At 49.7% G+C, this 241,535-nt stretch overlaps 2 protein-coding genes across 12 annotated transcripts; both read right to left on the bottom strand.

Annotated features, from left to right (window-relative positions):
- Positions 1–37,974: 37,974 nt before the first annotated feature.
- Positions 37,975–90,660, bottom strand: CTCF (CCCTC-binding factor). 2 transcript variants are annotated; one of them, XM_059713644.1, is made up of 12 exons: positions 90,526–90,660; positions 67,893–67,991; positions 58,833–59,625; positions 58,025–58,195; positions 57,112–57,245; positions 54,507–54,627; positions 51,109–51,258; positions 47,631–47,791; positions 46,031–46,213; positions 45,548–45,686; positions 42,351–42,515; positions 37,975–39,547 (listed from the first exon to the last, which is right to left on the bottom strand). In XM_059713644.1, exons 2-12 carry the CDS (start codon positions 67,899–67,901, stop codon positions 39,366–39,368), a joined length of 2,208 nt encoding a protein of 735 aa, XP_059569627.1. In that variant the 5' UTR covers positions 67,902–67,991; positions 90,526–90,660; the 3' UTR covers positions 37,975–39,365. The 2 variants fall into 2 exon arrangements, with proteins under 2 accessions (XP_059569627.1, XP_059569628.1); XM_059713645.1 differs by lacking the exon at positions 67,893–67,991.
- Positions 90,661–101,869: 11,209 nt separating this feature from the next.
- RIPOR1 (RHO family interacting cell polarization regulator 1) lies at positions 101,870–238,318 on the bottom strand. Of its 10 annotated transcripts, XM_019488994.2 has the most exons (24): positions 238,154–238,318; positions 200,911–200,965; positions 138,860–138,986; positions 127,921–128,073; positions 125,596–125,674; positions 124,938–124,961; positions 123,698–123,751; positions 121,364–121,516; positions 121,176–121,239; positions 120,344–120,387; positions 119,801–119,926; positions 118,293–118,441; positions 117,436–117,565; positions 116,748–116,891; positions 114,237–115,058; positions 113,622–113,761; positions 112,426–112,600; positions 111,997–112,132; positions 111,466–111,627; positions 110,530–110,688; positions 110,018–110,214; positions 109,597–109,680; positions 108,507–108,597; positions 101,870–107,112 (listed from the first exon to the last, which is right to left on the bottom strand). In XM_019488994.2, the coding sequence occupies exons 3-24, from the start codon at positions 138,958–138,960 to the stop codon at positions 107,015–107,017; spliced, it is 3,285 nt and encodes a 1,094-aa protein (XP_019344539.1). In that variant the 5' UTR covers positions 138,961–138,986; positions 200,911–200,965; positions 238,154–238,318; the 3' UTR covers positions 101,870–107,014. The 10 variants fall into 10 exon arrangements, with proteins under 10 accessions (XP_019344539.1, XP_019344542.1, XP_019344540.1 ...); XM_019488997.2 differs by lacking the exon at positions 200,911–200,965; XM_019488995.2 differs by lacking the exons at positions 200,911–200,965; positions 238,154–238,318 and adding an exon at positions 197,191–197,293.
- Positions 238,319–241,535: the final 3,217 nt, after the last annotated feature.

Genomic DNA, 241,535 nt, shown 5'->3' with positions numbered 1-241,535 from the left:
CTGACAGTGTGGGGACGCAGTCAGGAAGGCCAACCACACCTTGTCATTCATCCACAGATGCATCTCGAGCAGGTTCAAGGAGGTGATCCTCCCCCTCTGTGTGACACTGGTCAGGCCACAGCTGGAGTACTGTGTCCAGTTCCAGGCACCGCACTTCAGGAGGGATGTGGACAGCCTGGAGAAGGTCCGGAGGAGGGCCACTCGCATGATCAGGGGGCAGCAGGGCAGGCCCTACGAGAAGAGGCTATGGGACCTGAACCTGTTTAGCCATCACAAGAGAAGGCTGAGGGGGGATCTAGTGGCCTGTTACAAACTAGTCAGTGGGGACTAGTCTAGCAGGCACTGGGGGAGTCCCTGTTCCCCCGAGCACTACCAGGAGTGACTAGAAATAATGGTCACAAGCTGACAGAGGGTAGATTCAGACTAGATATCAGGAGGCGCTACTTCACTGTCAGGGCGGCTAGGATCTGGAACCAACTTCCAAGAGAAGTGGTGCTGGCTCCTACCCTGGGGGTCTTTAAGAGGAGGTTAGACGAACACCTTGCTGGGGTCATTTGACCCCAGTACTCTTTCCTGCCATGGCAGGGGGTCGGACTTGATGATCTGCTCGGGTCCCTTCCAACCCTACCAACTCTGAAACTATGATGGGGCAGCCGTGACACCCCCTAGTGGCCCTACCGCTCCTGCCTGGCTCAAACTCTAAAATGCCTCTCTCCCTAAACTACTCATCTGCCATGCCTTGTCCTTACAAATTATAGGTTGATTCAGGAAGGCTGCCAACAGGCCTTAGAGTGAGCCCTAATCCCAATAAGTTTCCACTGGGTCTCTCCTGAGACCCCACTAGCCTCAATCCAAACCTAAGGCTTAGCAAATCCCTCTCAGCCTGACTGGGCCCCTGTAAGGCACCAAGATGCTTAAGGGCAGATTGCATGGCTCCTTCACCTCCCGCATACCATGCTCCAAGCCTCACGGATGTTTTCTCTTATTGATGTAGCTATTTATACACTCATCCCCTTTGGACCCTTGGACCTCCTGGTCCCCTCCTCAGTTTCCCCCTGCGCTCTTGGATCCCTGGTCCCGTATGCAGCTCCTCCTCTGGGCCCTCTAGTCCAGCTGGGCCCGCTCTGGGCTCATGGACTCTCTGGTCCAGCTTTCCCTGGGCTCTTGGACCTTCTGGTTTGGGGTTTCAGCTTTTCTCTAGGCTCCTCGGCTCCTCACTGGGGCCCACCCTCAGTCTGAGAGCTTCTGGGTCACTGGTTCTCTAAATAGGCTTTGAGTCTGCCCCAGCAGGGCTCACAGCTAAACGATCTGTCTAAATCAAATGAATAAGAATATCACTGCCCTCTGGAAGACTTCTCAATCCCTCTGGGGGTTTAACATAAATAAAGGCCGCTTGGACTGTGAAAGACTGGATTTACAGGCAAGAAACCTGCCTCCACTCCCAAACCTGCTGAGGTGTTTAACCAAAATCCCAGTCCCTCCAAGTGCCCTGCAGCCAGGAGCTCCTTATTTCTTGGTTTCTGGGGAGAGACTACCTGACCAGCGCAAGCTCTGGGCTTATATAGCTCCAGCCTGAGCCCTCTTCCATCAGGTGGGTCCCTCATTAGCTCCCCTCTGCCACCTGCCCCGCTCTCTCAGGCTTCTTGCATCCTTAAAGGAACAGGCACATCCCAGTACCCTGCTACAGAGCTGCATTCAGCATGCTGGTCCAGAGAGATTACCAGCATGGCAAGGATGGCTGGTGATGGATGGACAGACCTGGCACTGTCTGGTCCTGGAGGGTGGGAGTCCCATCTGTGCACACAGGAGGCGCGCTGCGGGGAAGCAGGTGTGCCAGGAGACGCGCTTGTCTTTGGATGTTGCAGCCCGTTCAGTTTCCTCTCCTGAGGGGCCGTTTGCCCATGAACAGATGGAGAGGAAGAGTCTGTAAAGAAACCAAAGTAAATACATGTATGATTGATTCTTGAAGCTGGGCCAAGCTCATTCTAGACCTCTGTCTTGCCACAGTGCATAAAAGAAAACCTTGCTGCCACCTCCCTCACCTCCGCCTTCACTGCCCACAGAAAGCTGTCTGAAGAGAGGTGGTGCAGGAGCTCTGTGACCACCTCAATGAAGGGAGCTATGCCATGGCCTTGCCTTGGGTTCCCAGCCCTGACCCAGCCAACCAGACAGACCACTGTGAGCCCCTAAGTTTGGGCCTAGCCCAGCACAAGGAAGCCCAGCCATCAGCCTGGCTGGATCCTCAGCTCAAGCAGCACCAGCTGCCAACACTCAGAATAAGGTGGGAAACAGAGGGCTCCCTGCATTATGGCAGGCCTGGCTGTGTGCAGCCAGGAGCAGGGCAGGGTCCAGAGAAGGGGCCCACTCTCCTGTGGCCAGCAAGGTGTCTGGGGTTAGTGCAGCAAGGACCTAAGAGCTCTCCCACATGCCCACAAGCCAAGCCTAAATTTCCCTGGGGGATGGCACTGATTCACATGACTGCCTGGCACTCACTGCCCCAAAGGCCAGGTCTGGCCATCAGGCTGGTATTTCCTGCACTGTTGGGCCTAGAATATGTACCCCACATGTACCATTACCTTCTCCTGGGCAGTTTTGGAGACAGCTGGTTCTTCCAGTGGCCTGCAGAAAAAGCTCTTTTAGCAGGAGGGGAGTTCTGCCCTTCATTTACCCATCTGCTCTTTGAGGCAGCCCATTCTTTGCCCAGGCCCCTCCCCTTAGGTGGCAAGTCAAGCCCATCACAGAGCCTTTCCCCACCACCGAGGCCCAGAGCTCTGTCACTGGCTTGTCCTGGTGGAATGCACACAGCAGACGTCCAAGGCAGAAAGCCAAGCTTTGCAGTGGGACCTAATGTAGCATTTCTCTTCCTGCTGCTATGGCCTGCAGGTAGCACTAGTGACACTTCTGGTACCAGCCAGTGAACCTGACAGAACCATTCACTCAGGGAGGAGAAACAAGCACCCATTCACTAATAATGCACCCTTCATAAGCAGTTTTGACAGTGCACCCTGGAGAGAACTGTACCTCTATGAGGCTATTACAGGAGCCAGGGGGAACTAACTATAGAATCAGGTAAAGGTTTAGCCATGTAGTGCTGATCATCTACAGCTCAGACATGGAATGAGGCATCCCCCTTGCTTCTGAGTGATATGGTTCCAGGGGTAAAACAAAATAAATAAATCCCTAGTGAAAGAATGAAGCTGCTAAACCCCCTCAAAGCTGAAATTCTGGAAATTAGGAAGAAAAGCAGAGAGGGTTTAAATAGTGCTCCACCCTTGGCAGGCACCAGGTGCCAACAAACAGGGAAGCATTCAGAAGGCAGCTTTATTTCTGGCAAAAGCTTGTTCTGAAGCACTTGATGTTTTTAATAGATTGCAGTTGGCTCAAGCAGGAGGCAAACCATGAAACTATGACAGAAATGATGTGTATGGCACTTCCTGTAAATATGAAACATATGAACAATATGTTTTTGAACAGAGTGTACAAAACGGGGATAAAACCATAGAAGAGTTTGTGACTGATTGGGGACTGGAGAGCTAATTTTGCAATTTGGGGTAAGTTAGTGGTCTTTGATAAGAGATCAGATCGTGCTTGGGATCTGGGAAAAATGAGGGTGGTGGGGGGGAATGGGACAGAGAGACACAGAGGGAGAGGGAGGGACAGAGGGAGAAGTAGAGGGAGCGAGTGTATGCTGAAGATCCAGAACTAAGGGGTCACCCAGTCCAAACTGGATATCATGCAGAGTGAACAGTGATTTGATACTGTGGGTATGACAGAGAATCCAAAAGACTACACAGAAAGAAAAATAGTAAAAGAGCATGACCAGAGACTCCAAACAGCTATAGTTAGACATTGAGCTGCAGAGCTAAAACTGAACAAATAGAAGTGTCTGTACCACGGAAATAAAGGAAACATTCTTCCCATACCCAGGGGAGAAGATAAAGCAACAAGATGTACAGATGAATACCAGTAAGATCGAAGCCATCACCAACCAGCCTGTCCAGTAAGCAAGGAAGGAGCATAAATATCCTTGGGAACTATATAGGACATTTTTTGCCTAATCCAAACACCCTTAACAGCAACCTAAGAGCATTACTGTATATAAAGGTCCAATTGACAAGGGGTGCAAAGCTTAATAAAGAGTCTGAGGAAACTGAAAGAACTAGTTAAAGAGGTACTCTAACAGTAAGTGCAAAATTAGGTTGGCCTCAAAGAGTATTCTGGTGCACTCTTCTTACAACAGTATGGTAAAAAATGCAAACCAGTAGCTTGCGTCATGGCCACTAAGAACAACTGAAAATCAAAATTCTCAGGTAGACCTTGACCTTAGCTCATAGGTTTAAAAAAAATCTAATGCCTTTATTTAGGTCAGCTAAAACTGATCATAAGACATTTATTGCCAGAAGACTCCTGGCAGCTTCTCCTCTCTTCTCTCTAAAATAGACATTTTTTTTTTCAACTACAAATATATAATTTGCAAATTGAACATAAACCTGGAAGAAGCATGATACTTGCAGGCACACTCTCTAGATTATTTGACAAAGTGGCAGTGATTCAAAGTCAAGAGTTGGATTCATATGTCAGTTAATAAAAAAAGAAATGTCTAGTTTCAGATTAAATGTGGATCTTGATTGCCAGAAATACTGCTCAGAATGAGATTTGGCAGGAAGTAAGTAGGGCCATTAACACAAAATAGCCAGAACAGCATATTCCTGGCCCTTATTCTCAATTTGATGAGCAGAGCTTAGTACTAGATAGGACTTTTTTAAAGGTTCCAGAATGGTGATTTCTTAGGTGTTAGAGAAAAATGGTAGAAATCTTAAAAATCTAAGAATAGGGTCCGACACATTTATGTTGGTCTCAGATGAACAGTAACTTCATAACATCTGAGGAAATAGATGAAAACTCATGCATCTCTAAACCAGTTAGTCTTTAAGGTGTCACCCTGACTTCAGGCTAATGCACCTAACTACCTCTTTCTACTCATTTAAGAAGCTGTTGATGCATATCACGATATGCCAAAAATACAGATCAAGTCAAGTGAAAGAGAATGTTCTGGTGACAACAGAAACAAGTTGCCCTCCCTGGAACAAACAGATAAAGAGTTATTTATGTCCTTGTGAAATATATTATTCTCACTTCCTTCTTTGCAAGAACATACCATGGCTAAACTAGTGATCTAACATAATAAATCCCATTTTCTGTCCACATGATAAATCTGACATCATAATTCCCTGCAGCAGAGGTTGGCAATCTTTTGTTGTCCCAGGCCAGGCATGGAACTTGGGCCCCTATGGAGAAGGGCTGCAAATCTCTGCCTGCCTCCTAAGCACTCAAACCTGAGCTTATTATCCTTGCCACAGACACCTAGATCCTCTGGAGCAAAAGTGCAAGCATGAGAGAGCATCAAGGACGGCTGCAAAGGAAATGCTATAGGGGCTCAGTCTAGCTGTGTTTTGTTTGATTCCTTGTGCCACCCTGGGCTGGGTCAGACCTTTGTAGGCCAGATACATATCTTCATTGGCCAGATCTGACCCACAGGCTGTGGTTGTTGACCCCTGCCCTACAACAGATCTGTTTAGTGTTTATGAGTTTACGCAGTTTGGAGTAAAGTTCAGATTTAGCCTTATCACCGCTATTTTCTATTAACCCCAGTTCAATGAGTTGTTGGAAAACAATGTCAAGATAATAAAGCACTAACTAAAAATGTTTCCAGGGTAAGGCAGTTCCAGATAGAGTGTTGGTAAATTAGAGCCAACAAAGCCCCAGTGAAGTATGTAATGCCACCTACTGACATTTTATTCAACAAACACCTGAAAACAAAAATGCCTGCCCTGTTGGATTTATATGTCAGTTACTAAACAGAAGTATAAAGAGACAAATTGAGCAGAACAAAAAAGTCTGATGTGAGGTTCCAAGAGCAGCTGCTACTTCATGAAAATGAGCTGGTGTGCATTTATGATAGGAAACAATGGTCTCAAGCAGAAGAGGCATCACAAGAAAGAGATTTGCAGCTGTATGAGCCTGTCACCCCAGATTGTGTAGAGCTACCTGAGCCATACAGCTACATAACCACAAGGTACCACCTGAGCTAATAGCTTGTATGGGACATGGCACTAATGCAACTATACTGCTGCTAGTACCTAAGATAGCCCTGAACAAGCTAGATGAGATATCTCCATGAGCAGATCTAGGGTTTTTAAAAGGAGGTACAGATGATGTGGCACGTCATCACATATAACACCTTTTTTCCAGTTAAAGAGAAATTAAAAGCTTTACAAATATGTTAGGGGGGGCAGTGCTATATTATTCAGAACAAAACAAAGACAAACATAACTATTAGAACATGCACTAATTTGCTAGATTACACATAAACTTTAAAAAAGAACAACAAACTGGGCATAGAAGTAAGAAGACATTGTCTCATTAGTTCTGCAGCCATTATAGTTAAATGTACATCTCTTATTTAGATTCATAAAACAAAATCTAGCCTACTTGAGGGTCTTCATAGATTCATAGATTCATAGATGTTAGGGTCGGAAGGGACCTCAATACATCATCGAGTCCGACCCCCTGCATAGGCAGGAAAGAGTGCTGGGTCTAGATGACCCCAGCTAGATACTCATCTAACCTCCTCTTGAAGACCCCCAGGGTAGGGGAGAGCACCACCTCCCTTGGGAGCCCGTTCCAGACCTTGGCCACTCGAACTGTGAAGAAGTTCTTCCTAATGTCCAGTCTAAATCTGCTCTCTGCTAGCTTGTGGCCATTATTTCTTGTAACCCTCGGGGGCGCCTTGGTGAATAAATCTCACCAATTCCCTTCTGTGCCTTCGTGATGAACTTATAGGCAGCCACAAGGTCGCCTCTCAACCTTCTCTTGCGGAGGCTGAAAAGGTCCAGGTTCTCTAGTCTTTCCTCATAGGGCTTGGTCCGCAAGCCCTTAACCATACAAGTGGCCCTTCTCTGGACCCTCTCCAGGTTATCCGCATCCCTCTTGAAGTGCAGTGCCCAGAATTGCACACAGTACTCCAGCTGCAGTCTGACCAGCGCCCGATAGAGGGGAAGTATCACCTCTTTGGACCTATTTGTCATGCATCTGGTGATGCACGATAAAGTGCCATTGGCTTTTCTGATGGCTTCGTCACACTGCTGACTCATGTTCATCTTGTAGTCCACTAGGACTCCAAGATCCCTTTCCACCTCTGTGCTACCCAGCAGGTCATTTCCTAGGCTGTAGGTGTGCTGGACATTTTTTCTCCCTAGGTGCAGCACTTTGCATTTCTCCTTGTTGAACTGCATTCTGTTGTTTTCTGCCCACTTATCCAACCTATCCAGGTCTGCTTGCAGCTGTTCCCTGCCCTCCGGCGTGTCTACATCTCCCCATAGCTTTGTGTCATCTGCAAACTTGGACAGAGTACATTTCACTCCCTCGTCCAAGTCACTGATGAAGACATTAAAGAGTATCAGTCCAAGGACTGAGCCCTGCGGGACCCCACTGCCCACACCCTTCCAGGTCGAAACCGACCCATCCACCACGACTCTCTGGGTACGACCCTCCAGCCAATTTGCCACCCACCGGACTGTGTAGTCATCCAAGTCACAGCCTCTTAACTTGTTCACCAGTATGGGGTGGGATACCGTATCGAAGGCCTTCCTGAAGTCTAAGTATATGACATCCACCCCTCCTCCTGTGTCCAGGCGTTTCGTAACCTGGTCATAAAAAGAGACTACATTAGTCAGGCACGATCTGCCTGCCACGAACCCGTGCTGGTTTCCCCTCAGCATAATTTGTCCTGCTGGGCTCTCACAAATGTGAGCCTTGATAATTTTTTCAAAGACTTTGCCAAGGATGGAGGTGAGACTGACTGGCCTATAGTTTCCCGGGTCCTCCTTCCTCCCCTTTTTGAAAATGGGGACCACGTTGGCCCTTTTCCAGTCCTCTGGGACTTGGCCCGTGCGCCACGAGCGTTCAAATATTCCCGCCAGTGGCTCTGCATTGATGTCAGCCAGTGCCTTCAGCACCCTCGGATGGAGCCCATCCGGGCCTGCCGACTTAAAGGCATCCAGTTCTTCCAAGTGACTCTGCACCATCTCAGGGTCTACGCATGGAAGTCTGGCAGAGTCTCCAATACTTCACTGCCAGTCATTTCTTCACTTGAGTTAATATTACTACACCTGAGTTAAGGTTTTTAGTTAGAGCTAAAACAGTCTTCAGGGATGTGAAGGAGATGAGATATATCACCAGGAATGGCTACCCTAAAGCAAATTTGCAAGAAAACAGATAGCTCGAATAATAAAATATCAAGACCATTAAAAAGGACGGAGGGTCTTAGCACCTGTGGAGTGGAGAGCATCAGCAAGAATCCGGGAGATGATAATGAGTTATAAAATAAAATGACTCTCTCAACAGTGCCTAAATCAAAATGCTACTGCCCTCCCAAGCAGTTGGTTTTAAAGATTGGGTGGAGCAGAAGTCAAAAGGGGGAGGGATTCAACTGTACTCCACTGGATCCTCCCCTGGATCTCTCTGCTTGGTACTGTGTTGTTCCTTATAGACTCATACTGTGGTCAGACATCATTATCGGCAGCAGCAGTCTTCCCTTACAGTCAGGTATGATATTCTTCCATGATTGCCTTCTCTGTGCATCCAAAGATGGCTGACAAGGTGAATCCAAGATCAACAGATTCTATTGCAACTCATGCACATATTTCTGTGTGGGGTGGGTGGCTCCAGATTCTTGGTTCGGTCTGTGACATACTGTTTCTGCCACTGTGAAAAAACTTCATTCCCAGCCTCCTCTTCTTTTTTTCCTTTGCTCATTCTTTGTCCTCTCACATGTCTGTCAACCTGGTTGCCCTTGGTTACTGTGTATGTGACTGAATTCAGGTAAGAGGGTGTGAATTTAACCTCTCTATTGTTTGGAGCTCTGACCTCACAACAAGGAGCCCATGTCACTCCTCTAGGTAACTGTGATGTTTTTCAAATTGATTGGCCAGCATCAAATAACACCTGTCCCTGACTGGGCCCAGGTGCTGATGTCAGGAGGGCTATTTAAGAGGGTCTCTCCAGGAAGAAGGAAGTCAGACATTTTAGAGCACACACACAGAAGTGTGGACCTCTGCAGCTCTCTCTCTCATATACTCTGGATGCAGAAGTGAGTAATTTAACAGAAACCTAACTAGAAACTCAGTTTAATGTACTCTAGTTGCATTTCAAAAGGCTGACAAGCCACCTAGATTTGCTCAAGGTTAGTTTTCTTTCTATATTTTGCTATTGGTATTCCTTCCTCACCCTATCCCTCTTGGATCAATAAATTTATCTGTTTTAGCATGCCTCACTGTGTGTGCTTAAGAGGGAAGGGACCTGCTAAGATGGGCTCAGCTATTTTACTTTACTCCCCCACAGGAGGCTGCTTCAGGCTAATAGAAGCACCCCAATATCCCAAGGTCTGCAGGGCCTGTGTTCCCCAGGTAGCACAGGGTCCAGACAAAGATCTGAGTCCAGGTGGTGGCAGCAGTACCCCAGGCTTGCAGGTGTGCTCGAAGAAGGAGGCTAGCCAGGTGTAGACACCCCAGGCGGGGACACTTGGGGCTTGGCTTTTGAGTCAGGCACAGCGAGGCGGGTGGCTCAACGCAGGAGCGCCCCCCTAATGGCCTGCCACAGCCACTCCTGCTTTTCTGTCTCCTGTTTTCATTATGAGGTTTCAAAGTACTGAAGTTCTTACAGCGGACTTGTTCCATTTGGGGTGGTCCTGGGTGATGGTCTCCCATGAGTTGATGCTGAAATTGCATTTTTTTTTTCAAGCTGGCCTTGAAAAGCACTTTCTCTGCCATCCTCTTGAGTGTATGCCTTGACTGAGCTGGGAGAATAAAACTTACTTCAAGAGTCTGGAGCCAGGTGATTAGATGATGTGGTTGGCCCAGAGGAGCTGATGTCAGTTGATCATCACCAATGAGGCCTGGAAGCTTCTAGTCATGAACTGGCATGAAGGCAACAGTTACAAGAAGGTCATCTAGCACTTGGACAAGACACAAGTGTGATTTGGCAGCTGTAAGTGCAGCTGAACGGACCTTTTCAGGATCTCCTCTGCTCACCCGTCATGGGAGGGAGCTAGAAAAGGTGCCCTAAACAGTCTGTGTAAAGAGGAGAGAAGCTGGGGAAAGGGATCTCCCATAGAAAACCCCCTTTCCTGGCACTTAACTTGAAAGATCCAAGGACCACAGGAGACAGAAATGGCTTGAAAACACAATTCCAGAGCGAATGCCAGTTCTGGATTGGTCTGCAGCATACCATACTGCCTATTTCCAGCCCCAGAGAGGGGTGACCCAAAGGAGAGCCTGGCATTAGGAAACAGTGCAGATGGTGAGGCAAAAGACTGGTTCAGAAGAGAGGGTGAATAGGGATTGGAGGAACCCCAAGGCAAAAGAGGCAGGAATGGGAGGGGTGAGCTCCCACCACAAACCGGGGACTCACTGGAGCCAAGTAAGTGAGGATTGACAGCTGAGAAGCAGGGTTGAGGAATAGTGGCAAGAAGCCAAGAGACCCCAAGTGAACTATCACAGATCGGAGCTAGACTATAGCCCCTGGAGCAGTGAGGAACTGTTTTAATTATGACTTTTTTTTCTTTGTATGCCCTGAAAGGTATATCAGGGCTGAAGAGGGGTAAATCCAGAGTGTGGGGGATGGTAAAGCCCCATTTTTAGTACCACTAGGTCAGCATGGAACTCTTCTTCTGCTTTTGGAGTTGATTTTTTTTGGTCCATCCTCCCACCGGATAAAATCTCTCTCTAAAAACGTCAAAGTCGTGGCAGGAAAGATTCTAACAACTGGACCTTCAGACTCCTGAAGTAATTGGACCTCTTCAGCCTCCGCAAGAGAAGGTTGAGAGGTGACCTTGTGGCTGCCTATAAGTTCATCATGGGGGCACAGAAGGGAATTGGTGAGGTTTTACTCACCAAGGCGCCTCTGGGGGTTACAAGAAATAATGGCCATAAGCTAGCAGAGAGCAGATTTAGACTAGACATTAGGAAGAACTTCTTCACAGTTAGAGTGGCCAAAGTCTGGAATGGGCTCCCAAGGGAGGTGGTGCTCTCACCTACCCTGGGGGTCTTCAAGAGGAGGTTAGATAGGCATCTAGCCGGGGTCATCTAAACCCAGCACTCTTTCCTGTCTATGCAGTGGGTCGGACTCAATGATCTATTGAGGTCCCTTCTGACCCTAACATCTATGAATCTATGAACTGGGAGGGGCCTGGGGGTAATATAAAACCCCTTTGCCCAAGTAATAGTGAATGCCCAGAGCACCACACTACAATCATGGCTTGAGAACTCAAGTGACATAGCATTGACATCACCGCACTGAGAGAGACCAGGAGAGAGGGAGATAGGCAGCTCAAAGAACAAGGAAGTGTCTATACCTTCTTCCAGAAGGGTAAATGGGAAGGAGAAAACCAACTTCACAAAGTTGGCTTTAACATTAAGAATGAACTCATACATCAATGCAGTGAGATCCCTATCAGAATTAATGAGCACCAAATAACTCTCCATCTCAAACTGGCAGGGAAACAATATGCCATTGTAATCAGTGCATATGCTGTAACTTGACACCATGGATGAAACCAAGGAAGGAGTGAGAAAGGTCAACTCCAAGGGCATCCTCCTCTTGAGCAAATGTGTGGAACATGGACTAACCATGACCAACACCCTGTTCCACCAGAAAACTAGGCACAAGATGTCATGGCAACAACTGCAATCTAAGCATTGGCACTTGATCAACTATGCCATCATTTGTGCCTGGGATTCCAAAAATGTCCACATCACTCAAGCTATGCTAGGAGTTGACAACTGCTAGACCAATCACTGACTCTTCCACTTGCTTACGTCACTTAAACTGGCTCCAAAGGATGGCTGCAGCAGAAGAAATGCCAACAAAGTCAACACTGAAGGACTTATGGACCCAGTCAAGCAAGATCTCTTTCACCAGCATCTCAACAAAAAACTGGTGAATTCCAATCGACAACAATGGGAGAATGTCAGCAGCACTGGGGGCACCTTTGAGTCAAGCCTCACTAGTGCCTAAGAAGGGATGCTTGGATTCAATTCTCTACTAGAGAACACCACAGCTGGTTTGATGAGAATGACCAGGAGATCTGAGAGTTGTTCGGCTGCAAGCACAAAGTCTTTCATGCTTGGCAGAATGACACCAACTCCAAGCAAAAGAAACTGGATCACCAAAAAAACACAAGGCATGGGTCCAAAGGAAGACCCGCAATACAAAGAACAGATGGTGGGAAAGCAAGGCAAAGGAGATTCAACATCTTGCTGATGTCCATGATATGCACTGTTTTTTTTTCAGTGCCACAAAAGTCATCTACGATCTGAGCACTTGGGGACCAACTCCCTTGTCTCCTCTTCCCTTGATCAGGTCTCCTCCATTCTTTGGTCTCAAGTGTCCATTGTATTTTGAAGACTTTCTCAATTGATGAGAAGGTTGTTTCATAGATTGTAAGGGGCTGGAAGGGACCTCGTAAGATCATTGGGTTGGGCCCCCTTGCACTAGGCAGGTCTGGATACCTTAACTGTGAAGAAGTTTTTCCTAGTGTTAAACTTGAAACTGTTTTCCAGGAGTTTGTGGCTATTACTCCTGGTATTTCCCAAGGGTGCCCTGGTGAACAGTTGTTCACCAAGCCCTTGATATATTCCCCTGATATAGTGGTAAGCTGCTAGCAAGTCCCCTCTCAGCCTTCTTTTTTTCAGGCTGAAGAGACCCAAATCCCTCAGCCTTTCCTCATATGGCTTGCTTTGCAAGTCTCTGATCATACAGGTAACTCTTCTCTGGACTCTCTCAAGCTTTTCCACGCCTCTGTTGGAGTGAGGTGCCCAGAACTGGAAGCAGTACTCCAGCTGCTGTCTCACCAATGCTGAATTAAGTGGGAGAATCACTTCCTTGGTTTTGCTTGTGATACATCAGTTGATGCATGCCAGAGTATTGTTTGCCCTACTGGCTACAGCATCACATTGATGGCACATGTTCATACTATGGTCTATTATTACCCCTAGGTCCCTTTCAGTCATGGTGCTAGTCAGTTTAGTGCCACTGAGCCTGTAAGTATGTTGGGGATTGTTCGTCCCCAGATGAAATTTAATATTGAGAAGTGCAAAGTTCTCCATCTGGTTCCAATCCGCCCAACTTGCCAGCCTGTCTAGGTCTGCCTTTATCTGCCACCTATTTTCAAGCATGACCGTGCTCCCCCATAACTTGGTGTCATCCACGAACTTGGCCAGTGAACTCTTCACCCCCACATCCAAATCACTGATAAAGATGTTAAAAAGCACTGAACCAAGCACGGACCCCTGAGGGACACCACTGGTCACTTCTTGCCAGGACAACACAGATCCGTTCATTAGGACTCTCTGGGTCCTACCCCACAGCCAGCTTCCTACGCATCTAACTGTCAAGCAGTTAAGCCCCCAATCCCCCAATTTTCCTATGAGAACATCCTGGGATACCAGATCAAAGGCCTTTTGGAAGTCTATATATACAATGTCAACCTTTTCTCTCTTTATCCAGGTGGTGAGTTACGTGGTCATAGAAGGAGGTGAGACTGGCAAGACAAGACCTGCCCACACTGAAGCCATGCTGGCTGTCATTCAGAATCCTACCTTCTGCAAGCGTATCACACACAGACTCCTTGATTGATTTTTCCAGGATTTTCCCTGGGGTAGAAGTTAGGCTAATTGGTCTATAGTTGCCTGGGTCCTCTCTTCTCCTTCTTGAAGATGGGCATACCATTGACCCTCTTCCAGTTTTCAGGGACCTCCCCCGAGGAGTTTTGGAAGAGTTTTGCCAGAGGTCCCGTGATGAGTTTGCCCAGCTCCTTCAGTGTTCTTGGATGAAGTTCATCTGATCCTGCTGACTTTTATAAATGTTTAACTTTTCTAACTGATCATGCATCAGCTCAATGTCAACAGTAGGAAGGTGGTCATTTCCATCATGCCCATTCTGAACCTTATCTAGTATGATTTTCCCCTTAGTCTGGTGAAACACCAAAGCAACGTAGTCATTCAGGAGTTCAGTTTTCTCCTGAGTGTCTGTAACCAGGTGTTCTGACTTGTTAAGCAATGGCCCCATGCTTCCATCTGTTTTTCTCCTGTTCCCTACATACCTAATGAAGGACTTCTTATTGTCCTCGATTTCTGTTGCTAGTTTAAATTCAGTTGTCCTATTAGCCTTTCTAATCTGCTCCCTACAAGTACAGACATAGTTGTTGTATAGTCATCCTTGGGGACTGTCCCAAGGTTCCATTGTTTGTCCGCCTCTTTCTTCTTTTTCAAGAGGACCATGATATCCCTATTAAGCTAAGAGGGCTTACCAGCCCTTCTGCTACCTTTCCTCCACATGGTAATGGACTTCTTTTGTGATTTGAGGATCGTGTCCTTGAGGAACGACCACTCTTCATGCACTCCTTTCACTTTCAGTCCCTAGTCCCACAGGGCTTCTCCTACTATTGCCCTGAACCTGTTGAAATTCACTTTTTTGAAGCCCAAAACTTTGACCCTGTTAGCTGATTTGCCTGCCTTGCAACAGACAGTGAATGTGATGGCTGTCATGGTAACTGTCACCCAGACTACCCTCTATATTCAAGTCACTCACCAGATTGTCTCCTTTGGCCAAGACCAGGTCTAGGAAACCTCGTTACCTCTGGTTGGCCCGTGCACTTCCTGAGTCAGGTACAGCTATTCGATCAGGTCAGGAAGCAAATCTACCTATCCGACTTAGCTGAGTTGTTACTAGATTTGCCCATTGCTTTGGGGTGTGCTCATTTATTAGGGGTACATTTCTGCGGGTCTCTGTAATTCTATCAATGTGCTGCTTGTGTTACTTGTGTTTCTATATGGAGCTGTATCTCTTCCTTCTGCAAGTCCTCTCCCCCAGTGGAGCTATCTTGCAGGACTCGGTTTCAATGGGGCTGGGTTCCTCTAACCACCAAATCAGTCAAACATATGTATGCACATACACACAGATCAACAGGATATGCCTGAGCCAGGCTGGGTTATTTAGCATTGACAGGCTAATACCCTCATATGCCTTGAACTCAGATCATCAGGGCAGCAATAAAATGCAGTCAGACACAAGCACACAGGTTAACAGAGCACATCTGAGTCAAGCTGGATTATTCAGCATTGACAGGCTGACACCGTCATGTGCCTTGAACTCAGTTCATCCCTTATTTCAGCAGGACAATAATAAATGCAGGTAAATACACATACACACGCGCTAACAGAGTATGTCTAAGCAGGTTGGGTCTGATCAGCACTTTCAACTGATACCCTCATGCACCCCAAAACACAGCATGTCACAATCTCTTGTCACAATGGTCCTAGTAGTAACTCCCTTGATGAGCAGACCCCACTGGGTTTGGGCATTACAGGGATCTTTGGCTTAGGTTGGATTTGATAATCTGCTCAGGTCCCTTCTGACTCTACCAGCTATGAAACTATGAAAAGAAGCATTGCTGTAGAGCAAATGGGGAGGTGAAGAGGCAGAAAGAGTAGGTGAGGTTCAGAGAGAACGTATAGCAACCAGCTTGACCATAAAAGTTATTTATTGCCAGATATATGAACTTATGATGATACCAGTAATAATAGCCATACAGAAGAGAGATAAATAAACAGTTACAATATTTCATAGTTTCAATTGGGTTTTTGGGGAAGTCAGGTTTAGTAAGCTGTGCCTGGAGTAAGGGCATAAAAGTCAGATTCAGAGAGTGGGAGGGGGAGGGATTGTCCCTTCCCAGGAATCCTCTCTCCCTGAAGTATGCGCTGTGGCCAAAGAAACTGAAGCCCTCTTGGTAGCACCACTGCTGAAGTCGTCGGTTCACTTCTTCAGCAGATACTTCCTCCTAGGTCTGTGGTCTGCAACTGGGAGCACAAAGAAAAAGACTACCTGCACCCCAACCCCTTGAGCCCAGACCCCATGTCTGGATTACTCCTGGCTGTGTCATTCATGCATAAGGAGCATGGGGTAGTGGTCAGAGGGCCGGATGAGCCTAGGTATCCTCTCTGCAACATCCCAGATACAGGACCCAAGGAGGAAGCAGACCTCATGGGCTTGGGGTTCTGTATGGCAGATGGGTCCCTTGGTGCCCCCACAGGAGGAAGTACCCCACCACCACCACCCTGCCACCTCTTGGTGGTGGCAGTTTGCTGACTACCCACCTCCTCCTCTGGTGTCTCCATCAGAGCTTCCTCATGTGTGCTGAGGGGAGCATACCTGTTGTGCAATGCCAGGGGAGGGGCAGCCTTAGCCCTGCATGTCCTGGAGCCTGAGACAACCATCTTCCAGGTAGCTCTGGGTGGGTCTTTTTGGCCAGCCTTCTTGTTGGCCACCTTCTCTTCTCCTGAAGAATGAAGAAGAACCTGACTGCAGTAGTCATCAATCTCCTGCTTGTGGGTCCTGATAGCATGAAGTCTGCCTACCTAGGACTAGAGTTCATTCACCTGGGACTCCAGGGACCTCACTAAGGAGCATACACCACAGGTGGGGATGACCCTGCTCCCATTCCCAGTTGCTGGCAGCCATGCCAGGCAGCCCTGCAGCCTGGTGCCAGGGGCTCCGTCTGGGTGGAGACCTCAGTGGTGCAAAGGAAGGGAGCACCAGTTGGGGCTGAGGTGGGAAGCCGTGGGGTATGACGCGTCCCCACCATTGTGTGGTAATAGGCTATGCTACTACTCATGAACAGGGATCCGGGTTTTCCATTTCCCATGGAAAAACAGAGAAAACCACAGATTCCCTGTTTTTATTGGATTCTCTGCTTTTGCAAAGAGCTCTTGAAGCCTGGCACAGCTTCAGCCTGCAGAAGTGGATTGCAAAAAGGGCAGGAAACCCCCAGCCCTGGCCGGAGTGGGAGAGCAGGGCCTGAGCCTCTGAGGCAGCCAAGGCTGGGCTTGGGCTCAGACTTGCCCTTCGCCCCTGGAGCATGGAGGTAAGTGGGGCTGTTGGGCAGGGCTGGGGAAGATGGTTGGGGGCTGAGGGAGTGGGGGGTGCTGCTGGCCCCAGGTGGCACACTGCACCTGGGAGCAAGGCCAGGGGGTGAGGGCAGGGGTGCCCCTCTGCGGGGGGCTTTGTGGGCAAGCGATGCGGGGTGCAGTATGGTGGTGCCCACCGTGTGCGGGCCACACACTTGCAGCCCGGCCAGCTGCCTGGGGGAGAGGGAGGCTGGCATGCGGCCAGAGCACAGCTCCATGACCAGCTCTGCAGCCACAGCGAGGGATGTGGGAGGCGAAGGCTCTGCAGCAGTTGTATGAAGTTTTGTAAGCAGCGGCAGTCACTGCTGGCATGGGTGGCCACTACCACTTACCTGTGGGGCCAGCAGTGACTGCCGTGCGCGAGCCCCCCCCCCATGTCCCCATCTCTCGCCATGACTACAGAGCTGGCCACAGAGCTGTGCTTCCGCTGCATGCCAGCCTCCCTCTCCCCCTCCCCTGGGCAGGCGGCCAGGCAGCAAATTGATCTGCCTCAAAATGAAAGTCCATCTGGAACCTGATCTTGCAAATGAACATGTTAAATTCAAGAATGATTTCCAACCTTGCTTTCCCCTTTAGAACCTAGAAGTAAAACCCGTAGAACCCTCTACCCCCCTCCCCCCAAGACAGACTTGTTTGCTGGTCACTGCTGCCAGTAGAGACTTCTCCCCACAGCAAGCTCTCAAAGGAAGGATCTCTGGAAAGGAGTGAGGAAAGGGGTAATGATTTGAACTGGATGGAATACTGATTTGCTACCACATACAGGACCCACTAGCCTTAAATGACATGGGCCCATGACAGATAAATACAGGCTAAGACATGGGCAACTGGTGCCTCCTGAGTCGGGGGGGGGGGGGGGGGGGACACTTGCCCCCCCCCCCAGCAGACAGTCAGAGGCCAGGATGGGGGATGGTTCCCCTGTGGCCAATCCTGCAGGCTGGGGTGGAAGATCCCCCCACGATTAATCCTGCTGACCCACAACTGGCAGTGGCGCACCACTGGCATTTCTGGGCACACTGCTGGCACTTCCAGGTCAGTGCGATCGGCCTTTGGGGGACCGCTTCTCCTGGTGCACTCCCCAGCCGGCATTCTCACCTGCCCCCCCTGCCCAGGAACACTGTTGTCACGGGGTGCACCAGTGCCCTCAGGGGGTACATGTGTACCTCTGTGCACCCCCTCCGCATCGCCACTGGGCTAAGAGGCTGTAGAAGGGAAGACAGATGGTACGGGTTTCAGCATCTCTCAAGTGTCCTGCCAAACCCATTGCTTAAGGGCAGAAGATATGTGTTGAAGAGCAAAATCCAGTTGGATGCCTTTATTGGTGAAAATCTGGGCAGGATGCATAGGTGATGCAGTGATTGACGCAGATAAGTGAGACCTCTCCTGTGTCTGGTACAAGTGGTATTTGAACCTCCACTCATAGAAACAGGAAGACAGTCCAATACACAAAAGATGGTTCTACAATCTTTTGGGGCATGTGGTCACATTCATTTTAAGACTAAAGTCCTGACCTGAGCCAGTGCCCTAGAGGATTCATGACCCTCTGAAGAAGGGAAGTGGAAAGAAGTGCTGGAAGCTCCAAGGCCAGCCTAGACATACTAGTACTGGAAGGCATCCTACAGGCTATGGTATTGAAACATTGGGGCCTTTGGCTCAGCCAATGCAGCCCTTATCTATTGGTGAGTGCATATGGTGCAACAGGACTGAAGGTGTAGTAGCCGTCTGGCATGGAAAGAAAATCTGGACTGGCATTCTAAACAAAAGGACTTGGCCAGAATCTGTGCCAAGGGAAGTAGCAAATCCATACCTGATGACAGTTCTAGCCCTGGTGACTGTGCCACTGGCAGTATAGACAAGTCTGGTGTTGAGGCACAGAAGTGGCCCTGGGAGGCCTGCAAAGTTAGGCAGCAAAGCATGCAGACTGCCTTAGCATGGAGAGGTAAATGTTACCTCACACCATTAAGCTTAATTGCTCTAAGTAACTTTAGTGAACACTCTACTTTCCCTTCCTAATGAGGGATTCAAAAAGTCTCTTATCTATAGACCCATAGCAAGACTATTCCCTGTATCTTTATGCCCTGATTTGTGGGCACTGGTTCTGGACAGTAGTGGCACATCTCCAGGTCTCTTTAAGCTTTCCCTATGATTTTTCAGGACCAACATATCAGGTCCAAAAGAAAGCACCAGAGGTCTATAGTCATCAAGAACCTCTTCCATGATCTCTCTGGGCCAAGAGGTTGCCAAAGTCTTATCTTCCTTATGAAGGCCTTTTTACTGGTGAAGAGGTGCTGGGTCTTTGGTACCATGATGAAGAGAACAAGGACGAAGACTTTCTCTGTCCATTTCTTTTAGACCTGCTTCTAGATTTTGCCTGGGATCAGTACAGAGGTGCTTATCCTGACAGCACTGGGGAGGATATTGCTTTGTTACTAGCACTTGGGAAATAGTGAGGCTGAGCTAAGGCCCTCAACCTTGGGCTGGACACAGAGATAAGTGACTTGTTTAGGAAAAATAGCTGAAACTTATTCTCTTTCCTTGGTGTACTGCTTGAAATATTTTGACAGAATGAGCAGCTGTCAGGAATGTGAAATTTCTCCTTGCAGAAGAGGCACCGAGTATGTAGTTGTCAGATGTTAGTATCAGGCCATCACAGTAAGGGTACAGCCAAAAGCCCAGAAAACAAGTGGCAGTTGGTGGGTGAATGCATCAAGAAAATTGTCAGCAAGGCCACAAAATGGTGGCTGGTGATACTGTCACAAGAAGTGGAAGGGGTCAGTATCAATATTAAGATGCTGAACCACAAAGGAGTCTGCAGGATCCAGAAGAAGAAAAAAACCTCTCACACACACTTTCCAGAGCAACAAAAGTGTTGGGAGAGCATAAGAGAAAATATGGGTCTAAAGTATTTCTTAAGACTCAGACCAGTAGGACATAATGAAACCTTCACCTCAAGTCAAGCAGGATGTGTGCACTGCTGTAATGCCTCAGTGCAGGGACATGAGCAACAGGGTTAGGATGTACTCTGAGTGCTGCTAAAGCAAAAAAGTCTCTAATCAAAGCACAGGATGCAAGAGACACCCACAAGTGAGCATGCGAACATGGACATGGACAATTACTTGAAGGAGAACCTAGAATTTAAAAAATGTGCATTCTTTCTTAGGAAAAGGAAAGTCTCTGGGGATTTCTGGATCATATTAAGCTAACTTGTGACTTAAAAGGTGGTATCAATAAAAATACTTTGGATTCTTCACCAATAAGTTGATGTTTTGTGAAAAAAAGACAACTCCTGTCCAGAGGGGTCCAAGAGAACTGGCAGTTCCTCATGGACCTAGCACTGGAGACTCAATAAGCTCTTCCAACATGGCAAATACGTAGATAAGGCAGCAGGAGACTGATGCAACTACATAAGCTTAGCTACCTGAAAAAAAAAATCGAAAGAAGCGTACAGGCAACGGAAGGTAGGGTAAACCACTAAAAAAGTATTTAAAAATACAACAAGAACATAGGGACAATAATCAGGGAAGCAAGGGCAAAAAGTGAGATACAACTGTCTATCCAAGGTAAAGAAAACAGTTTTACAAGTAGATCAGACAGAAGAAAGAAGTATGCTGTACAAAGAAGCTATTCTGTTTATTGAGTACTTAGCCTCAGTCTTTACAAAAAAAAAGAAAAAGAAAATGCAACCAGATGGCTAATAAAATTAACACAAGTTGAAAGGTTGCAGACTATACACACATCATGGAGTTTTTGACGACATTTGAATGATGAAACTTATTCCGTCCAAGGTGTTTGAGGAAGCCAGCTGAAGAAGCAGGGTAAATAGTTAGGAGGATAAGGGTTATGAAGAAGACACAAAGTATTTTAGCAAGCTTATGAAAATGTCATCTGAGACTTGTGTCAAAAGTAAACGAGGTTCTACAGGAGTTTGTTCTGGGTCTAAGACTACTTAGTATTTTTATTCATGGTGTGAATACAGGAATAGAGAGCTTACTGATGAAGCAAAACTGTGAGGGATTGCAAATAGATTTCCTGTATTTCCTAGATTTTAAGGTTGGAAGGGACCTCAGTAGATCATTGAGTCCAACACCCTGCCCTGGGTAGGAAAGAGCACTAGGTGCTTGTGTAGTCTCCTCTTAAAGACCTTTAAGGTAGGGAAGAGCACCACCTCCCTTGGAAGCCCGTTCCAGATTTTGGCAACCCTCACCGTAAATAAATTTTTCCTAATGTTTAATATAAATCTGCTCTCCATCAGTTTATGGTCATTGTTCCTAGTAACCCCCAGGGGTGCCCTGGTAAGCAGAGTATTCCCTATTCCTTGCTGCCTGCCACCCCCCACCGATGAACTTGTAGACAGCTACAAGATCCCCTCTCAGCCTTCTTTTGTGGAGGCTGAAGAGATTCAGGTCCCTCAATCTCATAGGATCCTTCTCATAAGATCTTACCTGCAGGCCCCTAACCATATGAGTGGCCCTCCTCTGGACCCTCTCAAGATTATCCATATCCCTCTTGAAGTGCAGTGCCCAAAACTGGATGCAGTACTCCAGTTGTGGTCTTACCAATGCCACATAAAGGGTAAGTATCACCTCCCTAGACCTGCTTGTGATGCACCTTCCAATGCATGAAAGAGTGCGGTTGGCTCTACTTATCATTTCATCACATTGACAACTCATGTTCATTTTGGAGTCAACTATGACTCGGAGTCCTTTTTCTGCTGCTGTGCTGCTTAGAAATTCACCTTCCAGCTGGTAGGTGTGTTGGTGATTCTTTCTCCCTAGATGCAACACTTTGCACTTATCCTTGTTAAATTGCATCCTATTCTGTTCTGCCCACGTTCCCAACCTGTCCATATCTGCCTGAATCCACTCCCTGCCCTCCAGAGTGTTTTGTTTGCCCCATCATTTGGTGTTGTCTGCAAATTTGGACAGAGTGCTTTCCACACCCTTATCTAAGTCACTGATGAAGATATTGAACAGCACTGGTCCAAGGACCGAACCTGGGCAACTCCACTGCACGTGTTTTCCAGGTTGAAAATGACCCGTCCACCACCACCCACCTGATCGTGTAGTAATCTACATTGCAACCACTTAATTTATTTATAATGGGATGTGACACTGTATTAAAGGCATGTTTTAAATCCAAGTAGATGACATCTACCTCAACTCCTGCATCTAAGCAATTTGTGACCTGGTCGTAAAAAGAAACAAAGTTAATCAGGCAGCATCTACCTGCTATGAAGCCAAGCTAGTTGCCATTCAGCATTATTTTTCTTACTAGACTCCCACAAATGTGATCCTTAATACTTTTTTCAAAAGGTTTTCTCAAGGATAGAGGTGGGGCTAACTGGCCTATAGTTACCCAGATCATCCTTTCTCTTCTTCTTGAAAATAGGGCCCACATTGGCCCTTTTCCAGTCCTCTGGGACCTATCCTGAGTGCCATGAGCTCAAACAACTGTGCCAGTGGTTCTGCTATGACACTGGGCAATTTCTTCAGCACTCTTGGATGAAGATCATTTGGGCCTGCTGACTTAAACACGTCCAACCCCTCCAAATGCCCCTTCACTAGGTCAGCATTAACTGTTGGTGGGTTGGAGTCCCTCTTGTGCCTATCTATAGCCCCTTTGGGAGATATGTCTTTATCCATGTTCAGGAATACAGATGCAAAGAACTCATTTAGGAGCTCAGCTTTGTCCCTCCTATCTGTTACCAATTGCCCTAGTCTGTTCTGTAGGGGTCCTATGTTTCCATGCACCTTCTTTTTGCTCCTTATGTACCTAAAGAAGGACTTTTTGTTGTCTTTAATTTTTGTTGCCAGCCTGAGTTCCATTTCTGCTTTGGCCTTTCTGACTGCCTCCCTGCAAATGCGAGCCAAGCAGATATACTCCTCTTTGGTGGCTATCCCCTACTTCACAGTCTGCTTGCCTCTCTTTTCCTCCTTAGGCTTTCTTGGATTTCCCTGTTCAGCTAAGAGGGTGTCTTGGCCCTTTTGCCTCCCTTTATGTGCACTGGGATTGTCCCCCTTTTGTGCCTGAAGGATCATTCCCTTGAGGAATGCCCACCCTTCCTGGACTCCCATCTCACCAATTCTCTTGCCCTTCAGTGCCTCACTTACTAATCTCCTTTCTGAAGTCTAGCACTTCTGCCCTACAAGTTATCTTTCCTGCTTTTTGCTGGATAGTGAATTCTAACAATTGGTGGTTGCTATCCCCTAGGTTACCCTGTATCTGCAGATCCCCGACCAGGTCATCCCCTGTAGCAAGCACTAAGTCCAGTAAGGCATTTACCCTAGTGGAGCCGTTTACCTCCTGTGTTAGGTGAACGTCCTGTGTGCTGATGAGGAACTTATCTGAACGGGCAAATCTAGCTGATTGCTCCTCCCAGCAGATGTCAGGGTAGTTTAGGTCACCCATGACTGACAACCATGGCCCTTGAGCATACCACCTCTGAAAGCTGCCTCGAGAATTCCAGGTTTCATATCTTAGATTTCATATCATAGACATTTGGGCTGGAAGGGACCCCAGAGGATCATCAAGTCCAGCCCCCTGCCTCATGGGCAGGAAGTCAGCAGGGATCATAGGATCCCAGAAGATAAGCATCCAAATGTGTCTTGAAGGTGTTCAAAGTGGGTGCTTGAACCACCTCCGGTAGCAGGCTATTCCAAACCTTGGGGGCTTGGACAGTAAAGAAATTCTTCCTTATGTCCAGCCTGAATTGGTCGTGGCAGAGTTTGTGACCATTTGATCTTGTCATCCCTTGGGGTGCTCTGGTGAACAGATGTTCCCCCGGATCCTGATGAGCACCCCTGATAAACTTGTAGGTGGCCACCAGATCACCCCTGAGCCTGCGCTTTTCTAGGCTAAAGAGTCCCATGGCTCTCAGCCTCTCATTATAAGGTCTGTTTTCTGGACCTCTGATCGTGCATGTGGCTCTCCTCTGCACTCTCTCAAGCTTCTCCACATCCTTTTTGAATTGTGGAGTCCAAAACTAGATGCAGTACTCCAGCTGCAGCCTCACCAAGGCCGAGTACAACAGGAGAATGACGTCCCGGGATTTGCTTGAGAAACATCTATGGATGCAAGCCAGCGTTTTGCTCGCTTTACTAGCCGCAGCATCACATTGAAGGCTCATGTTCATCTTGTGGTCAATCATGACCCCCAAATCCCTTTCATCTAACCAGTGTAGCACTACCAAGCCTATAAGCATGCTGCAGGTTTTTCCTCCCAAGGTGGAGAACCTTGCATGTTTTGGTGTTGAACACCATCAGGTTCTCGTCCGCCCATTTTATGAGCCTGTCAAGATCTGCCTGGATCACCCTCCTGTCCTCAGGTGTGGATGCTTTACCCCAGAGTTTGGTGTCATCGGCAAACTTGGCCAGTCCGCTTCTGACACCAATGTCCACATCACTGATGAAAATGTTAAACAGCATAGGCCCTAGGACAAAGCCATGAGGAACCCCACTGGTGACCGCACACCAAGACAATTGGCTTCTGTCAACCACCACCCTCTGGGTCCTACCGCAGAGCAAATTGCCCAGCCAGCTGATCATGTTGAGGTCAAGGCCACAGTTAGCCAGTTTTGCTAAGAGGTGATCATGGGATACCAGATCAAAGGTCTAACTCATCCTCCTGATGTGGTGGTCTGTAAAAGTTACCAGATTAGATTGATCCAAAGAACCTTGTCTGCCAGTCCCATGTCCTTAGACAAACATTCCTAGCACCTTTCCCCAGTCAGCTGACTGGAAGGAGGGTCTGGGCACATCTAAGCCTCAGGGCTGGGACTGGCAAGGACAGTTTTCTGGCAGCTGCTGGAGAGGAAGCTCCTGCAGGAAAGGAAACCTCACCAATTGGAAAGAAAGGCTCTACTCTGACAATTTGGCTGCCTGAGATGCTGCTAGTGCTATTGTTCTGCTTACTAAGTTATTGCCTGTTGTTATTTAAAGTGGTGGACTGGACTGAGGCTGTAGGGGAGGAGGAGACCTCATTGGGGCACACTACCTTGTCATATAGAGGCCCCAGTGCCAGTGAGGGCGCACTTTAACACACACACAAAGTCACACATGTCATGAGTTTTGCTTGTGAATAGCTTGAGGTATAGTTTCCCAGAATCCCCTGCACCTATCTCCTTGAAACTTGACAGGCTTTGTGCCCTCAGCAGGAGCTACCATCTCTGCTGTTTTCATTCACATCTGCCAAAAAAGGACAAAGTTATAGGCAGTTTTGTACTTCCCCCATTATAGCCTATAGGTGAAATGTCAAAACAGCGTTGAAACAGCGAAACAGTTTCGAAGAAAAGATATGGAACAGTGCTTTGAAACTAAACAAACCTCTAAACGAAACACTGTGCCATCGAAATGGTGAAACAGAAGTCAAAACGAAACACAGCTGTTTTGCACAGCCCTACTCTCTATGTTAAGGAGGAATACACGTCTTCAATAATCAAGACAGGATTAGAAGAGGGGCAAATTGAGGTACTATGGCTCAGAATACAAGGAGGTCGGGGGGAAAGGGACTTGGTCAATAAGCACTGAACCTTGCTAGCCTCATCACCAGAAGCCAACTTCCTACAGCCCACCAGGTCTAACTCATCCATCTGGTGTGGTGGTCTTCCTACAGCCCAAAACACACCGAATGGATCCAGGCCATGCCATGACAAGACATGCAAAACCTGCCAACAATATCTCCAGTATGGAGATATCTTCACAATACAATACATATCTCCATCAGGGCACTAAGTGCCAGGGGCGATCTGGTGGCCACCTATAAGTTTATCGGGGTGCTCACCAGGATTTGAGGGAATGTCTGTGTTGGGGCTGAGGGGCTGCGGCCAGCAGCCCGGGAACGCGGGCCGGGGAAGCAGGCATGGCGGACTAGAATTAAGCACTGACGCATAGAGGTTGATTAAAGATTATTTTACTTACACTGTAGATGGTCATGGTGCAGGCAGGAAAACTTGCTTGGTTACAGTTGTAGATAGAAGAAAAGAAGAAAAGAAGAAAACTCGAATGATGAGAGCTCTCTGAACCGATACAAGAGTCCGTGCTGTGACTCTCAAGGAGCGCGCAGAGCAGGGGTACGTCAGGGATCGTCCGGTGACGGGGAGAGATTTTTGATGGCTGATCAAACCATCATTCGGTCCGAGATATACGTAGAAATCCACGAGATAATCGTGGACTCCTTGCTGGAATTCTCTCGGATTTCTCCCGGAATTCTCGGAATCGGGGTTCTCAGGATCCTCCTGAGATTCTCGGAGATCTCCAACTTGGGTGGAAACCGCTCAAGCCTCTTATACGGCTAGCAAGCCAATCGCTAGCCGCCACGTGGGAATAATTTAGAAACAGCCAATAATGGGGAACAAATTTACATACGTGTGGCGGGAACTCCTTTGCACCGGGGTTTTTCTCTCTGCAGCTGAGAATTGCACCGTGCAAAGAAAGCTCCATGTGGCAGGAAATAATTCTGCAGTGCTGAAGCGCACACAAAATCATTGGGTCATGACAGTCTGTTCACCAGAGCACCCCAAGGGATGACAAGATCAAACGGTCACAAACTCTGCCGCGACCAATTCAGTCTGGACATAAGGAAGAACTTCTTTACTGTCCGAGCCCCCAAGGTTTGGAATAGCCTGCCGCTGGAGGTGATTCAAGCACCCGCTTTGAATGCCTTGAAGACACATTTGGATGTTTACCTTGCTGGGATCCTATGATCCCTGCTGACTTCCTGCCCCTGGGGCTGGGGCTGGACTCAATGATCCTTTGGGGACCCTTCCAGCCCAAATGTCTATGAAATCTATGAAATGATAGGACATTCATTAAAATAAATACCTCTCCACTTTTACCTGTGCTGCTACATCCCCCTTCCCCTCCCACCCCAGCCTGTCCCTCACCCCCTGATGCCTCCATTTCCATTTTAACTGACTGGATTTCTTGCCTGCATTGCATACCAACCTCTGGCTTCTTTACTATTCCTTCCATCCAGGAACAGCACACAGCACACTGCCGGTGCTTCCTCAGCCTGACGAAGGGTTTTTCAACCTAAAAGCTGGCATCCCAGGCAGGCTAGCTGAGCTCACCTGGAGCCTCAACGCCACTGCAACCAACAAGCCTCAGGCCTGTCAAAGACATGATGGGCCTCGGCTTTCCCCAGCCAGAACTGTGCATACATGTGGTGGCTGGAGGTTATGGCGCCTCTTTCCCGCCTTTCACCAAGAAGATCCTTGGTCTTAGAATTGCTGGGGCTGCCATGCAGCTGCAGTCCCACCAGGCCTTCTGACCCTGGCAGAGTGCAGTTTTAGTGGTCATGCCCAGGAGCTGGGGCCTTCTCCTTCCCCATAGCCCCAGCCCATACTGTAGACCCCCAATTTACGTGATTCCAACGTACGCGTGTCACCCTTTTCCGCAATTTTTTTATTAGGGTCCAGACTGGAAAATGCCCCTTAAGTTGGGAGTCTATTGTACCTCCAAGTTCATCCTGTCACGGGAGCTTAGTAGGGACATGTTCTTCCCTGTTGTTCTTTCATGCAGTGAGTGCCCTCTCCAGCTCTGAGAGTGGGGCATTAAATGTTTTTAAAAAAATGAAAAAAGGAAATAGGTGCAGATGGAGTGACTGGGGTGGCATTCACTCTGTCTGCACCTGGAGCTTGGGGAACCCCAGCAGCGGGAGATTCAACTTCAGGAACACCAGCTGTTCCACCAAACCAGGATCCAAGGAGGTTTAGTGGGGTGTCACAACATCACCAGCAATGCTGAACACCCTCTCACTTGGAACACTGGTTAGTGGACAGGACAGGTGTTCCCAGGAAACTGTGGCCAGATCTGGCTGCGGCTTGCCCAGTAGGCTAAGGGGTCACACAGCAGTGACTCCACATCCTCGGCAAGATAGGCAGCCACCAAGGGCTGAGCGCTACCTGCCTGATGGTGGGGTCTGGTACCTCTGGACCCCACCATGGAAGCCATGCCCTTGGCCCACACTGGCAGCGCCTGTGGTGAAGGAGGAGACTGGCTGGTGGATGGTATGCTGGCATGGGACAATGAATTGCTCTCTTTCACGTCCCCCCACCTCTGCCTTTCTGCCTCCTTGACTCTCTTCACCAGCACCTCCATCCACTGATATAGGCTTTGGCTGCTGCATATGCTGCCCTTCACCCTCAGGTCACACATGGCGGCCAGCACATGGACCATACTGGACCGCAAGGGATCAAGCCATTTCCTGATGTCCTCCTCCAGCTGCCTCACCAGTACCTGCACATCTGGTGACAGCAGCTTGCCCTAGCCAGAAACATTGATCCCCTGGAAGTTCTCCATTTGGTTCTGAAGCTCCCTCACTACAGGGATCACCGGGCAAGGACGGCATTGCCAGAGCTGAGGGTCTTGGTAGCCTTGAGGAAGGGCTTGAGGACCACCAAGATATGGGAGATGGTATCTCACTCAGCTCTGTTAAGGGGGCTGCTGATCCCAGTCTTCCCAAGCAAAGCCATCTCATGGATGGCCTTTTGTTGCTCCACCAGCCGCTTCAGCATCAGGTATGTGGAGTTCCACTGAGTCTCCACATCCTGCATGATTTTGTGCTGCAGGATGTTCAGCTCTGCTCGTTTGTCCCACAGCATCTTGTCCCCCTTGATGCTTCAGTGGAAGTAGCCTGCCACATTCCTGTATTTTGAAATAAGCTTGCTGGTGGTGGTGCTGGTGCTGTCACTGGCAGCCCTGTCCCCATCCCTGACAATGAGGTGGAACTTGTGTGCCACACAGTGGATGCCAACAGAGTTGACATCACAGACAGCCTTGACCAAATTGGCCTCATTGTCAGTGACCATGAACCCATGGGTGAGCTCACCCTGCCCAGTGAGCCACCCCTGCACCAAGTGGTTCATGGCTCCCGTGATCTCTGTTGCTGTGTGGGACTCATCCACCACCTTGGCTTGAAGAAGAGCCCACCGATGGCCTGACTGGTCACACCAGTGCCCTGTGAGGGAAAGGTATGCATGATCTCACCCCCGCTGCCCCAGATGTTTGAGGTGAAGTGCAAGGCCAACTGTAGACCTGCCTTGCACAGCTCCTCCCTCAACTACTCCCTGCATGCCTCACACATGGAGGGCACCACTGTCCTGCTGAAGATGGTATGTGTGGGCACTTGGTATGATGGGGCCATGAGCGCCATGACCTGTCTGAACCCTGGTTGCTTAACTAAAAAGAAGGGCTGGCCATCCACAAAAAGCATCTCCCCAATGCTCTGGGTGATCTCGCTCGCCCTTGCAACGCGCCACCCCTGTCTGCCTTTCCCCCACTGTTCCAGGATGGCCTGCCTCTGCTTTGGGGGATGGGGGCTTTGGAGTGAGAGGGGGACTTCCCTTTGAGCATGCCAGTGACACTGGTGCCAGGCTAAGGAGGAGCAAGGGCAGGGGGGTGGTGCCTGTGGAGGTGCATCAGCATCCCCGTGGTGCTAATGTTTTGTTCCCTTGCACCAGCTGGTTTTGGCTTGACAGTGCAGGCAGATAGCATATGTGGAATCACCTCCCAGCTCAAAATGATCCCAGACCACATTACCCGCTCATTTCTGGGGTGCAGGTGCATGTGTGGATGCTGCAATTTCCCCCTTCTCAGCAGGCAGAGGCAAAGCAATAGGAGAAGCAGACTCAGCTGAGCTGCTTGCTAGGCCTCTGTGAAGCATCTAACATTTGCTTTGGATTCAGATTCGGCCGATTCAGGGGACAGTGATTTCAATCACTGTCTGGATTTGATTCGGCTGAATCTGATTTGGAAATTCAGCAGCAGCCGAATCTCTGAATCAGCCAGGCCAGGCCCATCCCTCACGCCTCTCCCAGCCCAGCAATGGCTGCCCCAGCTCCTGCACTTGTTAAAAAAAAAAAAAAAAAAAAAGCCGCCCTGACTCAGCGGGTGCTGCCGGGCGGGTGGCAATCCCTGCTGCCCCCCACTGCCAGATGCTGCATGGGGGACTCTGCATAAGCCCCCCAACCCTCCCGCCCTTCCATAGGTGCCCCGCATGGGCCAGCTCCGGCCCTTTAAGAAAAAATCCTACAAAAACCTCAGGCTCACTGCTCCTGCCAGCGGGGGGTGATCCCTGCTGCTCCACACACTGCTTCACCCCACGTGGGGGGATCTGCGTGAGCCTCCAAAGCCCCGAGGCTGCACCAGGAGCTGTGAGTCCTGGGGCTTTTCTCATTTTTTTTTTTTTTTGTTAAAGAGTCAGAGCTGGCCTGGGCAGGGCACCCATGGGGAGTCTGGGGGAGAAGCGGGGGGGGGTGTCGGGGGGCTCGTGGCAGAGCCCCCCATGCAGCATGGAGCAGTGGGGGGTAGCGGGGATCACCCCCCTGCCTGGCAGCACCCAGTGAGCACCTAACATTTCTTTAAAGTACTGGGAGCAGGAGCGGGCGGGGGGGGCAGCCATGGTGGGGCTGGGGGAGTGGGTGTGGGTTGTGGGGGCTGAGGGGTCAGCAGGGCTGACAGGGGTCAACCCATGGTCCTCTTCCCCAGCGGTCCCCTCCTCCAGCTCCCCCTTCCCCCACCCCTAGTACTTACCAGCCGGAGTCAGCTGCAGCTCCCTGCTGCAACCACCGGGGACTGCCCGAATCATCAAAGCTCTCCGAATATTTTCCGAAGATTCAGAGCTTTGATTTGATTCAGACCTTTAAAATGGTCCCAATTCAATTAAGATTCAGAGATTCAGCCACTGAATTGGGCTGAATCTCCTCTGAATAGAATCACTATCCAAAGCTTCGCACAGCCCTACTGCTTGCTTCCACACCCTCTACATCAGCTTCCTCTGAAGTGCCTTCTGGGGAAGGAGACCTGGCTCTAGGGGAAACTTGAGAGGTGTGGAGCACAAACTCAGATGATTCCCCCTTCTTCCCCAGAATTTCCCTTGCTAGGGCACTCAGCTCCAGCTCCTCCTCTTGCACTGGAAGGCTCAGCATAGGAAGTGAAAAGGGTGTGGAGACCATCATGCTGGTGCTGGTTGTCATGGTGGTAGAAGGGGGGCGGGGGGGGCGCGGGGGGGGGCATTATGGCTGGTGCTCTTGAAGGGGATGCAGACTCATGCACAGGCAGTGGTACTAGCACTGGCAGTGCCCCCCTCTCCTTGCTGCCTGTACTAGTGGAAGCCTTATGCCTGCTTGTTGTGGCAGAGAGACTGCCTCTCAGTTTGAGGGGGGGGGGAGGAAACTTACAGCTCTCCCCCCTCTTCTGCCCCTCCTTGAAGGACTGCCAGTTGCCTTTCCACCACGCTTCATGGTGTGTTTCAGTGTCTTGTCTTTGCCTTGGTGTGCTGGAAAATCTGTCTCTTCTTCTGTAAAGTTATCTATTCGATTTATGTAATATATGTAGATAAGGTAATTGTATGCATGTGTATTTATGCAATGTATGTATGTATTTATGTAATAAATAAAATAAAAATATATAAATGTATGTATGTTTTCCTATATAAATTCTATATTATATGTAATGTAATTATGCTGTGCTTCCCTGCACAGTGAATGGAATGCCCACTGTGAGAGAAAGCACAGATTTGAAAAGAATCAAAATAGACTAAACAAAAAGGATTTTGTGGGAGGAGCAAATCGAAAGGAATCAATCAATGAATATAATACTAAAATAAAAGGGTATAGAAAGAAAGCAAAAGGTATTGCTGAATCTCACTTGCTAGGATAGCAAGTAGGAAATAAACGGTAGCCTTTGTTGTCTAACGCTGGTGAGCTTCTAGAAGACATCTCAGTAACTGACCCCGAGGCAGAAAGCAGCTGAGTTCAAACAATGCTCCTTTTTATACTGTTTTTCCATCCCTCCCCCAGAGCACTGGGATTGGAAGGGACCTCAGTGAAAGATCACAGTCACTGGCCAGCTACACAATCAATATCAGAGTGGTCCTTCCCCCCTCTTCCCCCTTTTGCTTCCCTGCAGGCAAGCCGATTCAGCTTCAAAACTCTAAACATTTCAAAACTTTCGAAACGTTTTGGCTGCCCTCGTTTAGTTTCAAAGCCCTTTGTTTCATTTTGATTTTGCTGTTTCGAGCTCGAAACGAGTCAAAACTGTCAAAACAAAACAGCTGGTGAAATTTTGCACAGCCCTGGTAGAGAGCAATGCTATCCCCTCCCCACTCCCCATTTTTCCTCACTCTATCATGACTGTACAGCCTATAGCCCTCAATGCCTACTTCCCAATCTGTTAACCCAACCAAGTCAAAGTCTTTGTTTGCAAGCAGGAATGTGAGTTCCTCCTGCTTGTTCCCCATGCTCCTAGCATTAGTATAGAGACAGACTCCTAAGCCGCCCGATGGGTAGTCTTGGTACCCCCTTGTCCTGATGCCCAACGGGCCCGTTGGTACTTACGTGGACTGTTTCAGTGCATGGCTCATAGTTCATTGATCCTAGGTTCACCCTGTCTTCAGCGTCCCAATCTCCGGACAAACCTACTTTAAAACCTTGCGTAGGAGATCAGCCAACCTGTAAGAGAACAGATGCTTGCCAAATACTTGACAGAAAAGAATTCAAAAGTATCTTGATAAATTGGAGATCTGGGGCCTTTGTACACACCACAAAACTGGCTTTTAAAGTGGCTTAAATGCTCTTTTGCACCACTTCAATGGTATGGCTGTTTACACTGTTGGCGGTGTAATGTGCTTTAATGGCGCGGCTGTTTGCATTGTCAGTGGCATATTGCGTATTAAATGACTGGGATGCAGCAAAATAAAACATGTCTGAGGTGTTTTAGTTTGCTACCTTACAGCCACAAAGAGAAGCATTGGGCCCTGTGCAGTTCAGGGGCTGTGCAGGCAGCCCAACGGCAGCCTGGGCAGGCAGGCTCCACTGAAGGAAAAAAAAAAAACAACAACAAAATGGTGAGCCTGGTCTTTTTTCCCCCCTGCTCCCTGCCTGCCTGAGCTGTTTGGGGGCCTGGTGCTTCGTCCTTCCCCCCGCTCTGCTGCCAGAGAGGCAGGCAAGGATTGGACCTGACCCTTGTGTACACGCCATGGAGGTTTACTTCGCTCTAAATTTAAGTGGTGTATTTAAAAAACAAACCTCATCAGACTGATCTGATCTCCTTCTACGACCAGGTGACATATCACCTGGACAAGGAAGAAGAGATTGATGTCATAAATCTGGACTTCAAAAAAGCCATTTATCTGGTGTCCCACGATCTCCCCTTGGAAAAATTGGCCTTCTGTGGTCTTGGCTACATCGCAGTCTGATGGCTCCGAGGCTGGACTCAGAGAGTGGTGGTCAACGGCGTTCCGTGACCAGTGGTATCCCCCAAGGCTCTGTCCTTGGGCCTGTTCCCTTCAACATCTTTATCAACAACGTGTATACTGGTGTCAGAAGTGGACTGACCAAGTTTGCCGATGACACCAAATGTTGGGGTACAGCGTCCACACCGGAGGATAGATTGGTAATCCAGGCTGACTTGGATAGGCTAAAAAAGTGGGCAGATACAAACCTGATGAATTTCAACACTGATAAATGCAAGGTACTCCACCCTGGGGACAAAAACTTGCAGCATGCTTATAGGCTCAGCAGTGCTGCACTCGCTAGCACCAAGGCCAAAAGGGACTTGGGGGTCATGATTGACTACAAGAGTCACCAATGCAATGTTGCAGCTGGTAAAGCAAACCAAACTCTGGTTTGCATCCACAGATGCTTCTCAAGTAAATCTCAGGATGTCATCCTCCTGCTGTACTCAGCCTTGGTGAGACCGCAGCTGGAATACCGCATCCAATTCTGGGCTCTACAATTCAAGAAGGATGTGGAGAAGCTTGAGAGAGTCCAGAGGAGAGCCATATGCATGATCAGAAGGCAGAATAGGTCTTCTGAAGAGAGGCTGAGAGTCATGGGACTCTTCAGCCTGGAAAAGTGCAGGCTCAGGGGCGATTTGGTGGCAGCCTTTAAGTACATCAGGGGTGTGCATCAGGATCTGTTGAAACGTCTGTTCACCAGAGCACCCCAAAGGGATGACAAGGTCCAACAGTCACAAACTCCTCCAAGACCGTTCCAGGCTGGACATAAAGAAAAACTTCTTTACTGTCTGAGCCCCCAAGGCCTGGAATAGACTCCATCCAGAGGTGGTGCAGGCACATACTCTGGACTCCTTTAAGAAGCGTTTGGACACTTATCTGGCTGGGATCCTTTGACCCCAACTGACTTCCTGCCCCTGGGCCAGGGGTCTGGACTTGATGATCTTTTGAGGTCCCTTCCATCCATATCTATGAAATATGAAATCTAAGGAGATTTAAATGGAAGTAAACCCCTGTGGCATGTACAAGCAGCCCTGGCCATTAGACAATAAAATGAAATTCAACAAAAGACATATGTAAGGGGCTACACAAAAGACAGAACAAAATGCAAACAAAGAATGTGGAATACATGGCTAGGCACTGGCACTCCTGAGGAGGATCTAGCATTAGAATGGATTGCAAACTTGTCAGTAATGCAGTACTGAATCAGAAAAAGCAAGTGCTATTTTAGGCAGCATTAAGGGAAATACTGTATGCAAGACAAAACACATTAATGCCACTCAACACGGTACTGGTTGGGCCTCAGATGGCAAACATCTCATTTTGGGTACTACATTTTAAGGATGTAGGAAACTGGAGAAGATCTAAAGTCAAGAAACAGAGTTGGTAAAAGGACTGGAATGCAAGCTGCAGGAGGAAATGTTTAAAGAACTACTTCTTGCAAAAAAAAGATTAAGAAAGGGCATGATAGCAGTTTTCAAATATTTGAAAGGCTACCACAAAGAAGAGTAAGAACTATTCCTCCTTGCCACAGGGCAAGACTGAGACAACTGGTTTAAACCAGGGGTTTAAACCACATGTGCCAGAGCATGACATGTACAGGCATTTTGTTTGGCACACATGCCTTGGGGCAAATGGCAGGGGAACAACAAGGGGCACAATCCTTGTTTTGGCAGCGCAGCCCTGGCCCCTTCCCTACTGTCCGCCCAGAGGTATGCTTGCACCCGCTGCCAGCAACAAGCTGGCCAGGACTCTGCAGACCCCGGTGGAGTTGCATACAGCTTCCCTGCTGTCTCCTGTGAGCAGCCTGGGCTCCATGGTGGGCAGTAGGAGCTTGCCTTGAGCCTGGGCCAGCTGTGGCAGGCAGACAGGAGGCTGCAAGCAGCTGCACTGGGGTAGGCAGAGGCCTGGTCCAGCTTGCTAATGGTGGTGGGTGTACACATGCCCTGGGGTAGATGGCATGGGATGAGATGGGATGGGGCTACGCTGCCACAAAGATCTGGGCTCCTTACAGCTCCCCTGCCACCTGCCCGAGGCATCGGTGCACCTGATGCCAGCAACAAGCCAAGCTGGAGCTCCACACACCCCAGTACATCTACTTGCAGCCTCTTGGCTGCTTGCCAGAGCCAGTCTGGGTTCCAGGCAGGCCCATGTCACTGGCCATGAAGCCCAGGCTGCTCACAAGAGGCAACAAGCAACTCCACTGCAGTCCACGGAGCCCCAGCCCAGTTCCTTGCTGGGTGGTGGGGGCACACACCCCTTCAGGTGGACGGTGGGGGAGGGGCCCTAGGCTGTGCTGCCACAACAAGGACCAGGCCCCTTGCGGCTCCCCCACCATCTGCCCCTGACACACCAACATGTTACACATAGAGGTTGTGGGGGTTTTGACACTCTGCCCAGAAATATTCCCAACCCTGGTCTAAACAGAAGTAAAGCATATTTAGATTATGGTTAAGGAAAAAAAAAAAACAACAAAAATCTTTGAACAATGAGACTAGGACATCAGCATAGAAGGGACATCACCCTGAAGGGAAAGGTTTGTACAAGTGTTTTACTATATTTTAATTAACAAACAAAAAACCCTTGCACTTCCCCCTCCAAAACAAACAAACAAACAAAAAAACAGCTGGGGAAAACTGGGGTGCGCATTATATGTGAGGAAAAGGGCTCTCCACAGGTCCAGAAGTTGGGATGGGGCATAGAGTGGTGGCAACATGGCCGTGGTTCTGGAAGTCACAGCAATTAATGTTGCCACACACTCTTCTTTCCCATCAACCAAATTTCTGGACCTGTGGCAAGACTTCTTTTCCAACAGCATGCTGGAATGAGATGGCAGGTGGGGCTGGTATGCAGTCAGTCCCAGCATACTGACCAAGCAGAGACTCTTAAACCTGTTATGTTTGGCTTGGCATGCTAGATGGAGCTCCAGTGCACTACGCAGATACAGCACCAGTGTGCTGGACAGGCCCTGCTGCTTGCCCCAGAGCAGACATGCCAGATGGGGCCCCAGCATGGGGCCCCCAGCCCTGATACGAATTTTTTAAATTTTCTTGGGGCATTCCAAAAATAGGATGTGTATTGTATGTGAGAAAATATGGTAACATACCCTCTCTTATGCCATGGTTTGATCCAATGAAGATTACACAAGATGTAGTTTAAGAAAGATAGTTACTTTAAAGGAAGAATGGAGGCAGGAAACAGAGCCTACTTCACATTGCACAAGCTTGTGTCACCAAAGCTCATCCCAAGGAAAACTAAGCTTCAAGTTTATAAAAACATTCAGACCATGTATAATCTATGGCAATGAACCCTGGGTTCTCTCATAAACCAACAAGATGCTATTAGATCATTTTGAAAAGAAGATTATACAGAAACATCTTTGGTACAGAGTATGATTCCATAACACTAGAATGGCACACAGGAACCAGTAATGAGTTGCACTAACTGTACAGGGACCCAACCCTGACACAAGAAATCAGCACAATGACTACAGTGGCTGGGCCACACTGAAGGAACAGAATCAATTAGAACATTAAAGAAAGTGCTCCTCAAGGTGCTGGAGGAAAAGCCACCTGGACAACCAAGACAAAGATGGCTAGATGACGTGGTGTCAGACCTACATAAATTAAATGTGGATGATTGCAGGGTGAAGGCACACTACAGCTGGGAATGAATGAAAATTGCAGAAGCAGCCAAGGGCCTCTAATGCTAAATTAATATTATTATTTTTTCTCACTGGTCAGATTCCCAAAGTGAAGAACCACATGTGACAAACCCATTTTAACTTGCTGGGTGAGCATGGCTAATACAGAGTATTGTAGCCATGGGCCCAGAGTGGGAGAATCACAGTTCTTCCCAAAGAATACAAGCACCATGTTGTCTGAGAGGGTGCATCCAGGAAGATCATGAAGGTGAAAGAGGGGCAAGATGGTCCTTAACCAAGACATTGCAGTCAGAGACGCATCTGTCCCATAAACAGGCCCATTTCCTGGTACATCTGTCCCCATAAACTAGCACCTTGACATAACCTCTGTGTTGGGCACCTAACTCCTATTTGAAATCTAGCATGAAACAATTCCCATTTATGATTTTGAAAAACCTGTTTCTATGCAGAAAGATTTCTGACCTCTATATGTAGCAATTACAATTATGCAAAGCCATTTGTGTAAAAGCTGTTGCACAAAATTGCTTAACCATGCAATCTGCTTGTACCTTCCAGACTGCTAGAGTCTGAACTCCCTAATCCTCTTTTTAGAAGTTCCCAGAGCTAACATTAAAACACAGAAAATGTAAACAGGGGAGAGCACAGGGTAGGAGGCAGATACAAATTTACTTTTTATTCCTTTTGGGAAACAGATTGGGCTTTAATTAAATAGTTTTTCAGCCACCAACTGAAGATCCCTAAATGCACTACCTGAGAAAATAGATTACAAGCCAAATCATCAGCGTCTGTATGAACAGATGCAACTGATACTGTCAGCACTGCTCTCTAACACGAGTAGTTTGTCAACTTTCTCTAGCAGTAACATTCCCACCAACATATTATACGTGATTAAAATAAGAATGCTTTCTTGTGCATGGTACCCATGACAATTCCAGATTTGCAATCTGCTTAGGGCCCTTCCAGTTGCAGGAAAGATCTTTCCTAAGACAGACACAGAACAGCTTGGGAGTTCAAAGAGAAATGGTTTCACAGAATAAAGAAAGCAGTCAGTGAGCATGCATGTTAATCCATTATTATTTATTAGCTGTACAGCAGTATATTCTCCTTCTCAGCTTTTCAAACCCCATTACATATTTTATAACAGTTTTTTTTTCTCATGTTGGCTTCCTAAAATAATGAAAAATATCACACAGTACAGCTAAGTACAAAAATGCATCAACCTAGAGTCTGATAGCTAAACTGATAGCTCTTTTAAAAGCGATACATAGAAGAAAAATTTGTTTGAAATCAGCAAGACTGAGGCTCTATAAAAAGCTTACATATTTTAAACATGTGACGGTTCATATACAGGCATCATTTGTATTTCACATTATTCCTTTTTTTCATTAGAGATCCAAAATTTTATAATTACTGACCTAGTAAAATTTCCTGGCCCAGGTTGAGGGCTGCAGTGACCCAAATACAAAAATCACCACTTCTGTCTTAACATTGGATTCATAAACACAAAATACAACTACAAAATAGAGCAAAGAAAATGTAGTCGTGAAGGTATAACTGAAAAGGAGGGAATTATACATGTTTCAAATGCCAGTTCCACGTGCTTTGTAACCTGGTTTCACGTCTGGGTTTCTGTTGTTCAGCAAGCAAATAGTCTGGGTACTTTTCTCCTCTACATGATTGGTTGTCAACAGGTTTTCCAACATTTACACTCCACCAATTTTCTTGTCACTTCATTTGGAAGTAATTAAAATACTGGGGTTTACTGAAACTGCATTTTTCATACCTCTTAATTAATGGAAAAAAGATTAAAATGTAAAAAAAAGTTATTTACAAGCTTGACCATTACAGAAATGCTTTGCAGAAAGCAAAGCATATTAAGGACAGAAACCAGCTGGAGCATGCCAAAACTACCGTGTGCAGCCGACTTGGAGAACCGGAGCTAGTCAGTGGGGAAAAGCAAAAACAAAAACATTTAAAAAGTCTAGAACCTTCCCAAATCTGCATTTACAGTTAAAAACACTACTGGGAGAAGGAGGCTGGAGGACTCTGGGAACTGGATGGACAAGTCCGGAGTGGTTTACCACATTACTTTAGTCTGGGCTTTTGCTTTTCCACTTTTGTATTAAAACTTGTTGCATGTAAACACTGTCCTTGGACCATCATTACAATGCAGTTCAGATCAAAAACCGAGCATCTGAGGAAACCCTCGAGGACTCCAAAATATTTCCTAATGTTCCATGATCCTGTAGTAATGCTAACATAAAACAGCAAGTTCTAGTTAAATCACATTCTAACATCATTTTGAAGTTTTATTTCCCAGTATGTTTGGTAAAATGGTCTAAAATGATGCATTTCCCAAAGCCAAGAAAAGGTAAAAGGAAAAATAGATTTGAGCCGCTTAAACACAGCCCAGGCCAGTTCAGTCAGCACGCGTGGCTTTTCCTCCATCACCGGTCCATCATGCTGAGAATCATCTCAGGAGTGAGGTCTCCATTGGGAGCTTCCACTACAGCAGGCTGAGCTTCCTCCTCTTCTCCTACTGTTTCTGCATCAGGTTCTTTCTTTACTTCAACTATTATGTTTTCAATTGCACCAGTGTTCTGGTCTTCAACCTGAATGATTGCTGTAGCTAATAGGAAAGAGAAAGAGTTCAAAATAGAGCTCACCAATCCTATAGGCAGGCTGCATGCTAGAAATGTCTAATTTCAAAGTGTCTTATAACCTTCTTCACAAAACAATTTATTACAGAATCTGAAGCTGCATCTTTTTAGAAAATCCACTTTACTGCATAAAACAGGGCCCAAAATGTCTTTGCAGTGTTTTCATACTGTCTGAACTCACTGCAAGAAAGGACAAGGGCAAGAAGAACAATGCATCTGCTGGGATGCAAAACCAGAGGTTTCTGGCTGGAGGGTCTTGCCCTCTGCTCAGGGTCAGATATTTAGAGTCAGGAAGGAATTTTACCCCATGGTCAGATTGGTACAGACTCATGGAGTGGGGGGTGCCCCTTTTCTCCATAGCAGGGGATTTTTCCTTAGATCTCAGGAGTATTTTAAACAACCTTCACAGCAGCAGGACATTGGTTGCTGTAGTCCCCTTGCTTTACATGTGGCAAGGTGGGGTGTTAAGTCCTGTGGGTGTGTCAGGATTGACTGTGTAGTTTTGCTAATAGGTTAGATAACGAATTTGTATGGGATGATTTGGATAGGGATGATCCTGCCTGAGGCAAGGGGCTAGACTAGATGACCTATGGTGGTCCAATTCCCTATTTCTCTATGATTTTATAATAAGTCTCAATCATGGACATATGCATTCATTCCATGCCTGCCTTTTGAAGGTGTGGGTGGGAAGCAATGGAGATATATGCCATCTGCAGTGTAGACCTGTTCAACTGCTTCCTGCAGCCAAAAATCTGACCTGTCTGCCAGTCTTCCAAAAAATCATGACCGTGCTCTATCCTATTTCCTTGCAGCAGCCTCTACACGCATCTGCATTACCAGAGGCAGCATCCGAGACATGGCATACATTATTTAACCAAGACTGTAGTAACTGCTTGGATGTATGTTAACTCAACACTGCCATCTCCTAACTGATGTGAATGCACTACTATAAACCTCTACTCATACAGCAGTGATGAACACAGTGTAAACATCTAGACACCGGAACTGGACACCTTGCCACAGTCCACCCTGGGCCTCCAGTATACTGTAGGCCAGTAGGGTAGCAGTACTTCTTGAATAGGTGAGGAGGTTCACTTGGGTTTCTAACCATAACTTCTCTCTGGATGCCATATAATATTTTTACTGCTCTTTATTCTTAAAATGTTAAGGTAACAGACCGTCTCTGTGTGTTCATATGGTGATCAGCAGGACTGTGAGAAACAGCACCGTTTCATTTTGACTTGTGTTTTGCTGTTTCAAAGGGACAGTGTTTTGTTTTGTCATTTTGTTTAGTTTCGAAGCACTGTTCCATTTTGTCAAAACTGTTTCGCTGTTTGGATGCATTTCAATGTTTCGCCCATGGACTATAATGGGGAATCATTAAAATGCCTATAACTTTGTCATTTCATGCCTGATTTCGATGAACACTGCCTGGATGGTAGCCCCTTCTGAGGGCATGCAGCCTGCCAAGTTTCAAGGAGACAGGTGCAGGGGCTTCTGGGAAACTGCACCTCAAACTGCTAAAAGCAAAACTGGTGTCACTTGCTGGCAGCAGCAGCCTCCTGTTATCCCGCCTGCAGATATGAGGGCTCCCATGCCCGGGAGGGCTGTGCTGAACTCCTCCCGGGGGTGCAGGATGACAGAAGGCTGCCGCCTGAGATGAGCACTGGATGCAGCCCGCATCCAGTGCCGGGAAGACCGGTGCTGCCACTGGCCCCAGGCCTGGTGGTGGGAGGCAGGGGAGAGCCAGGACCAGGGCTGCGCTCCAAGTGGTTCTGCCACGGACTCTCCCTCCACCTCCTGCTGTCAGGCTGAGCTCCATGGGGCTGGTGGAGCACATAATCTGAACCATTTTATGTTGCTTTATAACCTGAATTATTATTATTATAAGGCTTTTTTTTTTTTTAAGGCTTTTAACATGCATTTTCCCATGGCATCTGGAAGCAGTTTACACAGATTTAAAAGCTGGGCTGTCGAAATGGTGGCCCACAGGCAACATATAGCCTACAAGGGGGTAAAGTTGTACCCCCCTCTGCTCTCACCTGGTTGGTGCTCCCCTCACTGCTCCACCTGTAACAGCAACTAGGGTATCTGGGCTCCCTCTCCTTCCTCTGGATGTTGCTTCCTGTCCCTGGTCCCACAACCAGGGAGCTGAGGGTGAATCTGGGCTGCAGGGGTGGATCAATACCCTCAGGGGGCACCAGTGGGAGGGAGGGTACCCAGTACAATGGTGAGAGAGATGCTTGCAAAGGTATGCAGAGCAACAGGAGAGGGGGACATCATGCCCACACAGTGCAGCAGTGATGGGAAGCAAGGAGAGAAGTGCAAGTGTGCCTGGTGCAGCAGTGAGAGAGGGGATGGGGTGCCCAGACAGCAGCACAGAGTGGAAGGGGGTGGGGATGTCTGAACAGCCTGGTAACTCCTGGCTCACTTGGTGTGGCCTGTGACATGTGTAGCCCCTGGAGACTTAGAAGTTAAACAGCCCTGATTTAAAGTATGTTAACCTACAAAGGAAAGGCAACTTTCCTCCTCTCCTTTCTTGGTACTGGTCCCAAACAGGTCAGCTTTATAGGTTTCTCAAGAAACTCACATATAAGACTTGCAGTGTGCCCTGAAGGTGGGCAAAGGTGTCTCAGTAAAAGAGTAAGAGACAGCGAATACACAGTTAAAAGTTATCAGCTCCATCAGAGTGAGTGAAAACCCTTCATTAAGGAGACATCCAAGAAGCTTATTAACCTGGATGCCTAGTTTCGAGCTCAGGCAGCAACTTACGCTGGGGCTGCTTTGGTTGGTTGGCTTTGCCTGGTGGCCTTCCTCTTCGTTTCTTAGCAGGAGGCGGTGCAGGGGCCACTTGCTCCACTTCTGGTTCAGCCTCAATTTCTACTGCCGTCTCCTCCTCCTCTTCATTGTCATCCAGATCTGGCTCAGCATTTTCTTCTTTTAAAAATAGAAAATAAATGAAGTAAGTTTTCAGTTTATATAGGAGCAAAATATCAACAAAGTCTCCCTATGGAGAGGAAGAACAACACTCTTCTTCATTCTGAGACAGAATCACCTCCCTACAGTCATCCTTGGAGAGTAAATATTGATGGTAGAGAAGGCAAACAGAAGTACTAGGGGTGAGGAGTTTAAGGCAGGCATTCTTAATACTGGGATATTCTCATCTTGGAAGGCTGGAAACATCATCTAGCAAAGCAGGAAAAAGAAGGTCTGACCCCATGTCCAGTAGTGACAATTAATGCTGTCACCATGAAACATTTTTCCAACTGAAAGGAAGAGCAGGGCTTGATTCAAATGCAGAGATGGCTGTCAATGGGAAGCTTCACTAGTTACCATGCTCCATTAGCAAATGGAGGGCTGGGAGAGACCTAGGGAAGTCTCCTCTAGACCCCCCCTCATCCCCCGAGGCACTGTGGTTGAGAACTTTCTTATGCTTTGAGTCTAAAGCAGCAATTCCCAACCAGAGTGCTGCAGTCTTTTTCAGGGTATGCCATGGGGTGTAACCATCTATGCAATTCACAAGATAAACCCAGAGATTTCAAATAGGAATCCACAGTATCAAAAACATTCTGACCTGCTGTGGTCTGAGTTCTTTGTAACAAAAATGGGGCACACGAGGGCATACTGCAGGGGGCACCCAGTGTGACACACAAGCCTCCAGCCCCTCAGAAGCTGGGCATCCCTCTGTTAAATTAACTATACTTCCAATGAAGTGTGTACTAGAGCATTACAGTTTTTGATAAATATCTGTATCTACACAAGTTGAAGAGCATATTATTCTGGGATTTTGCTCTTTAGGTAGCACAATAAATACTTAGGACCTCACTTAATTCAACAGTAAAATCTACCTTTGAAAAACTATCTTTCAAAAGCTTGATTTAAAAACTCTATTTCATTCAATTAAGAAAAAAATTGGGATATTTTGAGTACGTTAGTTATGGAAAAATTCAAAGTGCAGTGGTAAGTTTGATTATTAACAACAACTTCCAAAACCTCCTTTAGGTCCTGGAAAAGTTTATAAATTAAGTTAATGCCTTAAAACCCTGGCATACATTACACTTTAAACATGATTAACCAGTTAATCTCATCCTAAGTGTAACCTGACCACGTGTTCAGGCATAAATGACACAACAAAACACGCAACTTGCCACATAATTATTACACCTTTCTGTGTAATAATTTTGTGCCTGGTTTCCATCGTGGCTTGAAATGAACAAGAGGCAGAACAGACCACACCAGGGTCTCCAACTGGTCCCAGTAGTTCCCAACAGCAGACAATCTGCCAACTGTCAACTGAATCTGGGACTACAACAGGGCTTGAATGGATGCTGACAATCAGCTGATCACTGGCAGTATGGGACTGTACTAGGGCATGAGCCCCAGTGCAGTCCTTGCCAACTGCTGATCAGCTGATTGTTGGCAGCACTGGGGCAGCCCTGATGGTGCCAACATTCAGCTGATCATTGGCAGGACAGGGACTTGCCATCACTGCATTCTTGTGAGAAGGGTCCCTGAAAAGGGACATGTATGTGGGATTTGGAGGTGGTATGACAGCAAATCTGGTGGCATAGCCACTGGCGAAATGTTTCCAAGCCCTAATAGTCTGCGGTTATCCTGCTCTATGAATCTCAAAGGTAGGACAGGCTATTTGAAAGAAGGGTCACATGGGATTACCATAGCTCTCAACCACAACAAAAGCTTTGTATGTTGGATGACTTACAACGAGGGGAAGACTGGAAAACTGGAAGACTGCTTATGCTTGGAAATCTCTGTCTTTTCTTAGGAAGCTCTGTAGGGTGGATTTGGCTGATTGAGGTATTACAATATAGGTAGGAGGCATTGATGGAAGATGCCTTTGGCTAGTGACATAGTGCAGGCACTGATTGCTGGGGCACTTGCAGCATCTCAGCCAGGTTACTGAGGGGGACAGAGGTAGGAAATGCACACCAGCTCTTTCATCTCCTGGGAGCAAGGCTATGTTGAAGCCCATTCTGCAAGTACTGCCAAGGCAAAAAGTCTCTAGTTTAAGACTCAGGGGCCGAGCCTTCTCTTCTGCCCTCAGTGAGAAAGTAGGTGAACAATTACTCAAATGGAGAACCGGTCATATTCAAGGAACTTGTGAAAATAAAATAGAGCTACACTGCTTGTATGGAACAAAGATTTAGTACATTTTCTAAGCAAACTTGTGCAAATTCTTAAGCAAAATTGAGTGGCTAGTATGGAAAGCAGGAGACAGGTTCTACCTGGTGAGTGACCTTCTGCAAGTCACAAACCTCACTCCACACTTGTTTTGTTTCAATAATTCTATGCCCGGGCACCAGGACACACTGGTCTTCACTGAGACCTCCATGTACTATGCATAAAATGAAATTCTAAAAATGACTTAAGGCAATGAATATTTCCAAATCACTGTACATCATCTCCAAGGGCCAAAAGCCCTCACATCATTTACCACAAAGAGGGATTAAGAGCCACATTAAGTTTGACTGTTAATTCACAACAATACAGAGCAATATCACTCCTTACTCATATACACAGTAAAGAATCGCCCCTCCTGCTGACAGTCAGAAAAATCCATGTACTGTACAAGGAAATTAAAAGCTGTATCTACTACATCCACTCCCCTAAAATCAATAATAAAACTCTGTTCTCCAGAAAGAAGGCTCAACATACACCTTTGCCCCAACCACTATACCAACTGGCCATAGATGCCAGTATTCCATAGTAGTGAGGGCCTGCTAAGATCAGTGCAGAACATGTCATGTTAGAACTTCAGTCAGCAATATTAAAAGTTATTCACTTAATACCAAATTCTCAGGTGAAATGAAGCACATACACAATAATTAAAATATAAACTTTCAATGAAGACAGATCTTGATTAGTGAAGAATCAGTAGGAAGAATATGGTTAATTATAAACCACACAAAATTCTTGGTACATTTAACCTGTTCAGTAAGCAGAGCTCTTACCACTGTCAGATGAATCTTCCTTCTTAGATCGCATCTTTCTTTTTCTTCCACGTTTACCCTTCTTATTCGGCTCCCCTCCATTCTCTCCTTCTGCACCATCTGGGCCAGAACAGTTATCAGAATGTCTAGCCATGGTGTTCTAGTGAGGGAAAAGAAGAGTACTAAAATCAAAACTGGGTAAGCAGGCCTCTATTCAGAACCCAAGCAGTACTTCTCAAAACTTACTCCTCTTTATAAAGATGATTTATCTAACATCCAGAAAACAAGCTGAACTCCTGGGTCTTATTTTGGCTTTTGTCCTAACGTCTCTTCAGTTTACTTATAACATTACTGCTGTAAAGAATGCACTCAAGATGATTATGAGGGATGTCCAGGTCTCTCTCAAACATGGCCTTACTACTTACTGTTTTACAGAACTATCTCTCTCTCCCTATAGAGGTCAATAAAAAAACCCCCCAAAAACCCATGCTCTACTTTGCTTACCCTGCGAGTGAATGTTTTACCACACTTCGAACAGACAAAGGCAGCAGGGACAAAGTTGGGGTCATGGTAACGTTTGAAGTGCATATCAAGGAGCTGTTTCTGTCGGAAGGTTTTATCACAATGGCTACAGGCATAAGGCTTTTCTCCAGTATGGGTACGTTTGTGCATGATCATGTGCCGCTCCTGTTATTAAAGAACACACACATTCAGAAGAATAAACAAGATGCACAGCAACAATGATCTAAGCTGATGTTTATGAATGTAAAAAGTTCAGAGTTTTTTTTTACTGAGGAATAGCACTAACATTTTAGTCTAGAAGCATTATCCCAATGCTGGCATCCTCTTTACATTCTATTTATCCTGAACCAAGCATATTCTTTTTGTCTTCTAAAGAAGACAGCTTATAGTGCGCCTCTTTCTGGAGGTTACAGCCTATCAAGAGCCACTGAACCTTCTCTTAACCTTAAACAGATTACAATCATTGGCATTAAATGCGACTAGCTACCAAAGTTAGTAGCTCCCTGTAGCAGGGGCTGGGGAAGAGGCACCTGGTGGGGCTTGGACGAGCGATGCTGTCCCAACCCACTGGGCACAAGCTCTGTAAAAGGAAAAAAAAAGAAAAAAAATTTACCCAGCCAGGTCCGGGGCGCTATGTCACCCAGCAAGCTAAGGGAAGCTGTTAGGAGGCTTAGCTCTCCACCAGCAGAGGTGGAGCAAGCTGTGCTGCAGCGGTGCTCTTGGGGAGCTCCGGGGAAGGGAACTTGCCCGACAGGAGCCGGCTTGCCACACACCTGGCCCAAGGAGCATGTGCCCCAAGGGCCCGTACTGATTGGCCCGAGAGAGAGAGAGAGAGAGAGAGAGAGAATTACGCTCTCAGGGAAGAGGGCGGAAAGGACACCAATGGCATCTAGCCTTGTAGGGTCCTGGATTTCCTTTGTGTTGTTAGGTAGCAATCCCGAGTTAGAGAAGTATAGCAAGGGGAAAAAGCCTGATCCCCCTGTACATCTGAGTTTTGATTAATCCAGCCCAAGAGTCCACGCCTGAGACCCAGCAGCACTAGAATGTGAATCCTGGGACTGGCAAGCAGAGACTCCGTCTCTCCTGGACCCACTGATCCCAGAGAGAAGGAAGACTATTGCAAGCAGGGTACAGACATTTGAGGAGGAGCAACCTGCCTAGAGGGCACGGCCACGACCTCCCACAAAGGCCACAGCCAACCGGGTCGGAGAGGATCCAAGAACCAGCGACTTGTACTCGATACCAGCAGGAAGAGACGACTTGTCACCTGAGAGGAAAAGGGCAGGGTGTGGGGGTGGTAGAGCCCTGCAGAAGACCGATCTCACCCGTACGATCATCACTCAAGATACCAGCTAAGCTCCCGAGAACTAACTTCACAAAGATATGGTAAGCGAGAGGGAGGAAGAATGAGGTAGAAGTCCCCAAGATTTCAATGCGACAAGGAGCAACAGTTAAGCCCGCTTGCTCATGCTCCCCATCTAACATCCCGATTTCTAGCTCATAGTTTGTTGTGCCATTCACTCTGTTCAAAGTTAACTGCTCATGCAGCCATTGTGATTTTTCAGGAGTCACCTAGGCTTACCTGTCTGCATGCATAATCACACTGGTCACACTTGAAACGTTTCTCATTCTTGTGAGACTTTTGATGCTGGATGAGAGCATATCGCTCATGGAACACAGCGTCACAGTAGCGACATTTCTTGCCCTGCTCAATGTAGGAATGCTGCTTTCGCAAATGGACACCTAGTATCACAAGAAAAAGTTTTTAACCTATTATTTTCCATACTTGAAAAAGACTGGTAGAGACAATTCCTTAACTATTTTCTCAGGAGAGCATGCTTTCTTCATATCATTTGGTTTGAAGCCAAAAGTCTCTACTTTATTGCTTTGGAGTTACTTGGAAAAGTATCATGCTCCATGATTAAAGACATCCTTCTACAGTCTCTCTTCCTACTCATGAAAAAGATCTATTTCCATTCTAGAGCAAAGTCTAATTTGTTGGGAAAGCCCAAGGTACTAACATCTGACTAAATATATTTTAAACAAGTCACAAAAACTATTTAATAAGACAACAAGGAGTTAAATTCCAAAGCAGAGGGAGTCTGTGTATATAAAGTGAACAAGACAAGACTGCTAGAGCTTCAGGCCAGATTTTGGCTTTGGTGGATCCTTTGCTTTAACTTTTAGCTTTGACCCTTTCATTCTCTTTGCCAGTAAAATGAAACATAGAAAAAAGAACTGCACGTAAAAAGATGTTTTAAAGAAGAAAATAATATAAACTGTAAAGTGAACTAGATAGATTATTTGGGTATTATTGTTGCTATAGACCAGGGGTTTTCAACCTTTTTTAATAAGTGTACCCCTGAGGAGGGGGGGGCATGGAGGTGGCGAGCAGCCAGACAGAGAGAGGGGGCATGGCGAGCATCTGTGCAGTCTTGCTCTTGCCCCGCCCCGGCCCTGCTCCTGTGAGGCAGCAGCACAGGGTGGCAGTGTTCTGTCCCCACTTACATGCCCCTCCACTGGGACCTTTCAAAGTACCCCCAGGGGTATGCGTACTCCTGCTTGACAACCCCTGCTATAGACCAAGACTTCATGATTATTGTCAGAACCACATGCCACAGGGCACAATGAATGTTAACTGCCTTCAGTTATCGAACTTCTTCTAAAAAAGATTACCAATATGAACAAAGGGATGTGGAGAAGACAGTTCATGGCTCCAAATTAGTTCCTGGGGTGGCATATTTTTCCTTTTAGATTTATTGAGCCAGATTATTTTTCTCAGTTAGGTAGAAATAAACTATTTTTTTTTATGACTAAGTGACCAAGGAGTAGCTAATGCTACACTTGTAGGCATGAATTGGGAACAACTCATTAACAGTCCCATTTGAAATGTCCTTCTAGTTTGACAAAGTATTCCAAGCATGGCTTCTCAACTATTATGCAACTATCTGATATCTAGGTGGGTCCACAATGATACCCTAAAAAAACAAAACAAAACAAAACAAAACAAAAAACAAATCACACCTACCGCTTTCTCCTTATACAGAAGGCCAGGTAGGCTAACAAAGGAAGCAGACTGTCAAGAATGAATTATTTTAAAATGCCAGCCACTGTCTTGGAAGGATTTAAGGGGCCCATACTACTTAATAGTCTCAACATGAACTTTCAGTAAAATGTTTTGACAAGAAGAGTGAATGTTATCTTCGTGTGTATAAAGATGACTATCAAGTACAAGGAGACATTATCTTGCCTCTGTACACAACACTGCAAGACCATTGGTGTCCAGACTTCAAAAACTAGTATGTAAATACTGGTGTGTTCAAAGGAGTCACAAAAATGATCCATAGGCTGAAAAAAAAGCCTTATAGTATGAGGCTAAAGGAGCTCAACATAATAGAGCTTATGGAAGAGAAGACAGAGGTACTGCAGTCACTGTATAAAACAACAGATAGAATAAAAACAAACAGACACCCCTCCCACCCAACCTGATCCTGGAAATCTTTCCAAATTTGTTGACAAAGGTATAAAAATATCCTATGACTGCAAAATGAGACTCAAGGGGTAGATTTACAGATGTAAAAAAACCCAAACCAAACCAAACTAGAACAAAACAGTGCTTTAATGGAAGAGGAAGCATATTAGTTTGACCCAGCTCCCCAGCTTCGGTATAGGTCAGGCACTTTTATCTAATAGCTGATTCAATTAGCTATTGGATAAAAGCACCAAAAAATCCTGCTGAAGTACTCAATCTATACAGATGTTGGGTGAGCTGGGTCAAACTAACGCAATGCATTTTCTCGGCGTGCACTGCGCTTGGCGTGGGGGTGCGCTGAGCTAAAAGTAAAGGGCTGTTTTGAGGGTTTTTTTCCCCCCCACATCTGTGACTTAAATTCAAGGCAAAACTGGAAAAGTAAAAAACCTTTAGTCGATCTGCTGGAAGAAAATGTGATGGTTTACGTGCATGTGCTGGGGGAAAGCAATACTTAATACTGTGAAACTTCCTTCTGAGCTTACAATCTTAGCCTCTGAATATGTAAGTCTCCCTATCCATGGCCTGTCCATTCACAGACAAGGGAAGAACAAGACTGCACAAACCATGTTAATACAGAGCAATAAGTATAAAATAAATTAGTTTTCTTTATACTTCAGGGTTTCAGATAGTTTTCTGCAAGGGTCACAAATGAATTTTCACCGATGTTCAATTAGACAGATGTAATCTGTTGTGGAGTATCTTTTGTGCCTTCCTCTGAAGCAGAGGTTAGCCACTGCTGAACTGGAAACTAGGCAGGTTGGACAAGTGATCTGAGGTGGTATGGATAACCCTTTCTGGATGCTTAGCTGGCATAGTTTGCTCGCATGCTGAGTAACAATACCTCATCAGATTTTGAGGTCATGAAGAAATTCTCCCCACAAGTTCAACTGATGGGAACCTCTGCAATTTTCCATCACTGACCCTACACACAGCATGGCAAACCTGTTGGAATCATTTGTCTCACTAAATCAATTCCCAGCCAGTACAAGAGCATCAGGCAATGTCAGCACTTCTACCTTTCCTGTTCTTTGCCTGTGAACATGCAGCCTACTTTCCCTGAATGCCAAAATGCTTAGACTAACAAAAAAGGTAAAGGGGTACCTGGGTGAAAAGAAATCATCTGTGATATACAGAACATCAGGCCAGATGACCTAGGAGGCTTCCGGTCTTAAACACACGGAACTGAAAGTTTTATTTTTGTTTAGGCTAATGGGGTTCAGACTGATGACCTGTTTTGTGTGCATGGCAAACATGTTGCTATACTGGAATAGTGTAGAAGTGACTAATATCTTCCATAGAAACTGGCTGCTATTGTAAGTCAATTAATCTTTATTAACAGCTAACTTCATTCAGGCTGACATGCCCCTTATTCTGCACCACTCTAGACACTATAAACTGTGCAATATAGTTTCTACTAAAGTCCTATGATTTTTTTTAAAAATGCTTCCTGTTCCACAAAGTTAAACAACTTCATTATTTGTTTAAAAGTACCTTACCTTGTTAATCAACACATTTAAGAAGTACCTACCCAAGTCACTCTTTCTTGCTATGACAGTATCACAGTGGGGGCAATGAAATTTGGCCACATTCTCCGTATGCTTTTGCAAAATGTGCATCTTCATGGTGCCACTCTGGGTAAAGCGAGCATGACAGATGTAACATTCATATGGCTTCTCTCCTGTGGTAGGGGAAAAAAAACAATAATTAGCACAAGTGGTTAGTTTTATTAATAAAAGTCTAGTCTCAAAACATACCTGGATTGGAAAGAGCAGTCATAAGACCAAGTTGTTGGAAAAGCAATTTAATGGCAACCATTTTCAGAGGCCAGGGAACAATAGGAAGAATTTGGGAAATCTTAGTATCTACTAGGTCTGTGCAGTGTTTGACAACTGAACCATACCTCCAGAAGAGAAGCAGTTCAAATATGGATTCGGGAGAAGAGATCTGTAAGGGACTTGTGTGCTGCATAACAAGATGTAGGAAACAGGGGTGCACTAATAAGGTTTTGTGGGCCGATACTGATGGCCAAAAAGCCATATCGGCCGTTATCAACAAGCCATGTCCACCGATACTGATCCATTTGCCAATGGCAGATTGGAAAGCAGCGCCTTGCTGGTGTTGGGGGGAGAGGGGCGGGGAAGAAAAGGAGGCGCAGATCGAGGCCCCTGCAGTCAGGGAGTGGGGCTGGGATGGAGCCACGACCAGCTTGTCTGTGGGGTGTGTGGGAGGGCAGCTCTCGCCACTGCATGCAACCTCAGGGGAGCCATGGGAGCATGTGCCCCCCGGATCTGTGCAGGGGGTGAGGGCGGGCTGCTGCTGTGGGCTGAGGCCAGGGGCAGCGTCAGGCTCTTCCCAGTGGGGCGGGAGGGCAGGGTGGAGGGCCAGAGCTGTACTCGGAGTGGGCAATGGAGACGCTGGAAGGGGGGCTACCATCCCATAGTCCCTCCTCCTAGTTCCACCACTGCCACCCGCCTTGAGCACAGCCCCAGCCCAAATGGGAAGAGCCCAGTGCCGCCCCCCAGCCCCAGCAGTCTGCCCTCACCCCATGCACAGATCTGGGGGGGGGGGTACATGCCCCCCATTGCTCCCCCGGGGTGGGCGCAGCAGCAGCAGCAGCAGCAGGAGCTGCCCCTCCTCCCCCCAAGCCGCTTGCAGCTCCATCCCACGCCCAGCCCCACACCGCAGGGGCCTCAACTGCCGCCCTCTCCTCCCTGCCAGCTTTCCCTCCCTCCAACCCTTCCCCAATAGACTTACCAGCCAGATGCTTCTCTCCAAGCTCCAGGCTGGCTGTGTGCATGTACAACTGAAAATGCAAACAGCATTTATTGCTGATAATGTCAGTTTTCCTTTTACTGGCGCTGATATGATATGGACCAATGTATCGGTGAACCTCTAGTAGGAAACACAACTTGATTTCTGCTTGGAGTTCTAAGGGCCTTTCCTGCACACTTAAACTCGCTAAAAAATGTTTTCCTTCCTGCTTCAGCAGCAGAACTTGCACTGCATTGTTGTTCACTTTTGGGAAACCCTGACTTCTAGCATGAAGAGGAAAGTTACCCATAAGATTTTCACAAACTATTAACAAACATTCCTGTATTAGACTTTGAACAAATGTCACCTTAAAGTTCTGTGTGAAGCCAGAAAATGGAATACTGAGATTAAGTGATTTATGTCAGCATAGTACTTTAAAGATATGCCAGTATTTTGTAATTAGTTTTATGGCAAAACTGGAGACTAATTTTTTTAAGCAATTTTGCATCTCTCAATTCAGTAATGACTTCTAGTTTGTAGACTTAGGTGTGCTGATCAGCAGGGTTTCCCTGATAAAAAAATCCCCGCAAATACTCTGATAAAACCCACAAAAGCCATGATTAAAATTAAAGGCCCCGCCAGCCTCCCTCACAACAGCCCCCCACACACAGACACAGACACAGACACGGAGACACACACACAGACAAAGGGAAGGGACTAGGGGGAGCCAGATCAAGAATGGGGGGGGGAATGACATGGGGTAGGGGGGGTGCAATCGGACAGGCAGGTGGGCGGGGATGGAACGCGCCCGGGGGCACAGCAGTATCCCTCAGCACCTTACCATACTTTCTGTCTTTCCTGGGGCAGAGGAAGGGGTACACCAGGTGCCGTCAGCCTCATGCAGCGCACCACACACCTCCCCACCCCAGCCCACTCTCTGTGCCCGCTTCCAGGAGCAGGGCCGGGGGGCAAGGGCAGTGGTGCCCTTCTGTGGGTTGCATACACGCCGTCCGGCCAGGGGGAAGTGGGGGAAGGTGGTTTGCACATGGCGGCCAGCACTGCCACCGCCACTGCTGTTTTCCCTCAGCCCCCAGCCACGTGTTGCTGGTTAGGGGAGAACTCCTGCAGGGAGCTGGGGTTCACATGCGGCGGCCACTAACGCAGCTACTGTGCCACTTGCCTGTGGAGCCAGACATGCGACCAGCTGCAGGAAAGCAGCACGGCAGCAGCAGCCACCACGAGAGCCACCCCTCCCCCCGGCTGGGCAGCACGTGTACGGCCCAGAGGGGCACTACTGCTCTCACCCCCACCCCTGGGAGTGGGCACAGACAGTGAGCTGAAGTGGGGGGACAGGGAGGTGCCACGGTGTGCCATGTGGCCCTCTCCCTCCCCTGGGAAAGAAGGAAAGTATGGGAAGGTGCTGAGGGAGACGCTGCAGCCGCACCCCTGGATGTGCTCCGTCCCTGCTTGCCTGCCCACCTGGGCTGAGGGAGGGGGAGGTGTTGGGGAAGCCCCGCATGGAGTGCTTGCCTGGTTGGCAGTACATGGAACTGGAGCAGCGCAGTACTGGCCCTTAAGGGAAGCCGCACATGGAGGCGCTGAGCCTGGTTGGGCCAATAGCGCTGCTTGCGGTTCACCTACAGCCGGCAGGCACTCCATGTTTTTTACCAACACCTCAGCCCCCAGCCAGCTCCCCACAGCCAGCTTCCCCCCCACTTACCTAACTTTACAGGAAAGAAAGTGAACCTGAAGCAAGCTTTGGGACTAACTTAGAGCCTTAGGCCCTGCTTTTCCCCCTCTGGGCAGGCCTCGGGGGTTTCCCACCCATTTTGCAATCAGCTTCTGCAGCCTGGAACTCTGCAGAGCTCTTTGCAAACGTGGGAAATCGAGGGGTTTCTCTACTAAAAGGTAAAATCCACATTTTCTCTGATAAAAATGGGAAATCCATGGCGTTCTCCTTTTTTCCCCCATGGGAAATAGAAAACCGGGATCCCTGCTGATCAGTCTTCCTGCATTTTCTTCGTTGGCAGAGTTTGCGTAACTTTCACATATAAGCATGAAGCAGCCTTATCGTGCCTAATGCAGAGTAACACCTGCTGAGAACTCTAATACACATGAGAATCCCTGAGCCTCTATGCTGAAACAAAGAGGATATTAAAAGTATGGAATCAATACCAGAGTGGGTTCTCATGTGCCTCTTCAGTTTGTAAGTGTCTCTGCTGGCATAGCTGCACAAGCTACACTGGAATGGACGCTCTCCAGTATGAGAGCGAATGTGGCGTTTCAACTTGCTGACCTGAAAGCCAAGAATGGAGCTAGTGTTAGTTTGGCAAGTCAAAGTTTTAAGACAATACAAGCCAAGAAATTCAGCAATTCACACAAATGAACAAAATCCTTCACATGCAACCTGAAGTACTCTGTTGGGTTAAAGAGTTTGGAGAGACAAACTCCTGAACTGGTATAAAGAGGTTTATATGATAATTTAAGATTCTACTGAGATAGTCATGGACAGATATGCAGTTAATACCCCAATCATACCAACTTAGAGCTCATGCAGTCAGTGACTAGTATGGCACCTCACTGCTAGTCACCGGGGGGAGAAGACCAGGAGCCCAGTGTTGCTTGTGGCTCAGCCTTGAGACTTCCTATGATAGGATTTGCCATACCTTCTAGGAGTTTGAGTCCAAAGGACCCAGTTCCAGGTCTTCACTTTTGCTAGTCACAAACCAAGCAGGAAGATGGCACTGAGGATTTCTCAGCGCAAAAGTACAAGAATAGAGGTCTATCACCCCAAGCTCCTGAAGATAGAGGCTAAACACCTCTGAATTCTAGTAATATTCATGGCATTGTGATGCTGAACCTGCAATTACAGGATGGTTCTTGCCTACATGATTGGCCTGCTGTGAGGTGGTCTTCCAGAGCGCTGACAGGCAAGTTAAGTGACTGAAGTTTTAAGAAGGCAAACAGTGGAACTTTGTGGCAAGCTGTCAGCAGGTTACTGAGTTGGTAGATGATGAAGAAATCCAGAACAGCTTGTTTTGGGGCACCTGCAAACTGTCTACTACCAGTTCTGGATATAGGAGAAAAGTACCAACTGCTGGGAGAGAGTAAGTGCTGCAGATGCAAGATAAGCAGCAAGGGTGTCATGCATGGATGATCCAATGCTGCAATCTTCCATAATTTCAGCATGCCTCCCTGATAAGGTGGGGAGCAGCTGCCACTTGTATTTCCAGCATCAAAATAAATGGAATGGGTAACCCCTATCCCCAATAGCCCCCTCCTCCCCTTCCTTTCTATGGCTGATAAAGCCTCACGCAGAGCATCTATACCTCCAGAAAAAAAAAAAGTTCAATCACCTTAGCAACTGCTGACTAAATGTGCCCGTGGCCACCTCAAGGCAAGGTGGTGAGTATTCACTATTAGGTAGGATGCCTGAAAGCATCCAAACTGATGTTATGTATGAAACACCGCTGCACACATCCCTGGGAGGGAAGCCTGGTGGGCATGTCTCCCAGATTTTTGTGCAGGGCAGAGATGGGCTGCCCACTGCAACCACGTACCCTGCTGCTTTTGCCCTGGGAGCCGCACGCTACCTGTGCTGTGTCCCCTACCCACCCAGCATTGCACGGCTCCTGGGGCAAAGGCAGCAAGGCACAGAGCTCCAGCCTGTAGTGGGCAGCCAGTCTCCGCTATGCACACAAATCTGGGGGGATATGCCCCCCAGGCCCTCCTACCTGCAGCTCCAACCGACAACCCACCCCAACCCCGGGGTCCCATTCACCCAAGCCCCTGCCCTACTCCCTCCTTCACCACGGGGGCATCGATTTGACACCCCACCCGACTTACCTGCTGGTGTGTGCGCGTGTGCATGTGCCCTGCCCCCAAACCCTTCCTGTTGCAGCAGCCTGGAATCCAAGAAGCCTGGGCTGCCCTTTGGCTCCTCTGCACTGCCATCACTGCCCTGCCGGAGGTACTAATGACGGCAGCGGAGAGGAGCCTGGCCACAGGCTCCAAAACCACATGCACAATTAAGATGTTAGAAAAATTAGCACACTAATTGGTTTTTGTATTAATTTCACGTTAACAGCGATTAATTGGCAGCCCTAATAATAATCATCACTCAGGTTGGCAGCAGAAGTTCATTCGTAAGGAACAGGCTGACAAAACCCTGGGGGTGGAGATACTCTGAGATTTAAGTGAAGTGCATTTAACTCCTCCCCTCCAACGGAAGTGAGCGAATTAATCTTGAAAAGTTAGCTATTTTAAAATAAAAGCCAATACTGGGTCCCCAGAAGAGCATAGATTTCACAGATATTCATAGATTTTTAGGGTTGGAAGGGACCTCAGTAAGTCACTGGGTCTGACCCACTGCCCTGGGTAGGAAAGAGTGCTGGGGTCAGATGACCCTAGCTAGGGGCTTGTCTAGTCTCCTCTTAAAGACCTCCAAGGTAGGGGAGAGCACCACCTCCCTTGGAAGCCCTTTCCAGATTTTGGCAACCCTCACTGTAAAGAAATTTTTCCTAATGTCTAATCTAAATCTAAACAGTTGGAAAGTTCTAGCCTGTGTGTGCAAAGGCTAGAACCAGGTCCTCGTTAACTGAAAAATACCATCATGATTTTAAGGACAGAGTGTTTTTTAAACAAAGTTTCTACCCAGGGCCAGGTTTATGGACAAGGCATGACCTCCTAAAAATAACAAGCTTATAGTGGTAATGGTAATAACAGAGTTTTTTCTACATGCAATATGAAAGATTGCTTATGTTGTTAAACCCAAACATACCTCCACACTAGCATAGTCACACATTGAACATTTGAATGGTTTCTCATGAGTGTGTTTGTAACGGCGATGCCGAACCAACTCTCCACTGGTCACAAAGGCCATGTCGCAGTCTGGGCACTTGTGAGGACGAGTACCTAAACATTTGTTGCAAGACAGGAAGATATTGAAGGTTAGTGAGGGGGAAAAAGTACATGCTAGCTTTGCTCATTATAAACTGAGAACTGGGGCTTCATATTTTGGAAAAAAAAATTAAGAGAGACTATGGCAAAAATGGGCTGTATGAGAATTTATTACATCTTCTACAGTAGTTGGACAGTCATTTACAAAGACTGTATGTAAAGAAATGAGGGAAAAGTTTCATCTACTTAATCACATTGCCAGGGATGGGACAGGAACAAGAGGCATGCTTTATTCTGGTTGCTGGTTCAATTAACTACCTATTGCCTTCCTACAGGTAAAGTTGTTATACTAAATGGAAGTATCAAATATCTTCTAAAAACATTTTATTACTCTTCCCCACCCTGTACTTCTCCTTGGGTATCTCTGGCCCCTGGTCCTTTTGTTCTGCTTTGGTCGCTTGTCCTTCCTGCCTGCAAGGAGCAGCAGCATCACCAGATAATAACTCATCCCAAGCCATAAACTTGAGCCATCTCCCGTAGAAGTTAAAGGGGAACTTTCCATTAGCTTCAATATAAGTTAGCTATAAAACTGACTAAGGTCCTATCATTGTGTACTGGCCCAATATAGCAACTAAGCAAATCTGATTTAGTTCATATCACAAACAAACAGCATCATGTAACTCCTTCCCTACAGGGCGATCCCATAGGAGCCTACAGCATTCTTATTTCCATTCAGAAAGCAGGACTGTAACTCTAAAAATCTCCAAAAACAATGTTCTCAGCACATACAATACCTGTGTGAGTGTTGAGGTGGTTCCTCAGCAACGTGACTGTCCGGAAAGCTCTGCCACAGAGATGGCACTTATGTGGCCTTTCATCAGTGTGGCTTTTCATGTGCCGGTCCAAGTTGGAACGACGTGGACAGGTATAACTGCACAGCTCGCACTGGAATGTCTTTTTTACACCTGACCACAAAACAAATTATCTTTAGCTACCTGCCTGCTCCACAGCATTACATAACTTAAGCTCCAAAAATCTTTAATTTCCTTATCATCACTTAAAAGACAGCAGAAACTTTAATAACTAAAACTAATTGAGATTCTGATTAGCCATACAGAGTACTAAACTGTTATCTTTGAATTTTAATTGGCATATCAGTAGTCAACTTCTTCCTCCACCCTATTCACAGGATAAAGAAAGTAGTTCCATAATTACAAAAAATATTTATATTTATAAACACAAAACAAAGATGTATTCTTTTGTCAAATCATTTGCCAAAGAGAAAAAAAGATATATCTTGAATTTTATTTTCTGATATAAAAATAAAATCTTGAAAGCTAATGTCTGTATTATTCAGGGAAACTTATAAAAAAATTATATAATCTTTCCTACGTTAGCTTTATTTGGGAACAACAATGGCAAAGTACCAGACTCCCAGCTATTTTGTAGTAGGGCTACAAAAAAATGTTTCTAAAACGTAAGTAAAGCCCTTATTTTCAAAGGAGTTTAGTAACACATTTTACTTCCTTTTTTCAGACCTACTGTATGCACCTTTCTTGACATCTATATTGTAAAAGGGCTAGGGAAAGAATAGCCACATACCTTTCTTTTTTATTTTTGTTGGTTTAGGGGGCTTCATGTTGCCCACCACCTTTTCTGCATTGACCTCAGACAGCAAACCCTCTTGCTGCTCCTCTTCAAAATCATACACAGACACATCCACATCTTTGCCTTCCTCAGTATAACGAAGCTTGCTCTTTTTGGTTTTCTTTGTTTTTTTGGCTGGTGGCTGATAGTCTGGATCTTTCTGCCAATTAGGATCTTCCTGTGGCTGAAGTTCTCCTTGCTCCAGTGTTTCCACCTCACCATTTGCACCTACTTTCACTACTTGGAAACCTTCTGGTAAAGGGAGCGTGTGACAGATCATAGGCTCTCCCTCTTGTAGGCCTCCTTTTGAAACCTCATTTTCATACGCTCCCTGAAGTTCTTCCACAGAAGTGGTGGCAACTGGTACAGTCACTGGAACAGGTACTTGGACAAGCTGAAGCTCACCAATGTTTATAGGCTGTTCTTCCATATTAACAACCTGAAGTGTTATTATCTGTGTGTCATCCACTGTAGCCTCCGTTTCCTGAGGCACAGTGCCTTCCATTACTTCAGTCTTCATTTGAAGAAGTGTTGGATCCAGCTGTTCCATCATCACCATCTGCACACCACTACTGACATCCTGCACTACTTCACCCCCATCTGCTTGGTTAGGTGGGATATGACAAACATCCTCCTCCTGTCCACCTTCACGGCGTCTTTGATAGGTTTTTCTTTCTTTTCCCTTAATGAAAGTTTCAGACTCCTCCACAATAGCCTCAACTGCCTCACCTTCCATTTCACCTTCCTCCTGCAGAAACAAGAAAAGTATTTACAGGAACTACTTAGTGACCACGAAAAGTAGAAAACTGATAGGATAGATGATCAAATTGAAGGCAAGTGGCTAGGCAAAAGTGACACATTCACTAATGGCCAAACACAGAAACCAAACAGAATTTTGTAATTTAGGTTCTCTTGATGTCATGTTACTAGCATGGTTTTAAAATGTAAAGCAATTATTAAGCCAAAACTGAAATGTGCACATTTTTGTGCCAATTTCAGCAACAGAAGTTCTTTCTCTTACAATCTGCAAATTCCACAGGCGGGATATACACTGGTATTATTCATTATTTATAAATTATTGCTCATGTAGTTTCTTAGTCAACATAGCTTTGAGTAGTATCATAGTAAGCTGGACCATATTTTTTAAAAGACATCAAAATAAAGTAATTACATTTCATAGACATTAGGGCTGGAAGGGACCTCGGAAGATCATCGAGTCCAGCCCCCTGCCCAAAGGGCAGGAAGTCAGCTGGGTTCATAGGATCCCAGCAAGATGAGCATCCGGTTTGCTCTTGAAGGTGTTCAATGTAGGCACTTGAACCACCTCCGGTGGCAAGCTGTTCCAGACCTTGGGGGCTCGGACAGTAAAGAAATTCTTCCTTATGTCCAGCCTGAAACGGTCTTGTAGTAGTTTATGACCATTCGACCTAGTTGTCATCCCTTGGGGCACTCTGGTGAACAAACATTCCCCCAGATACTGGTGGTCACCCCTGATAAACTTATAGATGGCCATCAGATCACCCCCGAGCCTGTGCTTTTCCAGGCTAAAGAGCCCCAGGGCTCTCAGCCTGTCATCGTAGGGTCTGCTTCCCTGACCTCTGATCATGCGCGTGGCTCTTCTCTGGACTCTCTCAAGCTTCTCCACATCCTTTTTGAATTGTGGAGCCCAAAACTGGACGCAGTACTCCAGCTGCGGCCTCACTAAGGCCGAGTACAAGGGGAGAATGACGTCCCGAGATTTGCTTGAGAAGCATCTATGGATGCAAGCCAGCGTTTTGGTCACTTTACTAGCTGCAGCATCGCACTACATGTTTGTACCCAGTTTGTTATGCAGCTCTGTATGTATATATTTGGAAAATTTCATCTGTTCCTAAAATTACAAAAGTTTAAAAGTTTCTATAGATTTGAAGAAAGTGCAAACTGGTAAAGAATTATAGGCAATTAAGTTACTCAAAATGACAAGAGTAACTCAAACCTGGTTTATTTAATGTTTCTGTGTCTCACAAAACTTAAATACTTTCCAAACAGATGTCGTTAAAAATACTTATATACACTTTAATTTAAATATGAAAGATTAAAATAAAATTCATTTAATTATATTTGCTGTGGATATTTTGGCACCCTATCCTGCTCCTATTCATGCAAAAAATGCTTTAGAATGCTGACTTCAGTGGAACTCGAATCACATGTTTGAGCCTGTTGCCCTCTACTGGCTGAATGCTGCTTAACAAGAACAAAAATATAATTTGGGGTGTTAAACATCTGGCCCACAGGAATTCTCACAGTCCAGAAGACCCACCTCTGGGTCTGGCCCACTGGCCCTGCTGGTGGTGAGCTGGAAGTGCTTTCAAGGGAGCTGTGATGAAAGAAGCTAAGTGGGCTAAGTCAGCCTCTGAAGTGAAAAGGGTATACAAATGTCCTACACACAGAACCATTCACAGTAACATGTGCACACTGAGCCCCGCCAAAGTATTCCCAACAAGAACTTGAAGGCTAGAACTTGGCCTACTTAGCTTCCTTCATCATCATACACCTCCACATTGGTCAATTATGGAAAACAGCTATGTGCACTGGACTCTGTCAAAGACAGAAACAGTAAGGTTTATGAAATCACCATTATTTGGAAAATAGAAACTACTTCCCCCTAACAGCACACAGTAAAAGGCACAGTGAGAAAAATATTTTCCTCATCCACCTCTGAACCAGAAAGGCTTCCTTTAGAAAAATTCATGTAAACTACAGAATCAGACAAATTGGCAACTCTTCTTGCATTTCCTGCTGAAATTCCCCTTTCCCTTTTGGTAGAATATATAGAGGTCCGTTTGATTGCTGGGGCAACAAACCACTACATTCAAGTGACTTGTTGGAGCTAAACTGTTCTCAGTGGTGGCCGATGACAGAACAAGGAGCGGTGGTCTCAAGTTGCAGCAAGGGAAGTTTAGGTAAGGTATTAGGAAACATTCTCTCACTAGGAGGGTAGTAAAACATGGGAACAGTTTAACCAGAAAAATGGTGGAATCTCCATCCCTGGAGGTTTTTAAAACCTGGTTAGACAAAGCCTTGGCTGGGATGATCTAGTTGGGGATGGTCTTGCTTTGAGCAGGTGGCGGGACTAGATGAACTCCTGAGGTCCTTTCCAACCCTAACTTTCTATGATTTTATGATTCTAATTTCATATAAAGCACTAACCTTATAGGTAGCAAAATTGCTCCAGCCTTTACACTTATCACTACAGAATCATGGAGAGGTATTATTTATATAGTAGCTGATGATAAGGCATGCTTCAGTATTGAAAGAATCCTAGATCATAGAAATTAAGGGATGGAAGAGACCTTGAAAGATCATTGAGCACCCCCCCCCCAAGTCCCCTCTTGAAAACTTTCAAGGTTGGGGATTGTACCACCTCCTTGGGAAGTCTATTCCAGATTCTGGTCACCCCTACCATAAAGAAGTTCTTCCTTGCATCCAACCTGAAACCAACCCCTAACAGTTTATGGCCATTGCTCCTTGTCCTCCCCTGGGGCGCCCTAGTGAACAGTTTTTCTCCCAGCTCCAGATATTTACCCCTTACATACTTAGACGGCCACCAGGTCCACCCTCAGCCTTCTCTTCCCCAGGCTGAACAGTCTTGCCTCATAAGGTTTGTCCTCCAGGCTTTTAATCATTCTTGGGGCCCTTCTCTGGACCCTTTCAAGATTCTCCACATACAAGTCTATTTTAGCACATAGGTAGGCAACCTCTGGCACATGTGCATGGCATGTGAAGGCATTTTGCTTGGCCCTCACGACCTAGGGAATGGGCTAGGGCTGCACTGCCACAATGATCAGGCCCCTCATGGCTCTCCCACCGTCCACTCCAGAACTCTGTCCAAAAACATTGCCAACCCCTGGTTTAGCATACTGTGAAGTGCTCTGGGGTCCTACAGACATAACACAAAGCACTGATGTTAGCATGCTGTTCTCACAAAAAGGTGGTTCTTAGAATGCTAAGTAGACCCAGGAGAGAGACTGTGAGAACAGCATGCTCCAACACTGAAGTTAATTCAAGGATTTACCTAACAAAGTGAAATCTCTGACAATATAATGTTGTTTGCAAGCAACAGCTCCAACCTCCAGGTGGCACTAAAATACCAAAAATAATGATCCACCGTTTTATATGCAGTTTTTTCTTTAACTAACTGCAAAAAACAACCTGTTTTCCAGCTGAAATCATCTTGAGGGAAAATAGGTCGTAGAGAAGAGAAGGTGGCACCCCTTGGGTGGTCAAAATCCTAGCAGCAAGATAGAGAGAAGACAGAAAGAACTGATTATGAATAAAGAGCCCAGAGAAGAACAGCATGATAGGAAGACAAGGAAGAAGACAAAAGGATGGAAATGAAAGAAAGAATAAAATAAGAGAAGGATAAGATGAAGGGAAGGACAGAAGAATGGAAGACAACCTCTTGGGTCAATAAAATTGTATTTATGAATTGCATTATTATACTGCACTGTAATGGGGTATAGGTTTACATCAGTCATGTAAATCAGTCCAGACTCCTGATAGTAATGTGGCACTTACTGCTTTCAGGAGTGGAATATTTGTTGCACTAGAAATCTTTCCCATCTGTACACAAAGGAATGAAGTTACATGATAGGGATATGACAGGACAGATTCTGTATAGGAAAATAATATTCCTCTATTCTATTGGGATTCTTTGAGCATATTAACACAACTATATATAAATATAAAACAGTTTTTCAACAGCTTTTGTAAAAATTTAAATTACTAAATGAAAATAAAGCAGTCCCAAACTAGTAGCCAGATAGAACAAGAAAACAAAGAAAAAAGTTAATGGTCAGTTTTCAATTATGCAAAAACTAATTTGAACTGTATGCATAATTTTTGTTAACATATATTCATATAAAAATTACTTGGAAAAAGATAAGGAGCAGTATGTTAAAGAAGTTAGCAGTTGACAATCTATTTAACTAGGTCAACAGGAAAGACTGAAAGGTACATCAGGGAGGACCTAATAAAAATAGATAAACAAGTAATGAGAGCAGAAGAAACCAGATGCTGACAAATCCAAGGTAATCCAAACCAAAAAGAATAATCTGAACCACTGATATACAGTAAGGTTCTAAGTCGACTGTAAAAACTCAGGAAAGATCTGGGCAGCAGTGTGGAAAACTCAGGGTTCCAGAGCAATCAAAATGAACAAATAAAGTTTGGAGGCCTAAATAATGGAATTAGGGACAATAATGCAAAAAAAAAAAAAAGTATAAGAAATCAATGGTCCCTCATCACCAGAGATCCAGGTGTTCTGTTCCCCAAGGAATAATGAAGTAAACTGTGGATTTTACCTTTCACCAGAGGCAAACGCGGATTTCTCATTTTACAAGAGAAATCCGCTAATTTTGCCATTTTGCAATGAGCTCCCTGCAGGCTGGCAGAGTTCCAGCCTGCAGGAAGATGGGAGGGAGCAGGAGGAGGGCAGAGAGACAGGGGGTGCTACATGCATGGACATGTACATGGCCCCAGGCAGCCCGCAGAGCATCTCCAGCAGGTAAGTGTGGTGGAGAAAGGGAGCTGGGCAGGGCTGAGGCTGCTGCCCAGCCAGATGAGGCTTGCAGTCACAATGCACGGCTGCAGGGCCCCAGCAGGGAGCATGATGGGGCCATAGGTGGTTTGTCTGGGGGAGGGGGAAGGCCAGCTCCCTGCTGCCGCGCACACTCCCAGGGGGCAGGTGGGATCCATGTCCCCCAGATCTGTACCCAGGGCAGGCACAGGTTGTGGGCTCGGGCTCCTGCCCTGCTTCCCTCTCCCAAGGCCTCTGGAGCCTGGCTGTACCTGGGGGTGGGGCGTGCAAATCAGGGCAACCACCCTGGGCCCCATGCTTTGGGCGCCCCTGCAGACAGTGCCATACAGGGTTCTGAGCTCCGGCTGCTTGCTTGCCGCCGCGCCCCTGGTCCTGCACAGGCTGATATGCCCCTGGGCCTCGCACACCCCTAGGGACAGCTATGCCCAGCGGGCATCACCTGGCACAGCTGGGGACAGCGGGGCCACATGGGGATCTCTTCACTGCTGTTTGCCCCCCATTGTCCTGGCAATGCGCTCCCTGCCCCTGCTTTGAGGGGAGCAGTACCACACCGCTGCCCTCACTGCAGCCCTGCATGCAGGAGGTGCGTCACTGGGGCAGCGCAGGGCGCGCAGTGGTGAGATCCCTGCCTGGTTCCGCTAATGCCTGCCATGTCAGGTTGTGCCTACTGGGCTTCGGAGGCCCCAGGGGAGGGAGGCAGGGCGGCAGGGAACATTGGAGCTGCATAGAGAAGCTGCTAGCCGCTGTTCCTTGCTGCCTTGCTTCCCTCCCCCGGGGCCTCCAGAGCCCAGCAGGCATGACCTGGTACAGCAAGGAGCAGCGGACCCATGCATGGATCACCTTGCTGCTGCGCTCTCCCCGTTGCCTCAGCAACATGCCTCCTGTGCGTGGGGCTGTAGTGAGGGCAGCAGCGCAGGGCTGCGCTCCTTAACCCAGCGGCAGGCACAGGAGGCAGCGAGTGGGCAAGCAGCGGCGAGGAGATCCCTGCACAGCCCCGCTGCCCCCAGCCACACCGGGTTGTGCCTGCCAGGCTCTGGAGGGCCAGGGGGAGGAAAGCAGGGCATAAACCTGAGCCCGCAGCCTATGCCTGTCCCAGGTACGGATCTGGGAGGCACGGGTCCTCCCCTGTCCCCCCGGGAGTGCAATCAGCAGTGAGGCATTGGCCCACCTGTGCCCACAGCAGGGACGGGGCAGGGGCCTGCAGACCCAGGTCCATAGCCCTAGCAGTTGGAGGCCCCCTCTGGCAGGGCTGGGGGGTGAGGGGTACTAGCAAGGCTGTGCGGGCTATGGGCAGGGCTTTAATTTTAATCACAGATTTTGGGGGTTTTAGCACAGAATTTGGTATATTTTAATCAGGGAAAACCAGGATCCCTCCTCATCACAAAAGGATATTAGTAGAAACAGAAGGGGGTAAAATGACCAGTGACAAAAACGAGTGGACAAGTAACTCCATCAGAAGACAAGCTGAAAAAGACTAGGACTGCTTTACATAAGTGAAATAAGAAGTATAAAATGATTGTTAACTAGTAAAGGGAAATCAAGCACAGCTGACCATAATGTGACATAACAGAGAACTTTATAGTATAGACCTGCTTAAGTTTTGCCTTAGTAATTAGGACACCTCTAAACTGACATGCCAATCACCAGCAATGCCTCTCCCTTGCACACAGATGTAAATACTACCAGCAAAGACTAGTACTTCTGATTGTATGGCTCATGTCATTACATCAGAGCAGGCAATTATTTCGGGCGGAGGGCCGCTTACTGAGTTTTGGCAAGCCATTGGGGGCCGCATGACAGGCAGCTGGGGGCAGATAAATAGTAATTTTCTAAATTTTTGGGGGCCCCACGGGCCAGATAGAATGGCCTGGCAGGCCACATCCTTCCGAATACCTTTCCTCCAGCAAATTTGAAATTGACGTGCAAAATTCTAGCTAACTGCAAGGTGCTCTGAAATTTTGCTGTGACAGAATGAAAGCATATGAAATTTCTATTGCTGCTAGGAAGGGCCAGCAGGGAGAGAGAAAAGAAATACTAATAGCAGTAAGTACAGTTGCTTAAGCACCCAATTAGCAAACACCGACATAAATTTCAGGCACTTTGTGCCGAACATTTCAACAATAGAAAAACATGGAGTATTTTGATGTGGGATTATCCCATTTGCTTTTAAAGCCTAGCGAACTTTGTCAGTGGCATGACAAGTGAACCAAGCGGTCATAGTTTTGGTATGCAAGAGCACATCAGATTTATTATCAGTAAAAATTTCAAACTACAGACAACTGATCTTTCCTCTAATGGCAAACCTAGTTTTTGTACAGACCCTGTAAGCTATCACAGATAGAGGCAAATAAATATTGTGAAGCATCACAAGAAAAATGCTATGCAGTCTTTTCTGCAAGAGATAAAGGGTAAAAAAAACAAACAGTAACTTGACACTAACAGCGATCAACTTCAAACAGGAACAGCCTCCAAAACTAAAGCATAGGAAGCCACCTCAACTAGACTGTACAAGGATTCTCTAGGATAGTGCTGTCCAAATTGCAGCATGTGAGCAGTTAACTTGTGGCCTGCAGGCTCCCGCCTGGGCAACCCTCCTCTTCACCCCTTTACTCCTGCTCCAACTAGGATCTTCAGGTTCCCACTAACTTCTCCAGCTTCTGCTTCCTTCCCCTTGGCCCTGGAGGGCTCACAGCAGCTCAGAAGTTGACAAAGCTGGAGAACTTGAACATGAAATGGAAATTCTGTATGTTTGTCAGTACAACAGTGATTCAAGGTAAAGGGAAACCCTTAAATCAAAATTCAAACTCCTGGTTATATTACAACAGTATGCTGAATAGGAAATACTTCCCATTGTTTTCCCAGTTGCTTGCATCCTAACGAGGGGACTGCTCATTTGCGTATATAATAAGGCACCTATAGGTAGGGTCTGTCAAAAGAAACTAACTCCCTGTCTACCTAAGGATGTTATATCAAAGTATAGGTAGTATACCTGAAAATGTTATGCATATACATTCAACTTTTCTAATCCAGATTACTTGGCATTTTAAAATTTCAGGACATTACTCCACTTTGGTAACTGCTCACATTAAGAGTCACATGAATAAATTCCTAATTGCTACCTAAACTACACAGCTTTACACTTGGATTAACTTTTCTTTGCATCTGTATTTCCCCAACAGGCTTGGGGTCACCTTTAACCATCCTGTATTGTATTAAAACACAACTGTACGAAGGAATTTAAGTTTTTTTCCCTAGATCCCAGCTGTCCAGAGCCATGATGGGTAAGGCAGGAGCTTCTCTCTACCTGCTTGGCATATACACCCCAACCTCTCCCAACCCAAAACCAGAACTCTAAAAATGGAATCCACATTGTAGTGAGAGCTTTAATTGCCTGTTGTATCAAATCCCACCCACATATTTTAGCCAGCCACACTTACTGTCCACATATCCCTTCCCAGGCTTCTTCAAATTTCTATCTCACTCTCATGCTCTGACCGTGGCCCTCTTCATTCCTCTCACTCAAGATGCTGGCACCACTGAGCAAAGAAAACAAAACAGAACAAAACAAATTGCACTTCTTGATAAGCATATTTATTATGGCAGCAGATACAGAAAGAAAAATAATTTTAAAAGGTACAGGAATACTGCCTAAATAATTTACTAGCTTTTATTAAAGTTGAATGGTCATGAGGTAAGTGACCCAAATCAGGCTAGACACATTTATAACGTTTATCTTTACAGCAATTACTGCATCATTTCATTAATTTTGCAATATACTTTATGCTTATCTGTAGGTGCCCAAAGAAAAAGAAAAATAGCAATATTGTTCTCTTTTGGCACAACACTGCAAAACAAAATGTCTCTCAGAACTGTTCATAAGGTTATTTTTCCTGCCTCAATTGGGGTTCAAATTCTTGCTGAACAGAAATGTTGCATGCCTTCCTGGTTAAACACTGTCTTTTTAAAGATTTTTCCATGTCCTCTGGATACTCATCTTACAATAAATTCATTTAGCAAAAGGACAGCCTGAAGGGACTCCAGGTTTAAGGCTGTGGCCCATCACCCCCCACAGGCACTGGTTTCCCCAGGTGGTCGTTGTGGATTTTTTTTCAGTAGATTGGGGGCATGAATATTTTCTGTGGACTCCCACATGCAATCTACTCAGTTGTACAACTTTCCCCACTTCCACTTTGAATCTCCACTAAAATTTTCCAGACTAGGTAGTCCTTCTGTCCCTAGATTGTTATGGAAGGGGAGGAGGTTGGTTACAGTGTGGAAAAGAATTGACACTTACTCAAGCTGCATATAGAGATGTGGAATATCAGGTGGATCTCCAGCGTCCAAGGGAGTTGCATCTCAAAGTCTACTAGGCTGATTTGACCGATTATGAGTATGGGGCCATTAAAGTGGTGGTCTAGCTTTGGTGAGGCCAGCCTGCGTGGAGGTGTTTGGCTGACAACCATACTTAGTAGGCAGGTTCTGACTGCTTATGTAGGTCTCTTGCCTTTTCCAAGTGTTGCTTTGATTCCTCCTGGATCTTATCAATATGTACCCCAGTGATCCTCAACCAGGGGTATGTAACCCCCTGGGGGGGTCACCGCAGGTTTCACGGGAACTGCAGGGGGCGCAGACCTGGCGCGATTGTGATCTCCGAGGTCAGTTGGGGCAGCCAACACCTGGGCTGAGCCTGTTGCCACTATCCAGTTTGCAGAAAAATGTGGGTTTTCTTTTTTAAAGGAAAAAATTTGGGAAACAATGGGTTTCTCTTTGCAGGCTAGCACCATTTCAGCTTGCAAAGGGCTGTTTGGGACTGCGGGGAGCAGAAGGAAACCAAGGGGGGGGTGCTAAATGCATGTGTGGGAAGGCAGTGTAGAGAACCTGAGGGGAGTGGCAACATCAGACCATACCTCCCCCACAGCGGGTTGGGAGTGAGGGGCACCAGCAAGGCTGTGTGGCTCAGGGATTGTGGGTTAGGAGTCAGGGACACCAGCAGGGTCAGAGGGCTGCAGGTCAGGAGTGAGGGGGGCTTAGAGTCCAAAACATCTGAAAACCACTGGTGTACCCAATCCATAGCCATGGGGCTGAGCAAGTGTGTGGATAAGGTGGGGTGCAAACAAGGGTAGAATCCATAGTTTGTGAAGAACAGGCCTTGCCTGGCTAAGACATGCTCAAAAAGTTACTGTAGGATAATTCTGAAACTGTTAAGATAACCTGTTATTCTGTTTGAAACAAAGGTGACAACAGAGGTACTGACCCAGGACTAGTTGGTCTCATCTGCCTGGCCATCTGTCTGGGAATGGCAGGCCAATGTGAGATGGGCATATATTGCGAGAAGTGCAAGGCCCCAGAACCAGGAAATGAATTGGAACCCATGGTCAGGCACGATGGAACCTGAGAGGCTGTTGAAGGCCAACTGTATGGTTCAACCACAGCCATGCCATACCCTGTGCTGATGGAAGGTCCATGCAATGGTAAAAGTGGTAAATGGGCCATTTTAGTGAGTTGGTTCATTACGGTCAGGATCATAAATCAACTGTTGAGATGGGCAGGTCTACAATGAGGACCTGGGAGACTGCAGATCATGGCCAGAGCAGGGTGGGAGAGGGGTTAGAGGAATCTGCAAGTCTTCTGAATGGGTCTCTTGGTGTGGGCACAAACACTGCAAAAGCAGATAAAGGCCTGCACTATGTTGCAGTCATGACTGCCAAAACTAGTGGAAGGAAAGCCAATGTATCTTCTCTGTTCGGGGATAGCCTGCTAACAGGGAGTCAGTTCAGGAGAAGGCCAGTTATAGTTTTGCCCAATCCAGGGACACGCAGATCCTACCCCCAGTAAAAATGACCTAGTAAGTTATCTGGAAAGCAAAGCAGGAGAAGGTGCCCAAAGGTGTCTCTGGTTGAGTGCCTTAGCCTTCTGGAAGTACCCCAGAAACTTATGGTTCTGTACCCCATGATACAGCCCTTCCCAAAGCCACTCTGATGGCTAAGAATTCAGAGCCCAGGATTTTGTAATTTTGTTCCACTAGGGTGAACTTGCAAAAAGGTGGCACAGGAGTTCAGGGCCTGCCATTATGAGAGCACTGTACCAATGGGCAGTGCTGGAGGCATCTGTTTCCAGTACCAAAAGCAAGGTTAGATCTGCATGGGTTAAGAGAGGTTTAAGTGGGATGGAGCTGTGGGCAGCTTGTCCAGAGGGCATGGCTTCTGCTGCTGCACACCCCCCAGCAGATGTCCTGCACACACATCTGGGGGCGCAAGGGTGGACTGCGGCCAGGGGCTGCACCTGCCTTTTCCTGGAAGGGGGGGGGGGGGGAGGGGGGGGCAGGCTATGGCAAATTTTGAGGTCATTGCAACACCCCCCACCCCCCCGAGCGCAGCTTCAGCCCAGCCACTCTACTGGGAAGAGGCCAGCACAGTCCCTGGCCCTGAAGCAGGCAGTCCACCCTCACCCTATGTACAAATCTGGGGGCCACATGGCCCCCATTCTTCCCCAGGGGTGCATACAGCAGCAGGAGCCACCCGCCTCCTCCCCTGCCCCCCTCAGGCAAGCCACCCACAGCTCTGTCCCATATTCCATCACGGCTGGGCAGCGCCTGCCCCTGCCCCAGCCACTACTCCCCCTCCCTCATGACAGGGGTCTCCATCTGCACCCCCCATGACCCTTCCCCCCACAGACTTACTGGCCAGACACTGCTTTCCAAACTTCTGGGCTGTATACTGGCAATCAGATCAGTATCAGCTGACATGGCTGGGTTAATAAATTGGCCAAAAAAATATTTATCAGTGCACCCCTAACCTTTAGTTAATTCATATGCATCTTCCCGAGTATCACTATGCACGCAAGTCCTAAAAACACCTTTATGATTCACTTTAGAAAAGGATTAAACTAAGCCACATGAAGACATTCCTACCATAGAACTTGTACACCACATAGGCATGCATTGGTTTCTGCAATTTAAATTCAGTTTCCATTATTTCACAGTGACTATCCCTAAATCAGAAGAGGGCAAAATATGGCCTGTGGGGCCCTCCAAGAGATCCTGCCTGCAGGGCCCTCCAAAAAACTTGTTACCAGCTCATGGCTGCCCCTCTGAAAGCTGACAGGATGCACAGGCTTTCAGAGGTCACATGCCATTGGACTAGGCAGACTACTTCCACTTCCATGGGGCTCCCAGGACTCCAGCTGGGAGCCTCATGTGGAGGTACCAAGCACAGTGGCTTACAACTGGATAGGTGCCCAGTGGAGAAGGGAGCTCCTGCCTGCAGGACAGGGGTGGGTGGGTGTGGGACTCTCACCATGGTGCACAGCCCCTGCCATCATTATCAGCAGCAGCAGGCCCTCAGGCAGCTCATGGCTGCAGCAGGCAGTCTCCCAGCAGTGTGCAGATCTGGCCGAGTCCCAAGGGCTGCACGTGGCAGCAAAGAGCTGGCCCCACTGGTGGGCTGGCTCCATGCCAGCATGTGGGCCTTACAGCATGGCAGGCAGGAGCTGTGCACCATTGGGCTAGGTCAGGCCGGTTCCATGACTCCATGTGGGGCTTCCAGAATGTGGAGGCACAGAGCTGGCCTGGCTGGATAACACGCAGCTCCCACTTGCAATGCCACGAGCCCCACGTGCTTGCACAGATCCAGCCCAGTCTGGCTTGAATGTACATGCCAGCAGGCTGGGCCAGCTCTATGCTGCCACATGCAGCCCCCAGGACTCAGCCAGAGCTGCATGTTGCCAGGGGGCTTTTCCTGCCACAGCCAAGAGTGCCCCAAGGGCCTGCTGCCACTGCTGGCAGCAAGGGCTGGGCAACAGGGGCATACATAATGGTGGAGGGGACCTGCTGCTGGGGGCTGTTCACAGGAGGCCCACACCCACACACCCTCCCCCCCACAAAACCCATACATTCCTATACCACCATCCCCAACAAGCCCCACACCCCTTCACAACCCCCCACACATGCCCCTCCCCCACACAATATACAAGAGTAAGCCTTTATTTTGAGCTATTACACAATCACCTCTACATACACTATGCAAACACAGGTCAATCAGGACAAAAATATTTTCTTGAAATAAAATTAGAGTATGTATAGTAGAAGTTTGATTTTTAGTATACGATTGTTTTTTCCAGTTCCAAGACTGCAAACCCCCTTCCAAAAGAGTACTTCTGGTGGCAAAGTTCAGGAGTTAGGAGGTGGGACTTCTGGTCCCAAGGTGATCAGGAGGTATGACACCCATCAAGATGCCTAATACCTTTGCAGCCCTCAACAGATCACCAGGAGTTGTTAAGCAGCCCTCCAGCAAAAATAATTGCCTGCCCCTGCCCTAAATTATCTTTTAGAACATCAGGTTAGGGAGTGTTTTTTGTGTTACCACCTTCTCTCCATGCTACCACCTTCTCTCCATATTTTTGATTTTTTAGGGTTGTTGTTTTGATTCTACCAGCCTACTTTGCTTTCTGTGCACCAGGTCTTCATTCAGTGCCCCGGGTCAACACAAATACTAAAGAAGCTAAAAGATGACCAGAATAAAACAAAACTAAACCAAAAAAGCAGGGAGCAAAGGTAATTGTGTCCCCTCAATGCTTCATGTCATTAAAGGTGTAGGCCCACATCCTTTCATGTCAAATATCATGGAAACTACCAAAGGCCACTCAGAGCTCAAGCAATGAATCTCAAACAAATGCAACTTTTTACTAATTATATTTCTACCTAGTAAAAAACATGAGGAATAGTGATACTTATCAATCCCCCCACCCCGTGTACTGCAAATAGCATATGGAACAAGCACAACTTGGTCGCTGATGTCAACATTTTCAACTTTTTATTGGAAGGATAAAAACAGATTCAGACGCACTGTTCACGTAAATAGGTTTCTTTATGTAATCAAGGGCTTAAGGCTGGGGCGGGCAATTATTTTGGGCAGAGGGCCGCTTATTGAGTTTTGACAAGCCAAGGGCCGCATGACAGGCAGCCCAGGGCAGATAAATATTATTTTTTTACATTTTTTAGGGGCCCCTAGGGCTGAACAGAATGGCCTGGCGGGCCGCATCCAGCCCTTGGGTCGCATTTTGAATGCAGAGCAGCAGCAGCAACCGCATGCTAGCTTCCCCTGCCTCTCCGTGTACAGCCAGGTGGGTGGCACCTGCACAGCAGTATGGGATAATGTGTTGTGGTGCTCTGTCCCCGCCTGCCGACGCATACTCCCTAGTGCTTTCTCAAGTACCCCTGTTGACAACCCCTACTGTAGGGTGTTCAGGCACATGCAGGTTTAATCACTAAAGAATAAGCCGAACTATCAGGGGCTATACTGTTTGTCAAAGTTTATTGTCTACCACAGATAGGGCTGCATACAGCTACTTATGGATAAAGTATTCTCTATTAGCACCAAGATCAAAAAACTTTGAAACTATTTCATAGGACTTTTTAATGGGTTACACTTCACTAGAAGCAAGATCCCGTTACCAATATTATGGGTGTAGTGCAAAGGTGGCCAACCTGTGGTACTCATGCCACAACAGCCTGTCCATGCAGCATATGGCAGGCTGTGGGAAGACAGGCAGTAAAGTGGCTGACAGGGCAGGGAACAGAAAGCACAGGAGAAGAATGGGGAAAGGAAGATAATTAGATTGGGACCTGGGAAGGGTACATGGCCAATTTGTGGCATACCTGCCAAAAAGGTTTGACCCTCAGTGCTATAGTAGTGTACTATGCCTGCTCCTTCCATTCCCTCCCCTCCCTAGCCCCCCCAACTTAAATGAATTTATCCATGGATACATTTTTTTAAAATTCTGTTTAATGTTCTGGACACATGGAAAGTTGCCTGAAAACTTCTGCTTTACAAGTCATGTAACAGAAAAGAGATCTTCTATTCTGATGCCCACTTTAATCCTGTTACCACCGCAGCCTCTTGGATAAAGGAAAAGACAGTTACACATTACAACAGTTGTGGTTCTTTTTCTATACAGATCCATGCTTTAGCTTAGTAGGGCTAAACCATTTCCCCCCAGTGGGCTAGATGGACAGTGCTGGTCCCTTTGTGGGCTGGACCTGGCTTGGGGCCCTGATCCGTTGCCCAGGCTGGCACAGTGGGACCCATGAAGGGGGAGAAAAAGAGGCTTGGGAAAGGGGCAGCAGGAGAGGGTGGCAGTATTAATGGCCACTACTCCCCCACCACTCAATTTCCTGACTCCTGGGAAGCCCCGCAGGCCAGATGCCATGGCTCTGCAGACCAGCTGGAGATTGTGCACCCCTGCTCTAGATGTATAAGCACCTTAGAACTTCTGGACAGAACTGCCTAGAAAGGATGCCTGCACCCCATGTTGTTACATCCCCCAAACAAGAATAAATGAGAATACAGCTCTACTTACCACTGAGTTCAGTGAGAAAAATGAAAGTGGGCACACTTAAAAACTCAGGTCTAGAATTTTCCTTTTCCCATATTAAATTACATTAGCATTTTACTGTTAAGCCTTTGCTATTTTAAAGTCAATGGAAAAAATCCCGAGATCCCAAGCAGAATTTCCTCCTTAATGTACATCAACAAAAAAGATTCTGGGGGAAAAAGTTAAAGAATTCTTGGGAGACCTCTCCCCTAACAGGGCAAGATCTTGACATTTGTTAAGTCTCAGAGGAAGTCCTTAGGGGGTCGTGGCACCAGGAGGCTGCAATGCTGACTGAATACGGGTTGAAGGGGCAGACTGGGGTGCCTCTGTCCCATGAGATACACCAGCGACAGAATCAAAACAGGCAGAGATTATTCCCTTTCCTTAGAGTACCCCGACTGGTGATTTGTGCGCAGCATATTCCTAACAAAATCCTGTATCACTGCTTGCTACCATGAAAGATTTAAAAAATTAAACTGGCTGCCAGGGAGAATGAAGAATGAGGCTGTCTGCTAAGCACCACTGCAGGAACCAGCAAAAGCTGGGGACAACTGCCCAAATTAAATGTCTAACAGGGTGAGGACAAGGCACAAGGTCTTCTCCCATTATCAAATTAAGATAAAGATAAAAAACTTTATTCCTGCAATTTGTTGGTCTTTGCAAGCCATCCAGAACAAACATCTTTGAAAAAGGTAAACAGTACAAGAAAGAGCAGCTTTCTCAGCCAAAGTAGTCACCTGAACATCTGATAAGTTACTCACTTGTACTGATGTGGGGGTACTGAATTCTCTCCCCTGCTCTGGCAGCACTTTGATCCATTCTGGGAAAGGATAAACAGTGGTACTTGTCCAGCTTCCCCCCTGAAGCAGGTTGAGTTGTTTTTTTTTGTTTTTTTTCATACAATTTTCCCAAAAGGGAAATTAATTACTCACAGCTTCAGTTAGGTCTGCTCTCTCCTAGATGAAGGAACTGATAGAGCTGGGACAAGTCAATGGCAGCCATGCTTTAGCAGGACAGAATGAATCTTTGAACCTGTCCCTTTTCATAAGGCTTTTATTTACCCTACATTATACAGCATCATCTTGGTATACAGGGCATCCTTAATGGAGAAAGGAGCCAAAGTTGGTCTTAAAAGAACCCAGTCTGATGATGTTGAACAGGGGTACAAAAAAGACAGCCCATGAGCCAGATTCAGCTCATGCAGCCCCACCACCCAGTCCCTGGATCAAAAGTTGACCCACAAGCAGCATGTACAGGACCAGTCCCACCCCATCCTGCCCACAAGGCCAGGGTTATGGCTGCACATGACACCCATACCACATACGGCACCTGCTCTGGGACCCACAGTGCATACAGTTACTTTACAGTTAGGTACTTCATCAAGTTTATTTTGATGAAATTAAAAATATTAATCCTTTTGGCCCATTCCTATCCTAAGCCTCTTCGACAATCTGTTGCCTGCCCTAATTTGTGACAAGACAATGTTTTGAGGAATATGGACCAAACCGTATTAGACTTCAGAGAAAAGAAACATTACACTATGTTGAATTCATTTACTTAAGTTGTAGCTCCAAATGAAAAGTCTGCAATCCTCTCCAACCTAGTCAAAACTAAGAGTTCTTGAACAGACAGGATGCATGACAGGTAAAAGCCTAGAAAAATACACAGCAACACAAAAAGAAGTTCAGTAGGTCCAGAGTAGACAAAATACAAATTATATGCCATCTTTGATTCAACAATTATATAATATTTGTGACATGAAGGCAGATTAGCATGATATTAATCTTTGGACTGCCTCTGTAGAAAGAAATCTTTCTCCTTAAAAGTTTACCAAACTCAAGGCACCACTCACAAGATGCCAGCTCTTAGCTTTCACTTGATTTTTTGTCTAAGCAAAAATAGAACTGGTCTATTGTTGCAAATTCCAAAGATTTTAACACTATGGACTCCTATTTGAAATCTGAGTTTAATTTGTGACACATCATATGTGTTTGCACATTTAGCAGAGCTAATATTACACAGCACCCCACAACACCCTAGGATGCCACAACACTCTGGCTTAAAGGGACCTCCTGTGTATTACAGGTCCTTAAAATTTTACCCAGTTACCGAGCCTCAAAAATCTGTGACAGACTAAAGCACATATTCTAGAAGTGCATGAAGTATAGATTTGAAGATATAAAGAAGTGGAAGACCTACCACTTCCCTGCATAGCTTGTTCCAATTTCACCTTCACTAAAAGAATTAGTCTAATCTCTTGTCATTTGAATTTGTCTGGGTTCATTTCTGGTCATTGGTTCTTATTAGAACTCTCAGGCAGATTAGAAGTTTCGTTAATAGCTACTACCTTCCCCCCCAAGGAGGTACTTTTACAATGTAATCAGGTGACCTACCAATCCTTTTTTGGTGAACTAAACAGCCTGTTTCCCTCTTTTCTCAGTGTAAAGCTTCTTCTCCAGCCTTACAATCTTTTTTTTTTTTTAGTGCAAACCTCTCTTAAGCTTCAATCTTTTCAGCATCCTTTTAAAAGTCTGGCACTTCCCTTACTCCAATTCACTGTTCTCCTGGTTACATGAGCAAAGATCATGAGTTGTTGGTTTGTTTGTTTTTTAACCATAGTACCACAATGGAAGTTCACACCAAGTGGCCTGCCCACTGACTGCCAAGATCCTCCTTTGTCACTGTTTTCCAAAATACAGCCCTCTCATTCCACTGGCATGGTGCGTATTTCTTTCTTCTAGACAGACAGGCAAAATTAAATATCTTAAAACATTCTATTTGAATGGGCCCAGCTTGCTGCATGACCCAAAAGGCTCTGTAGCTAGTATCAATTCCTGCAGAAAGTCACTACAAATGCTTCTCTCTCAAGGCAAATCCCCAAGGACAAGTGATTTTTTTTTTTTGGGGGGGGGGGGGGGGGGGGGGGGGAAATGGGACAGGACATGTATATTACCCAGTTGTTAATCCATTTAGCATGTGTTTGACTGATATTTCACGGGCCAGTTAAGTCTGAATATTATGCAATACTAAATCAAGCATTTCACAAATATATTACAGCTATGCAGTTGCTTTTAATCAACCAGACTTTGAATTTCAGAGAAAGAAACTGGGTTTGACAAGATATTTCCCACAAAACCATGCTGATTAGCATCAATTCTATACCCTCTTTCCTTTAATTCTTTGTTAATGGATTACGGGTGCACCAATAGAGATTTTTTGGGCCAATACCGATGGCCGATTTTTAATGAGCATCTCTCGGGGCCGAATCTCCTGCCAGCCTGCCCACTTGTCTCTATGGGGCAGCCCACCCAATCTTTCCTGCCACAACTGTTATTTCCAGAAACTGATGGTATAATGCGGGAGACTGTCCATTAGTACCCTGATGCCAGGGGGCGCTAGCTGCAGCTCCGAAACTTCCTTACACCACAGCCCATGCCTCACAGATGGCATCCAGATTACTATTGCTACCCGGTCTGAAACCAGAGCAAACCCAGGTGGGCTCCACTCACCCATGCATTTATACCACCTCCCCTTTCAGGAGGAGGCCTCTTACACTCCAGCCCCCATCTCACTGCAGCCTCTGGCACACCACCCATACTGGGCCACACTCCACTGTCTTTGCTTCTCCCTGACCAGCCCCTCTTGGGCCATCAGGCTTCGCTACTTGCATACTGGTCTCACCACGCGTTCCTTTGGTTCCTGCGAGTTCCCCTACTCCACATGGTCTGGCCTTGTGCCAAACCCTGGGCTAATTCTGCCCCAAACCCCTCACCAGGCAACTCTACACTACGCTCCACCCTGGGGTCAAGCTTGCAACCAATTTCTCATGGGGCTGGCCCTTGTGCTGGCCTTCAGGCTTACTCCCATTCGGGCCTGCTCAGCGTGCCCATGGGACTGTCCTTCAGGCCTACTTGCACTTCAGCCCTACTCAGCCCCCTCACACACACAGAGAGACCTTCAGGCCTGCTCCGACTTCAGACTTGCATTGTGCAGGGCCTCCTAACGCTCTACACACTACCCACTTTGGGGTCTCCGGAATCTGCATCCCTCCTGGGCTCTGGTGCCTATGTGTGGACGTACTTGGCCCCCACTAGTCCCCCAGCTCTCAGAATTACCCACCAGATGGTGGGGGCTGGGGTTATTAAGGTCCCTGACCCACCTTTCACCAGGGTGGTAACTGGTCTGGCATTTCCTGGGGGCTCCCATGCCACTAGGAGCCCCACCACGCCACCAGGACCAAGAGCCTCCTGCTCTCACCTTTAGATGTTCCATGCCACTCAGCCAGGCGATGTTTCAGCCTGGGCTGGCAGCAGCAAACTGCAGCCTTTATATACCTAAGGTTCCCAAAACGGCTGCCCTCATCAGGCACCTGGTAGCTGTCTGCCTCTGCCCTTAAAGTGGCAGGCACCCAAAGGTGCCCTGCCACAGAGCCATATTGGCTGATACCAATCCGATTCCCGATATGTGGCCCTGCAACTTGGAGAGAAGCATCTGGTTGGTAAGTCTATTGTGAGGGAAGGGCAAGTGGGAGGGAAAGGGCTGTGAGGGGGGCAGACGGGGCCCCCTGGGTGAGGGAGGGAGTGGGGCTGGGGCAGGGTGGAGCCATGGCTTGTTACAGGGTGAGGGTGTTCCCGCTGCTATGCACACTTGAGTAGGGTATGGGGGACGGGACGGAGACGGGACATGTGCTCACCAATTTGTGTATGGGTGAGGGTGTGGGCGGGCTGCCCCTGTGGGCTGGGTCCGGGGGTGGCGCTGGGCTCTTCCCAGTGGTGGGGCTGAGCTGGGCTGCAATCAGGGTGGGCAGTGGCAGCGCTGGGCGGAGGGGTTCAGAGGGAGTTACTGCAAATTCTAGGGTGGCTGTAGCCCACCTCCCAGTGCCGCTGCTGCCCGCCCCAAATGCAGCCCCAGCCCAGCCTGCTCCTCTCCCCTGCCAGGAAGAGCCCAGTGCCACCCCCAGCCCTAGCCCACAGCAGCAGTGGGCCCTCACCCTTGCTCCATGCACAGATCGGGGGGGGGGGGGGGGAAAAACGACACACCCTGCATGCCCTCCTGGCGTGCATGAAGTGGCAGGAGCCACCCCCCTACACTCTGTGGATGAGCTGATCATGGTTCTATCCTATACCCTGCCCTTGCCCCACTCCCTCCCTCACTGTGGGGGCCTCAATCTGCCTCCCCATGCCCCTTACCTCCTCCCACAACAGACTTACCAGCCCAGATGCTGCTTTCCACATTGCCAGGTTGCACTCCTTCCCACCTGCGTGCCACGTTGTGACTGCATGCATGCATGGGGCATTTATCAGATACGTTATCAGCCACATCAGCCAAAAAAATCCGACTGTCGATAATGTCAATTTTCCTTATGTTGGTGCCGATTCAATATAGGACTGATGCATCAGTGCACCTCTATAATGGACTCTTATTTCAGCTTTTCCATTTTTCCTGAGATAAGCTAACTAGCCTCTAAGATGTCTACAAAACAAAGTAATGCCAGGGAGAGTTAGCCCCCATTACCAGCTTCAACTAGTGCAAGCAAACTGTGGACAACTAAAAACAAACAAACAACCCCCCCCAAAAACCAAAACCCAACACACTACTGAAGATGTACCTTTAAAAAACAAAACAATAACTAAAGTCTTCCTCTTGAGCTAATGCTGCATTTATAAGAGCCACTGGAGTTGAACTACCCACCAGTTACTTCTCTAATTTCTGGGTAGATACTTTACCTTGGTGGTGTTTGAAGACATTCAATATTGTCTTTATTTGAATCATCATAACATTACATCTGAAAGACAAGTTTATAATCCATATTCCAAATAGGAATGTTTGGAATACAAAAGCATCCAGACTGACCGATTCTATATTTCTTCCATAAAAGCTATTTTACAATCTGGTATTACACTAGAACAGGGGCAGGCAAAATACAGCCCTCAGGCCGAATCCAGTCCACCAGGCACTTTCATCTGACCCGCAGCACCCAACAACTAACCCCCCACCAATATACCCTATTATGCCTCAGTTCTATGCTTGTAGGTGGAAGGGCCCAGCCTGGCCAGCATGCAGCTTCCAGGTGGGACTGCTGGTGCCACTGCTGCAGTTGCCAGGGGATCTGCTCAGCTTCCGCTGCAGCCCACTCACTCCTGGCACCAGGTAGAGAAGCAGCAGGGGCTGGGGGCAGAGCTGCAGCTGGGAGGGAGCGTGGAGCATAGGGCTGGGGCTGGCAGCAGCACAGAGACTGTGCCCAGGACGGCGGTGGCAGCACAGAGCTCAGGTGGGTAGGGTGTGCATGTGAGGGAGGGTAGGAGCGTAGAGACCCTCCTATACTCCCTCCCCACTTGTACATAGCCCCGAAAGGCAACAGCAGCAGGCAGGGGCACTTGTGCCCAGCAGAGGTGCTGCTGCCTGGCAGTGCACAGCTCTGGTCAGCGCTGCACATCATGGCGAAGGGCACAGTCCCGCCAGGCCGCTTCTATTGCTGATGCTCTCCACAGTGCATGCTCAGCCCCTGCATTCATGTACCACAGGAGGGTGGCTCCACACACTAGAGCCAAATGTCTTTGCCACTCCCTGCCACGCAGGTCCTGGGAGTCCACCCTAACTAGAGGGGAACCCCAGTCCCTGCTTCCCCAGAGTCCTGGGACCTGCACAGGCAGCCAGCTCCAGCACGTGGAGCTTCCCTCCCACGGCATGTGTGTGTGGGGGCTGCACATGTGTGGCAGGAAGCGCCAGCAATAGAGGCAGCCCAACCACAATGTGCAGAGCTGGCTTGAGCTGCACGCCAACAGGCACCAGTGCCACACGTGAGCGCCCATACCCGCTGCTGTGCCATGGGGGTGAGTGTGGAGGGGGTTCCCACCCTCCTTCACACCCCACAAATTCCACACACCCACACCCTGCCTCCACAACCACCCACATATACACATCCCAACTTACTCTATGCCCCCCTACAAACACTCCCCCTGACACCCCCCACACCCCCCCCACCACATGCCCCCACAATATATAAAACTAAGAATTTGTTTTTGAGCTATTATGCAATCACCTCTATATGCAAACACAAATCATGACAAAAACATTTCTTGCAATAGAAGTAAAAATGATATAGTAGGTGTTTTGACTTTTAGTGTATGATTTGGGGTTTTTTCTTGTTCTATGATGACACCCCACCCCCACCCCAGAAGGTGCATTTCTGGGAGCAAGGGGAGGGACTTCCAGCAGCAAAAGGTCAGAGGGTAAGGGTAGCACTTCTGGTCATAAGATGGTGACCAGGGGGAGGGGCAACTGCCAAGGGGCAGGGCTACCCATGCAGCCCACAGAAGCTCACCAAGCCTCGTTAAGCAGACCTCCAGCAGAAATAACTACCCACCCTGGCACTAGAACATGACATGGGAAACTGAATCAACTTGATAAAAAGCTAGGCACCTGGAAAAAAAAAAGGCCTGCTGTAAAGGGACTATAACATCTGCCATGATCATGACACATGGATGACACAGGTAGGGTGGCCATCATAGAGAACATTCTGGTTTTCTGCTGCTCTGTCCTCTTTTGGTATGAAACCCGATGCCTTTACGTCCTCTATTTTTCTCTTAATAGAGGACATAAAGGCATCAGGTTTTTCATCAATAGGGAACAGAGGACAAATAGACTGTCCTCTATGATGGCCACTCTAGACACAGGACACTTGCATGATATTAACCTTCTTCATTTAGCCTTTTCAGAACAATGCATTTGGAGAAATTAAAAAAGATCATTCTTGTTCATTCCAATGGACATTAAGAGGCAGTTTGTTCATTCTAAAATTATAGTGCAAGTCAGTGACTGACAAACACATATTAGCATATAAAATAAATCATTTATCTAAATCACTAAATTCTGCATGTTAGGAAAATGCACTGCAATTTAGGTTAGTATAGGTTAAGACTATTTAGTCCTATGGCTTCATTTAAGTGAACAATTAAAGCAGGCACAGCATATTAAGAATATGGATCACTATGCTACTTATGCACGTGAAGCTATCTGATCTAAACAACAGTTTGGTAAAACTAGCTGCCACACTGTAAAGTCCTGAGGTGTCTGAAAGTGGCAGTAAAAACGTTACCAGAAGCTGAACATGATGGAAAACTAAGTAGCATGTGCATATACTCAAATAAATACTATGCACATATAGAAATGCAATCAATTATTTTTAATGCATCATAATTTTTTACCGTAATGTAACAATCCAGATATACATATAATGCATCAACAATCCAACCTTTGTTATCTGAAAAACCCACCTATATAACTGAAATAAATTGTGTTGACTTCTATAAGTGAAGCTGTATAATATACCAGAAAGTGTCAACAAGCCATATAACTATATTATTTAAAGTGGATCTTTCTCTTATTGAAAGAAACACTAAAAAAAACCCATAGTCAACTTACTGTGGGGAAAAACCTATAATCAGAACAATTATTAATTTACAAAGCAGATGACCCTGTGTGGCACTCTGTAGGGTCATACCAGCTACCCCTTGAGTACTGGAATGGTGGAAGAACAGAACAAGGCAGATGACACCACAATGGCTATGCAGAATTGAATCACCTGCTCTAGCAGGGACAGCAGGCTCAGCTTGCACAGAGAAGTGCTAGAATGGTTAAGCGTTCCAGTCTGCCACTGCCCTGCAATTCCTGGGCATCTCTCTGGTCCGCTCCATCGTGGAAGGCAGGCAGAATAAAACCTCAGAAGCCCTTGGGCAAGCTGCAGTTTCTAGAGGTGTAACTCCACGGCAAGGAGCAAAGAGATGAAATACCTTGCATCACCAACTCCAGGGCAGATAGCCAAAGAGAGCTGGATATACACTTCAGTGTGAACTTAAAAATTCAGAACTATTTAAAAATGTTTCTGGGGAAAAAAGCACTGCCCACTGAAAGTAGGGGAGTGAATATGATGTGGAAAACACTACTGAATCTATACATTTCAACCTCTAGTTTAATGCCAGAAAAGTCAATTAAGTTTAAAATATTTAGAAGATGACAATATCTTTCCAAAACAAGTAAGCTGAATGTCCTCTATCACACTTTTAGGTCAAATCTGAATGGACACCTGCACATAATGTAAATACAATCATCCAACTTTCTCTTTCCCCACACCCCTTCAAAAATTAGGAAAACTTGGGATTTTGAACTCCTAAAACCCAGGCTGATTAAGTCCATGAGTTTGCATTGAGAACTCCAATTAAAATCTGGCCTTTAATAGGGGCCTGCCTTTGTTCAAAACCATAAACACTTTCCATTTAACTAAATATATGCATCTCAGCATGCACTAATGTGGAATTTTAGGCTGAAGATGATAGCAAACCTGGAATTTTTTATTTAGATTTTTTAGTACATTTAATCATTTGGGTCCTTTCCTTATTTCTTTTGCAGGATTTTGTAAGGGTGGTTGTATTTATAGGACTTTATTACTCAACTATAATTTGATAACTGCAGCTATATATGAAGACTTAATTTTATACCTACAAGACATTATTCAATGTGCACTTTAAAAGCAAAGTAAATCTATCAATGGGATTTTGGGTCAAGAAACTGACTATAGCAGCATTACCACTCAGCTAAGCACTAGTATTCAGTTTCTCTCTCATATATTTTAAGAGATTGAAGTTTATTCAGTTTAAGTTACTGCTTTCTTTTTGTGGATTATGTGGCAAGACATTAGATTTGGATTATTTGAAAGAGAGAACAGCAGCACAAATAGTTTCAGGAGAAACTTCCTCATTGACAAAAAAAATATATGAGGTAGAGCTACAGAGGTAGCTACTATGAGGTACAGAGACTCTTTGTAAGCTTCATGAAAGTGTTTAAAAAACTGCAAACCTGTGCTCTATGAAAAAGAAATATTGACAACCAAGTCAATATTTTTCTATATATACTTAAAGAAATTGTCCAGAAGAATTAGAAATTGTGTAATTATGTGGAGGTCACTAAATCATGTCACATATAGAAGTCAGAGTGACAAAGTGCTAGTTCAATAAAACTAAGACTTATTCCGAAAGAACTAAGCATAAAGACAAGAGGCCAGGAGAATGAAGAAAGTTCAAATTAAATAAACAAGGCAGTACAGTTTAGTAAGTTAGTACAAAGTAACTGCTAAGTCAGAACTCTGATCTCTTTGACATCTAGGAAAGCTAAAGGCTACCAGTAGTTTAGTTAATGTAGTGCTCATGCATATAGATGGCCATGGTTACTACCCTAATTATAATTATGAATTTCAAAAGTGTGTATGTGCGTAAGAGCAGAGACTAAGATTGTCCAGTGATTATGATCTTAAAGCCCTCCTTACCAGCACAGAATCTGGGTCAGGGTGGATTTGATTTAAATCAAATAGATTTAAATCATGATTTAAAATCACTGACCAGGAAGCCTTAATTTAATCATTGTTTTCTAAAACAAGTGCATTCTTGTTGTTTGATCTGCTTTATTAATTTAATTTCTTGAAACTGCATTTGTAGAGAAAGGTAAGGGACTGGCTGCGTACACAAGCTTGCAGAGAGACAATGGGCATTTATTTGTAGACACACACATGCCTCAGCACCAGGCAGTTTTAAATAAATGCCCACTGCCACGGCACATACATTTGTATAAATGGCAAAATGCATGTCATCAGTACCGAAAATGGTGGTGGCATGCTTTTGAACTAACACACACAGATGTTTTAGTCCAAAAGTGCACCACTGCCATTTTATGCACATTGATGCATATTTTGCCATTTATACAAATGCTTGTGACACAGCACCGGGCGTGTCAGCTCACGTGCTCCACAGACTTGATTAATCAAGTCTGCTCCAATGCGCTGGATTTCCAAAATGTTAGAGCAAAGGTAGGTGTTTAAATGCCCATTAGGTTTGATGGGTGGGTAATCAGGTTTGTTATCTCTCATTTCTATATACTGCTGTTAACAAGGATGTTATCTCTGGAGACAACAAATTCTCCCTATGCCTGAAGAAGGGCGTGCGCGCCCAAAAGCTTGCAAAGATCAATTTTCCCAACTATTTAGTTGGTCTACTAAAAGCTATCACTTCTATCCAAAAGAACCTTGTCTGCCCATGATCTCTGGAGACACAAATCCACAGTTTGAGAACTGAAACCAAGCATTACAGAGATGCTTAATGGGATCTTGTAGACTGAGCACTGAGTCCCATTGGGTAGAGTGATCATCTTTAATCTTCCCAGAGGTTCCTCTGTAGATTAGTAAACTCTAAGATTGGGTCCCTAACATAGTCCATTGCCTGCTGTGACCCATTTATAAAACTTTTCTAAAAAGGTTACATGAATATATTGCCTCAAATAGCATATAATTAGAAGCTATGAACCCTATTCCATGATGATCTCTTTGAGCTTTAACACATCTTAAAACTTCTTTATATTTTTTTTTAAATAAGCAACTCAACAAAAACAAAAACAAAAAAAACTGATTTAAATACCCCCGATTTAAAAAAAAAAAAAATTGTTGACTTTTATCCACCCTGATCTGGGTGTAACTATTCTTCCTTAAATACAAAGGAAGTTACTTTCAAGGGAGAATTTGTAGTAAAGGCAAAACTTGCTAAATTTAGGACTAGAGTGGTGGTCTCATAAGAACCACAAATACACCCCAGTTGACTAGGGGATAGGGGTAAGACTTAATAATGGGAAATTTTATGGAGAGTGATGGAGAAGTTAGTGGCAGAAGTTCAGGTATATATCAATGAACTAGTACAGTGAGGTCCAATCTTTCTGTCAGGTGCACCACAAATTAGCACCCCCCACATTCCCCAAGCGTCCCCTCAATTCCCTTCCTCTACCCCATCTGCTGCTCTTTTTGTTCCCCGCTCAAACTGTTACAGTAAAAGCTGTGTTAACCAGCATTTTACTAACTGGAATACTCTATAAACCGGAATTTCCAATATCCCAAAACAAATCCTCACTTTAGTGACTGGAATCTTTGCCAAGTCTATCCGGCATGCGCACCAAGCATTTGCACTACAAGTATAGCACTTTTATAACTCTCACATAACCAGAATTTTTAAATAACCGGCACCCCACTCTTCCCCCCCACTCATGCCAGATAACGAAGCTTTTACTGTAATTCTTTTCTGCTCTCTGCCCTATCTGCCACTGCTGCCTGTCCCCTCCCCAATCTGCCACATGCAACACAGGATACCCATTACACTTGTGGTACATGTGCTGCAAGTTGGCTATCCCTGAACTAGATTATAAAAGAAGCTAAAGGTCAACCTGGATGATTTTTTTGGTGGGGCAAGGGGCCTTAAAGTTATCTGAATACAAGGCCATCTCTATGTTAGAAAACTTTTTGTCAAGTTGCCATACTAGAGGTCTCACAGAAATGGCTCAGAGCCTACTACTGCCCCTATGTTCAAAATCATGTTAGAACAATTCGTAGAAAGTCAGCAAGTTGCTTAAAACACCAGCAGCAGACAGCAGGGTTCCTCACACAGAAAAGCTGGTCATCAGGAGTAATACATTTAGACCCAACAGTCTGCTTTACCTACATGTAAAATACTCATGACTTAGACACTAGAAAATGTGTTTCAGTGCATAAACTGGAGTTTTTATAGAAAAATGGACTTTATGAATAGGAAATGAGAAAATTTCCCAAAATGAAAGCTCCATCTACCAGGTATTGAAAAAGCTGCCCCAAAATAAAAAAAGTCTAGCAAAAAGAGGTTTGCTGTTACAAATGTCTGTATAAGCAAAAAAGAATACTTCAGAACTCTTCTGTTAATGTGCAAAGGGACTATGTTCAACTCAAGCAGCAAGGATTTTTGGGGTGGTAACTTTCATTGGACCAACTGCACAGTTGGGATACATTTAGCGCGGGGGGGTGTTGTTGTTTCATTTTTACATACAACCCCATATTTACAGAAATATTTACTAATACAACACCAATTCTTGGATATAAAGCTATTAAAGAAAAGCAAAGTTAAGTCTTGGTATAGGTTCTCCATGCAAACGAAATTCAAAGATGCCTGCAATTTGCAGGCACAGGGAATCAGAGTAGAATCTACCTAGATATAATACACACCAAGTGTTTTCTTCTGGCCTCCAAGGCACAACAGTAACGAGGAACTACTAAGATATCAGGGAAACATGAACTTTGGGCAACATTAACTGGTAACATGCACAAGTTAGCCAAAGATCCTATCTTGAATGCTGTCAGCTGATACCATAGCATCAGTTTGGGGGCTTTTGCAGGGATACTTCATTCTAGATAATGCCTCCAGCTTGGTGTCAAGATATAAGCAAATATATGTCTTATTACAGCCCATGGAACAACTTTGGAAATAACACGAAGCCCAGCTTTCTCCAGTTTGCTGGAGGGCCTCTTGACAGTACAGGTGCTTAAGAGTTCATGATTTATTTATTTTTTAAATTGAAGTGGCAGGAATACTTAATCGTAGGCATTATTTCTCCCAAATATTCAATAGTGTTAAATTAACTTTAATAAAATAGTTCTGAAGTCTGGCTAGACAGCCTTGTCAATTGACAATGGTTACAAGACCTGAATTTCTTGTAAAGCAAGAAAGAAGGCAGGGCAGAGCAGCATCTTTCAGACTAGCTCATTCAGAAAGGCATATGCTTCTTTAGGGAACAGATCTAATGAAGGAGGCCATTAACTATGGAAGCTTATGTTTTCTGAATGAGTTAGTCTGAGGTATTGCCTAGCTGTGCCTTCTGCATGACTTCAGACTAACACAGCTACCTCCATCTAGTAAAGCAAGGAGAAACAAGGCTGCACTTACTTTGTACACCAGCATAAAGAGAGGCTAGGGGGAAAGAAGTCTCTCTCTGCATATATCATTTTTTTAAAAAGATTCTCTGTTGCTCTGCTTTGAGTGTTTATTTCTAGTCTCTTCTAGCATTTTCCCTTTGTACTAACGTACAAGGTAAGGTGCTCCAAATGAGAAGGAGATCTTGAAAACAATTTCACCACGCAGATGTTTGTAACCATTGCTCCACTGACTTCAACTGAACTCTGCGTAGGTATAGTGAAAAATCAGGACCTCACAAGTCACTGGAAAAGCAATACATACTTAGTGAGCTATTGAAAACCAAGTGTATCAATGATCAGGAAGGGGGGGGGGGGGGCGCTGAACAGTCTCTACAGCTTATTTACAGAGGCTGGTAACCACAGCATGTGAAGTAAAACATTGTTTGTTTTTTTAAATGCACTATAGGTACAAAGAGTTAAAAACAGACATAAGAACCTATCCTTGCCAGTGAGAAACATGATGCCCAATAATCAGCAGTATTCATTATGTTAAGCATGAAGAAAGATGAACCACAGGGTAAAATCTTAAAAAGGTGACCAAGGCTAGTCAAAGTACTGAACACACACAAGTGTACAAGCAAAGTGAAAAATTAGGAGTGTTACAGGAAACTACCAGGAAAGCCTCCTGTGACTATGACTGGCTCATTTATGAGCACTTTAGAAGATGTTTGGGTTTCACATGGAGCATCTCCTACAGTAAGTGAAAGCCAAACAACAAGTGGCATGAAAATAAAGAGAAAAACCAAGGAATCTGCACCAAATCCTATGCTTAGCTGGTATTCAATTTGGCTCTCACAAAATAAAAATAAGAGTCAGAGACCCGATGGGAGAGTGCATGTCAGAACGCCTACAGAAGCAGCCAAATGAAAGCAACCATATAACTTGATCTTTAAATGACTGAAGTGCCAGGTAAACTGTGGAAGACCCTTATTTGCAGGGGGGGGGGGGGGGGGAAATCTGGCCCGTGAGGACACCACCTGCTCCTGCAGGAGCAGACAGCATCGAGTGAAGTCACAAGCGAGAGGCAAAGCCCTGGTCTTGGCCGCACGCACAGGGCTACGCTCCCTGCCGAGGTGACAGCGCATGGACAGCGGAGCCGGGGCGAGGGGGGCCGGCGGGGCCCGCGGCGGGGTGGGGGTGCCGGGCGTGGCGCGGGGCTCGGCCGGGCGGGATCGGGCGCCCCCACGTCCCCGCGCCCGTGCTGCATGGCGCTGCTCAGCCTGCCTTGCAGAGGGAGCTCGAGTCCCGCGCTGCGCCTCGCAGCGCCTCTCACTCCGCAGCGCACACAGCGCAGCGAGGCGGCGGCGGCCGGCAGGAGCGGGACACGCAGCCGCCGACCCGCGGGCAGACGGCGCGGCCGGAGGCGGCCGGCGGCGCAGCCGCCGCCTGGCCGAGCCGCGCGGGCGGACGAGGCGGCGCCGAGGCAGGTTCGGAGGAGCGCGGCGGGCGCGGGGCAGGGGCCGGGGCCGCGCCGCGAGCCGGCGTGTCGTGCGGGGCCCAGCCGGGGAGGGAGGCCTGGGCCCAGTGCGCCGGGCGGGGGCGGAGGCCGGGGCCGGGCCGGGCCGGGCCCGCGGGAGCGGAGCGGAGCCGCGCGGCGGCCGAGGGCGATCGGCCGCGGCGGGAACAAAGGAAGGAAGATGGAGGCCGCAGAGCCCTTGGCCGGCCCGCGCGGCCCTGGCCGGCCCGCGGAGGCGGCGGGGCCCAGCGCCGCGCTGTGGGGAATGGCGGCGGTAGCAGGCAGGCAGGCGCCGGCCGCGCGGGGACGATAGAGGGAGACAAAGCCCCCTGCTTCCCCGGCGGCGGCCGCTGCGGGGCCCCAGCCAGCCCGGAGCCCCATCGTGACACCTAGAGGCCGGAGAAAGCGACTGCAAACCCCCCGCGCCGCTTACCTGCGCCCGGCCCTGCCAGGCCCGCTCCCGCCGCCGGGCCCCGTCGCCGCCGCGCGCCGCCCCGGGCCCCGCGGAGCCGCCGCGCCCTGCACGCCCCGCCGCGGCCGCCGCTAGCGCCCAGCCCCAGCTCGCGGTTTAATCGCTCCACAGTCGCTTCGGACACAAAATGGCGGCCGGCGGCGGCAGTGCGCGTGCGCGAGCGCGGCTGCCGCGGCCGCCGGAGCCGATCGAGCCGGGGGGAGCTGGGTGGGGGCGCGCGGGGCATTCTGGGAAGCGGCCCCGCGCGCCAACTTCAAACGGGACCTGGCCCCGGCGTTACCCGGCCCGACGTAGCGCGTGCGCGCCACGTCACGGCCAAGCGGGGCGGCCTCGGCCCAGGGCGCTGGGGCCGCGCCGGGTCTCGCGCTCTGCCGAGCGGCCGGGGGTGGGGGAGACGCGGCGTCGCAGGAGCGGGGTCGGCGGAGACAGGAAATCACCGGCGCCGCCTTCCGGTGCTGCGCCCATTTATCGCGGGGGCTCCCGGCCTGTGGGCGCGCCAAGCAGCCGTCTTCTCAGGTCCTGCCGGCACGTGCTCCGGCGAGGGACGCGCGGCTCCTGCCAGCCTGTGCCCGGGGCGGGGCGGGGGGCGCGCGCGCAGCCGCCCTGCGCAGAGGCGCTGGGGCCCCGGCCTGGCCGATCCCGGCCCTTCCGTAGGGAGATGGCGCGGTGGGGCCGGGTGCTGCTCCCTTCGCAGCAGTTACAGCAGGTGCCTCGAGTCCAGTAGGCCAGTGTTTCGCAACTTTTTATGTAACAAGTACCCACTAACTTCTGAAAATTTTAAGTACCCCAACACTCAATTTTCCAGGCAATTTTATATTTACTGACTAATGTGTGCTATATGTTGGAAGAAAGGCTGTGTATATAAGGCTGTGATACGACAGATGTCTGATCTGGTGTGGCTGGGGTTGCCACCTTTTACACCAGGGGTGCGCAACTCAAGTATATACATGGGCTAGAGGTGACGTTGCCCAAAGCTACGAGGGCTGGACCCAGTGCCGCATGCCCAGTTATTACTGGGGAATTTAAAGTACCATGCAGTGTGTGGCGCACCAAATTTTTTGCCATAGTTTTGAGAGGAAAAGAAGGTGAGAGAGACAAAGTGTTAGGGTACTTGCATACCCTCTGCCTGTGTCTCGTACCCCCTGGGGTACACATACCACAGGTTGAGAAACTATGCACTAGGCCAGTGCTCATCAACCTTTTTTGTACCAGGACTCATTTGTAAACGTGGATGGCCGGTCCAGACCCACTGCACCTCCCAACCCCCTGCCCCAAGGGGGGGGCAGCAGCTCCTGTCAGGGCAAAGCCACCGTTTCCCACCTTTTTCTCCTTTAAAGGAGGATCCATTTTTAAAGTTTGTTCACAACTCTCTCATATTCTTGTGACCCACGGGTTGCAAAACTGTGTGTTCATCTGCATGTTTTCTGCTGTTGAATTTGATCTGTTTTCCCCAGACCCCAGGGTCACCCAGGCTTTTGCACTGTGATAGCCTTGTCTTTCTGTGTGTTGGCCCCTCCTAACTCTGTCCTCAGCCCACTCCTACTTTAAGATCAGGATAATTATTAAAAATATTAAATGAGATCAGAAATGGATTCTTGAGGATCTCCACCAGTCAGCTCTGTTAAGCCCAGTACTTCTCAGTTCAGTGCTATCCAGTGCTGTCTCCTCAAATCAGTTCCTTAAACACCTACAATTCCTCTAATCCCCCTGTCCTGTAGGTGTACCATATAAGTATGTTTACTGAAGTCGATAGATGGGAGGTACTGCATTTCTTTTGTTTAAAAAAAATTTAAATGTAGATGTCAGGTTGGTCTATGATCTATCTTTAGCAATCCCGTGTTGTGTTTTATTCCTATTTCTACTTGCCTCTTACATTTTTAACTATTAATGTTATTTCCTTTACATTTTTTATATATATTCCACCCTAACAATAAAACAGTAGTTTTGCTAAGAGTGGATTTGTATAGGGTGGTTTGGGTAGGGATGAACCTGCCACAGGCATGGGGTTGGACTAGATGATTTAGGGAAGTGCCCTCTAGTCCTATTTTTCTATGATTTCTATGATAATACCAAAGCCAAACTAGCAAGCTTGTGGTTCCCCAATTATTTTTTTTCTCTCTTCGTAAATATAGGTACTACATTTGCTATTCTCCAAACTTGGTACAAGGCAGTAGATTTGTTAAAAATGCTCGTGGTTTCAAGTGTCAGGTTTTTTTTCAAATTTCTAGGATGCAGATGATAATGTCCCTTTGCCTGAAGTGTCTTAAAGTTCATTGAATTTTGCTTCCACTTCAGTTGTGGAAATTGCCATTTCCATATATTCGTTCCAAACCTGCTTTGCCTGCATGTTCAAGATCATTGTCCTTATTGAAAACTGAGGCAAAATAATTTGTTTAGGATTTTGCCTGGAACTAGATTATCTCTAATCTGTATTTCATTGACGCTGCACAGTGGCTCCATTACTTTTCTTGTTCTCTTAAGTTATGTGACTGAAGAAACTCTGGTGTTTAATATTCTTTGTAAGGCCTAATCCCAATTTGCAAATTTTGGCAATTCTTACTTTATTCCTACAGTTCTTGAGTCTCAGACAGCTTTCTTTTCTGGTCAGTCTTTCTCCCCTCCCCAATTCCTTATAGGTGCTCTGCTTTTTCCTAGTGGTTTTTTGAGGTGGTTATTAATTCAGTTACACCTGAAGCCCTTCCTTATACTTTTTACCCCTTGCCTGTGGTACAGATTCTGGATTCCCAGGGGGACCAGTGACTGCATCAGTCTTTTGAGCCAACAATAATTCCCCAGACAAGTGAGTTACCATGACATCTCTTCAGTGACATATGTGAGATTAATTTGGTTTCTTACTTCCATATAGACATGTCGCATGTTACAACCGCACTCACCATCACAGCTGGCATCACTGTTTAAGTTACCATAGAATGGGTGAGAAATTTTTAGGCTGTGGATTCTGCCTCCTTGTGAGATGGATACCATTAGGTAGGATGTGCTGTTATCTTTATTTTGTACAAAGCTATAGGATTTCAGTCTCCAACAAGGCAGTTTGTAAATGTGCAGATCATTTGTGTGGATTTGAGGTTCGTAAGGAATGGACTTAACAGAACCAGCAGTGTGTAAACAAGGGGACAACAGCAGCTCGCTTAATTTCCCTGGAGAGGAGAAGTGATTCTGCCCAGAAAGTTCTGAACACACTGGGAGGCTCCTAGCCTGTTTTTTCATTCAGTATAACTTTCTGTAACTTTGTCCTATCTGCTGCAGAACTTTCTAGTTCCAGCAGTTCCTTTTCTTTTCTAGTAGCATTGCTTCATACCTCCTGCTAAGTGTCTGACAGGCAGTTGAGAGGAAGAGAACTTTCCATCTGCCCATGATGTATTTCTTCCTACATTAAGATGGATTTAAGGTTAGGAATAAAAGGTCAAAGTTTAGGGATAAAAAAAAAAAAAATACAGGGATGTAATTACCCTTCCAGCAACAGTTACAAAACCAGAAATTTAAAACTCAATTTTTTTTCAATTTCCCCTTTTTCAAGGTATCACTGCTGGGCGAATCTAAAGTTGTTCTGTCTAGGCTTAAACTCGACCTCTGTAGCAAGTGGTAAAAAGATTTGCTGCCTTATTTATGCTAGGTATTTAGAACATACTAATTAGTATGTGCACATCACATCTTTAAATCCCACTGTAGGTAATACTAAAGTGAAGTTGAGCTGAGATGTGTAGATAGAGAGGGGAAGTCAGAGCAGAACTGCATGAAACAGTAATCAGGACTGTGGGGCTGGGAAATTAGGCCTAGAGTCCCAAATGGAACCAAAGCAACAATGTTCTAGGGCAGCAGCTGGTAACCCTCACAAGCTATCTCATGTGGCTTCAGCAGCATGGGATTTTGCCTGTGCCTATGCTGCAGCCAACCAGCTGGGAACTGCGTCCATATTGCTGCTTCTCTGTGCCCTCTACTCCCTGGTTGTGGCCTGGGTGCAGCTTCCAGCTGGTGGGAAATTGAGTTGGGGATGACCAGCCTGCTGGAATATGCATCTGTGTTGATACCATGTATATCTCTGGCCCCTGACTCTGGCATGGGTGCAGCTGGAAACTGGTAAGCCCTAGCGCAGCTCTCCACTAGCTGTGGAAGGGAAAGGAGTGGAGAGAGTGGCAGCTTGGGCACACCTTCCACAGCCCAGCCCTGGTGCAGGCACAGGTAAAACCCTGCAGCTCTGTTGGCTGGATCTAGTGGCTTTGTGGGCTGCATGTTGCTGACCTTTCTTGCTCTAGTGGCTTTGTGGGCTGCATGTTGCTGACCTTTCTTTGCTCAGGGGACCTGAACCTGTTCAGCCTCCACAAGAGAAGGCTGAGGGGGGATCTAGTGGCCTGTTACAAACTAGTCAGAGGGGACCAGCAGGCAGTGGGGGAGTCCCTGTTCCCCTGAGCACTACCAGGAGTGACAAGGAATAATGGTCACAAGCTGGCAGAGGGTAGATTCAGACTAGACATTAGGAGGTGCTACTTCGCAGTCAGGGCGGCTAGGACCTGGAACTAACTTCCAAGCAAAATGGTGCTGGCTCCTACCCTGGGGGTCTTTAAGAGGAGGTTAGATAAACACCTTGCTGGGGTCGTTTGACCCCAGTACTTTTTCCTGCAATGGCAGGGGGTCGGACTTGATGATCTGCTCAGGTCCCTTCCGACCCTACCAACTATGAAACTATGAGTCTTTCAAGCACCACTGCTCAAACTTAACATATGCCCATTGAACAGTTCAGAAGCAGTAACAACTGAGACTATATTCTTTTAAAGTAGTACCCTTGACATGAGACAATCTGCTGTCTCATTACAAGCAACAGAATTGTAGCGTGCAAAATAACTATGAAGGGCAACAATCAGTTGAGATGATCTTATCATTCTGTCTTTCTCTGAAGGAGAAAAAAGTATGACCATTATTCCTAACAGTTCTTCAGCTGCAGTCCATGCATACAATTTCAGTCAGTTTTATCTATATGGACTTTAAGGAATCTGTTAAGATCATTTAGGGTAATAAAATGTCTGGCAGTGTCTTCAAGGGCTTATCTTGAATTTATTTCAACTCATTTGTAATTTCTCAAAACTTTGATACTGTAATTTGGTGAGGACAGTGTCTTAAGTACAGAGGTAATATCTGCATTCAGTTCAAAACCCAGTTCAGCTATTAGCTGGATTTGTGTCTATTTCCTCTAGAAGATCACTTGTAATATTTTTAAAAATGCACAAAAGCCTTCAGCCAGGAAGTAAGTGAAACACTGCCTTAGCCACTCAATTGCCTTCTTTAAGTTCTAGCAGTTCCATGACAATCAGTTGCCACAGCTTCGTTTTCATTTGTTCCGTATCAGGAAGCTTACCATCTGGGTTCTTAGAGTTGCTCTGGCACATGATATTTGAACTCCTTAAGCTCATTTCTTGTAGGTCAGGCGTTCCATGATCCATATATAAATGCAGTTCTTTCCAAGGTCTTGCTATCACTCTTCCCATCTTCTTGCTGCATCTGCTATTATACTTCAGTCATCACCTCAGGCATTTCCTGCTGTTCCAGTCCTTTCCCTACAACTTGACAGCCCTGCCAGTACACCTAAAGCTATAGCATATCCCTCCTGGCTATTGTACTTGTGTCTTACCAATCATATACAATTGAAGCATGTAGTAATGCACAGAGGCTCTAGTTCTATGAAGGGACTAGGTACAAATACTAACTTACCATCATAACATCTCTTGAGGATAAATAGCATTAGCATTTCTCAGATGAAAAAATTGAATGGCTATAGCTACAGTGTTCTGGAATGGCTGCTAATTGGGATGGGGGTGAGGGGGCTACTAATCTTGGAGATGCTTTCTGACTGCAGTTCCCCTGGACTTCACTTGTAGTTGTAGGTACTCTGAACCTTTCAAAAACAGGTCTCCAAACTAGGCATGCAAAAGTAGGGGCTGTTTTTTCTCCTTCATTTTTGCTTCATCGTATTTGCCTACAATTGTTCTGCAAATTAGCATAGAACAGGGATTAGAAATTTCTAGGTATCTTGATCTGTCTACCAGACTACGCAGACTCCAAGGGCCACTGGCAAGCTATCAAAGCTATCTTGAAACTTACCTAGTGTTTGTTGAAAAAGTAGCTTGCTTGCTCAGGGAAACAAGGTAGGAATGGCAAGTGTTGCTGTTGCTGGAAAATATTGTTACTAGCAGTAACAATTGCTGTTCAAACAAGTGGCATGGGGGTTCTCCAGATGCTTTTTGTGCAAAGATGGTGATTAGCGAAGGCAAACATGCCACATCATGGCCACTTCCCATATTTAGTCAATGGGATTTAGTTTGCAACTCCTGTAGTATATAAATCTAACAAATAGAAAATCATTTAATATCAACTTTCCACAGTCCCCTCTTCCCTCTCTCAACAACCACCTTGCACTGGCAGTGCCCTCATTTCACCTACTTTTACGCATGGCATGCCTAGAGGGTGTTGTTCTGGGTGTTTCAAGTCTTGTGTCTTGTAGGTGTATGCAAGTCTGAAGGATTTGAAGTGACAGTTCTGGGGCTTCCTAGGATTAATGTTGCCCAGGAACACAGGGGACTAGATTTGATGATCCAGGAGATCCTTTCTAGTTTTATGTACCTTGGAGAATCAGAGCTGTAAATCTCAAGTAGTATCACCTGCTTGGGAGTGACCTAGCTATGATCAAAGTGTTTCACAATAGCTCTTGGGAAACAATGCTTGAAAAAGGTATTTGGGGATCTTCAATGTGACACAGGCTAAAGAAAGTAATTTGTGCTTTTGTAGCAAGATTGAGTCTATGTTGCAAATCAAAGTACATACTAGGGCTGTGCAAAATAGCACCGTTCTGCTTTGACTTTTTCGATGGAACAGTTTCATTTCAAATTTCATTTAATTTTGAAAGCACTGTTTCATTTTGTTTCAGCTGTTTTGCTGTTTGTAGTTTCTAGCCTGATCTGGTTGAAACCTGCAGGGATGGTAGCCCCTTCTGAGGGCATGAAGCCTCCCAAGTTTCAAGGAGGTAGGTGCAGAGGTTTCTGGGAAACTGCAATTCAAGGTGTTGACAAGAAAAACTGTCACTTGCTGGGAGCGGCAGCCTCCTGTCATCTGGCAGGCAGATCTGGGGTCCTGCAACCCCAAGAGGGCTATGCTGGACTCCTCCTGGGGGTGCAGCACCCGATTTTCCTGCCAGATTACAGGAGGCTGCTGCTGCCACCTGGGACTGTTGCTGGGCGCAGCCCATACCCAGCAATGGGAAGAATGGTGCTGCCACTGGTCCCAGGCAGGTGGGCCCCTGATCTGCCTGCCAGATCACAGGAAGGTGCTTCTGCTTCCTGGAACTGGCGGCAGCACCAGTCTTCCCGGCGGTGGGTGCGGGCTGTGACCAGCACCGGTCCCAGCTGGCAGCAGCAGCCTCCTATGATCCGGCAGGCAGATCGGGGGCCTGCACCCCCAGGAGGAGTCCAGAAGAGCCCCACAGCTGTCCCGGGGGTGCAGGTGGACCCCCCAGTCTGCCTGCCGGATGACAGGAGACTGCAGCTGCCAGCTGGGACCGGCACTGGACACAGCCCACACTGGGAAAATTGGTGCTGCCACTGACCCCAGCCTGCACTGACAACATGCTGTCATCAGGCGTGTAGATCCAGAAGCCTGCACCTCCGGGAGGGCTGGGGGCTGTGCCAGAATCCTCTTGGGGGGCACGGCCCCTGGATCTGTGCCGGATCACAGGAGGCTGCTGCTGCCGGCTGGGCACTGAAGCTAGGTAAGCCTGGCTTCAAAACTCAAACCATTTCAAAATATTTCGAGTGCCCTTGTTTCGTTTTGAAGCTATTTCGAAGGCTTTTGTTCTGTTTTGATTTCGCTGTTTCTAAACGAAACACCCGGTGAATTTCGCACAGCCCTAGTACGTACAAATGCTCTACCATCAAAGTAGCTGGATAGATCAAAATATGTGGTAGGTGTCACATCCACCACAACCATGTACTGGCATTTTGAAGGGGCTCCTTCTGGAAGTTTTTTCCTTGGGAACAACGTTTGAGAGAGAACATTAGCAGAAGTGTTAGGGGAGTATAATGACACACACTTCTCTCCCATTTCCTGAATAAAGACCGCACATGATCAAGGAAGTAAATAGCTGCTGTTCTCATCAGCATGATCAAAGCAGTTACTAAGCATCAAGTAAATGTATTAATAAAACAGCCATATTCAAAGGACTAACATAATGTTAACATTACCTGTGGTAGTGCCAGCATACTATCTCAGCAACTTTATCATAGAAAATAAATGCAAAATACATTTCTGTAACAAAATCTGTCCATCTTACACAAACCAAGGGGTCACACCCAGCAGTTTCACCTCAAAGTGCTGTAATAGTTTCTGTGAAAAAGCTCTGAAAGTAATGTCAGATGCTACAGAAGTTTATGCAAGAGGCAAGGCTTTCTTAGGGTGATATAATTTATTGGACCTATGTTTACATAGTTGGTCCAATAAAAGATACCACCCTAAGAAATCCTTGCCTCTTGCATAGTTTCTGAAACATAATGGCTACAGCATAACTCTTACACTACATAAGTTTTAGTCACTCAGCACATGGTCTTAGCAACTCAAATGGCCTTCCCAAAAACTTACAAAAAATCCAAAGTATGCACGAACTACAGTAAATATCTTAAAGTGAAAGGCTAATTCAAGAGATGGTATATTTGAAGACCCCTTGCCTAGTAAAATGGAAATTGGATGTAACTTGAACTGTGTTAGCTCTGCAATAAGTAGAGGTATGAGCTTGGGATCATTTGGTCAAAAGCTTCCTGATATCAAATCTCTTCTTACTTAGAGTTTATTTTTAATTTTCAAAGTGCTGTAAATTCCTTGTGTGGAGTGAGGTTATTTGGAATACTGGAATGCTACAAAAGGAACAAGAATACTCGAGTGCAAAGGTGGAGCCTTTTTGCAACTTCTTGCCTCAGAAGCTGATTTTAAATTGCTCTAAACTAGGTGTATTGCTAGATTGTCTTGAAAATTACTATTCCACAACAGAGCTGGAATAGGCTTTGGCAGCCAGGGAGAAAGAGCATCTGCAGAGATGAATGGGTCAGTTCATATGTCAGAGCTATTGTGTCAGGCTGTATTCATCTATAGGAACAGTGCATCCAGCATTTATGCAGCAGGTTGGACTAGGTGACCCTTGAGATCCCTTCCAAGCCTACAACTCTTATCTGTAAAGTAGTGTTCTGATCTTTTAAAATAAAACCCATTAAGATGAATGGGCCACTTCGTACTTCTGGGTTCCTGCTCTTACAGGTTGTATGGAATCTGTTCTGCACTTAGCCCCTAAAAATGCCATGTGACATCTGAAAGTGCCTTTACTTTAGCTGCCTTCAGGTGCAGTATCTAGTGGTTAGTGAGATGCACATTGCTTTATTGTCCTCCTGGCCCCTCATGGTGGGGCCAGGAACATAGATAGCACTATTGGTTGTTAATGGGAAGCATGGTGTTCCCAGGGAACATTTTTTTATGTCTAAGAGGTGCCCATCAGTCGCTATCACCATTTCACCCGCAAACAACTAAGGGAAATTTACTCCCTCAAGAGTGAGTTAACACAGAGTTTAGGTAGCTTGGCACTGCCTTGGACTCTTCAAGATGTCGGGCATACCTGTGCTAAAGCCACCGAAGAACGGGGAACTGTATCAGATGAGCCATGTCTTGCAACTTTAACTCTGCCTTCTCTATGCATTGCCCTGGCCTGTCCCTGGCAGACAGCATTAGAGTCTGTCTTTCAACAGAGCATGGGGCACTGACAGAGCCCTGTTGGGTACATGTCCCCTCACTAATGCAAAAGGCACCTGTAGGGCTGGCTTTGTGAATACCAGCCAGCCAAAAATTCTTCCACTTAGCCTGCTCTGCCTAACAGGTGCTAATACTGGGGTAGTTTATTAACCCTTAATCTTTACTTTAACTGTTGCTTCTGTGACACTCCCTTTTTGTCACGCACTGTCATGTCTGCTACAGATTTCTGCAGCAAGAGCAAAATAGTTGTGGTTGCTCACTTACAAAACCCACATGGCTCAGTGCAGAAATAAAACCCTTTGGTGCAGAGGCATCTTTCGTCTAGCAGCCTGAACTGTTGGAACCTGCTTCATGTAATGGCTGCACTGCCCTATAGCTGTCACCAAGTATGATGCACAGCCAGAAGTGCATGTAGACAAAAGTTGAAATAGTAGGTCTGTGGGACAAAGCGGCCTGCTTCTTGGTCTCTATAACAGAGGTGTCAAAATCACCATTGCCACTGGGCCAGATCCAGACCTGGCAGCAGCAGCGTAGCAAATGGCAGCAGTCTGGGGAGTAATGCGGCTATTCCTTGTGCCCCTCCACTGTTGACATGCACCGACTGACTGGGGCTCTGTTGCTGGACTTCAGTGGTAGATTCTGCCCCTACTGGCCCCATCCGTAAATTCTCTGCCCCTCTGGGAGCCCTGCAGGGTGAATGAAACAACTCACTGGGCTGGATCCAGCCCACAGGCTATATGTTTGAACCCCTGCTCTATAGGCTCATGTTGCAGCCATCACAACAGTATCCAAGTACCTTCTAGTAATGCATTAAGCAGCATTAACCAACTTGTCTCTTGTTTATGGGAATGTTTTGGAATTTTTTTATATCCACAGGCATGTCAAAGAAACATGCTTGTAGCTACAGATGGTGAAGTTTGCAAAAGTCATGAATTCCTGTTAGATCATTCTGGTCACAGGCCCTAGAGAAGCCCTGACATTCTGTATGTTCTTTTATAATGTAGCCCTGGCTGAAATACACCTCCAGTCTATCCTCAGCTGTTCTGGCTAGCCCTGAGAGTCACGGTTAAGGTTGCAGACTGGACTGGCATGAGCTACTCCATTTCTATAGGTTTCACTGTTGATGCATTTCATGTTGTGGAAGGGTACAATGCACTGCCAAAACAATCTTAACTGTACACTGATGAAGTTTTTGGGCAGTGAACCATCTAATTATATGATCATACGCTCTTTATTCTATGGGATTGTCATGATGTAAGTCACTGGCCTGGGACTCAGGGCTGGGTTCTGTCCCTGGCTCTTCTACAGACTTCTTATGTCATATGGGCAAGTCACTCAACCAAAGTTTGCAGAGGCAGCCACTAATGATTACTTTGTGGTTGGGTTTGTAATTAGAGCCGTTACAAATGAGAATGATGTACCTCATGTTTTAAATCAAAACTTAAAATAAGGAAAAACATTAATCACACTATACACAGAAACTAATACTTCAACATTTTTAGCATAATCATGCAGGATGAAATGTTTATTCCTGTTTGGTATGTTCCATTTGTCAGAGGCTGAACTGTTCTGTTACACGTGGGTCATCACTGTCAGGAAAAAGTTTACTTTCTTTACACAATTACAAAGAAAAAACATTGATTTTGACCTGTACAAATCTGCACCTTTGAAACTGCCACCCTGCATGCAAATTCTCACAGTATTGAAGGAGAAGAGATCTTTTTTCTACGTAACTCAAGCATATACTTTTAAAACCTCCCAGGAAATTCTGGCACAGATCTATCTTTGTTAAGGCCAACCATCAGCAAGTCCCCAAAATTTCCAGTGAGTACAGTAGCAGTATACAAATTGTATTCCTCACCATCCAGTCACAATACAACACTAACTGACCATCTGCTTCCCCATGCACACAGGTTATCAGTTCACTGCTGCACAAACATCTAAGGTATGATGATGTTGCAGAGAACTGTTACATAGCAATAATAAGCAATGGGTAATCTCTGGGTCTTCTATACAGAGGGCTAGTCTCAGTGAATGGCAAGTATACAGATAAAATAACTTCATGTGACATTCCCTTGTTTTTAAGGGCTTGTATGGATGTCTCTGCCTCTTAACTTTTACACGTTAACATTTTTTCTCTCTGGAAACACCTAGTCTGGAACACCCTGCTCTGGTTAGTTAACTCACTGTGCCACTGATACAGGTTTTGTTCTTTTCAGGGAAGGAAGTATCATTTGTTCAGAACCACCTATTATTTGCATCTTTGAGAAAAGCACATGAATTTAGGAAAACTTAGGTCTAGTAATAGTCTTAACTGTGTGAAGATGACTTGTTTCGCTCTAAGGCAGCGGTTCTCAGGGTGCTGCAGCACCCTGGGATGTCATGAGACCCCTGTCAAGGTTGCTGTAATGCAGATGCCACCATGTGGTTGCAGGGACCAGGTAAAATTGCCCCTTGGTCAGGGCAGCAGTATGCACATGCTCCTCTTGCATTAGGTAGAGTCGAATCAGGCTGCAGCTCTCCCTATGGCTCCCTCCCTATTCTTCCTGGAAACAGGCACATAGGACAGTTCTGCCTGCCTCTGTTGCTGGAAGATGCTGTGATGTCAGGCCGGGAAGGGCTGGAACATGAGCTTGCTGTCCGTCCTTCCTGCTTTAGGCTTACCAGAGTACTCTAATGCAGCAGGAACACAAGCATGTACCACAGCCCTTCCCAGTCTGGCTGCACAGCAGGAGCATGGGAAAGTTTTACCTGGAGGTGGCAACACCTGGTTGAGCAGCTCTGAAGCAAGTTGAACACAACAGTTCTCAATCAGGTCTGCCACCACATTCAGAAAACTTGGGGAGGGACTCTGACAAGGTTGAGAACTGCTCTTACAGTTAGGAAGTTTTGTTTTTTCTTAATAGTTGTTTGATTGGACATGGGTGATTTGACATCTATCAGTTTGTGGCTTTGCAGCTCCATTTCTGTTTTTAAACATGTTCCCCCTGGCTGTGAGACCCACAGGAAGAAGAGGGAACTGACTGAATTTACAACAGAAACAATGATACAGATGGGCACCAAAGATTGTCAGGTGCACAGAGGAAAGAAACTGCATTTACAGGACCACTTCCAGGAGCCTCAGGCACACAACACACGCAGCAGAGCAATTTAACACATTTTTAAGGGGTTTCTTTCAGCAGCAGAAACTGGGAGATCCCAACTGGGGAGTGGAGAGTGAGTTCAAAGGCAAAATATGAAGGGAGAACAGCTTCAGCTTCACCTTCACAACAGCCTTGTTTTCTATTAGTGAATGAGGATTGCTACAGAAGGATGAAACTTCTAGGAGACAGAAAGTTTAAAACTGGAGGGAAGTCTCATCCTGGCTCCTCTTCAAGGATTAACCATGACTGCCAGGATACCACTGAGTATTCCTATCCTAGAGCATAGGTACGCTGGGAAAGCAACACATGGGGTGGGGTGGAGGAAGAGGTCCATGCTTCCTAGGAGCTGTGGAGAAGTCTGAGACTTAAAGGGCTGACAAATGACTATCAGCTGGGGGGACAGAGAAGAGTTTTGTGGTTCGATCTCAGTTGTAAAGTCCCATCTTTCTATCCCCTTTAACATGCCTTCCTCTGTTCTACACCAGGCAGATGGGCAAGGAAACATGACTAACACACTCAACCACTCTGCCATGACTGCAGTTGGTCAGAGCCCGGTGCAGCCCTGTCTGCCTCTTAATATTGATAAGGGGCAGTGCTCAGATATCTAAACAGACTGAGCCAACTGCACTTGTCTGCTGCTCAAGGCATGGGAGAAAGCAAAGGTTTTTGCATTCTGTCACCAAAGAACTGCCTCTCATTTCCCATGCATAACCTAGATTCCTATCAGTAATCTCAGATCTGGATAGCAGCAGCCTTAAGAGTTAAGGCAGCATCCAATCCAATCTTTCTTCTTGTTCCCACCATGCTGAACCAACACCCTTTTAGAGGATGGATTTCCAGGCTCACTCTCTGCCTGCTGGCTATTATTTTTCTAGGTTTATGCAAGATCCTTTTAGCTTTTATGGAGTTCAGAGAAGGGAGAAATCTACTTTTGCCTTTCAAAGAAGAGGCACTAACATTGTTTAAGGTGACAAGTTAAGGCCAAATAGTGAAAGCAGACTTTGCTCTGAAAGCACAAAGTTCTTGAATCCAGTCACCCCAATTACTGTCCTGGTTCTTTGCAGGACATCCCACAGCCCAAAGGACAAATTTTTGCAATTAGTTCTTGTCCTGGCTTTCAGTCCTGCCATGTCCAAGTTGCCAACACACCTGAAGAATGCCTGTTTCAGAACAGCCTATCACTAACTTAAAGCAAGTATAGAATAAGTGTTCCCAATAAAATTCCATTTGAGTTGATGCTGTTGTTTGAAAACTGAGCTACAACATAAACACCAGCTATCTGAGATATGGAGGACCTCTGCCAGTTGATGGAAGTTACATTTTTCCTTCTGGAAAGAACGTAAGGGATGACTAGTAAGAACTCCAGCCACTCCCCTCCCTATCATCCTTCCCAGAGTCACATGCTGGGACTGCACAGCTTTCCTCATGTCCCTGAGCACTGCAGAAAGCTCAGTATGGTGGAAGAAAGGGGTTAAAGCTTTACTAGATGCTGGTTCCCACAAGTACAAGCCAGCCTGCACATTGGTATCCAAGGGTCTGGCTCATACCACTAATATTGGGAATATAGAGCCAGCTGCTGTGGCTCCAAGACCCATTATTTGAGTGGCTGAGGTTCATGTTCTTGGTCAGAAGAAGGTTTCTTTGGCAAAAGAACAAGCCTTAAGATAACCCTGGCTCTGAACCCTTCCACAAAGAGCTTTGTGTGCTGGGATTTCCATTAGATTGCAAGACTGATGTGGAGACCACAGAGTTGAGGCAAGAACCTCATGATCAGCTGCTACTGCATGCCCTTAAAGAAGATGGCCCAAATGCATTCCTGTGCTATTCTCAGACAGGTTTTTGACACAGGTCTGCACCCTGCAACTCACTAATACAAAGAAGCTGTTGATGGGTGAGTTATAAGCAGAAAAATACTCACTCTCCAGCTGTTGCCCCTGCCATGTTGCTGACACCCTATACAAGTTGGGCCTATCGTCGTCCTTGTTCCATACACACATGGCTTTCTTCTCAGCTTCATGCAGATGGCGAAGCAAGGAACAGGCATTTCTCCTGACAGCTCCATTGGTGGGGCTCAGTTTGGGTGGTTGGCTGCCTCTGGTCCTTGCACTGGAAACTGCCTGCATTGACATGGAGGTGGGTGCGTGGGTTAGTTCTGTATGTTACAGAAGCCAGACTTGAATACCTAGAACCCACAGCGAGAAGAGTCCTTTGTGTGGTGGCCTTTTGCTTGCTGGGGCCTTATGTTACGGCTTCACAGAACAACAGTCACTATTCACACACTTGGCATCAGCCCTGGGAAACCCGTGAGCCCCTTATATTCCCAGGCTGGATGTGAGGACGCTACAGGTAGTCCTGTTGGAAGTTTTGCTAGAGAAATTTGACAATTTGGCTATCTAGCCCTGGGAGATTCAGCATCCCTGCATTACAGGTGGGCAGGTACAGAGAGGTACAACTTGATCTGCCAGGGGACCCAGGCAAAGGGCTGAGCAGGAAGTAGCCCTCCTGCTCTACTAACAAACCCATGCTAGCATAGCCCAGAGCCCTAGAACTCCACAATCCCGACTCCCTGCTGCCTGCAACGCTGTCACAAAATGACACCTTCACTCATTAAAGGTTTATTTTTATTTCTGAATTTAAATCAAAATTAGCCATTCTCTGTAATTACATTATATATAGATTTATAGAGACTTTATAGAAAAGGATTTTTTGCTTTTGTTTTTCTGCAAAAAAATTCTGTAAATAAAAAATAAAATAAAATTAAAAAACCAAAAAAAAGGTGGCAGCTTCTGTCTGTGTGTCCCTCTGTCTGGTCCTCCTTTCCATGCCCTCTACACAGCACGCCTTAAGAACCAGCTAAGCCCCAGGGGAAGGCTCCAATCTGGGTCCCTGCATAATGCTGTGTGCTCCCTGCAGCCAACACCAGCAGGAGGCACTTGGAGCTGAAAAGAAGAAATGCCAGCAGAATATATTAATATCTATGTCTTGTTTTATTAAGTCCTGGGGACTCCAAGCATTGAATGGGGACAATCCCCATAGCAAAGGAGCTCCCAAGAAGAAATAACAGCTTCAAAGTGCATGTCCATCCCAGGAAGGCCAAGCAGCCTGCAAGCTACTGGAAGGCAAGTAGAAGAGGAGTCCTGATGCAGCCTTCACATGCCAATCTTATCTCCGGCAGGGGGTGCATGAACTCCAGCTCCACCCAGCAAGTTCAAATTGAGAAGCAAGGTAGGAGAGGAGTGTCCAAGGCCCCAATCCCCAGAGAGACTGTGGCATCATGTATGCAGCAGCCCCCTCTAGCCCAGTGTCCGGGTGTGAGGGAAAGCTGTGCTCTGTAAGGCAGTGAATGGGCTGTGCGAGCTGCTGGGGAGGTCCTAATACTGCTCGTTGTTCCAAAGGGCTGGGAGCTGCATCAGGCCATGACACGCTGGGTCTGGACCAGTCCATGTGAGCCTAGGGCAGCTTGACGGTGCCTCTGCCCCAAAGGGATCAGGGTAAGTAAGTACTGGCATCTCTCAGAAAGCCGTGCTGGCCATGCTGCCTGGGGCAAAGATCCTCGGTAAGCTGTCCAGGGTTTCCTCCAGCCGGCGGTGAGCAGACTTACCATCCTCCCCTGCAAAAATAAGCCACAGTCAGCCATCAACACCAGCTGTGGGCCCTGCCTGGCCAATAAGCTGTCTTCCAAGATGCAGCCATGGGTTGTGGCCAACCTAAACCCTCCACACCCTGGTGTCTCAGCAGAGCAATGAAGAGCAAAGACTGTGCTAGATGTATTCTCATTTCCCCAGCGTGCAACTCTCCAGGAACATAGAGTTTGCAACAGCCAGCTTCAGGCTAAGGACATTTCTAGACCGCAGTAGCAGAGTGCTCAGTCTCACCACCAAGGAAATACTGGTAGGTCCTGCCCACCTGTTCCTATTCCATGTATGTCAGCCCTGGAATTGGGCACCAGGGATGCCGTGGTGCCATACTCAAAGCTTGGATTTCTAGTGTGCTTAAAAGCAATGCTCCCAGGCCATCCTCGCTTCACTTCCAGGGTTGACGGGTGGAGTAAGTGGGTGGTGCTTATTTCCTTGATTGCGAGGCTGAGACCTCTGCTGCCCTGATGCAGACATATCCTAAGGGTCTTGGGGTTTTGATGTTCAAATTAAGTTTAATCTTGAATAATTTAATCTGCGGAGGTGGGCCAGAGACCTAAGATACTGTTTTCCAGGAGCCATAGTCTCCACCGCCTCAGCTAAGGAAAGAAACCTTTCTTTCATCTGGTGTTATCTGTAGCCACCAGAGGGCAGCAGTCTCTCACAAACACGTGCACGTGAGCAGGCCAAGGGCATTCAGCAGCCGTGACAAGACAGGTTTGGTCATGACATCGTGCACGATGTTCCCATGCGAACCGGGAGCATCACAGAGACTGGGGACCACAGACAGCAAAGACAGGTGTTTAAAAAAAATAAAAAAAATGGCACGGCCAACAGGATCCAAAACAAACAATCGTGAGCAAAGCAGCAGGAGCAGGGAGGGGACACGACTCCGGCTAACACATCCCAACCTGTGTGGCTGCTCTCCTGACCCGGAAGCCTAGTTAGCCAATCAGATGGTTCTTTCAGTGCCGTCTAATAAATGATAATAAATAACAAGGACACTTAGCAATGCAGGTTTCTGGAGCACCTGAACAGCATCAGCTCACAGGCCATCCTGCCTACAGGGTGATGGAGCCCTGTGTCAGCTCTTACCCCAAGCAGGTCCTAGGATGGCTCCCACACAAGGGGAGGGGAAAGCCCTGGCGGCACAGCAGGGCTCTGCTATAGGACTGCGTGTGAAGCCAGGAATGGAACCAAGGCCTCTGCCACGTCCAGCCAGCCAGTCCTCCCACCAGGCGAGCTAGCCCAGGCAGTGCTGGGGCACAGAGCCCTGCAAGCAGACTTGTGGGCTCTAGAAGGCCCTGTCTGCCACTGGAGCCATCTGCTGTGGGGCTGAGGGTGGGGAAGGGAATAGCAGAGTGCTCACCACACAGCATCAGGCTTTGCTTGGCTGCTTCCCGCACATCTTCCTTGTCAGTTTGGCACAGATACACCAGCTGCTCAATGCTCTCTTTGGCCTGTTGGGAGAGGAATGCAAAGCACTGAGCACATCCCACCACCTGCCACCACTGCCTTGGCTGTGGGCATGGTCTCTGGGAGAGGATGCACCAAGGCAGGCAGCATACACAAGGGGCTGAGAATACTGGCACTGCATGGGAACAGGCCCCTCCCACCCTGCCCCCTTGCCACCCCATGGGCAGCAGGCTGGTTCTAGTAGTATGAGGGACCCAGGGGACCAGGCCCAGTGCCACCTGAAGACCTCCATTCTTTTCCCCCTTCAGGGGAGGGGATGGGAGATGAAGGGCTCCACCATAGTTTTCTCAGAGCTGCATGTGCAGGTCCAGGCCCCACTCCAGGCCCCTCCTGCTGCCTGCTCAGGAAAATGACTGAGGCTGGGTCTGAGCTTCCTCCCAGTTCCTCTCCATGTTCAGACAGCTAGCACATTTTGGAATTTCTGGGAGGGGGCAGTGCCACTTCATTCATTCCCTCTGCAGACCCACTCATGTCCACCCATGCCTCCCTTGGGCTGTTTTCTTCCCTTGCTCCAGCCTTGCCTCTTGGCCTTGGCTGGAGACCGAAGGACTTGGGTGGGAGGTTCCTGGAGTCTATTCATGCCCTTCCTTCAGTACTGCACTCCCCTGTGCCAGGTGCAGCCAGGCTGTCTGTAGCACTCAGAGTTCAGCACACAGGATGCTGCTGCCATGCAGTCTCTCCTTTGCCCAGGAGGCACTGATTCCTGCTGCTCAAGGCCAGAGAGACCTTTGAGGCATGACTGCCTTATAGGTAGGATTAAAGCAGAGATCTGGGTGTGAGCTCAGAGCAAGCCCTGTGGGCCTGGCTACCAAGCACAATGGCAGCAGGGAGCTCCCCCTCCCGACTGCACCTCCTATACATACTCTGCTGCCTCTAGGCCCCACATACCTCTCTGGGATGTAACTGGGTACAGGGAAAGGGAGGGACAGTTCCTTTCCATGGACACCCATGCAGGGGAGGTGCAAGAGGAGGGATGCACTGACCTTGAGACACCCCAGGGCTGCGCACCCACCGATGCGTGTCTGCACCTCTTCATCTTCTAGCTGTTCCAAGTAACAGACCAAAGCCTAGGGGGAGGCAGAGATCAGCATGTCTGCCAGGAGGGCACTGGGAGCTGAGAGCAGGGCAGCAACTCAGCCAGCCCCGTCCATAGACAGGACCTCTTCAAGCACCATCCCCACCACTGGGCCTTGCACACCCACACCCCCTCCCTCCCACCTTCCCTTGCAATTCACTACCTCCCTTAGTTCTTCATAGAGAATCATAGGGCTGGAAGGGACCCCAAAGCCCTAGGGACAAGCCCTCTTGTCCCTTTCTCTCATTCCCCAAAGGCCCCACATGCCTGGGAACCCCCAGGCAGGCATTCTTCAGGAGCACCGGGGGTGTCAGGCAGCTGGCACTTACTCTTTCCCGGAAGCGGGGGTTTTCTGCCAGGCTGCGCAGCTGAGCAGACACAGCACTGATGACCTTGCTGTTGCCCTCCACAAGCAGTGAGCTCAAGGCCTTCAGCCCCTCCTTCTTAAGCCGGCTCTCAGGTACTCGCTTCAATGCCTTCAGCACCACATCCTGGTCATCTGAGTTCAGGTTCTGTGCCAGCAGTACTGCAAGGGAGATGGGTCAGTGAGCACTGGCAGGATTCATCCACATCTCCCAGCACTAGGTGAGCCTGGACATGCCCCTACTCATCTTGGGAGAGAAGACAGGCCCTATCCGCAGGCATTGCCCTGTTGTTTTCCCACCTATAGCTTAGAGCAGCATGTGTGGGAAATGTCTGAGGGGGGCAGGCCTATCCTAGCTTGGCCCAGAATTCCTGCTGGTGCTTTCTGTCAGCAGGGTGCATTGGTGAGTGAAAGATAGGGCCTGTCTGTCCCAGTACCCAAATCAGGGAGGACCGGGGGAAGGACACAGGTGCCTACCTTCCTCAGCCAGCTCCATAACATAGGAATCTAGGGACTCTATGCTGAATGACTCAAAGTAGCTCCAGTACTGGAAGATGGTGACCTGTTCCCCATGGCTGCTCCCAGGCCGCTTGGGCAGCCGACGATCCAGCACATCCTCCACCAGCTTCACACAGACTGCAAGGAGAGAATGCTAAGTCAGTACCACCATGAGTGGAGGAAGGGTGGGGTTGGGGCTTCTCTGCATTCCCAGACACCTTGTTGGGAACACAGCCCAGAGGTACCAGCTGTGCAGGGTTTCCAGCACCAGGACAGCACCCAGCAGCTGGCTCTTTGCCATGTCCTGGCATTTGTTGGAGGGAAAAGATGCTCGAGCCCAGTGATTCTCAACCTCCTTAGACTCCAGGTGCATTCAGAAAGTACCAGCTCTTGGCTTTCACTCATTTTTGAGTGCAGAAAAACTTTAGAGCAATTTTAGAATTAATAGAGAACTCAGAAAGACCCCAACAGGTCAGATAGTTTACCACCATGGATTCCGGTTTGAAATCTCTGGGTTTATCTTGTGAATCATGTTTGCACTCCTAAATTTGTGTGGCACCCCATAGCACCCTTGAAAGGATTTTGAGACACTCCAGGGAGCTGGAGCACCCTTGTTGAGAGTCCCTGGTTTAGTCAAAGCACAGAACTGAGAGCCAGGATGCCTAGGTTCTTCTCTCAGAATTGCCCTTTCTGCTTCAGTGCTCCCCATCTGGGCTGGACATGTTGGAGACAAGTGATGCATCGGGCTGTCAATCAGAGCTGACACATGGCAAGCTGCTGCCTTTTTCCAGAGCTGCCCAAAAGCCCCAAGTCCACCTTGGCAATGAGGATGCTTATGGGCCTCAAAGATGGAGGACAGAGACAGCAGTGGCTCCTAAAGTGTCTGTGCACAGTGAGACCTGAGATGGCACTCACCTGAGTCTGCCAAGCCCAGCTGCCGCTCACTGATGGGCACTGTATACTGGGCACTGAGTGCCTGTAGAAACCTCTCTACAGGACAGGTGTAGACATTGGGCAGCTCCACACAGCGATCCCAGAAGGGCAACACACCTTCCTTCCGGGTGGAGAATTGCACCACTGCGGGCACAGACACAGTCAGTCAAAGCTGCGTTCACATAGCACAAAGGCATCAAGTCAGTCACCTCCACTGCCAATTCAGCCACTGCTTAGTTGGGCATCCAAAGTTGGGGGACCAGAGTTGGGCATCCAGCCTGGGGGACCCCTTCCCACAGACCCATCAATAAGTGCTCCTCTTGTGAGGAGACAGTGCTGGCCTAGGACAGTCCCATCCCCTCTGATCCAGCACAGACCTGTCAATGACCAGTGCTCTTCTGGCATTATGACAGCCCCCTCTTCGTCATGATCCAGCACGGACCCCATTATTCAGCACAGCCTGGTGCCCCTGGCCCACACCCCTGGGACACATTCTACACTAAGAGCATTTACCTTCCATGGCTGTGCCAGCTGCCCCTGACTTCTCCTCTGTCAGCTGGCAGACGACCTCCAGCACCTGTGCCTCCCTCATCAGCTTGTCCAGGGCATACATCTCCCGGCACCGCAGGGGGCCAAACGTGCCCAGTTTCTGGAAGGTACAATTACAGCAAAGCTCCTGAGGCAGGGACTGGCAGGAGGGATCTCCAAGCAGCACCACAGCCCCCTCTGCTGTGCCATGCCACTTCTAGCATCGAGCAGGCAGCAGTGGATGCCAACCCACAGCATCTGTCAGACCCTGGCAAGCAGCTAGGGTGACCCTAGCATTGGCAAAGACAGCAGTAGAGCCTGTCACAGTTCCTGTTAGTGCTCAGACTCTGTGCCATCCCTACCAACCCAGGGGTGGCCACCCCCCTGGAAGGAATACCTTTCATTCACACTCACCAGCAGCAGAAGGTTGCAGTTATTGAGATGAAGAACCAGAGCCCTGTCCAGGAACTCATTGCCAGTGCTCATGGGGTCAGTGCTTCCCTCAGAGCCGCTGCAGATGCCAGTGTCCTCAGCCATCACCTCATAGGTGCCTAGAGCCCCATCCCCAGCTCGGGCACCACCAGCCTTCCTATGGGCACAGCAGTTAAATATGTCAATATGCTTCCTGGCTTTCCCACCCCCATTGTACTGCACACCCACTAGCCAGCAGACATGCTGGCTCCCACTCCCCCTCCCAGAAGAAGAGCTCCTCCATGCCAGGGCTGGGTTTGTAATGTCTTGCATTTTGGTGGCAGTAAGTTAAAAGTTTCTGTAAGACTTGCAATATTGCCATAGCCAGGGAGGAGGCTTGTGTGGGGGCGGGGAACAGGGCCTGATCCTAACCCAGGAGACCTCAGAAGTGGCCCTTGATCAGTTCTGTGTACAGTGCCCCAGAGAGGAAAGCACGTTGGAAGCCGGAGCAGCTTCTGCCTGAGGGCTCAAAGGACACTCAAGCCCTTGGGTCTATCTGGAAGGAGGGGGTATAACCCTCCTTACACCGAGAGAGAAGAGATTTGCCTATGACTGCACAGCAAGTCACCAGCATAGTCCCAGGAGTCTTGGTCCTTCGTTACGCCCACTAGAATCCACTCGTGTCCTGCAAGAGTAGAACCCAGGTATCTACAGCTCTTGTCCCTTCTCCCAGTGGGGTGGTCAGCCCACAGGCAGCATGCCATGCCAGGGACCAAAAAGACAGGTCTATGTCGGATCTATAGCCACTCCCCAGATAGCTGTAGAGCAGGCAATGAGCCAGATGTGTTGCTCTATCAAAGGGTCCAGCCCCCAAGTCTAGCTGGACCCTGGAGGGGAGGTGGCAGCAGCTGGGCCATGGGTTTGTCTCCGCATCCCAGACCCAGGAAGATTGAGGTGGCCATGTCAAGGCTGGGCAACACTGTCACGGCTTCTGGAACCCAGGGCACTTGCCTTGGGAGGCATGGGCCCTCTCTGGGAGCTCCAGGGCACTGGGGTGGCCAGCAGGCCATGTGGATTGGGGCAGCTAGCCCAGGGCAGGCTGCCTGGTGCTAGTCACCCTACTCAGAACACAGGATTAGGACTGAGGTTCCCAGTTCAGCACTGCCCAGCCAGGCCTGACAACCCCCCGGCACACCTACCTCTCACTCCTGCCACCTTCTTCCTCCGAGCACTCTGAGTCATCCATGTCAGAGGTGTTTAGGAAGCTGAAGCTCTCCAGCGCATGCTCCACCGTCAGGCTCATGCTGGAGGCACGGCTGAGGAAGACGCCCTGCTTGTGCTGCAGGGAAGCAGGGGCAGCGTGGTGACGAGCAGGGCCTATACCTGTGAGCGCACCCCACCTAGCATTTGTACCTACCAGGACCCTTACCAGAGGCCCTAATGTCTGGGCTGCTTGACCCCACTCAGAGGCAGAAGATGCCTCGCTCCACAGGCAGGGCTAGCTGGCAGACAAGCCGGTCCTCATAGCAGCAAGCTGAGCTGGCACAGTACTCCATGTTCCATCTGCTTCCCATCACCCCAGGGTCACCCCAGGGCACAGAGGCCACAGGGGACTTTCCATTCACCCTGCTCTGACCATCCTGCTCAGGAGCTGGGACCCTTAACAGGGCCTCCGGGCTGGAGTGCTGCCCCTGGGCTCCTGCCCCCAATCTCAGGGGCACATGGAACATGCTGTTCACAACCTACTGCCCCCCAATAGTGCGGGGGGGGAGGGGGAGGGTCAGGATCAGCCCCACCCACTGCCACCTCCTTACCATGAGGATCTCCTCCAGGCGTTTCAGCTCCCGCTCCAAGGGCTGCAGCTCAGGGAACTGTCCCCGGTAGTCATCCAGGGCTGAGCTCAGTGAGCTGATGGCCTCATCCAGGCCAGAGTCCACAGGTTTCACCCTTGGCACCTCTGCGGGCACAGGGGTTGGTCTCTCCTCCTCCAAGACCTGCTTCAACACTACTGGCTGACTTGGGTCCGCCTTGCACCCCTGGGGTGCTAGGGCTTGGCACAAGGCTGTTTCAGGTTGCACCAGTATGGGCACACAGGCCTCAGCCCAAGAGACAGCCGCGCGGGGCTTAGCTTCCTGCCCTCTGTCCTTCCTCACCCTGGTCTCTGGCATTGGATTTGAGGCCCCAGGGAGGGAGTTAATTTCTAAAAGAGGCAGCTCCCTGGCACTGGAGTCCTCAGAGGCTGGAGAAGCCTCCTGCACATGGGCACTAGCACCCCCTGTGTCCTGGAGCTCCCTGCCATCCATTGCTGCGTCAACGCTGGCCTCGCTGATTTGGCTCAGAGTCCGGGAGTAGGGCACGTGTCCATTTGCCACCACCTCCTTTCTGACGCAGCATGGCTCCTCTTGCTGATTGGGTGGTTCAGCCACAGCAGGGGTGCCTGCTCCTGCTTCCTCTTGCTGGGAGAAGGAAATCTCTATGGCGGGAGCAGAGGCCTGTACCTCAGGCTGCACAATGGGTTTGTGGGAGGCATGGCGGGTGCTGCCTGACAGCTGGGGGCTAGAGGAATCGTCCGACGACTCTGACGAGATGGACCAGGCTGTGCCATTTTCCAGCTCTTCCTGTCGCCGCAGCATGTTCTAGAGAGAGCACAGCAGGTCACCACAGGTCCAGCAAGCCCTGGCAATGGCTCCCTTCTCCTCCAGGGGCTCATGCCAGCTCAACTTGGCCTCAAGTGCTTCTTCATTGCAGCAACCATCCCCCTCAGACCCCCTGGGGCCCCTGGAGGCACCAAAGTCTGGCAGGGAATGCCCACAAGTTAACAACTTGGGCACAGTTTCTCCCAGGCTCAACATCATTCCCCAGAAGCTCCAAGAGGTCCCCTCATCCTGAGGTCCCTTAACAGTGACCCTTGTGGCACCCATAAGCCTTTGGAGAAGATTTACCAAGGTGTGGAATGAGTTCAGGCCAGGCCAGATCTCAGACATGACCCACTCACACTTGGAGGAGTGCCCAGGCCAGAAGAGATGCCAACTCAGCCTCTCCCTTGGATGTTACTACAGCCTCCCAGCCCAGTGCTCCCACGGACAGCTTAGGAGGAGAGTGTTGCCACCTGGAGCTCAGGCTGGCACGAGCCAGGCCAGGCATACAGGAATCTGTTCTTCATTTCCCACCAGCATGGGAGTGGCTTTGGAGCAGGAAGGAATGTCACAGCAAGCACCAGCATTGGCCAGTTCAGTCTCTGCCTCGCCTGTTTCCCAAGTTGCACTCCCTGGTGTAACCAGAGTCCCCTCCTCCACCCTCAGAGCCTATGCTAGAACCCAGAAGCCCAGGTCCCAGCCACTCCTGCTCTAATTGCCATCCCCCACACTTTTCTCCCAGGGCTGGGATAGAACCCAAGAATCCTGGCTCCCAAGCTCCCTGCTCTAAGCCACACTTACATCCCAGATAGAAACTAAGAATCTCAGCTCCTAGACCCTGCTTTAACTGTTAGACCAGGCTCTGGGTACAGCCTTCAGCACCTGCCCTCCAGGACCTGCCCCAGAGCCTCCGAAGCTCACGATGGATGGGTCCCATGCTCACGGCTGGTGCGAGGGGGCAGCCTGTACAGACTTAAGGCAGGGGGAGCTCAGAAGTGCATACACAGACCAGAGGCTTCTGTTCATCTGCTGCATGAGGGAGCTGGAGGTGCATCTCATGCCAGGCAAGGACTGGATGGGAAAGACCAGGATACGGATGCAGATCACAGCCAAAGGGGAAAGGTCTAAGACTATGGAAAGCAGCTACTGCACCACCACCACTAGCCTGCAGGGGGCTGCAGCAAGCTGGCACACCAGACTATGTGCAGCAGAGCATGCAAGGCAGGGGAAAAGCCTCATACTCACTAGTGCCTGCTCTTTCCCTCTTGCCCAAGGCCAGGCTGACTCTCAGGGAGGCCAGGGATGACAGGCCAGGGATGGCGAGGGCTCTCCATGGCAAGCAGAACACTGCTCCGGGTCTGAACTCTCACACAGATCCCAATGCAGGTAGGCAATGGGGTGTCTAGCCTGGAGTCAACTGGCCACTGTCACTCCATGTCAGTCCTCCACAGCAGGGACTGGAGACATCCCAGAAACTCTATCAAGCACCCACACCCTCCTTTCTAACTGATGGGAGTCCTGCAGGCCTGGCCCCCTATGGCTGGGAAGCCCTACCCATTTCTGGCCACACAAAGCAGGTACCTACCTAAAAACAGACTAGTGAGTAGGAGGCAAGATGCAGCTAGAGCTATGTCAGGTGACTAAGACACCCAGACTAAGCTACAGGCCAGCTTGAGCCAGAGAACTTACAGAGCCCTGCCGTGGACATCTCCCAAGTTCGACTGAGGAGACATCGCTGCAGGAGCAGCTCCGAGACAGCTTCTCGAGGAGCGTCTCACGGAAGATGTCCAGCAAAGACCACCTGTGCTTGTTGGTGGCTGCCCGTGCTGTGCTCTTAGGCAGAGAGAAGAGGCAGCTGTCAGCAGGGAGGGAGAGGGGCTTATGGCTTTGTCTCTGGACCTCATGGCTGGGACAGAGGGAGCAGAAAGCCACAGCTCGCCTCTCCCTCCCCTGGGAGCTACAGGGGGTCTCCTGAGTATTTGGCTGGCTGGTGGGGCTGCTCCCTCCTTTCCCAGGAAAACATGTAGAAAAAAGAAATCAATAAAGCTGCAGTCCCGAAGGCTGTGCCGCTGGGGAGCTCACTTGTCACATGTGGCCTGCAGTGCTACAGCCCTACTCCACTGTGGTCACAGCACATGAAAGAAAGAGCAAAGTCCCAAGCTTTGGGGTGCCCCATGTTGATCTGCACACATCATGGCCCTGACAGAGAAACATGTCCTTCGTACAGGACCCTCCTGACAGCTCAGGATGAACATAGGATCCCACTCTCCCCAGCCCAGTCAAGTTCCCCTCCCCCCAGTCATGCGTGTTCCCAACCTGGCCTGGCCCAGCCTCCTCAGGAAGCTGAGCAGGCAGAGGGGCAGCTGGGCGCACTTACATAGAAGGCCTGCTCCCGCAGGGAGGGCGTGTCGGGTGGGCTCTGGTTGTAGGTGGAGAATCGCTTGTTCACAGTGGAGGCTTTGTTGACCGTGCTGGCAGCAGAAGGCTGATCATCCTTGTCAAAGGGGCTGGGAGCAAGAGCAGCGAGGTGAGAGGGGCACAGCTGTGGACAGGGCTGATGCAACCTTACTTTCTCAGGGGTGAAGGACTCCAGGATCAGGCCTGGGACTGAACTCCCCAATCTCCCTCCTTATTTTCCTTGTGCTCATTGTTACAGCCCCACAAACCCTTTGTGCTATGGGGTAAAGGGCTGGAAATGACATGAATGACCAAGTGGAAGTTTGGAGAGCCAGAGGCCACACACACTGCTGACATTAGCCCCATAATAGCTAGCACCAAGCCAGGTTCTGCTGCATGGAAAGCAACAGCAAGCAGAGTCCAGTCACACAGCAGGAAGAGGTCTGCAGGAGAAGGAGGAGGTGGGGACCCTTGGTGGAGCTCAGAGAGGGATAGAGGATGGGCGATGTTCTCCCACCCCCACACACTGCTGAAGTAGCCACAGCACGAGAAGGGGAGAGTGGGGACAGCGCAGCCTCAACCCCAGCTGGGGCTGCTAATTACATCCAGTCCTGCTGGGGATAGGTGTTAGGGAGGGAAGGTAAAGGGTGCACACAGCCAGGCAGATGGCTGCTGGTCCTCAGTTAGAACTGCCCCCAAGCAGAGATCAAGGAACCCAGAACCACCCCAGGGTGGCACTGCTGGGACAGGACATGACCCTCAAGAAGCCACCCACTTCCCTGGGCACAGCCAGAGGCAATGCAGCTCTGGGCCCAACAAGTCCACATTCTCACTCACTTCCAGGTCACCTCCAGGCTGAGCTTGATAGTGCCCAGGTCGTTGATGTCCACTGCCACCACCTGGGGCAGTGCCGCAAACAGATCCTTGGTCTCACATGAGACATTGCCAACCACCACGTGGTTGGCCAGGCTCTTGAGCTCCGTCACCTGGGGGAGAAGGAGAAGGGGCTGAGGGCAACCCAGCAGAGAGAGGGTGTGTCTGATGGCTACCCACAAGTCTGGGGAAGCAGCACAAGCAATGCTCAATGCTCTTGACTTCAACTAGGCACCATCATCATGGCCCCAGTGTGAGCACTGCAGAACCCAGAACTATCGGGATTAACATGACAGAAACATTCAGTTAATTGGAAGCTGCTGCCCCCTCCTCATTTTCCTCAGACCCATATGCCTGCTGCCTGTATCCTGCCCCTCTGCCACAGGAAAATGCAGACAGCCTGAAGCAAAATAAGGCACAAACACCAGCCCAGGTGGCACAGGCCCCTGTGAGCGCCCTGGGGCAGGATGCCTGGAGCTACAGCCCCTCACAAGCTCATGGCACTCAGTGTGAGCATCTGGGTGTGTCACACACACCACAGCCTGTCAGCAAGGTCTAACCAGACTCCCCCCAGCCACAGCACATCACCCCCACTACCAAGGGCACAGCAGAGCTTCCGAAGCAGCAAGTACCTGCCGTCTCAGTGGTGCAGCCACTATCCCCCTCCACCTCCCAACACCTCTGCATTCTGCTTCTCCAGCTCACTCTCTCAGCTAAGAGGTAGGTACCTGCCTTCCAGACCAAACCAGGCAGCAGCAGATGCTGAGTGCAAAACATACAGCAGGGCAGCTGGCACAGCTATGTCAGCAGCTTGGCACAACCACACCTATCCGAGGAGCACTATAGTTGGGGGAGAGTTATCCGCTGGCCTGTTCCCTCTGGGACAGCGATCAAGGATTGGAGGTACAGCACAGATCAGAGATATACGGTGAGTCACCACAGTAGGGACTGGGGAGATTCCCCATTTCAGGGAAAGTGGAGACAGGCAGCCTCTTTCAGAGCCCTCCACTGCTGTGGCAACCTTGCTAATAGGTAAAACTCCTTGCTTCCTGGTGTGGGACTTTCACTGTGTATGTTAAAGGGGGTCAGAAGAAAACCAGGAGAGGGAGATGCCAATAAGGCAGCAGCTAGAACAGTGAACATGCAGTGACTAGCTGCACAGTCTCACTGCAAGACCCCACAGCAATCAGAGGTCACTGTTTCATTGCCCCATGACTACTCTCCCATCTGCTGCAAGTATGGGAGTCCTGTAGCTGTGAGAAATATGTATCTGGGTGGGGGGGTGCGGTTGCTTGAACCCTTCATGAAGCTGGAGCTGATTAAGATGAGAGCTGCTTCCCTGCCCATTCCAGAGGGTGTGTCCCTGCCTTGCAGACCTGCATTACCTTTGCCCAGGGAAGACTGACATGGTGCACCCAGTCCAAGTCCACCCCCAACCCTGCCTGCCCCTTTGCACCTGGGGTGCCCTGTACCTTGATGGAGAGGAACTCTGTGATGAGGGGCAGGAACACCATCTCCTCACTGTCCCACACCTGCTTCCCATTCACCTCGATACGCCCTTTTAGCTTCCACCGCTGGCGCCCATATTTCATGAAGATCTGAGAGCAAGAAAGAGCTGCCTTGAGGCTTGAGATAGAGTTTGCATGCACACCCCCTACCAAACACCAGTATCTACCAATCTCCCCCTCAAGTCTGGAGGCAGAGCGAAGCCCCTGTAGTAGGGCCTTGCTGTGAACACTGCCAGTTCCCAGCCAGGCCTGCATCGAGCCAAGTGCATGTGTGGAAGGCAGCAGTCCCTCTATCTCTGCTGGAGGTCTCTGGGAAAAGGGAGATATCCACAAGGTTCCCCTCTTGCCCCTAAAAGGCCCACTCAGGCTTATTCAGCTCAGATCCACCTGGCAAAACATGGGAAAGGCAGGGAGCTCTGAACCTTTATGCAGTGTCTGGGCACACAGAGGGAATGATCCAAGCCCTGCTGCATCTACTACTGGCTGCAAACAAGCAGTTCCACATACCTCATATTGGTCCCCAGCACAGAGCCTTGCAAACCCAGCCAGTCCTGAAGAAGCACAGAGCAGGGAGTTAGAATCAGCCCATTTAAGTAGAGCCCCTAAGCAGAGGTAGGCACAGCCTGAACCATGGGGACATGGCCCTCTCTAGGATCTCTTGAGCATATATTAATAGCCTTTTATAGAAGCAGGATGCTGGCCTACTTTACCTGCGGCGGATTAGGGTGTTATGTCTTATGTCGTGTCAGGGTTGATGGTGGTTTTATGAAGAATTTATATTATAGTTGTATGGGATGGTTTGGATAGGGATGACGTTGCCTCACAGGGGGTAGGACTAGATCAGCATTTCTTAACCCACGGGTCATGACCCAAAAGTGGGTCACAAGAATATATGAAAAGGGTTGTGAACAAACTTTAAAAATGGATCAAACTTCAAAAATGGATTCTCCTTTAAAGGCGAAAAATGTGGGAAACCATGGCTTTTCCCTTGCAGGCTGTCATAGGTCCACCCTGCAAGGGGCTGCTTGGGGCACTCCCTGCCCCACATACTGGTGGTCTGGGGGCAGGAGGCAGCAGGTCATGAGTGAGGGGCACTGGGTTGTGCAGCACCTGCTCACAAGAAGTCCTTCCTCTGACTCAAGGGCCAGAGGAAAACTGAGGAGCCAGGTTTTGTTCCCCAGCTCTCTGCTTGGTTCTAGAGCCCCTAAGCAAGAAGTAGGCATGGCTTGAACCATATGGATGAGTCACCACCCATGCTCAAGCCCTCACCTCACCAGTCAAGGGCCTGTGGGCAGAACCTTTCACCTGCTGGCTATACATATGAGGCAGGCCTTTTTACCTTTCATCTTCACATGGAACTCCCCCAGCTGACTCTCCAGCTCACTCTCCAGCAGGCACATATTCTGGGGATAAGAGGAACCAGAGGCATGCATTAGCAGCAGCTGGTGGGCTACCTGCAAGCTCCCACCCTGTCCCTTACCCTCCAGAACTGCTCTCTGTTCTCCCATAAGGCTGCAGCTGCCTCACCTCTGTGTACTCCTTGTAGCCTTTGCTGGCCTCAGCCAGGCTCTCACGTGCTTCTCTGCTGCCTGGGGAAGCAGCTGTATAGGCCTTGACCATGTTGTGGGCCCCATCGCGGAGCCGCCGTTGGATGCAGTATGCCTCGTAGAGCTCGTCAATCTGCAAGGACAGCCACAGCACCACAATGAGAGGCAGGGCACAGGGCTTGGGATGCCCATCACATGCAATGGATTAGCTACAGGCAGAGGTGTCCCCTCATTTCTAGTCCACCCTTTCCTGCAGTCAGCTGGCCTTCCCCTCAGGCGCTCTCTGTCCCAACAGGAAATTGTGCAGTTTGGATTTTGGTCAGCTCAGCAGGAATAGCCAGCTAGATTCACCTATGGGAAGCAGAGTTGGAGCCCTCCCAGAGTGCCCCACACAGCAGCGTTCACATGGCAGGAACCAAGGCCATCACCTGCCCAGAGGGCAAGGGCTACCAGTCCAAATGGCATGCTATGGACACAGCATCAGGCCTTTGCCATTGGCACCATGTGGCACTGGCATCAGAACTCCAGCATGGTATCATGGCACAAAGGTAAGGAAGGCATCACAACATGGGACAGCTTTGGCACACTTCTACAGAGCTGGCTGCCCTCCCACTGCCACCCTGCTCAGGTCCCAGGGACATCTTCATCTGCAGAACAGGAACAGTTCCAGAGTCATTTCAACCCCATAGAAACCTTCTTCCCTGGCAGCTGCCATTCTCTGCACAGATTGCTACCACTCCTCCCAGCTAGCATCAGAGCCAGCCCTTAGAACACCAACCCCAGGCACCTCTTCAGCTGAGCCAGGGTACTCTGCTAGAGCCATATACAGCACGCTCTGACTTCTGGCCACCAAGCATGGACAGATGGAGGCAGAGCCTTGGGCCAGGCACGAGCCCCTCAGAGGAGCCTAGTGGAGCACAGACTTGTGCATGCAACCTCCCTGGTTGCCAGGACTCCCAGTCCCAAGAACCTTGGCTGCTCCAGAGGCCAGACAACAGCAACTTGCTAACTCACTGCATGATCCAGCCAGCCATGACTCAGGGCATTCGGATCCAGAACAAACAATAATTAGGAGCAGACTCTAGTCAGGCAGGGCCTGAGGTGAGGCAGCATTCCCATGACACTGTCTGGGAAAGGACCACCATCACCCCAACCAGCAGGCTCTGTCTGTACAAGCCCCAACCAAGCCTGATTATCTGCACTCCCTTGGTAGGTTACTTGGAGTTACTTTAGAAGGCAGAAGAGAACAAACATGCCAGCTTGTTCCTGACCACAGACAAGGGAAATGAAAGGACCTCTCCAAGAACTGGGGGCAGGGAATATCCAAGGAACAGAGGATTGAAGACTGAGGGTTTCTATGAACAAAAAAAAAAAAAAATCACAAACCAGCTGTTTGCTGCCCTTGCTTCACATGCAGTGCATTGTGGGATAAAATGAGAGGGGTGAAGTGGGGCTGGCAAGTCAGAGCCCAGGCAGAAAAGGGTTACAGGCACTGGCTGTATTCTAAATCCTTGATGATAGGATGCTGCCACCTGGAACTGGCGCTGGGCACAGCCTGCACCCAGCACCAGGAAAGACAAATGCTGCCCAGGCTCCATGGGGCTTGTGGAGCTGATCGGAGTGCAGGTCGGTGGTGGGAGATGGGCAGAACCAGGGCTACGCTCCACCTCCTGCTGCCAGCCTAAGCTCCATGGGGCTGCCAGAACCACTCGGAGCTCAGTCCGGTGGTGGGAGATGGAGCACAGCACCAGCTCTGACTGCCTCCTGCTATTGGGCTGTGCTCCAGGGGGCTGGTGGAATTGATCAAAGCACAGCCCTGCAGTGGGAGGCAGGCAGAGTCAGCACTGTGTTGTGATCAGCTCCACCAGCCCCATGGGGTGCAGTCCGGTGGTAGAAGGCGGGGAGAGCCAGGGCTGTGCTCCCTGCCAGACTGAGCTACATGGGGCTGCGGAGCAGCTCAGAGCGCAGCCTTGGCTCTCCCCGGCCTCCCACCACCAGGCTGCTTCAAAACTTGAAACGTTTCGAGTGCCCTCATTTAGTTTCAAAGCTGTTTCGATGCTTTTTGTTTCATTTCAATTTCACTGTTTCAAGCTTGAAACACGTTGAAACAGCTTCGAAATGAAACACTCGGAAAAATTTTGCACAGCCCTACTGCAGAGCTGCAAGAGGAGAGGCGTGCCTCACTGGAATGAATCCCAGCTTTAATGAGCACTAAAGTATTTACAAAGGAAAGAAATGGGTATCAGAGCTTCACCCTGCTCTCTGCCAGGCTTCCCCTACCCCACAGCTGTGGGTCCAGCTTGTGTGCCATTACCTTGCTAGCATGGAATTCCAGCCGCCGCAGGAACCGCTCGATTGACTTGACTTGCTAGAAGACAAAACAAGGAGCCACATCAGGAGGACCATGGAACTAGGCAAAGCAGCAGCTACAGGGGCAATAGTTGATTCCTGCCTAAAGAGTGCCCACAAAGGGGTCAGCCCAGGCCCAGGTGGGGGCCTTTACTGCTGCTACAAGACATATGGAGCAAGCCTAAGAAGATCATTTCTACCTTCAAACAATAAAGAGTATTATTCCCTGTTCCTACAGGGTCTTCCATGAAAAATTAGCATGACCCCTCAGCCTTTTACTTAAAGGGCAGGGACAGCCTGCCTCTGGGAGTGTTTTTCTCCCAAGGGTTTCCTCAAGAATTGGAGTTAAACTGGTTTTAGCAGGAAACCAGCTACAACTCTAAATTTGAAACAACCTGGCTAAAAATGACTTTCATTCCTGTTCAATCAGGTCTCATTTCCCTACTGCTAATCAGCATATAACGCTGCTAGTTCTCCACCCAACCACATGCTTTTTTTAGGTCAGACAGAACCTGACTTTCTAGCGCAAACCCCCCAAGCAGAACTGAAACGTATAAAAGCTTCTGTCTAACCTATATAAAGCAACAGAAAAGGCAGTGACTGCACTTGTCTGTGAGCCCAGAGAACCCCAAACACAATGTCTGTGCAGACCCAGCCACATGCTGGACACTGAATGTTTGGACCAGAGTGAAGTCAATCATGTGTTAATTCTTCAATGCCCAGCTTCTGGATTTCCAAACAAGGCCCGTTGGTTCACTCACTGGTGTCTCAGTTTTTCTGAGTTTCTGAGTGGCTCCTGAAAGGAGGAGCTGTGTCTCAGAGCTGGACACAGTGCAACTTAACAAGGGCGGGGAAGGAGGATGATCTGGAAGCTGAGTCTACCCTCTGCACCTCACCACTACTATCCTCTCTGCATCTGCTGACCCTTTTCAGACACCATTAGCCCCAGCAAAACCCAAGAGCCCCCAAAGAATCCAGCCTTCAAGTAATTCTGCAAGTAAGGACTGCCATGTGGGGCACAGCAGCTACCCCACACAGAGGGGCTGTATTAGCAGAAGACATCAAGGAAAAAGAGTGAATGGGTGGCAAGGCCCCAGGGTGGTGGAAACTCCAGGTCCCCAGTTCTAGGCAGGTGGGAATTCAGTGAAGGGTCTGCCCTGCTATTCCCAGGACCCCAGCAGGCTGCACATGCTCCAGGACCTTACCTTATCGAGGTCATAGAGAAAGCCCTGGAGGAGAAAAAGGGTGAAAGGAAAGAGTGAGACATGACTTGGAGACCAACATTGCACACCCTGAACACAAGGCTATGCATGGCACAGCTAGCCCAAGGTGTGGACTCCAGCTGCCACATGCCCATCACCCATTAGCAAGTCAATGTAAATATGCAACATCCCATCCAGGCCCATGAGGAAAATGCATGATGTGACAACATGAATGTAACATCCAGCATGAGAAGCACCTGGACACTGCACCTGGGCATTGGAAGCTAGGTAGGGAACCCAGTGCATGTGTCAATACAGGCAGGTTTGTGGCATGGGCTACCCCAGAATTCTGGTGCTGCTATGGAGGCCCCAGCCTGGGGGAACCAGCCAATGTTTTAAAACCATGGGCTTAAAGATACAAGGTGGGCTCTGGCCTGGCCAGCTCCTGTTGCAGATCCATGATCTGTGCTGACAGCAGCCACCACAAGCAGGAGTAGGACCAGCAGGGGATGCCCCGCACAACAATCCAGCTAGAACTGAGGGAGAAGCACATCTGCCAGAGCCCAAGATTTCTAACCCAGTCCCTCTGGGAGAGGTGAATCTCAGCCATGTCCCTTGCAGGCCAGTTCTGTCACACCAAAGTGCCATGCCCTTCGCTCACCAGGCGGGAATTCCTCTTGGATTCTCGGATCTGGGTGCTGAGTTTCTCCAGTTCCAGCTGGTGCACCTCCAGATAGGCTCTGCAAACAAAAGTGCCACAGTCAGTTAGGCCTGAAAGCAGCCAGCAGGGATATAGTGAGTAGAGTGAGGGCCCCACCCAGGGCAGAGACAGGCCACCCCAAACCAGTTTTTTTGTGAAAGTACCACAGCTCATGCCATAGCTTACACCCAGAGGGTCCCATCATGGGTCACAACTGGTGTGTCCCACCCCAACTCAACTCCCATTTTTATCACTCCACACACACACACAGCACAACTGGCAAGCCCCACCCCTGTCCAACCCTCACATGTACACAAGCTGATCATGCTTGGCCAGTTCCAGCCTCATCTCTCATATATGCTGGCCTACCACATCCTACCCCACCCTTCACTTACATGCTGGTCATGTCTTGTGGGCCCTGGCCCATCCTGTTCCCTCACCCAGCACAGTCCACTATGACACACGTGCAGGTCACACCAGGCAGGCCATGCCCTGCTCAGCCCTCACACACACACACATACAAAAAGAAATGCCAAGTAGAACCCAGGCCAAATCTCACCCACCCATGCATCAGACACACAATCTCCTCTCCCCAGATTCACATATATGCTGGCCACATTGAACAGACCCTATCCCAAAATAAACCTCACATGCATGTATCATGGTCATGGCCAGTGGGCAAAAGGCAAGTGTAGCAAGGTTCAGATTCCAGGAATGACTGATGTACCTTAATAACCATGCAACCCTGCCCTGCTCCACCTCTAGGGTACTCTCCCCTTCTCTTCTACCTTGATGTATTTGTTGGGTGGCTTAAAAGGAGGCTGCCTAAGGATCCTAGGTCCTTCTTGCAACCAACAGGTTCTTCCCAGACCCTGCTGGTCTCAGTTCTACCCCTCTCAGACGAAGTAGGCCCTTCTGACCTGTTCATACTCCCCAGGGCACCTGCAGCATTACGGGTAGGGCAGCGCTGCAAACAGGTCCTTGGTCTCACATGAGACATTGCCAACCACCATGTGGTTGGCCAGTTCTTGAGCTCCGTCACCTGGGGAATAAGAAGGGGCTGAAGACAGCTCAGCAGAGACAGGGTGTGTCTAATGGGTGCTCACAAGTGTGGAGGAACAGCACAGGCAATGCTCAATGCTCTTGGCCTCTAGTAGGCACTGTCATCATGGCACCAGTGTGAGCACTGCAGGATTCCAACCTTTCCTACAGCCATGTTCGTCTTGCAGGTGTTACTGTACAATCATCCCTTATTGGGGCCTTCACCTCTCGGCTCCTGCCCCTTTCCTCTAGCTGGGCCTTCTAGCTCAGGCCCATTGTGCTGGACCTGGCTTCTGGGCCCCAGCTCTAGTCTTGATTACTTTGGTCCTGAGCCTCCTGGCCCCGTCTCTGCCCTGCCTTGGGCAATGAGCCTGCTTTGACTCTGCCTGAGTCCCCTAGCTCTGTCTCCTCCCTGCTTTGGGCACTTCCCCTCACCCTGCATTGTTTTTCTCTAAGCCACCACTGTCCTTCTGGCAGTCCTCAGCGCAGCTCAGAAGTCAGCCAAGCATCCTCCTGCAGTCTTCCTGACCAGCAGTTCCTCTCCCTGTGGCCTGCAGGGTCAGACTCCCTTTCTGGCTCAGACTCTGTGCTTACATGCTGTCCAAGCCCCACCCCTCCAGGTCAGGGGGTGCCACAGCCACCTGCAGGGATTTCTCCTGAGAGCCTGACTGCTGGTTTCCATGCCAGCTTATGACTAGAAGTAGCCCAGCTGCTCCAGCTCTGCTAGGCCCTACTGATCTATTGCCTAGCAGCAAGCTCTGCAATAGGCCTCTCATCCCACACTACCTATTCCCTTGCAGCCAACTCACCTGAGGCAGAGTTCTCCTGACCAGACTGCAGGTGCACCCCTTTTCACTAACGGGCAGCTTCCTGTTTAGGCAGCAGTTTTTCTTTGCTGCCTTCCCTCTTGTAGCTGGCCTGTATTCAGCTGTTTGGACTCCATCAGCTGTAGTTACTCTCTTTAAAGTAACAAGAGCCCCAGGCTCCCTGTTACAGCAAGAATGACCAACACTGGGCAATTCAGCTTCCTCTCCTGGGCCACTGTGCACCCTGGAATGAACTCTTCTTGGCACTGCCCTGTCCTAAGACACAAGGCTGTGAGAGCCCTGCTACAAGCTCTCACACTCGGGGTCCTAGAACCCAACAGTCTGTCACTCCCATCATTTTGCACACATAATGAAGAGATCAAATACCACCAAAGTCACTCAGCCAAGCCAGAGCAGGATGGGGAGGGGTGGAACTTACGTCAGGCCCTTCTTCAGTGCTTCGTACACCTCGTCTAGTCGGTCAGGCTGTGGCACCTTGGGTGGCGGGGATTTGTGGGACATTGAGAACATCCTACTGACTCGGGAGCCAGACTTCCGGGAGACCGTGGGGGTGCTGAAGGCAGGGAGGTTCCTGAAGAGAAACAGCACAAAGGCACCATGGAGGTTATGCAAGTTTTCTACTGTGGCAGCAGCCTGAACAGCAGATCTTTGCTACAGGGTACCTGGGGACAGGAGACACTATTATGTACATTTAAGAAACCGCATGCAGCATTTCCAAGCAGTAATTAATGAGAGGAGAAGGGTCAGGAGCAGCCAAGGGCCCCTCACACCTGGAATGCTTGATGGGGGCCTTGCCATCTCTCCCCTAGACATCATGATACCTGGTTAACATGGTCTAACTTTACTAACAAGAAACAGTACAAATCAGCTTTAACCACATGGCAGACAACTACACAGGTTGCCGTAGAGCTGCCCATACCCCACGCCCCACCCATACCACACTACTGCAACCAGGCCCTCAGCAGGCAGCACCAGACTGCATAGCTTTTTTGGTCTGACTCAATTTTAATCCCAGGGAGCAGGGACCCTCTGGCATTTAATTCTCCTCTGTACCTGATCTGACCTCCATGGCTAGAAGGTATTAAATATTCATATACAAGATCATCATTAATGATTCAAAGAAGATCATTGCATCAACAGACTTTGCTTCTGCTGAGCAAAGCTTGGATAGAATCTACTCCTAGGTGGCAAGCACAGAGTCATGGCCTAGCTCTCCATGGTGTCTCTGCTATTCCAGTAACAGGTTATTTTAGGGCTATCCAACTGGCATGTGGCCTGTGAAGTGTTAAACTGCATCCCCAGACTCCTGCTCAGATGCTGCTCTCCATATCTATCTGAATAGCAGCCAGGGGCTACAGGCTCTGGGCTGAACCTCCCTCCTCCAGGTGCCACTTTCTCCCCATAAGGCAGGACAATGCAACATGGGGCACAAGGAGCAACAGCCTCAAAAGCAAACTAGGGGAACATGATTTGGATGAAAATTCCAGGATGGTTGAAAAATTGCTCTTGAAGAGTAAAAATCAATGGTTAGCTGTCAGACATAGAAGGCATGTCAAGGACTGTTCAGGTCAAGGGTCTGTCCTCAAGCCAATGAGATTTGATATTTTCATTAATGCCTTCTAAGTGTCATAGATTTCATAGACACTAGGGCTGGAAGGGACCTTGGAAGACCATTGAGTCCAGCCCCCTGCCCCAGGGGCAGGAAGTCAGCTGGGGGTTACAGGATCCCAGCAAGATAAACATCCAAATGTCTCTTTAAGGCATTCAAAGTAGGTGCTTGAACCACCTCTGGCAGCAGTCTATTCCAAAACTTGGGGGCTCAGACAGTAAAGAAGTTCTTCCTGATTCATCCAGCCTGAATCAGTCGCAGAGGAGTTTGTGACAGTTCGATCTTGTCATTCCTTGGGGCGCTCTGGTGAACAGACGTTCCCCCAGATCCTGGTGAGGACCCCTGATAAACTTATAGGTGGCCACCAGATCACCCCTGAGCCTGCGTTTTTCCAGGCTGAAGAGTCCCATGGCTCTCAGCCTCTCCTCATAAGGTCTGTTTTCCTGACCTCTGAACATGCATGTGGCTCTCCTCTGCACTCTCTCAAGCTTCTCCACATTCTTTTTGAATTGTGGAGCCCCAAACTGGATGCAGTACTCCAGCTGTGGCCTCACCAAGGCTGAGTACAATGGGAGAATGATGTCCTGGGATTTGCTTGAGAAGCATCTATGGATGCAAGCCAGCGTTTTGCTCACTTTACTAACTGCAGCATCACACTGAAGGCTCATGTTCATCTTGTGGTCAGTCATGACCCCCAAGTCCCTTTCGTCCATAGTGCTAGCCAGCGTAGCACTGCTGAGCCTGTAAGCATGCTGCAGGTTTTTCTTCCCAAGGTGGAAAACTTCGCATTTTTTGGTGTTAAACAGCATCAAGTTCTCATCCGCCCATTTCCTGAGCCTGTCAAGGTCAGCCAGGTCCGCCCTCCTGTCCTCAGGTGTGGATGCTTTACCCCAGAGTTTGGTGTCATCGGCGAACTTGGCCAGTCCACTTCTGATACCAATGTCCACATCATTAATGAAGATGTTGAATAGTGTTGGCCCAAGGACAAAGCCTTGAGGGACCCCACTGGTCACAGAGCACCATGACAATTGACTTCTGTCAACCACCATCCTCTGGGTTTGACCACGGAGCCGATTCCCCAGCCAGCGGATGGTGGTGAGGCCGAGGCCACAGTTAGCCAGTTTTGCCAAGAGGTGATCATGGGATACCAGATCAAAGGCTTTTTTGAAGTCAAGATATACAACATCAATCTCTTCCCCCTTGTCCAGGTGATAGGTCACATGGTCATAAAAGGAAATAAGATTGGTCAAGCAAGACCTACCCGCAACAAACCCATGCTGGCTATCCCTCAGGATGTTGCCATTGGCCAGTTTGTTAAGAATGGCCTCCTTAATAATCTTTTCTAAGACCTTCCCTGGGATAGGGGTCAGGCTGATGGGCCAGTAGTTTGCTGGATCCACTTTCCTCCCTTTCTTGAAGATAGGCACCATACTGAACTTCTTCCAGTCTTCGGGCACTTTGCCTGAGTGCCGGGAGTTCTCAAAGATCCGTGCCAGGGGCTGAGCTATGATGCTAGGCCAGCTCCTTGAGTACCCTCGGGTGTAAAAACTGTCAGGGCCTGCTGACTTGAAGGTATCCAGCCTCTCGAGGTGTTCCTTCATGAGGTCAGCATTGATGGAGGGTAAGGGATCTCCCTCACCCGGGCCTTCCTGTCCCGTAATGGGCAGGGACATCCCATGGGACTGGTGAAAAACTGATGCAAAGTACCCATTTAGCAAGTTGGCCTTTTCCTGGGCGTCGGTTGTCAGTTACCCCATCTGGTTTAGCAGGGGTCTAATGTTGCCCTTGCTTTTCCTCCAGCTCCCCACATATCTAAAAAAGGACTTTTTATTGTCCTTGATACTTGTAGCCAGTTGGAGTTCAGTCGCAGCCTTGGCTTTCCTGCTTCACTCCCTGAAGGTCCGGACCAGAGCAGAGTATTCCTCCTTGGAGGTGGATCCAGTCCTCCATCCTTTGTAGGTCTTTCTTTTTAGACGCAGAAGGTTCGCTAGTTCCCTGCAGAACCAAGGGGGCTGCTGGGATCAAGAGAACAAAAACACAACCTGCAGATGACACCAAATTGTAAGATGCTGTGTGGAAGAACAGGGTCAGAATCCAAAATAATCTTGTCGTAAGTGGGGTGATGAATTTCACAAAATCAAATTCAGCAGAAATAAGTGCTACACACAGGAAGAATAAATCCAGCCCACATGCACAAAATCAGGAATAACTGACTGGGCTACAGGACAGCAGAAAATGACTGGATTTTGTAGCAGACCACAAACTGAATGAGGGTCAACAATGTGATGCTGTTGCGTAAAGACAACTCTCACTCCAGGATGTATTAACAGGACTTTAAATCCCACTGTACAGGAAAACTAATAAATAGGGGTGCACCGATAGAGATTTGGGGGCCGATACTGATAGCCAATTTTTAAGGAGGCATATTGGCCAATACTGATCTGATTTCATAGACATTAGGGCTGGAAGGGACCTTGGAAGATCATCGAGTCCAGTCCCCCACCCGAAGGGCAGGAAGTCAGCTGTGGTCACAGGATCCCAGCAAGATAAGCATCCAATTTTTTGTGTGTGCAGCTGGTAAGTCTGTTGTGGTACAAGGGGATGGAAGGGGTGTGGGGGGGAGGGGCAGGGGGGAGATCAATGCCCCCCACACTGAGGGAGGGAGTGGGGCTGGGGTAGATGCTGCCCAGCCGGGGTGGAGCGGGGAAAGACCCATGGCTCATCTGGGGGATGCGGGGACAGGGGACGGTTCCCACCACTGCATGCAACCCAGGAGGGCATGGGGGTGGGCGTGTGCACCCAGATGTGTGGGGCAGGGTAGGTGGGCTGCAGCTGTAGGCTGGGGCCAGGGACCATGCTGGGATCTTTCCAAGGGGTGCTGGGCTGGGCAGTGGTGGTGCTGAGAGGGGGTTACGGTTAAATTTGGGGATGCTGCAGCCCCCCTCCCTGTAGCCCCCTCCCAGCACTGCCACCTGCCCAGCCGCTGACCCCGCCAGAAAGAACCCAGTGCAGCCCCTGGCCCCACCCTGCACAGACCTAGGGACACAACCCTCCCCCTTCCCAGGGTGCATACAATGGCAGGAGCCACTCCCCCTCCCCATACCCCTGGACAAGCTCCGTCCCTCACCCTGCCCCAGCTGGGCGGTGCCTGCCCCAGCTCCAGCCCCATCCCCACTCTTTCCCTCATCTCAGGGGGCGTTGATCTGCACCCCCCATGCCCCTTCCCTCCCCGTCCACCACAACAGACTTACCAGCTGCACGCAGCTTTCCAAGCTGCCGGGCTTTGCTCCTTGCTGCCTGCATGCTGCGCTGAGGCTGCATGCACACACAGGTATTTAATCAGCCAAATAAAATTGGCAACATCAAGCCGATTTCTGATATAATCAATTTTCTTTATATCACACCTCTACTAACAAGTATGGCAGAAGACCAGCTTGTCTTAGCAAGGAATTTTTCCGTAAGCTAAAACACAAAAAGGAAGCACAGAAGAAGTGGAAACTTGGACAAACAGATAGGGAGAAGTAAAAGAGTATTGCTCAGGCATACAGGGATGAAGTAAGGAAGGTCAAAGAGCAACTGGAATTGCAGCTAACAAGAGGCATGAAGCGTAACAAGGGGTTCTACAAGTATTGTCAGCAACATGACAAAGATCAGGGAAAGTGTGGGTCCTTTACTAAATGGGGAAGGCAACCTAGTGACAGAGGATGCAGAAACAGTACTCAATGCCTTTTTTACCTCAGTCTTCACAGGAAAGGTCAGCTCCCAGACTACTGAACTGTCAGCACAGTTTGGGGAGAGGTGAGCAGCCAACAGTGGTAAAAGAACAGGTTAGGAACTATTTAGAAAAGCTGGATGTGTACAAGTTCATGTGGCAGGACAGGATGCACCCAAGGTTGCTAAGGGAGTGGCAGATGTGACTGCAGAGCCACTGGCCATCATCTTTGAAAACTCATGATGATTGTGAGAAGTCCTGGATGCTGGGAAAAGGGTAAATCTAGTGCCCACCTTTAAGAAAGGAAAGGAAGATCCAGGAAACTACAGACCAGTCAGCCCCACCTCAGTCCCTGGAAAAAGCAGGTCCTCAAGGAATCCATTTCTAAGCACTTGGAGGAGAAGAAGCTGAGTAGGAACAATCAGCACAGATTCACCAAGGACAAGCTATGCCTGACCAACCTGATTGCCTTCTATGATGAGATGACCGGCTCCATGGACATGGGGAAACCAGTGGATATGAAATGCCTCAATTTTAGCGAGACTTTTGATACAGTCTCCCACAAAATTCTCTCAGGCAAACTAAGGAAGTATGGGTTGGACGAACAGACTGTAAGGTGGACAGAAAACTGTCTGGATTGTCAAGCTCAGAAGGTAATAGTAAATGGCTTGATGTCTAGTTGGCAGCTGTATCAAGTGGAGTGTCCCAGGGGTTGGTCTTGCAGCCAGTTTTGCTCAGTATTTTCATCAATGACCTGGAACATGGCATAGTGTGCCCTCAGCAAGTTTGTAAATGATGCCAAGCAGGTGGCAGTAGTAGATACACTGGAGGGTAGATTCAGAGAGACCTCTACAAATTTTGAGGACTGGACCAAAAGAAATGTTATGAGGTTCAATAAGAAGTGCAAAGTCCTGAACTTAAAACAGAACAATCTCATGCACTGTTACAGGCTGGGGACCAACTGGCTAAGCAGCAGCTCTGCAGAAAAGGACCTGGGGGTTACAGTGGAAAATAAGATGAATAGGAGCCAATAGTGCACCCTTGCTGCCAAGGCTAACAGCATACTCAGCTGCAGTGGTAGGGGTGTTGCCAGCAGATGGAAGGAAATGATCAATTATTCCCCTCTATTCAGCACTGGTGAGGCCACATCTGGAGTACTGTGTCCTTTCTGTAGTACTCCACATCTGGAGTACTACAGAAAGGATGTGGACAAATTGGAGAGACCCTAGCAAAGGGCAATGAAAAAAGGTGAGAGGGCTGGGGCACTGACTTACAAGGAGAGGTTGAGAGAACTGAACTTATTTAGTCTGTAGAAGAGAAGACTGAGAGGGGATTTAATAGCAACATTCAACTACCTGAAGGGGGGTTCCAAAGAGGATGGAGTGAGACTGTTCACAGTGGTGGCAGATGACAGAACAAGGAACAACGGTCTGTTTGCAGCAAGGCAAGTTTAGGTTAGATAGTAGGAAAAACTTCCTCACCAGGAGGGTAGCAAAGCACTGGAATGGATTACCCAAAGAAGTTGTGGAATCTCCATCCCTGGAGGTTTCAAAACCTGGCTAAACAAAGCCTTGGCTGGGATGATCTAGTTGGGGATGGTCCTGCTTTGAGAAGGCAGCTGGACTAGATGATCTCTTGAGGTCCCTCCCAACCCTAATTTTCTATGATTCTATGCCTGTATAAGGCAAGACCCAGGAGGTAATTCTTCCACACTGCTGGATGCTGGAGAGACTTCAGCTGCATTATTGAGCCCAGTTTTGAGCAATGGACTTTGAGAAAGGTAAACAAACAGAAGAAAGAGTCCAAAGGAGAATAAGAGGTTTAGAAAACATGACCTATGAAGAAAGGTTGAAAGGACTGGACTCATTTAGTCTAGAAAAGAGAAAGCTTGGAAGACAGAATAATAGGCTTTAAATACCTAAAAAGCTGTTATAAACAAGAGGATGGTGATAATTTGTTTTTACTGTCCCTTGGGGGAAGGATAAAAAGAAAACAGCTTAAACTGCAGCAATGAAGATTTAGGTTGGATATTAGGAAAAAAACTGTGAGTGTTGTGAGACACTGGAACCAGCAAGCCAGGAAGGTTGTGGGAGGGTTTTAAGACCAAGATGGATACACATCTGTCAAGAATGGTCTACTTCCTGCCCCACAGCAGGGGGAGGGACTACATGACTCCTGAGGACCCTGCTTTTCTATGGGCACAGCCAGGTCCCATTTCCATTGATACAGGGAGGAAGGAATTTGCACATGAAGTGGAAAGACAGCAAACAGTTAACACTACAAGGTTTTCAGGCTTGCCTTGCCTGCACTACAAATAACACCATACAGGAGGCCTCTTCCCCTTTCCTCACCATGGTACTAATATAGTTCCAACTACAATCAACACCATGATCAGGTGGTTTTTATGTACCTGGCAGGAGAGATACCCTTCTTTTTGGCCTTGAATGACATGGTGTAGTTACAAGGTGGAGACCTGTCCAATGCACTGCAGGCAGGCACCCCTGTGAGAGTCTATAAATGCCTCAGCTACACTATCTATGGTGATGGGGGATTGCTCTCAGCTTTCCCTGTAGCTTGCTCCTTCAGCCTTTTGGCTAGGGGCAAGCAAAACCAGGGATATCTTAACTCCAAGGCCTCCAGGCTTGGGGCTTACATATAGGATGCCAGATCTGGGAGTGTCTGAAGCCCCAGGCTGAAGAGTCTGAGAGGTAGGATACTTGCTGGTAGTAGTGCCACCCAGACTTGAATGATTGCGCTCTGCTCAGTCTATATAATCTGGAACCAATTTGGCTTCAAAGATGACATTTTTTAAAAACATGGAGGTTTGAAACACAGGGCTGTCTAACACTGCCCAGGGTAGGTCTAGGCAACAGGATAGTGGAAATGCTAGCAATGGGGAAAGTGTCCTGTCTGCATTAAAGTGCCTGCCCTCCAGTTCCTATGCAGCAGGACTGGGACTAGTGACTGCTCCTTCATAGCTGCAAGTTGTGGCTAAGGCATGCTCTTGGGACACTACATTATATAACTAAGTTTTAGCCTGGTCTGGATCATGATTTTAACAGGGGCTCTATGTGCCCCCTCCCTCCCCAGAGGATAGGGACAAGAAGCACAAGCAAATACACCTGCCATATTGGCCAAACTTGGTCATGGCTGAGGTATGGAAGGTGCTGAATTTTATTTCTCAGTTGATGTGGCTTCTCATAGGTGTTGCTGGGGACCACAAACCTGGAAAGCTGTTCACTAGGCAAATCAACGACACATGAGGATGCCTCCCTCCTCTCAGTAAAAGCTAATCCCTCTCCTACTGTACTCTGCCAGATTAACCTTCAGTACACACTGCTGGGCAAAACACTAGGGCTCTGTTCAGCCAGGACTAACTGATGTTTGCTTGCTGCCTACAGAAACTCAGCTGCCCAGCAAAAGCACCGAGAGAGTCTGGGACTCGCATGTTCCCCATGACACACAAGGCCCAGACAATTAAAGCTGGTATTCAAACAGCCCCTGTAACTGAAGCAGAGGCTAGAGCTTTTTCAGGGCAGGTGACACATGCAGGCACTGCTAAAAAGCTAGTTCTGGAAATTGCACCCATAGCCACTGCAGTTTTAGGGCTTCTCTACTGCCATGGGAGTTCAGAGCACACAGGACCTTACACCATGCTTCTTTGCTTCGCCCTGGACCAGTGCAGCTTTAGCTCCAGCTATCTGGCCAAGGAGAGGGATTTGTTGCAATTCCTGCATTCAGAGACCAAGATCCTTTACCTAGGGAGTTTATTTTGTTCCAATTCAAGCTGAGCATTACAAATCCAACCAGAACTGCATGCCGGAAATGTCCACGGACTTGAGTAAGCGATTCAGGAAGTACCCAACCCTTCACTATTTCCAGAGGCAGGAAATGTGACCTGATAGCCCAAGGGCAAGTGTGTAATACAGTATCCAAAAGAAAGGAATGCAGACTGGGCTCCCTTTCCTCCCCACACATCATGGGAATTCCCATGGGATGGCACCTGAACCCCATGCTAATAAAACTACAACAGAAATTTGGTTCCTCAGAAGAGGACTTGGCTCCACACAACAGAACTTGAGTCAGACACCTCCCTGTCCTCTGCCCTCTGACTCCATGGAAATTGTGCTGTGCTTAGATTCTTCCACCTCTCCATCTTGCACTCACTTGAATTCTCTCAATACTCAGTGCCCCGGAAGTGCATTTCTGCTCACACCCCAAGGACCTTCTCCAGCCATTTCTGCTCCTAAACACACAGTCTGGACTGCTCCTCGACCTACATGTTGATAACAAGAGCATCACAACCCAGGCAATGTCTTGCAGAAATTGTCTTTTCCTTTAGGCAGTTGTCGTGGTCTCCCAGCTACTCCAAGGAAGCAAGATAATGATCATGATTCAACCACAGAACTCAGATTCCACCAGATTTCAAAGCTGCAAAAGAAGAACAGCACTCTGCCCACAGGACACAGGTGTCATAGGCCTGGGGAATCACAACCTGGCCCCTGAATGTCCACTTTTTTCCCATCACCCGCACAGATCTCCTTGGTTTTCCAATACCCTGTGTTAGATTAAACCTCACACTGATGGCAGAAAACAAAGGCTAGAACAAAAAGGTTGGGAAAAAATTCTATTGCGTCTGTGCTGAGGCTGTATTATGGCCAAGAAAACCTTCCCGTCAGCCTCCCTGGTCATTTCCAAACCAGATATTCAGGAGCTATCCAGGGTGGCCAACCACAGCATCAACCACCTGTGCCTGCAGAACTGCTTGCGGCTCTGTCCCGCGCACCTCCCCGCCCTGGCTGGTCAGCACCTGCTCCAGCCGCAGCCCCATTCCCTCCCTCACTGCAGGGACCTTGAACTGCACCCCCCACACCCCTTCCACCATACCAGACTTACAAGCTGAAGATCTGCGTATTGGAAATCGGATCGGTATCAGCCAATATGTCTCCTTAAAAACTGGCTATCGGTATCAGCCCTAAAAATGGCTATTGGTGCACCCTTAGTAGAAGGTATATACACCCATCTTCATTGGCCTGAACTCCTCTGCAGCATTTGATACTGCTGATGGTGAAACAATGCTGCTTCACCTAGCAGTCCAAGTCCATTCCGGTAGGATGCATCTAATATGTAACAGAAAACTGCACCTCTGCCACAAGATGCCCCATTTGTGAAATCCCACAGGGATCAGTTCTCTCTGTGGTTCTTTTCAACATCTCCATGCACCTGCCAGGTGAATAGGTTGAGTGATATGGATTCCAGTGCCAGCCATGATCTCTACCTCTCTTTCACCATGTTTGATGACACACTATCCAAGTGCCAGGCCATTTTGTTAATAAGACCAGCTTGTAAGTTTAGAAAACTTTGTGGGGCTGAACCAGAGCAAGACAGAGGGAGTGCTAGAGGGCAGGGGGCAACACTTGGAAGAGTCTGCAACCCCAGTGCTGTTTCCTTTGGCTGAAGGCACGTACCCAACACAGAAGACACTCCGAGATCCAGGTATGCATTTGGACCCCTCACCTCAAAGCCCTCACACAATGGCTGGGACTTGTATCAGATTCCAATCCTGACCCATCTACCAGTGGTTCTGCACAGTCTCCCACAGGGCAAGCTGACCCTGGCATCAGGAAACTCAGGATTCTGTTCAGAAGCCTCCTTGAGGGAGATCCTTTGAACATCCCCTTTATAGACAAGCTAAATCCAGCTGCCAGACAGAATGCAAATAGGGACTGGGAGACAGAATAATCTAGTGGTTTGAGGTGGGACATGGGGTCAGGACTCCTGAGTTCTCTCTTGTCTAGGCAAGTTGACCTTTCCCCCTTCTTGTGTCTGCATTTGTACAAATGTCTGATGGCAAGATCCCCCACCCCAAGTGCAGCCTAGATTTCAGACAATAGGTGCTAAAGTAAGTGCCAAGGGGCAGCTCAGGGAAGCCCCCAAATCACAGTGCACTTGGGATTCTCACATGCGGGTATCACTGTATCTGCCAAGTCCTATCCTCCCTGTCCTAGCAGCTGAAGCCACATGGGGACAGCCTACCTGAAGGCCTTGTCCTGCGTTGAATTCACCCCAGCAAACGACTGGCTCCTATTGATCCTGGCGGCGAGGACGCGACGTTGGGGTCGCACAGAGAGCGACATCGTCGAGTGTGACCTGGAGGGCCTCCCTGTAAGGGGAAGGAGACAGAGCATTGTAATAAGAGGCTGGAGCAGCCAAGGGATGAAAGCAGCAAAAGTCAAGCTGGCACAGGAAGGGGGGAGGGAGCTCTGAGGCAGCTACAGGGAACAGGAGTACACCTGGTCAACTCAGGTTGCAGCCCCTTCCAAACGTGTCTCCTTCTCATCCATCCGCAAAGCTGTGAAGACAAATGCTTCCTCCTGAACTGCTAATGAGCTGCTCTGCAAAGGCAGAGGCTGGTACAGATGGTGGCCTGGCCAGCATGGCCCATGAGCAGAGCAGGCAGGCTTGAGCATTCACCCTCTGAGCAATGGGAACCAGCAGTCCTGGTCACAGCTGGGGATACTGCTATAGCAGGTTTCAGGGAAGAACATGCATGTCCCATGGTTCTTCCCAGCCTTAGAGCTCTGGGAAGTGACTAAGTTAGCACAGTTCACCCTGGAGATAGATACCTGGCCCCCACCCCCTACTGCTCTCTGCTCCCCACTGAGCTGAGCTACTTCCAGGGTACAGGCTGCCCATGGAAACAGGCAACAGGCTGCGTTCCAGGCAAACTACTTGATGCAGAGCACTGGCATTGGGGAGGGCAGCACCCCAGATGGTTCTGTGCCAGGGATCAGCCTATGACCAAGGATGGGAAGGAATCCCATTGTCCAGTCCTGGTAAAGACAGGCACTGGAAGTGGGGTAGAGCAGAGCAGAGCCCACGGCTCCAGACAGCAGGAAACACTTGCTGCCCTGGGTCCCGTGCAAGCCTTCCTGGAGCCTTGCTTCCGGGCAAGGAGCCGGCCTGTCCCAGAAGCAGCCCTGCCTGGCCCTGCCCTGCAGGGGTGGGGGTCTAAGCTAGGAGACAGCCAGCTTCATGGGATGGAAATAAAACAACTCCTTCCCCCCCCAACACACACATACTCAAAACAGGTCTCTGGCACTCTCAGCCCTTGACCACTGGTGCTTTTTTTCTCAGCTGCTCCAGTACCCCTCAGTACCTTCCTGGCTCCTCCTGCACCAGGTTCCAGCCCCTTCTTCCACAGCTCCTCAGCCCTCCAGGCTACCCTCCTCCCCACTCCTGTGTTCCCATCACCCATCTGCTCAGCCTTTTCCTTGTCTCCAGTCCACCTCCCACGCTCCTCTTCAGCCACCCCAAAACCACAGCCCTGTGCTCTGCACCCGCGAGAGCTCCCCACATCCTCTCTGGGGTGGGGAACTTGACCTACTGAAGAGAAAGTATCAAGGAGATCCCTGGGATTTAAGAGTCACTATTCTTTCCTACTGAGGTGAGCCCAAAAGCCCTGTGTATGGGATCCTTCTACCCATGCCTAGACTTGCCTGTCTGACAGAGCAAGCACTCACGCTCCCAACATGAGATGCCCAAAATTTAATTTCTGAAACTGTGTGCGCAGTTTTGGGCTCAAGATTTCAGAAAGGATGCGGAGAAGTTTGGAGAGGGTCCAGAGGCAAGCAACATCAATAAAGGGCTTGGAAGGCAAATCATATGAGGAAAGGTTGAAGGAGCTAGGCATGCAGAAGAGGGCACATGAAAACAGTTTTAAAATACTTGAAGAGCTGCCATAAAAAAGGGGGAAAACACCTTTCCTCTCTTGGTGCAGAGAGCAGACACAAACTAATGACCTGAAGTTGCAGCAAAGTAGGTTTGGACTGGTTATAAGGAAAAAGTTTCACTGTTAGAACAGTGAAGCAGTGGAATAGATGGCCTAGGGAAGTTGTGGCAATACTATCACTGGAGGTGTTCAAGAAGGGACTGGATAAACAGTGATCAGGGATGATCTAGGAGTAGCTATGCCTATGTTCTGCCACGGGTATTTCTCATGCTTCTGGCCTTTTCTGGTTGCCACCTGGGACCAGGAAGAAATTCTTTCCCCTTCTGTTGCTATGTGTCAGGGTTATTTTTCCACATTCCTTTGGAAAGGGATGACCCTGCCGCAGGCAGGGGGCTGGACTAGGTGACCTCCAGAGGCCCCTTCCAGCCCTACTTTTCTATGATTCTATGACTTGTGATCCAGCCAGTTGCTTCTCTCCAGCCAGGTAACCCTTCACTGGATAGGTGTAGCATCCTACCAGCCTTTGCTCATAAAGTTTCCACCTCAGAGGCAGTGGTGCTGCTGCAGACTGCAGGGCACATTATCTAGTCCAGAGAAGCTGAACATGACTTGGGATGCAGGGCATGGAGAGTACCTTGTGGACACAGGAGCATTTGGGAGGTGCTTTGTCTCTAGCCCAGGCAGCAGGAGGCCTCAGGAGAGCACTAAGGGAGCATGCATAGTCCAGGTCAGCCTATGCCATGCCTGTCAGAGAGGGCTGCAAGGGAGTAGAAGGGGCAGGGGCATCATTCCCAAGTACCAGCCCTCTGTGATTTGTAAAGGTTTCTTCCTTTTCCTTTGGTTGCCAGGAAGGAAACCTGCAAACAGCCTACTGGAAAGTCCACAGCCTCCCTGGCCCAGGGAAGAAGAATCCCCAAAATCCCCTTGCTGGAAACTCCACATTTGGAGCAGGAAAGGAAGTGCTTCCACAGACTCCCTGAGGGGAGCTAATGGAGAGGCTGAGCCCCTGACCAGAGGGAACTGATTCACCAGGAAGGTACCCAGAATCTCAGCAAGGAGCTGCTGATTCTGGGCAGATCCACATTCACAGAAAGGGCATCTCTTGGGAAGAGACAGCTACTAGCAGCCTGGGAGTTTGGGCCTTCAAGGCTCTGCTCACAGCTCTACCCCAGCAACATGTTAAGCACATTATCTTGTCTCTCTCTGGGACTCAGTTTCCCCACCTGTAAAGTTGGGGAATGCAGACCCACCTGCTGGAGTGTGTGAAGCACTGAAAAAGCCCCATGCTCTGTAGTCATCCTGCTCTCCCTCCCTACATTACCCTTTCTGCTGCTTCTCTCACTGCAAGCCTTCCACAGCACACCGCACTGGATACATACCTTCTGCATGCAAGTGAGCACTCCCAGAGTCCCACTAGTGCAGAAAGGCACCAAAATGCAAGGGGCCATGCTCTTGCTTTGCCAAGCATGTTGAGTTGACTCACCAATTACACAGCACAGAGAACAGCCCAATGCCTGCCTGGCTGCATGGCACAGGTGCTAGGGAGCAGGGTGAGACACAGGCAGGATGTGGGCAGAAAGCGTGCTACTCTGAGCCTCCAAGGCAAGAATAGACCCATAGCCCCCTAATTCACTAATCCTACATGGCACTGGGAGGCCTTTGAACCCAGCACCCTAAAGGACACTTGAATGAATAGAGCCATCCCCTGGTAACTCTAGAAGCATCTGTAAATCCCTGGGACTGGAGACCCTCCACACTGCTCACCTGAGGCATGGCACAGACCACTCAGCCATGGCCAAGGCAGCCCACTAAATGCAACAGCAAGACGAATGAGGCTGGCAGTAGAGGTGACCAGCTCCAGGTTGCAGGTGAGGCAGCCAGCTGTATTTCATAGCCATGTAGGATGAAGAGCCCTTTGGGGCCCCACCTGCCTGCCAGTTGTCTTGAAGGTGGTTGGGTTGTTAACACCATTTCATAGGACATGATTCTCCCCCCTGTGCTGGAGCTGGGCACCAGTGGCAGAAGACAGCTAAGAATGACAGGCAGAGGCAGGGGAGCCAGCAGACCACAACAGCCAGTCTCTAGTGCCTTCCAGCAATGGTGTACAGGGGTTAGGCAGGGAATGCCACACTCCCATCTTGAGGCAGCTTTGAGCTCCCAAGTAACTAGGGAACCTCTTCACCCAAGAGGAGTGCACACCCTGCCTGAGAGGCCCCAGGTCTAGAGGTTGCTGCTGGTATCCCCAGGCTTCCTGGCATCTCCCACAGTGCCCCACATGGGCCTCTCCCTTTAATTTTTCACACCCACAGGTAGGCAGAGAAGTCAGAGCCCCAGACCAGGTGCTGTGTGATAATAAGAGCTTCACTGCCCATCACCCAGAGCCAGAGACTCAAGTGCTCTACATGATTCTACAAAGAAGGCTCAACTACAAGATCCTAGGGCCACTGCTAGAGGATTCCTCGTGAAAAGGAGGAATAGACGGGGACCTGCTTTACATGAGCTACAGGGTCCCCTCAGGGCACAGCTGCCTTGTAGATGATGTGGGTCAAGGATGTTAGCACCAGAGGCCGATGGGTCAAGGATGTTAACACCGGAGGCCGAGGGGGACTCTCCCCAGCTAGTGTGGGAAACCCCCAAACAGGAGCGCTGGAGCTAAAAAAGGCATTTGGGTTAAAATCAACACCAAGCACCTGTTAGGTGCCCTGCTGAGGGGGAGCAGAAGAGGTCCCCATCTGCAGTATGGAAGCACAGGGTTCAACTTGAGAGTCCAAACAAGACCTCCAATCCTGTGGACCCATGCGTCTCTTCCCCCGACTCCAGAAACTGGCTCCCCGTCTCCATGCCCAAGTCCCCCCACTCTTTTGCAGCCTAGGATACCCATGAAGTACAGTGGTCTCCCACAGGAGGCCTCAAAAGAAGCTCTGCCCACCAGGTCAGGTTCCAAGGCCCACATGGAGCCTTTGGAGAAGTGGAGGGCTTGCCTCTACACTCACACCCACAGGAGGGAAAGCCCAAGGAACAAAGCCCCACCTGTGTCAGGGCAGCAAGAACACTCAACGACTGGCCTACTAGGCAGTCCACTTCCTCCACAGCCTCTGGGGGAGCCAGGAACAGAGAGGTGCTGGGACAGCACCATATATTTACCTTGCCAGAGTTCTTCCCTGCCAGGGAAAAGGCAAGTGTATCTGGAAAGCACCACAGTGACACGATAGGTCCACAGAATGTGACATGGGGAGGAAGGCAGTGCCCTAAGGGCACTATTAAGGAAGAGGGACCCAAGAGAGCTGGGTCCTTGGTACTGCTAGAACAGAGGCAATAGTCCTTGCTCCAGAAGCTGCTAGTGCCAAACTTTTCACCCTCCAATAGCACCAAATATGAACAGATCCCAGCAATGGGCTGGAGGGGCCAGGGAGGATGCCCTGGCAGAGCCCAAGTGGCTGCAGCCTGAACAATAATGCAGCCAGCCTGAAGCCAGACCTCCTCCAGGAGGGCAAGGAGCTCTGCCCTCTGACCTGACCCTATCACTCTCACAACCTCCTGGGGAAAGTCCATGGCCCCTGGGGGCACAGCAAGCTTGCTCTGAGGGAGACAAAGCAAACAGGGCTGAGCAGAGGGCACAGGATAACATACTGTGGGGGCAGTGCTTCAGGCTTAGAACAAACCTGACACTCACTGAAGGGAGTGACAACGCTGCTCACCATCATGAGGGACTGAAGGAGGTTCCCCCACACCCTGGACCCATATCCAGCATGGCATGTCTCTTCTAGCCAAGGAGCTGCATGGAGCTCATCCTCTGCACAGCCCATCACCATGGAGAGGATGGTGATACAGCACAATGACTACATGGCAGGAAGAGTGCAACATGAACACAGCATTCAGGGCAACCCCATCGGTTACAAATCCACTGGCCAGGTGGCTGAGTTAAACCTCAAGAGGCCAGGATGCTTCTACTACATGCTGCTGCCTTGGACACCCCAACCAGCTGATTCTACCCACACTTCCAGGACCCCAGGGGTGTCCTCACACACCTCCTCTCCTCCCACTTCCCTGCAGTGGAACACACCTGGTCAGTTGCCAGCTGGGTTCAGATGGTCCCCATGGACTGAGCCAGCACATGGCCATGGTGATGTTCAGGTCTTTGCTCCCCCAAGCACAGGATACTGCCACGTTCATCGCTGTTGCAGCCACAGCTGGCCTGCTACTGACCTTGAGGTGTGTGGCAAGCACTTCCATGAAGCACTAAAGGGTTAGTGTTGCCCAGACCAAAGCCTGGAAAGCAGATCCAAGGATACAACTGGTGCAGCACAGGACCCCTCAACACCCCAGCACTCTTGCCCCAGGCTGCGGCCATTAAGGAAGCTGAATGGGACAGCCAGTCCAGCAGCCCAGACCCTAGCTCAGTGCCAGCCCTCTGGTTTCTAGGGCAACACTGTCCCAATTAAGCTCATTACAGAGAAGCTGTAATCCTAAACAGCCCAGATCACCCACAGGGCCTTGGGAGAAGAGATTACCCTCTCTGGAGCTATTTAATCGGCTCTCCACAGAGCCATGCAGCCCACCAGCTCAGGTACCAGCTGCCATAGGCCATTATTTGTAGCAGTGAATCTAAAGTCAAAGCAGGGCCACCATTCAGGGGGCCTGGGCAGGGATGGCTTCTGTGCTGGAGCTAACTCCACCCATGCCCCTGAGCTGGCCAGAGGGAGGGTTGAGCATGGGGCAAGGCTAGCCCCAAAGGGCACCAGGGGTCTGGGTGTGGGGCAGGGTTGGCTTCTCCAGAACTGCCTTTTCCACCAAAGCTGGCCTCAGAAGAGCAGTGTGGCTCTCCCAGGCTAAGCACGACCCATAGGGCCTCCTATGTGAGCACTAGCCTGATCGCCCTGCCAAAGGTTCCATGGGAAGCGGGGTACAACTGCCCAGCAAGCCCATTGCCCAAACCCACCCATGGCCTTTGGGCTGGGGCAGCAGAGACCCAACATGCATACTGGGGTACAGCCTGACCCCTCTTTGCTTGCCCAACATAAGCCCCCAAAACCAGAGCACCCCAACAAGCTCACCCATGGAAGAAGCCCAGCAAGGACTTTGCACCCCTGATGATAGCTGCACTTGAAGGTCGCACCCAATATGCTGGGTGTTGTATGAACATACTAGGGCAGTCCCATGGAGCTGACAGGCTCTGCATAGGACCAGAAGCAGGAGGCGGATGCAGTGGGTTGCTGGGGGGCAGGGAAGCAGAGCTGCCAGTGATGGATGTGATAAGAAGAAGCCACTGTGGACTGTGTGCAGGCAGGACTGTTCTGCGAGCACCATAATGACAGCAACTGCTAGTCCCCAACAATCAGACAGCTCCAAACTGGCTGAGGCTGGGATATGCTTTTGGCAGCCCAAAGTGTTAAGTTAGTCAGTGTCTTAGCAGGACAGTGCTCATCAGGCGCAGGAAAAACTGTGCCCCTGACTCTGCTGGCCAGAGCACGTGAGGGAGCACTGCATCTTTTCAGCACCAGGACACACCACCAAAGCTTCACTCTGCTGGAGCTTTGCCTTCCACCGGGGATGAAGGGCACTCCTACTGAGCTCTGCCAAGGATTTACCCTTGAGATTTCATGGCAGAGATCCTAGCCCAAAACCAGGGCAGAAAGGGCTTGGGCAGCACTAGAAGCCCTTATGGCACAGGCAGATGCAGGCCTGTCAAGGTACCTGAGGGGCAGCAACGAGCTTTCATTTGCTGCCATACTACAGGGCACTCACTGCTCCCCTCCAGTCTGTGCCAGCTGCCCCCACCCCTCATCCTCCCCCCTCCCCTCCCCCATGGTGCTCTCTGCCCCACCCAGCAAATGCAGCAACCAGGTGCCACCTCAGAGATCTGCATTGGAGATGTGGCCATTTTCTCCCAGTCTCTCTCCCTTGCCTCCTGGAGCTGGCGCTCTCCCTAGAATGTTTGGCACCAAACATCCCACTGCACTTTGCACTAGGCCATGCTCCACTGCCTGGAAGCCCTGCCCCAAGCAGGTGCCCAAAGGGAAGCCCCATTGCTGCTCCCAGGAGGAAGAATCCAGATATCCTTCAGCAACCCCACCTGGATGGGGGAGGTGCTGAGGGTGGGAATTCAAACCTCCCTGTGAAGGTAGGCAATTGCTAGTTGAGATACTAAGCACCATGAACCAAAAAGGGGGCTGTGTGTGTGGGCCCCCTCAGAGATAAGCCCAGGCTCCCATGATCAAATGGGGACCACTAGGGACTAGAAGTCCCTCTTCCTGATCTCCCAAGCACAAAACTTATCCTCAGGACAGCCACAACTCCTGAAAGTCCTGAGCACTGGGCTGGGCACACAGGTCCTCTGACCCCCACCTACCTTCCCTGAATGAGTAGAGCCCAGGGCCCTCAGTGCAGCAAGTCCAAAGGATCCTCTGGCACCCACAACGTGACCAGAGTACCACTTGCAGTCAGCACACACAGGAATCAGCAGCACAGGGCTGGAGGCCGCACCCCAAAGTCAGCGCACTCCAAAGGGGGTGCCCCTTGTAACAGCACGGCAAGGCACGGCTCCAGGTGGATGCAGGCGTAATCCAGGGCTCAAGCACCAAGACACCCAGAGAACAGGGATCTCCCTGTGTCCTGTTCACTCCTCCAGGACTGGTCTCTGGCTCAGGAGGGTGGGAGAGGTCCGGCACTCACATTCCTGACATTACAGAGATAAGCACTGACTGGTACCGCAGTGGGAAAATGGGGGAGGGAGGGGGTGGCCAGTAGGTGCTCCTGGCAGGGTGGACACAGCTGGTGGCACCCAAAAGCTCCTATGAGGCCTTGCCACAGCCAGGGGAGCACTGATCAAAGAAGCCTCTTCTTGCCCTGTCCTAGGCATAAGCACACTGAGACCCACAACCCCCAAGTCCTCCCAGACAGTCTAAGGAGAGAATGGAGCAGGAGCAGCAGGAGGGTGGTAACAGGACATGTAGCATAGGCTGGCCTTGGTGCTCATCTGGGATGCCAGCGCTTTGAAAAGCTTTATGCCCTACACAGGAGTCAGCATCCCTCTTGGGGAGGCTGAAGCAAGTGTGGGAGGTGGTCAACGTGTCCTACTGGATACACCAACAGTCTACAGAGTCCCAAGTTAAACGCCCAGCTCTGCCATAGGTCTGCAGGGTGACCCTATGCCTCAGTTTCCTCATCAGTGAAATGGAGATAATGCTACTGAACTCCTTGCAAAGTGGTTGGAGATATCTCCCGACAGAAAGCACCAGAAGAAGAACAATGTGAGACCTAGCAAAGCAACCTAAGCTTTGGATTTTCCAGTTATCAACAGCTAAATGGGAAAGGCCAGACACCTGGCTCTGCCCATCAGCCAGTGATGCTGTGAGGAGGTCAGGAGTTTAATGGGCAGAACCTCTCCTCCCCAACCAGTGCCAGCAAGAACTGGAGGCTGATGGCATGTGTGACATCACACTTTTCATTTTTGCATCACCCACCTAAACACTGCCTCTGTTGCTCTGGCACCCCAGCCCTCTGGGGGCTGATCTACAGAAGGGGAAGCCAGGCCCAGTTTGCCTCACTTTACAGTCACAGTAGTTCCACATTTTGGTCCCCAACAGGAGATTCACAAGCACTCTTGCTACTGGCCCAGATGTCTCACATCATTACCTTTCTACCCTCTCCTTCCCCTGAATCAGTGGCTGCTTTTTCAGGCTACATGGAAAAAGCTTCAGCATGAGGAACAGAAACCAGGATGCCCACTTCAGCCCCTTCCTGCCCCTCACTCTAACCACTAGACCACAGTCTCCCTGCCTGTAAGCTGTAGGGCATCGAGGGCAAGAAATCAATGATCCCCCATGTCCTCCAGTGATGCACCTGAGGCAGAGCCCCAGGGGCATGTACCTCCTTTACAAGCTCCTGCTGGACCCTCTGCACCCCTTGCCCCCGGGCTAAGAAACGATCCAAAGCCTCCCCCTTCCAAGTCCGTCACCGTGAGCCTCCCCCACAGATGACGATGAGAGGAAGAATGTTGACTCTCGATTTACTTTTTGCACTGGGGCGGAGAGTGAAACCAGCTGGATTAGTCTCAACCAGTTTCTGCTTCAGAGTCCCAGGCAGCTGCTGCTGTGTTTGTCAACAGCACAGGGGAGGACTCAGGAACCACAAGCAGCTTGAACCTCTGAACTAAGGCAAATCCTGCTTCTGAGAGACTTTTCTAAAAGTTTTGTGGGTGGGCCCAAGATCAGCACCACCAAACCACATTCAGGTTCAGCCCCCCATATCACCTCATCCATGCCAATTCATGCCCAGAGCCTTCCAATCCTCCCACTGGGGAGAGGGAGGTCAGAGTAGCAGCAGTAGGGGAGGGGACATGGTCAAGAGCCCCACAAGGCTGACACCGGGGAGGATGGGAGGGGGGAAGAGGAGTAGTGAAGGGGAGGTAGGGAAACCTGCCTTGCTGTTCCTTCAGGGCTTAGACAGCAGACACGCTCACACCACTGAAAAAAATCAGCATCACACCAGCATATGAAAGTAACAGACAGAGGGACACAAACCCCTAAACCAGGGTAACTTTATGTTGTGTCATCACACAAAGCATCTGGCCACACATTCAACCTCTATTCAGCTGCTGCTGACAACCCCTAGCAGGGCCTAGAGAAAGCAGATTGTGAGCTCCCCCCAGCAGGCCACAAACATCCTGAATAGAGGAGTGGAGCTTGTCCTCACTGACAGAGCACCTAAGCTACTGCCCCATCAAGGATTCTTGCAGTGGCAAATAAGTGCAACCTGTTGGGAGGAAAAGTGCTATGCTGGCACCCTGGGCCTCTGTGCTCAACATTTGCTGCACCAGGCTCCTTTTGACAACCTTATGGAGACACTGTGCTCTTCCTGTCTCATCTTCTGTCTTCATCCCTCCTTACTCCAAGACAAATATTTGCAGGAAAAGAGTCCTTAAATCCTAGGCCCTAGGACTCTTGGCACCAGTGCTTTTGCACTGCCTGAGGCTTTGCATCCTTGTTTGTGTAGCTTCACCGGTGTCAGCTGAGCCCACAATTTAGGCATGGACATACACCCTAAGCCCCCTCCAGTATCTGAGTAGCCCTGGGGAGAGAATATCCAGTAACCACTGCAAAGCATGCAGGATGTTTGCTGGACTTGCCCAGGGACCAGAGCTGATCTTGTTTTGCTCCCCGTGTCTAGGAAGCTCAGGTCAAAATGGAGGAGCTGAGAATCCAGGGCTGCACTGTCACAGGGGGCATGGTGGTAACCCATCCAGAGACCTCTTCCCACTATCCCAAAGCCTGCATGGAAACTAGCTACCTCTTACTCTGCCACAAGTTGGGGGAAGGGGGAAAGTTTTGTTGAGTCAGAGATGAGTCAGGAAACCCTAATTTAATCAAAGTCTGCTGTTACTCACCAGCAAAATTCTGTACAACTAGGCAAGAGCCCTAATTTCACCTTCAGTGATGGGAGATGCTGGACACAGCAGTGTCTCCAGCTAGTTGGGTTCACTCAGACCATGGGCTTCCTTTACCAGAGATTGAGGCAGGTGACTGGGTGGGGTGGTGGTTCTCAGCAGGTAGTGGGTAGAAAAGCATCAATGCACAGAGCTATCCCAGGGCCAAAACTCTTCACTTGTGCTCTCTCCCCCCAGAGAAAGCTCCTGGACAAGGATTACATCCGTAATGCCTTTCTAAAGCAGCTGAGTGACATGCTTGCCCTCATCAAACCCGCTGTACCCTACCAGGTATTGGAAGCAACATCACAGGCACGTGCTTGTGACCTCAACACCATGGAAGTAATGACAGCATGGAAAGATCTTGCACCCTAGCGAGAGATGGTACAGACAGGGAGTCCTGAGAGTCCTGGATCCGAGAGGCAGGCAGAGGCCCTCACCCTTGTGAAGCCTGGGAGACTGGCCGGTTCCTCACTCAGGGCTCTGACTGGAAAGGTGGCAGGAAAGGGAAGGAGCTACAAATGTGAAGAATTGGAGGAAGTGCTTGTTTAAGCTGCTGAGCATCCCCAAGGAAGGGTGGAGAGGACTGGGCCTTCACACCCAGTGCTGTGTAGCAACCGGAGCTTTGCAAACCACACACACAAACACACGCCAGCATCCCACTGGCACCCCACTACCTGAACAGCTCTGCTTGGGCACCAGTACTAGAGTACTGCACAGACACAACCCTGCTTAGGTAAGGCCTCCCGCATCAAGGCCCTTAGTCCACTCTGTGATTCTCCTCCCCACAAACTCTCCTAACCACAGCCCCCAGTGCTGCTCCTAACTCAGTGACCTGTGATCAAGACACCTTAATCCCATCCTGGGAAGGCCAGGAAGGCAGCAATGGGGGAGCACAGCTCTTCCTGGGGAAGGGCTGCGGAGGGTGACAAAATGGCTGCCCCCGTGAGGCAGGGGTTTCCAGAAAACTGGGTCAGCCAAATACTAACTTTTTTCAGTGTTCCTGAGCATTAGACTGACTACAGTTGCCATGGCAATGCTGTTTGTGTTTGCATCCCCATAACATAGTTTGGAGAAAAGCAGTAAGCAGCATACACATGCAAACACAGGCGACTGGTGACCCTTCCCCCCAGGCATGTGCCTCCCAGGGCACAGAGCGGGCATCAACCCCAGCCTGGAGGCAGCTCTGCTACCTGGGAGGAACCCACCCATCAGGGCACAAAGAGGAGACAACCCCTCTGCAACATGCCCCACTCTACTTTGCTGGACACAAATGCATACACATGGAGATGAGAGGAAGAGAAATATGCACAAAACACCCCCTCCCCACTTGCATCCCCACTCTCAGCTCCTAAACTAAAGGAAGGGCTTTTCCAACAGGCCAGTCCAGACCAGCTCACCTGAGTCCTGCCCATCCTGCAACCAGACCCATACTGGCTGCAAGAAGGGTGGAAGAGAGCTGATCCTAGAGACTGGGCCCCAAAGCCTGACTCAGGCTGCCTAGGGTGAGAAACCGCCATTGTGTTGACCTGAAACCAGCCCGGCTTGTCCCCTCCCTGAGCATTCCTGAGAGCGTGCCAGGGGCACCGGAAGAGCGGCACCAGGAATAGCTCCCATTACGCAACCCCCCATGAGCGCTCAGCCTGCTGCTCTCCACGGCAAGGGAGCAGGATGGAACGTGCCCGCACCCCTGCCTGGCACCTACACAGCACTATGCAGCTTGCCTCCCGCCAAGACACCTGCCTGAGAGGCTAGCTCAGTCTCACCCCTCCTCCCTGGACTTAGCGTTCTCCCAAGACGAAACCTAGTCCATTGCAGAGTTCCTCAGAAGCACTGTAGGAAGAATGCCCAGTGACCTGCTGGACAAGGCCACTAAAAACTGCTGGGTCTCCCCCCAGAGATTATGGTGAGAGGATAGGTTAATACCACATCCTCACACCATTTCTGCACACGCACAGCCTTACACCACATCTCCAGTTCCACATCTGACAAGGCTGCCAAGTGCTCTGCCCCTCCATGGCCCTACACCCGTGGTCATCAACCAGTGGATCTCGATCCACCGATAGATCTCGGAGCTTCTTGGAGTTGATCCAAGGCTGGGTAGGAGGGCTGAGTGCCCGCGTGCATGTATGCACGCACCCCAGCCCAGCAGGTCAGTCTGTGGGGGAGGGAAGGGGCAGGGGCTAGATCGAGGCCCCTGCAGTGAGGGACAGTACTGCAGGAGCAGGGGTAAACTGAGTGGAGCCCCAGCTGGGTGGGATTTACCTCGCAAATAATTTTTGGCGCGCTCCCAAATAATTTTTTCTCCCTCTGCCTTCCCCTTCCCCTCCCACAAACTTACCTGCTTGGCAGGGGTCAGGGGGATGGGGAGTTGGGTGGCGGTGGCAAACGGTAGATCTTGGGTTGCTCTTAAATGCCAAACGTGATCTCCTACTTCAAAAGGTTGGAGACTACTGTTCTACACCAAGGCTCAGCAACTCTTGCTCTCAGCCTGTCAGGATTGCCAGTCCTAACCAGTATGTGCTGGGTGGGGGGGCAGCTATTTGCTTCTACCCCCTGTGCTCCATAGCCCTGCTAGTAGCACTGATGAGGAAGCAGCTATCCCCCTGAACAACAGGTTACCAACCCTACCCCCACTCCCAACACGTTTAAAAACTCCTACCAGCTGCAATGGGGATTTCAGTGTCACCTGTTCCAGCTCCCAAGCTGCTTCTGCCACTGCTTATTTCAGGGATCTCATTTGTAAATAGCAATTTAAATGGTAAAACTGTAGGAGTGTGACAGGAGGAAACCAGCCTGGCACTGACTCACGGAGTAAAGCATCAACACTAAAGTCACAGAAAGTGCCACACCAGAGAGCTCGAGGCAGCACAGCACACCTGGAGTGTTTGGGACAGCCAGCACCATGTGCTGCAGGCTCCAGGGGCCCTTCCCAAAACATAGGACTCTGGGATTGACAACAGCCCAGTGGGCATAGGGACTCAGAGCCAGAGCAGAGATCCAGCAGGGTAAGGAGGACCATGCTAGAGCTAGGTGCCCCCTCAGGGCCAGGGATAGCTTGGGGACTGCATATCCCAGTGTAATAGACAAGTGGGACAATGCACTGGAACATCACAACTCTTGAGAGAAAGGGGACCCAGGCAACAGCAGGACGGAGATCAACAAAAGCTCACAGCTCTGGAGCACGTAACAGGCTTTGCCTCAGGGGTCTGACACTGCCCATGTGGTTTTCCACTGCAAAGGGGTGCAGCAGCTTGGGCAAAGCATGGGGGCTAGCCCACATGCTCTGCCTCTCACTCAGGCTTTGGCTGCAGTGGGGTTCCCACCGCCTTGCTCCAGCATCTGTCCAAGTCCCACCTTGCAGCCCCACATTCATCTGTGAAACCAGAGAGAACGCCCACAGCCACTTCCTGGATACTGCTTACCCGCAGTCGTGTTTACACACTATCATTGCAGCAGCCACCTTGCCTGTCTCTGCTCTGTGAGGCTCAAAGCATCTTGCAGATGCTGCACAGAACCTCCCAAGCCCCATGAGCAAGAGGGTTGTTTGCCCTAGGTCTCAGAGGGGAAGCTGAGGCACAGTTGAGGAAGGGTCTTGCCCAAGACGCGCAGGGAGTCAGTGGCAGAACTAGAAATAGAAGCCAGGGCTCCGGCACCACAGAAGAGTTCTCCTCCTCCGGACTGTCCAGATCTCTATGCATATTTCAAACCTCTGCCTGTCTGAATCAACAGCATGCAAACAAATTGTGCAGGAGGCAGGCCAGACAGTGCCAGGACATGAACTCCTGTTCTGCCTTGCCCATGCCAGGGCCCAAGTCTCAGGCTCATCCCGAGTCACTGATGGAGCTAGACAGACTCCCTTGCCCACACCAGTGCTGATGGAACTTGACTGAAATATGAGGGGAGCTGCCACCCTAGACTAAGGAGGGGAGGGCAGACATCTCTTCAGGCCAGGGCTGGGAGAAAAATAAAGCTGCAAAGTGTATCCCACTCATCCCGACACCCATACCGCTGCCTCGGCTATGGAGGTTTTCCCCTGACACCCGTCCCTGTGGTCTCTGCCACAAGCCTGTTACCCCTGCTCCCTATCCTCAACACAGGAGAGTCAAACCGGGCCCATGTCCCACTGGCGCTTGCTCCCCCTGGGTGCTATGAATAATCACATCAGAGAAAACGAGGAGAAATCTTGGGGGTGGTGTGGGGAGCCTGTGGTGGTGAAGCTTGGCACCACACAAAGAGGACTCAAAGGAAGTCACGGTACCTTTGTACTTGCTGTTCATTCTGGGGCTGTGGTGCCAGTACGTGGCTGCTGCTGCGCCCCCTCTCATGAGGGGTCAGACTGTGCAGGGCTGCGTGTGCCGTGGCTGGCTCTGCTCGCTCTTCCTGTGCTCTGGCAGGGAGAGCTCCCCGGGCTGCTGAGAAGGGCCTGCAGTCTCCACCCACACTTCCCCTACTAGAGGCCTGACATCACCACAGTTCCTGCTGTTCCAGAGTAGTGAGTCAAACCCACGTTGTCCCTCCTGCAGGGAGGGGACCCCACCACTGCTGACACTGCTCTGAGGAACAAGGGAGGGCAGGGAACCTTGCGAGTGCTCCGCCAGGTCCCAAGTCAACCCATCTCCCCCTGCTTGCTCTAGTATCTGGCCCTGAATCTATGTAGTTTGGTTCCACGGTTTGGAAAGCATGCAGGTTTCCCTTGACTTCCCTTAAGAACAGCTGAGCTCCTCCCAGGCTGTGCCCCTGCTCCGCTCAGCCTGGCAAGGCCCACGCACCTGCAGGGTCCAGAGCCTCATGGGCAAGGGGCCAGTGGTACTAGCCTTCTACCTAGGCAGCCATGGCAGGATCAACATAGGAATCTTTGCAAGCTGCTACTGTTGAGACCTTTTCTTAACAACTTTTTCCCTGCAAAGATTTCAAATCCCTTCACACGCCCACAAAGGCTTGCAGCTGTCTCATGGGACAGACATGTAGCATTAGTCCCGATTTACTGGCAAGGGAAAACAAGGCATGGGCAAAGAAGGACTTGCCCAAAATAACGCAGTGAATCTACAGCACTTAGAACGCAGCTAAGGAGTGGGACTCCAAACCCTAGACTAACCCCGAGAGACAAATCCACCACCACACCTATCCAAGAGGCCCCATTCTGGGTAGGCACCAGACAGGTAAGAGCAGATAATGGCACAATGACACAAGCAGCATCCAGCAGGAAGCCAAGAGAGTCCTTGTGATTACCAACATTGTCACCTCCCACTTTTGCAGCTGGTCTGGGCCTGCCAAGAACTCGGCTTTGGTGCAGGTTATCTGGTGGCCAAGTATGGACTTTTCTTCTGGCACCCCCAAGATTTCTCCAAATGAACAGAGGAGGAGGAAAAGCCCAGCCATTGCTTCTCTGTGCACCAGGCCCTTCCTCTTGCCCACAAGCAGGGATCAGACCCAATAGCTTCCAGAAGTGTGTCATGCCACAGCACAAAAATCACCCTCAGCCTTGCAGTACACATGGATCCTCTGGTCCCTGTAAAGGCAGAATGGTTATGAAAACTTCCTCTTGCAGGTTCAGGACACACTAGAGTTTAACATTAAGAAAAAACTAGTGTATCCAAGTGGGACTGGGAAAATCAGGCAAACAATCCTTCAGTATCCGATCTGGTCTCTTGGGATGCAACTATCTCACCAGCTCCCCAATCAAAGACCTACATTTATAATCTACTAGACAAAGACCTATATTTGTATCCTGAAATGCAAGTGGAAAACCCCTCTTGTCTTCATGAGAGCCATTCAGGAGCTTTAACAACGAGAAAGCAGCAAAAGAACAACGCGCCCCCACCCTTCCCCTTGGTGGGGCACTTGAAAGCCCAGACCCTGGGATGCTCAGCTAGTGACACAACCTGCCATTTTCCCGTCCCAGCCATAAGGTTGCAAGGGGCTGTGCACAGGGAGTCAGCAAGGGGCAGCTGCTGTAGCAGCCTCCTTGTTTGGGTTTCACTGACATCCTTTTTGGCGCCAGTTGGCAGTCCTGGACTGGGGCTGTTTCTGAGAATCAATTTACTTTTAATTCAACTCTGCTGAAACTTTTGCCAAGGAGCTGACATTGACAGGGAGCTGACCTGGGTCATGCAAAGTCACGGGCAGCAGCAAGGGCAAGAGATGCAGAGGGGCAAGGAGGCAAGCACAGCTGAATGAGCCTTGTAACTGCCCCCAGACCACAAGGGCCAAGAGGATGGTCCAAGCACTCGGCCCTTAGACCAGACATAGCATGGAGGGACTAAAGATAACTGCAGGGACACACGTGGGAACCCAGACTGAAAGGAAGACTTACAGAGCAGCCATCCATAGAATGTTTGACCTTTTCATAATGCTTCTTCACCCATTAAACAAACTTCCCTTCTCTCCCTGGAGGCAGGCAGGTGGTTTTACATCCACATGACAGAGGGGTTTACAGGCAAAGACAATATGGTCTAGGAAATAATACACTTGAGAAGGAGTCAAGCCTATCTACTGTACAGGAGGAGTCAGGAGGCCCAGAGACTTGTCTCTATGTTCTGACTTACTGCATGATCTTGGCCAAATGCTGTCCTTCCAACCCTTTTTCTCTCTCATCTCTTTGGAAGGACATTTCATCAGGACCGGGACTGTTCCTCACCATGCATCTGCACACAGGAGCCAGATCACAGCTGGGACAGGCAGACATCACTATAATACAAGCAGCAGCAACAGCAAAATGTCTAGATCCTAGATAACTAAGGGACTGCCTTCTCCCTGATGTTCCAGCTTGAACCGTAATGTCAGCCAAGAGCAACCTCCTGCAAGTTCCACCCATACGCTAAGTTCACTTGGTGAAAACAAGCAGGACATCATTCTCAGTAGTAGTCCCTCTGTTCTGGAAGCCCTTCCCCTTTGTGGCTCACCAGGGTCTGAGCCTGGACAGCTTCCAGAATTGTGGTTTTCAACCTTTTTAGACTCAGGGCACCCTGATTAGACTGAGGCACCCTTTGGAAAATGCCAGCTCTTAGTTTTCACTCATTTTTTTTTACTATAAAAAAAATGACAGAGCTCTTCTGTTGCGCAGAACTCAGAGACCACAACAAGTAGTAGTAATTACATTCTGACAAATTCCTATTTGAAATCTCTGGGTTTATTTTGTGAACCATGTTAATGCCCCATGGCACTCTTAAAAGGATCTCAAGACACCCAGGGTGTTGTGACACCCTGATTGTGAATCACTGTTCCAGAAGTAATGTAAGACTTTTTTTCATCTGGACAGTCATTTAGCAAGCAAGATTAAGCTGGAGTATTGCTTGGGGAGTTTGTGTTATATACCTTGTGTATCATTTCACTTGTTTTTTTAAATTATTTTGTCTTTTATTGTAAGCCACACTGAGCCACTGGGGGAAATCAACATGTATATCTAGAGGTGCACCAATACATAGGTCTGGTATCAGATCGGCACCGATAAAGACAATTGTCTGTATCGGAAATCAGCTTGATGTGACCGACAATGTGGACAATAAGTGCCCCATGCATGCAAGCAGCTGCAGCACAGGACATAGGCGGCAGCGAAGAGCACAGCCCAGCAGCGTGGAGAGCTGCATGCAGCTGGTAAGTCTGTTGCAGTGAATGCACAGGGGGCAGGGAAGGGGCATTGGGGGGGGGGGGGTCAGATCAAGGCCCCGCAGTGAGGGATGGAGTGGGGCTGGGGCTGCCCCACTGGGGTGGGGCACAGGACGGAGCTGCAGTTCATTCAGGAGGGGCAGCACCCAAGTTAGGAGCTTGACAGCAGCACTTTCCACCCCAACCTTGGCTTCTCTAGCCTTGCCACCCATCTCTCCAGCAGGGAAAGGCCCAAGCAGAATAGCTCCACAGCCAGGAACAACTTCGTCATCTCGGAAGAAAAGGAAAAGCCACCTCCCTACCGGGCTCCTTTCCTGTTTGCTGCTGCTTTTAAAGCAAGGTCAGGTTAGAGCAGCAGCAGCATCCTCCTGGCTGTCTGCAGGGCTGGGGTGTCATCATCCCCCACTCCCTCCCCAGCTCCTAAGAGAAGCTGAGTCCCTTCTCCTCACAGATGGGAACCCTATTTTCAGGGGGGCCTGAAGTTATTGAAGCTGGCATGTGTCCCTCAGTACAGGGCCCACAAAAAGGGGAGCAGAGACCATCGCCCAGACAGCCTGCTACATGTCACTCTGGAGCATAGTCTCACAACCACAGGGAAAACAAGCACTAAGGCCTCTAAAATCATCAAGGTCTCAGGGTTGCACTCTCCTCTTCAGAAGAGCTATCAACCCTGCAGTCTGCCAACTTCCCAGCTGTTAATAATGCGGAGAAGACATGGGAGTAGATTAGCCCTTTTACCACTTGTGAAAGCACACTGACCTTCACCTCCCAGGAACTGGCCTCTGCACACAGCCAGCAGCTTTCTCAACAAGGCAGGACACTGAACCGGATCCCAGTACTGCTCAGCAGGTTCAGAGAAGTCCACTTCCTGCAGGGGCTGCTCCTCAGTGCAACTGCTGCAGTTAGCAAGGTCACTTTGGGATCGTGCAGAGGTGACAATTAGAGCAAATGGCAGAGACACACAAGATGCAGCCCAGTTAATTAGCCAGTGGGACTCCAAGCCTAGCAACAACTGCAGGCTGCCTAATTAGTGGCACTGCAGGAATGAGATGGCTAAGAGAAGATGCCTTGCCAAGGGTGCCACCTTCAGGTGACTGTAGGCATAGCAAACATATTTGCCCTAGAAAGACTTACCTAGGCCTCTATCAACCTCTCTCCTGGGCATGAAATAAAGCCTGTGGGGCAGTGTCATTCAGCCTGGAGAGCTTCCCACGGGTGCAGAAGTTTGGCGGTGACTGCATTAACTGCTGCAGCTCTGAAAGCCACAGCAATTAAAGCTGCCACCACTCTCCCACTGCCATTATTTTGGGACCCATGGGGGAGCCCTATAAGCCAGATGATATAGCACATCCCATGGGATCCATCCTGCAGACCAACTCCACACGACTCGTTCAGCCCGTGAGGACATAAGATTGAGCACCACTGATTTACAACATGCTGAGAGAGGCTTCCCCAGCCAGCAGCAGAGCTGCCAGCCCCAAATGCCTGAGCAACCCTTCAATTCTCTGCAAAAGGCAGCGTGGGAACCTCCAAGTTGGTGCACCCACCCACAAGAGACCGCTGCTGGATTGTTCCTTCCTATGTGCACCAGAGTTCTGTCCAGCCATGCTATATCAGGAGCAAGGCTTCCCCGCTCTGGGAGGGGCGAGGGGAATAACTATACTTTGCTCTTCAGCCCCTGCTATTCAGCTGAATTTTACCTTTTCCTCTATTTGCCTCACCATCATCCCATACCCCAACTGGAGGCTGTTTGCAACCTACAAATGGCTGATGACTGTCCTCAAAGCCCTGTGCAGTCTGTAATTATCAAAGCTCATTTAATCACTGCTTGCCCCATCACTCCCTCCATCAGGCTGGTTTCTTGTATCCAAGTCCATGCCAGATTACTGAGATCTAGCCCTTTCAAGCTGAGCTTCTCCCACTGAGTATAAACCTGAGCCAGGGCAGCACACTGGCTGCTCCCTGCATCGATGAGTGGAGTTCTTCCCAGCAAAAATGTACCATGTCACATCCCAGCTTTCCTTGGGGCTTAGCTGGGACCTTCTGAATTACATCTCTCTCCCAAGGGATTTGGCCCAAGAGGTTTTATGAGCTCAGCAACTCAGGAGAGCAGCCCATAGCATGCACCTGCCTAACAGGTATTTTCAGACACCACAGCACAAGGCAACATTGCAGACTAGACAGCTGATGTCAGAAATTCCTGTTCCCTTCTGCAGAGGGATCCTGAGCTGCTGAGCTCAGCAAGAGCAACGCGGAAGCAACTCCCAGCTGTAGTGGACTCTCTGTAGTTTCTGCTCTGCTTTGCTGACGAAGTAAGCAGTGGCCTGCAAGGAACTGAACACAAAACCCCCTCCCTGAGCGCAGTGCGACTGCAGCAGGGTTCCACAGCTATGGTGCAGTCATGGGATAACGCTATAGGGCAAGCACTGTGGCTCACGAATGGCTTGTCCGCCCAGTTGCTCAGAGCTGCAGCTGGCACAGCTCAGGAGAAGAGAACAGGAATCCCTCCAGGCCAATAATGAAACCCCACTTCCATGCATAGGCAGCAGGGGGCTGAGCAAGGGCTGCACGTAACCTCTATCCAGGGGATTCCTTCTTTCTGAGCATTGGAGTTGCAGTCTGACCAGGCTGGAAAGTAATTTACACCATGAAGCACTTCCAAGAGGCACCCTTTATCTACCCCTGACTGCTCAGGGCCACAGACACCACAGTATTAAGGCCGTGCAGAGGCAGATGCAGGCCAAAGCCACTTGACCAGGCAAAGAGGCATAAGGGGCCAGCTGCACTACTTACTGACATCACCCACAACAGGGGAGAAAAGGAGAGGTGTCTCCAGCACTGCCTGCGGGGCGCCAAGCTCCAAGAGCCCAGCCACATGATGCCATGATGCAGCACATGCCCAGGCAGTGTGCCAAAAGCTTTACTCAGCGCCATCTCATTTGTTCTCATTAAATCTTAACAAGGACACCAACCTAAGACAAATGAGACTGCCAGGTGGGGGGGCTGGGGAGGGGGCACCCCCTGCTGCCCAGCATGAGGAAGAGGAGATAAGGAAGGCACAGGGTGTTGGGGGGAGATCCCTTCCTACCCTGCTACACAACCCCCACCTGGTGGGCACAAAGGCTCCCTCACAACCTCCCTCCAGGCATTGTGGGATCAGCAAGGGATGTCTCTGATAAGGTGTGAGCAGGGAGGGCAAGACATGGGAAGTGGATTATTCTACAAAGCTGGGCTTCTCAGAATATGTCCACCCAAGGGGAAGATAGGACATGACCCCACACAACCCCATGTGCCAAAAGGGCTTGGGAGCAGCACACATAATTGGGAGTTGCTGAGGAAGCCACTGGTGTCAGGACAAAATGCTTAAGTGGTAGTCCCCCCCTAGGCACAGCTCTCATGACTTGGCCACCATCCACCTTGCAGGACTCCCAGGGGCAGGGGAGGATACTGGCACCACATTCTCACCCAGGTCCCAGCAACATACGGACACAAGCTGCAAACCCCCCAAACCAGCTCCCTCAGCACTGGACAAAGCCCAGAACTCCACAGATCTGAGACAGAGGGTTGGGACCATGATTGCTCAGTCAGAGCTAACACTGCCACAGCCAGACAGTTCCAGGGCTGAAGGGCACCAAGACCTGCCCTGGCAGGGACATGACCATACTTACTGTGCCCTGCCTCTCCAGGCAAGAACTACCCCTGGGCTGCAAAGGAGAAAAGACAACAACCACCAAGAGTACTGCTCCACCAGCCAGACCTATGAAGCCAGGCTGCAAACAGCTGTGTCCTCCTGAAGGGTTTGAACCCAGCAAGCCTCCCCAAATGCATGCAGCCTCCATCCCCTCCCCAACAAGAGTCCAGCAACCTACAGCCTCCCGTCTGCACTAGAGGCCCTTCCCACCCAGCTCACTGGGCTTGGAACCAGAGAGCAGCACCTGCTCCCTGAAGGCACACCTCAAGAGCTGGGCAGCATTGCCCAGCTCACCAGCATAGTCACCTCACCTGCACACAGAATTTGCTAGCTTCCTCCTGGAAACTGCTAGCTCTTGTCTCTGTCCCCTTCCCCTTTGGGTGCTTATCTAATGGCAGCAGTACCCAAGCCATGGTTCTTGGGCCCAGGGTGGTCCATATGCTGGAGCAGCTGCCCCATACCTCTGGATGAAGTTGAAGCAAAGCTGCATATCAGCCCCAGCTCTCCTCACAGCCAGCCCCATCTCCAGAACTGCCAAAGCCAGACAAGTTTCCCAGGAAGACAGCCTGTGTCTGAGCTCTCTCTATACCTAGCCAAAGAGTCCAGAAAAGAGGGAAAGACCCAGAGAAAGCAGCTCAGTCTCTTCAGCAGAGAGCAGAGCCAGCTTAGCACCACGTGCTTAAGACTGGAACAGAGAATCACCACCCCAGCTGCAGACAGGAGACTCCAGACACTTCCAGCTTCCCCTCGCCCCACTTGCATGCCAGGGCCTGCCACTGCTGAAAAGCTGCCGCTTAGGGCAAAGGCAGCCAGGGAAAGGCCCAGGCCCCTGAGGTCACAGCAGCTAGATGGGAGGAGGCCTCTTCCTAGCCACTTGTGGACCTGTATATTTAGCAAATATTTTAGTACATGTTTCCAAACACAAAGGTATGCAACCCCCGAGAAAAGGTTCTTCCCTCTCTGCCCCCTCCCGCAGCTGGCCCTATACAAAGGAACCACCTAGGGCAGGCAGGTGGGAGAGCACCACACACACTGAGACTTGTTTTTTTGCCAGAAGTTAAAGCAACATCATGGGCCCCCGGGCACCTCACGTAGCCGGAGTGCTCTCCCCTCCACAGCTCTCCATGCTGCTGGGCTCCAGGCGACATACAGGCAGCTCCAATGCATTGGGTGACAGCTCAGCAGAGACTGTTGGCTTAAAAATGGCATGTAAAGATCTGCTTTTTGGGAATTGGTTTACAGGTATACATATATGCATTATAAGGGGTCAAGATGGGCAGCAGGGGTTAAATGGATTTCTAAAGAGTTTGGGAGACAGGTACAGCTTCTCATGGCTCTTAAAACAGATGGGCTGTCTAGCACAACAAGGTCAAGGGATGGACACAGACTGAGAATTGAGGGGGGTATGCCATAACACAAGATCACACTCTTCAAGGCAGACAGGTTGTCTAACATAACAAGGGTACAGTCTAGAAAACAGCCTGGGAACCAAAGGAAGTATGTACCATACTGACCCATAACACCAGATAAGTAACAGACTTAGTAGGGTTCACAGAAACCTGATGGGACCCTACCTACAACTGGGCGGTGGACATTCGGGGATACACCCTATATAAAAGAGACAGGACAGAGAGGAAAGGTAGGGGGGTAGCGCTCTATGTCAAAGAGCATCTCACATCATCAAGGATTAGCTTCGGGTTACAGGAGGGTAGGGCAGTGACACTTTGGGTCAAACTACAAGGGGGGTGTGGCAAAAGGGTTGTTTCGGCGGGCGTCTACTACAGACAACCCAACCAGGGAGAAGAGCTCGACCAAGACTTCTCCAATTAGCTTATGGAGGCGGTTAGGTCAAGGGAGTTATTGTCATGGGTGACCTAAACTACCCAGACAATTGCTGGGAGGAGCAGACAGCCAGGTCTGACTGCTTGCTTATGTTCCTGGCTGTATTACAGGACTTTCACTTTATCTAGGAAGTGCATAGCCCCATGAGGGGTAACGCCTTGCCGGACCTGGTCCTGGCCACGGGGGATGACCTGGAGAGGGGACTACAGGTCCTTGACCACCTGGGCAATAGCGATCATCACCTGCTGGATTTCACTATCCAACGCAGGGTATCAATGGCTTACACCAAGGTAAAAGCCCTCAACTTCAGAAGAGCCAACTTCAATGAGCTTAGGAGACTAGTGGGGGAGGCACTGAGGGCCCAAAAGGTAGAGGAGAGGGGAGTCCACGAGGGATGGTCGTACCTTAAGGGGGCGATCCTCCAGGCCCAAAGGTTAACAGTCCCTGAGAGAAGCAAGGGGGGAGGTAAGAGTGCTCAGAAACCCCCTTGACTCAGCAAGGGCATTCAGCAATGCCTGAGGACTAAAAAGGGGGCATACAAGCAGTGGAAGGGAGAAGCTATCACCAAGGAGGAGTACTCCTCCTTGGCCCGGGAGTGTAGGAGGGCTATTAGGAAGGCCAAGGCAGAGATGGACCTCAGGCTAGCATCCAGGGTTAAAGACAACAAAAAGTCCTTCTTCAAGTACATTGGGAGCAAGAAGAGGGCACCAGGCAACGTAGGGCCCCTGCAAGACGCAAACGGTAATCTTGGGGCTAAGCCAGACAAGAAAGCTGATATTTTTAACAGTTTCTTTGCCTCCGTTTTCCTGAACAGGGACCAGGATATCCCACCTACCAGAGGTAGGGACAATCTCAGGGATAGCTCTGCCGGGCCTTCAGTCAGCGCAGATGTAGTTAGGGATCTTCTGGAAGGGCTAGACATCTGTTAAATCTGTAGGTCCACATGCCCTCCACCCAAGGGTGTTAAGGGAGCTGACAGGGGTCATCGCGGAGCCCTTGGCCCGGCTATATGAGCATTCGTGGTCATCTGGCCAGGTGCCGGGAGATTGGAAACTGGCTAATGTGGTCCCAATTTTCAAGAAAGGGAGGAAGGAGGACCCAAGTAACTATAAGCCTGTAAGCCTCACCTCGGTGCTTGGGAAGATCTTGGAGAGAATCATTAAGGAGCATATCTGCAGGGGGCCTGCAGGGGAGATCATGGTCAGGGGCAATCAGCATGGGTTCATCAAAGGCAGGTCCTGCCTGACCAACCTGACTGCCTTTTATGACCAAGTAACTAAATCCTTGGATGATGGTGTTGCCATGGACGTAGTCTTTCTAGAATTTAAGGCCTCTGACACCATCTCTCACCCCACCCTCATCAATAAATTAAGCGACTGTGACATTGATGCCTACACAGTTGGATGGGTAAAAAATTGGCAGATGGGGCACGCCCAGAGAGTAGTGGTGGATGGGTCGTACTCAACCTGACGAGATGTGAGCAGTGGGGTACCCCAGGGCTCAGTCCTCGGGCCTGCACTGTTTAACATCTTCATCAGCGACTTGGACGAGGGGGTGGAAAGCACGCTGATGACACTAAGATGTGGGGAGAGGTGGACACACTTGAAGGGAAAGAGAGGCTGCAACTAGATTTAGTTGCACACAAAAGTGAGCAGATAAGAATAGGATGGGATTCAACGTAGATGAATGCAGGGTGCTGCACCTTGGGAGAAGGAATCCACAGCATACATACAGGCTGGGGAGTTCCCGTCTTGAAAGCACAGAGGCGGAAAGGGATCTTGGAGTCATTACTGACTCCAAGATGAACATGAGCCGCCAATGCCAGACCACAGCCAGCAAGGCCAGCCATACCTTGTCATACATCCAAAGGTGCATCTCAAGCCGATCCAGAGAGGTGATCCTCCCCCTCTATGCAACTTTGGTCAGGCTGCAGTTGGAGTACCACGTCCAGTTCTGGGCACCACACTTCAGGAGGGATGTGGACAGCATCGAGAGGGTCCAGAGGAGGGCCACTCACATGATTGGGGGGCAGCAGGGTAGGACCTATGAGGAGAGGCTATGGGACCTGAACCTGTTCAACCTCCACAAAAGAGGGGGATCTGGTGGCCGCCTATAAACTTGCCAAGGGGGACCAGCAGGCAGTGGGAGAGTCCCTGTTCCCCCGAGCACTTACTGGGGGTAACAGGGAACAACAGCCATAAGTTAACTGAGAGTGGATTCAGGCTAGATATCAGGAGGCACTACTTCACTGTCAGGGTGGCTAGGAGCTAGAACCAACTTCCAAGGGAAGTGGTGCTTGCCCCTACCCTGGGGGTCTTCAAAAGGAGGCTAGACAGCCACCTAGCTGTGGTCATTTGACCCCAGCATCCTTTCCTGCCATGGCAGGGGTTCGGACTAGGATCTGCTTAGTTCCCTTCCGAACCTACCAACTGTGAAACTATGAAATTAGGAGAAGGCCCAGAGGGCTACGTGGACATGTGACCACAGAGAGACAACCAACCGGGGATAGCCACGGATAAAGAGTCATCAAGAGGGAAGGAGAATACAAAAGCACAGACTTGACAGTAACAAAGAGTCTCTCCCTGTCCTTCCTTGCTGTCCCTCCCTTTGCCTCATCCCCCCCTGTTCCTTGTTGTCACTGCCTATTCCTCCTCCTTCTCCTCCCCGAGAGGGGTCCCCATCCCCCAGGAAGGGTCCCTGAGATGGCCATGGACAGAGGACACATACCAGCAGCCTGTCTCATGCACCCCACTAGAGGTGGGCTGTGGGCCTCAGCATCCCACCTCCAGACTGCTGACACCTAAGAGAAAGAGCCTCAGAGTGGAGCCTGCATCCTGACCAGATGTACTTTGACAAGATGAGGGCCCTAGGATTGGTAGATATAGAATCCCTTGATTGTTTGCATTGTTGCTTTTCTGTTATCATTCTGTATCAATAAACTCGCCTATTATCAACTGCCAGCTGTTGTGGTCAGTCTGAGGGTTGCGTTCTCCCAGAACAAAGGTATAAGTCTGGGTCCAAATTCAGCACCAACAGAGGCCAGAGCAGTGCTGGCTCACAGCACCCGCTGGGCTGGGGCTTGCAGGAAGACTTGCCAAGTGTGAGAGTGTTTCCAAGGGGAGCAAGGGCTGAGGGCACAGGGGAGTGAGACAGCACAAGCTAAGCCAGCAGCATAGCTGAGCAGGACAGAGCCCACAGAGTAATTGAGTTAAATTAATAGCCACTCACAGTGCCTCCCTCCCTGCAGCACTGCAGCCTCCCACAGGGCAGAGTGCACATGCTGGGGCTGGCAATGGGCCGGCAGGGATGAGAGTGGCAGCAGGGATGGGAGGGGCTGGGAAGACAGCCTGAGTCTCCTTCACCTCTTAGAAAAGTGACTTGGCAACTACAGTGGCAGACCCCTCTCTGCAAAGTCCACCCATAAACAGAAGGAGCCCGCTATTGGCCCTGCCCAGGTGGAGGTGGGGCTTTCTGTCACCTAAAACCCCTATTCCCCTCAGATCTTCTCTCCTGTCTTAGCTCCAGCCTCTGCACTTCCCTCCCTGTCCCACGTTGCCTGCCTTTGCTCTCCCATCTTCCCTCCCCCTGCCAGCTTACTCCATGGTTTTTCCCCCAGGCATCGAAAGCAAAGATGGAACCACTGGCTAGGCCAACTGCCAGGTGGAAAGCAAGATGCAGGAATCCCACGGTGCTGGTCCTGGGCCTTGCTATATGGCTGGGGGCTCATATCAGTCTCTGGTTAGAACAGGTCACCCCACCTCAGCAGATGTAAAGAAAGGAAAGACCCTCTTTTTCCATCAGCTTGGGACAGCATGATGGTTACTGAGGCAAAGGGGCTGCAACTCCAACCCTTACCCTGGTCTCCTGGGTGCTGTGATGAGGGGGAGAAAGTCTACTACCCCTTTCTCTTGCATTTTTTGGCCTGCTGCCAGGCATGGTTCTTTGCATCCAAGCAGGACCCAAATTCTTTCCAATCCTTCAGTGCCTACAAAGCTCTGAGCAGCAGAACTAACTGGAGATGTGTTAATCTTCAATTAACTGCAGCCTGGGACAGGTCTGGGCAAGGGCAGGCCTGGCACTGCCAGTCTGCACATGTGACCACACTGCCTGCCCTCCACCCCAGCTCAGGGACAGACACTTCATTCAAACCTCCCTATGGCTGGCAATCCTGCTGAGCCTGCCAGTCCACACCCAGGAAAGCGGGTAAGTAGTTTTCAAGCCTTGTCCTCCTCTCAGCCCAGAGCTCACTGCCAGCCCCCAAGATCCCAGGGACAAACATCCAGAGATCAGCAGGCTGGGGCACAACAATCCCCTCTGGGGAAAAAACAAAAACAAAAAACCCATAAGCTTCTCCCCTCTGTGTGAGCCACAGTGCAGGGCAGGAAAGAGGAGAAATCATAGGAAGAACCGTTTTAAGTGCCCACAACATGAATGGGTTAAACTCACAGGACAAAAACACAAGCAGCTTGTTGCTTTTCAGCTCCATTCTTGCCTGGCTCCGTGGCCCAGCACCCAGTTTTGCATGTGCTCCCCAGATCACTACCTAGAAACACCCTAAGTCATACACAGAAACCGGGGGGCAAGGCTGGAGGGTGGCACAATCTGAGTGAGGAACCACTCTTCCAGTGTGGGGCTGAGCAAGTCGGGGAATATTTGACCACACGTTTTTCATCAAAAACATGCCAGTTCATCAAAACTGACACTTCTCAGTTGGAAAAAATGTATTAGAAAAAGTTTTGAACTAAGAAAAATGTTGAAATGAGGTTTCAGCCAACAAGTTCCCTTTCTCAGTTCAAAGAAAAGGACTTGTTATCTTGAGCTGTAAGTTAATTTACAGTGAGAAGATATTAAACAAAATGTAAAAAGTCAAAAATCAAAATTAGAAATGCCAAGGGAGCCAGATGGATTATTTTATTAAACTGCTGATTCACAAGCATTTTCCAGCTCTTTGGCCCTGACTTGGGACAGATAAAACTTTCAAAAATCTTAAAATCTTTTCATGGGAGAAGAAACTACTTTAGGGCCAGCTCTTGCTCTGATGAGCAGGGTACCAGCTACAGGACAGACCAGGCTGGCCAGTTCTGCCCAGGTGCCTTGAAGGGAGATGGACTAAAAATCTCCCAGAGAGAGAGAAGACTGTTATTCTGCATAACATATGGGGACACAGGATCTGCTGCCTGGTAATCCTGCTGGAAGGGTAGATGGCTCTGCCATCTCTACCCTTTTCAAACACTACAGCAGACATTCCACCTCTTGTCACCTTCATCTCGGCCAAAATGCCCTGGTTAAGTCATTCCTTCTTGCAATGCCCACTCTGATGCCAAATCACCCCACCCACCAGCCTGCCCTTGCTCAGCCCTGTCCTACATCACTCAGCACTTTTAGGCGCTATCCAGCAGTGCCAATGCTAATTAGACAAAGGTCTAGGCAATCAGGAAGTTAGTTCAAGTTTGTCCCCCCATTGGGAGCTATTCAGATGTAGAAGCCAGTCAGTGTGGCTGGCTGCCTCTGCTACCTAGCAGTGTCACCTGCTGAGGACAGTGCAGGCAACTGCCAAATACACCAGCCAGTGGCTCCAGGGAAAGCTGCCCCCAACACAGGGGGCAGTAGCCACAGCCCAACCTGGTACCCAGGGGAGGCAAGCCCCGCCCCACCTCTCCAAGCACAACATGGCAAGGTACCAGGCAGGACCCTGTATTGCCTGGGAGCACAGCCATGGAGGTGGCACAGGAGACAGAAAATTGAAAGCGCTGTAATTACAGTGCATCAGAGTGGACTCAATTAATCGAGCCTACTGGAGCATGGTAATTACCACACTCTAGAAGACTCCACTGTCTCATGTATCAGCATCCCCGTGCTGAAAAATGGCGGCACGGGCACTTTAACTAAGCTCATTCAACAAACTTTAGTTAAAGCACCCTACTGCCATTTTTCAGTGTGGGGTGCTGATACCCAAGATGCTCTGGGCACTTTAATTAGAGTGGCTCTTGGAGCCTCTGCTACAAGAGCCACTCTAATTAAAGTGCCCAGTTTAATTTAACTCTAATTAAAGTACCCCCCCCCCTTGGGAGCATGTATATAAATGCCCTACGATGTGGTGCCCATTATAGCAGGGGACTGGATCCTGACCCAAGAAACCCATGCCAGCTCGGCCTTCTCATGATGCCAAACATCCAACTGTCAGTATCTGTCAGAGAGGCCTTTTGAGCTGTCTCCATGCTCACTCTGAGCAGGGGGCCAGAAACCTCCCAGCACCAGTGACCCCACCCAGCATTGCAGGGATACCACACACAATCCTAACTGGAGGACTGGAAAAGGGCTAATGTGGTCCCCATTTTCAAAAAGGGGAGGAAGGAGGACCCGGGCAACTATAGGCCAGTCAGTCTCACCTCCATCCTTGGTAAAGTCTTTGAAAAAATTATCAAGGCTCACATTTGTGAGAGCCCGGCAGGGCAAATTATGCTGAGGGGAAACCAGCACGGGTTTGTGGTGGGCAGATCGTGCCTGACCAATCTAGTCTCTTTCTATGACCAGGTTACGAAACGCCTGGACACAGGAGGAGGGGTGGATGTCGTATACTTAGACTTCAGGAAGGCCTTTGATACGGTATCCCACCCCATACTGGTGAACAAGCTAAGAGGCTGTGATGTGGATGACTCCACAGTCCGGTGGGTGGCGAATTGGCTAGAGGGTCGCACCCAAAGAGTTGTGGTGGATGGGTCGGTCTCGACCTGGAAGGGTGTGGGCAGTGGGGTCCCGCAGGGCTCGGTCCTTGGACCGATACTCTTTAATGTCTTCGTCAGCGACTTGGACGAGGGAGTGAAGTGTACTCTGTCCAAGTTTGCAGATGACACAAAGCTATGGGGAGAAGTGGACATGCCGGAGGGCAGGGAACAGCTACAGGCAGACCTGGATAGGTTGGACAAGTGGGCAGAAAACAACAGGATGCAGTTCAACAAGGAGAAATGCAAAGTGCTGCACCTAGGGAGGAAAAATGTCCAGCACACCTACAGCCTAGGGAATGACCTGCTGGGTGGCACAGAGGTGGAGAGGGATCTTGGAGTCCTAGTGGACTCCAAGATGAACATGAGCCGGCAGTGTGACAAAGCCATCAGAAAAGCCAATGGCACTTTATCGTGCATCAGCAGATGCATGACGAATAGGTCCAGGGAGGTGATACTTCCCCTCTATAGGGCGCTGGTCAGACCGCAGTTGGAGTACTGCGTGCAATTCTGGGCGCCACACTTCAAGAAGGATGCGGATAACCTAGAGAGGGTCCAGAGAAGGGCAACTCGTATGGTCAAGGGCCTGCAGACCAAGCCCTACGAGGAGAGACTAGAGAAACTGGACCTTTTCAGCCTCCGCAAGAGAAGGTTGAGAGGCGACCTTGTGGCTGCCTTTAAGTTCATCACAGGGGCACAGAAGGGAATTGGTGAGTATTTATTCACCAAGGCGCCCCCGGGGGTTACAAGAAACAATGGCCACAAGCTAGCAGAGAGCAGATTTAGATTGGACATTAGGAAGAACTTCTTCACAGTTCGAGTGGCCAAGGTCTGGAACGGGCTCCCAAGGGAGGTGGTGCTCTCCCCTACCCTGGGGGTCTTCAAGAGGAGGTTAGATGAGTATCTAGCTGGGGTCATCTAGACCCAGCACTCTTTCCTGCTTATGCAGGGGGTCGGACTCGATGATCTATTGAGGTCCCTTCCGACCCTAACATCTATGAATCTATGAATCTATAATGAGAATCAGACCCTGCATGAGGGTGCATGGCTAGACAGACTGACAGGGACATTACTTCCATCCACTCCTGAGTCATCATCTGTGCAGAGTGAGTCACCCTCACAATGGGCCTGCTGCACAGAGGAGCTGCTGCAGCCCCTCAGCCTTGGCAAGCCCTAAGCCACAGAAGCCAGCCCAAGGCTTTAGCAGAAGCCCTGCACACAGCCTATTCGCCACACACAGCTTTCAGGTCCCCGCTGCAGGGACAGGCCTATCTGCTATTGCTACAGTGTACCAAAGACAACGCCTTCTGCCCAGGCAGTGCCCCCTTTCCTGACTACTGATGGATGCCCAGCCTGGGCCCTGGAGACCTTTTCCTCACAGTTCCTATCAGCCTCTTTGCATCAGCTCTGAGCTCTCAAAGGTAGGAAAAATAGAGCTCCAGGAGCTGCCTCACAGGACAGCCAAGCTCTTGGGCAGGGAAACCCAAGGCGTTCTTATTTCTGAAGTTACACTCCTGCACCTGCAAGGCAGGACTTTAAGGAAACAGCCAGGAGGATCAGGGACTCCACATGCAGGGGAGACAGGGCAAGGGGCAGGCAGAGCATGCCTGCAGATGGGGGCTCCTTACCCCAGATCAAGGGTCTCTGTTTTATAACCCCCACTGCTTCTCCCTACTGCTCCTCCCCAATAATAAAGCCCTCCATGGCCAGTCCTTTCCATGCCACTTACCAAACACCCACTTTCACACCTGTGGTCCTCCCCCTACCCCTCTCCCAGCTCAGGAGGCCTATAAATACCAGCCTCCTCACGCCAACCTAGAGCACTGTGCCAGGGCAGGCGAGTGAAGGACATGCAAACCTGGAGCTGAAAGGAAGGGATCATTTGCCACAACTGAAGAAGGGATCATTTGCTATTAGAAGTATTTGGAACTTGACAGGGACAAGGCACAAGGAGACTGCCCTAAGTCGGGGCGGGGGGGGGGAGGCAAAGGGGAGGAGAAGCAAATGCAAAAAGGAGACACTTCGCTATCCATCAGGAAGTCCTTTGTCACAGGGTTGAGAACCCATAATTATATTTCCTTCTTCCCAGTGACACTGGGTGACACGCACAGACACAACCCTCCAGGCTCTCACCCCAGCATCTTTCAGAGCAAGGTGTGCTACAGACTGAACAGTGCTCAAGGCAGTGCAATATCCCTCCACCCCTCACCCCAACAATGCAAAGGCTGGGAGCACCTCCAAAAGCCAGTCAAGGAGTTTGAGATATCAGACTTAGCCCAAAGGACTGGAGGCCTTTGCAACTTCAGGTACCCTGCTGTCCCCTTGCAAGCCAAACACTTCCCACCCAAACAGCTTCTCTCCACTGGCAAGCAAAGGCCACCCCTTCCAGACCTGTCTGGTGCAGGAGTTAGCAGTACAAAAGCAAATACCACCTGCAGGAACCAGCCAGGCTGGTGCAAACTCCATCACCTCCCATGCCTGTCCAACCTGCCTGTACTAACAACATCCATCCCATATGGTGTCCAAAGGGACTCAATAGAGGTATTGCCAAACTCACCAAGTCAAAAACCATGAGACAAACTCTTAAAAATCGAGAGATTTAGCATGTAAATCATAAGATGCTATTTTTGAAGTGCGTGTGCGTGCGTGCGTGCGTGCGTGTATTTGTGAAGATGTAGAGCTGTGGGGGGGGGGGGGTTGGAGCCTGGGAAGGAGGGGGGTCCCCACACATCCTGGCAGGATGTGGGATACTGTGGGTCAGGAGTGAGGGGCAGCAGCAGGGATAGGGGAGCTGTGGCTTGCGAGTGAGGGACAGGCAAACATGCAGACAACACCCAGCTGGTAAGTGGAGGAGGGGGAGTCAGATCCAAGCCCCCATGGTGAGGGAGGGAGTGGGGCACGGGCTGGGGTGAATGGGGCGCCAGGGCAGGTTGTGTGACAGAGCAGTAGGCAGCTTGTTCAGAGGCACCACTGGCGTGCATCCTTGTGGGAGGCATGGGGGGCACATGCCCCCCCATAGGGCAGAGATGGGCTATGGGCTGGGGCTCTGTGCCCTACTGCCTTTGCCTCGGAAACCATGTGATAGCTGTGCCACGTGTCCCCCGCCCACCCAGTGGGCAGCAGAAGGCACACTGGCATTGCATGGCTCTCAGAGCAAAGGCAGCAGGGTACAGAACCCCAGCCCTCAGCCCATCTCTGCCCTGTGGGGGGCACATGCCCCCCATACCTCCCCTGGGGGTGCACGCAGTGGTGGGGAGCCATGTCCCCCCACACCTCTGGATGCACTGCCTGCAGCTCTGTCTAATGACCTGCCTGGGACCCCATTCACCCCTGCTCCGCTCCCTCCGTGGGCCTCCCCTCACCATGGGGGCCTCAGTCTGCCTCCGTTACCCCTTCCCTCTCCCCCACCCCTTCCCCTCTATAGCCTTACTAGCGGGGCACTCTCTACATGCGCCAGAAGAAAAAATCCTGAGATTTGAGGGTTCTATCATGAGATCATGAGTCAGAGTTAATGTGACTTAAAAATTGCAAGACTCATGATTTCTTTGAGAGAGTTGGCATTACTGCAACAGTACAATCCACAGGAACAAGGACTTCACCTGACCGATCAGGTGTAGAAGGACTTCCACGTGAAGAGAGATGAAAGAGGTTAGACCTATTCAGTTCAGAAGAAGAGATACTTGAGGGGAGACATGATAAGGGTTTACAAAATACTAAATGGTGAAGAGAAAGTACATACAAATTCATTACTCACAATACAAGCTAGGGGTCACAAAATAAACTTACTACCTACTGGTTTCAAAACTAACAAAAGGAAGTTCTTTTTCACAGGCTGTAATTAAAGTGTGGAACTCACTGCCACTAGACGTTGTGGAAGCTGACAGTTTAGCCAAATTAAAAAAGGAACTGGACAAATTCTTGAAGGAAAGGGGCAACAGTAGCCATTGAGCAGGGGAGTTAGGGATGCGGCCTCTGAATCATAATTTCCTAGACCTTAAATGGTGGAGGCTGCAAGTGAGAGAGAAACAATGGAAAAAAAAACCTCTGGTCATATCCAGTTCACTCTCCCTTTCAGCATCCACACACTGTCACTGAGACACAAGATACAAGGCAAAATGGACCTAAGGTGTGACCCAGTAAATGGCAGTTCTTATGTAAATCTTATATGTAAATCCAGTCACAGTGCTGAACACCCTGCTAGAAGGTGCTCCCAGCACAGCGATGGCCACCTGCCAGAAAAAGCAGCAAGCCCAAGATCTCTAGACATGCTGTAAGTGCCCTGTGGCACAAGGGAGATTTGCAATATCAAGAGAACCTAACCATGGTCTGAGCTGGTCCAAAGAGAGGCCAGGAACACCTGGGAGGAGACTCAGATATGTATTTGAACCCTGCTGTCTCTGCACATGCACAGGGCAAGGTCATTCCCTGGGAAGGGCAGAGAAACATCCACATAACTGTGGCTCTGCAGCAGCCTCAAAAATCACATAGAACTAGGGTTGGCCACCTTTTGCCCCCAAGTGCCTCCCCCGAGTTCAAACCATTTGTACTTACCCTCACTGCAGATATGCAGCCCCTCTGCAGAGATGTAAGCACAGGCATGAGAGTGCAGCAGGGAGCGTTGCTGCAGAGTGGGGGTACTCCAGTATAGTTGTGTGTCTCCCAAACCCCCTTGCTGCCCCAGGCTAGGGCAAACCTAGGCAGGTCCTAGATTTTCACAGGCCAGATCCAGCCCACGGGCCACATGTTGCAGACCCCTGGCATAGTGCACTTCCTTCAAAGAAAAGGACCCCAGTAGGCTCTCCACATGCTCTCAGACATAACTGGACCACTCAGTGCAGGCCTGGGGGGAGGGAATATAATCAGAGGACACAGGTGGGGTTTCTACAGCTGCCTGAACAACAACAAAAGTTTAGATTTAAACAGGATATAGAGCCCCATGGATCAGTGGTTAATCCAGGGGTGGGCAAAATGTGGCCCGGGGGCCGGATGCAGCCCGCCAAGCCATTCTATCTGGCCTGTGTAGCCCCTAAAAAATTTAGAAAATTAATATTAATCTGCCCTGGGCTGCCTGTCATGTGGCCCTCGATGGCTTGCTGAAACTCAGTAAGCGGCCCTCTGCCCAAAATAATTGCCCACCATGGGTTAATGATATATGATATCGAGTCGATATATGATGGGGGGGGGAGGGGTGTCTGCTGGGAGGGCTGAGTCCCAATGTCCCAGTTAGGCTAATGGTTGGTCAGCCACTGTTCACCTTAGTAACACTAAAGAGGTTATGGAAATGACTTAATGGTTAGTCACTAACTGCTCTCAACTGAGAATCTGTTAAGGAGAAAACAGAGGATGACAGTGGGGAAGGGTTTGTAGATCCTTATGCGACTCAGCCAGGTTGATGGGGAAAACCGACTCCCCTATGGAGCTGGAACCAGAGGTCCTTCTGGGGAATGCACACCTCATGTGCTAATCCCAAGGCTTGTGCACACTTAGGACACCAGCTACAGATTTCCTTTCACTCTGAAGTGAGGCAGGCAAGTGCTTAGCCCAGAGATGGGAATGCTGCTAGCTGGAAGGAGCTCCAAGTCTTACTTGGCGATGACGCTGCAATGCTTAGGGCCAGACGGGGGGCCTCAAATCCTGAAATCCTGCCATTCCTCTAACTCTGAAGAGCCAAGCGATGCATGCTATAGAAGGAAGGGTGCGCAAAGTGCACAGAGAAACCACTGCAGCTCAGACACAAAGTGCTCTGCTACATGTGTACCTTGAAATTCAGGTAAGGTTATCAAAGTGGCCAGGGACTGTACAGGAACACAGGTAAATTTACTTTCTAATCTAAAAGCTTTTGTTTAAAGGTTAGTCAGTGTTCCAAATACTGTTAGCAATATTTTGGTGCATATTAAACATTTACTACATAACTATGGTGTACGCACACACACACTCCTCCCTTCTGGCTGACTGGGAACTGTTAAAATCTACATTCAAGGGTTTGCACCCCTGGCCCTAGATTTAACTGTGTGATACTTTCAGAAGATCAGGAAGACGGAGAGGAGTGCTTAGTCTGTGCTTCAGCAAAAGGATTGTGCTGGGGGAAGGGAAGAAAGGACAAGTGTAAAAGCTGTTCATAATTCACACAAAGGTAAAAAGAGACCTTTTGTCACACAAGGACCAAGTTAAGGTCACCCCCTCCAAAATATTTTTCAATAGGTAAAGCCAGTCCTGTGCACAGAGGAGTCTCTGCCAGGCAGTCCCACCTTTCTCAGCACTGTTGATTCATCCACAGCATTGTAGGCACCAATGCTAGAGACAAACCACAGGACAGAAAGTCAGGGCTTTAAAAGAACCCCCGATCTCTGCTTCTTCTAAATTCAACCTCACAGGTCCCACCAGCCCCCAAGGCAACAGGATCACATTACAGAAGGGTTTGGAACAAGGGTCTGGAAGCCTTTCCATGGGGACACAGCAGACACTGCAGTGCTACAGGGAACACCGTGCGTTTGATCATGGAATAGCTATGACGACACTACAGGCAGCCTATGCACAGTGTGCCAAGTAGACAGGCAGGCTACAAGCCAGACTATACCGCTCTAGCCTGGGGCTGCAAAAACACTTCATTCATCCATTTGCCTCATTCTTCTGAGCAGTGCTGAGGAATGGCAAACTGGCTGGACAGCCCAGAACAGAACTGGCTTTACAGTGCTCTTAGCCTACACGCTAGCAGCTGCCATCGGGCTCACAGCCCCAACTGTCGCTTGTACTATAAGCAGGATAAGCAGGCAAGGTTCTTTGAGTAGATGTGATATCTTTTATTAGACCAACTGAGTACAGTAGTTGGAAAAAAAGTTCTTGGCAAGCTTTCGGGCGCAGTCACCCTTCTTCAGGCATGGGGAGTAAGAGATTTTTATTAAGGTTTTTAAATCAACCAATGGAAATCTAGGATGGAATTTAGCTTTGGTAAAGTCTACAGTGTGGTTCAGAGATCCCTACAGATATCCTGTCTACTTTTAATAAATCCTGTATTTTGCTAGGATAATGTCTCCAGACTTCTGCTTAGAACCCAAATGGTCTCTCTCTCATTTTGGTCTTCAGTCCCACTCAACAGTAGTCAGCTGCTTGGCTCTTCCTTCTCCACCCATTTCAATAAATGGCATCTGCTGTCCTCACTCAGCTTATTCACGTCTTGCCTGACTAAATCTTTCTACTGCCCTCTTCCCTCCCCATCCTTTGTCTTTTGTATTCTAGTTTCTCTCTCCTTATATGCTGCTTGTCACACCTCCTTTCACAGCATCTGATGAAGTGAGCTTCAGCTCACAGAAAGCCTGTGCTATATATATATACTTTGGATGGTCTATAAGGTGCAAATCTACCCTGCCTTCTACTTGACTTTAGACTGCCATGGCTTCCTGTGCCTCTACATCCTCTCGTCTCACCTCCAGCTCGTCTCTTCCCTTCGCTTTTCATCTCTATGACTTCTTACCATATTTCCTTCCATAGGACATGTCCTAGCCTTCTTCACCTGCCACCCTGGCTTTCTCAACAACAGTTTTCAAATCCTGCTGCATCTGGGTACATTCTAAGGGACTTTCTCAGTTCATGAAAGAGATTATATAAGATGCGATGCCTGTGACAGCAGGTTACTGGGTCCAGTGCCTCAGGGGACCCCTTCCTGCCATTTGTGTGTGACTTCTCCATGTGGAATGCACTCCACCCGGGGCAAAGCAGTGCACCTTCTGCTAAGGTGTTCTGACCCCCACGCTAAACAGAGCTAACACTGTAAAGGTGTCACTGAGTGCACACCTATTTCCACACGCCAGAGAAAAAAGCAATGAGATGCCTTCATTCTAGCACTGTTCTGTTCACACTATGTGGTTGCACAGGCAGGGTTTGGGGGTTTTTTTTAAACTGACATAATTATACCAACCCTACCTTGAACTGCCACAGCTACCCCAGAACAAACTGGACCCAGAGCTGCCTTCAGACACTCTGACCGTGATTCCCTACAGAAGCTGTAATGTTTCCCCAACAAGCAGGGATTAGAGGCAGGCTCCAGCAAGTATACCCACAGAGGAAGGATCAGTCAAGCAGCATGAAGCCACAGCAGGCTCAGAGCTAGCACACCCCTCCCATCACTTCTTCCTGTCACCCTGATACATCGCAGTGGCAGGACAGAAATACAACTGACGTAAACTGAGTCCCTATAAATAGCCCCGAGGGAGAGGCCAGAGACAACACCCCATTGCTGGGTACCGGTGCTGATGCCACCCCGGATTCCACACATCCTCCCACCTCCTCCACCCACTGGAGTGGGGAGGGGGGCAAGAAGGAAGGTCTGCCTATATCATTACTGCTTATTTGCCCTACACCTCCTGGCACCTCTCTGAGGAACAGCAACAGCTGACAGAAATGCAGAGGCAGCTCTGACTTCCAAGATGCAGCTGGTCACTTTCCTGCATGTCAGGCACCTGATGACAGGAATTAAACCTGCCCTCTAAGAAGGAACACCCTGCTGGCACAGGTGACAGTGAGGCTGCACTAGCTCAGACTGTCCCTATGCCCCGCATCCCATTTTCCCTGCATGGCACAAACCGAAGCCCTGTCAGACACAGGGTTTGCATAGAGGGGCCTTCAAACAGTGCCTCTCCCTCCTAAGGACTTGGACATGAGACACGTTCCAAGCTGTCTCACTCCTCTGCCTTCCCCAACAAGTACATGACCCACTTTGATGGCCTCAAGGACCTCACAGCTGGGGCATGCTGGCAGCGGTGGACTACCTCAGGTAAAGCAGACTGGCAACTGGGATACATGTTAGTTGAGTTAGTGGTAGATGACTCTGGTGGGACCTGGCCTCACCTCCTACACTTCCTCAGAGCATCAGGGTGCTGTTCATTCCCTTTTGAAGCAAGGTGGGTTCCTCTAAACAGAAACTAAAGCAGGGATTCCCCCAAGAAGTCAGCCATCCTATCCTGGGGGTCTTGGTAAACAGGTTACCTTTACCCTGGCACCCCAGGGAGGCCTCACTCTGCTCTTCCAGGCAAAAGGAGATTGCTGACCAGGTGCTTAACAACTGCAACCCATACTAGAAGAAGACCCCACTTAAAGAGATCTTCCCAGAACCACCCATCCAAGCACCAAACCTTGCTAACCTCATCACCAGAAGCAAACTCCCTATGACCCAAACCACACTCAACGGATCCAGACCATGCCACGACAAGAAATGCAAAACCTGCCAACAGATCTCCACCACCCCCACTATAACTATACCCCACAACGGAACCATCACCATTCCTGGATCTTACACCTGCACCTCCAGAAGTGTAATCTCTCTCATCCAGTGCACTAAATGCCCTGATGGAAAATATGTAGGAGAAACCAAACAACAACTGTGCACCAGAATGAACGCACACCGAAAATCTATCAAAGACAAGAATACCCAGCTACCTGTGTGGCACACTTCTCACAGGACAATCAGTTCTAATCCTCAAAGGGAACTTACAAAACACCTTTCATACATGAGCCTATGAACTTCACTACATCAACCTACGGGATACTAAAAATCATGGACTCAATATAGACATTGGATTTATGACATATTATAACCTACCTGACATCTGATTTACCAGGTACCTGCCTGGCCTGACCTGACCTCTCACATATCTTTTCTTTCACTACCATTTCTCCCCTCTCCTCCCCCTCTTCTCTGCCCCTTTTCTTCCTGATTCCCTGCCATTTCCTTTTTATTTATAGCCTCTTTTTTACCTTATTATTACTACTGTAGTGTTTTCCTTTTGGCCTTTTTTGTCCCGTTTTTCTTCACCCTCCCTTCCCTGCTTTACCTTTTGTTTTTCTAATTTCTACCTTCATACATTTTCACTGACATCCTGTCACATTTTTAGCTTCTCTCATTCCTTGGAGTCTCAGACCAGCAGAGACTCCCTATGCCAGACAAAGGGCGACTGCACCCGAAAGCTTGCTAAGAACTTTTTTCCAATGACTAGGTTGGTCTAATAAGAGATAATCACATCTAACCAAAGAACCTTGCCTGCCAGAGAGCTGTGGGCACTCACCCCCACACTGCGAGGTGTTGAGGCTAATAGGACTCTTGGCTCCACCTCATCAACCCAGTCTGATGCTCAGGATGTGGCTGGTGCCCACAGTTCAGCACTGAACAGGTTAATTGTAATTGGCAGCAGGCACTTGTCTAGGCTGAGCCCCTCAGCTGTTTTCTTGGCCAGCTCTGGACAGGCAGGAGTACTTGGAGTATCCAAGACAACAACAAAGCAAGGTCTGTCCCATTAATTCCTTTAAACATTCCTTCAACAGTCACAATAGCAGAGAAATGAGAAAGCATTAACTTAACTAGGGAGGAGGCGGCCCAGAGCCTGACAAGCAGCCATTGATTGACTGGAGGTGGGTGGCCTTCTAGCAGGCACCCTTGTGGCTCTGCCCCGCCTGCAGAGCCTGGGCATCTCCAGACCCAAGGCAGTCCATATAATCTCTGAGACACTGGGAAATGGATGCAGCTGCAAGCTCAGGGATTAGAAAATAACATCTCCTTCAGCTATGGTGGCACTCAAAGCAGACTCCAGGAAGACTGCCTTTGGCTCTAGCTGGGCAACAGTAGTGCCCCTCTGGTGCCAGCCAGGCAAAGTCTCCTAACACCCTGGTGGGTGGTCACTCAGGAGAGACATGCAAAGAATCAGCTGGTTTCTAACTAGCCCCATCTCATTCCTTCCAAGCTTTCAGAACCTCCCAGAAAGCCAGGCTTATCCCCCACAACGTGGCTGTAAATGATGGAGTTTGTTACAGCTTCTCCTTTCGCCACTGGTATCACTCCAGGAGGACTGTGCCCTGACCCAGCAGGACCCAACGTGGTAATGAAAGGCATTTGAGGCTTTCAAAAAAGAAAAGTAATCCTGGGATAATAAAAATAAAGTGACTAGGAACTGCCACCAGCTCACAGGTCTGTGCCTGATCTGACAGGTCACACACTGTGAAGGGGACAGGAGACTATCAACTCCAACCCTTCAGGAATGCCAGCAGCTATCTGCATACCCCTTGCCACACCATATGCCCCAGATACAGAGGCAAGACTCAAGTTTCCTAGAGCACCTGCCCCGTGGTAGACAGATCCCAAGGACATCAACCAATTACATAAGGAAGCATCCTCCCTTAAAAATATTTTAAATACTTGGGCAGGCAAAGCTGATCTTGAGAACAATAGAGCTATGGATCAAAGCTCCCCCTCACACATACACATCCCCATTTGCTCCAGCCAGTTCCTGCTGCCAGGTACAACTAAAAACTGTTAGTTTTACCTACATTACCTCCCTGTTAAGTAGAGCCAAGAGGGAGCTGCTGGCACTGCTGGGAGGCAGCTGCCCCTGAGAGGGCTCTGCACCCCCTACCCATGAATGGGTTAAGTGCCAGCCTGCTCCTGCCCACGCCCAGACTCAATGTCACCGGGCTAAACAAAGATCACCCAGCAAGCTTGCACGGATGGGGGCTCAGGGCCGCCAACGCAACAACAAGCCATACGCAGTTTGCAGGCAGTCGCTCTGGTCTGTTGACCCAGCTCTGGACTCTGTCCCCTCTCTCTATACCGATTCAGCAGGTGGGGCTCAAGACCACATCTTGACCAGGTGGCTGCTCCATGAGATGGAAACATACGTGTGGCTTCACCCTGTGTCAAGCCAGCAGCCCTCAGCTACTCCCATCTGCAGCTCTAGATACCCCACTGCCCCTTGCTCCCCTCCACACCTTTCCTAAGAAGGGTCCGGCTAGGGGCACCACACGGCATGTCCAAAGAACATTGGCACTTACATGTCCCAGGTGCCCCGGTAGAGCGAGCAAACGGTGAGAGCGTGTCTGGCCTGTCGCATTCCCTTTGTTCCACTCCCATGGACACAGAGAAAACACTGAAGTCTTAAAGGCATCAGGGAGTGCCCACCCCCTTCGTCTTCTCCATGGAAACCAGCGAAAGCCATGTGATTTAGACTTAGACAGGAAACTACAGGCAAAGCAACTGCAAATAGCTGCAATTGCCTCCTCCCCCTCTCATCTGATAGGGAGAGTCACTGGGGAGGCTGGGAATTATATAAGGAGATGAGAAAGCAGAGACAGAACGGGTGACAATTTGCAGGAACTGGATGGGTTTAACCACTTGGTCCCTAGCAGAGATGTTATTTGGAAACAAAAAGGGAATGATTCTGCTTTGAAGAGGGCCCAAACAGTCCTGTTAGGTGACTGGAGCTTCAGCACCTCTTGATACCTGAGGTGACGGGCTAGTAGCAGGCCTGTGCTAACCCTGCATAGAGGGTGATACTGGCAACAGACACCTTCATACAGAACGCACAGGGTGCAATGGGACAGAGAAGAGGTTCCAACCACACAGTGGGTCCAATCACACTGGATCACAACACAAAGGAGCCATGGGAAGCAGTATGCCTGAGCACCATCTGCTCAGGAAACACCCATAAGCAGAAGACAAGGAAGAAGTAGGAAGGAGGTGCAGGTCAGGATTCAAAGCCGTGCAGCATTCTAGGATTGATTTAAAGATTTTTTTTTAAGAGGTGCACTGATATATTGGTCCATATTGTATCAGCACCGATAAAAGGAAAATTGACAATTATCAGCAATCGGCTTTTGTTGGCCAATGTGGCCAATAATGTTACCGATAAATTCTGTGTGCATGTGGGCAGCTGTAGCATGCATACAGCCGGGAATGCAGCCTGACAGCTTGGAGAGCAGCATTCAGCTGGTAAGTCTGTGGTGGGGGAAGAGGCATGGGGGGGAGCAGATCAAGGACCCCACGATGAGGGACTGGGGCTAGGGCAGGCGCTACCAAGCTGGGAGGGGGCAAAGCTGCGGGCAGCTCATCCAGGGGGCAGAGAGGGTAAGGGGGGGGGGAATCAAGGCCCCGCCATGGTGAGGAAGGAGAGGAGCTGGGGCTGGGACAGGCATTAGACAGAGGCACGGCTTGTCCAGGGGATGTGAGGGGGTGGGAAGGGGTGGCTCCCACCACTGTGCACCACTCATGTGGGAGCTGCTGGTCTGGCGCTCGCCTGCTCATCTGACAGTTCCTGCCGCTCATCCAGAAGGACATGGGGAGGGGGGTGCGTGCCCTTGGATTCGCAGGGGGCTGGGGCTGCGCCAAGCTCTTCCCAACAGGGCAGGGCTGGACTTGGGGTGGGTGGCGGCAGTGCTGGGACTGAGGGGATAGGGGGGCCACATCAAATTTTGGGGTGCCTGAACCCCCCCCCTCAATCCCAGTGCTGCCACCCACCCCAACCCAGCTCCAACCCCATGCAGATCCAGGGGCACATGTCCCCGTGCCCTCCCGGACGAGCAGTGGTGGGAGCCGCTGGATAAGCAAGCGAGCACTAGACAAGCCGCCAGATCAGTGGCTCCCATATAAGTGGCGCGCAGCAGCAGGATCTGCCTACCCAAACACCCTGCCCACACCGCTCCATCCCATGCCCACCCTGCCCCAGCTGGGCAGCGCTTGCCCCAGCCCCACTCCTCCCTCATGGCAGTGGCCTTGATCTGCGCCCCATGCCCCTTCCCCTCCCCATCCCTCCACTCCTTCCACCACACCAGACTTACCAGCTGCACGCAGCTCTCCAAGCAGCCAGGCTGTGCTCCTTGCCACCTACATGCTGTGCTGCGCTGCGGCTGCGCACACGCACAGACCATTTAACCGGCCAAAGTATCAGCCGTATCAGGCCAATTTCCGATACAGACATTTTTACATTTTTTTTCTTTTAAATATCGGTGCCAATCCAATATCAGACTCATGTATCAGTGCACCTCTACCTATTACCCCAAGTTCTCTCTTGCTCAGCACAACCCCAAGCCTAGCTCTGCCCCCTTTGGACCCCTCTCCTGGGCCATAATAAAAGACACAGAGATAGCTGTGTTCTGAAACCCAGCTTGGAAGCAGGTCAGCTGGTAACATTACTCCACAAAACCCCTAGCAAGGTTCTGGACCTCCCATGAGGCAGGGAGCTTTTATTAAGCAACAAGGATGACAGATGGGCCTTCCCAGATTCTGTATAACCCATCAGCTTTTCCTCAGCTATACTAAGAATCCACAAGGCAGGTGAAAGGCAGCAGAGACCACCAGACAGAGCATCAGACTAGAAGCAAGATGCCCAAGTTTCATTCCCAGCTCTGCTACCAACATGCTGGGATCTCAAACAAAGTCCTGCCCTCCTCTTCATGTCCCGCTGCAGAGCCAGGTTTACAATACCAAACCTGCCCCCATTTCTAAAGCAGAGCAAGAAACTGTATTATTCCACTCTCCTTTAACACACAAATACTGCTGATCCCTGGCCAACACAGAGCTGTTCACAGAGAAGATGGGAGTCCTCTGGATCTACCAGTGGTGCTTTCCTCACGCTTCACACCATGATGAAGGATCTCCATGACTAGCAAGGTCATAGCAGTAGACTTGTCATGCTTAGCCCAGGCTGCAGGCCACTCATTTTCTCTAAAGAGTGGGCTCTTCTCTGCAGCAATGGCATTGCAGGAGGGCTCCAGAGGTCAATGCTATGCTGCTGGGCATCTCCATACCTCAGAAGGACCTCCAGCACACACGTCACAAATGGTGGGAAGAGGTCTGATGTGCCCTGCCTGCAAATCAGAACCAGAAGCAGAAACACCAGCACACAAACACAAGTGCCCAGAGGGGATGCTCTAGCTACTTACTAGAAGCCCAAGGGCAGCCAGCAGTTTGTATTTTTTGGAGCAGGTTATGGTCACTCTTGTCCTTAATGAGGATATGTCATCCACAGAAACAGCGTACCCCAGACCATAGCATTCCTAGCCCCACTCTGTTGTAGGGCTGAACCTAGGCCACTGCAAGGCCATCTTCTTTTCGTTCACCCACACACATCCCTGGGCAGGGTTTCATCGGGCCATGTCCACAAGCTCCTTACATACATTCAAAGGGCAGTGGGTGTTAGGTAGCCTATGCTCAGCCTCCTTCTTTGGCATCCTTGTTATTGACCTGTGACCCGCACTCTTCCAGTTCTCATGATTTGTCCCACAAACTCAGCTGCTGTACATTTGGTGGCCTCCCTCAAGCCACTGAGGGAGGTCCACAGTCTCATAATCAATGGCTGGTCCCTGGCAGGAAAGTGCATCCTACCACATGGTGCTGTAGGCTGACACCAAGTCCCTGACGCTCAGATCCTGGGATGGAAAAATCTGCACCAGAGCTCCAAGCACTTTACTGTGGGGCAGGCAAGCATCATTACCTATGTTTTACCAAACAGGAAGCAGACACTAAGAGGAGAAGTGACTTTAACAAGAGCATCTAACAGGTTAGGTGTAGAGCTAGGAATACAGAAGCAGGAAGCTTGATTCTCAGACCTATGACTTTGTTTCATAGTAGCTAGAATCAGGAGGGACCTGAACAAATCATCTAGCCTGAGCCCCTGCCACAGGCAGGAATGAATGCTGGGTTCACAAGACCCCAGACAGGTGATCATCCAACCTCCTCTTGAATTTACCCAAGGTAGGGGCAAGGACCACTTCCCTGGGAAGTTGGTTCCAGATTTTGGCCACCCAAACTGTAAAATATTGCCTCCTGATCTCTAACCTAAACCTATTCTCCATCAGCTTATTACCATTGTTCCTCATCACCCCAGGTGGTGCTGGGGAGAAAAGGGCTCTACCTATTTGCTGTTGATCTCCCCTGATGAGTTTGTAGGCAGCCACTAGATCTCCACTCAGCCTCCTCTTGCTGAGGCTGAACAGGTTCAGGTCCCTCAGTCTCTCCTCATAGGGCCTGTCCTGCTGCCCTCTCACCAAGTGGGTGGCCCTCCTCTGAGCCCTCTCCTGGCTGGCCACATCCCTTTTAAAGTGCGGCGCCCAGTACTGGACACAGTACTCCAACTGCAGCCTGACCAAAGTCGCAGAGGGGAAGGATCACCTCTCTAGACCGGCTTGAGATGCACCTTTGGATGCATGACAAGGCATGGCTGGCCTTGCTGGCTGCGGTCTGGCATTAGCAGCTCATGTTCATCTTGGAGGCAATAATGACTCCAAGATCCCTTTCTGCCTCTGTGCTTTCAAGACGGGAACTCCCCAGCCTGTATGTATGCTGTGGATTCCTTCTCCCAAGGTTTAGCACCCTGCATGTATCTACGTTGAACCCCATCCTATTCTCATCTGCCCACTTTTGTAGTCTGTCTAAATCTATTTGCAGCCTCTCTCTCCCTTCAAGTGCATCCACGTCACCCCACATCTTAGTATCATCAGCAAGTTGCTGCAACATCAGCAGTTGCCACTACACAATACTACCATTCCTGCTGATTTCAAAAGCCTCATGGTAGTAGCTGGGAGCCAGCTGTACACATGAGATTAAGCTCTCCTAACCCTAAACAAGGTTGACCATTTTAACCATGGTTCAACCCTGGTACAATATGTCTAGGACTAGGAGGGAAGTAAATAAACAGGGCCAACCCTCCTCACTCTGATCAGGTGCCAGGACAGCCTAGCTGCAACGGGAAGAAGAAGAGATTTCTCGGCCCCTTTTGGGTTCAAGGAAAATACACAAAATCTCTTGGGTTTGCAAAATACACTGAACTGAAAAGGAGTCTCCACAGCCAAGTAGACAGCTTTAGCGACTCAGGTGTGACACTGAATTCAAGGATGGACACATGGGAGCTGTATCCATTCACAGGAACAGACAGCCCTGGCCTGGGTGCTGAGTAGTCTGTACTCACTGCTGTGTTGACAGCTGTCTTTCTCTTCTGCTTGTACCAGGTGGGTGGCCCTTTCCAGCTCAACATGAACATCAGCAAGAAGTTAGCTCATTCCCCACCCCACCCCCAAACACAAGCCCTCTTGCTTCAAGGTTGCTGGAACAGCACCACAATAATGCCATTGTGCCAGGCAGTCCCATGGGAGTCTACTGGAGTCCAGGACAACAAAAGCAGCACAGCTCTGGAGAGGAGGCACAGCATGCTGAAATGCATTGTCTGGGCTGTCCTACTCCAGACTTGTACTTGCACAGGGTTTTCCTACCGAGGGACCTAGCAGTGCTTATGCCTCATGCCATCTGCTTCAAATAGCAAATGAGCAGAATTTTTAGACCACTGGTGATACAAAGTGCTCCTGCAGACCCCTCTACATCACAAGCACCCACAGGGCCTACAACCAGCTCTACTCAGCAAAGGATGAACACAGCCGTAGCTCCATAACAACAGAAACCTTTGTGCGCTGACCCACAAGGGCCCAGCAGGCTGGTCTAACAAGGCTCTGACAACTCCAGCTTTTAGAACCCAACCCCTTTGGGATTCAGAAGAAAATTGCCTTTCCCAACTTCTGAATGAGTTGCATGTGGGCAACAACCACAGTCACTTAGGAGTTAATGTCATGTGCACTGGAGGTTGGTTCCTGGCTCCGATCTCATTGAGGGAGCACTGATGCAGCTGGGAAATGGGCAAGGGAGTCTCTTGTATCCCCAGTAAAGAACCAGAGCTTGCTGACAGGGTTAAATCACCTCCCACATTCACAGGGCTCCACTCCCCCTTGGGCCTGTCCTAGATCATACAGAAGTGCCCTAGTTTTAAGAGTCTGAACCCATTGAATCCCCAGTGAACCATCCCTAGAGTCAGGACAAGAGGTAGTCACACTGCAGAGGATCATGTCAGCACTCTAGTGCATCAGCCCTGGCTTGCAATTCACTGATGCTAATTAGACCAGCTTCAAGGTTTTTTGAAATTCCAGCAAAGTAGGGCAAGAACAAAGAATGCTGTGCATGGAAGCACTTTGCAGGGCTCCCAGGGTACTGCGGAAGTGGGGAAGGAGCTTTAACTTCCCAGCCCTTCTCACTATCCACTGGAGCATGCAGCTCCTTGAGCCTGCAGGACAAGTTGTTGTGGCTATTTACACAGAAGAAGCAGTAACAACGCATGAAGAGGCCTTGGATTGTGGAAAAGGGACAGAAGCATAGCAGAGCATTGACAGAACCATTAGAAAATTAAATGGTTTGAAAGAGACTGAAGCACAGAGATGCCTATAACCAGTGGCTAACTCTAAGCAGAGTTCCCACTCAGGACAATCATTGTGGGAGAGCTGGAAAGGGGGACATGGGTTGCAAGAGGCACAGGATCAGAGAGCAAGGGTGGAGACCATGCTGGGTACTCCACAGTCCTGGCTGAACTGCCAGGCCTCTACCCGCGTTAGCTGTTGCTCTTAAAGCAGCAGCAGGTGAGAACTGTTTTGGAGTTCCCAGCATGGCAATGCTGCCAGGGCACAGACTCTTTGAGGGTAGGGGCGATTCCAGCGTGCTTCCTAAGTTGGTGGCTGGGGCAGGTGCCCCCTCAGCCACCCCTAGTTACACTCCTGTACATAACACACCTTGGCAGCCCTGTCCCCTCACCATTACAGCCCTCGCACTTATTCTACCCCCTCCCCCCTTGCCTTATTCCTTACACACTCCTACATCCAAGCACAAGGCCCAATCCCACAGACCACGTCATTGGGCTCCCTGTACCCAGTGGTTTCGGCAGGATCCTGAACAAGACAGGTAACACAGGATCCTCACTCATTATCACTTTATGAAGGTGCTGGGCCCAGTGACTGAACACCACATGCAGTAAAGGCGGCTGCTCTGCCTGCCTGCTGCATTTTTTGTACACCATTATGGGTAGTAAGGAAAGACCAAGCAAAGTATCAAGGTATGAAGCCGGATCCAAAGTATCAAGGTATGAAGCTGGATCCTGTGGACACCTGTAAAGAATTGTCAAATCTATATGAATGAAGTCTCACTCCACTCAGCATGGTAATGAGCTCTCCCAGGTCAGCAAATATCTGTAACACAATCGGAGGAGAATACTCTGACCTCCATGGAACACAACTCCTTTATTTGGCCCAAACTAAGTGAACTGGGTCCCATTGTGAACTGGGTCCCATTCTTCCATTTTCCTTCCAACCCCCTGTTCTGAGTGGTAATGAATGAGATGGGTGCAGAGCCTGCGTGCCCCCACTAGGGTTTGAACCCAACAGCTCTGCTCTCACTGCCTGCAGCACTGTGGCACAGCACGGCATTCCTAGGTGGGGGAGGGTACCCTCCCCAGCTCTGCCCACAATTTAGACTCTGTCCGCTGGAAACATTGCCTGGTAAGCTGTGCAGCTGGACCTGCACACGGCTCAGATATCCTGCTGGCTTCCCCACTAGGAACATCTCAACAGCAAGAGAAGGGGAGTGAAGGAATCTCTTCCCAAACCTGCCCCCACACAGTGCCAAGAGGCACAGTCTCTCTGAGTTGGCTGTATGTGTCCGACAGGACACTTCCACCCCCTTCTGACGTGCCACAGGCAGCAATGACATAGTTACCACTGGCATTCAATGCATCACCACCAGGCGCCTGAGTCAGCAACTCCTGAATGGGGCTTGAGCTCAAGAACTTCTGATTCTGGCTCTCTCAGGACTCAGACCTGCACTCCAAGTTCATGCCTTTGAGGGGCTCTCCATAAACACAACAGCTGCAGGGGATGAGAGGAAGGGGGCAGAAAACAAGACTTCTCTATTCTGACTACAACAGAACATCTCCAAGCTTCCTCATCAGGACCTCACTGGAGACCACGATGGTGGTGCTTTATAAGCAGCAAGTCTAATGTAGGCAAGGCCTCTGGGATAGAAACAGCTCCAGGAACAAGACTCCTTCCTCCATCGGTCCCTGGCTGTGCTGTGTCACAACAGTGCCAATGTGCGCTATCACTGCTGAAGCAACTGCCACTCTCTGCAGGACCATTGTTATAGCTCAGGGGTGGGCAAGATGCGGCCTGCCAGGCCATTCTATCCAGCTTGCAGGGCCCCTAAAAAATGTAGGGAATTCATATTTATCTGTCCCTAGCTGCCTGTCATGCGGCCCTCAACGGCTTGCCAAAACTCAGCGAGTGGCCGTCCGCCCACAATAATCGCCCACCCCTGTTATAGCTCAACATGTGCCTAGTTGCCCCTGCTCATGAAGGGCAAAAGCTCAGGATAGCTGCCCCTGCTCAGAGCTGCCTCCCCACCAAGACATGCACTTTCCCCCTGCAAAGGTCTCTTCATTCAGTGCTTTGAGGCAGTAGATGGCACGGGCCATTCCAAGGCACCTGAAGCCCCCTCAGCTCTAGCTAACTAAACAACACGGGGGAGAAAAGCTTCCAAATTAAGCGAGGCTAGTCTTGCTCCTCAGGCTCTCTGCAGCAAATCCCCTACATGTACAAGTCAGGGCTGCCAGGTGCACAAGAGACCAACATTCCTCCATGCAATGGCATTTCTCAGCATTAGCAGGCATATCTATCGGCATTAATGAGTTAATTACATCTGGCCAGAAACACAATGGGCTGTACATGTTTCCCAGAAGCCTTTGCTGCTGCATGAGGCAAGGTCACAGAGCCCTCCCTATCAGCAAGCCAACATCTCAGCACTGGAACTTGCCCCTGATAAGCTTTTGTGAGGGAGGGAGGGAGCTCCCAAATGCACCACACACCAGAGCCCGGATGCCAACCTGTTGTGGGAGAGACACCACCCAGCTCCCCTTTGTAATGGGAAGCCCACACTTTGCAGGGCCAGGGGAGGCACAAGGAGCCCAAAACTGCAGATAGGACTAAATTCAAAGCTGGCTTGCAAGGGGGCAACTGCTGATGCAGCTTCCTCCAGCAGTGCTGAATTTGGCTCCTTAAAAATACATGGGTGGAAGGAAGGAAAAAAGTCCTTCCCCTAATGCATGCCAACCTTTCCTGGAGGATCTCAGCTGCCATTTATAAACAAGGGAGAGAGGCAGCTTTTATAGCACAGAGGAGCTTATAGGTGCAGAGGAAGCAGGAACTGTCAAGCTGTCTGCCCCAGTCTCCCTACACTGGTAGGTGTTTCTACCTTGGTAAACTCAGAAAATACACTGGAAGAAGAGGTCAAATGTTGCATGCAGCCCCCAAACCCCGCCTCAGAGCCCTGGTCAATACACCACACTTGGCCTTCTTCCCACAGAGCCTTTGCCTCTGGGTGACTCCAGCTTCCACTCAGTTTCTAGCACCTCCTGCTTTTCACCAAGGAGGCCTGGACCAGAACCATTTGCTCTGTTCTTTCCCCTCACTGAGCATGTCTACAGCTTAGCTGGTGCTTTCCCCTTACGCACAGTCCCCGAGCAGTGGCTCTTTTCCAGCAGCTGTGGCAGAACAGCAAGTGCAGGCCATGCCTGCAGCCAGCCAAGCTCCTGGCCTCCAGCCCTCTCCACCAGCCCTGAGCCCAGGGCAGCTTGGCAGGCACAAGTGCACCAGGGCAGAGGGGTCAGCCACACAAGCTGCCTGCTCTTACAGCAAGCTCAGTGAGCCACAGCTTAGAGGAAGCAGGGAAGACTTCAGGGGGGCAGGGGAGCCTCCAGGAGACCTGCCCTGGACTTCCCGTGCGCTGCAGCACCAAACCATGCCCTACAAGGAGAAAGGAACAGCCCCAGTCTCCCAGCTCTGGCTTTTCACTCTTCCTCTCCCTGCGCAACAGCTGCTTTTCATTTACGAGGTGACTCAGAAGGGTTACGACTCATCTCCCAACTCATCTCCCTTTTACTCTGAAAGCTGCAAAAGTCAGCACTGTCTTAGCAGGGACTGCTTGTGCCGCTAGACCCCTAGTGAAGGGACTGTCAGCCTTTCCATCATAAACTTGCCTCTCCCCTCCACTTCACAGCTGTGCAAAGGGACCCAATCCAACTTGGCAGGTAAAACTCTGCCTGGAACTTCCATCTTTGCAGTCTGGTAAATCCTCTGATTTGATTGCACTGAGGGCTGACAGCTATGCCAGGAGCAAAAGCATAAAAATAAGCAGCAAGAAGGCTCTGCAGCTCCTGCCTGGGCATTCAGTGCTGGTAAGGGGGCTGGAGCAGGGGCCCTACCAGGTGATGCCCAAAGCAGGAACATCCCAGCCCTGCTGCCCTTCTTTGGCCTTAGACACCTTCCTCTTGAACTAGGCATATGGGTAGGTGTGCTGAGTATTACCTGCAAGGATTACATAATGATGCCAGCGTGCAGGTTGCTGCAATGAGAAGACAGTAGACAAGACTCCCACCCTCACACTGCCCTGTTCACCTCCTGGGAAAGCAAAAACCGCTCTTCATTACACTCAGTCACTATAAAGACCAGAGAGCAACCCATGTGAACCACAAAAATCCAGCCTGAGGGCTGCTCACTGTGTCCCCCAAAGTCTCAGAATGGTTTTATCCACTGCACATGCTGCAACGGGGCAGGGGGAACCCTAGATTGCTTTATGAGCTGAAGTCCAGTTGCCCACATGGAGGCTGGGGATGACCTGCACTAGGAAACTGGCACAGTCCTATTTACCAAAATCAACAGGCCCCTCCATCCTAGAGCTGAAAGCCACTCACTCACTGGTGTGCATGGGACAGTCACACTCAGCACTAGTTCAAAGCAGGACTTGGGCTCAACAAGCTCCTTGTCCACACTATGTCCCATGGCTAGTGAGGGCTCGCTGCTGACCAAAACCGACAAAAACGGGCTGCGTTCGAACACAGGCAAGGCCAGAAAAGGCAAAATGAACCCGACTGATCCTAGCTTTTCCTTCCCCGCCAAAGCCCTGTCATGAGTTGCTGGCTTTTACTTCACTTCATAAGCCAAGATAGCTCCCTTGCTAAGCTAGGGAGAGCTAACACAGTTCTTCTCTGCCTCTAGACCCTGGAGTAAACCCACAAGCTGCAGCAAGAGAATCAGTTAAGCTCACCCTCTGGTATCCAGATGCCAACTGAACAGGTGGTACACTCCCAGCGAGAGCCGCAGACTTCTATCAGGTTTTTGGTTTGTTTTGTTGCTGTTTTTAGGAGGGAAAGGGAGGGAAGGAGGGGGAAAAAGAGTCACAGCACTGCCAAGCCCATTTCACTCTGCTCCTCTGATCTACAACCCAGACAGCACCATGGCTCCTATGCCTACTTACCCACTCACTCTTGCTAGTGCTTACAACTGACTTGGGCAAGTCACCCAGGACAGTTGTGCCATCATCCATCACCACAGGGTTTTACAGCCTCAGTTCCTACTAGTTTTAAACAGAACTAGTTCCCTGCCACCCCCACTCCACACAAAATAGCTAGGGTTCCCAGATGGGTGCCCTGCACATCTGCCAGGGGTCTCCAGAACACAGGGCTTCTGGAGCCAGAAGATTGTGACCACATGAAGCACAGTTTGGGTTCACAGTATGGAGTAAGAGGAGATAAGACAACAGCTTTGGGAGTGCAGAGATATCCTGCAAGCTATTCTACCCTCCCAGACTGCAAGAGCCCAGGCCCAGCCACAGAGCCCATTCTCTGACCTTCTTCCAACCTTTTCCCTCCTCCCTCACAGAAAGAAACTGAGCACCAACTACAATCTCAACACGCAGCTCAGACCTGGAGGCCAGTTTTCTAAGCACTGCTCAGCTGGCTCCATAGCTGCCCATGTGCATATTCCCCAGGGTAACACTAGCTCTCCACTGCAGACACACTTCCCTGCCCCTGCCCAGTCGGAAATGTCTCACGCACACCCTGGAGGAATCAGTCCAAAAGTATTCATGATTAATAAGATTCCTCCAGCCCCTAAGGGGCTGTCAGACACTACACTGGGAAGTTGTGCTCACCAGTGAGCCAATGACCAATGCATCGGACAGCTCAGCTGGCAGGGCCAAAAACCCAGGAGTGGGGAAGAAAGTCAGAAGATTTGGAGAGTAGGGAGCAAAAGTCTCAGCCTGCTTTGCCCTCCCCCAGCTTCTGGAAACATATTTAATTCCACAGCACTGGGGAGATCCAGCTTGTACACCAAATACTGAACAGAAGGGATTCACAATGCAGCTCCTGCAGTTAGAGGGGTCCGCACCTATGCTCCCAGCAGCACGATGAACACACAGGTGTCTCTGGCCAGGAAATCAGCATCAAGCTGCTGAACTGGGAGGACTGAAAACATCCATATTTAATGCTGCAAGGATCTCCTCACCTCTTTGTGGCTCTTGCCCTAGCTCTGGCTGTCACGCAGAACTGGCAGCTCAGAGCCAGTCCAATGCGACAACTCAGTGCAGGGCAGTTTTGTACAAGTTAAATTTAGCCCATGCAGGGGTAAAACATGCAGAGTTGGGCTGGCCACTGACTGGACACATGGGAGTGCAGCCCTAAGGTCTCCTTATGGCAGGAGGAGGGGGACAGATGTATCAGAGCAGTTCAGATGTCTGCCTTTCCTCTAGCCTGATCACCTCTTGTCCCCACCAACCTCCTGTGCTCTGGAACACAGAATTCTGTCACTCAACATGTGCACCCTGTCCAAACATCCAGCCCTCTTCTCAAGCAAAGATGCTTCTATCCCAAGTGAGCCATCAGTCTATGCTACAGAATAAGCACCACTAGGCTTACTGGATGACTGAACATGTCTCCCCTTGGGCCAGGAATATAGGTGAAAGTGGCCCATGCAGCAATATTTACAATTTTTGCAGGAAAAATGTTCTAGATTAGGACAACAAAAAAGGACAAATATACTAGCAAGCTGCTTGCAGAAAGGAAGTGGCTGTAGTTATCTTCCGTTTCTTCTGGAGGGCAGATATCCAAACTGGGATCAAACAGCACAGCAGAGCACCCACAGGAAGTCATGTGCTTTGGGACATGTAATGGAACAAAAGCATTTCTGAAAGCTCCCAGCCACACAGCGGAAACACGAGCCCAACTACAACACTGGGCTCAGCCACATATTCCCATATTCAGCCAAGCCCCAGACAACAACCGACAGACACTCAGAGGCAAGGCAGGCTACAGTCTGAGGCAAACCTCAGCTGGCGGCTCCTCCACAGAACCGTTGCCATGGGTGTGTATATGGCACATTTTATGGACAACCCCAACACTTGCCTCTTCTGTCAGCAGGAGGAGACCCTGGCACATGCCTACCTGGAGTGCACCAGGATACAGCCCCTTCAGCAAGAGGCTCTTGAGGAGGTGGTGAAGTTGTGGCTTCATTACTCCCCACACCATTCTGTTTTCCTTGCCCATGGCCCCACCAAGTCCCCAGACCTCCTGGTCAACTTCCTCCTGGCCTTAACTAAGCTGGCCATCTATCTGGCCAGGAAGGAGGTTCTGACTGGGGACCCCCAGTGACTGTGGGACTGCCTTCCTGTCCCTTATCTGTTCAGGTTTCCAGGCAGTTTCACTGAGTGCCATCCACCAGCTCCTTCTACTCCTTTGAGGGCCAGGGGACACTGGCTGGTGCACTCTGCTCAGTACCACCCCTTGGAGCACTTGTTATTAACCTCTGACCCCCACTCCTGTCTCTGCTTTTGCATTAGTTGTCCCAAGAATTCGGCTGGTACCCACTTAGCGACACCCTCTAATAACAGAGCGGGGTAACAGTTTCAATATGGGCACATGCCCACATTTCCCTGCATGCTAAATAGGCCAGCCTGTGACCCAATGCCCTTCTCAGCCCCTACCTCTCACTGCCCCAAAGCGAGCTACACAGGGAACCCTGCCCTTGCACATCATACTCCCAGGAACAGCAGCAGTGGCTGCCCAGGTCAGGCAGGCAGACACCCCAGCTGCTCCATCAGAGGCAAAGAGAACTTGAGCACACCCAAGCCCACTCCCAAATGCTGCAGTTGCCTGCCTGGGTTAGGTTACACTCTGCCCTCCACACTCCTCACTTGCTGTAGCTGGCCCCTTTTGTGTTGCTCAGGATCAGATTTGGAGCTGATAAGGGCTTCCAGCTCAGAGCCAACTAAAAGCAGCTTTCCCTCCCACAGAAGGCAGAGTTGAACAATACAACCAGCAAGGGTCCATGAAAATACAGTCTGCACAGGAAACATGCCTGCACTGGCTCCCAGGTCACTGCCATCCAGACCAGACACGACTTTGCCACCCGCATGCTCCAATTCCATGGGAGACACCAAGCTGTGTGAAGTGGCATGGGTTTTCTCCAAAAGAGCTTTGACAAGGCTGGCACCAGTAACACTTCAAGGGCAAACCAGCCTTGACAGTCAAAGGACCTGCGCTCCAATCACCGCAGAACAGATGAGCACTGCTGGGGAAAAAACAGCCTACTTCTCACAGCTGGTCAGACTGGTTACAGGACAGTATGGAGGAAGGCAGCCAGCTTCCTGCCCACAGCACCTCTGCCGCCGCCAGAACAAGCAGCAGATGGGGTGGTAGCATTCACAGCAAGCTAATGAGCGAGTGAAAACTCTTTGGCCAACGCAGCTTGAAGGGCCCAAGACCTCTGGGTGCCCCTTGCAAGTGTCCTAGCCTCAGTCCATGAGGGGCAGTGCCCTCAGTGCCAGAGGGCACAAAAGCTGAGAGCCAGCACAGCAATCACTGCTTGCCACAAGCTGTCCAGAAACACAGCCTGCAGCCAAATTCCCCTCCCAACTTATAAAGGTTCTATTTATACAATGAAGAGTGAGGGAAATAAAAATAACCCAACATAATAACTTGTCAGGCTTGTTCAAGAGCCATTTAATTTGTATCCACATCCAGTACCAGATGGGGGAGAACACACTCTCATGGGGCCAGATCCTGCTCCTAATTAAACAGGGATAAAGCCAGTCATTTACTGAGTCATCCACTCAAAGAACTCAGTACGGGAACACGTGTCACATGCACACTTTTCCTCCCAGGCTTTGCTTTTGGTCTGTACCACTTCTCTCCTTAATTTTTCTCCCTTGGAAACATCAATGTCAATGCTCATCTCTCCCATTTCTTTGTTGGAGAACTCCATGGATGACTCAGATGTGGTTTGGGAGTTTGCTGTAGCACAGGAACCAGGGGAGGTGACTCCTTAGCCAAGTCTGAGCTGGGTGAGCATTAGGGGCTTTACAAGAATCTCTCTCTTTCCTACAGCATCAGATATCAACTTCCAGATCAATGAGCAACTGTCTGCTATTATCTTAGGGTGCAAGAACCGGACTAAACCTTGCTTCCCCTTCTCCATTAGTCTCAGTGAATTTCTATCTAAGGTAGATAAAACCTGCCACCTCTGAGCCATGGAGTCTTCCAGGATTAAAACGGGGAAAAAAATCCAAGCAGGAAAGATAAAGCCTTTGCTTTGGAAAAAGCCAGGCCCGTTCCCAGGCTCTCTTTAGCTCTCACAAAACAAGAAGAGGGGGAGCAGCAGCAGCGCACAAGCCCAGCTGCTTCTCCTCGGCGGTCACCTTTGAAGCGGGCTGTCTCCTAACCCGCGCTGCTGGCAGCTCAGGCATGAAGCCCGGCCGTCCTGGCACGGGGCGAGGAGGGCGCCCCCGGCCCGGCCCGGCCGCGTCTCCCCCTACGGCCAGTCCCGGATTTAAGGCCCCAGGCAGGGGAACGGCGGGAGCGCCTGCCCCGACAGCCCCCCCGGCGCGGCGGCACTTACATGGCTGCAGCCTCCCGCGGCCGGTCCGATCCGCCGCCCCGCGCCTCGCCGCCGCCGCCGCCGCCACCGGCCGGGGGAGGAGCCGCGGCCCGGGCTCGCTTGGCCTTCGCCCGCCCCTGGGTGGGGCTGCCCTGGAGCCCCGCTCCCGCGCTCAGCCGGGCTCTGCTTCGCGCTCTGCTCCGCCCCGGCTCGGCCCAGCGGGAGCCTGTCCGCGGGCGCGCCCCTGGGCAGAGGGGTCCCCCGGGGCGGGCCCGGGCCGGCTGCACAGGGCGCTGGCGGGCGGGCACAGGTTTCCCTGCCGGGGGCTCAGCACCGCCGCAGCCTCCCGCGGGCGCTCGGGCCGTGGCTGCGGCGCGATCCCCGGAGGCCGCGTCCTCTGCCAGCCCCGCAGCTTCCCGCTGGTGATAGCGGGGAGGAGGTGCGGTCCTGGGGCCTCTGACCGGCATCAGGTGTCCCTCCGCAGAGAAGGATTGCAACTCCGGAGGACAAACGGAGGCTGTGTGAGACCACCCCCTGCACCCCGGGCTGCGCTTTCCAGGCCGAGCAGAGATACTAGCTTGAATGGGACGAGGAAGCAGAAGATACATCCATGCCCTCGGGCAGCTCGCGTGGCAGAGCCGACAAAGCTGCAGGGAACAGCCGGCGGGCAGCGCCTGGGGGTGGAGGCTAATGGCCAGCTGGGGATGTAGGAGAGAAGTTGGGCAAACGGACTGAAATCAGCGCTCCAGTGCAGTAGAGACCAATTCCCTATGAATGCCTCCAAATGTTGCTTCTGCCATGTCACCTACTGTGGGGACAACCTCAAGCTCAGCCAACCCTGAGGTCTCCCTGCTGTGGCAGGGAGCTCTCGTTGAGGCTGCCCTAACTCAGAGCCCACCAGGACCCACCCTAGCCCAGAAATTGATAGATCAGAGCTTCCAGGGTCAGAGATGAAGCAGTGAGAGGGGAGGAGCAGGGATCTCCCCCTCCCTAAAATTGCACCCATCCCCTGCTCTCAGGAATGCCATCAGGTCCCTAAAAGAAGCTCCAGGCCATTCCCTTCCTTTCCCTCTGCTGACCCGTACACAACATGTGAGCAGGTGTTCATGTGGCAAATATCCCTACAATGGGATTAGTCATGTATCTCTGTGCACTGCCTCTCTGCAGTGACTTCTGTTCAGGACCAGGAGCTCAGTATAATAACAACAACAAACTATTTATTCTCCAGGCAACAGAAGGGAGAATGCAAAGAGGCAGGGGTGATAATAAGGGAGGCCCCTGTGTAGCACCAGTTACAACGCAATCAACACATCCACTCTGACCAGCAGCTTTTAGCTGCAAGCATTTTACAAGGCACATACATAAATCACCACAGCAATGGCACCACTTGTGGGGTGGCACCCTGCACAACTGGCAGAAAGGAAGAATAACTTGACCCAACAATGCTGAAGCGACTCATAGAGAACGTGCCATGGGATTTTTAATGCCAGTGCAGGGCCCAACTCAACTTTTCCCTTCCAGGGTGCAAGATTGCTATTAATCAGCTGGGGCTGCTGGCATCACGGTCTCTCACCCATTCGTTTCTGCCTCTAAGCCAGCCAAACTGTCTGCTGCTTTCTTTCTTGTTCACCATGCTACGTACTGTGCAGTGGTTCATGAGACCACTCTGCAGCACTGTGCCTTGGTCAGGCAATGAAGAAGCATTTGGCAGTGCCTTGTGACCAAGTGCTCAGGGCCAAAGCAGAAAGCAGAAGCAGAGATGAAGGTGGCCAGAAGGTGAGCTGGCATCTAAGCAAACAGAATGGCAGTTTCACTTGAACCTTCCCAGATACTGAGACTGAGACCCAACCACCCTCCACCCATGCTTTGGGACACAGTATGGTCAAACCAGCTCCTAGCCAAGTGGCTTCTGAAGTAACTAGGACTCTCCTGGTTTTTCTTCATGTGCTGGAGACTTTATTTCCCCAGCACTACTATCTTAATAACCTGTTACAGTCCCATTTTAATAACTGGACCACAAATGAGACCCCTGTCCTCTGGTCACTATCAAAGTCAGCTCTTTAGCTCTCTTACCATGACATACTTGCCATGCATCTGTGCATTAAAAAGACCCTCTGCATAAACTCACAGGAGTCCTTGGAAGGAAGTCCTCAGGGGTGGCCCCCAAAAACCTCATAGGAACTGAGTTTTACAAGGTGCAAAAGCCAAGCACTATTCCACACAGCATCTTCCCTGTACTTCCAGCCCGCCAAAAACAAGCACACTTGATTTACAGTCTTGTGGAACCCACACCTGGCTATTAGCAATTGTGAAACTGAAAGCAGCTAGTCAGTTTTGGGGGACCATCCAATCACACAGTTTGCAAATGCCACAAATTTGAGTTTAGTTTTTCAAATTTGGGACAAAAGTCCCATTTCAAGAAGTCCATGGGGACACAGCTAGAAATGTGGATATGTCACAGAAAATCCAGGACAGCTGGTCACTTTGCCTTGTAAGGCAGACAGGTGCTAGCCCCATGTTACAGATGCCCTAAGCCCAGAGGTGACATGCCTTAAATCACACAACCCATCAATGTCAGAACCAGGCATCAAGCCCAGCTGCTGTGACCAGCTTCAGTGTACAATCCTTCTAGTGCAGCTGGTCCAACAGGGTGTGCACCACTTACATGCCTCCAGCACAAGTATTAATTCCACCTCCTCCTGCCTACCTCTCATCATCTCATCAGGTGCTACTGCTCTCAGGAGCTGGCTTTTTGTGTTTACATGTATAATGATAATGCCTTCCTGCTGGGGAGCTGCAATGGGATGAATCACACTTCTATTTGTTATTGCTGAATTTCTGATCTACAGCCAGTGTCTGATCCACAGATAATGTAATTGTAAGGCCATGTAGGGCAGGTAGAGGTCTGTGGCCCAGATCAGCAGGTAAGGGGCAATTTTTACCGTTACAGATATGCCTCAGCAGCCTAATCTCCATTTTTCATCTCAGAAATATTTGCAAAGGCAAAAAAGGACTCAGAGCTATTTTCCATTTCCCAGCCAGGAAGCTTTCTCTGTATCAAATCCCCTTCTTCTCACCAGAGGGAAACATGATGCCTGATAATTCAGGGCATGTGGGATTTTTTTTCTGCCCCTGAATATAATATTTGGCTCAGATCAAGTATAGTTTCTCTTTGATCAAAGGTATCAGGCCCTGTGCCAGCACCTTCAGCCTATGGATCTGTTCACCTAAACACTGTAGATCACTGCTACAAAATCCCTACAGCTCTCCAATTGACAGTAAATTCAAAGCTTGCAAGGATGGAAGATGCTATAGACACATGGAACAAGTCAAACAGGTCTCCTGGATTTGATTGTCGGAGACGAAAGGCCAAGCCAGCAGAGAACATTCCTGCATAACCACATGTAAAGGAGCAATAGCCAAGAAGCTGTCTGGGTGCCCAGAACTGCCTCCTGCTGGTGCAGAAAGCTGGTGAAAGGCTTTCATCCCTGTGAATTAATGAAACTAGCAATATCAGCAAGTGGGATACTGGTGGCAGAGATCCTGTCAGCTTGTCAGGGCAGTTGGGAAAAACATAATCTTGGTCCTTATGCTGAGCTGGAATGACTCCTGAATGTAATCTTTAAGAAAACTGAAGCAAAAGCTTTAATGGGGGACTTACCGTTAAGTGAGGGTGAAAAACAAGACCGCTCAGACTGCCCTTAGAATTTAAAAAGAGAAAGAATCAGTGTTTTATATTACCTCAGAATGTTCCCCTGCTGGGTTCTGTAGAAGTCACTGTCCCAGGCTTGGTCTCCTGGGGAAATAAAAGAAAAGACAATGACTCTACAGAAATTCAGGAAATGCAGGAAGGTCATTCTGCCCCCTCCCCTCTGATCCTAGCTTTTGTTTGTTTGTTTCTGCTGCAGGAGTCTTGAGCTCCAGTCCTGGAGAGGCTGGAACTGTCACTAGCTGGAACAAATTCTTGAGCCAAGAATGTTCTTTGATTTTGAGCCTTCTCAAAAGGGAAATACAAAACACAAAGAACCAATCCTGGAGCACCCAAAGGAGTCCACAAGACTGGTGCCTGGGAGCCAGGCTGCTCAGCACCAGCACAATAGCTAGCGGACCAATAGCAGCTCTTGAGAATGCTTTGTGTCCTGGGATGGTATGCAGTTCTGACAGAGCTGGCTCAGCTTTAAAGGGTAACTTTATACTGCAATAATAAACAGGGGTGGCCAAGCTCCTCCCTAGTGTCACTCCGCTGACTCAGACAGGGTGACACTAGAGACAAATTTGGCCCTAGGAGCTTAAGAACATCTGGACCCAGACTCTGTTCTCAGGAAGAGTGATGTAAATTTGGAGTAACTCCATGGCAGTCAGTGGCTTTCCTCTGGGGTAGGCTCTGGTAGATGGTCCTCTTTTTTAGTACTGATTGCCTTGTTCATTGCTATATATGTTTGAGGGACATCATCAATTCCACTTCCTTTCCTAGTTGTTAGAAATGCTGCAATGTAGAAAATGATGACTTTGGCCTTCACAGGCAGCTTATGCTGCTCTCCTGATTGTGGTTCAGTGCTTTGGGTATCGGGAATTAAAATTGCTAAGAGTAAAAGTATAGAACATGGCCTTACTGCTATGACACAGAAGGAACTGCTGCCTGAGGATTCAGAGCAGAGATGCTTCTCTACAGGATGGTATGTACCTGGTTTCAAACAGCTAGACTTCAGAAGCTGAAGTCTTCCCTGAGTAAAGCAGTCTTTCCTTTATGGCAGGTAGGTCAATAGTATTTAGCCCCACACAGTTCAGCTGGCCTGTCAAGAAACCAGATCCTCCCATTTCCCCAAAATGAATGACAGAGGACCTCTGAGGTAGATCTGGGTTTGAGCCACAGCCCCTTTTTCTTCTGTGGCATGAGACAGGTAGGGGACTCTGGCACAAAGCAACTTTGGCAAAGGCTGAAGGAGCTGGGCCTAGTCCTTCTCACCCACTAAGGCACAAAAGGTGTGAAAGAACTCCATTCCCAACCTCCTCTTTCCTGCATTTTTTTTCCTTTCCTTTTTCTTTGTCCTCTCACCTGCCTGTCAACCTGGTTACCTCAGGTTACTGTGTATCTGATAGACTTCAAGTAAGAGGGTGTGAATTTAACTTCTCTATTATTTAGCGCTCTGACCTCATGACCTGGGGGCAGGGGCTTAAGCCCATGTCACTCCTCTAGGTAACTGTGATGTTTTTCAAATTGACTGGTCAGCATCAAATGACACCTGTCCCTGACCTCTCTCTCTCTCTTGTCTACAGGCCCTGTGTGTCCCAGGCAGCACAGGACCCAAGGGCCCAGATAAAAACCTGAGTCTGGGTGGGGGCAGTGGTTACTCCAGGTTTGCGGGTGTGCTCCAGGAAGGGGGTCGGCTGGACATAGGTACCCCAGGGGAGGCACTCGGAGCTTGGTTTTTGGTCAGGTGCAGTGAGGCAGGTGGCTCAACGTAGGAGTGCCCCCTGCTGGCCTGACACAAAGGGTCTTAGAGAATGAGAGAAGGGGCTCTGGGCATGGGGAAGCCCTTCTGCCAACAGCAAAGGAAGGCTGCCTTGGAGCTTCAGAGTCCATCCTGGAGCTCTTTTGCACCTGGATGCAGTTTGGCTCCCTGCACCCTCTCCACCTGGCCAAATTGTTCAGCTGTGGTTCCAGCAGGAGCAGGAGTAACTGTATCTATCTTGGCAGGTGCTGCAATCTCAGTGGAGATCTGAAAGAAGTGAGTCAGGAGCCTTGGGAGACAGGAACTGCTGGGAAGGATTCCATGGACAGACACCCACTAGGAAGGAACTGGTGAGTGATGGGAGAGGAGACCTGCCCCAGCCAGCTTGTCTCCATAGACCCTCTCAGCTTCACTGCCAGCACACCAGGCAAACTGCACCAGTTGGGCAAGCCTCTTGACTGACAAAAGGAAAAATACTGTTGGCCCAGAGTGAGGGGAATGCCCCACAGTGTCCCAGGTACAGCAGAGCAGGGCTGTCTGAAGAAGCTGAATCCTCCTCCTAGACACCAGCTGGGTCACACTCCTGCCCACTTCCCTCTTCCTATTGGTGTAACCTGTATAACCACCAAAGTCAGGACTTGTTAGGCAATTTAGCCTCCTCCCCAGATCAAAGTCTCAATGGCAGGGTGGGAGCAGGGGGAAGGGTTCTCAGCACAGAGAAAACTCCAGACACCAGGAGCAGCAGCTGCTTGTCATGAGACTGTCCATAATCCAGGAAGATTGTGGACAGCTGCACAATTGTAACCCAAGGCTGAATCTTCCCCACATCCCTCTCCCAAGTCCTGGTGGGACCAGCAGTTTGGCAGCTGCTCTACACAAGTGGAAAATCCAGAGTGAGGAGAGTGAAATACAGAGGATGGAGCCGACCCAGGGAATGGTGTCTGGGTCTCTGACACTAGGCTACTCATACAAGTGGGGTCCAGGGCAGGAGTGCCAGGGAACTGTCTTCTGATTTCTGATCCACGGCTTACATGCTTAGTGCCATTGCCAGTGTCCTTCCCAGTGGTGAGCCTCCCCACATTATTTGCTCACACATAGGCTTGTTGCCAGTCCTAGCAGAAAGGTTGAGAACCTCTCTGAGAGCCACTCTAATTAAAGCGCCTTCAGTGTCACATGAATTTAGCATCTCACACTTCGAAATGGTAGTGGAGGCGTTTTAACTAAAGCCAGCTTGACAAGCTTTGAAATGTGGGGATGCTGAATACATGTGACGCAGAGGCTGCTGGAGCACGCTAATTAGCACGCTCCAGCAAACACACAGCTGACTTGATTAATCGAGTCTGCTCTGACATGTGCTAATTAGCATGCATTGGAGCAGAGGTCCATCATGTCTATAGGTGCCCATGGTGCCTCCACACTCATCCCCAGTGAAGACCTGCTGGAGTGGGATGATGGGCTGTTAGTGGGGAAGCAGCACAGCCACTGGCCGTGTGGCTCCTGTTCAGAAAAGCTGTCAGTCTCCATGGCTGTCAAGCCATGCCTGCCTCTTGGGCTTTGCCTTTGGATAAGATTGACAACTCACTTTTCTTTGATCAGCCTGAAAGCACTTTGGTTGCAAAGCAGTGAAGGTCAGAGTGGACTGTGAATGTCTAACTCTCCTTTGAAATGAATCGCTTTCAGGTCCAGGCTGAGGCCACATTGGTAGTGAAGGGTCTAGGTCTGAGGTCAGCAATGTTTTTGGCCAGAATGTTAAAAACACAAGCAACCTCAACTTGTAAGATGTTGAAGTTCCAGGGGCATATGGTGGGAGAGCCACAAGGGGCCTGACTCTTGTTGTGGCGGCACAGCCCAGCCCCTTCCCTGCAGTCCACCCCTAGGCACATGTGCACCTGCCACCAGCAGCACACTTGGCCAGAGCTCTGTGGACCCTGGTGCAGCTGCTTGCAGCCTTCTGGCTACCTGCTACAGCTGACCCAGGCTCTGGGCAGGTCCCTGCTGCCTGCCATAGAGCCCGAGCTGCTCGCAGCAGGCATCAGGGAGGCCACAAGCAGCTGCATCAGGGTCTGTGGGGTGCCAGCCCAGCTCATTATTGGTGGTGAGTGCACTCATGCCTTGGGGCAGATGGTGGGGAAGGGGCTGGGGCTGTGCTGCCACAAGGATCAGGCCCCTTGTGGCTCCCCTGCCATCCACTCCAAGGCATGTGTGCCAAGCAAAATGCCTTCATGTGCCACACTCTGACATGTGTGCCACAGGTTGCCTACTAGGGGTGTGCGAAGCAGGCCTTATTCGATTTGGATTTGGATTTGGCCTGAACTGGGGACAGTGATTCAATTAGTTAATCCAGATCACTGTCCCTGGTTCGATTTGGCCGAATCCAAGTCTGAAGATTTGATGCTGATTTGGAGAATCAGTGATTCAAACATAGACACAGCTTTAAATGTTTTTCCTACATACCTCAAGGTACCAGGCACGGCTCGTGAACGCTGCAATGCTGGGATGGATGGAGCGTCCCATAGGAGTGCAGGGGGCCCCCCATGTGCTCAGTAGCAAACCTGGAAGTGGACCGGAACTACTTCCAGGTCCACAGGGGAGTGCACAGCCCCTCCCCCACCATGTGCCCCCATCTTGTTACTTGGCCATGGGGAGACCCTGGGTGCCCCCCCAGACCCAGGAAGCACCAGTCGCCAAGCCAGGGGGGCACAGAGGGGCCCCCCAGCATGCTCCCTGGCAGACAGAAGTGGACTGGAAGTGCTTCTGGTCCACTTCTGGGTCTGCTGCCAAGTGCGCTGGGGAGCCCCCCATGCTCCTGTGGGATGCTCCATGCACCCCAGCATCGCAGCATTGATGAGCCACCTGCTACCTAGAGGTATGTAGAAAAAACATTTAAAGCTGTGGCTATGTCCAAATTGCCAAATCTTTCCAAATCTCTCTGAATCGATTCAGAAGGTCCCGATTCAATTTGAGAGATTAAAGTGTCCTCTGATTCGATTCAGATTAGGAGATTTGGCCACCGAATTGGGCTGAATCTCTGCCGAATCGAATCAGGGACCGAAGCTTTGCACAGCCCTATTGCCTATCCCAGGTCTAGTTGTTCACTAGGTCTCCTCAGTACCCAGCCCTCTGAGTATGCCTCTAGTCTGTACTGTAAGAGGGGGAGGGGTCTCCACCCACTTGTATTTCTCTTGATTCTCTGGGGCTCAGCACTGCGACCTGGGCCTGCAAGCTTCCTGACACCTTCAACACATCATCTGAATAGACTGTAGCTGGCCTATCTCCTAGCCATGCCTAGTAATCACATTTGTGCTCATCCTTGTGTCATCTCCTTGTGCTTGTGTCCTGGCCTGATACCATACGTTCTATCACCCAACCAGGGGGTGGCACTCCTGTAAACCAGCCTTCTCTCTGCTCCTAGGACCTACGGGGTTATTATTAGATAGTGACTTATGCACAAAGTAATGAAAAGGAGCCCTGGCTAGGGTAGTCCAGGAACACTTCTGATGCTTCTTCTGTGGCAGGAGGGAGAGCTTTCATGTCAACTTGGAGCATGCCAAGTCACAGCCCCTCTTACAGAACCTCAGCCAGGGTTTTCAGGTTTTCATCAGCCTCCTCCTGGTCCTGGCCACAATGGCCACCCCCCAACACAGGATGAGGAAGGCTGGGGGGTCAGGTTCCCTGTAACAAGGTAAAACCTCTTCCATTCCCATTATTACATTCCCAGGCAGAGTTCCTCTATTCCAGGGGTTAGCTGACATTAGGAGCAATGGGCCAAAATAATGCTGTTTGCTCTGTGGTGGGCCAGCACTTCTGACCTAGTCACCACCACTGCTTCTTCCAGCCGTTGCAATATGTACAAATAATCCCCATCACCACAGAAGCCCCTCACTGCTTATATTCAGGCCAGATACCTTCCCCTGGTCATAGATTGCAGATCCCTGCTCTAGTCAATGTCCTGGTGCTCTTTGGCCTCCTCAGCAGAGTAATGGGCATTGTTTGGGCATCTTCATCCAGTCCTCTCATTTGAACCTGTGAGTTCCACTCCTGCTCCTGCTTTATCACTGTTTGTCCCATGAAATCAGCTGTCTCCCTCAGCTCTAAGGCCCCTTCCTCAAATGGACGAGACAGGCCTTTGCCCTAAATGGGTTTAGTCTGTCCTCAGAATCTGGTGGGCTGGCTGCCTTCAGCGACACTAAATTCAAATTTGAAGTAAACAAATGAAAAATCTTCCTCAAGGAAGAGATGAGAAGGCATCCATGTGTCAGCACCTCCCCAGTGATCAGGCCTGTAGTCACACAGCTGGCAGAGGAAAGGAATCTCTGTATCTATGGACAGAACTGTGCTATACTTTGAACTCTCTCAACAAGGAAGAATGTTGGAGACATACTTCACACAAGTCTTCAGCCATCCTTTGGCACCCAGTCTTTCACTTGCTGGAATCAATATTTCACATGATGTTGCTACAGTAAATCATAGAATCATAAAATCATAGAAAAATGAGGTTGGAAGGGACCTCAGGAGGTCATCTAGTCCAACCCCCTGCTCAAAGCAGGACCATCCCCAACTAGATCATTCCATCCAGGGCTTTGTCTCAAAGAAGTCATGTGCCCCAGCCCCCAAACCATTTTTATTGCCCTCTGCTGGACTCTCTCCAATATGTCCACATCCTTTCTGTAATGGGGGACCCAAAACTAGACACAGGACTCCAGATGTGGCCTCACCAGTGCCAAACTGAGAGGAAGAATCACTTCCCTTGATCTGCTGGCAACGCTTTCCCTGATCTGCTGGCAAAGCTTTCCTTGATCTGCTGGCAACACTCATGATCTAAATGTCTAAAGATCTAAATGTTCAGATATTTCTGTTTTCACACACATTGATTGTGCCTTGGTCCCTGGTATAACTTTAAGAATCCTAGGGAAGGTGGTTTCATATGCCTTCTGCTTTCAGGTTTTGTTTCTTTTAGAAAAAAGTTGGTGATTAAACCTTTGGGAAGTTTTGGAATGGGTTCGACATCTATATTTTTAGGTTGACCTTTGTCCATTTCACTTTGAAGAAAAAATCTACCTTGGCTCCAGATGCCACCTAACACTTCTGAGGCCAATATTCTTTTGTTTGTTGATTGGAGAGGACAGGCCAAAATCAGACTCAGGCTGGAAACAAAGTATGGAGGAACTGTCAGCACACCTCAACATATCACACAGCTGTCCCAGATGGGTCTTCCTGCTGTGTATGGTGTTTAATCCTTTTTGCCCATTTGTAACTTGGCTGGCACTTACTTTTCCTTGCTCTCCACCAGTCTGTAACCTTCGGAGCTGGCTTGTCTTTGTATGGTGGGAGACTGAGCTGCAGTCACATGGGCTAGGATGCTTTTGTCAAGAATTCTATATAAAAACTGGATTCATTTGTAAAGCTCTTTGGGAAAACACAGTTATGAAAGATGCTATTATAAAAACAGACTCTGATCCCAGGAACCTTTACTAAACAGAAGACATCTAGTCTGCATCTTATTGGAATCTGACTGAGTTTTCTTGAAATCCAAGTTAAGACCCGTGAGTCCCCTGACTTCAGTGTGCTTTTATCAGCGATGAAATGGAATGGACGAGTCTAGTGACTGCATTACTGGGAAACAAGAGATTAAGACCAATGTTTTCTCAGATCAGGTGCCTGAGTATAGGCACCTCAGTCTGTATCTAAGAACCTGGATAAGTAACCTCCTTTTCAAATGGGCATTCACAGCCCTAGCCATGCCAATGCTTGCTGCAGGGGCCCTGCACTTATAAAGAATTTCAGGGCACTCATTTCCTACTACATTTTTCTCCTTCCACTTCTGTAGGTTGCAAGGCTGGGCTTTGATTGTTTCCCCATGCAGCTCTTCTCTGGCCTTCCAGCGCTGACAGGAAAAGTACTAAAGCTAAGGCCTGGCAGGACTCTAAGAACTGCCTAGAACAGTTCACGATGGCAAGACCCCAATGTCACCATAGTGTCAACCCAACACGCTGGGTCCCACAATGCAGAGGATGGAGGACACTGATCTCAGAGCTACCCCACCATGCTCTGGCTCCATTTCTCACAGCAAGTGATGGGAGCAGCCAGCCCACAACCATGCCAGCAATTATTCTGCCAGCCTGCTGCTGCAGGATTGCCTGTCTGACAGGCAAAGCCAGGGAAGGACTGTGGAGATGGCTTTAGAAGACAACAGGGCTGCTGCTCATAGCTAACTCTCAGGCTGGTTGGGTTGTCTGAGGAAGGGGCCTTCATGTAATTCCCAAGCAGCCATGGGGAGACTGGTGCTGCTAGCCCATTCTGGGAACTCCCTCCCTCAGGTTAGTCCTGTCTTAGGAGGGCACTGCAGGCACCACTATGGAGCACTACGTGGCAAGCACACTCCTCCTACTAACAGGAGGGATGGTCTGGGCAGACTATAGATTTCTATAGCCTCCTTCTATAGCCTCCTCTCCCCTGGCCTGGCAGCCATCTTACTGGGGGCAGGTGCCAGGAATGCCAGCCAGCAGCTGTTGGGATATGGGCAATCTTAGGCAAGCTGGGCTGTGTGATCTGCTGCTTGCCAGAAAAGATCCACAAAGGAGGGAAAGGCACTGAATCCAAACCCCAGCTACAGAGACCTCCTCCATCCACACATATGTATGCCTTATCCACAAGGGCCTCACAGGACAGTACATCCCCCTCTATTTTCCCCACACATCTTTCCACCAGGCAGGAAGGTGGAAAAAACACAGTCTTTTGGCTGTCGAAAGGCTCTTAGGTGCTCAACAGCTGGAGCTAAATGTGCTGTGGTCTAAGGCAGGGTTGCTACTGACTGGAAGCCACTACAAGAATGATCCACAGCAAAAGAGTGAATGATGCTGACATTCACATGGTTGTCATTAAGACTTCAGACTCAGCAGTCACATTCAGGTGGATAGAGCATGTTACTGCTCTCAGAGCTATGATGTCTACATACTTAGGCCGACACCATGCAGTTGGCTACCCTGGTTTGTGCTTTCAGTATTATCCTCACAAGAATGAGGGCTAGAAACAGAAAAAAAGCCCCAGATCCCAGAGTATAATTGTCAAGGGCTATGAAACAGCCAGGGTACTGGCTGTGGAGCTAGGAAGGTGAAGGAGCATAGACAAGGCCAGGTACAAAAAGGACCAGGTAAAAGGCTGGAAAAACAGCTCAGAAACAGAATGGTGAGAAACTGAGAAGGGCTGGGCAAGGGTACAGCAGGGGGCTTTGCCCTGAGAGCTAGGCTTTCAAAAGTGCTGACTCCCTATGTGCAGCCAACAGTGACACTCAGGCACTCCTCAGCCTGTGGACCATCTTGGTGTCTTTTGTCAAGAGCTGGAGGGACGTCTTTATGGTGATGGGTGATTTAGCATGGTCCTGAGAAGGGCTTCCCCACTGAGTCCTTTACACCTCAACCCAGATCTGATGGCTCCTGAGCAGGGTCAACAATCTATGGCCCACAGGCTGGATCTGGCCCATGGAGACATTTGATCTGGCCTATAAAGCAGAAGCTTGGGCAGCATTCGGCAGCAGGGGCTTTGGTGGTGTGGCACAATGTCATACCATAGCTGGGCACTTTATCCATGCTATTTCATCTGGGTCCTAATGGCAACCCACATGTGACCTGGGCTGGGTCATCCCAACCTGCTACTGGAAAACATTGCCAACCCCTATCCTAGAGGCACAGACAAGTTCTTGGGAAAACCTCAGTGCAAATGCATAGAGCTGTGCTGTGGGCAGAGCTGGTCTGCTCTGCTCTCACTTCATGTGCAGGCAGAGCTATGGCTTAGGAGTCAGTAGGAATATTTACATGCATGCTTTAATGTGCATTAACCTATTTTAACGTACATTAAAGCATCACAAAAAACCTATGCTCATGCCTGTAGACATCTTGCAGGGCTGTTTCAATGCGCTGTGCATCACTGTGTGCATATATGCTGTATGCTATGGTAAACTGCAGCATGTGTCTTCATATGTATTTATGAATAGAGTGCATATGCATGAGTGTAGTCTTTCCTGCTGAAGTGTGTTATTACATGTTGTGCTGTGCTGCAGGGAGGTGCACTGTGTGTGGCTGCAGTCCTTTCTGCTGACATGTATGTCAGTGTATGTTGTGGTATGTTGCAGGCTGGATGGGGAAGGAAATTTGACAAGGTACACTCTGCAAAGCCCCATGGTGGGAGCTGGGACAGGCTATGATAAATGCTGCAGGGACATAGGAAGCCCAGTCCCAGCACTTGTGCTTTGTTCCAGGTGATGTAACCCCTTCAGGGCCCAGCTGGAGAGAGCCCAGCTGGGATGAGCTCACTGCCTGTGGAATGTGTTGTAGCTGCTGCCTCCAGGAGACAAAACTCAACAGCTTCAAGCCTCAGCACAGTTTGGCAGGGGGCTTGGAAAGGAAAACAGATGAAATTTTGTCAGCTGGGCCAGGATCTGGAGAGAAGAGTGGTCTCCTTGGGGGCAGGGGCGTGGAACAGCTCCAGCACACACATAGGAGCTCTCACCTTGTGGCCAGGGGAATTCACATCACCTCAGCTTTCCAACCTGTAAACTACAAGAGATGCTATTTATTTTCCTGCCTCCCCGGGGGGGGGAGGACAATCATGGACTGCTCTGCAGAAACAGCAAGGATCAGCTCTGGGAAGAAATGTGATACAAGATCCACCCTCTTACTTATAAATGTACAGATCTTTGTAGGTGTCTAAAAATAACCCATCTTTGGCGAGAGAGGCAGCGAGCTGCTGGGAAGAGATGGTCTCCACCTCTCTCCCCTAGGGAGGAGGCTCTTCTCAGCCAGACTGGCTGACCTGCTCCACCGGGCTTTAAACTAAGCCCGCTGGGGGACGGGGGGACGACCGCCACTGCTGGCCCGCTGAGCAATCCTTGCAAAGCCAGCGGATCATGGCACTCAAGGGAGCCCGCCCCAGCCCCAGCCCTGGTAAAATCTGTGGGCAAGGAAGGAGCCCCCCAGGGTGCGCTTGCCTGCCTGTACACAAATGCCAGGAGCTTGGGGAATAAGCAGGAGGAGCTCATCCTCCTGCTCAGTGCAAACAATTACGATGTCATAGGGATCACGGAGACCTGGTGGGACTCCACCCATGACTGGACCACGGGGATAGATGGCTATACCCTGTACAGGAGGGATCGTGTAGAGAAAAGGGGCGGGGGTGTGGCTCTCTATGTTAAGGAAAGCTACGCGTCCCTGCAAGCCGATATTGGCGACCAGGGTGGACGGCTGGAGACCCTCTGGGTTAAAATCCGTGGGGAACACGGCACAGGGGACACAATGGTGGGAGTCTATTACAGACCTCCCACCCAAAGTCCTGAGCTAGACCAGGAGTTTGCCCAGGAACTGGCTGAGGCAGCTTGCTCCAGGACCATGGTTGTCATGGGTGACTTCAATTACCCAGACATCTCGTGGGAGGATCGCTCAGCAAAATCTGAGCGGTCGCAGAGCTTCCTCTCATGCGTGGATGACCTCTACCTGACTCAAGAAGTCTATGGGCCAACGAGAGGCAAAGCGCTGCTCAACCTGGTACTGGCTACTGGGGAGGACCTAGTCGGCGACCTAGTGATCGATGGGAAGCTGGGTGACAGCGACCACGAGCTGATCACCTTCACCATCCGCCGAAAAGCTGGCAAGTCGGTCAGCAACACGCAAGTCCTTGACTTCAGGAAAGCCGACTTTGACAAGCTCAGGAGGCTTGTCAGTGAGGCCCTAAGGGACTGTGACCGCAGGGAGAGGAGAGTTCAAGAAGAGTGGTTGCTCCTCAAGGGAGCGAACCTCAATGCACAAACTAAGTCTATTCCATCTCGGAGGAAAGGCAGCAAGAGGGCACAGCAGCCCCCCTGGCTCTCCAGGGACCTAGCAGACCTCCTAAGGCTAAAAAGAAAGGCCTACAAAGGATGGAGGATGGGAGTCACCTCCAAGGAGGATTATTCTGCACTGGTCCGGTCCTGTAGGGAGCAGACCAGGAAAGCCAAGGCTGCAACTGAACTCCAGCTAGCTTTGAGCATCAAGGACAATAAAAAGTCCTTTTTCAGATATGTGGGGAGCCGGAGGAAAAGCAGGGGCAACGTTGGACCCCTGCTGAACCAGATGGGGCAACTGACAACTGACGCCCAGGAAAAAGCCAACCTATTAAATAGGTACTTTGCGTCGGTCTTTCATCAGCCCCATGGGACGCCTGTGCCTGCTACAGGGCCGGGAAGTCTGGGTGAGGGTGATCCCCTGCCCTCCATTAATGCTGACTTTGTGAAGGAACATCTTGAGAAGCTGGATACCTTCAAGTCAGCCGGCCCTGACAATCTTCACCCCAGGGTACTCAAGGAGCTGGCGAGCATCATAGCCCAGCCTCTAGCGCGGATCTTTGAAAACTCTTGGCGCTCTGGTGTAGTGCCCGAAGACTGGAAGAAGGCCAACGTGGTGCCTATCTTCAAGAAAGGGAGGAAAGTGGATCCAGCTTACTATAGGCCCATCAGCCTGACTTCTATCCTGGGGAAGATCTTAGAAAAGTTTATTAAGGAGGCCATCCTTAATGGACTGGCCGACGCCAACATCTTAAGGGATAGCCAGCACAGGTTTGTTGCGGGTAGGTCTTGCTTGACCAATCTCATTTCCTTCTACGACCAGGTGACCTATCACCTGGACAAGGGAGAAGAGATTGATGTCATATATCTTGACTTCAAAAAAGCCTTCGATCTGGTGTCCCATGATCGTCTCTTGGAGAAACTGGCCAATTGTCGCCTTGGGTCCCCCACGATCCAGTGGCTGGAAAATTGGCTCCGGGGTCGGACCCAGAGGGTAGTAATTGATGGAAGTCACTCATCGTGGTGTCCTGTGACCAGTGGGGTCCCCCAGGGCTCTGTCCTTGGACCCATACTGTTCAACATCTTCATTAACGATGTGGACACTGGAGTCAGAAGCGGACTGGCCAAGTTCGCCGATGACACCAAACTTTGGGGCAAAGCATCCACGCCAGAAGACAGGCGGGTGATCCAGGCTGACCTGGACAGGCTCAGCAAGTGGGCGGATGAGAATCTGATGGTGTTCAACGCCGATAAATGCAAGGTTCTCCACCTTGGGAAGAAAAACCCGCAGCATCCTTATAGGCTCGGCAGTGCTATGTTGGTTAGCACTATGGAAGAAAGAGACTTGGGGGTCATCATTGACCACAAGATGAACATGAGCCTGCAATGCGATGCTGCGGCTAGTAAAGCGACCAAAACGCTGGCTTGCATCCATAGATGCTTCTCAAGCAAATCCCGGGACGTCATTCTCCCCCTGTACTCGGCCTTAGTGAGGCCGCAGCTGGAGTACTGTGTCCAGTTTTGGGCTCCACAATTCAAAAAGGATGTGGAGAAGCTTGAGAGAGTCCAGAGAAGAGCCACGCGCATGATCAGGGGTCAGGGAAGCAGACCCTACGATGACAGGCTGAGAGCCCTGGGGCTCTTTAGCCTGGAAAAGCGCAGGCTCAGGGGTGATCTGATGGCCACCTACAAGTTTATCAGGGGTGATCACCAGTATCTAGGGGAACGTTTGTTCACCAGAGTGCCCCAAGGGATGACGAGGACGAATGGTCACAAACTACTACAAGATCGTTTCAGGCTGGACATAAGGAAGAATTTCTTTACTGTCCGAGCCCCCAAGGTCTGGAACAGCCTGCCGCCGGAGGTTGTTCAAGCGCCTTCATTGAACACCTTCAAGATGAAACTGGATGCTTATCTTGCTGGGATCCTATGACCCCAGCTGACGTCCTGCCCTTTGGGCGGGGGGCTGGACTCGATGATCTTCCGAGGTCCCTTCCAGCCCTAATGTCTATGAAATCTATGAAATCTATGAACCATCCCCTTCCTAATAGCCAATCAGCCCCCCTGTACATGGAAGACAGAGGTACACAAACCTCCTATGCCAGCAGCATCCATGGCCACAAAGACAGCTTGGCTTTGCTTGTGATGGCATCAGTATAGTTCTCAAGGGCCCAGTTCACACAAAGTGAGTGTGGATGGCCACTGTGGCTCAAGGGTGTTCAGAAGCAGGTCCAGGATTTTACAAAGGGGGTGTGAGAGCAGTGACCAGTGCTGCAGGAGTGGCCGCACCCCCTGCTTTCGGCCTTCTCTCCCACCACCACCAGGGCGAGCCGACTGTGCCACAGTCTGGGACTTTTTAAAGCCCCCAAAGCAGATAAGAATTCCACTCCCTTCCCTTCCCTCCCCTCCCCTTTCCCTTCCCCCATCTGCCTTTGTCCCTATTCCTGCTGACTTGGGAGTGAGGGGAGATCCAAAGACATTTGAGCCAGGCTGCATGGGAGCTGGGCTCATCCCAGAACAGCAGCAACAGCAGTGGGTGGGTGGGTTCTTCCTTCCTGTGCTTGCTCCTGGGCAGCAGAGAACACCTGGAGGGACCAGGCAGGGAAGGGGAACCTGCCCACCTGCTACTACTTCTACAGCTGCTACCCCAGGCGGAGCCCAGCCCTTGTGCAGCCCAGCTGGAGCAGGACAGGAACTCTCTTTGCCCCCAGGACAGTGGGGACCATGGCAGTGGTAGGCGGGGGAGGGGGAAATGGGAGGGGAGGGAAGAGGATATGCCTCTGAACACCGAGGGGAAGGGGTTGCGGGGAAGGGCCTTAATAAGTACCTTATTCAGGGACTTTAAGAAGTCCCCAGTTGCTGCTCCTACCATGTGGTCAAGAAAGGGGTGGGGGAGAAGGGGGATGCAGCCACACCACTGAACCCCTTTTGGATCCACTCCAGCAGAGTTTTACACCCCTGTAAATGCCTACACAAAGCAATAGTGGATTGAGCCCTTTGATGACTCCAAGATTTCTGTGGAGGGCTTCCCACTGCACACCATCCAGTCATCATCACCACTGAGTGCACTAGATGGGACAAGGAAATCTGTATGCAGGGTCAGTTGCTGCCCTTGGCCTCCTTCCAGAGCATGCTGGTAGTGTGTGCTCTGTGCCACCAGTCAGCAGGGAAGACTATTCTGACTCCATTCCAGTCCCAGCTGGGGACCCTGGCCAGTCAGCTCAACCTACAGCTGCTCAGGCTTTCAGCTCTGCAGTCCTCAGGATGTGAGTCAAGATAGCATCTGTCATGGGAGATTTATAATACCACCCCACTGGTTGGGTTATCCAACCAGGTCTGAACTTAGACTTTGGGTTGCAAAGCCTGTCTATATCCTGCCTAAGCTAAAAGACACTTCACTATCGACAGGGCTATACTAGGATCAAACACTATCTACAGCGCAGCCACAGCTACAGGGTATAAGCTCCCAGTCTACAGGCAGCTCTAAGCCTGGTCTGAGCCATCACACTCAAGGCAGAGCAACCATGCTTGGGAGAGAGTCACCACACTCTGGGGTGGGCTGCCATGCTCCACAGGGAGCAACCACATGCCAGGCTGGGCCGTTTCACATGGGGTAAGTTGCCAGGCCTGGGGAGAGTTCCCGTACTCAGAGTAAGTGCCATGTTGAGGAGTGAGCTGCCAGGCTTGGAGGTGCACTGTGCTCTGAACTGGACGCACGTGGAAATTCAGTCATCTATTGATGTTAACTGTCATGGTTGCCAACTCATGCTTTTTAGAGTTAGAGAATGGGGCAGGATGCACTGGGCAAACACACCTGAAAAGGGCTTATTCTGGATGCATGCATGTGTGTGCACACAGAGAGCAAGCAACTATGTGGGACAAGATGCCATTCTTAAAACAGCTGTTGTGCAGATGAATGCAACCCTCTCACAACGTTGTCTTAGCAAGCCAGCACAGAGAGTACATTGGGTGAAAGGCTTGGCCCTGCTCCTCTCCCCCCCCCCAGCACCATGTGGCACTCAAGTGTGCTGACAGAAGGGCCCAGCCTGTTGGAGTCCTGGTGCTTCCTCCTTTCTCTGTCTCCTCATTCCAGACTTGCCTGGAACAGTACTTGAACAATTTCTCTCTTCTCCCAGACAGCTCTGGTGCAAAAGATGGCCTAGAGGCCTGCCTCTCTTTACCAGCAGTCCCTGAGCCAATTCTCCTGAAAGCCTGCAGTTTCTGTGATCTTTGCTGTTTCTGAAACATCTGGCCCCTGTACAATCTATCCACATGCTAACCCTGGCGCTCTTAACCCTCAAACTCCCAGATCCTTGGGAGGGGCAACCCTGCTGCACCCTTGGAGTAGCATGGAAAACAGCATGACACACAGGAGTGTATAGGATGGGCTCCCTCTCCAGTATTTCACCATGTCTTGCACAGAAGCACCAGAAAGAACACCACAATGGCCCAGCACTCCCCAGAGCTGCCCTCACCCTGGCACTCACAGTTGTGGTCACTGTTTGTTCTGGGAACAAAGGACTGGAAGGGGCCTCCTAGGCCCCAGTTTGTACAAGGGTCTATTTCTCTCACATACCACCACCCCAGAGCACCCTATAAAAGAACTGCTACAGCATGCCACAGGCAAAGAGCAGGGGACCAAGGAGTCATCCATACCTTACCACTGCCATGGAGGGGAATTTGTTGGTGTTGCCACCCAGCTCTGTTCTGACTTTCATAGATACCCATAAGTTCCCTCTTCTTCAGATTTCATCACAGTATGCAAGCAAACCCTGGCCTTAGTGAAGCCAGTGGCTAAACCCCCACTGATTTCCAAAGGGCAAAGTGCCACCCTGATGCAACCCAGCAGCGGTCAGGCAGATCTCACAGCAAAGTGAGGGAAAACTGCAGACTCATCAGAAGCTAGATGCTGCCATAGCATGCCTGCAGGATGATCAACAGCACTGCCATGGGTCCCCCGTCCCTCTAGCTAGCTGCCTTCATGCCACAGGCAAGGAATCTGAAGGGCAGCAGAAGCACAGCCTCAGAGACAGCATCAGTGCTCTGCCTTGGCCAGGAATCAGCAGAAATCTCTGCTGGGGGGGCAGCAGGTGGGGGAAAGTGGAGGTAGGGAGGCAAGAGGAGCCCCAAGATTTCTCCCTCTGATGGGTTCACTTCTCCTTAGAAGAAACGAAAATAGAAGCAGAAGAGGCTGGTGCATGTCAGGGATGGCCTGATCCAGTGAGACCTTTGTCCAGAGTGATTAGCAGGAGCTAAGAGCAGTAATGCCTTGCTTCACCATTTGGCAGGCGAAACAGCCTCATTGCAGGCAGGCAGTGCCCTCTAGGCCAACTGCTTCTCCAGTTTGTTCCAAGTGAATTTGCAAACAGAGGTTAGCTTATTGCAGCTTGACCTCAGCACAAAGGCTGCTAGTGAATGCTGCCCTCCTGGGGCAGGCACCAGGTTGTCCCAGCCAGGGCATGTCCCAAGCTGTGACTCCGACACAGATCTACTAGTGAACATTGCATCTTCCAAAGACATGTGCCCCCCTGCCTTTGACCCCTTTGGGAAAAGGCAGTTTCTCACCAGATAACCACACATGAAGGATGCTGGCAGTGGCAGAAGTGCTGTGAAGCAGATGTCAGATCTGGAGTAGATGTCATGCTTGTGCTAGGTGTTATTATAACAAAAGAGGTGGGTACAAACAGACTAGAACTATGAAAATTGCCCTCTCACTGCGCAAAGTGAAGCAGTAAAGATTCCAGCCTGGGGATCCCCGTTCAGCTACAGCCTTAGTGAAGCAGCTGGAAGGACTTTCAGAAACAAAAGTTTCAAGCAAACATTGTGGCTTAAAAAAGAAGATTTGAGTAAATAAGAAATCAGCTTAAAGGCTACCAGCATCCAGGTACAGGAAGGCACAACTAAGGGCTCCCTGACACCCTTAACTCTTCCCAACTCACTAACTTAGAGGGTATCCTTTTCTAATTCAAGGTGGGGTGTGAACAAAGGTTTGTTGAGAGCATGGGGATGCCCCCTGCTATGGGTGGCAACTGTCTGCCATTTGGGAAAGGCACTTCATGGGCACAAAGGCTGCTTGCAGATGTTACAAAAAAAAGAACAAAATCATGTTTTACCAGAAGAAGCAACGTGTTACTTCAACCCAGCTTGGCAGTATCTGTAAAGATTGGGCACTTCAGTCTGACTTTTTGGCACTTTTACCTAGTATCTGATTCAATCAACTATTAGATAAACATGCCAAAAAGCCCCACTGAAGAGTCCAATCTTTATAGACATTGGATGAACCAGGTTGAAGTAATGTGCTTTCTGTTCTGGGCATGCATGGGGCTCAGTGCAGGAACGCATCCAGTTTAAAGTAAAGCACCATTTTGGGGGGGTTTTTACGTCTGCAAGCAGCCATAATGCATTAGGTCTATACAGACATGGGGCAAATTAGACACTGGTCTAATGATCATACAAGATCAACACAATTCAATACCAAAGTCAACTGGATGGAGAGTACAGACTGCAGGAGAGCTTCTTTGGGATCACATGTGAGCAAGGTTTTGTGGATGATCATTCTGGAAAGGATTCAAAGAAAAACAGAGCAACACATGAACAGGCAGAAGTTGGAGGTGACAGGGACACAAGAGATCAAATGATAAGCCTTGGATCGGGATGAGCAAGGCCTGCACACTTGGGCAACCATTATCTGTCTGCCTTGCAAACGTTGGTGAGTGAGGCATCTGATTTGGCCAGTTACAGCTGACACTGCTCAAGATGGGATTCCCACTTAGTTCAGCTCCTTCATAAGCTCTATAGCAATTAGTAGCTGGCTGTAAAAGTGAGAGGAGTAATGTCAGAGTGTTTTGCAGTGAGAAAATGTGTAAGACAAGGGGGCATACTGTCATCTTATCAATTCAACATTCTACCAGAGATGGCAATGAGGAAAGTAGTGGGAGGTTTTAGAGAAGGCGGCAGGCTGATAAATAATTGGAGGTATGCAGATGATGCAGTCTTGATTGCCGCATCACCACCTGAGGAACTACAGAACTGGCTAATAGGTTGCATGCAGTAGGAAAAGAGTATGGACTGTCAATTAATATCTGTAAGACAAAATATTTGCTATAAAAGGGACATGACCTGTAGATTCTGGTGGATTGAAGGGTTGTATATCTTGTCTGAATCCCTAATCAGAATCATTCATGTGATGGGATATTTGAAGGAGATTAGGCACAGCAAGAGCAACCACAGCACAGTTATCAGGATCTAAGGAAAGCCTGAAAACAACAAATCAGACATTTGAAGACAATTGCCTGGACAATAGCTGTCTATGGCTGCAGAGGCTGGACCTTGAAAAAGGGAGAGAGAGTCAGGACTAGATTCAGCATGCCAGAGAGACACTAGTCTTAGCAAGGGGCAGAGAGCAACTCACTTGGCACAGATACTGTTGAAACACAATGACACTTCTGTCACGCAACCCTTCAGTACTGAGACACTTGGCTCTAGCAGTGTGCTCTTTGTATGTGACTGCTGGGGGGAGCACACATGGGGGGAGGTGTGAGTGCAAGTGTATATGTGCACGCATGTGTGCATGTGTCTATGTGTGAGTGCAAGGGTGGATCCATAGGGGGGAGGAAGGCAGGTGCAGGCATGCAGTCACATGCACTTTGATTTCTGCTACACACAGGGCACATTTACATGTGCCTTCTGACTGTGCAGTTGTTACTGCATAGTCCCAGTGGCAGACGGGTCATTTCCAACCCTACTGTGCAATAGCAACAAGCAGGGGACAACGTAGCATCTTGTGTAGACATGCCTGCAAAGTTTAAAACAAAATGCCAGGCAGCGGCAGCAACATTTCTAGTCAGACAACAGTGAGAGAGTCAATTGACTTCATGGCTTATTATAATCTATCTGATTCCTCTTAAACACTCCACCCCACAGGTTTTAACAGTCCTCTTTCCTTTTTAATGGTCTTGGTATTCCAGTATCGAGCTATCCTTTCTTCAGCAATTCTGCTGTCTGTTAGCTGTTCCTGGTAATGTAGCTCCTATTTAACAGAAATGCAGACTGTTTTTAAACTCTAGCTAAAAACATTAACTCAGTTATGGAAACATTAACTCAGGTGAACATTAACTCAGCTGTGGAAATAGCTTTCATTGTGAAGCATTGGATGCACTACCAAGATGCTCAAGAAGGCTCGATTACGCTTTATGAATCTGAAAGACATGTTTAATTCTAATGACTACAGGACTAAAGAAACAACATCTCTTGATTATTTTGCCTAGTTTATTGTGTTTATACACACACACACACAATAATATATATACATATTAATATGATACTGCAAATTAATGCACAATTCAGTAAAATTCATTTGTTTTTTGCTTCATCTTAAACTAAATAACATAGCCCTAGGTTTCCAGTATATTGGTAAAACTTGGTCTCAAATCAAACAACAACTGCGCACCAGAATGAACACACACCAGAAATCTATTAAAGACAAGAATACCCAATTACTAGTGGGGGCACATTTCTCACAAAAAAAACACTCTCTCTCCAATCTCTCAGTTCTAATCATCAAAGGGAATTTACAAAACACTTTTCACAAACGAGCCTATGAACTTCATGTCATCAACCTCCTGGATACAAAAAATCATGGGCTAAATATAGACATTGGATTTATGACACATTATAACCTGCCTGACAGCTGATTCTCCAGGTACCTCTCCACTATTTACCTGCTACATTCATCCCCCTTCCCACCTCCACCACCCCCCAGCCTGTCTGTCACCCACTGACTCCTCAATTTACATCTTCACTGACTGCCTGTCTTGCATCCATACCAACCTCTGGCTTCTTTACTATTCATTCCATCCAGAAAGAGTACACACCAACTACAGATGCTTCCTCAGCCTGATGAAGGGTTTTTAAACCTAAAAGCTTGCTAAGAAAAAAAATTCCAACTATTTAGTTGGTCTAATGAAAGATATCAGAATTTCCCAAAGAACCTTGTCTGCCTATGTCCTTAGACCAACACGGCTACACCCCTGCAGTATGTGTATGTCTTTCATGTGTTTGCACATGGGGATGCACATAAAACCATAGAGAAATTAGGGTTGGAAGGGACCTCAGGAGGAACCATCCTCAACTAGATCATCCCAGCCAAAGCTTTGTCTAGCTGAGTCTTAAAAACCTCCAAGATTGGAGGTTCTACACCCTCTCTGAATAACCTGCTCCAGTGTTTTACTACCCTCCTAGTGAGAACATTTTTTCCTGCTATCTAACCTAAACTTCCCTTGCTGCAACTTCAGACCACTGCTCCTTGTTCTGTCATCTGCCACCACTGCGAAGGGTGTAGTTTCATTCTCTTTGGAACCCCGCTTCAGGTAGTTGAAGGCTGCTATTAAATTGCCCCTCAGTCTTCTCTTCTCTAGACTAAATAAACCCAGTTCCTTCACCTTCTCCTTAGAAGTCATGTGCTCCAGCCCCCTAACCATTTTGTTGCCCTCTGCTGGACTCTCTCCAATTTGTCCACATCCCTTCTGTAGTGGAGGGCCCAAACTGGACACAGTATTCCAGATGTGGCCTCACCAGTGCTAAATAGAGGGGAAAAATCACTTCTCTTGATATGCTGGCAACGCTCTTACCAATGCAGCCCAGTATGCTGTTAGCCTTCTTCGCAACAGTGGCACACTATTGACTCATATTCAGATGATTGTTTACTGTAACCCGAAGGTCCTTTTCTGCAAAGCTGCTGCCCAGCCAGTCAGCCCCCAGCCTGTACTGGTGCATGGGATTGTTCCATCGTAAGTGCAAGACTTTGTACTTCTTATTGAACCTTATAAGATTTCTTTTGGTCCTAAACCCCAATTTGTCTAGGTCTCTCTGAATCCTAGCCCTAACCTCCAGTGTATCTGCTACTCCCCCCAGCTTGGTGTCATCTGCAAACTTGCTATGTACTGGGGCTTATTTTGTTCAATACCTTCATCAGTGACCTGGAAGATGGCATACATGGCAAGTATTCCACTTGAAAGCTTGCTAAGAATAATTTTTCCAACTATTTGAGTTGGTCTAATAAAAGATTTACCCAAAGAACCTTGTCTTGCTAAAGCCAAGCCTTGTGACGTCCATTGGTCTCCCTTCATCCACAGAGCCAGTCATCTCATCAGAGAAGGCAATCAGGTTGGTCAGGCATTACTTGCCCTTGGTGAATCCATGCTGACTGGTCCTAATCACCTTCTTCTCCAAGTGCTTAGAAATGGATTCCTTGAGGACCTGCTCCATGATTTTTCCAGGGACTGAGGTAAGGCTGACCAGTCTACAGTCCCCTGGATCCTCCTTTTTCCCATTCTTAAGTATGGGCACTATATTTGCCCTTTTCCAATCATTCAGGACATCTCCAAATCCCCACGAATTTTCAAAGATGATGGCCAGTGGCTCTGCAATTTCATTGGCCAATTCCTGCAGCACTCTTGGGTCCATCCAATCTGACCCCATGGACTTGTATATGTTCAGCTTTTATAAATAGACCTTAACCTGTTCTTTCACCACAGTTGGCTGCTCACCTCTTCCCCAAACTGTGCTGCCAGGTGCAGTAGTCTGGGAGCTGACCTTGTTTGTGAAGACTAAGGTGAAAAAGGCATTGAGTACTTCAGCCTTTTCTGCGTCCTCCGTCACAAAGTTGCCTCCCTCATTCAGTAAGGGACCCACATTTTCCCTGATCCTCCTCTTGTTACTGACATACTTGTAGAAACCCTTCTTGTTACTCTTCACATCCCTTACTGGCTGCAACTCCAAATGCATGTTGATCTTCCAGACTTCATCTCTGCATGCCCAAGCAATACTCTTATACTCCTTCCTAGTTGCTTGTCCAAGTTTCCACTTCTTATAAGCTTCCTTTTTGTGATTTAGCTTACTTAAGAGTTCCCTACTAAAACAAGCTGGTCTTCTGACATACTTGCTAGTCTTCCTGCACATCAGGATGGTTTATTCCTGCACTCTCAGTAAGGTTTTTTTTTAAATATAGTCAGTGATCCTGGACTCCTCTCCTGCTCAGACTGGCCTCCCAGGGGATCCTGCCCATCAGTTCCCTGAGTGAGTCAAAGTCTGTTTGTCTAAAGTCCAAGGTCCTTACTCTGCTGCTTTCCTTCCTTCCTTTCCTCAGGATCCTGAACTCAATCTTCTCATGATCACTGCTGCCCAAGCTGCCATCTAGTACTATACACTATTTCACAGTCAGGGCAGCTAGGATCTGGAATCAACTTCCAAGGGAAGTGGTGCTGGCTCCTACCCTGGGGGTCTTTAAGAGGAAGCTTGACAATTACCTAGCTGGGGTCATATGACCCCAGTATTCTCTCCTGCCCAGGGCAGGGGGTCAGACTTGAAGGTCTACTTAGGTCCCTTCCGACCCTACGTCTATGAATCTATGAATCTATGAAGCAGCTGGTGCTGCCTGGGCTAGCTGGGTCTGATGTGCAGTGGCAGTTTGTGCTCTTCATGATCAGGATAATCCCCACACATACACCCTGCAAGTCAAAGCTCCAGTGAGAGTCCTTCCTGCAGTCACCTGGGGACCTCCCTGAATCCTAGACATGATGCCGCATTTCCTTTTCTTCTTATCTGCCCTCTGCCCCCATTAACATTTTCCCTTAAATCTCCCAGTGGGGGCACTCCTGAGCCCCCAAGGAAGCCTGAAGCTGGAAGCTAGACTGTTTTAGGCAGGTAACACCCCCCTCCCCCCCAGTGTTACACCCAACACAGCCCTGTAAAGCAGGGGTGGGCAATTATTTTGGGTGGAGGGCCGCTTACTGAGTTTTGGCAAGCCACGAGGGCCTCATGGCAGGCAGCCAGGAGCAGATACACATTAATTTTCTAAATTTTTTAGGGGCCCTGCGGGCCAGAGAGAATGGTCTGGCAGGCCACATCCAGCCCACGGGCCGCATTTTGCCCACCCCTGCTGTACAGCCTACTTCAGAAAAGCTTTGGGTAGGCATGTGTGTTAATAAGGAGGTTGCATAGTGACATTAATCACTCCAGTTGACTCAAAAAGCCAGGAGTTGTCCTTCCCTGATCCTAGACTAAGAGGGGAAAGCAAGGCAGCTCTGAAACTATTCCAGTTCTCTTTGGCCAGTGGAGTTTACTGGGTCAGGATTACAGGACAGGCTACTTTCAAATAGAAACTGGGGTCTCTTGAGTTAACTCTTGTGCCCCCAGAGCCCCCCTAGGGGTGTGTGGGGCCTGGGGCATATCACCCTGTGTGGGGCCTGTGCTGAGGGGTGGCAAGCAGCCAGAGCGCGGAATGGGGGGGACTGGTGGCAAGTGGCTGGAGTGCAGAGTGGGTGGGGAGAGGGGGTGGTGAGCACCCAGAGTATGAAGCTGTGTGGAGTGGTGGTGCCCTTGGCACGTGTCTGTATGGCACTAAGGGCCATCCCTGGGGGGAACGAATTGGGGCGACTGCCCCGGCCCTGTGCCTTGGGGGGCCCCGCAGAGCCAGGCCGGCTTCACATCTGGCTGCTTGCCACCCCCATTCCCTGCTGCTGCTGCTGCCACCATGTCCGGGCCCCACACAGGCTGATTTGCCCCAGGATCCACACCCTGCTACAGTCATCTCTGACAGCACTGTCCACAGGGCCCCCCAAACCGCGGGGCCCAAGGTGGTCATCTTAATTTGGCCCCCACGAGGGACGGCTCTGCGTGCCCCTGCAGGTTCTGTATGGCTCTGAAGGACATACCCATGGCCTGAGGCTGTGCAGGGGCCTAAAAAGACTGGGACAGAGTCTATCCCAATTCTTTCATAGAATTATAGAAAACTAGGGTTGGGAGGGACCTCAGCATGTCATCTAGTCCAACCCCCTGCTCAAAGCAGGATCATCCCCAGCTAAATCATCCAGCCAAGGCTTTGTGTAGCTGGGTCTTAAAACCCTCAGTGGATGGAGATTCCACCACCTCTGTGGGTAACCTTTTCCAGTGCTTTACTACCTTTCTAGTGAGAACATTATTTCTAATATCTAACCTAAACTTCCCTTGCTGCAACTTGAAACCATTGCTCAAGTTTTCCAGCATGGTGCAAATCCAGTGTAGTAGACAGGGCACAGGCCTTGGACACATTGTCTGAGACTGGGGGAGCGGAATGGTGCGTGCACATGAGTGTGCGTGTATGTGCGCACATGCATGTGTGTGCACCTTGTATGTGTGTGCCTTTATGTGGTTACAACCTGGAAGTCCTGCCAGCCTGGATTCCGTTGTGTTCTGGACAAGGGAGACCAGCTAAGGTGCATTTACTGTACTCTGTTCTTTCGCCATGAGCCAGACAGAGCCCACCCCTCCACCCCCGAGGGAACATTCTCACAGGCAAGCTAAGGAAGTACGGGTTGGATGAATGGACTGTGAGGTGGATAGAAAACTGTCTGGATCATTGGGTGGGTGGGCTGGGAGGGAGGTGCTTTGCCAAGAAAACCAAAAAGTTGTCATTTAAGGTTAACCCCAAGCAATTTTTCCTCTGAATTCTCAATATGACACCAAGCTGAGAGAGCAGTGACTTGTACAGCCCTACTCAGGAGGCCAGACACAGCATGGGGACCTCAGCAAAACCCAGAGGGTGTGGGGGGCACTACTCCAGTCCCAGAGATACCCTGGTCAACAGGCCCATGTGGCCTCCTGCTCCTCCTCCACAACAAAGGGAGAGGCTGGTAACAGGATTCTGTTTAGCAGCAGTATTATTGCTAGATCCCATCTGACTAAATGGGGTGGGGTACAAAGAAAATGGAGCAGACTGCTGGGCATGCTCTTTTCCACCTTCCCCCCCAGCAGCCTGGAAATAACCCCCAAGCAGAAGGAGTGGTAGATATACACCTTATAGACTAACTAGATAAGATAGAATAAGCTTGAGCTCATTTCATCAGATGCTTTGTGACCTCCAATTCATGAAAGCTTATGCATTCCTTCAACAGACAGACAGCCGGTCTGTAAGGTGCACATCTACCCTGCCTTTAGCCTGACTTCAGACTAACAAGGCTAACTACCTCTTAGTAACCCCCAGTTCATGCATCCACAGCCATCCACTGGTGGTCTTCTCCTAGCAGGTACTGCCACCTGCTGTTGCCCAGCAGCAACCTCACACAGGAGCCAACTTTAGAGAATAACAATGTTGGGCCACAGTAAGGGTGGGTTGTTCTATAGTGAAGCTAAAAGGCTATGGGTATCCTACTGAGTCAGTAAACTACACAGCAGAGTTCAGATCCTGCCTGCCTGCCTCAGCATAGTGTCTCTGGGTTCATGATAAAAGCAGCTCAAATATGTGTTGGGAGGTACATTAACAAAACTTCTGGGTAGCTCAGGGCTGGAGTACCAGGCAGCTGTGGTTCAGGAGGGAAGGGCAAGGGCTGCACCTCAGGCTAAGAGGCATTGCCAGAGCAGCATGATGAGCTCAGGGCTGGAGTATCAGGAATGGCACCAATTTACAAATCAGTTTTCAATACAATTATTTTACCAATGCTAAATCCAAGCAGACCTTGAAGAAGCTGGCCCTGCAGTGGGGGTTGGGGAGAGTATGGGGCTATGTGTCCTAGCAGGTTTGTCTCAGCTGGTTGACAGCTCCCTGCCAACTCCATTGCAGTTTTGGTGCCAAGTGTTCCCTGATCTACCCTTTCAGCATGCCATCGCTAAGCTGTTGGCACATCAAGCAGAGGGAGCTCTCTGGTCAACTGGTCCCTCTCACCACCAGGGAAAAGATCAGTCCTCTCTCCTACCCTGCCCACGGCCCCAGAAGAGCAGAACCAAATGCTCAGAAAAGCCCTATGTCCTATTCCTCCACCCCCTCACATGGAGATTTCAAGGCAAGGCTCTAGACATTCATGCTCCATAATGTTCACCATCCTGCCCTTGCATCCCACCCTTTACACCAAATGGCAGGACATCTTTGCTGAGGGTCCCTGGTGCACCAGTCTGTGCTCCATCCTCATCCCATTACCTACCTGGGATCTAGGTTGGCAGCTCCTGCATGGAGTTATCAGCACAGGTGTGTATCTGGCACACTTTACAGACTCCCCCTACACCTGCCCCATTGGTGCAGAGGGAGACCCTGGCACATACCTACCTCAAGTGCAACAGGCTGCATCTCCTCTACCATTTCAAAACCTCTTATTGAGCTTTTGGCTGCACTTTTCCACACACCTTTTATTTTATGCACCTCTCATACATAGCCTCACAAAGCCCAGGACCTTTGGTCAACCTCCTCATGCCTTGGCCAAGTTTTCCATCTACCAGACAAGGAAGGGGGTTCTAGTCAGGGGGTAACCTGGATGATTGTGGGGCTGTCTTGTCTGTATACATTTCTGAGCACAGTTTACTGAGCACTGGGCAGCATCTACAGGCTTCTTAGATATGTTCCAGGGGCATTAGCAAATAAGCTACTGCAGTCACTCACAGCCTCAGACAGGGAAGGCGTGGTTATCTCCACAGGAATACATTGAAGGACATGTCCAAGGTGACATGGGGAGGCTGTGACAGAGTCCACATTTCATGTCCTCTCCTCCACTAACTATCCATCCCTCTTGCCCTCAGCAGGGAGACATACTGGTGCAGTGTGGTGAGGAAAATAGTATTGCCCATATAGACAGCTGTGGAGTAGGGCTACCTGCAGCAGTACCTGGCTTGTAGCCAATGCTGGCTTTCCCCAAAGGGGCAGGGAGAGGAATCACCCTGGGAGCTCTGCCTGGGACCTGGGTATAGGAGCTCACTAGAGGGTTTATTCAGCTCTTCTGTCTCTAGGGTAAAGCCAGAGAAGTTACCAGGACATGAGCTGGAGACCAGTAAACTGTGCAGCAAGATTCAGGGGCTGGAGGAGTTCCTTAAAAGAAGCCCCAAGGCCAACCAGTGGGAAGAGGCTAGGGCTCAGCTGGCCACGGTTAGTCTGGTAGGTTCAGCTAGCCCAGTTAAACAGGCTGCAGGGCAGGAGCCTCACTTAGCCTTATCCTTACACCAGGTCCAGAGGGTTTGTTCAATCCTAGCCTCAGCATCCCTTCCAGGGAACCTGTTCACAGGGTTGGTTCTGGGCAGTTTATCACACTACAGCGTGATATAAAGCCAATGGTGGATCCAGGGGTTGCACTGGTGCACTTGCACCACCTCCTCTTTGATTCCTGCTCTACCCAAAGTTTAAAACCAACTGCCTGGCAGTGGCAGCAGCATATCTAGTCAGGCAGTGCTGAAAGAGTCGCTGACTTCATGGCTCAGTCATTATTATCTACCCCATCCCTTCTAAACTCTTCATTTCACAGGTGCCAAAGACCCTTTCTTTTTTTTAATGGTCTTGGTGTTCCACCAGTCAAGCAATCCTTTGTTTTGCAAATCTGTGGTCTGTTGGCTGCTCCTATTTCACAGCCCTGAAGATTGTTTTTAACTCATTCCAATGAAGTTATATTTGTTTTTGCTTCAATCTTAAAATGAATAATACAGCCCTAGGCCCATAGCATATTAGTTAAGCTTCTAGGTTATTTTAAACTGGAGAAAAATATGTGCTGTTTTATATGTGATGATGCCCCTCACCCTTTTCAAAATTCTAGATCTGACCATGAGCAAAGCCGTGTCTGTCTGATGCCCAAATTGCAGCCCTGAGCTAGTACTTCTCCTCCTGCACTATGGACTGTATGGTGCAATGATCACCTCTCATACGATGAGGGTGTAGACTACCTAGCTATACAGAGACAGCAGATTGTGGCGGCAAGTGGTGGGGCCTGCTATTCTCCAGCACACCAGCATCTCAATCTGAAGCCTATCAACACAGATTGACTGGCACATTTTTGAGTTCCTTAGATATGTATTAGAGAATGCCCAGCTCCGGAGCCAAGGGGGCTGTCAGACTGGGCTGCACACCATTACCTGATCTTTACAAATGTGACCCCTGGGGAGATGATGCCTGTTCCCTTGGGAAACTGCTAATGCCCATGGCTGATGGCAAGCCCAGCTCTGCTTCTGGCTGAGAAGTCCCTTCTCCCTTTGCTAGGCCCCCATCACCTGCCCAGGGTGCACACACACCTATCTACCATTCTTCCAGACCAAGGGAACCTGTTGGTTCCAAATCTTAATGACAGGCTGCGTCAGGAAGCCAGAGGCTCCTGTTAGTCTAAGGGAATGCTGCAGCAGGCTAAGCTTGCAAGGGAGCATCAGCACTTGGGCAACTGGTGCAACCTTAGTCAGCGAGAACATTCCCCCCCCAAGTGGCCAGTCAGTGACCAGAGGGGAAGAAGGGGAGTGTTGCACCCCACCCCCGTGACCCATCATGCGGAGCAACATGGCCAATCACACTGACTGGGGTGCGGCCGTGGTGCTCCCAGAAGTGTCTGTGGTGCTTCATTTGGTGCTCCTACTCCACAGCTGGCACTTGCAGGGGGGCCACTGGTGCTCCTGCCTGCCCTCCGCCTGTCGCCTAAGCGGGGAGTGCAGCCTGTCAGGGGGTACACCGGCGCTCTCCAGGCGTGCATGTGCACCCCCAATGCTGCCACTGCATCAGCAGATGAACAAGGGCTAGAAATGGTAAAGCATGTAGGTAGTATCAGCTGGGATAGGAGCTACTCCTGGGTGGGGAGTGACTATTCCGGGGGCTAACTGCAAAGCAGTAGGCTTCACAGGGGGCACACCCAGAAGCAGACCTCCAGGCAGCATAGAAAGAGCAACTACAGGCAGCTGAGCTAAACTCAAGAGGAAGAAGACAGGTTAGTTGTCAGACCTAAATGGAAACCCCTGTAAGTGGCTCAAGAGCCACCTGATAGCAAAGGGTGGGACTTTAGAGGCACATAAAGCTAGTTAGTGCCTGAGAACAGGTAGGTAGTTGGTTGGGCCTGGCAGGGACAGGGAGGGGAGCACTTGAGCAAGATGGCTACAGAGGGGGACTGACCAGCACTTGGGCTGTCTCCAGACAATGCAAGTAGACAGCTAAGGGGTGCTTGTAGCCTGCGGGGAAGTTATTGACCCAGAGGGGGAACTTTGAGTTTAAAGTGGGTTCTTGAGTTTTTGTTCTAGTTTATACCAGTGGACCAGATGTGGCTGTGAGGGGTGGAAAGGGTGCGATAGTGGTGCCTGAGGGGCATGGAAGGTTTTGAGACCTGCTAGGGGCAGCAGCGCAAGGCAGAAGGAGGCAAAGATCTAGACAGCTAAAGCCGGAGCACAAAAGGGGCAACACAGGCAGCCAGAGGCTGACAGGGCCATAGCTGGAGCCTAGGGTGGGCAATGAGGCAGTCAGGGGTTGTGGAGAGGCTGAGACTGAAAGGCCAGGTGGGAGCCAGTGGGTCTAGGCTACCAGTCTACAGCTAGAGTAACCTGTAAGCTAAGGCTAAGAAAGCCAAAGTCTATGCAAAGGAATAACGGGCAACTGAATGGCACCTGCAAGGCACGGGTATGGCTGTGGGCGGAAGGAGACCATGAAAAGCCCTTAAGGCAACTGGTGTCCTGGGGCATGAGCAGTGCCAGGAGGGCCCCACTTAGGGCTGGAAGGGCAGGACTGGGATCACCTGAGACTGGGAGGGGCCCACTGACCAGAGAATAGATGAAGGCTCACTCTGGGACCCTGGGGCAGCCTCCCCTTTTACAGACAAATAATTCCATCAGGGTGTGACAGGCAAGAGGAAAAGGAGGGTACCTGAGAAGCCAGAGTGGGGCAGGAGCCACATGGCCACCAGAGGGTGTTATGGCTGACCCTGGGGCCTGGTTCTATCACACAGCTACTACAGACCCCAAGGTGGATCTCCTGTCCTGCATTATCTAGGGACAGCCACTCCTGCAGAGCTGTTCAGTGAAGGCTGTTCTTTCCCAGACAGTGGAGGCTGGGAGAGACTGCTCAGTGCAGCAGAGACATCCAGAAGAGGGTGCAAATGAGTCTTGGTGGGAGTGGAGTTCCTGGGGTGGCCACCCAGTCTGGCAGTGGCTTGCTGGACTAGCATTTGTTGTTAGATGGTTTTAATTACACAGAGATGAAGCTCAACAGAAACTATTAGGGATGTGAATTGAACCACACCACCTTTGGGGGGGGGGAGAGTATAAGCCCTGCCAACACAGCCAAGGAAGCACCGGCCTTGAGGCTGTGCCAAGCAGAGGGCAACTGTCCAGCTGCTGCCAGTGGTGCTCTGATGTGGAGGGCATCTGAGGTGTTTTCAGTGCAGTAGCCCTCAGTCATGTGAGTTCTCCAGCTTTCAACTTAGTTTGAACAGAACTTACCCTCCCCACTCTCCATTGGCCTAACACATGGAGAACATGCTCAGTGTGCTCTAGGGGATGTTCAAACCAAATGCACATGCTGTCAGGATCTAGTGGCTGAGAAGGCACCCAGAGAGATGTAGAGAACAGCCCATTGTATTCCCAGGTGGGTCAAGGAGTCCCCTGCTAGCTTGGCTAGTGCATCTCTGCCTTAATGGAAGTGTTGGGAGCCAGCTCCTGGGCAGAGTCCTGGAGCACAGTGCTAGCCTAGGCTCTGGCTGGCAGGGACCCCGGTATTTTTAAGTAGAGCAATGTGTAACAAGGAGCCCCTTTTTGCCTGCATCCCCACCCCCCATTATGTGCATTTCTTTTTCCTTCTAAGTAGTGGCAGAGACCTAGCACACACATTGCATGAGTGTGGCAAGGCTTGAAGCAAGCCACAAAGCTGAAATGACTTTCTGTAGGAGAAACCTACAAACTACATCTACATAGCAATTGAACTAAGTGTCACTAAAGAAAACAAAAGAACTAGAATATCCACTTCAAGGCAAAGCCTGTAAGAGACAAGAAAAGCCAAGGTGTGCTGAAAACATGACTATAAATATATCCTGGTGAATACATTCCCACTTTGATTAAAACCGATTTCCCTAAGAAAACTTCCCATATCTGTCTAAAGTTTATGCTAAATAAGTCTATTGCTCTAACCTAACTCACTTATTGTCCTCAGTGGCCATTAATCCTCATTACCTCAGATTTGCATTTATTGATTAAGGTATATTCTTTTTATATTTAATTTGTCTCATCTTTACCCTGGCATTCTGTATTCTATATTTTATACCTTTTAACTTTTAACAAATGTATTTTTCTTTAAAGTCATACCTTGTATTACTAGAACTATTATTATAAGACTGCATTGGAATAGTAATCCCTGGAATTGCCTTGCTGTATTGGGGCTGGTTTCCTGAATGAATGGGAGCGAATCTGAGTAAGTAATTAAGTAATAGGCAGAGCCAGCTGCAGTTACAAATTAAGGAGGGGCAATTAACACCTCCTACCCACACTGTCAGCAGGAAAGGATCAATGCCATTGTATGTGCAACAAGGTATCCAGTTTAAGTTAATCAACACTGGAGGCCCGAGGGACAGCTCTTGCAACCCTTAACACTATCACTGTTAAATTAATCAAAATCACAAACTAACTCCTGAAACTGCTGGTAGGGGCAGGCAGAGACCCCTATGACTGACAGCTGTCATGCACTACTCCAGACCCACGTGGGACAGCGACCTCCAGATTGGGCAGTCAAGATGATGCTGGGGGATCACACAAGTCTGCCAGAAAGGGATAAAAGGAGGTGAAGCGTGACCCTCAGTGGCACCCTCTTCAACCTGATCAGCACCCTACCTGTCCAGCCAGAAGGACCAGCCAGTGACCCCTTTCTGGAGACCACACCACCTTGGAAGAAACCTCGACTGGCCATCGATGGCAGACTCCAACGCTTAGGATAGGTACACCCAATACCGGTGCTCTGTTGCAGCTGGGTGTATGTGTGTGAGCATTTAAAGAGACAGTGCCCCTCATAATCTGAAGGTTTACATTTGTGACTTGTGACTTCGTTAACTTTGCACTCAGTCCCATAAACTAGAACGTATTATGATCCCATGGGTTGGTCCTTGTAGCCAACAAATGAACCATCTGGGGGTGCTGTCTCCCTGCCTGTGCTTCTAGGCTCCTTTTGGCATGTGTCCCAAATGCACACACAGATCCTGGGTGCCATGCCCATGGACCATACAAACTGCATTGCCCTCCTTGGCCTGCATTCCCAACTGGGCCTCTCCCTCCCCTCCTCTCCCTTGGCAGCTGAGTCCACCCTGCCTCTCTTCAGCTCCTTACAGAAGCACTGATGGCATATCCAGTCCCTGTGTACCCCTGGGGTTGCCTGACAGCCCAATGAGCCAACCCATTTCACATATCAGCACTTGTGGACATGAGCAGTTGGTGTCTGGGCTAAGAAGGATGGGGGGTATGTGGGGTACCCTGCTACCCTCATCTGTCTATGAAATATTTGTGGTTGGATTGTCTGGAACTGGTGTCCCTTGCTTCAGCCAATGAGGAAAAAATCCAGGTCAGAGGTGTCCAATGTAAGTTTTCTGTCTGGTCCCTGCATAGATAGGAGGAGACATTCCCCCACAGGGCCACAAAATCCTGGAGAGTTAGAGGAATGTGGACTTAGCTTTCCCTTGCTTTACTTTTCCTGGGAGGGGGAGCAACCCAGACAGTCTCTTCCAAAATGTGTTCCCTGTTCATTTGTCGGTTACCCAAGAAGCATGACAAAGGTCTAATCAGCTCCCCTGAAGGCTCAGTTATCTGGAAACTTTCTGACCCCTTAATTGTCAGAGCTGAAGTGTTGCAATGTTCCCACCAGAGAAAGCTTTTCTCCCAAGTGTTCATTAGGCATTCAAGTTATATCAGTGTAAACCAATGACTAAGGAACCAAAAACAGTCCAAATATGACAACTTCTGTGCTCAAGCAGTTGTCACAGTCTTGGTGTCTGGGATGGCATAATCCTCCTAGTTCTCTGGCATCCAGGGAATCCTCCAGGCAAGCAGGGGAGATAAGACCAGAGCATCTAACGTGAAAAACAACCAGGAAATAAAATAAGCTAGTAAATCCTTCTGGGTCTTCTACCTTCAGTGCAGAGGCTGGAAAAGGCACTTTTCCATTTGGACTGAGTTTAAGAGGCAGGCTGCAGGTCATTTTGGGAGTCGGAGCCATGAGTAGGGACCATGCCAGGGCACAGAGGCCACTGTCCAGTAGGCCTGTGTGAAGTGGCAAGTATTTGCTTTGGATTCTGATTTGGCTGACTCAGAGGACAGTGATTCAAATCTCTGAATCGAATCACTGTCCCAATTTGATTAGGCTGAATCAGATCCAAAAGATTTGGTACTGCTTTGGAGATTCGGCCATAAACTAAACAGGCGGCTGGCACAGCTGCCTCCAGCTGGTAATTCTGTTGGGGTTGGGGGAGAGAAGGGGTATGGGAGAGGGAGGGATTGGGGCAGGGGCTGGGGCAAGCTTCCCAGCTGGGGGGGGGGAGGGGCGTGTTACTTGGGGAGGGGGGCGCGGGATGCAGGTGCAGCAGTGCTGGGACTGGCGGCTCTGCCCTGCTGCCACTTGCCCATCTGGCAGGGGGGGAGAGGGGGGGGGTGATGCAGGCATGGCTCGCTCTGGGCAGAAGGGGGCAAGTGGCAGCAGGGCATAGTCCCTGCTCCCAGTAGTGCCATACCCTTATCTCGTGCTCCTTTGTGCTGGCTGGCAAGCAGCGGCAGAGCAGAGTCCCCACTCCCAGTGCTGATGTGGGTGTGGCAGCACTGGGAGCGGGGGGCTATGATCTGCTGCCACTTGCCCCCTTCTGCCCAAAGCGAGCTGTGCCTGCATCGCATCCCACCCTGCTGGCTGGGCAAGTGACAGCAGGACTGAGGTCCCGCTCCCAGTGCTACTGTGTCTGCATCAGCACTGGGAGAAGGGACTCTGTGCTGCTGTTGCTTGCCAGCCAGCGCAGAGGGGCAGGCACTGGGCCAGCCAGTGTGGAGGGGTGATGGGGGGCAGGTGCAGCAGTGCTAGGAGTGGGGGATATGCCCTGCTGCTGCTTGCCCCCTTCTGCCCAGAGAGAGCCATGGCCACATCCTGTGCCCCCCTCCTCCCTCCCTGAGTCCCGCGCCCCCTGCCCTGGCTAGGCAGCTTGTCCCAGCCCCAATCCCTCCCTCCCTCATGCCCCTTCCCTCCCCCAACTCCAACAGACTTACCAGCTGGAGGCAGCTGTGTCAGCTGCCTGTTTAGTCTATGGCCGAATCACTGTATCTTTTCTGAATTGATTCGGATGTTTTGAATTGATTTGGAGCTTTTAATTGGTCTTCCGATTCAATTCAGATTTGGAGATTTGGTCCCTGAATTGGGTTAAATCTTCTCCAAATCGAATCGGCTACCAAAGCTTCACACAGCCCTACTGTCCAGGTGGTTTGGGACCTGTTCTCTGTCCCTCCACATGACAGCTCGTCAGAGCAGCTCTCACAGGAAGAACCTGCCTGCTGTGAGGGGCAGCATGGCCTTCAGAAGGTGCAGCCCTGCACCAGGAGCGGGCTCAGAGCCCAGCTACTGGCCTGGCGTTCATGCCACCCCCTCACATGCTGGTTTCTTTTTGTATCACACCAGGTCCTTCCAGGGATCAGCTAGCACTAGGGTACAGAGACCATAGCACCTCAGCACTCATCACCAGGGATCTGGGCTTTTCATTTCCCATGGAAAAAGAAAAGAAAACACAGATTTTCCCTCTTAACTGAGAAAAATGTGGATTTCTCATTTTAATAGGGAAACACGGGTATTTTCCACTTTTACAAAGAGCTCTCTGCAGGCTGGCAGATTTTTCAGCCTGCAAGGGGCTGGGGGGAGTGGGAGGAGGGTGGTCAGGGGGCACCATATGCATGCATGTGTGTACACAGCCACCAGGCAGCCTTGAGAGCAGCTCCCGCAGGTAAGTTTGGAGTGGGGAGGGGAAAGATTGAGGCCCCCATTGGGAGGCAGAGTGGGAGTTGGGCAGGACTGGGTCTGGGGCTGCTGTCTAGCTGGGTGGTGTATAGGGCTTGGGGCCCAAGACTGGAATGCATGGCTGCAGGGCCCTGGCGAGGAGCAGGATTGAGCCATAGGCAGCTTGTCCAGGGGGGTGGGCAGGGGCTGGCTTCCTGTCTCTGTGGGCACTTGGGGGGCACTTGGTGCACCCCAGATTTGTGCAGAGGGCAGAGGCGGGCTGCCTGCTGCTAGCTTGGATTCCGTGCCCTGCAGCCCGGCGGGCACGATCCAGCATGGCAAGGCAGAATGGGACTGGGTGGGGAAGCTCCTTGCCACTGTGAGCCCTGCACCACCCTGGCAAGGTGCACCCTGGCCACCCAGCAGCAGTGGGGGTTGCAGCGCAGAGCTGTACTCCTAGCTGCTGCTGGGTGAGTAGGGATGTCTTGCCATGGTGGCACAGGGCTCCTAGTGGTGGCAACGAGCTTCTTTGACGGGTCCTACTCGGGCCTGCCACTCCCGGTTCCCCCCCTTGGGCCTCGGAGACCCCAGGGGGAGGGCAGCAGGGCAGGGAGCCTGAACCTGCAGTGGGCAGTCTGCCCCCACCTCCTCCCACAACAGGTTCTGCTCCACCGAGCCACCCATGGAGGAGGGAAAGCCAGGCTCCCCGCTCTGCTTCCCTGCAGCAGCCATTACCTCCTGTGGACAGCAGCCAGGTCTCAGATGCTGCTGTGGGGGGCAGAAGGCTGTGGACCCATGTCCCTTGCCCTGGCAGCTGGGGGCCCCTATGGCAGGGCTGGGAGGGGATGGGGGGCTGTGGGTGGGGAATGAGGGGCCCTGGGCCTGTGTCCTGGTGAGAGTGATAGGGGCTGAGGAAGCTCTGATTTTCCATGATAAAAAACCCCAAATCAGATACTAGAATTTATTTTATTATAGTGATTGAGGTACTGGGCTTCCAAATTACTTTAAAAATGTAAACATATCAATAAAACATTTTGTTCCATTGAGATATATATATATATATTAGTGGCATTTCATTTTAATCAAAGATTTGGGGGTTTTAATCATAAAATTTGTTATTTTTAAATAGAAAAAACCAGGATCCCGGTGAGTCCTCATGCTCTTCAGAGCTATTCCAGAGCCATTGCACCCAGTGCTGTTCCCTTCCTGCTCAGAGATCTTTGGAAAGGACACTGAGGAGTCTGGACAGCACAGGGTTAAACTCCTGGAGAGTGGGGAACTGGTTATTTGCTGAGCCACTTCCTCTGGCTAACAATAATAAAACAGAAGCAGGGAGGCACATGGGTCCTGTGGGGCCAGAGTTGGCTGAGTGACCCCAGCCCATCCAGCTGCAACAGAGGCAGGAGGAAACTCCCGGAGTGTTATCTGCCGTCCCCATTCTGCTTCCTGGCAGCATCCCAATCCATGGCAGCTGTACAAATCTAGATGCATTTCCTCCTGAACAAGAGTGTGTCATGAACCCTGGCCAGGGCCTGTTACTGCCATGGCAACAAGAGTCCCCAGAGCAATGCAGGAGGCCAGCTGCAGCAAGAGCACCGGTACCCCACTGCCATTCCCTGGTCCACCGTGCACCCATCCTGGGAGAAGGAGATCTCAGGGCCACTCCTAAGTGGGAAAGCCATAGGAACAGTCAAGCCAAAAGAGAGTCTGTGCCCATCTGTCAGCCTGAGACCGCTCTGTGCTCACCCAGGACTGGTCCAGGTGGTCACAGGTTGGGCAACCCCTTGGGAAAGGCCAGGCATACTCACACCACATTTCCAAGTGGTAGAGCCTTTGAGTGACAGGGGAACACCCGATCACAAACCTCACTTGCTGGGCTGCACAGCATCCCCACCTGCATCCACCAAATCATAGGGCTCAAGGTATGCTCCTAACATGGTGATACCTCCCTGGGAAGAGGTCTCAGAGCCTTATGCAAACCAAGATCTGTGATCTGGTAGGACCACGGACAAGGAAACGCAGACTCACCAAAGCCGGGGTCTCCAGGGGCTGGAAACACAACTTAATCCAAAGTTCAGGCGCTTGGAGCAGCTGCTTGTGCTCTGTCCCCAGTCAACCTTCAGCTAGAGTCCCGCAGACTTCTGCTTCAGAGCCTGAGTCCCCTCTCCTGTCCCTGACACCAGGAGCTGGTTTGAAGCACTTCCTTATGCTCTGGCCACTTAGACCTGCCTCCTTTTCACTACTCCACCTCCACAGAACAGTTTCAGCTTGATCCATGTTAAAGGGGCAGAACTGTCCTTTCTCCAGTTTGCTCTCCTTTGTCCCCCGTGTCCCTCTGGAGAAGCAGGGCTTTGCATGCTCTTCCCAGCTTCAACATGTGTACAGAAGTTGCTTTTTTCACCATTTAAAGTGCTTTATTGCTGTGACAACAGAAGTGCACAGCTTTACAGCACTTAAAAAATGGGTACAGTGCTTTAAATTAACCCTTGTTAAATGATTAAATTTGAAGTGCAGTATTTTTACAGCACTTTAGCAACATGCAATGCTTTAAATAACTTCTGTAGCCTGGCCAAATTTCTGACCAGTAGAGAAGCTCCAGGAGGCTGCTGAGTGCCCCCTGCCTCCTAGCCTGTTTAAGAGTGCTGTAACTAAGGTTTTCTGTAAAGCGTTCCGAGTTACAACATTACCCTGGACCAAACAGAAGTTCACTGCTGGTTCCAGGGAGGAAGGAATCTAGCTGGGTCTGGGAGCCTGCATCCAGACTCCCACAGCAACAGCCAGGGCTCTCCGACAGTGCTCCTGTTTTCAGAATGGGAAGAGGGAAAGGCAGACTAGGGAGCTCTATCTTGGGGCTCCCCAGCTGGTGCTGAAGGGTGGGGTGGATGAATTGGAGCCCCCTCACCTTGGAGGGGCTCTAATACACCCCACCCCACACTTTGGGGGGGGGGTGCTGAAAAAAAACAAGACTGAACTCTCTCTGCTCCCTTTTGCCACCCTCCCATTCTGAAAACAGCAACAGGCTGGGAGCTCTGTAGACACAAGAGGAGGCTACATTTTTAAATGTCTGTATCTGATACCTCATGCAATGAGGGGTCAGATTTTTACCCAATTACAGTTTTTGAAGCTGTCTACAGCCATGCACTTGTGTTTGGTCACAGCTATAGACTGCTGTCTGTGGCCAGATTGGGCAAAAATTATCACTTCTGTCTTCACCCTTTACAGTACTATAAAAAGTGCTCTATATTACAGCACTGTAAAATGTGCATGGAGCACTTCTGTATACACCAGAGTCACTGATCTGGAGAACATGTTTCATGTTAAGTGACCCAGTGGCAATTGCCCAGCAGTGAAATGGCCATTTTGGACCCTTGTGCAGTTTTCCATCCTACCCCTCTGCTGTATGGATGCATAAGCACCCACAAGCCTGCACAGGGACCATTCAGTTTAATTGTTTTCACACTTATAAGCAACTAAATAGGTTTTGCTTAATCTTCAAAACAGCCAATTCAGCCTGGGTCAACCTGAAATCACCTCAAATGTTAGCAAATGCAGCTGGCAGCAGTGTTACATGACTGATCTATCAGGGAAAATTAAAGTGCCTGGATTATGCTTGCCTAGCCATACAGCACATAGCACAGACTTCTCTTGCCTCACTGGATAGGTTTTTTTTTGTCTTGACCCTTGAGATGCGATTGCTGTTGGATAGAGGTTACTCTGGTACTAAAATGAGTCGTGGCATGTGACTTGTTCCTGTCCTGCAACTGCCTGAGCAGCAGTGTCATGGCAGTCAATTGATTCCCTGATTGTTCCCCAGTCATATTACTGGATGTGTCTGCACTAGGAAGACAAGTCAGGTGTTAGACTACAGACAAGTTAGCTACCACACATAAACACACAGGTCACACTGATGTAGACAAGGCTTCAAAGTCTTAAAACCCTGTTCCTTGTCAACCTTGAGCTTTGCCCTAAAATGCTTTTAAGCAGAGTTAAAACATATAACTAGCTCATCATACAGATAGAGAAATTGAGGCAAAAAATGGAAGGGTGTGAAGGAAGGTGTCCATGCCCAAGTTTTAGCCATCAGGAGTAAATCTGTGTTTCTTGATTCCCCCCCCATGGGTTCCTGTGGGTTTACTGATCATTTGTTTGTCTCTTCTAGCACTGCTCCCCTCTCCTTTCTCTCAACCCCCTCCCTTGTCTTTGTATTCTAATTTCTTCTTCCTTTGTATACAGTAGTCTGCTTTCTTCACATCCTTTCACAGCCTCTAAAATGAACTTGGGTTCATAAAAGCTTGTGCTCTCTCTATATATATCTTACTTAGTCTATAATGGTGTATATCTACCTGACCTTTTGCCTGACTTCAGCCTAACATGGTTAACAACCTCTCTTTCCCCATCCTTACCCATTAGACCAGCGGTCACCAAAGTCAATCATTGAGCCTCTGACAGTTGATTTCAGTCTGTCAGAGGCTCCACAATTGGGAGCGGCAGGATGCACATGGCTGGGTTGAGCTGCACTCCCTGCCGCCCAGGCTGGGCTGAGTGAGTGGGGTCAGAGCCCAGGCGGTTTGCCTGGGAGGCAGGGGAGGTGGGGCATGGGGAGCATGGCAGGAGGCGGGGGAGGGGGCTGGGGGGCATGGCGGGAGGCGGGGCAGGTGGGGGGTGTGGTAGATCCTGGGGTGTCAAAAAGTTATCTTCACCATAAAAAGGTTGGAGACTGCTGCATTAGACCATCCCTTCCAACTATTTATCTTGCTACATATGATCCTGACTCTCTTTCTCAGGACATGGCCTACAGTTCAGTATCATACCACTCTCCTGCACTGATCTCCCCCTCCCTTTCTTCCCACCATATTGGGTAGTGCCAACAGTCCATGGAGTGGTCTGTGGGGATGCGCATCAAGAGGACAGCCTTAGCCAGCCCTCACAGGCTTCTTACTAGTCTGTAGATCTTCTGCAGAAGTCCCTTGAAATTCAGACTCTGATTGCATTTGGGCAGTGAGAGTCTCTCTTCCACTGTTTTTCTTTTTGGTGTCTCTTGTTATCTTCACAGCCTCTTCAAGGTCACAGGCTCTCAGCTGGAGAAGCGGGACTGCGCGTTTAAACACACTAGTAGTCTTGCTTTCATCTCCATACCATGGGGCATGGAATCTGCAAATATTTGTATTTTCTGGGAACTGGCTCCTTCCTTTGCCTGGTGTGGATTTTATGAGTTGGACAAACGTCTGATCTAAACTGCACCCAACCATCGCATTCCAGATTAGAAATACTCCCAGGAGGCTATGCCACACCTCAAAGGCCTCATAGCAAATCCTTTGTGTTGTATTTCATTGCCTTCTTGGGACTCTGAAGGAGCTATCACCATAGGAGCTACTGGAGAGGGCAAGCGGTAGGAAAGGAACCTTTGGCA

The sequence above is a fragment of the Alligator mississippiensis genome, chromosome 10 (assembly GCF_030867095.1).
Source record: "Alligator mississippiensis isolate rAllMis1 chromosome 10, rAllMis1, whole genome shotgun sequence".
Taxonomy (NCBI): Eukaryota; Metazoa; Chordata; order Crocodylia; family Alligatoridae; genus Alligator; species Alligator mississippiensis.
The sequence above is the reverse complement of the archived record's forward strand: the minus strand, read 5'-3'. Positions and strand labels throughout refer to the sequence as shown.

Excerpts from the sequence above, each read along its gene's own strand:
- CTCF (XM_059713644.1), bottom strand. Across the intron at positions 51,259-54,506 it reads GCACATGAGAACCCACTCTG|GAGAGAAGCCATATGAATGT; the intron begins GTATTGATTCCA and ends CCCCTACCACAG. Across the intron at positions 45,687-46,030 it reads GTAAAACATTCACTCGCAGG|AACACCATGGCTAGACATTC; the intron begins GTAAGCAAAGTA and ends TTCCCTCACTAG.
- RIPOR1 (XM_019488991.2), bottom strand. The coding sequence starts at position 181,735 with ATGGGAGTGGAACAAAGGGAATGCGACAGGCCAGACACGCTCTCACCG. Across the intron at positions 128,074-138,859 it reads ACGCAGGACAAGGCCTTCAG|GAACCTCCCTGCCTTCAGCA; the intron begins GTAGGCTGTCCC and ends GTTTCTCTTCAG. Across the intron at positions 110,215-110,529 it reads TATGGAGCTGGCTGAGGAAG|TACTGCTGGCACAGAACCTG; the intron begins GTAGGCACCTGT and ends TCTCCCTTGCAG.